The following is a 210,897-nucleotide window of genomic DNA, read 5'->3' as shown; positions in this document are numbered from 1 at the left end:
GGAGATCTTGCATAAACATCCAGATTTCCAGCTTTGTAAAAGTAATCAAATGGTTTGGCAGCACTGGAGTCACATTGCCCATAGCAACCATCAGCTTCGTTGACTGATGTTGGAATAAACATTTTTGGTTGCCTTCCAAATAACCTTCTTCCTCCTTATTTTCAGAACACCAGTTTTATTCAGTTGTCCATATTTTAGAAAAAGGCAAACCTGACTCCATCTCCAGGTTAAATCTCTATCATTTTAAATCAGTCATAATAATCTTATTTCCTTTACTAGTGATTGATTTGGTAAGTGTATGACTCTCCCCCTTTTTTTTTTAACCAATGAGACAAGAGAAGAGATATGTTGGGAAATTTTCACAAAAGGTATCCTTTCCCTTCTTCTGCATGTTGGGATCTGGATAGCCTATCTGGTAGTGTTGCAACCATGTTGTGATTATGAGGTCAAGGCTGATATAATAAAACCTGGTCTCTTAAAGATGTCATTGAATGGGTAGATTAATAACTGCTGGAGTTACCCTAAACTTTGCTGGGATTTCCTATTATGCGATTTCAATAAAATTTCCTTATTGTTTAAGCCATTTCAAGTTGGGTTTTCTTATTTGCTACAGAAATCATCCTAACTAATAAAGTTGCTGCTTCCATTATTAGGGTACATGCTTTCCATGTGTGCAATTAGGACCACTTCATCATCACCACGATTTTTGTTTATTTTTTATACTTGGCCTGCTTTACCCATTTCCACCATTGACCTGGCCCCATACCCGTTCTTTTCCATGGGGGACTTTATCTGCAAGAAGTTCATTTCCCCTTTTAGTGTGAGTTTCTATATAAGCTCAATCCCCAGCATACCCAGAGTCCATCTGTCAAATCTCTCCTATTATAGCAGCCTTTCTTTCCATGTGGGAGTTTACTCAAGAACACATTAAAAACTATAGCTTTATCTGTGGGGTTAGGTTTCAGAAGACCTTGCCCTAACCGGAAATAAATCCCTATTTCCCACAAGGCCACAGTCTTACTTATGACAAACCTATAGTTCTTTGCTCTATTGTTTGTTTTCTTTCTTTGTTTTTTTGGTTTTTGTTTTAATTCCTGTCCCTGTCTCATTCTTAATATTGATAAAATGGAATCTTTAACCTATGAATCTTTAACTGGCAACCACATGACCCAAGCTAGAAATAAAGCTATCAGAGGAACCTTCCTGTAAATTCTGAAATGATGGCACTAGGTCTCTGATGTAGAGGCCTCAGAGCTCCTTATGAGGACAGACAACTGGAGGACAATGATGGAGAAATTATTCTCTTATCCTAAGACTTTGAACCCAAGCCCTACAGAGTTTCCTACTGAGCTGAACTGTAGAACAATTTAGACAGTTTAAAGCAAAGACTTTGATTTCACAGTCCTGTTTCCAAATTAGATCTGCCACTTACCAACTTTGAAGGAATTCCACAATATGACATTTAAAACCTCAGGTATACAACAAAGGTTGCTTTTATAATTAGTTATTTTTACTTTCTCTGCTTTAAAATAATAAATTAAATTATGGTCTTTTTCAGGTACTCTATGACTGGTATACCATATGGTTTCTCTAAATACTCCTTAGCACCTCACCAAGTTATTGCTTTTTATGATATTTGAAAATGCTTTTAACTTTGCATGAAATGACAAAGTTGTGTGAAGTATGAGTGAAAAAGAAAGCAAGTTTTAGCTGTAATCAGAAATTATGGAAAGGGTGGAGCTATACGATTTAAGTGAGTAATAATGACAGCTAAATGGTAAAGAATCAAGGGCCTCTGAGTGACAGCTAGCAGGGAACTGAGCCTGTCAGCCCAACAACACTCAAGGGACTAATTCTGCCAACAAGCACTGAATGAGCTGGGGAGCAACTTCCAACCCACTTGGACCTCAGTGGCTACCTCATGAGAGAAACTGAAGCAGAAAACTCAGCTAAGATTTGCCCAGATTCTACAAAAACAGAAACTATGAGAAAATAAATATGTGTTCTTTTAAGCTGCTATGGTTTGGAGAAATTTGTTATGCAGCAATAGATAAATACTACAAAGGAGTAGAGATCAAATGTTTCGAATATTCCAGACAGGTTTAGGTAGAATTAATCACTATCTTTAACAGGAATTCCACCATCTCAAAACTTTTTTTCCTTTCTTTCTCTCTTTATATTCTCTTTCATTTATCCTCTCTTTTTGAAAAGTATCAGTTATCCTCTTGAGATTTCTGATATCCCGTCTTCTCATATATCATGTTTTCTTTCACATCCATTTGCCTGTTTTCTTGGTCTTTTTGAAGAATTCCTGAAGTTTATCTTTTAAACTTATTTATCTTTTATACTGTAAATGCTCCTTTTTGCTAATTTTAAGGCATTTTATAATTATTCCTCATATTTGTTTAATAACAGTCTCTCCATTCTTATCTCACTTCAGTTTTATAAAGGCCTGCTAATTAACTATTTTTGCCTCTTGTTTCCAGAATTTTACTTTTAAAATTCAATTAGCAAAGTAACTTCTGTCTAAATTTTATTAGTGCTTCTCAAAGTAACTATTTTTCAAAAGTTCATCCTTCCTCAGCCACTTGAGTACTATGCTCCCCATCTTTCACCGACATAATTATTTTCATAGGTGATGCATTGCTATTTTCCAGTTGGCTCACCCTCGTGTTTTAAAAGTTCTATCCTGAACTGTAATATTCTTACATTTTATATCTTTGATGATGGAATCTATCTCTTCAGCTAAAGAATTTCAGTACAGCTAGTATTCTGAGTGTAATTTGCAAGTAGCTGGGGCCATGGGTAAATCTTGCATATTCTCCTCTGCCCAAGATTCTCTTTTCTTTTTAGCTAAAACTGTCTACCAGGGCCACATCAGGAGTGGCAAACCTTGTTGTTGATACTGAGATCTACCTCATCAGGCCTTCCTGACTCATTATGGGAAGGCCTCCACCAACAAAACCTGCAACCATCTTGGCGTATCTGCTCTTGAATTTGCTTTGTCTTTTCTGCTGCTTCCAGAAAAAGACCTTCCCTTGCCAATGACAACTTTAGATATTGCTTAGCAACTAGCCCCGGGCGGTCTGCTATGCTGCTCATCAGCAGTACAATATCACTATTATTATCATGCTAAGTAAGTAAGATTGTTATAGAAGCTAAATCCCTAAGCAGAAGAAAATTATGGTATGTAATTTATTGTGAAGGCATCTTCTTGATAAAATTTAACTCTTCTCTCTCATGCCTCATGTTGAAATCCAAACTCTTTTTTTTAATAAATTAAAAAAAATTATTGTGGTGAGAACGCTTGACATGAAATGTACCCTCCTAACAGATTTTTAAGTATACAATGCAACATTGTTATCCATAAGCAATGTTGTACCAGATCTCTAGAGTTTGTTTATCTTGCATAATTGAAATTTTATGTCCATTGATTAGCAACGCCCCACTTCTCCCTCCTAGGCCCTGGAAATCACAATTCTATGCTTTGTTTCTATGAATTTGACTACTTTAGATACTTTATATAATTGGATTCATGCAATATTTGTCCTGCTGAGACTGGCTTATTTCATTTAGCACGTCTTCCAAGTTCACCCATGTTGTTATATATGACAGGATATTCTTCCTTCTTTAAGATTGAATAGTACTTCATTATATGTATATATCACATTTTTAAAAATTCATCATCCAGGGGTGCCTGGATGGCTCAGTTAGTTAAGTGTCTGACAATTGATTTTGGTTCAGGTCACCATCCCAAGGTCTTGAGATCAGCCCCACGTGGGGCTCCACGCCCAGTGGGGAGCCTGCTTGAAGATTCTCTCCCTCTGCTCGCCCCCCACAGGTGCACACTAACACACACACACACATACTCTCTCTTGTCTAAAATAAATAAATAAATCTTAAAAAAAAATCTGTCATCCACTAATGGACATTTACATTGTTTCTACATTTTTGGTATTGTGAATAGCTGCAATGTACATGGGATTACAGATAATTCTTCCAGATTCTGATTTCAATTATTTTGGATGAATACCCAGAAATGGAATTGCTGGGTCAGATGGTAATTCAATTTTTATTTTTTTGAGGAATTTCCATGCTGTTTTCCATAGTGGCTGTATCACTTTAAATTCCCACCAACAGCACACAAGTGTTCCCTTCCTCAACACCCTCCCTGAACTCTTGTTATCTCTGGTCTTTTTTGATAATAACCATCCTAACAGGTGTGAAGTGATATTTCAATGTGGTTTTGATTTGTGTTTCCCTGATGATTAGTGAAATTGAGTGCTTTTTCATATACCAACAGGTATAGGCATTTATATGTCTTCTTTGGAAAATATGTCTATTCAGGTCTTTGCCTATTTTTAAAATCTGGTTGGGACACCTGGGTGGCTCAGTTGGTTAAGGGTCTGCCTTTGGCTCAGGTCATGATCCCAGGGTCCTGGGATCGAGTCCCACATGAGGCTCTCTGCTCAGTGGAGACCCTGCTTCTCCCTCTGCCTGCCACTCCCCCTGCTTGTGCTCTCTGCCTCTGTCTTTCTCTCTCTCTCTAACAAATAAATAAATCAAATCTTAAAAAAAAAAATCTGATTGAAAATATACATAACAAAAAACTACCATCTTAACCATTTTTAAGTTTAAAGTTCAGTGGCATTAAGTACATTCGTAATGCTATACAACCATCGTTACTATCCATTTTCAGAACTTGTTTATCACCCTAACCAGAAACTTTGTCCCCGTTAAATAGCTTCTCATTACTCCTTGCCCCAGCCCCTGATAACCTCTATTCTACCTTCTGTCCATATAAATTTGCCTATTCTTGGTACTTGATGTGAGATCATGCAATATTTTTTTCTTTTATGTAATTGGCTTATTTCATATAGCAAGGTTCAAGGTTCAAAGTTCATCCATATTGTAGAATGGATCAGAATTTCTCTCTTTTGAGGGTTGAATAGGCTAGTATCATTTTATTATATTTATTTTCTGTTTGAAGCAGTTGGGGATAATTTCTGGGGCTCCACATACTCATTCACATTAAGATTGCTTTTATCTTTGCTCATTTTCCTGACAAATAATGCTTTTGACATTTTGTTTTACTGTACTTCTTTGATGGTGAACATCTTTTTAAGTTGATAATTTTACTTACTTTATTCCTAGCATTTTAGAAGCTTGTTTTAAATCAGGGTTATTTCTATCTTCGTCTTAGCAAGGAACCATATCTGAAGTTGCTTTCTTAGCCTTATCAACCCTCTGCATCAGTTCAGTGTTGAAATCCATGGTGTACAACCCTGATGAGGGGAAGTAACAAGGAAGTTCAGGAATATATCTAAATGAAAAACATGGTGGTGACACTATGGCTGTAGATAATCTTCTCCTCCTGATGTCCTAGTAACTTCTGAGTCAAAATAGTCTCAGCCTCTGAACTGCAAAAATTATCATATTTCTCATAGCAAAGACTCCTGAATCACAGGCCAACTGTTGTGACTCAGCATGCAGCATTTTTCCCTTGTAAGTCAATGTGTGTCACCAATTTGGCTTTCTAAACTCTGTAAAATAGCTCACAGAGATTTGTGTGTCTTTTGGGACATGTTGTAACTATAATCGGAATGGAGTCTACAGAAGTCAATTCTAGGCAGAGACTCCTTTAGCTCTGTTGCCAATGGTGGAGCCGAGCAGATCCAGTAGAGGGCTGAAGTATCAGATGGGAAAATAGGGAAAGTCAAGAGAAAATTCAATAGAAATGTACAGGAGAGAATAAGAAATTTTTTTTCCTAAAATAATGTTATATGAGGGAAGTAGAGAACATACAGGGATAAAAGCAGAGACAGACCCCTAACTCTACCAATAGCTGGCTTTTTAGACTTCGCAAATATTTTCAACTCTTTGGGCATCTTTAAATTTCCCCATCCTTTAAAAATGGAATTAACAATTCATGACTTACCAATTTCCAAAGAAGATTTTCTAAGTAACATGTAAAGGCAGTATGAAAATATAAAACAAAAAAGAAAAGAGATATCCATTGTCTAAAAGGATGACTCTGTCCTTGGATTTGTCAGAGGTAAGGCCCTCTCTGTGTGGGCTACTGTTTCACACAGCTTTGAGCAGGATCTGAGAAAAATTACTAATTATTCGTACATATTTCATTGATGAGACTGCATTTTTCTTGGTGTTTTATTCTTCCTCTGAAATGTGTCAGGGAGCAAGAATTCCTGTCCCCTTCAAGGGTTCTTCTAGCTGCACTAAGAATCAAGTTGACATGAGGCAGATTAACATGAGAAAATCAAATTTAATAGCATATGTAAGGGGAATCCAACACACAGGGAAATTGCAAAGACAGTCAGGCAAAATGAGTATAACTGTCAACCTGAAACAAGGAGGAGGGGATCTGGGACTTCAGAGAAAAGGAATGCATTTCACGGGGCATTAAGAAAAGAGCAGATCTTTGGTAACTAGATGTTTGCCCTGCCATACGGATGGGTCACTCAGATAAAATTTACCTCTGCTAATAACCCTGATTCTGGGAAAGAACCCCAATTTAAATTTTTCTGTGTAGTTAAGGGAGAAGCACAGTTTCTCTTGAGCTTCATAGGGCTGTCAATTGCCTTCAGCACAGAATAAACTTCATGCTGAAGTGGCCCATTTTGGGGTGGCCTTCCCTCAGCCTCTACAAGTGCTTTCAGATTGTGTCTCCATTTCTATTCAGATTTCTCCTGTTACGTTGTCTAAATGCCAAGCAGGACTTCTGGATTGAATCAAACACTGTCTTTGAACTGAGGCTGCCTTGTGCAATGATCGTGAATTGATGATTTGGGGAAATCAATATGCACTGAATCCACAAAGCTATTAGAAACTATGAAATTACAGCTGGTTGTCCATTTGATGATTTTTAAAATGAGAATATCGTAGGATAATGAAAGTTTACATTTGTAGCATGCAATATGATTTACACAAGCATGTGTATATGTTGAATACATGACTTCACTTTCACCTAATCCTTATAACAAATCCATGTGAAGAATCATTGTCCTCATTTAACAGATGAGAAACCAAGATAAAAATGAAAATAGGTGATTTTTCTCTACCTCACACAGCTAGTAAGGGTTGGAATAGGGACTCAAACCCAACTATTCTGAATCCAAGTTTTTAAATCCTTCTACACAACCACACTGCTTGCAGCGAAACTATTTTGCACAAAAAGGCACATTTAATATTATACTACAAGTATAGAAATTCCATTTTATTTCGAACTACAATTTATTTTTTAGTTTACTGTTTATTTTTATAATAATTTATTTGAGTATAGTTGACAATTTCTTTTATACCGTGTTTCTAGTGAAAATTTATCTGATGTTGCAGTCAGTTAAATAGGCCCCCTGACTGTCCACTCCTGAAAATCACTTTGGATTTTTGTCCCCATTCTTGTGACTAGTGATCACCATAAAGCCTAGAAAATGGAAGTCCTCAAAAAGTCTTTGTTTCACAAAGGTTTTCCATCAAAATTCTGGATTTATGCATTGTACAGTCTACACTTACCTGGTTGTTCTCTTTTTTCTTTAATTCAAACATTTACAAACCCCTCATTTACTATGTTGCCACTGGAAATGGAAAGATTAAACTTTTTCCCTGCTGTCCAAGGACTCATAGCCCCCTTTTAAAGACTGACATCAATAAATACAGAAATAAAGTAACTGCTAAAATAGAGGTACGTTGCTAAAACACCAGCACAAGGGAGCAGAGGAAATGCTTATCAAGGGAGGGCACGAGAAGTTTCTCAAGGAGATGCCATTTAAATCTTAAATTATAGGTGGTTTATCAAGACTATAAAAGAAAAAGGGGACAAGGGCATTGTAGGGAGAGAATGAGGTTCAACAACAGCATGTATGAAGTCATGATTCATCAGGTTTATTGAGGCTGGACTGAAGTAAAGCATTTTATTTATTTTTAATGATCCCCTTAGTATGTTTATATATACCACCCTTCATTAAACATGCACACACATGTGCACATACACAAATTGAGGAGATTTAGAAACGTATAACAAAAGAAAAAGAAACAGTTAAGAACGGAAAACATGAAACCAAGAAAGCTCTAGGAGTTGTAAAACCATGGATCAGATGAGACCAGTGAGATATAAAAGTATGATAAGTATGAGCTCCAAGTTTCATTCCAAACTACAAACAACCAAAAAAATAAACAAATGAGAAGTAAACAGGATTGATTCTAGATTTGTAATGTCCATAAAATAAAAACACACATGCTATCAAGGATAATAAAACCACATAAACAGAGCAACACCAACCAACCAAATAAATAAAAGTCAGTGGCTCAGAAGGAGTATAGCTCTTCTGCCTCTGAATTCTTGAAAGTCAAGTTTTCATGATGGTATTGCTCTCAGATTAAATCTGGGAATGTGTCTCTGCCTTTTTCCTGGGTTCTCACGCTGCTAGGCCCTAGGTATTTCACATATACAGACTCTTGGCTCCTTGGTGTAATCCACACGCTGGTCACACCCAATAAGAAACGAACCCCAGCGGGGAACAATGCATAGGTTCAAATCAGGGCATCTGCCCAAACTTTTTGTTAGTAACTTTTATCATGTGTCACAGTAGTTATTTTTAAGTGAGCTGCATATCATGAATTGAGAAACCAAGTAATAGCTCCTTCTCAAGCTATGATCTCATATCAACACTGAACAAATAAAATAGGTATTTTCATCTGTTTTAACAGTACTTAAAGGATTTTTTTAAATGTATATCGTAACATATTTAAATTTTCTACTGAGGGAATTTAAATCTGAAAGCAACAACGCTTTTACACTAAGTGATGTTGCTTACATTTTATATCACTGCAGAGCCATTATTTATAAACGTTTCTATCTCAATTGATTATTTGAGAATCTGAATCTATTTTTTCTCAAATAGAATCATTCCTAGGCTCATTGAATTGATCTTTTATGTTCACTATGGTATATATAGAGTATCATATTTGCTCTCTTACCCATATAATGATTTTATTTGTAATCAATTCTGCTCGGAGTAAAATAAATAACAAGGAAGTTATATATAACTTTTTTTTTCATTTCCTAAAAATCAATAATGAGAATGTTTTTATAGTTTTTTTATTGAATTATAATTGACCTGCAATATTAGTTTCAGTGGTGCAACATAGTGATTCAAAATTTTTATACATTATGGTACGATTACCTTGATAAGATCTAGTTACCACCTGTCACAATACAAAGTGCTTATTATTGACTATATTACCTATGCTGTCCATCAATCCCCATGACTTATTTATTTTATAAGTAGGAGTTTGTACCTCTTAGTCCCCTTTACCTATTTCACCCCTCCCCCAACCCCCTCTCCCCTGTGGCAACTGACAGTTTGTTCTCTGTATCTGTGAGTCTGTTTGTGTTTTGTTTTGTTTTGTTTGTTTATTTGCTGTGTTTTTTAGATTCCACATGTAAGTGAAATCATACAGTATTTGTCTTTGTCTGACTTACATCTCCTAGCATATATCCTTCAGGTCATCCATGTTGACACAAATGGTTAGATTGCATTCTTCTTTTTTTTTAATGGCTGAGTAACACTTATGTATACCATACTGTTTCCACAGTGGCTGCACCAGTTTGCACTCCCAAAAACAGTGCACTCTTCTCCATATCCTTGCAGACACTTGTTATTTCTTGTCTTTTTGATAATAGCCATTCTGACAGCTGTGAGGTTTTGTCTCATTGTCATTTTGATTTGCATTTCCCTGAAGATCAGTGATGTTTAGCATCTTTTCATGTGTCTGTTGGTCATCTGTATGTTTTCTTTGAGTAAATGTCTATTCAGGTCCTCTGCCCATTTTTAAATGAAGCGGTTTGTTTTTTGTTGAGTTGTATGAATTCTTTAATTTTGGATATTAACTCCTTATCATTATATCATTGGAAAATATCTTCTATTCAGTAAGTTGCCTTTTCATTTTGTTGATGGTTTCCTTCACTGTGCAAAAGCTTTTTAGCTTAATATAGTCCCATTTGTTTATTTTTGTTACTCTTGCAAGAGGAGATATATCCAAAAAAATGTTGCTAAGACCAATGTCAAAGAGCTTACTGCCTATTTTTTTTCCTAGCAATTTTATGGTATCAGGTCTTACATTTAAGTCCTTAATATATTTTGAGTATGTGTGTGTGTGCATGCACATGTGTATGGTGTAACAAAGTGGTTGTTTCTTTTTTTTTTTGTATGTATCTGTCCAGTTTTCCCAAAATCATGTAATAATGATTCTTGACCAAAAGTGAGCTATGAAATCATCTATATTGCTTTAAAAAATACTCCTGTGTCCTCCTGATTAAAAACCAAAGGTTTAATGGGAATATCTTTGCTACCTATATCTTATTCCTGTTATTGATCTTGATTATTCATGCAAATTAGTGTCAGGAATAGTAAAAGTAATTGGATTAAAAACCTTTAAAAATATGTTTTTCAGTAATCTCAATTTCTTACCCAAAGTATTATAATTAAATTCTAAACTTTGGATATTTCATTGGTGCTCTTGATAAAAACCTCAGGGCTTTAACTGGAATAGAAGGAAAACAAAGTTAAGTATTAGAAACTAAAGTTGTAGACAATATTGAAAAATCAGCTTGTAAATAATCAAAAACAAGCAATATTTAGACTTGAGACTATCTTTTTCTCTCTTAGTCATTGATAACCAAAAAAAGGATATCAAACATACACAAGAAAATACATGCAATTAGAGGAGAAGCCAAAGCATTTTGGGATAATCTGCTCAGCTGCAATGCACACCTGTCATTCACTTGTTCCTTTGTGGTCCATGCCCATGGTCAAACAGAAAAGACATAACTTTTTTTTATAGTTTGTATTATCTATAGCAGTTTTAGGTTCACAGAGAATTTGAGTACGGAAGGTATAGAGATTTCCCATATATGTCCTGCCCCTCACATGCACAATCTCCCCACTATCAACGTCCTCCACCAGAGTGGTGCGTTTGTATACTCCATGAACCTATATTTTTGCATCCTTATCACTCAAAGTCCATAGTTTATCTTAAGGTTCACTCTTAGTGTTACCCATTCTCTAGGCTGGACAAACGTATAATGGCATACCCACCATAATAGTACCATACAATGTATTTCAAAAATCCTCTTTGCACTATGGATTCAGTCCCCACCTCCCCAACCCCTGGCAATCATTGATCTTTCTACTATCTACAAAGTTTTCCCCTTCCCAGAATGTCATGTAGTTGGAATCTTATAGTATATAACTTTCTCATATAGGCTTTTTTACTTGATAATATGCATTTAAGGATCTTCCATGTCTTTTCATGCTTGATAGTGCATTTCTTTTTAGCACTATTTAGCACTAAATAAAATTCCATTTTCTGTGTGTACCACAGTTTATTTATCCATCCACTCACCAAAGTACATCGTGTTTGCTTTGAAGTTTTGGCAATTATGAATAAAACTGCCATAAACACCCATGTTCAGGTTTTTGTGTGAACATAAGTTTTCACTCCTTTGGGTAAATATCAAGGAGTACAATTGCTGGATCATATGTTAAGAGTATGTTATGTCAAACTTCCTTTCAAAGTGGCTGTACCAGTTTGCTTTCCCACCAGCAATAATGAGAGTTCCTGTTGTTTCGCACATATCCTTGCCAACATTTGGCGTTGTCAACATACTGGCTATTCTTATAGGTGTAGTGGTATCTCATTGTTTTAATTTGCAGTTCCTAATGATACATGATGTTAAGCATTTTTATATGTTCATTTGCCAGATATAGCCTTTTGAACTGATCCAGGCACCCTTTTATTTTGTTGCAACTGGAGATAAATACCACAATAGAACTTACATTTGAGTCCTCTAAGTTCAGACGGTAAATTTCCCACCCATTGACTCAAATGACTTCAGATAACCCCTCTATCAGCAACTTCGTGCAACAGTATCTCACAACTAAAAGCATATGAGCGGTTTGGTTTGCACCTCTGCTTTCTTCTTAAAACATGAAATGGAAAAGCAAAGAGGAAGAAATGAAGCTAGGCTGATACAAATAAGTTTTAGACTAAAAAGAGGTTTTGAAGGACCCATTCAACTGAATGATCTAATTCCAAGTAAATTAATAAGAAAAGAATACATGTATATCTTGCTTAAATTAAAACAAAATCCAGTGATTTCAAGCAAATTGCTGATGTGGCACAGCTGTCTTTTTCCTTAGTTCCAGAACTTCAGAAAACTGGCAGGATCCCCTGGAGAATGTGCGAGTGGGGTTGGGTTCGCTTCCACACTTCTGTGTGGGGGGCTTTTGTTTGGAACAGATAGGAGGCAGTTGGTTAGTCTGCGAGAGGACGGAAGAGATGTGGAATGTGTTCTTTCGCTTCTCTGGCTGCTTGCCAGCGTTCCCTCGAACACACAGTGCTGTTGGCCTACCTGCGGGAAGTGGGACTTGTCCTGGTGGACTCAGGAATAAAATCCAGACAAAAGAGAACCCCTGTATAGTGTAAAACCGGGGGAAATGAGACTAATCTCTGGCTGTGGCTGTCTCATGCTATCCCCTTGAAACCCTGAAAGGAAGTAGCCTCTAAGGAGTTTCTCTTTCTAATATAGCTTCTCTGGGGACAAAAGGTGAAGATCTGACCTGAGACCTGTCTGTGGGTGGGGAGTAATTGACTGGTTTTCTGATATTTTCCATTTCCACCTGGGTGGGAGATTCATATACTTACTCCCCACCGCCTAACTTTTTCCAGCTGAAAACATAGCGCTGCCCTTCTCCATATGCATTGTTTAATAGAATAAGCAATTGTGTCTTGTAAAAATGTGACCAAAAACAACACATTAGGGAACACAAATATTTCCAAACAAAACCAATATATTGGATTACAGATTCCAACCTAAGCAGAAATATTAGAAGAGAGGGGCTAAACATAATAATATTAATAGGTATAAATAAACTAATAGGTATAAGGGAAGATCTTCCAAATATGAAACCAGAACAAGGAAACATTTAAAAATAGGAACCAAGAAAATATATTAAGTGTAAAAAATGTGATAGTTGAAATACAGAATAAAATACAATGAATGGTATTGAGGAATGATTTTCTTTTTTAAGATTTTATTTATTTATTTGACAGAGAGAAAGCACAAGCAAGGGGAGCGGCAGACAGAGGGAGAGGGAGAAACAGACTCTCGGCTGAACAGGGAGCCCGATGCAGGGCTCGATCCCAGGACTGGGATCATGACCCAAGCTGAAGGCAGATTCTTAACCGACTGAGCCACCCAGGTGCCCCATGAGGAATGAATTGAAAAACAAACTCAAATTGCAAAGATCAAATAGAGAAAACGTTCCAGAAAGATTCTGAAAAATCCAGTTTATATTCCTAAAAAGATATGTTAAATGTTACTGTAAAGATAAAATTGAATGTAAAAAGACCTACCACATAAACACTCTCTATTAGAAAAGTTAGTATGGCTGTATAAATATCAGAGAAAAGTAGTTTTTTTACAGCTGGAAGTACAGCTGGAAATAAAGAGGGATATTCATCGTGAAGACATAATCATCTCAAATGTTATGCACCTAGTAAAAAAACTTAAAAATACATGAAGCAGAAACTGATAAACATTAAGGGAGACATAGGTAAATCCACAATCGTTGATAGAATAACCAAGAAAAATGTTAACAGTACAGTTACAGAAGATTTAACAACACTATCAACAAGGCAGCTAGTATAGTCTAATTAATAAAGAATACTATGTTCATAACCACAGAAAAGATACAATTTTTAAGAGTACTTGGATCTTTCACTAAGGTAGATAATATGCTGATCAATGTGTTTCATATATTTCAAAAGGTTGAAATATTATAAAGTATTTCCCAGCACACAACAGAAATATATTAAAATTGCATTAAAATGTGATATCTTGGGGCACCTGGGTGGCTCAGATGGTTAAACGTCTGCCTTCAGCTCAGGTCATGATCTCAGGATCCTGGAATGGAACCCAGCATCCAGCTCCATGCTCAGCAGGGAGTCTGCTTTTTCCTCGCCCTCTCTCTGTCTCTCTCTCTCTCATATAAATAAATAAAATCTTTTTTAAAAATGTGATATCTTGGAAAGTTCCAAATATTTGGAAATTAGGTAGCAAAATTCAAAATCTCATGAATTAATGAAAACAACCCTGAAATTTGGAGATGTTTTTAACTGAAGGATAAATAAGTATAAGAGATAAAAATGTAATGGACAGGGCTAGGAAATGTATAATGTCCCAAAGCTTACGTTAGAAGTTTGAAATCAATGATTTATTTGAATATTGAAAAATTAATGATTTAAATAAAAAAATAAAGTAAATTAAATTTAAATTTGTAAAAATAAGGAAAAATGAAGTGACACATAGAAAACCAATAAAGGAATTAACAAGGCCATAATTTGATTATTTGAAGGGAAAAATTAAACTGACAAAAGTTCACCAAAACACATCAAGTATAAAGAGAAAGTAGAAATTGCCAATATTAGGAATGAATGAAATGACATCACAGCAGATCCTTTAGCTATTAAAAGAATAAGAGTGAAGTAGTATGAAAACATTATTTCAAAAAATTCAACAGCTTTCCCAGGGTCCTGGGATCGAGCCTTGCATGGGGCTTCTCCCTCTCCCTCTGCCTGCTTGAGCTCTCTGTGTCAAATAAAGAAATAAAATCTAAAAAAAAAAAAAAAAAATCCTTTAAAAGCAGTTTAATCAGGAAGATGGAATAGATGTACTTTTCCCAATTTCTCTCATGAAATACAACTAAAATCTCTATATGGAATATATATAATAAATATAATAAAAGTCTGAAAGTTGGAAAGAAAACAACTTCTAGGACCTCAGGATGCAAGAAAAGATAGAGTGGTGAGTTCTCTAGGTTTTCTATTTTGCCCATATTGGATCTGTAGAAACCATTAACCTGGAAATGTCAGTGGATACAGATAAGAAAAGCAAACCCACCCCTACCCCAACCTCTTTACTTTAGCCAGAGGACCGGGAACAAGAGAGGCTAGCAACACATAAGATTTTAAACAACAAATACTCTGCTCCAGTCACACACTACCGAAATATCTGTGGCTACACTCCTATTACACCAGCACAGGCTGACTGGTGAGTCTACACACTTGCTAGGCTGCCCCCAACCCCCTGAACCTGATACCAGGGTGATGTCAGACAGGGCTTAGTGGAAGCCTGAGCTCTTCATTCTCACTGGATAGTAGCGAGCATGACAGCCCCCTCTCCTTGGTCTCAGTGGAAATGAGGTAGAGAGCCTAGATTCTACTTCTACCTGGTAATAATGAGGTGCTCCCTCCCCACTTACTGTAGGGGGTTTGACAGAGGACCCTTAGTGGAGAGTCAAGTCTTTCGCCACCTCCCAGGTGCAACAAGGCCACCTACCCCAACCAAGGTGTCAACTGAGGCCATGCAGTAACAAGGTGCTCCTACCCCTCCAAAGAAGGAAGTGTCAATGGAGACCTAGTGGAAAGCTAGAATCCCCCTTCCCACCCAACAGTAATGAGAAACATACCCACCTTTAGGTGTCAATGAAGACCAAGTACAGAATGTGGATTTCTACATGCACTAGGAGGTAATGAGGCAATGTCCCCCTTCCCCTGTCAGGCTGGTGTCAGAAGAAGCTAGCTAAAACAGAAAGCTTAAGTAATATCTCGTTTCAAAACATAATATCCCAAAGCCCAAGTTTTAAAAAGAAATCACCTATCATACCAAGAACGAGGGATATCTCAAGCTGAATAAACAAAACAAAACAAAAACCCCCAAACCAAAAAACAAACAAACAAAAAACAAACCACAATATTGATGACAGCATTGAGATGACAGGGATTATAGAATTACCTGATAAAGGTTTTAAAACAGTTGTTATAAAGATGCATAAACAAGCAATTATTAACAAGCTTGAAACAAAAGAAAAAATAGATTCTCAGCAATAAAGGCAAGTCCCAGTAAAGAAATAGAAGATATAAAGAAGAATCAAATGACAATTTTAGAACTGAAAAATATGGTAACTGAAATTAAAAAAAAAAAAAACCTCAAAAAATGAATGGAAGAGTAGAATGAAGAAAACAGAGGAAAGAGCCCATACATTTGAAGATAGACCATTGAAATTACTCAGGTAAAATAATCCTGAAAAAATAGACTAACATACAGAACTTCAGCCTCCTGTGGGAGTATAATAAAAAAAAAATAACATCCATTTCATTGGAGTTCCAGCAAGTGAGGAGAGAGAGGGAAGAGGTGAAAAAGTAACAAATAAAGAGAAAATGAAAAAAAAAATCATTACAATACCATCCAAAAGCCAGATTTTAAAAATATGTTTAATGTTGCTGAAACAGCTGCATAAACATATAGAAAAACAAAGCAAGAAATATTGAGAAAAGTAACCAAAATACTTAAAATAGGGTAATTTACAATAATGCCAAGAACTAGGAATAAATCCGAAAGATGTGGGAAATGTCTACAGAAAAAATATATTTTTTTAGCTATAGTAAAGTAATTACTAAACAAATTAAGAGATAGATCAAACCTTAGGTAGGAAAACAATATTTTAAATATATCAGTTATCCAAAAATTGATCCATAAAGTTTCAATAAAATCCCCAGAAGTTTTTTTTTTTTTTAATCAAAATGATTCTAAAATGTGTGTGGAAATGTGCAACAGAGTAAGAGTGATACAAAAATTTGTACACTCTTCTGATCAAGAGGTAGGCCTGTTTCCCTTTCCCCTTCTCTTATATTTTGGTGGTCTGGCCAATGGACTGATGTTAAGCCATTTGTAAGCCTAGCCTTTAAGACAACCCACAGCTTTTGGGTTGGCCCCCTGGAGTTCTGAGCCACGATGATAGAAGTCTGTGTAGTCTAACTTACCCATGCTGTGAAGAAGGCAAAGTTAACTAGAGAGACAGAGACAGAGACAGAGACAGAGGCAGACAGACAAACAGATGTTACTCGATTACTTCTAGTCAGCCCCTAACCATTCAAGTTAGTTCAGCAGAAACTCCAGGGACATCATGGCATAGAGGCAAACTGTACCCTGTCTAAATTCCTGACCTACAGAGTAGTGAGAAATAATTTAATAATAATAATAATAATAAAATAATTGCTGTTTTAAACCACTAAGGTTTTAGGGGTTTGTTATATAGCAATAGGTATGTAGAACCGTATGAAGATACAGTAAGAATATTACAAAAAGAAAAGGTAAGTAATGATGAACACAGAATTCAAGACAATGCTCAATTCACATTGGACAGCAAAGCAGATGTGTCAATTAGATGGATACTGGTGAGATGTACGTTATTGTCAAAGGTTGTAGGTTTGGTTTTGGGTGGTGGTTTTTTGGGTACTGACAAATTATTAAAAATGAGTAATTAACAAACTAAATCTTAATCTTCATTTCCTTTAATTGGGTTATATGTGGACTGATAAGAATGTGTTATAAACCAATTATTGTAATTAATCCAATTTTCATCCCATGATATCCAATAAAAAAATCACAATCTATGGAAGTAGTATAGTAGAGTCTGTAAAATTTTAAGTCTCAAATATTACTAGGAGCTACTAGAACTTCTAGTCTTTTTTTTTTTTCTTACTCTTTTTCTTGTCTTTCATTGCCTTGCTTCAGGGTTAAAAGTGCTTGTCCAAGGAAAATAAAATACACATTTGACTTCCTTATATTACAAATGCAGAATGATATATAGGAATTTCAACAGATGGAAAATGTTGGCAGAATTTAATATAACTCTTTCTTCTAATTATTATTTGTTTTATAGAGATGCTAATCTTAAGGACAGGTTAAATCATTATGTTCCTTCCAGGAATAAATCTAGATGAAGTATACAAATTTGCAATGAAATATACTTATATTAATTTGCTGTAGTGAAAGCCTTTATAATAACAGCCTAAACTGTGTAGTGGCTCCTAGAAATGTATTTTTTAAAAGAATGCAGGTTTCATAACAGCCTATTTTTATTTATTTATTTATTTATTTTTTACTTAGGTTTTTTTTTTCTTTTTCTTTTTTTTATTATGTTATGTTAAACACCATACATTACATCATTAGCTTTTTTGTCTTTGTTTTGTTTTTTTTTTGTTTTTTTAAGATTTTTATTTATTTATTTGACAGAGAGAGACACAGCGAGAGAGGGAACACAGGCAGGGGGAGTGGGAGAGGGAGAAGCAGGCTTCCCTCAGAGCGGGGAGCCCAATGCGGGGCTCCATCCCAGGACCCTGGGATCATGACCTGAGCCGAAGGCAGACGCTTAACGACTGAGCCACCCAGGCGCCCCTACATCATTAGTTTTTGATGTAGTGTTACATGATTCATTGTTTCCGTATAACACCTTGTGCTCCATGCGGTACATACCCTCTTTAATACCCATCACCAGGCTAACCCATCCCCCCACCCACCTCCCCTCTGGAACTCTCAGATTGTTTCTCAGAATCCATAGTCTGTCATGGTACGTCTCCCGCTCCAATTTCCCCCACTTCATTTTTCCCTTCCTGCTATCTTCTTCTTCTTCTTCTTCTTCTTTTAATATATAATGTATTATTTGTTTCAGAGGTACAGGTCTGTGATTCAACAGTCTTACACAATTCACAGCACTCACCATAGCACATACCCTCCCCAATGTCTATCACCCAGCCACCCTATCCCTCCCACCCCCCCACCACTCCAGCAACCCTCAGTTTGTTTCCTGAGATTAAGAATTCCTCATATCACTGAGGTCATATGATACATGTCTTTCTCTGATTGACTAATTTCGCTCAGCATTATACCCTCCAGTTCCATCCATGTCGTTGCAAATGGCAAGATTTCATTCCTTTTGATGGCTGCATAATATTCCATTGTGTATATATATACCACTTCTTCTTTATCCATTCATCTGTCAATGGACATCTTGGCTCTTTCCACAGTTTGGCTATTATGGACATTGCTGCTATAAACATCGGGGTGCACGTACCCCTTCGGATCACTACATTTGTATCTTTGCCCATTTCTTGATTGGATCATTTGTTCTTTGGGTGTTGAGTTTAAGAAGTTCTTTATAGATATTGGATACTAGCCCTTTATCTGATATGTCATTTGCAAATATCTTCTCCCATTCTGTTGGTTGTCTTTTCGTTTTGTTGACTGTTTCTTTTGCTATGCAAAAGCTTCTTATCTTGATGAAGTCCCAATAGGTCATTTTTGCCCTTGCTTCCTTGGCCTTTGGTGATGTTTCTAGGAAAAAGTTACTGTGGCTGAGGTCGAAGAGGTTGCTGCCTGTGTTCTCCTTTAGGATTTTGATGGACTCCTGTCTCACATTGAGGTCTTTCAACCATTTGGAGTCTATTTTTGTGTGTGGTGTAAGAAAATGGTCCAGTTTCATTCTTCTGCATGTGGCTGTCCAATTTTCCCAACACCATTTGTAGAAGAGACTGTCTTTTATCCACTGGACATTCTTTCCTGCTTTGTTGAAGATTAGTTGACCATAGAGTTGGGGGTCCATTTCTGGGCTCTCTATTCTCTTCCATTGATCCATGTGTCTATTTTTGTGCCAGTACCATACTGTCTTGATGAAGACAGCTTTGTTAATAGACCTTGAAGACCGGAACTGTTATGCCACCAGCTTTGCTTTCCTTTTTAAACATTCCTATGACTATTCGAGGTCTTTTCTGGTTCCATACAAATTTTAGGATTATTTGTTCCATTTCTTTGAAAAAAGTGGATGGTATTTTTATAGGGATTTCATTGAATGTGTAGATTGCTCCAGGTAGCATTGACATCTTAGCAATATTTGTTCTTCCAATCCATGAGCATGGAACTTTTTTCCATTTCTTTGCGTCTTCCTCAATTTCTTTCATGAGTATTTTATAGTTTTCTGAGTACAGATCCTTTGCCTCTTTGGTTAGATTTATTCCTAGGTATCTTATGGTTTTGGGTGCAATTGTAAATGGGATCAACTCCTTCATTTCTCTTTCTTCTGTCTTGTTGTGGGTGTATAGGAATGCCACTGATTTCTGTGCATTGATTTTATATCCTGTCACTTGACTCAATTCCTCTATGAGTTCTAGCAGTTTTGGGGTGAAGTCTTTTGGACTTTCCACATAAAGTATCATATCATCTGCCAAGAGTGAGAGTTTGACTTCTTCTTTGCCGATTTGGATGTCTTTCATTTCTTTTTGTTGTCTGATTGCTGTAGCTAGGACTTCTAATACTCTGTTGAATAGCAGTGGTGATAGTGGACATCCCTGCCATGTTCCTGACCTTAGGGGGAAAGCTCTCAGTTTTCCCCATTGAGAATGGGTTTTGCTGTAGGTTTTTCATAGATGGCTTTTATGATATTGAGGTATGTACCCTCTATGCCTATACTCTGAAGAGTTTTGATCAAGAAAGGATGCTGTACTTTGTCAAATGCTTTTTCTGCATCTATTGAGAGGATCAGATGATTCTTGTTCTTTCTTTGATTAATGTATTGTCTCACATTGATTGATTTGCACATGTTGAGCCAACCTTGCAGCCCAGGGATAAATCCCACTTGGTCGTGGTGAATAATCCTTTTAATGTACTGTTGGATCCTCCTGGATAGTATTTTGGTAAGAATTTTTTAATCCATGTTCATCAAGGATGTTGGTCTGTAATTCTTTTTGATGGGGTCTTTGTCTGGTTTTGGAATCAAGGTAATGGTGGCCTCATAAAACGAGTTTGGAAGTTTTCCTTACATTTCTAATTTTTGGAAAAGTTTCAGAAGAATAGGTATTAATTCTTCTTTAAATGTTTGGTAGAATTCCCCTGGGAAGCCATCTGGCCCTGGGCTTTTGTGTTTTGGGAGGTTTTTGATGACTGCTTCAATTTCCTTAGTGGCTCTAGGTCTGTTCAGGTTTTCTATTTCTTCCTGGTTCAGTTTTGGTAGTTCATACATCTCTAGGAATGTGTCCATTTCTTCCAGATTATCTAATTTGCTGGCATATAGTTGCTCATAATATGTTCTTATAATTGTTTGTATTTCTTTGGTGTTGGTTGTGATCTCTCCTCTTTCATTCATGATTTTATTGATTTGGGTCATTCCTCTTTTCTTTTTGATAAGTCTGGCCAGGGGTTTATCAATCTTGTTAATTCTTTCAAAGAACCAGCTCCTAGTTTCGTTGATCTGTTCTACTGTTCTTTTGGTTTCTATTTCATTGATTTCTGCTCTGATCTTTCTTATTTCTCTTCTCCTGCTGGGTTTAGGCTTTATTTGCTGTTCTTTCTCCAGCTCCTTTAGGTGTAGGGTGAGGTTGTGTATTTGAGACCTTTCTTGTTTCTTGAGAAATCTTGTATTGCTATATACTTTCCTCTTAGGACTGCCTTTGCTGTATCCCAAAGATTTTGAACAGTTGGGTTTTCATTTTCATTTGTTTCCATGAATTTTTTAAATTCTTCTTTAATTTCCTGGTTGACCCATTCATTCTTTTTTTTTTTTTTTAAGGTTTTATTTATTTATTTGACACACAGAGAGAGAGAGAGGAATCACAAGTAGGCAGAGTGGCAGGGAGTGGCAGAGGGAGAAGCAGGCTCCCCACTGAGCAAGGAGCCTGATGTGGGACTCGATCCCAGGACCCTGGGATCATGACCTGAGCTGAAGGCAGACGCTTAACAACTGAGCCACCCAGGCGCCCCAACCCATTCATTCTTTAGTAGGATGCTCTTTAGCCTCCATGTACTTGAGTTCTTTCTGACTTTCCTCTTGTGATTGAGTTCTAGTTTCAAAGCATTGTGGTCTGAAAATATGCAAGAAATGATCCCAGTCTTTTGGTACCAGTTGAGACCTGATTGTGACCTAGGATATGATCTATTCTGGAGAATGTTCTATGGGCACTAGAGAAGAATGTGTATTCTGTGGCTTTGGGATGGAATGTTCTGAATAGATCTGTGAAGTCCCTTTGGTCCAGTGTGTCATTTAAAGTCTTTATTTCCTTGTTGATCTTTTGCTTAGATGATCTGTCCATTTCAGTGAGGGGGGTGTTAAAGTCCCTCACTATTATTGTATTGTTGTCGATGTGTTTCTTTGCTTTTGTTATTAATTGCCTTATATAATTGGCTGCTCCCATGTTAGGGGCATAGATATTTACAATTGTTAGATCTTCTTGTTGGATAGACCCTTTAAGCAGGATATAGTGTCCTTCCTCATCTCTTATTATAGTCTTTGGTTTAAAATCTAATTTGTCTGATATAAGGATTGCCATCCCAGCTTTCTTTTGGTGTCCATTAGCATGGTAAATGGTTTTCCACCCCTTCACTTTCAATCTGGGGGTGTCTTTGGGTCTAAAATGAGTCTCTTGCAGACAGCATATCGATGGGTCTTGTTTTTTTATCCAATCTGATAGCCTATGTCTTTTGATTAGGGCACTTAGCCCATTTACATTCAGGGTAACTATTGAAAGATATGAATTTAGTGCCATTGTATTGCCTGTAAGGTGACTGTTACTGTATATTGTATTTATATATAATATAATAATATTATATATTGTTTATTGCACCTCCTTAATAGCCTTTTGATTTCCACTTGGTTAGATTTTAGTTCTTTTATTTCTCCAGAAAGGGTTTCTTTAATATCATCCATGCTTTTTTCAAGCCCAGCTAGTATCTTTAAAATCATCATTCTGAACTCTAGTTCCGACATCTTACTAATGTCCATATTGATTAGGTCCCTGCCGTTGGTACTGCCTCTTGTTCTTTTTTTTTTGAGGTGATTTTTTCCATCTTGTCATTTTGTCCAGAGGAGAATAGATGAATGAGAGAACAAAATGCTAACAGGGTAACAACGACCGAGAAAAATATACACTAAACAAATCAGAAGAGACCTGAAACCAGGGGAAAAGTAAGGGAAAGAAAGAAAAAAGAAAAAGAAAACGAAAAAGATAAAAACAAACAAACAAACAAAAAACAAAAAAAGACAGAATATGATCAAATATGATCAGGCTGGTGCATAGATCAGTGCCACACACTAGATTTGGGGCGTATTTTGGTCTGTTAGAAGAAAGTGCCTCCCAAAATTTTAAAGAAAGAAAAACTTATATATGTACAAAAATAAGGGTTAATACGATGAAGGGATGGAATATTACTGTAAAGATGAAAATTATAAAAGATTTTATAAAAGGACTTGATAAGATAAGAAGTTGGTTGAAAAAGAAAGAGGATTAAAAAAAGGGGGGAGAGAATGTGATCAGGCAGGAGACTAGAATAAAGCCATACACTAGAGATTTAGGGTATATTTTGGTCTGTTAGAAGAAACTGTATCCCAAAATTTTAAAGAGAGAACAACTTATATATATACCAAAAATAAGGTTAACTACTATGAAGGGATAGAATATGACTCTAAAAATGAAAATAAAAAAGATTTTTTAAAAAAGGGATTGAGGGACGCCTGGGTGGCTCAGTTGGTTAAGCGACTGCCTTCGGCTCAGGTCATGATCCTGGAGTCCCGGGATCGAGTCCCGCATCAGGCTCCCTGCTCGGCAGGGAGTCTGCTTCTCCCTCTGACCCTCCTCCCTCTCATGCTCTCTGTCTCTCATTCTCTCTCTCTCAAATAAATAAATAAAATCTTTAAAAAAAAAAAAAAAATAAAAAATAAAAAAGGGATTGATAAGATGTTGGTTGAAAAAGGGAAAAAGAAAAATTCAAAAAAAAAAAAAGAAAGTTAAAAAAATTAACTTTGAAAGACTAAATAATCATGGGAAAAAAGCCATGAATTCTATGTGCAGTATTCCCCTAGTGCTGGAGTTCTGCCGTTCTCACTGATCGGTAAACTTGCTCTTGGCTGGCTGTTCTCGCTGATCTTCTGGGGGAGGGACCTGTTGCCGTGGTTCCCAAATGTCTTTGCAGGTGGCGGAATTGCCCCGCCCTTGCCTGGTCTGGGCTAAGTAATCTGCTCGGGTTTGCTCTCAGGAGCTTTTGTTCCCTGCAAGCTTTCTGTACAGCTTTGGAGGCCGAAAGTGAAAATGGCGGCCTCCCAATCTCCACCCCAGAGGAGCCCCAGAGGAGCCGAGAACTCGGGGCCCCACTCCTCAGTGAGCCCCCAGAGAAAAGCAGTCAGTCACTCCCATCTCCCTGGTCTCTGGCTGTACTCCATGCTCATCCAGCCTGTGACCCAACGCTTCTATCTCTGGAGTCTGGAGTCTCCAAACCCAGCAGATCCCTGCAGTGCGCTCCCATGCAGCTCCTCCCCGGGGGAGGAAGGGGAGTCTCCCTGGATCTGCCGCTTCTTGGGTCCCTGCTGGAGGAGCAGTGGCCCGACTGTGCCACGGATCATGGTTTATGGCAACCCCGAGCTGAGAGCCCGCGCCTCAACTCCGTCTCTGCAGCTGGCTTCCCCTCTGATACCTGGGAGCTTTGCTGCACTCAGGCACCCCCGTCCTTCTGTGACCCTGAGGGTCCTGAGACCACACTGTCCCCGCGAGGGTTCCACCCCTCCCCCCCCCCCCACTTAGCCACTGGAGCGACGTCCCTCAGCGGAGCCGACTTCTAAAAGTTCCAATTTTGTGCTCCGCGGCTCTATCACTTGCCAGCAGTGGCTGATGGAGGCCCCCTCCCCCCGCCATCATTCTTCCCAAATATCACCTCGGATTCATTTCTCCGCACATCCTACCTTCCAGAAAGTGGTCGCTTTTCTGTTCAGAGACTTGCTGCTGTTCTTTTCTTCGATCTCCTGTTGAGTTCGTAGGTGTTCAGAATGGTTTGATCCCTATCTAGCTGAATTCCTGGGACCAGATATAATTTAGGTCTCCTACTCCTCCACCATCTTCCTCCTCATAACAGCCTATTTTTACAATGCAGATTTTATTGCATAAATAAGCCTGTAGCAGTAACAGTTTAAAAAAATTTTAAGAAAGGTCCCAACAAACCAACTGTTCTAAATTGTTGATATTTTTATATATTTTTAAAATACAAACTTCAAAAGTTTTATAGGGGTATAATATGCGTATTCTATTCAGAAAAGTACACAAAATTATAATGGTGCAGCTCAATGAGTTTTCACAAGGCATATATCCCATATAATACCATGTCCGTTAAGAAATGTAACACTAACATTACCCTGGAAGACTCAGTCATACACCTTTGCAGTCACTAAATGTCTTCCTTCCTAAGGGATATCTTATATGATATCTAAAAGAATAGCTGAGTTTTGCCTGTTTGGGAATGCATTTCAGTAGAATCATAGAGCCTGACTTTTTTCAAAATATATTGGTGATATTTGTCCATGATTCTGCATGTGGCAGATGGTACATTTTCATTGCCATCTAGTATTTCACTGAGTGGATATATCAAACTTTTTTCTTTCGGCAGGCAGTTAGTATCAAGGTAGATCACCTTCATACAATCTGGGACTAAGTCGATCAGAAGCTAGTTTTCAATCTCTGTAAAGGCTGAAGTATTTTTTGTTTGCCTCTACTCACACTGTGCATTCTTTCACAGACCCCAACTAATCCTGGGGAGCTTATTAGGCTCCTCTCCTTCTTAGGGGACACTTAATTCCAATTTTTGCCTTTATAGTACTTGTGAAACTACTGAGAACCCTGCTCAGCTTCTTAATGTCTTAATTGAAATCTAAACATTGCCAAGTGCCTGGAGGAGAATGTTGAGGGGAATGCCAAGCTCACTTCTGTGTACTACCTTTCTCTCTGGGATGCTAGACCTCTACTCTAGTTCTTGTTGCCTCAGCTATTCTCAAATCCCTTTAATAGATCACATCTGGAGAGATAGATAATAAATAGATGATAGATAGAGGATAAATAGATGATAGATAGATATGATGAAAATAGAACAGCATCTATTATATACATACATATGTATACATATGTATATAATATGTATATACTATTTGTATATATGTATATATATAATATGTATATACTATTTCCATGTATACATATATACATATATATCTATACATATATAATACCCAACTCCATATTCTCCCTTTTTGCATTGTTCTACTTAACGTTCAGAGTAATTTTCTCCATAATTCTACTATTCAATCTCACATCCCCAGAAAATTTGTACAAAGCCTAGAGCATAAACAATTCTAAATATTTGTTGAATAAATGGGCAAACTCTACTGAACCCTCTCTCACTCCTTTTACTGATATATCTAGAAACCTTTGTTACTGCAAGCTTACCCTACATCTTCAACCTCTTACCCATCCATAGTACCTGAAATTTCACTCTCTATGAAATGACCTTGTTATCTTCCACCTATTTCAAGGATATGTTTCATATACTCCAGTATTTCATACATAAGTGGGAAAACTGCCAGTTCACCAAAGATGGTTTTAAAACTATTGCTTTTTTCACTTTTATTTCTTTTGAGTTCATTGTTGCTCAGGTATCACCTTCTAGTCTTACTCATCTTTGATATCTAATGACTTTTTATCTAACAAACATACATTAAAGCTGTGTGGCATAGTTCTTCCTCAAACCCATTTTCCTTTTCTCTGGGTCTTATAGCTAGACAGTTGTCCCAGCCTCCCTTATATGTGACCATGTGACTGAATTTGGCCAATGGAGTTCCAAGGCTGTGATGTTATCATTTCCAGTTTGGCCCCATGAATGCTCCACTCTCTCTTTCTCCCTCTTCCAGCTGGATGTTGATTTCCATAGTAACACTGCAACTTACATGTGGAAAATGGCAGGCCCCCCTTCATCTTGTGTCTCTGAATGGCTGTGGAGCAGAGCACTTTGCTGCTGATTGGATTTCAAATAAACTATATTATGTTTATAACCACTGAGATTTGAAATTGACATGTTACTACCCTTAGAGTTACCTTTGGTGATACACCACACTACTTCTCCATATTGATAAATTCTGCTATAATTCTAGAAATTTTAGGATTTTAAGACCAAAAAGTATACTAACATCATAGTTCTTGGACCTTACCATGAGACAGCATGGTAATGGTAACAAACTTTACTTCCATTTCAGAAAACTAGAAAACCTAACATATTCTCTAATATGAAGCTCTTGTACATCTAATTATTTCTGTGATTTGTAATCTTATTTTATCAATATTAACCAATCTTTACCATGTCCTTAGCTCTCCTTCCATTGTTCTCAGTAATTATTCTGAGTCCTCTCTTCTCATCTCAAACCTTCCTCTCATATTCTTAGAATAGGTTTTTTGGGTTTTTTTTCCCCTCTAGCTCATTAAGATATCACTAGTGGAGGACTGGTCTGATACATGCTCATCCACCGAAGCTGGAAGCATTCCTTGGTTGGTACCTAATTCTTATCCTCTCATATTATTAGAATAGGCTTCTTCTTTGAGGCAATTGAAGCCATCTTATATTTCTCCCACAATAAAATATTTGAATTATTTTAGTTCTCATACCAAGTCCTCTTCTATCTCAGTGGCTTAGGGAGTGTATTGCAGACCCTGAAAATCATTTGAAGTAAGTCATTTAATCTCTTTGAGTCATCTGTAACATGGGAATTGAAATCTTTGAACTGACTACTTAGATCTATTATGATGATCAAAAATGGTAATATATATAGTAATCTTTACTTTTTAAGGGATTATTGCAATTTTTATTCATGATGCTGCATTATTTTCATTTCTAGTTAGACAGTGTTTAAACATGCATCCCCAATCATCAAATACACTTTATTATGAAAAATTCCAGAATGTTAAGTTGTAAGTTTTATGGGAACAAAATTCTCTGTGGTCAGGATGTTGGTCACAATTTCTTAGTTTTATCATCATAAATTAAGCCCTATGTTTAGTAATTCCTTGGATATTGTATTCATAAGGGTACACATATGTCATTCCTCATTGCCTCCAGATGCAGCAAATAAATAATCTCTTCACTGTTATTTCCACAGTTTTAATTTACAGGCTGATATTCAACTATCTAATAAATATCATTCATAGCCCAATCAGATAGTTCAGCTTACAACTTCTTTCATGGTGTGTATGTTCAACGAACATGTTTGAACATCTATTAACTTCAAGGAGCTGTGCTTCTGAAGGATATATCAGGAGATATAGCTCCTCATTTTAGGAGATGTAACTAAAATGCAATTCCCATCAGCTGACCAAATTAGAAGATGTCATCTATAAGATTCATGCATTTGCTCCAGCTGCACCTTAGAACTCATTCCAGATTCCTCTATCTCCCTCAGTTGCTACATTCAATCAGTTAACAAGACTGACAATTTTATGAGCTAAATATTTCTCAGATGTGTGCCTTCTTAAGGTCTTGAGTATTTGTCTCTCCATAACTTGACCCTGCATATCACAAGTTTTATGTCACATACCTATGACTTTTAATGTTATATCAAAGTCATGGAGAACATATTATACTTCTACAAACATATTATGATTTTCTACATTCCCTTGGCTGTGCTCATATAGTTTTCTCTCACCAGAATGCTCATTCTCTTGTTTTTCTTTTTTTTCCTTCCAAATTTTTATTTAAATTCTAGTTAGTTAACATATAGTGTAATATTGGTTTCAGGAGTAGAATTTAGTGATTCATCACTTACATATAACACCCAGTGCTCATGGTAACAACTGCCCCTACCCCCCACCCACCTCCCTCCATCAACCCTCAGTTTGTTCTCTATCATTGAGTGTCTCTTGGCTTCCCTCTCTCTCCTCTTTTTTTTTCCCCTTCCCACACATTCATCTGTTTTGTTTCCTAAATTCCACATATGAGTGAAATCATATGGTATCTGTCTTTCTCTGACTAATTTCGCTTAGCATTATACACTCTAGCTCCATCCACATTATTGTAAATCATAAGATTTCATTGTTTTTGATGGCTCAGTAATATTCCATGGTATATCTATACCACTTCTTCTTTATCCATTCATCAGTTGATGGACACCTGGGCTCTCTCCATACTTTGACTATTGTTGATAATGCTGCTATAAACATCGGGGTGCATGTACACCTTTAAATTTGTATTTTTGTATTATTTGGGTAAATACCTAGTGGTGCAATTGTTGGATCATAGGGTAGTTCTATTTTTAACTTTTTGAGGAAACTCTGTACTGTTTTCCAGAGTGGCTGCACCAGTTTTCATTCAATCAACAGTGCAAGAGGGTTCCCCTTTCTCTGCACCCTTGCCAAAATTAGTTGTTTCCTGTGTTGTTAATTTTAGCCATTCTGACAGGTGTGTCTTGGTATCTCATCATGGTTTTGATTTGTATTTCTCTGATGATGAGTGATGCTGAGCATCTTTTCATATGTCTGTTAGCCATTTGGATCTTTTCTTTGGAAAAATGTCTATTCATGTCTTCTGCCCATTTCTTAACTAGATTATTTGTTTTTTTGAGTGTTGAGTTTGATAAGTTCTTTATAGATAGTGAATACTAACCCTTCATCAGATATGTCATTTGCAAATATCTTCTCCCATTCTATAGTCTGCCTTTTAGTTTTGTTGATTGTTTCCTTTCCTGTGCAGAATCTTTTTATCTTAAATAAGCCCTAATAGTTCATTTTTGCTTTTGTTTCCCTTGCCTCCAGTGATGTGTCTAGTAAGAAGTTGCTATGGCCAAGGTCAAAAAGGCTTCAGCCTGTGTTCTCTTCTAGGATTTTGGTGGTTTCCTGTTTCACATTTAGGTCTTTCTTCCATTTTGAGTTTATTTTTGTGTACAGTGTAAGAAAGTGGTCCAGTTTCATTTTTCTGCATGTTGTTGTCCATTTTCCCCACCACCATTTGTTGAAGACACTGTCTTTTTTTCCATTGGATATTCTTTCCTGCTTTGTTGAAGATTAGTTGACCATATAATTGTAGGTCTATTTCTGGTTTTTCTATTCTGTTCCATTGATCTATGTGTCTGTTTTCATGACATTACCATATTGTCTTGATGACTACAGCTTTGTAATATATCTTGAAGTCCGGAATCATGATGACTCCTACTTTGATTTTCTTTTTCAGGATTGCTTTGGCTATTTGGGGTCTTTTGTGGTTCCATAAAAATTTTAGGATTGTTTGTTCTAGCTCTGTGAAAAATTCTGTTGGTATTTTGATAGGGATTGCAGTAAATGTGTAGATTGCTTTGGTAGTATAGACATTTTAAAAATATTTTTTCTTCCAATCCATGAACATGGAATTTTTTCCTATTTCTTTGTATCCTCTTCAATTTCTTTTGTAAGTGTTCTATAGTTTTCAGAGTACAGATCTTTTACCTCTTGGTTAGGTTTATTCCTAAGTATCTTATAGCTTTTGGTGCAATTGTAAATGGGATTGATTCCTTGGTTTCTCTTTCTGCTGCTTCATTATTGGTGAATAGAAATGTAACAGATTTCCTTACACTGATTTTATATCCTGAAGCTTTGCTAAATTCATATATGAGTCCTTAGTAATTTTTTGGTGGAGTCTTTTGGGATTTCTACATAGAGTATCCTGTCATCTGCGAATAGAGAAAGTTTAACTTCTTCCTTGTCAATTTGAATGACTTTTATTTCTTTTTGTTGTCTGATTGCTGAGGCTAGGACTTCTGGTACTATGTTAAATAACAATGGTGATAGTGGATATCCACTATCTTGTTCCTCACCATAGGGGAAAGGCTCTCAGTTTTTCCCCATTGGGAATGATACTAGCTGTGGGTCTTTCATATATGGCATTTATGATGTTGAAATATGTTCCATCTATCCCTACTTTGTTGAGGGTTTTTATCAAGAATGGATGCTGTATTTTGTCAAATGCTTTTTCTGCATCTATTGAGAGGACTATTTGGTTTTTATCCTTTCTTTTATTAATGTGGCGTATCATGTTGATTGATTTGTGAATGTTGAACCCACCCCTGCATCCCAGGAATAAATCCCACTTGATCATGGTGAATAATGCCTTTAATGTATTGTTGTATTTTATTTGCTAGTATCTTCTTGAGAATTTTTGCATCCATGTTCATCAGGGATAATGGCTTCTAATTCTCCTTTTTAGTGGGGTTTTTGTCTGGTTTTGGAATAAGGTAATGCTGGCCTTGTAGAATGATTTTGATAGTTTTCCTTCCATTTCTAGTTTTTGGAACAGTTTGCGAAGAATAGGTATTAGCTCTTCTTTAAATGTCTGATAGAATTTCCCTGGGAAACCATCTGGCCCTGGACTTCTGTTTGTTGGGAGATTTTTGATTACTGATTCAATTTCTTTGCTGATTATTGGTCTGTTCAAATTTTCTAAATTCTTCCTGTTTCAGTTTTGGCAGTTTGTATGGTTTTAGGAATTTATCCATTTCTTCCAGATTGCCCAGTTTGTTAACATATAATTTTTCATAATATTCTCTTATAATTGTTTGTATTTCTGTGGTGTTGGTTGTGATCACTCTTCTTTCATTCATGATTTTACTTATTTGGGTCCGTTCTCTTTTCTTTTTGTTAAGTCTGGCTAGGGGTTTATCAATTTTATTAATTCTTTCAAAGAACCAATTCTTTGTTTCATTGATCTGTTCTACTGGTTCTTTTTTGTTTATTTCTGCTCTAATCTTTATTATTTCCCTTCGTGTGCAGTCTTTAGGCTTTGTTTCCTGTTCTTTTTCTAGCTCCTTATGGTGTAAGGTTAGGTTGTGTATTTGAGACTTTTCTTGCTTCTAGAGGTAAGCCTGTATTGCAATATATATTCCTCTTAGGATCACCTTTGCTATATCCCAAAGATTTTGGACTGTTGTGTTTTCATTTTCATTTGCTTCCATGTAAATATTTATGCCCCCAAATTGGGAGCACCCAAATATATAAATCAATTATAACAAGCATAAAAAAAACACATTGATAATAATACAGTAAGAGTAGGGGACTTTAACACTCCACTTACAGCAATGAATAGATCATCTGAGCAGAAAAATCAACAAGGAAACAATGGCTTTGAATGACACACTAGACTGGATGGACCTAACAGATATATTCAGAACATTTCATCCTATAGTAGTGGAATACACATTCTTTTCAATATCTAAGTCCTCCCCCAAGTTAGGGAAGTTTTCCAATATAATTTGCTCAAATAAACCTTCTGCTCCTTTTTCTTTCTCTTCTTCTGGGACTCCTTTCATATGAATGTTATTATGCTTTATTGAGTTGCTGATTTCCCCAAGTCTACATTCATGATCCAATACCTTTCTTTACCTCTTTTTTTCAGCTTCATTATGTTCCATAATTTTTTCTTCTATACCACTGATTTGTTTCTTTGATTCATCCATCCTCATTGTCATTACACCCATTTGGTTTTGCATCTTGGTTGTAGCATTTTTTTATTTCAGCCTGACTAGTTTTTGTTTCTTTTATCTCTGCAGTTCTTTTATCTCTGCACATTCTCTAGTGTCTTCTACGCTTGTCTCAAGCCAAGCTAGTACCCTTATGATTATTGTTTTAAATTCTGTTTCAAACATCTTATTTGTATTTGCAGTCATTAAATCCCTGGCCATGTCTTCTTCCTATTCTTTCTTTTTTTTTAAATTTATTTTAATTTTTTAATTAACATATAATGTATTATTTGTTTCAGGGGTACGAATTCCCCCATCTTGTCGTTTTGTCTGGGTCAGTTTTTTGATGTGTGTGATTGTTAGGAAAGCCTGTTTTATTCCTGCTCCTGAGAGTAATGACTATGTTAAAAGAGGTCCAAAACAAAACAAAACAAAACAAACAAAAAAGAAGCTAGATCCTAGGTGTGTGTTGGTCTGTTCATTAAAAGAAGTTAGATTAAAAAAAAAAAAAAAAGGCAGGGGGGGCAGTTAAATCCTATTTCCCCTAGAGTTGAAGGTTTAGGGCACTCTATGATCAGTAGACTTGGTGTGTGTGAGGAATTTGTGCTGGGATTCTGGGGGAGGGACAGCCTGCTCTGAATCTCAGATGAACTTGCCCTAATGAAGATGCAGCTGCAGGGCACGGGCGGGGGGGGGGGGCACGGAGGGGGGTACCCACAGGGAGGTGCTGTAGGACTCCATGTAAACAGCTCTGGCCTCCACTGGGTGGTGCTGTTTTGCTCCCTGAAGTCGATCAGTGCTGATGGCGATGGAGAATGGTATTGCCCCACTCTTTCATCCCTAGAGCAGGGAGCTCACTCCCACCACTCTTCAGGAAACCCTCTCAGAAGAGCAAACAATTACTCTCTTGTGTCCCAGGCTTCTGCTAGATCCCTGCCTTCACCCTGCCTGTGTCTGAGCTGTCCACCTGCCAAGCAACATAGCACTCCTGTGTTTTATCTCAGGCACAAGTGGCTGGGTTTCAAAACTCCAAATTTAGAGATCCACGCAGTCTGGACTGGTGCTGATCCTCTGGGGGAGGGTCTTGCTGCACTGTTGCCAGTGCCTGTTTGTCCCAGAAATCAGTTGTGCAACCATGCAGCAATTCATAGTTTATGGTAAAGTACAGCTAAAAGCTGACATGAAGGTCTGCTGCCCTCAGGTGGTATCTTTGTTCCTATGCTAGGGCACAGGACAGCATGCTGGTGCTGCTGGTTCTTTTGCCCCTGAAGAGCCTGTGCCACCACTCTCAAATATACTTCAAGCAGCTTCCCTGTGACCCAGGGGATCCTCAGACCACGCTGCCCACTCCTGCATCTCCACCCTCCTTCTCCACTGGTGTACCACCGATCCTGCCAGGTACAACCCTGGCCATGGTGCAGACCTCCAAAACTTCAGACTCTGTGCTCTGAGTATTCAGGGATGCCTGGGTGTCTCAGTCAGTTAGGCATCTGACTCTTAATTTCAGCTCACTTCATGATTTCAGGGTCATGGGATCAAGCCCTGCCTTGGGCTCCACTTTCAGTAGGGAGCCTGCTTGGGATTCTCTCCCTCTCCGTATGCCCCTCCCCCTATTCACATTCTCCCTCATTCTAAAATAAATAAATAAATCTTAAAAAAACAAAACAAAACAAAATTTGTGGTATTTGGCCCCTCTCCCTTTCCCAGTCAATGGTTTTGGAAAAGTTTCTCTTGTGCAATTCCCTCTATGTGCTTTCACTCTCTCTCTCTCTCTTTCTTCTTTTCTCCCTCACTCTTCTTTCCGTGATCAAGGCTCCCTCCCCTTCATAGCACCTGCAGCTCTTCTTTCCCCCAAATCAACTCTCCACAGATCCTACCTTCCAGGATGTGGCATTTTTTTTTTTCTACCTCTAGTTGTGCAATTTTGCTCTTTCCATCCTCAGATCAGTTTTTTGGGCATTCAAAATGATCTAGCTGTGTTCAAGGGATGAGGCAAGCTTTGGGTCCCCTTACTCCTCCACCATCTTAACTACTCCTCCCTATTTGTTTTTCAGCTAATATTATCTAGTTCTTTCCACCCACCAAATGATGGGCTTCTAAAATCTACTCCAACACAATGCACAAACTTCAACAGTCATGTATAGCATTTCTACAAATTGTATCCATTTGTAGATTTATCTTAATTAGACTTTGTTGCAGGAATACCTCAATAGTAAGGATAGTATCAGGGTCATATTGGAATGCCCAGAAATGTAGTATTGACTTATTATAAACTCAAACTTAACATGGTCTCCACAAATATTTATCTTGCAATACTGTTAGATAATTAATAAACAAAATGAAATTCCACTCAATAGAGTGAAAGTAGAATTTTAAACTTCAATAAGAGTTGCCAAAAGGTAATAAAACAGCTCTCAAATACTGAAAGACATTAATTATCAATCTAAAACTGTATTTCCAGCTAACTACCATTAAAGAATAAGGTAAAATAGTCTCAGCAAAAATGAAAAGAAAAACATGAAAGTGCTTCTTTAAGAAAATTTTAATGACGTGTTTATCAAAGAACACAGTTAACCCAGAACAACACAGGTTTAAACTGCACAGGTCCACTTACACCTGAATTTTTTTTTTTTTTTGAGAAAAATATAGTACAATACTATAAATCTATTTTTTCTTCCTTATGATTTTCTTAACATTTTCTTTTCTTTTTCTTTATTGTAAGTATACAGTACATACTACCTATAACATACAAAATATGTGTTAATCAACTATGTTATCAGTAGGCTTCCAGTCAACAGTAGACTATTAGTAGTTAAGTTTTTGGGTGGTTAAAAGTTATACCCAGATTTTCAACTGCACAGGGGGTCAGCACCCATAATCACCACATTTTTCAAGGGTCAACTATATGTTTCACTAGGAAATTTCTATTTTTAAAAAAGAACTGATGTTAAAAGAACCTGTGAGCAAAGAAGGTGGTATATATATGAGTGATTTCAATTAGCATCATTTGTATAAAACACACAACTAATGATAATGACTAACTTGGGCATGAGAATCATGATAGAACTAAAATACTTGACAACAACATGTAAGATGGCAAGGAGTGGGTTATGGATAAGAGTTAAACTGTGCCAAGGCCTTGTATTATTTGATAGTAGAGATGTTAATTAAGATTATGTTCTGTTAGATTTTAATGGCAACCACTATGGGATGTATGTAGAATGTTGATCTTCTGGATCAGCAAAATAAGTATAAAATTACAAAGAAAACTTAAATGGCTCAAAAGAATATAAGAGGACAGAAAACGGGCTAGACCTGGAGAAGTAACTATAAAACTTACAATCACATCCTAGTAAGTCCCCAAATGTATTGGGAAAATTAGCCTCAGCAGTTAAAGAGCATAGATTTCTAGATTGGGAAAACTATAAAGGGAAATGCAATTTGGTAACTCTCTGAGAAGTTTCGTATCAATGTATATGAAGAATCTCACATCGATTTACCTTTTTTAATTAAATAATACCATTTCTAGTAACTAGTAATTTATCCACAAGAGGTAATTAGAAGTGGCAATTGAAGAAATATACACATACTGAGACACACATAAACACAGAAATGCTTCATGCTGTGCAAAAAAATAACAGATTCCCAAAACCCTCTATACAATAAGAACTAAAGTTTATAAATTTTAATTTTCTTTTATTTCTTTTCTTTTCTTTTATTAGTAAATAGAAAAGATATAAAAATGCCACAATGTTAATGGCAATCCTTTCCTGATGATGGGCCTTTAGGTAGCCAACTTTTTTTTCTTAAATATTCTCTTGATATTTATGACCAAGAAAATGCATTATTTTTGTAATCAGAAAAATACTGTAATTTTTCTGCAGTAGTGTGCTTCAAATGTACTTCATATACAGGATAATTAGGTAGAGGCTCATAGTGCCAAGAGAATGTACACTGTGCATTTCTTTATAGTCTTACATGTGTATGTGTCATGCATGTGTGTGTATTACCTTGTACAAATTTTATAAGAAGCTTGAGGTAGGTGTTGTTATTATCTGTTTTTACAGATAAGGAGACTAAAAGTCAGAGAAATTACAATATGCAAGTTTGTAAGACTTTACCTAGTACTTGCTTTATAGATTCTGTGTTCTCTGCGCCAACTTCTCAAAATATGTATGGACTACTAATATATTTTTTTTAAATTTGTAGATCAATTTCTATAAAGTTACTGAATGGCAATTGTGGTGGTTCAGTTTGGTGAGTATGCAAATATGTACACAGGCATCTCAGCCTCAGTTGATTCTTTCCCACCACTATAGGAACACCAGGGCCAAGCCGCTGTCCAGACATAAATTCCTTAACAAGCTGTAACCACAGACATAAACACCTCTCTTAAATGAGGAACATTCTCATGATCTTGACACTGCAATTTCTTGGCAATTTCCCAACACCATTAAGAAACATTCCCTAAACTCACAAAGAATGCTTGAGGGTTTTTTTTGTTTTTTTTGTTTTGTTTTTTGTTTTTTGTAAAGAGAAGTAGAGGAAGATAAAACTGGACCGCTGGGGAGACCAGTTTCATGCTGTGTGGGACTTCTCAGCTATCTGCAGTAGGCAACATGTCTTTGGCACTACTTTCTGTCCTCTGGCTCATCATTCAAACTCAAGGTAAGCACTAAAATACTGACATTTTATACAAAAATCAAATTATTTAATGCATTTTTAAGGTACCCTTGAAAAAGTAACATTCTTATATGACCCAAAGATCACTACTGTTTGCATTTTGGTATATTTACTCAATTTATATAAATTCCATGCTCATAGTCAAGGTGTTGTGATTCGTATAATAATTTAGTTAGGATGTACCTGAAATTTTACTTCTCATTCAATAATTCTACTAGATCTATAATTGTATTTTCTAAAACATACAGCCCAAGTAACACCAGAGGATTAACTTCCAGATCAGAAATCAAGAATTTTCTCACCATCTCCAATGCTATCTTGAATAACATTGATATTTTCTACTCCATAAAGAGACAATCATCTATCAAGACACAATTTGACCAAAAATTGTGCTAGGATGGATGACAAGGAAGACTTTTAAGTAAAATTAGCATTAGACATAATTACAGTATTAAGCAAAATTAAAACTTAATTGACCAACTGAACAGTTAAAGACTAAAATTTATTAAAATTTATTCTAACCTCAACCCCACAACTCTTTCCATTAACTGGATTCATATTCTCCATTGATAAAAAAAAAAACCTTTTAGTAATATATTTATAAATTTCCTGTTTTCCTGTGTAATGAGTCCTTCTTGGATAGCATCATAGCAGAACTCTGAGGTCTGAATAGGAGAAAATTTTTGCTTGATTATTTTCCTTCAGGTTCTCCACATCAGCCAGGTGTTAAACTGCTTGGTGTTCCCAAGGTCACCCTGTCTTTCAGTGGGAAATTGTCTCTAAGCACAGACATTTATCTTTGAAAATGGGAGCATTTAAAAATAAGACTGACCTTAAATGAGTGATTGAACAATTAAAAGAAAGGGTAGATAAGGTGCACCTACCATCTTCCTAGACTGGTGCTGCATAATTTTATATATTTTATGTTATTCAATTTTTACATCAACCTCCATTTTAGATAAGTAAACTGATAGGAAAGCAAAATAACTTTTATAAGGTCATTTAGCTAGGACTTAAGACCACATCCTTTGGCTCTGATATCAGTTCTCTTCCTACTATATGCAAGCAAAATATAAAATTGTCTGTATAATATTATACCAAGTGTATCAAGAAGGACATTTAGCCTACTTGCTATCTGATTTTCCTACTTGCTACCTGATGCTTTGAAATTGCTCCAGCAAGGGATAACACAAACTTTGTTTCCTATGAAATCTGAAGTCTTGAGGGTAAATGCTAATGAGAGGAAAAACATAATGGTTTATTGTTACACTTAGAAATAAAATAGTGGTTAATAGAGTCTTCCCTAATAATGAGGTATTATCTGCTTATGAAAAATTTGATTTTTGGAAGAGGTAGTCAGGGGTTGCACCACAGAGAGAAAAAGACATAGAAAGCAAAAACAGAGATCTCTGAGAACACTGAGAGAAAAATCCACAATTTTGAAGAGGACTATAGAGGAAGAGGGAACTGGACTACAAGGCAGAATCCTGGCTCCTAGAAGCTTCCATGTACTGAGAAATCCTCTGAAGAATTATTTCATCATCTCCCTGTCTTTCCAGAATAAGTAGATAGAGCAAATAAAATTTCTTCATTATCAAAGCTGATAAGGAGGAAGAAGGACGACTTTGCTTTTCTTAATACTTACTTTCTGGATGGGAATTCAGCCCTCCATACCATTTCAACAAAGCCAACCAACCCAAACCAAAACAAAACTCAAGACCTTTAAATGTATTACATTAATATTTTCTCTTTTTTTCTCCACCAATAGCCATAAAGCAAACACCTGAATTAGAGCTCTATGAAGTAGTTCGTCCTCAAAAACTACACATTTTACACAAAAGGGAGATACAGAACAACCAGACAGAGAATGGCAAAGAGGTAAGTAATGTGAATGATAGTGGGATTTCACAATCAGAGAGCCAATAAAAAGCCTTTTTACTAATAGAGGTGATGCCTAACAGTTTACTTTTGAAGCCCATATCCACAGCTCCTCTTTGTCCAGGAACGAATGCAGGATTCTAGGAATGCTTTTACATTTAAGCAGTAGGACGAGAGTTAACTATTTCACTTGATCAGAAAAAATAAAGCTGCTTAGACATTTCTCCGTTTGGAGGTTAGGGGGAGAGCACAGGAAGGGAAGCCATTTCTAGAAAGAAATGTTTCTTGCCAAGTTCACCAAACAGTATCCTCACCTCCTGCCCCACAGAATTGCCTTTTCCTTGACCATTTTGCTTATAATGGAGAATTCAACATTATCTCATTAATTAGCAAGATTTACAAAATATATTAAAGATATTAACTCTTTGACTCTTACATTGTTGCAAATACTTATAATTTTTACCTTAATTCTTAGTAGTTCTTAGTTGGTTTTCTTTAGTATATTTTGTTTGGTTTTTAAAGTAGGAAAAATATGTGCCTTATTATTAAACCATTAGTGATCCATTAGGATACACAGGACAGTATACTGTACAGTAGGGCAAATAATAAGTTCCTATCTTACATAGTAGAGTTAGTTTAATCTGTGAGTATTATTACTGAATTATTATACTTTTTGGAAATCCATCTTAATGTACAATTTGTATTTTATTTTATATATTTTAAATATATAAGAGAACTATTTTATACTACAGGCACTTGTAATTATTCTTTTATGTATACTACGTGTATCATTGTATTATAATCATTTTAGATAGACTCAGAAATATAAATTGATATCAGTATATTATTAAATATTTTTTAGGAAAGATATGAACCTGAACTTCAGTATCAGATTACATTAAATGGAGAAGAAGTTGTTCTTCACCTGCAAAAAAGCAAGTAAGTTGTAGTTCCTGAAGGTCTAATCACTAGATTATATTAACAGAATATGGAAAAATAAACCTTCTTGAGACTCTATTTAATGCTATTTGAGGTAGAAGACATGAAACACTTTGAGTTTTAGATGTTATTAGATTGTGCTAATGTTAGCTAAGAAGGTTGTTGCTTTCTAAAGAAATTACATGCAAAGTATAAAGAAAAGAGAGCAACACAGTAAATATTTTTCTTCCTTAATATTTCTCCCAATTTACTGAAAATCTTTTCTACCCATATGAACTCAAATTTTTGACGTGGCTTCCCATTATTTTTATAAGAACGTATGTAAGGGTCATTCAAGGCACAGAGCCTTGAGATAGATCCCTGGGGATGGGGCTCCACTAAATTCTACATCTGTTAGTAAACTTCTCCCTGATAACAATGGTCTTTTATGCATGTTAGTCTTTGATGCAAAGAATACCAAAATAACTTATTTGAGGATAGAGAATTTGCAGTTGAAAAGTATCTGGGGGCAATTCTTCCCTTGAATCTAATGGGCATAATTAATACTTTGATTTGCTTCAGCAACAGAGTTCCAATGTTGGAAAAGGATCAATGAGTCAGAATGTCTGCTGTTTCTCAGTGTAGGCATAATCATTCTTTTAGTGCAAAAGATCTTGTCAGGAACATTAGCCCTTATTACCACCCTAAATGTATCTTGCAACTTTTTGAACTTTGCAGACATCTCCTGCGGCCAGACTACACTGAAACATATTACTCACCCACAGGAGAGGAAATCACTACAAGCCCTCAGAACATGGTAGGTTCTGAATACTTTCTGGGACTCTTTCTAGGATCTGCCACTTATGTTGTAAGATGCATAGGTCTGAGGACAATTAAAAAAGAAATCGAAGTACTTGGAAACAAGGTGCTTGTCTATGACCAATGAGACAACAGATGAAAAGATGAAAAAAATCACAGTCAGCTTTTTTTTAAAGGTAAGGATAGTAGGAGGCTTCTAAGTATTGCATTTGTAGAAGCAACCACAAGTCCACTTTCCTCTAAACCATCTTATCAAAAGGTTAGAAATATTCTGCCTGGTAGCTACTTGAAACATCATATAGCTATTTACTATTTTTGAACAATATATGTATATATCCTGAGGTCAGAAATGGAATATTAATTATTTAATTAATATAATTTTATGTCTCATTAAACCACCATGCCATAGATAATGCCAAGGCCTAGATGTCAGACATAGAAAATCAATGCCAAGGTAAGAACAGGAAGAGAATACAAAAAGACAATCATGGAGTGTTACCAAGCTAAGTGAATTTCTCAGAGCCACTCTCCTTGGGCACCCCCAAACATGTGTGTCTCTATAAAAAGGCAAAACTTCTGTCACAAAATGGCTCTTTGTTCCCTTCTCACATAAAATCTCTGGTTTCATGGATATCTGGGTTTTTGCTAACACTTAAATTAATTCATACTCAAGTGTGAATGGCTGATGATATCTTAATTTGGTACCTTTTCCAAGTGCTCTACAAGAAAATGTTTATGATGACAAGGTTTATTCCAAATCAAGAAAAACATAGATGGAATTTCAGACCCTAAAACAAGTCAGTTTATTTTGAACAAGAGTTTATTCAATAGCTTTGTTGGATCATTCTACATAAGTGACCCCCTACTTTGCTTATATGGAGCGCCAACCATGTATGACTCTCTAGTTGTGAACAAATTTGCTGTGGTTTTGATGCTGGTAAAGGGATTCCACTAACATGCCAATTAAAATGACAAGTTGGACCAGCCCCATGAGGGGCTTAGGAGTGGTAGTGTGACTTCTAGAGAACCCTGGAATCTAGAAAAATGGGTACCTCGTTTTATTAATATGTGATGCACAGTGTCTTAGGGACTCACAAAGGGAAGCCATATTCTCAAAAGAGGGTCTTCAAACCTGAGAGCTCTCTGGAAGTACTGTCGATCCCAGGAGGGCTGGCCACTTCTCAGATGCAGCAACTAGTTTCACCATGAGCCCACTTAAGTTCACACTCCTTGGACTTTTCTATCATGCAATTAATGCCAGAAAGACAATTCAGCCATCAAAGATGGAATTTCCAGGGTCAGTAGTGGAACAGGTCATAAAATCTCTGAAGTTCTCACTGTTTTTGCTTCTGGGAACTGGTCTGGCTGCCACCACTATTTGAAGAACCTTCCTACGTATTCAAAATAACAGCTTTCACCACAAGTGTGATATGTTTATTCTTATAGTTAAAAAAATATATTTCTTTTTTTCCATCTTTAGGAACATTGCTACTATAATGGACACATACTAAATGAAAAGGATTCTGTTGCCAGCATTAGTACTTGTAATGGGTTGAGGTGAGTCACTTGCAAAAATGTTAAACATTAAGTACAATTCTATTACACAGAATTGAGTCTTCCTGGATGTCATGTCTTATTATCTTGGTGAAATCTTCTGCATAGATAAAATGCTGTTAAAATGAAGATTGAAGTATCACACTTGCAATCATTTTATAATTATGTTTAACATAATTTTTAACAGTGCATGTGTTCACACGCACATGCACGTGTGTGATATTTTTGTTTACAAAAATAATTCTTGCCAATTAGGGAAAATTTAGAAAGTAAGAAAAAATACAAATAAGAAAATAACTACCACAAAATTCTGCTTAGGAGTGACTACTATCATTAACATTTTGTCATGTTTGCAGCCTTTATGCATATAAACATATATCTTTTTCTCTCTCTCAAATAAATAAATAAAGTCTTTAAAAAAAATTAAAAAAAATAAACATATATCTTTTACATGGTTGAAATATGAAATAAAATATATATAATTGTTCCTCTAACATAGTTCATGCTACGTGATATCATAAGCCTTTTCCCATATCATAAAATGCCTTCATAGACATAATTTTTAATGACTATCCGTGCTGTATTTGTAGTCTTCTATCATACGAGTTCACTTTATATTTCTGAGCTCATTTTCTTACTAAAAAGAAGAATTCTTTAAACTACTACTAGTTCCAACCTGTTCCTCTGGCTGATTTGCTCATGATTCTTTCTCTCCTCTGGGCTTCTCAGCATCTAAACACTTCTTTACTCTGTCCTCCATGATATTCCTGGGACCTGCCAAGAAATGTTTGCTAAGTGTATAAATAAACTATGGACAAATATTTATTGAGCTTATGATATAAATTCTAAATTCTCTGGGATAGCTTCATCTTAGCAATTCTTGTTCAGAATTTTCTAGTAAATAATATAGACTTCATTTTACTATTGACAAGTACTGATTATAACTTAAATTAGCAAAAGTTAGCTGGAAAGCCTATGCATGAAAACTGTATGTGTGAGCTTATGATTTAGGGAGAGGTATATTCTGTTCTGGTCATTATTGTGACTCTGTGTGGCAGAGAATCTTGAAATATGAGTCTCTGTATCTTACAGGGGATACTTCACACATCATGACCAAAGATATATGATAAAGCCTCTGAAAAGCACAGACCAAGAAGAACATGCTGTCCTCACATATAACCAAGAGGAGATAGACCTGGCTAATCGCACTTGTGGTGTAAGAAGTGTTGGCAGGAAACAAGGCCATGTTCGAACTTCCAGGTCACTCAATAGCCCAGAGGTAAGTGTAGATTTCCTATGTCATCGTTTCTTCCAATTATCTCAACAATGATATATGGTATACCATTGTGTTCAACAGTTACTGTATAGGTAAAGCCTATAATTCACTTACTTATTCTTTAACTTAATTTCCCTCTGGAAAAAAAAATCTCATTGCAAGTTTTTCAATCTTTTAGGATAAAGATGATTATTAATGATGTTATTTTACTCTTTGTAAAGCAAGAAAACTTTCTTCAGGCTGAGAAGTACATTGATCTCTTGTTGGTGCTGGATAATGCTTTTGTGAGTATGTATGCTTCTTGGGCAGTTAAGTCAACTTTTAAGTTTTCTTATCAAATGAGCAAAGGAAATAAGCTATCCTAGCTGAAAATGTACTCTGGCCACCTGATTGTCACATCTTTTCTACCTGCCTTGCTGCCAGTAGTTCTCATTCACTCTCCAACCCTTTAATATCCACCTGCTGCCAATATACTCAGATATTGGAAGTATACTTAATACCAGATAGCTATAAGAAATCAACCATAATGATGAAAAACAAAAAAAGAATGGGTTATTAAAATATTTTCAAAATTCTCACCCTATTATGTAAATATAGAGTAGATACAAGACTATATATATTTTACAAATTATATTTATATCCATAAAAATACTATAATCTGTGATCCTAAATTAGCAAATATTGCTTTATAATCAAATTTTAATAATATTGAAATGGTTAGAAATATTGAAATTGTTAATTTGATTTCTTCAACTTAAAATGAAAAACACTGAAATATATATGATGCCTACTTTTTTTCTTACCTTTAAAAAGAATTTGTTGAAACACAGTGTTATATAAGTCAGACATGAATGAAAAAGATTTACTTATGTTGAAATGTGTAATTTTTCTTAAAATGTTAAATCCTGTACCATGTCAACTTTTTTTTATGTTTGCATTTCATATTTTACAGTATAACATGTATAAGGGGAATCTGACTTTGATAAGAAGCTTTGTGTTTGATGTGATGAACCTACTCAATGTGGTAAGATATTTGTCCTGTAAACATGTACTTCCACATGGAAGCTTGGGGCTTCTCTATGGTTTCACCAAGTAAGGAGGTGGGAGGGTCACAATGGCTTAATGTCAGGAGTTTTGGGAAATTTAGCAGGCAAGTATTAACATCAAGGTAAAATCACTTGTACTATAGCAAAGGCAACTTCTAGGATTTCTATTTTCAAAACGTGATACACTTATCCATCACTTATGGTGAACAAAAGATTTAAGACAATAAAGAAATCTCAAACATTTTCATGAAAAAAAAAATGCTCTTCCCACAGATTTATAATACCATAGATGTTCAAGTGGCATTGGTAGGTATGGAAATCTGGTCGGATGGTGATAAGATCAAGGTGGTACCCAACACAGGTGACACCTTTCACAACTTTCTGAATTGGCATCGTTCTAACCTGGGGAAAATGAGGATACATGATCATGCACAGCTACTCAGGTGAGCATATGCTGACCAGGGCCAGGTGTATGAAGGTAGAGTGGAGAATTATCCCAAAAGGTTCTTGGCAGAGATTTCTGTTCAATCGTATCTCCCCAATCTGTTGTCAGAGAGGCTGAAGTTCTACCATTAGGAATTCACCTGTAAGAATGTGGAGACCCATGTCAGGTTTACTAAAATGGACTCCTGGATGTGGTGATCATCTGTGATCATATAATGCTATGGAATAGCAGAAGCTTTTCTGGAGCCTAGTGAATATAAAAAGGGTGGAGCAACATGGGAAATCTAAAACATAATTGACAAAAGCTAATGGTTCCAAAGACTCAGATTGTGACAATAGACCTGTAATTTTCACACAGTGGAAATGGCTTCAGCAATGGACGTGTAGGAATGGCAGCCTCGAAATCCTTGTGTTCCCCGGCTTCCATTGCTGTTATTGAGGTTTGTAAACTCATAGTAAGGCTCCCTGTGATTCTGTGTCCTCTATGAAGACCAGAATGATGCCTCATACAGAGTTAACACAAAGAATATTTGCTGAGTCAGTAAATAGAAGTAGAAATGAACCTACTGGTAAATCGTTACACTGAAGATACCTTAGATTATAAAGCAGAATATCTCCTTACATTGGCCCTCCCAGAAATCTTCATTCTTTAGTTGGTATTAGGGAATAAGAACAGGAAGATTGGAACAGAAAGGGAACCCAGATGCCCTCTGTGGCCTGAGCCAACTTCAAATTAACTATCTTCAGTATCAATGGTCAGAGAGGTCGGAGAAGGTACATTTTGGTGTCATATGGCCAAGTACTACCAATGTCAAGCATTATGACAATAGGTTTTGGAGGCCTTTGAATACATAGTATGGTACTTCTTATGAAGAATGTAATTACCTTAATTTACTCATTGTTTACCAAGAACTCCATTAGCTCAGAAAATATTTATTGAGCATTGATTCAGTGGTTGGATTCACAGGAGCCAGCCATTTCAAATGTTAATTCAACATTTTACAATAGCCCATGACAGGGAAAGGAGCTTAATGACTCATTATTTTTCATCTGTCGAACTATTTTATTAAACTAGGAAATAACTGAATATAAGTAATAGATGTTTCTTTTTTTTTTTTCTAGGCTAAGAGAAAGAATAATGTGGCTCTTGTAGCAGTGATGTCACATGAGTTGGGTCATGTCCTTGGTATGCCTGATGTTCCATATTATACCAAGTGTCCCTCAGGGAGTTGTGTGATGAATCAATATCTGAGGTGAGACATTGTCACCCTTGAGAAAAAATATGTATTTCTTAAATCTTAAAGAATTCAGATGCAGTCTATATAGTGAATAGGTATTTTTTACCAAGGGCTGTGAATCCCATTAATTCACCCTATAGCCTCTTGATGCACAAGTTTTACCAGCTTATCAGGGCTAATTATTTAAGATTTCCAAATATGCCAAGTTAGAGATTATGAGTATAGTAACCATGTTATTTTAACTTAAAATAATTTTAACATTAAATAACATATTTTTAAATAATAGCCAAGACATGAAAACAACTTATGTATCCATCAATAAATGAATGGATTAAGAAAATGCTACACACACACACACACACACACACACACACACACACACACACACACACAGAGTGGAATATTATTCAGCCATAAAGAAGAATGAAATCTTGCCATTCATGTCAACATGGACGGACCTAGAGGGTATTATGCTAAGTGAAATAAATCAAACAGAAAGAGACAAATACCACATTATTTTACTTATAAATGCAATCTAAAACATAAAACTAATGAACAAACAGACAAAAACAGAAATATACCTATAAATACAGAGAACAAACTGGTGGTTGACAGCGGGGTAGGGGGATGGGCAAAATAGATGAAGGGGATTAAGAGGTACAAACTTCTATTGAATAATAATATGTTTTCTAAAAATATGTATCTAATTAAGATGATGGCAACATTCTTATATATCTTCATCACTAATCACTAAACCATTTTTATGTTATTAATTAGCTTCTAATGCCAGTCACTTTGCAAAGACTTAGGATAGAAAAATAAAAAAGAATACCTTGCTCTTAAAGTCCTCATGAATAGGAAGATAAATATATCCAAATATATCCTAAGTCTGCAATTATTCCCTTTCATTAATTCATTATTATTATCTCTTACCTCTCAGCCCTCGGTGGTGATCACAAATGGTGAGGCTCATTCATCATTCCTGACATTTAGGACAGTACTGAATCCACACAGGAAATTCTTTCAGTTCTACAAGCTCAGTGTTTAGGGAAACAATTTTCCAACTAGCGTAGTATTTATGCTCTTTCGCCCTCCACATATAACATAGTGCAGTCTTAAATAGATATTGAATTTGGAATTTCCATTGAACCAGGTGATATAGTTAGACAAGTCAGATTCTCATGTTAATTTATCACTAGATTTCATGATTTCTCTTCTGGTTACAGTTCAAAATTCCCGAAGGATTTCAGTACAACCTGCCGTTCACATTTTGAGAAATACATTTTATCTCAAAAACCAAAGTGCCTACTGCAAGCGCCAATTCCTAAAAATATAATAACGAAACCAGTGTGTGGGAACCAACTTCTGGAATTAGGAGAAGACTGTGATTGTGGCTCTTCTAAGGTATGAAAATATCTGCAATTAAAAATTTATTAGAGAGTTATTGCAGCATGAGAATTATGCTGTTTTCTTTTTCTTTTCCTTCTTCAAGGAATGTTCTTTTAGAAATTCTTTCTAAAGACAAACATGGCATCATGGTAAAAAAAATAGGCTTGTACTTGAGGTTTTCTTCAATTTTTTAAAGACTTTATTTATTTATTTATTGAGAGAGAGAGTGCAAACTAGGGGAGGGGCAGAGAGGAGGGAAAGGGGAGAGAGAGAGAATCCTAAGCAGACTCCACACTGAGCACAGAGCCCTAGATGGGGCTCCATCTTGCAACCCTGAGATAATGACCTAAGCTGAAACCAAGAGTCAGATGCTCAACCTACTGAGCCACCCAGGTGCCCCACATGTGTGTTTTTAATACTGATTTTAGACACATTTTGAAAGGCATTTCAAAAGCCAGGATACGCTTATGACATGATTGTATAAAGTTCAATGTAAAGAAATAAATCGTTAACCATAACATGTCACTTACAATCTTTCCTAGACATATTGGTCAGAAATTCTTAAATCATCTAAAGTCACAGTTGATCATTTGTTGAGCAAAAACACTTACAGATCTAGAAGCAAGTTCTCTCCATAGAGAGATCTGGCCTTTCCTCACCGAGCCAGTGTATAAACCAGGCAGGAAATGAAACAGAGAAGGAGAGAAAGAAAAATCACATAAACCTGTAGAAAATAGGTTATTAATATAAAACATCTAAGATAATTACTATAATTCTGCTAATCTTTATAAAAATCTGGCCCTGCAAAGTATCAATGTACTGTAAAGAATGTCTCTGATAAATATTTGCCAGCAATCCCACACTAGTTTCTAAGAGAACATTCTGAGTTCCTAGCAATCTTCTTTTACTTTTAAGACTGAAAAAATGAGTTATTATTTGAAGAGATTTTTTTATGTGTCAATCTGCAAAATAAATTTTTATGTACACCATATCTCCTTTATTACTCACAGCAAACCTACAGAATGGGTTTTGTTATTATCCCAATTTAGAGAAGTAAAACTCAGAAAAGTTAAGTAACTAGTTCCAAAGATCCAAAGCCAGTAATGAATGAAGCCTGTGGTAACCCAAGATTAATTCATTACTTTAAGAGGCCACATGACAATGGGGAGGGCATATAATCTCTCTCTGCTTCAGTTATTTATTCAGACTTTTTAAACTGTTGAATTACATTAGAAGATTTCATAGTGTAACTTAATCATTTATAAAGAGTATTACAAATATTCTTTTAATTATAATGAAATATGAAATAATGCAAATGATTTGGTGCTTTATAATAAGTTAGATATAAATTTATCTCATTCCTACTTGCTTGCATTCCCATATGGCTTCTTGGGTGAAAGGCATTTGAAGTTGTTCACAATCCGGGGTACTTCTGATTTCAGCAGTCCCAGGGCCTGTAGTCAGTGCACACTGACAAAGAGAGACAGAGAGAGAGAGAGAAACACTTGATGTGTAGGGTTTAAAATTGTCTAAGTATATCAGCCAGCTCCTGTATTGCTTCCATTTTGTGTTGATTTTCTTCTTAAGGAGTTGAATAAAACTAGAGTTCAGGCTTATGAACAGCTGAATTTTATATAGCTGTTTTCCTACCTAAAAACTAGTTTATAAACTTTATATAGTATCTTTTAGGGAATAATCCAATTTTCCATGATCTCATATGCTATTTTACTATTTTTATGTACCCATTTAGGTCTATTTCTAGATCTTAAAAACAACCATTCTGCTGATCTACCTAGATATTATCACACACTATTTTAATGACTTTAACCATGCAATGTATTTTAATATCTGCAGTGGCAAGTGTGTTCATTTCTTTTTTCTTCTTTTTTTTATTATTATGTTATGTTAATCACCATACATTATATCATCAGTTTTTGATGTAGTGTTCCATGATTCATTGTTTGCATATAACACCCAGTGCTCCATGCAGAACGTGCCCTCTTTAATACCCATCACCAGGCTAACCCATCCCCCCTCCCCCTCCCCTCTAGAACCCTCTGTTTTTCAGAGTCCATCATCTCTCATGGTTCGTCTCCCCCTCTGATTTCCCCCCCTTCATTCTTCCCCTCCTGCTATCTTCTTTTTTTTTTTTAACATATAATGTATTATTTGTTTCAGAGGTACAGATCTGTGATTCAACAGTCTTAAGTGTGTTCATTTCTTGAGGTGGAATTTGCATCATCATTCTTCAGTGTTCATTCTCCCAATTAGCTCTTGGTACTTTTTTTTTTTTTTTTGTCAGTTTGCTCACAAATACAACTGAGATTCTGATTGAAATGCATGAAATTCATATTTCTCTCCGAGGACCACTGGGATTTTCACAATGTGATTGTTTTATTGTTTTAAAGATTTTATTTATTTGAAAGAGAGAGAGACAGTAACAGAGATAGCGAGAGAGAGCACAAGTGGGGTGAGGGGCAGAGGGAGAAGCAGACTCCCCGCTGAGCAGGGAGCCTGATGTTGGGCTCGATCTCGGAACTCTGGGATCATGACCTGAGCCAAAGGCAGATGCATAACCGACTGAGCCACCCAGGCACCCCACAATTTGATTGTTTTAAAAGACTAGTTGTCTTTTGAGTTTCTCAGAAAAGTTAAATATAAGGTTCTTCATGTAGTTCTTGCATATGATGAAGCTTATTCTGAAGTATTTTCTATTTTTCTTTTTGCTATTAGTGTGTGTAATGTTTACCTTTTTATATTAGGTTCTACTTTTATTACTCCTTTTGATGTTATTTTATTATTACCTTAAAAAGTGATCTTAGTGACTCATCCATTGTTTTTAGAGTTGATTCTCTATTTTTTCCTTGGTCGAATATTTTATTACATATAAAGAATGAAAATGTGATTTATACTTTCCAATTATTATTATACTTTCATATCTTTTCTTTGTCTCACAGCATTTGTCAGAATTTTCATAAAAATATAGACTATAATCCATGTCTTACTGTTTATTTTATTAGATATATTCTTGCTATTTATCAGCCAGATTTTCTTTCTTTATAGATTATCTTTATTTTCTAATCTTTGCCATCTATCCCAATAATATTAGTTGTTTTCTACCTTCAGTCTCTTAATGTGATGGATGATATTACTTTATTCTGTATTGTGGAGACACCCTTGTATTTTTGGTGAAAAAAAAAACACTGCATAGTTGTAATGGAGAGTTATTATATTAATAAACTGCTGTTTTGTTAATATTTCATTCAAGCTTTTGCATTTATATTCAAAAATGAGAATTATGTATGTATATGTATGCGTGTGTGCATGTGTATATGTATGGATGCATGTGTATACATATGAATGCACATGTGCATGTATGTAGGTGTGTATGCATGTGTATTTGTGTAAGTGTGTGCATGTGTGTGTGTGTGTGTGTATTCATTACCACTTCTCATTATCAGAATTATGCAGGCTTAGTAAAATAAATTGAGAATTTAAAATTTTTTTCCTACCTTCAAATAGTTTGAATAGCAGAGAAATATTCTCTTGAAGTTTTAAATTAATTTACATGTAATATCATCTAGGCCAAATTTATTTGTGGTAATTCTTGGATAAATCTATTTTTCTCCTTTTAAGAGGTAGTTTTCATTGCACTTAACATTATTTTCTATTTTTAAGTTTCCTTGGTCATTTCCTCTGGAATCTATATAGTGGAGTAATTTAGTTTAAAAACTGAAATTTTTTTGCTATCTTGTACTAAAATTGTATGCACATGGTCTATAGAAAAAATGCTGAACCCACTTTTCCATTGTGTGTATCTTTTAAAGGAATGTTCCAATCCTTGCTGTGAGGCCATGACCTGTAAATTAAAATCTGAAGCTGATTGTAGAGGAGACACTCTGAACCGTATCATGTAAGACCTTTTCTCTCTTTTTTTGTTTCAAAATGTTTTCTCATTTTTATTTCAGATTTGAGAAAGATGCACCACTGAGTTCTGCAATACACTAAACACAATTTACTTCACATTTTTATTTATTAATTTTTTGAAATTTTTAAATTTTCTTTACTTCACATTTTTAAAATAATTCCGTTTCAGAAAGGAAAAAAAAAAAGCCACCATACTGAACAAAAACAACTCAGGGTTGTGTATATACTAATATGCTAATGAGAAAAGTAGCTACATGGTCATCTGTGAGATGTGAAATTAAGACTGTTTAAATCTATGCTAAAAACTATAAATTTCTGTTAGGTCGTGATGAGTTTAATACAAACTAAGATGAGAAAAAGAAAAGTTCATTTTTAAAAACCCTCTGTTGATGAGTACATTTTACTCTCGATTAAGAGCTGATAATTGTAACTTACAAGGTAGTCAGAAAATCAATAACATTTAAGAATATATACTATATGATTTGATGGTTTTACTTCTTTTAAGGTGTTTCAATAAGCTATAATCCATGTATTTTGTGTTTTATAGAATCATATATCAGTTGGGCTAGGGAACTCAACTGCTCTGACTGAATACAGTATTTGTTTCAGTGAAAAATAGTCTCTGAACAACAAAGAATCATAAATGGGGAAAAACTTGGGATAAAATATATGGAAAGTGTTATTACTCCCCACCCCCTTCCCTGAATCTTTTCTGGAATTGAACCTGCAGAGACATTATAAAGGGAATAATTGACTCAGACACCATCAACGATCACTTCCTTAAGAAAGGATCAGCCAGGTCCTAAGATCAGGAGCAGCATTCATTCCTTTGGCAAGACCCATTTGACATGGCCTGCTGAACCCCCTGTGTGATCCACTCTGCAGGGAATTCTGGAAATTATGCTCATCTTCTTATTTGGTCACAGAGACAAAAACTTAGCATCTAAAAAAATATCCGTTCAACCCCTCAGGGGCTTGGAATAATAAGTGGGCAAGTCCCATTACTGGGCAAGATTGGCAATCTAGTGTCATGGAAAGGAAATTGGACTTGGACTCAGGAAACTTCAGTTCTTTTCTTAGTTCTACCCAAAACTAGCTGTGGGACTTCAAACCAAGTTATTTAATGAGTGTTCTCACCTACAAAATGGAGCTAGTGCTGTTGTCACTCAGTAGGGTTCTTAGTATTATTTAAATTTTATAAATGTTATCAATGTTACATAATATTTTATAATTTGTAATAACCATGGCTTACAATTTTTTTCTTTTAATCAGACAATGAATCAAAAAATCTACTTCATTGAAATGCTACTTGCTAGGACAAGAATCAAGAAATCTAAACAACCAGGAATCTTGTACTTAGATATATTTTGCTTTTCACTTGTCATTATACTTTTTACATTTTTATCAGTCCGGCCAACAGGTAAATGTACTCAGTGAAATTGCCTGTTTTCTAAAGCCTGATCCTTAATGTATTTTTAAGGATGGGAAAGGTTGTTAACTAGCTTTGCTCTTTGGAGAATGAAAGAAATTAAGCCTTGACCCAAACCCCTCAAATTATGCAAGCTCAAGTCAGAACTGTAAAATTATAAGTAGCTTGTGTTTTTACCCCACGGTCATTTTACTAGTATAGCCCATGACAAAATAAGACCCCTTGAGTGAAGCCTTTGGCAGAAGAAGGGAGAACAGAATTCACGTGTCATGTACTGATCCTCAATATTCCACTTCCCTTGCTCTTCGACGTGTGATAGTTGTCTGTATCACGTCAAGATTAATTAAACATAAACATTTTTCATTTTGTCATGTATAATCCTCTCACCATCACATATAGTGTTAATTTTGAGAAGTCTTAATGCTCACAATTTAGCTTAACCATCAAGGAATGCTTCATTCATCTATTGACTTAACATACCCCATAATGTCAATGAATAAAACCACAACTTTTTGAGCCTCTTGTGTGTGGTCATTTTCAAAAGTAAATATTTTGGAGTTTCGTTGTAGGTTTGCGTTAGGTGTTAAAGTCTCACATGATGAATTCGACTATTTTTCCTATGGTCCTCTAACCATATTGCCACAGAAACCAGGCATCACAATATGGAGATGAATAAAGTTCACATCATCTTTTAATGCCCAAAATGAAAAGACTTGAGGCCAGTCACATAAGAAGATGAGACTTCTTCCTGAGGTTTCTTTCTTTAAATACTTTTTAACAATTACTCAAAAAAATTACTCAAAATTCCATTGATGTTTATACTGGGAGAACAGAAACTAAGACATACTTCTAAAGATTGGGCTTTGAAAAGAACAACCTTCCAGAAAGCCCTGCTTATGGGTGTCGCCTATCTTCCCCTTCACTGCCTCACTATTATTGCTGGGCTTGGCACCACCAAGGCTAAAGCTGAAGCTGCTTGTCCGATGTCACTGAGAGCCATGCTATAGCCCGCAGGCTTGAACTGTCAATATTTTTGGATACAGACTTCCAGCCAATTCTTCCAGGGCAAAAAGGTTTCTTTTGGCATATTTCCTTCCCCTACTTCATGCTCAGGTAAAGGTTTCTTATACTAAAACTGCCTGAGTTGCAAAAATTATAGACAGTGAGTATGTGAGTGTCGATTGTTAGATTTTCAGGAATATTATGAGCTGGTTATGAAACACAGCCATTACTCAAAACCATCCTGTATAAATTTATAATTAAATAAATTATATTAAATCTTATGGAGTTCTCAGAGGCTTCTCAGAGTTCTTCAGAGAAACAGAATATATATACATATATATAATGAGATATATGTATTTTATGTACTTAACCATGGGTGTGTATATATGTATTTTATTACATACATTATTCATTATATATCATATATGCATATACATATTTATAGAGAGATTGAGATTTATTATGAAGAATTACTTATTACGAGGAATTTGCTCACATGATTATGAACTCTGAGAAGTCCCAGAATCTGCCATCTGCCAGCTGGAAAACCAGAAGAGCTGCTGGTGTAATTTAGTCCAAGGGCAGAAAATGAGGTGGAATGTCCCAGCTCAAGTAGGCACACAGGAAACAAAAAGAGTGAATTCTTCTTTCTTCTGCCCTTTTTTGTCCTCAGTGCCTCAACAGACTGGATGACATGCACCCACATGGAGAAGGGCAATCTGCTTTACTGAGCTCACAGATTTAAACATTAAGCTCATCCAGAAACACCCATACAGACACACCAGAAATAATGTTTAATCTGGGCACCTCAGGGTGCAAGCAAGTTGACACAATTAATCATCACAAAAGCAAAGGGCATACTCAAAACTCATGACTTCCTATTACACTATATTTTAACCTATGCGCTTCTGACTGTTTAGTTCTACCACAGCTGTGTGTTGCCAGTCTATCCACCCACACGGGGCATATAGCAACCATACACCTCTACTGCACGTTAAGTGATGTCACACCGGTAGCTTGAAATGGGCTGTGGTGGGAAAATTATATTACAGAAATAAGCAAATGCTATTAATCGTTTATTGATTTGCTTATGTCTATACTTAAGAAAGTGATGGAAAAATGTATAATGCAGATTAAATTTTAAAAAATGAGTTGTTATAGCAATTATAATGTGAATAGCATAAAACCCTGAGATACTACTCCTTCAGTATTTGAAAACTCTTGTCCAGTTCAACAAAGAAGTTACATCTTTGACAAATAAGTGAAATTCATTGTCATATGTTATATGTATATACATGCAGCCATTTCTCCAAGGCGTATCAGTGTAATCAGAATAGGATGGATTCTATTAGCCTAGAAATATGATCATGAATCTGTCTCCACGCTCTTCTCCCTTACTGAGTAAGTCCAGGTATATAATCTGGTCTTTTTCTCTACCTTTTAGTGTTTTGTTTTGTTTTGTTTTACCTAAAAGATCCCTTGTGTCTTTCTGAAATTTGCCTTGATCAGGGCTACTCCAGCCTATCCAACATGGAATTATACCTATAAACTTCAAAGGAAAGCAGTCAGGATTCTGGTTCTTTTCCACCCTCAAAGAATGTTCTACCTCAGTTACTTGAGACAATATATAGATATATGGGCTGCAGAATGAGGAACAGAGGGCCCTTCCAAATTCTACTTAGTAACATCCAAGCTTCAAAAACTGGAGTATATCATGCGGAAGGGGGGCAACACCTAACTCAAGTGGCTTCAGGCTCTAAGTTGCAAGCCTTAGTTTAGTGGAAAAGACCTATTACATAATTTTCAATTTCTTAATGATTCTTCGTTTATCATGGAAAGATATGCAGCTTCCGAAAAGGGGCCTAGAGATTTGGTAACAGATACAGTTGTGTATAACTGGCATATCACCAAAAACCAGTTTAAATGAAACTTTTTCCACAGAATTTGTCAGGTGAACTATTCAGAAAACACACACACACACACACACACACACACAAAAGCATTGCTATAATAAAGATTTAAGTACTCTTTTTGGAAACCTCCAGATGGTTGACATGTTGGTAGACCAAACATCTGAATAGTTTCCTTTTGATGTTTGGAAATATGCATATAGTCTAACAGTAAAATGTGATGTGTTTTTATCATCTAGAAATTCTTTTAAAAGCATAATTCTGTTTCCAACCAAAGCAAAATCAAAAGACTACCATATATCTGCTCAGTGTTATAAGTGTTTCAAAATATTTTTACATCTTTTACCTAGTTTGAGTCTTAATGAAAACATTAAGAGACAGGCATAACAAGTGTTATCTTACTGATTAAAATGATTTTCTGTGGATGGTGATGAGTGAAGAGACTCTGAAGTACAAAGACGGGAGAGTTTAAAGAGAGCTTGAGTACTCAAAATGACATTGCATGACAGATGAGGAAACAAAGACAGAGACAAAACAAAAGACCTTTGTGAGGGAAGTTGTATAATATATATTTTTGGAGAGGAAGAGAGAAACAGGGACCGTGAGCACTTAAAAGGGGAAACTGAAATATTTTCAATTCTTAAGGAGCCCATGTTTGGAAAGAAGAAATATGGCTTAGAAGATAATTTTGTAGGGTCAGTTTTAAGAGAGTCAAAACCAAATGAGAGATGCCTTGAATAAACATGCTGTTGACATACTGGAATAGATCCTGGAAACATGCAGAACAAACATTGTGTTTTAAGGGAGGTATTTGCAAGTGGACATTCTGGAATTTTGTACTAGAAAATGTCTCTGGATTGGACTTTCTTATGAGAGGTTTCTTTAGAACAAGAGTTTGAGGAAAGAGTAGAAGGGTGTCCATAGGCCTAACACCTTAACACCTAGCACTTACCTTAATATGTATCATATAGCTTGGTATCAACTAGACACAAAAACAGAGAGAGAGAGAGACAGAGAGGGAGACAGAGAGAAACAGAGACGAAAGGAAAGGAAATGGAGAAAGAAAAGAAGAGAAAAGGAGGGGGGTAGTGAGGGAGAAAAAGTCATGAGAGAATGGGAAAGAGAGTTCACACAATGTCTGAGGAAAAGTTATGGTTCAAAAAGAAAAACTGTTTAAAAGGGCATTTACAAGTCCTTCAAACTCTGAAGCAATGTACAGAAAAAATATAAGAAACATGATTTTGACCTCTACTGAGTGGGGTAGAATTCTCAAAGAAATAGTGTTAAAGGTTCAATCATTCCTGAGAAGTGAGAAAGAACTAGAAATAAAGGAGGTAGAAAGAGACAGATAATGAGCAGTAGGGGAGAGAACACTGAGGAACCCTGACGGAACATTGTCACCATCAACTCTGGACACAAGAGTATGACAAGAGGCCAGGTTTTCTCTTCTCCAGAGGTTTTTCTGCAGAATACCATATTTGGGGTCCATTAATGCCTCAGCATCCAACTCTCCCTCACATATCACAGCAAGTAAAAACAAACAAACAAAAAGCCAACCTTGGGTAATGGCCAAGTGAGTGGGGTATGCTCTACCTCATCTCTTATGGCATTCTTCAAAGAAGGTCTCAATTTTCCTGTCATGTTGTACCCAAGGGAGGGAGGAGGAGAGTGGCTTTCCCTCAGCCTTTCTTCATTATTTCTAGATCTGTTCCCTCTTCTGTGTTGTTCACAGCATCACCCAGTATACCTCTTGGTGCTCTCTAAACATTTTCGACACCCTTCCATCTGTGTCAGGGAATGAGAGATTGCCTTATGTTTCCACTTCCTTAACATTCGCATGCTAATGCTCTTCTTCTTCTTCTTCTTCTTCTTCTTCTTCTTCTTCTTCTTCTTCTTCTTCTTCAGAGGGAGGGAGAGAGAGCACATGTGTGTGAGCAGGGTGATGGGGAGGGGCAGAGGGAGAGGGAGAGAGAGAATCTTAAGCAGCCTCCACACCCAGTGCAGAGCTGATGTGGGGCTTGATCTCACGACCCTGAGATCACGACCTGAGCTGAAATCAAGAGTCAGACACTTAAGTAACTGAGTCACCTGGGAGCCCCAACATGCTAATACTTCTTAAAAGCAACACAAATAATTGCTCAGACATTTATAATTTGATACACTTCAGATTTTCTTAAAGACCAGTGGGATGCATTGGGGCGCCTGGGTGTCTCAGTGCCTCTCCCCACCTCCCCGTGCACAGGTACTCCTTCTCTCTCTCAAAATAAATAAATAAAATCTTAAAAAAAAAAGACTGGTGGGATGCAACTTCACCCCAGCCTTTGAATGCCTTGAAAGCCATCAATTAGAAATGACTTTTTTCTAAGATTTTGGAACTGGGACTTGCCTTCTATGACTGTTTCTGCCTTATTTTCTTATACAATCCCATGTCTGCCCATTCTTGTGGTGGGATCTGCTTCCATGTACTGACTTTCTTCTAGCTATTTATACCTTTCCCCTCTCTCGACTTTGTAACCCAGCTGGAATCCCATAATTTGCCATTTCAGTGCTTTCTTCCCTACTCTACTCTGTCCTTTCCAGTTTGGCTTCTGTCATGTTAATCACACGTGACCTTGGTATCCTTACCTTCCATTTCTCAGATGGGCTGCAAGGTCCTGGTCAACTGGGCTACCACAAAGTCACATGAAACTCAGCAGGACTCTTACTGCTCTTCACCATTCTTTTTAACAATCTCACATTAACTCCTGACTTTCCCCTGAAGTGGCTGTGTTAACTCATCCTCCCTCCTTTTCAATTTAAGGACTGCTGTTCCCATAGAGCTGAACTGAAGTATCGGAAGGGAATTCCAGTCCCCAAATCTTCCTTCATGGGCATTTCAGGCCATCTCTGGGTCCACACTGGTCTCTGCCAGGATCCCTGACACCCGCATCACTCACTCCTCTGCTGCCATTTGCTGTTGCAGAGAGGATGACTTCTCTTCATTTCCAATTCTCCTACCTGTGTCCTCCTATTTTTCTGTCCACTCCCTTCTTGATTGTTTCTTTGTTGATTTCTTTACTGATTCCTTCTCCTCGAATGGCTTTAGCAATCAGCATCTTTCTTCACTATTCCTGGCCCCTTCTTCAGTTCTTCCTCCCCCCTATACTGCTCCCTCACCCATTCCTAACGCCTTCACCACAAGCCTCCCCCAGCTGCTTTTCTGTTTTCAGCTGCCCCTTGCATCATCTCCATTCCTCCCCTCTCCTCCCCCTCAGAAAAGTCTTAACAAAAAACCAAAGTGAGGAACACTCTTAGCAGGCAACTGCTTTTCATGGAGAAGAGGAAGAATTCGGCAGAGAGCAGAGCCTTCCTTTCAGGTCTGGGGCCGATATCAAGGAAAGAAATTAAATTGCTGTTAACTCTAATCTCCTTCCCAGAGAGAAGGAGCTGCCTCAAGATGGTGGTCCTAAAACTACCTGGAGAGGATTTAAATGTGGCAGGAAGGACCTGGAGTCTTCTTTGAACATCTACATAGGAGGTGGCAACTCAGAGGGCTCCCTGAAGGTGAAGGAAGCAGAGAAGTAGTAGTGGCTAAGAGAACGTTTTGCAATGCAAACATTTATGAGCATATTTGAAATATAGTAAATGTTTACTTTCACTAATTATATTTTACAAATTCTCAATAATTTTAGAATAAAATATTTATATTAATACTGGCACATTTATATAAAAACCACTGGCATTGCCATTTTGTTCCCGTCTTGCAACAACTGTTTATGTACATCATGTCAGGGTCTCCCTGATCTAAAACTAATTTGGCCTCCATTCTGAATGCCTATTGAAAGTCTTCTCCATTTCAGGTAACTTCTGCAAAGAATAGTCTACCATCACTGCCTCATTTTCCTACCGCTTTGTCCTTCCTTAGCTCTTTGCAATCATGTTTTTGACCCCACTGCACTACTGGATCTCCTCTTTGCAAAACCACCAACAGCTTCCTCATTGCCAGAAGCTATTGGCTTTCTCTGATCTCTTCCTTTTTGCAGCTGAATCTCCTCTTTGAAACTCTTCGCTCTTATATCCCATGATGCTGTAATCCCATTTCTTCCTTCTTCCCTACCTTCACTCTGAAAAGTACATAAAGTACCCTTTATTCTGTCTGCAGCTCCTCTGAGTTAAGAAGTTATCAGCTGTCAACCCAACCCAGTTGAGCCCCGTTGAACTTAGCGTGGGTGTGTGTGGACCTGCTCTCTGAGCTGCAGGCCACTGGGATTGTTCGGCCCTACCAGATATCACCCAGCTGTCTGGTTTTCATCTCAAATGCTACATCTAGGACTGGATTTACTGCTGTTCAGGAAGCCTTGAAACGTTGGAATCATTGCTGCCTCTCTCTTCCCTGTGATCACACACTTAGTAAAGTCTAAGGAATGGCAGCAGAAAAAGCTCACCAGGAGAACGGAGGTAAGAGAAGGGCAGAATGAAAAGAAATCCCATTCTCCTCAATAGTGGGATCAGAAAAGCTCCCTTCTAGGCAGACCCCCCTTTGTTGCAGGAGACTATAAAATCATTCTTCATCTTGACATTAAATATCAAAATATCAGAATATGAGGGAGTCATAGCTTATCAGCTTCACCCATCTCCAAAACCACCACCACCTGGTAACAGCCTAAAATTGACAGCCAGTTTCATTTCTGAAGTCACATAACCTGGATGTTGGTATCTTCATAGACAAATGACAATAATCAAGAACAGATAAACCCATAAGAAGGAGAGATCCCCCCAACACAATTCAATCTTGGGGTAAAAGAAGAAGTGCTGTTTCTTCAGGTAGAATTCAGTCCATGGAGTATAAGAAAACAGTGAGAAATCAGGGTAACATGAAGTAATAAGATTTCTGTGGACAGACAGGAAGAAGCTGAGAGGGAGAATCAGGTGTGAAAGATCAGTTCTGTTGAATCAAATTAGAATGGGGCTGTTAGATAAGCTTTATAGTGATACTTATAAACAACTGAATCTATCATACAGAAAAAATCCATAACTTCCCAAATATTCTAGTAGAGGCCCTAGCTCCTCCTGAGTCCTCCTGTCCTCTTGGACTGGGCTCACTCACTTTGCATCTGCTGATCCACCATGCCAACTCCGAATGTAGTTACTCCTTCCCTATGACAAACAAATCTTAAATAATGAAAACTAAAAGCTTCTTTCTTGGGTTTCCCTTAGCAGAGCTAACTAAAGTGCTTTCCCCCAAACCTAACTTTACTGTATACTTAATAATAGCAAAAAATAAATAGCAGTATAAATCCATCATATAGGATTTATGCAATGCAAACATATAAACGCAAACGTAAATACAGCCGTCTTCCTAAAGTTCGGCTCTGCTCTTTCAATAAACTCCAGCCCAAAGAACTGGTACATTTTTGTGTACTTTGCCCAGTTCCCTTAATCGTCTTATTTATTTTCATGTAGAAGATTCCATTTTATTACCTATTAAGCTTTATTGCTCAATTTCTGATTCCTGTTTATCCCTAAAAATCCCATTTGTGAACCATCTACAAGGCTCCTCCCCGTAGGTTTACAGGAAAGCCAGTTACTTCCCTGCTGGAGACTCTTTCCCCCGGAATGCTTCTGACTAGGAGCCCATTTAGCTGGTGACAGAAAGCATGAAGCAGCTTCTCTCAGCCCAGCGTCCCTGCAGACCACAGAGCAGGGTGGCGGCTTCTCCAAGGTCGGGCTGATCCCAGGCCCTTCTGGAGCGAGGACTTCTTGCCTTCTCGTCTTTGCATTTCAGTCTACTCTACTTTTCTCCCGCATTTGAGGGGCTGTGGCCGGTGAGCTGTTGTTGAGCAAAGTAGAGGATTCCAGGGTGGGGGCAGGTGGGCTTTAGTCTGAAGTTCTGAACCTTAGAGAGGGGCTCAGGCGGGGCCCTGCTTGTTTTGTGGACTCAAGAGTGGACACAAACCTTTGTAGACAAAATCTTAGGCTTTGGGCGCCCTCCTGTGGAGGTAACGTGAACAGCAGCAGAGCCCTTTTCTGGAATCTGTTCACCTCGAAAATCCTCAGTGCTAACACAACCCTCAGAGAAACCCAGAGATTATTCAGGGCCTGTTTCTGAGCCAACTCCAACCTGCAGCTTCTACCATCCGCCCAATCTGCATTTCCTTCAGGACATTTTAACAAAGTTGATCCTCTCGGGCTGAAAGCTGCATTCCTAGCCAAGCCTTATCCATTTGGTCTGATAGAACCAGCAGCTCTCTTGTTAACTATTCAATTAGCAAGAAGTTGACCTCTGTGCTCACTACAATGTCTTGGTTCTATTTTTGATCTGAAACTAAATTTGGGACTTAGAGTTTAAAATAACCCTCTTCTTTATTCATTGAAGATTTGACCAATTTTCTACCTTAGCAGTTTTTTTTTTTTTAAGTTAATTTTCACGTGTAGTATCAGGTAAGATCCAATGCTCATTTTCACCATATATAAATTTGTTCTAGCACCATTTGTTGGTAAAAGTGTCCTTTCCCCCATTGAGTTATCTGGATGCAATTATAAAGGCAACTGTCAATGAGTATGTATGTGAGAGTCAATTTCTGGTCTCTGTTCTGTTCCTTTGATCTATGTATCTGACCTGTGACCTTGTTAAACTTACTTACTAGTTCAGGTAGCTTTTTTCTCCTAATTTTATACTGCTTTTTCTTGTTGTATGTTGTCTACAGGACTGCAAATGCCAATGTTCTTCATCGACTTGTCACATTATCTAGACACGAATGGCCATTCCTAAATCAGTTTGTGTAGCCAGTTCAGTGACTGTCAATTCTTATTTAGTCTGGGTCTGACATGTGTGTGCTGTTCCGTGTCCCGATACCTCACTCTTTCCTAATCCTGCTATGTGATGATTTCACGGTCCCATACCTAATATCCTCTCACCCAGAACCAGGCTGATATGATCATCACTCTCTCTTCCCCATTCTCCAAGCCAGTGGTATCATCTATATTTTGCTTAGGCAATAGCTTTAGCCCCATAATTCAGTTTAGAGACTGGATCTTTCAGCTTTTGCCCTGGAGAGGGTTATATCTCTATGGGAAGAAATATCCCATATTCATTGGTAATTGGTCATTTAAAAGATTTATACTTTTTGCCTTATTTTATTATTGTTTATGTATTTGACTGGATGCATAGAAGTGTAGGCTTGCAATGCAGCTTAGGACAATATTTCTTATCCTTGTGGAATAAATAGAAATAGAAAAGAAATATTATTTTCGAAGAGGATGTGTCTATATCTGGAATATGCCAGGATATTTTTCATAGCTCGGCTACTGGAGGACATCTTTTCTGACACAGTACTTATCCATCTCTGTCTTACAAAGGAACATCCACCAACAAGGATGATAGTCTTAGCTAAAAGGAGGGACCCAGGATTGAGTGCAGAGATGTATTATATGAGAGGCTGAGGGCTAACTTACTTTTTCAAAAATGCAAACAATAGTAAAAGCTTCTCTAAGAATGGAAGCAAAGGAAGAAAAAAGCTTCTGCTGAACTGAGAGGTGAAGTTTCTCATGGTCTGCTGCCGTGGTTGAGATGGGTATTCTCCAAAGATGGTTAGCTGGTTTGTTCTCCTTGCACTTGTTGAGCGATGGGCCAAGTACCAAAGCAGCGGGCACTTGCTGTAGGCTCCTATCATAGACAGGAGAGAGAGTTCCTTATTTCTTTCCTAACTGTGCCAAAAATGCAGATGAAAAGGAGAGTACTAGCTCCTGTGTCCCTCAGCAAGGACCCAGTGACCACTACCATCCTTCACTACCCCAGGCCCCGCTGGCTTCAAAATTCCCTACTGTTTTCTGGAGGCATCGGCCAGCAGGGGTATTGGCACTCGGTTGGCATCCTCCAGAATTAGAATCTGTGCAAGGAAAACTGAACTGGGCAGATACCTGGGAAACTGGGAAGCAATGGCAAGGAGGTATGACTCACCGGCAAATAGCATGTGGTTCGTTACTCTATTTCCCTGGTGCTGACGGTGACATTCTTTCACGTTTTGACATTTATGAAGTTGAGATACTGCTTGTAGAATACTTGGATATGTGTTTTTACACACGTATGTGAACATGCATTTGATGAGGTAGCATTCCCTTTTTTTCCCCTTAATAACTATTATTAAATCACTGCCGTAGCTTACCAGCATGTGACTTGTCAATAGAGGAAATGTGCTCATTATCATGTCAATTCTAACATGCTAATGGTACTAACTGAATATTTTAAAGGCATATCTTAAGGTGATTATTGCCTTTCTCTTTTGCATTAAGAAAACTGACTGCTTCTCTTTTATTAAGCAATTGTGACACCTGCTGTCAGAAATAAAGAACTTACTCTCCCGTTGCCAACTGGCCTTTCTGACGGATAAGAAATAAATATTGCTAGAAGATGAAAATTTCTAGGAGAAAATGGGCAATAACGGTTTTTATTTCTGCACTTATTAAAACTATAATAATTATTCCTGACCATTAAAATTATGGTTTTAAGCAGGTAGCATTTGTTTTGGAAACATTGTAAGCAACCCAAGGCCTATCTTTTTCCTTCCCCAAGGTTTTCCTAAGGATTTGGTGCTGAGTGATTTAGTGACCACTAGATGGACAAATATTTGCAGACATCTACCTAGTCTTTGACATGTAGGTAGCACTCCCAGATCCCAGGCCATCACTGACCTGCTTTCTACCACTACAAATTAAATGTGTGTTTTCAAGTTTCAAGTAAAGGGAATCATACAGTATGTAGTCTCTATGCTCAGTATCTTTCACTCAGCCTATTTGGGAGATTCATCTACTGTTCCAGTCATTATTAATACATAACGATACACTTCAAAATTTAGTGGAATAAAACGTGTTAGTATGTTCACTGACTCTGTGGGTCAGCATTTCGACAGGGCACAGTGGAGACAGCAAGGTTGGAGAGGGTCCTGAGCCCAGGAGCTTCTATTCTCATGGAATTAAAGTGTACCAGCCTCCTGGTATGTGGGTATGTTCACCAAGCTGGAAGCTCTTCAAACCCCCTACAACTGGGATTTTATGGAGGCTTCCTCATGTAGGCATAATCAGTTATTAGCTCTGTTTCCAGCTCCTGTCCCCTCTCTGGAGAAGTGTGTGTGTTGTGGGGGGGGGGGGGCGGTGTGGAGTTGAAAATTCCAAGCTTCTCATCATGATTTGGTCTTTCTGGTGACCATCCTCCATGTAGGAACCCATCCAGAGTCACCTCAATAAAATGATCCTCTACGGTTTGTTAAGACTTGTTTTGTGGCATGACATGATCAATCCTAGAGAATGTTCCATATGCACTTGAGAAGAATGTGTATTCTGTTGCTTCTGGATGAAATGTTCTGTATGTCCATCTGGTCTAATGTGTCATTTAAGGTCACAGTTTCTTTATTGATTTTCTGTCTGGATGATATATCCATTGATGTAAGCGGGTATTTAAGTTCCCTACTGGTATTGTATTACTGTCATTTTCTCCCTTTAGGTCTGTTAATATTTGGTTTATATATTTAGATGCTCTTATGTTGAGTACATAAATATTTCCAAACATTATGTGTTCTTTTTGGATTGACCTCTTTATCATTATGTAATGCCCTTCTTTGTCTCTTATTATAGTCTTTGTTTTAAAGTCTATTTTGTCTGATATAAGTATAGCTACCCCAGGTTCTGTTGGCTTTCATTTGCATGGCATATCTTTTCCTATCCCTTCATTTTCAGTCTTTAGGTGTCCTCACATATGAAGTGAGTCTCTTGTAGGCAGCATAAAAATGGGTCTTGTTTTTTAACCTATTCAGGCACTCTCTGTCTTTTGATTGCAGAATTTAGTCCATTTACATTTAAAGTAATCATTGATAGGCATGTACCAGTAAATATAAATATCAATAAATGCTTGTTGTGTGCCCTTCCCTCTCTCATCTAATCTATAATTCTAGCTATACCAATTTACTTATTCTTATACCACATAGTTAAAATAATTTTTAAGGTAACTCATGATACATAATGTACAAAACAAAAATATAAATTTGAAGTAGGCAAGAATAAAAAAGTAAACCTTTGAATTTTTTAATATTTCTCTTTTTAATTTTATCCTCAATGTGAATAAGAGGCATTCTGGATCAATAAGAGATTATTTATTACTATTTCCAGAATAATAACTGTATTGCTTCCTTTGTTCCAACTCCTACCCTGAGACAACAGTGAGAGCCAGGTGGGAAAACATATTTGGGGAGCCACACACTCCCTATGCAAGGGCCAGAGAAAAATGGATTTTTTTTCTGCTAATATATAGGAGAAAGATTCAGCTGTCTTTCTCTCCACTCCAAAAAGAAGGGAGAAAATCCCTTGCTCCTTAGAAACAGAATAGAAAGGATCCTGGGTTCTCACTCTAATCTTTTGGAATGTAAATACATCACTCCAAAAGCCAGATATGCCCCCAGACTTTCAGGCTTTAATGGCCTTTAGGAATATCTCCCAGGTCCCAGGCCTCATTTTCCCTTGAAATGTAAATTCATATCTATGGTGTAAATTAACTTCTCAAGACTTGCTCTTAGGCCAGAGTATGAAATTTCTACAAAAGTTATTCAGAAAACCACAGATCTGCAGAAACACAAAATAGTTACTCACATTCCTCAGAAATATAATGCTAAGGTCATAGAATGTACATTAACAAGAAACATAAAAGTAATGCTAGGTAAAGTCCTTGACGCTGCCCTTTTTAGTAAACCCTAGAGATCTCAACTAGTTTCTGAGTTAATTGACTCTCTAGAGTAAAATACATATACATATAGTCCTATGCATGTACACACACACACAAAATGAATAAGCAGAAAAAACCCATTATTTTTATTCCAAAAAAATGTGACTGTTGTTTTGGTTTTGTTTTTTACTTCCACTTGGGAAATTAAAATAGGCTTCACAGAATTAGAGACCCAAAATATTTTATTGTAAAATGGGGGAAAACTCATTAGGTTGACTTAAAATGTTCTTTTAGTGATTTTACTCTTTCAGATTAAGTGCTTTTGCCCAGGGCATGTGGTTGAAGTCAGATTTCTTTATTAGGAACAGAGCATTTTAGAGCTAGGAGAGACTTTCAATATCTAACAACCCTAATGGATTCAGAGCTAATTTTAGAAATACATATAGCTGGCACACATATTGATTTGCAGTATTGATGAAGTTTGTGTTTCTTCAGAAATATGTACTTCCAGTTATTTTTCCATTTTCTTATCACCCAAATGAGATTTCTAAAACCTTGAGTCATAATTCTTGACAGGAGATTCATGGCTGAGATTTTGTTTTTCAGTTACTCATCTTTATTAGAATCAATGTGGTATCCTGAGAAGTATTGACTTTGTAGAAGATAAACTTGGTTTGGAATCCTTACTCTGCCAGTTACTACTTGTATGGAATTGGAGAGTGAAATTGGTTTAGTCATTTATGAAATCACACACAGTCACTCTCTCTCTCACACACACACACACACACACACACACACACACACGCACACTCTCTTTTACAGATGAGGACACAACTGTACACATATTAGAGGAAGTCTGGTTACATGTTGCAGTCTTTGGAAGTTTAATAAAGATGTATGGATTGCTTTAGTAGTGTGTGTGAGCAGTAAGCAGATGAAAGATGACATTAGTGTATAACAGTAATAAAATTGCTTTCCTCTTTGTCCAATCTCAGATGGAATATCTAAGCATTGCTTATTTTCCATACTACCACTATCTTCCCCATCAACAAGAGGATCACTCAGAACACCCTTAGAAAGTTTCCTTAAGCACATCTTTTGAGGACTACATTCTTCTGCATCACTTATACTGCCACAATCATTTATACATGTTCAACAAAAAGTGGTGCCCCAGAGTCCATGGAAAGAATGCCTAGGAACTTTATTAGATATTCTAAGACATAAGCTTTTTTTTCTAACAAAAAGAGATAGCATTAGCTGAACCAGTGGACAAAATAAATTGTTCCATGCTGGTTTCATCGTGCTTTCTTTTTTCTTGTCTTTTCTATTTTTTCTCTATGTGTGTGTGTGCACATGTCTGTGTTCATATGTGCAGTACTCTAACTCTGGCTATTTGAGACGGCTTTTCTTCAGTTGTCCATTTAAGATCTTCTTAAGAGTTTTGGTCAGCAAAAGGCAATGCAGGGACCATCTAAGTAGAATAAATACTTTGAAACAAAACGTATCTTTAGAAAAATGATTCCTCCTTTTCTCCCCTATGCCTGTAATAAATATAAATGAGTTATGTAATAAAATAATGAGTTATAGTCATGCCTGCATAATTAGTAGAAAATGTATTTTAGAAGAGATAACCTGAAGCAAAGAATTTCATAGCTATACGTTTTTGCTGGATATTTGTTTCGAGTTTAGTTTGCTTGGCATTACTTTTTCTCCTGGGGGTGGACCATTGCTCTTAGAAGTAACTGAGAGCAGATATTTTGATAAATCTCAAATCCATACTTAGTTTAAAATCCTTACTGGAGTTAACCCGAAGGATTACACTCTTGCCTGACCATCAAACACATTTATCTTTCTCTTGCCTCTCTAGAGTAAGGTCCATACAGCACATAGCATCTGCTCTAGGATTAAAATACATACACATAGTCCCTAATTTTAATTGCATTGCTTTACCTGGTCATCTCTGATCTTCATTTAACCAACAAATAGACTACTATACGTCAGACAATTTGCCAAGCACTGGAAATAGAACAGTAGTCAAGCAGACAAAATTATTTTTAGGTGATAAAGTCGGGGAAGTAAACAAGGTTCAGAGAAGCAGGACCTTGTGAATCAGGATAAGACATTTGGCTTTTCTTTTCAGTTTGTCGAAAAGCCGTTAGAAGGTTTTAAGCCATAAAATAAATTAACGTGGCTTATATTTTAAGAAAAGAAAATCATTTGGTTGCTGAATGCAAATGACGTCTTGAGAAGCGTTGGAGGGGCAGGAAGTCTAAATGCTTTTCTGGGCCCCCCATAAATAGAAACACTGCTCTCCTACCAGGATCCAGGATCATGCCATGTTTCCAAACATGGTCTCTTGAAACTGTTTATAGGTACAAATACTGGCTTGTTGCTCACTAGCTATGTGACCTTAACAGGGTTACATAAACATCTTATGTTACACAAACATTTCAATTTCATCCACAAAATGGGGATAACAATTTTACCTTCTACCAAGTGTTGATATTAGGATTAAATACTGATACATATAAAGCTGAAGCAGTTCCTACTACACAAAAAAACTTCAGTAAACAGCAGCTTCAGAAAAACTTTATTCATAAAATCCCATTGACTATTCTCTGTTTTTGTTGTGTGGACTTTGGAATATCTTACCACAGTGACCACAATTCCCTTCCAGCTTGATTAGTCTCTTAAAATATTGAGCTACCCACTTGTTGTTGCCTGATCTGAGGTATCTCTCTTGGCTTGATAGATTGCCTGACTATATGATTAGTATGTACCAGTCATCATATTCTTCATCAAAGTCAGGGTTTTAAACTTCTTGATTCCACCAGGCCTTTGCGACTACCTCCCCCCACCTCCCCACCTCAGTGTAAATCTATACTTATACTCTTCGTGTGTTTAACATCAGAGACATCTTATACAACTTTTGCTGCTGTAGTATCTTTAGTGTCTGAGGGTCATGTTCTCATTTAAACCATACATATTCTCATGTCCATTTTATAACGGATTGTTTATATCATCAGCGTAGTTGCTGATTTTCACCATTTGTATCACTACCTTTCCCCTCTAGCCCCCAAAACAAGAATTCTAACTGCCTTATTGTGTTTGTGGTGTTTTAAAGTCTTAGTCTAGAAATATGTTAATATATAAGTCTTTGATTTCAATTTAAGGGGAGGTATATGCAAGTGACCTAATACAGAGAGCTCTGGAGAAATGGGTTGAATTAAATCATCTAAGAATGAGCCTCCCAGGTGAGTTGCCAGAAGTTCAACCAGCCTCCTACTTTCACTGCTGTGACCCTCCAGGGTAGCCAGGCTCTCTGTGGTGGTCAAAAATTATAATATTTTGTTCTTTCTTCACATCCTGAAAGTTTGGAGAATGTCTTTTGTGACTGGGGTTTTGTACGTTTGAATTTGAAGTTAGCTAGAGATTTTCTGATGAAATAAATTCGCATTTGTTTTTACATTGAGTAGTTGGCTATGATTTAAAATTCAATATAAGTCATAAAAACAACAAGTATTAACCTTTTCTTATATCACAACCACTGTACTGTGCATTTTATATGCATAATGCCATTTAATTCTATTAGTTTTTTCAATCTCCTATATAGAGTTAGTAGAGATTGAGAAGCAAATATAATTATTTCCATCAGAGATCCAGTGTCAAATAACACTCTTGCATTATGTCCATATGTCCCTGGCCTAAAATGTTTTTGCAAATGCTAGCCCAGGATCTCAGCAACATAAATACTGTTGAATATTTATCTTTTCAATGATTCAAAACTCTTCCAAACTTAAAAAAAAAAGAAAGAAAAAGAACACTGACATATAAAAACAATATTGCTTAAAACAGGAGTTGGTATACATTTTCTGTAAGGGTCTAGATTGCATATAAGCGCTTCATGGGCCATATGGTCTCTGATGCAACAACTACTCAGCCATTGCAGCATGAAAGCAGCCATAGAAGATACATAAACAAATGGGTGTGGCTGTGCTCCAATAAAACTTAATTTATAAAACTGGCTGTGGCCCATAGACCATAGTATTTTGACCCCTTGCTTAAAAAATGTAATGGATATGATTTTATTTCTTAATTTTGTAGAAAATCACAGAGCAATCTTCCCAATAGTGTGTTAGAAATCAATATCTCGTACTAAGTACAGCTGGGATATTCTTTCTCTAAGGAAATCTCCCAGGAATGAAATTCCTCGGTCTGAAGTAGAAGAATGACTCTTTCCAATGTGAGTGAAACTAAAATTATTCTTCCTGGACAGAAGGTCTGGCACAATCAAAACCATTTTCTCCTTTCTCTACTCCAATTCATCATCCTAAATATCTTTATCATTCAAAAAATAGGACTAACAATATTATTTCTGTGTTTAAAATTTTTGCCAACTATTGCCTTCAGGATAAATTAGCACCTTCTTACTCTGGCAAACAGACCTCTTCTCAATCCACTCTAACCTACTGGATAGATTCATCTCATGGCACAGTCCACCTTCCCAATCCCATTTAACCTGACCCGTTAAACACATCTCCACTGAGCACCCAGTTCCAGGAATCTGTCAGGGTTTCAGATGTGAATTTACTTCATCTAAACTGTTTTTAAACAATTTCATTTCAATTCATAGCAATAGTCAACTAGAGATTAAACTCAGCATTCCATTAATGTCTAATATTTTTTGGACCTCTTTAAATGAGTATTAGAATCGCTACAAGTATGTGTTACCAAGTTGAAGCAACTGAGAAAGTTCAACAAAAGAAATGGTAGAGCAAAGACGGGAGAGTCTCAAACCATATCAACAACAAAAGAGAGCAACACAATACAACACAACATAGGCATGCTTCCTGACTTCAGAGGGAGGGAGAGAGAGAAGAAATAGTTTTCTTGTGAATCCTCCTTAACAATTAGGGATAAATGCGTATGATTCTTAAAAGAAGAAACTTTCATGAAAGAAAAATTTAAAACTCTTGAATTTTTATTTCTGTTTCTAATCAGGGGCACAAACAGGCAGCAGGAACACCCACAAAGCATAGTAGAAAACAAAGGTTCCAAATACTTCGCATGACTTGTGGCTGAAATTTAAAATTGAAAGGGAGTGTATTCCTTAATTTAAACCTTGTGCAGATGCTGGTTACTTTGAGATATTAAAATGTTTTTCTGTGTGTGATTATCACTAATACAGGATTTCTCTGTGATACTCAGAAGTAAGAAGTAGGATGGCATAGTGGGAATCTCATGAATTAATGGTCTAAGATAATTGGGCTTACACAAAGCTCCACTGGTCACTGGTTATCTCTGAGCAGGCAAATTTCTCTTTTGAGGCTCAGTTTTTTCACTTATATAATGGCTAAACAATAACTACCACATATTGTCAAAACTTAATGAGCAAGTCCCTGACAGAGTAAGCGCTCAGGGTATAAGTTTTACTTCATCACGAAGTAGTAGGGTTTATTTCAAGCCTGAATCAAGATTGTGTGTTCTGAGTTTAGGGATATCTGGGTGCCAATATTTCCTCCCTTAACTTTCTCTTTGAAGACAACCTGGATGTGGGGGTTTCTGGCACAGGTTTGAGGGCCCTACTGAGCCTCTTCCTCATGGTTAATGGAGTGCTGCAGGTACAGGCACACAGTGATCAAGCTGTGCTGGAAAGTACAGTTGTGGGTGAAAACAAGCTACAGAATTTGAATGGACAGACTGTAGAGATGCTATCACATTCATTCCTACTTTCAGAAGAAAGGCACGAAAATTGCCCAAGCTATTAGAAATATTAATATAACCTCAACTCCTAGTATTTGATGGTGCCTGAATAGCTCTTTGTCACAGGCGAGTCTGGAGCTTTTAAGCAGCCTTGGATTAGCTATACAGAGACCCAGAGAAGCTTCATTTTCAGGAAAATAAGAGTTGTGGAATTTGTTTTCAGTCATAGTAAATCTATAATGTTTATCATCTATTCTATGAACTGAGTACAGCAATAAAGTTATGATAAATTAATAAACTTCTTTACTATTTACTAAGTCCCAACAATGTGCAAGGTCTGGAGTTGTTAGACCCTGTAGGGGACAAGTGCATATTGGCCATGGTCTCTGTCTTCAAAGGGCTTACACATATTTCAGAAGATAAAATGAAAATTTTACTAATAATTCCTGACTTTGCAAATGTTTGAGAACATTAATAGGCCGAGAACAAGCAACTTCAGATACATCACTTTATTAAGATCTAGACAAACTTACTAAATACCTCAGGTTTCACAACATTTATTCTAAAAATCAATTTGGGGAAAGAAACAAAACTCCCTCAAAAGTACTCACACACCTACCTACAGACTGTAGGGCAGAAGAGGTAATGTTAGGAGTCAGGGAAAGAAAAGAGCAGTCTGTGCTATGGTGGGTAGCAGAAGTATCATGAAGTGCTAGATGCGTGGATTCAGGAAAGGTGGGCAGGGGATGGCCCTTCACCCCAGAGTGACTTACCATATTTGTCAAATCAGAGAAGAGTGACCTGGAATGAAGAATATGATTAAGCCACAAAGACTGATAAGTATACTGAGTTCTGTTCAATCAACCCTGAAAAATATGGTTCAGCTGAACCTGTAGGAAGATGAAAGGAGAGCTCAGCAGGTGTGCTGAAAAAAGGAGCAGGGGCATCAAGACCTGAGCAGGCCAACCAACCAAATGACCTATTAGCTAAAAGTAAAGTCCCTAGTCTTCTTTAGTTGGTGGTCTTAAAATATTTTGCAAAAAGTGTCTGGATGTGACAACTTAGGTCTCCTTACATTTGGCCATCCATGCTACTGAGAAATTCCCATCAGAAAGGCAGAAGGGGACAGAGTCTCAGTCATTCACTGGTACTCTCAGTTTCTTGAACAGAAAATATAAACTTTAAGGACAATATCTTTAAGTAAAATTACTCTAAACATATTTATTGAGAGTCTACCCTGTGTGAGATACATTTCTAAACCTTGGGAATATAGTACTGAACAACAGACAAAATTTTCTGTATTGTGTTCTAGTACAGTTAGATAGATGAAAAACAAGTACATAATTAAAAGTCTTCACTGATCAGGTGCTTAGTCTTCAATGACCAAGTGGGAAGGCAGATAAGGAGAGCTTAAATGTATTGTATTAAGGATGTGTATTTAAAATAGAGCAAGTAAAGAAGGACTTGCTGAAAAGGTGTATTTGAGGAAAGAACAAACAGAGTGAAAGATGGAGCCCTGAAATGACAACATGTTGTCATATTATTTCTGTGTAGAGCAAGAAGAGCAGAGTAGCTGAAAAAAGCCAGGGAGAAGAATAAGTGATGAGGTCTGAGAGTAATAAGGCACCAGATCATGTAAGGACTTTAAAAGCATTTCAAGGAATTTAACTTCTACTCAGTTAGATGATAAACCATTGAAGGATTTTACACAGAGGAATGACATGCCATCGCTTCCATTTTAAAAAAGATTTCCAACTACTTTGGAAAATAGACTATGAGAGAGGCAAGGACAGAAAAGTGAAACCACTGATCAGGAGGTTGTGGCAGTCATCCGTGCAAGAGGGAGATGATTGTGGATTTGCTCAGAGTGGTATCAGTGGAGGAGATGAGAAGAGGTTAGATCCTGACTACATGCTGAAGGAAGAGCCAACAGGATGTCCTGACAGATTGTAAATGGAGTGTGAGAGAAAGAGAGGTGGCAAGGACAACACCATGGTCTTTGGCTTGAGTGGTTATATTGATCTATAGCATTATTATTTCCTGAGATGAGCAAGACATTTGGAGGAACACTTTTGGGGATGCAGATCAGGAGTTTTGTTTTGATATAAATTAAATTTTTGATGCCCACTAAGTATCAAAATGAAGTGCCAAATGGATAAATGAAGCTAAGGAAATATTTCTGGAACATATGAATTTGCAATCAACAACATAGCAAGAGTTTTTAAGACATGTGATTTGTTGAGACCTCCAAGGAAATAAATATAGACAGAAAAGAGAGTAAGTTCAAAGAGTGAGCCCGAGGACTGTCCAATGTTTAAAGGTTGGGGGTGTGAGGAGAAATTAGTGCAGTAAGGCAAGAAAAAACAGCTTTTTGAGGGAGAAAATGCAGCCTAGGAGTCAAGTAAGGAAAGTGTGTCAAGAAAGAAAGGAAAGAAAGAAAGAAAGAAAGAAGAAAGAAAGAAAGAAAGAAAGAAAGAAAGAAAGAAAGAAAGAAAGAAAGAAAGAAAGAAAGAAAGGAAGGAAGGAAGGAAGGAAGAAAGAAAGAAAAAAAGGAAGAAAGAAAGAAGAAAGAAAGAAAGAAAGAAAGAAAGAAAGAAAGAAAGAAAGAAAGCAAGCTGAAATAACAAACCAAACACGACCAAGAAGTGAAATTAAGACTGAGACTTGATGATTGAATTTAAAATCTGAAGTCATTGGTGACATTGATGAGTAATTTCAGTAGAGTAGTGGGGACAAAAGAGATTGTCTTTTGTCCCTGATTGGAATGGCTCAAAGAAAGAAGAACTAGGGAAAGTGATTGTAGATAATTCTTTGAGAACATTTTGTTGTATCAAAAAAAGTATTGAAGCTGCTGGATGGGCATGAGATATCAAGAGACTTACTACAATTTGTTTAAAGATGAAGAACATTACAGCTTGTTGAGGAGTGAGGAGAAGGTGTGACATAGTCCTATAGGAATATGGGACTTATGAATAGAGTCATGAGTGCTGTCTTCTTGGTCCTGCCTATCCAACAGGAGAAAATCTAATTATATTGCATTTCATTTTATATCCTGTCACCATTTAGCTTTTAAGTTTATGTTCTTTAAACCATTTTGACCTTGCTAAATTTAGTGCATTTCTTAAAGCTGTTATGAAACAGAGTTAAGCTGAAGGTGAGAAATAACGTCAACCCCTCAATAAAACTGAGTTATATGTATTATGCACAATTCATTAATTATCTCAATCTATATAGCAACCCTTATATAGATACATATAAATTCTCTCATTTTTAGTTTATCATGAAGAAACCAAAACTCTAGGAATAGTAAGTAATTTGTTCAATATCACTGGCTAAGGAATGTGATTATCAGAATAAAGGAGTGAAATGACTAAAAACTCTATTCATCTTGGGTCTGCCATTCCCCAGGAATAACTTTGTCCCTTTGGGTGGCAGAGCTAGGCAATTTGTTATGACTTTTGTTGCATTTATCACATGATGTTTGCTATGCATGTTTATTGATAAATCTGCAATTAGAAATAAAAAATATGATAGTGATAAAAAAATCTCAATCTAACAATCTCAATTTATAAATTAGGTATGAGGGCCCAGAAAATAAGTGATTTGCCTAAGGTAGTGGAATTAGTCACAGGAGAACATAGAGCTCCTGATTTTGAATCTACTGTTCTTTTTGATGCACTTAAAACACAATTAATGGGCTGAAATTAGCTTCTACAAAGAGAATTACAAGTTTCCTTTGATTAATGTGGTTTTGGAGTACTTGAAAATAATATTTCTTTTAAAGCCAGACAGAAAATGCTCATTTTTATTCCAGTATTTCTATGTGAAACTTCTCCCATTTCTATTAAAATTTAAATATTTTTCTTTATTCACCTTATTCTCTTCATTCACTTGGATTTATCACCCTTTTTCTTCATGTTTCTCTTCACAAAGGTGGTACAAGAATAAGCATCTGGGGTCTACAGGGTGGGCTGCTTCTCATTTCTGATTTAGAATACATTCTGCATCATCTGTCATCCTTCCTGGGATATCCACCACTGAATACACTCCTTTAAGTTTTTAAGAGGGTCTAGGGTATTGGTCTCCAGGTTGCTAGCTAGAAGGAGAGTGAGAAAAACATTGAGGAAAGAGAGCCAGAGGAAGCTCAAGAGGGCAAGCCCGAAGAGTATCTGGAGTCAAAAGTAGAAAGTGGGCAAGCTCTGCACAAAGCTGGGGGCCTCCAAGACTATTTTGTACAAGAGCTGATCCTAGTGGTGATATGGAATGAACACAAGAATCTACAGCCTCAAAACCTCTCATGGAAACCACAATGAGAGTAGATTAGAGAACCTCCTATGAGAGGTTGCTTCACTAATTTGTAGCAAAGAAATAAGAAGAGAACAGAACATTCTCATACATATCTAATCTTCTTTAAAATCTGCTTTTGTCTGACATTTGGACTCCATGGAGTCCCTTTAATAGTGAAATATGTTCCCGGGTTCATTGTTTTTTGAAAAAAAAGTTTCGTATACTTTAGTGATCATGTTAATTTAAACAGAAAACTCTGACTGGGGAGTGAGAATAATGTATAGACTAGTTATATCATAATATTGTACTATACTACGCTAGTCACTTGGTAGAGTTTGGAATTGAGTATAACATTCTCCAAGTTTGAAAGATTGATTATAGTGTGATTATGAGAAAGAGTAAAGCTTATTTTTTCCTCTCAAAAAAAGGGGCACCAGTATATGATAGAAAGAACATAGAGTCAGGCAGAAATTTTATTTTAATTTCTGCTTTCCATTTATTGATTATGTGGCCTGAATAAATTACAAAAACTTTTCTTCTCCGAAAATGCTTGGTTGTTTCACCTGGCTTAACCATAGATAATGCTGTATCTGTAATATTTTAGATATGCTAGAAAGCTAGCCTAGCTGTAACTAATGCACAAAGACAGCAGACAAAGGCCTCAAAACCTTATCATTTACCATGACACTATAAAAAATTGAGATTGCACAATTGGTATTTTAAAAATTGTTTATTTCCCACAATTTTGACTGTAACTAAGGCAAGTTCAATATAGTTCCTGTCACCCAATTTAAAATGCTCTTTTCAACTGTCACAATGAATAAAGCTGGCAAATTCCATTTGATGTGTGGATGAGTATTTGTTTGGTTTGGTAATGGATCAAATACCCTGAGGACATTCATGAGTCTTCAATTCTCTCTTGCCATTGCCCTGAAAGAGTGACAGAAATTCTACCAGTAAATGATCATTTGGATTAAAGTTCTTTCAATTAGGTTCGAAATTTCTGGAAACACATGAGCATGTAACCAGGCAATAATCATGTTGTAAATTTATTTTTTGCATTCAACAAATTTATATTAAATGCAGTATCTATATGCAAGACAATGCTAGGTTTGTGGTACCAGAGTAAGCACAAACAAACAGAATCTTTGCTTTCTGGAGATTATAGTCTGCTGGAGGAGACAGATAATCAAATAATTGGACCAGTAAGTGTGTGGTAAACTAACACAAGTTTTCAGAAAAAAAAATAAAGTTTGGCATAAAGTTATCTGAGCTAGGGCTTTATTTTGGAAGGAAGAGAAAGGATCTTCTGCATACAATTTCATTATTTTTAATAGATTGGTACATTCAAGGTTTCTGTTTCTTCTTGTGTCAATATTGACTTTTACATTTTTTCCAAAAACTGATATGTTTAATATAGGTTTCAAAATTATTGATGTATGGTTATTCATGATATTCTTTTATGGTATAAAAGATAACTATTATATCCTTTTTTCCTAATTCTATCAACTTGTTTTCTTTCATCTTTGTCAATTAAATTATTTTCAATTTAAAAAAAGAGAGAGAATCTTGTTTCAGAATGAAACTTGGTCTAGACTCTGGGATTAGGGAAGGCTTTCCTGAGAGAGGTACCCTTGAACTGAAAACTGAAGACTGAGGAGTTGATGTGGCTACAAAGAGGAAAGAAGAGGACTCCAAGTGGAGAACCACATATATCCTGAGGCCCTTCGATGGGAGAAAGTATGGTGTGTTGGGGCAAAGAAAGGAAGCCAAAGGCCCTGAAACTAAGAGAAAAAAAGGAAGATGAAAAGTGGATGAAACTGGCACAGGAAAAGTAATAAAAGCAAAAATCAACACTTACATAGTTCTTAAAAAATCAATATTCTCCCAGCTTTTAATATGCAACAGGCACTGCTTTTAGGTGACTTAGATAAATTACCTCTTTTCTTCCTTACTACAAATGCTATGAGTTTAGTCTCATTTTGGGAAATGAGAAAACTGAGGCACAGAGAGATCAGATATTGTCCAAGGTTTGCAGGTAGAAATTATAAGTGCTGAGAACTGAACCCAGGTGGTCTGGATTTGAATGTATACCCTTATTTCCTCTACTATAACCTCCTCATATTTAAAAGTTAAAATAATTATAGTTTAGTTTTATTAGGTGCTTACTATTACCAGACATTGTCCAACTTCTTAAATGTATTAATATATTCATTTAATAAAAATCATTTAGCAACCTATTGTTCTAGGCCCTGAAGATACAGCAGTGAATAGAACTGCCAAAAATCCTCATGGAGGATACATTTCAATGAAGAGAGGCAGGCAGTTGAAATATAAATAAATATTTCATTTAGCATATTGCCAAGTGAAATAAGTCAATCAGAGAAGGACAATTATCATATGGTTTCACTCATATGTGGGATATAAGGAATAGTAATAGGGGAAAGGAGAGAAAACTGAATGGGAAGAAATCAGAGAGGGAGACAAACCAGAGAGACTCTTGACTCCAGGAGACAAACTGAAGGTTGCAGATAGGAAGGTGGGTGGGGATATGGGTAACTGGGTGATGGGCATTAAGGAGGGCAAATGATGTGATGAGCACTGGGTGTTATATGCAACTGATGTATCATGAACATTATATCAAAACCTAATGATGTAATTTGTTGGCTAATTGAATTTAAATTAAAAAAAGAAATATAAATAAATAAATAGCATTCCAGATGACACCAAATGTAAGGCAACAAAGGGCAGCAGAGGTACCAGGATGGAGGTGAGCATGTCTACTTTGCCTAGAGTTTTTGGAGAAGACCTCACTAACATGATGATATTTGAGTAAGGACCCGAAGGAAGAGAGGAAGAGAGACATGTGGCTGAAAGAATGAACAAACAATAAACAAAGCAGAATATGTTTGGCATGTTCAATAAAGAGCAAGGACACATGGTGACAGGATCTGAGTGGGTGACAGGAGAGTAGAAAGTATGAAGCCAGAGAGCATCAAGCTAGATCATATAGATCCTAGAGGCTATCACAGGTCTTCAGCTACTACTCTGAGATGGGAAGCCACTGGAAAGGTTACAGCAGAAGAATCACATAATGTGATGTGTATTAGTGAGATCATTCTGAATGATGTGTAGACAATACACTGCAGACAATACAATGAGGGACTAAGAGAAAACCAGTAAGGTCAATTAAGAGGCTATTTTAATAAACTAGGCTAGAGATGATAACATGTTGGATCAGCAAAGCAGCAGTAAATGTGGTTAGGGGTGGTCAGATTCTTGATGTCTTCTGAAAATAGACAGCTGGATTTGTTGATGGATAACATGCAAAATGGGGGAAAGAGAGGAATCAAAGATGACTTCTGGGTAACTGAAAAGATGGAGTTGTAATATCCTAAAATAGGAAAGTCTGTGGAAATACCAGGTTTGAAGAGGAAGATCAGAAATCTAGATTTGTCCTTGTGTTCGAGATATCTATTAAATATTCAAGTGAAGATGTTGAAAGGAGAGTTGTTTCTATGAGTCTGAAATTCAACGACGTTTGGATTAGATATATAAATTTGGCAGCCATCATGTCACAGATGATATTTAAAACCATGAGATTAGGTGAGAACTACTTTGTTGGTGACTATATATAGAGACAAGTGCTAAGAGTTGAGCCCTGGGAATCTGGAATATTTAAACACTGGAAAGAGAAGAAGGATCCAACAAAAGCAACTAAGAAGAAGCACTGAATAAACACAGAGTTGATCCATGGTATACCATTGGATAAACTCTTCAAAAGAGGGCGCCTGGGTGGCTCAGTTGGTTAAGCAACTGCCTTCGGCTCAGGTCATGATCCTGGAGTCCCTGGATCGAGTCCCGCATCGGGCTCCCTGCTCGGCAGGGAGCCTGCTTCTCCCTCTGACCCTCCCCCCCTCTCATGTGCTCTCTCTCTCTCATTCTCTCTGTCTCAAATAAATAAATAAAATCTTTAAAAAAAAAAAAAAAAAAAAAAAACTCTTCAAAAGGTAGAAGCGATTGTGTCAAATGCTGCTAAAAGGTCAAGTTAGTAGGGATTGAGAATTGACCACTGGATTTAGCAAGAGCAAATTGGGAGAGAGGAACCCCAGACAAACTGTACATTCATCTTTCAAGAATCTGTGCTATTAAAAGAAGTCAATAATGGGATAGTAGCTGGGTGGAGGAGACAGTGATGTAAAAGGAGAGGTACTTCTTTAAAAGATGGACATAAATGACAGCATGTTTGCAAATATACAATTCAGATGATGGAGTATCGAAAGAGAACAGTTGCCAGAGTGATGACACTGGAGGGGGAAGAAGGAATGGAATCCAATATATTAACGGTGGCTAGACCTTATAGGCATGGGCAGTCCATCCATAGAAACAGGAGAGAACTAGTCTGTATTGGCACACATCTTGGTAGTGTGGTAGATGTGATCATGGGAGAAGGTGAGATTTCTTTCTTCTGGTGATTTCTCTGTTTTTCAATGAAGTAGAAAGCATGGTGATCAACTAAGAGTAAATAAAGGGAGATTTGAGATTTGAGGAGAGAAAAGAAAATACGAAATAGTCAACTAAGAGAATTGGTGAGTAAATGAACTGTGGAAAGTAAGATTGCCTTTCAGCACAGATTCATTTAATACTCATACTATCCCTATGAGACACATATTATTATGCCCAATGCCCATTTTATAGATGAGAAAATGGGAGTACAGAAATATTTCATACTTTGCTGAAAGACACAGAGTTAAAAAGTAGCAGACAATTTATCTTTTAAGGTTTTAAAGCCAAGTGAATCTTAATTCTAACACCAATGACAAACTATTGAAGCATTTTCAACAGGCACATGACATGATCAGATTTGTATTTTGAAAAGATCACACTTGTTGGAGTGTAGCCAAAGGAGAGTCTATAGGAACTTGGACTAAGTAAGATGGAGGCAGAAAAGCTAGAGAAAAGAAGTCAGGGTATTTTTTAGAAAGCAAAATAAACATACTTAGTGATGGGTTGATTATGAGGGATATCAATGATGACTACTGGGTTTCAGATTTGCAATGTGGAATGGATATTGACATCATTAATGAAAGCAGAGAACAAGTTGTGCACCTTCTGAGTTTTCAGGGGCTTTGAGCCCTCCCAATGAAGATGTTGAGAGTTGGCTGTAAAGGTCTATAACTCAGGTGGCTAGAAGTATAAATGTGAGGCATAGTAGAGGGATGATAATTAAACCATAACTGAAGATGAGATGGCTTTGGAACAAGCATACAGTTGGAAGAAAAGACAGTGGAGGATAATACCTTGAGGAACTCCAAAATTTAAAAGTCGGATAAAAGAATATATGCCCACAAGTAGCCAGAAAGCAAGGAAAATGTTAGGAAGACTGTGTCAAGGGAGCTAAATAGAATATTTCAAGGGGGACAGTATGGTCAACAATGCCAAATGTTATTAAGAGGGCAAGTAACATAAAGAATCAAAATATCCATTGGATATAGAAATTGTGAAATTATTGGCAAGATTAATCAGTTATATCAGCAGAATAATGAAGGCAGATGCTAGAGTACAATGTGTTAGAATGAGCTGGAGGGGAGAAAATTGCCACAAGAAGTAAAGATGAACTTTGTGAAAAGTTTAACTGAGAAGAGAATGAAAAATAAGGTGATGGCAGGGGTCTGTGGAATATAGAATTGAGGGTAGGATTTTTTGAAAGGGAGAGACTTGAATGTATTTAAATATCAAACGAAAGCTTCTAGTTATCATAGATTTTTTTCAGTTTATGAGAATATTAGAGGGATAATCAATAATGTGAGGTAGAGAGGAAGATAGAATACCAAACACAGAGAAGGGATTGTATTGGCAAAAGGATATCTCTTCTAAAATAATAAGAGATCCCAGGCATATAGATAAGCTTATACAGGTTCTTTGCACATTTGCCTATTAATGTTTTATTTTTTGTATTGATTTGAAAGAGTTCTATATTATAAAGATATTTACCTTTACCTTTTATTATATACGTTGCTTACATTTCTGGAGTTCGTCTTTTAATTTAAGTTTATATGTGATTTATGGCATAAATATGTTTTCATAAATAAGTTTGGATGAAGGTGGTCAAAAGGTGCAAAGTTATAGTTTATAAGATAAAGATAAGATAAATATGTACTATGGATTGAAAATTAAGAGAGCAGATCCTAAGAGTTCTCATCGCAAAGAAAAAAATCATTTTCTTTTCCTTCTTTTTTTTGTATCTGTAGGAGATGATGGATTTTAACTAAACTTACTGTGATACAACTTAACAATATGAGTAAGTCAAGTCTTCATGCCACACACCTTAAATTTATACAGCATGATATGTCAGTTAGGTCTCAATAAAACTTTGGGGAGAAATCAAGTTATTTTCCCTATTCTCAGGACTCTGGGTTCTTTTATCGGGGTGGGGCTGGAGGGTGGAGATGGAATATGGATGAATATCTTGTGTTTTTATGGCTCTTGAAAGGCCATTATGCCCATGCCCCACATGGCACGGGCTTTTATTTAGCTAGAAAAAAAAAAAAAAGATCTCAGTATTTCTATCTAGTTTTTATCAAATTTTCCTTTATAGTTTCTACACATGGCATTCTTCACATGCACTTTCTTCAACCAGTTTCTACAAACAGTCTTCAATATTTTTTCTAAGACATACATGATTTTTTTCACTTTTGAATTTTTAGTACATCTAGAATTATATTTATATCAGGCATGAAGTAGGGATCTCTGCCCAGCCCACCTCCACCACAGCACGTCAGTGGTGCCTTTAATTGGTACATGATGTCCGCCCTCCAGGTTTTAGCCTCAAGCACCTCACAAATGATGCAACACAAGCAAGGAGCACTTCCTTGTGCTGGATCAAAACTGCCTATCTATCTGTTGGATTCTTTGACCCTGCTGTGGAAGCAAGGGCAGAGAGCCACACACATCTTTTGTCAAGCACCTGTGCCCCTTCTCCCACCAGAATCATTCAGAATGTTTCCCAGGGGCTTGCTTTTCATGATCGTACTCATTTCTTGGATTAAAGGTATGTCTTAATCTTTTTGTCAGGGTTTTCTTACTAAGGCTATGAGGTAATGTCTCTTTAGTCACACAGTTTAAATGATAAATGATAAAAGACATTAAAACCCATTGATGATTTTGCTGAGGACATAGTATAGGACTTGGACTAGTTATGGCTAATACTGAGATTCTATGATTCTATGAAATACTTTAGCGGTCTTACTCACTCTGATTTACGGTGAGAAGGAAGAAGGAGTGGACATTTCTGAGTATCTGCAGCATAGAGACACTGCGCTAGCCATGAGACACTGTGTACATTAGCATGTGTATAATCTTATTATCTCCGCTTTATAAAGTAATTGAGAATAATATCTACAGATGAGAGAGAATAGATACAGTATTTATGGCCATACTGCTAATAAACTGGTAAAATTTTGACTCAAATAATAGCAGATTCTAAAATCCTACGGTCTTTGTTCTATATCACTCTTTTTTTTTTTTTTAAAGATTTTATTTATTTATTTGAGAGAGAGAGAGAGCGAGAGAGAGCACATGAGAGGGGGGAGGGTCAGAGGGAGAAGCAGACTCCCTGCTGAGCAGGGAGCCCGATGTGGGACTCGATCCGGGGACTCCAGGATCATGACCTGAGCCGAAGGCAGTTGCTTAACCAACTGAGCCACCCAGGCGCCCAGTTCTATATCACTCTTCAGTGAGATAAGCAGGGCTCACCCCCAGATAACCACCACTTGCGAAGACTATTTAGCACTGATTCAAGAGTACCTAAATCCTTTTAACAAGGGAAAGTCTTGTATTTAGCTAGGAGAGTTAAGATGTCAAATACAAATGTACCTGGGAGATAAAATCAGTAATTTACACTGAAACAATCCCTTCCAGTGCAGGTTTTGACAGGTGGCAGAATCCAGAGACAGGCATGAGGAGATTAAGATGATGAAGGTGGTAACTGCAGGACAAAGTGGAAAGATGGAAGAAGCTAAAGACCTAATTTTTTTGGCCTGTTTTCCAATTTTTTTTTTTTTAGATTTTTTTAAATTCTTTATTTGACAGAGAGATAGCACAAGTAGGCAGAGTGGCAGGCAGAGGGAAAGGGAGAAGCAGGCTCTCCGCTGAGCAGGGAGCCCGACGCGGGGCTCGATCCCAGGACCCTGGGATCATGACCTGAGCCGAAGACAGCCACTTAACTGACTGAGCCACCCAGGCGCCCCCTGTTTTCCAATTTTGCTTACATTTTCCTCATTTGGAAATATCAGTCTCAGTTTCCTTACCTGTTACGTGGGGGTGCTACTTCATAATGATGTTGTACATGGCTGCTAATCATGGCTGTACATGAACTCTATGAGAATAATTGTTATCCAGTCACTGTGTGTGAATGTTAATGCCAGATGTATTTTCCCCCTTAAATGTTTCCTTTTAGAAAAGGTAATCCTTGGAGTAGAGGGTCAAGAAGTGGTTTATCCGAAAAGGCTTCCTCTGATGCAGAAGCGAAATGTTTGGCACATCCATGATTATGACATACAGGTACAGGTTTTGATTTAATAAATATGATTTATTATTTTCACAAGATATGTAGAAAGCAACCTCTGGCTCCAGTCAGAAGCAAACAAGAGAAGAGTCTCAAATTTTCTGAGAACTCTCACTCAGTTTACAGCATGCACTTGGGGTGGGGCGGGAGGGGGAGGTTGGGGAGGAAGCACCCTTTTGATGGCTTAGGAAACAAGATGGAGTAAAATTAGAGAGTGCCATATAAAACTTTCCAGTTCATGTGAGGATTTTCACTAACAGCTTTCCAGGCTGATTTAAGGCAACCTCATTTGTTCTGAGCTGGTGCCTATGGAATATAATCTCTGAGCATTTTCTTTCCCAGTGATGTAATATGCAGGTTTACTTGCCTTACATATTCGGCAGCAAAGTTGAACAACTTTCACAGGAACACATTTGGCCTGTTGCTTAGAATAGTGTTTATTCAGGTGTTAAAGTGTAAACATTTACAATTTTATTTTCAAAAGAAACAAATATTTATGCAGACAATATGTAATACATAGAATAGGAAACAAGCTTCAAAATAAGGTAATTTTCAATTCCACTACTATAGAACACATTCAAGGACTGTTCTTAGATATTTATTACCAGGCACTTGCATTTTGGGCCTGAGCTTTCTAACTTGGTCCATGGAGAATACTCATTGTCACTTTGCTCCAGTACTCCTTGAGAGGGCAAATTTTTCCCAATGCAACCACTTTTCTTCCCTCCACCATTAGGGGAAACAGCCTTCCAGGCTCTCATTTGTTAGGTTCCTCAGTCATAAGCAAGACACATTTCAACTTTCCAAATTATCCCACTGAGATGTCTTTCCCATGGCTTAAGATAATGAAAAAGCAACTCTTCATCTGCTGCCATTTGGAGATAATGTCTAACCATTTTTCTGTAATAATCTCCTTACAAATAATGTTTTCTCTTGATCTCCAATTCCTTTATCCTTTATTCCTTCTTAAACTTTTTATTAATATAACATTGTATATCAACTATACTTCAATTAAAAAAAACTTTTATTGGTTGAAGTTCGGTACTCATCTAAGAAGGCAAAACCAGCCCTCTATCACCATTGTGCAAATCAAGACATCAGTTCCATTATCAATATACAAGATGAGCCTTGACTGGGGCAGGAAATATACAAGATGAATTTGGAGCATCTTATACAACCAGAAAGTAAGGAAGTTCTCAAGCAAACAAACAACCCAAACTTGCATTGATGGGAGTATGTCAAAAGAACAAAGGAGCCAAATGAAGGAGCTCCCAATAGCCAAAGAAGGGACAATTTGAGCAACAAAATTAATAATGTAGTTTAGGACTATGATAAAGTATAAATTAATATCTATGAACTCATACTGGTATAAATAAATAATTGAATAAATAAATAAATGGGGGAGAACAGACAAATCTCCCATACATAAGAATTAAAAAATTGACATAGACCCTCCCCTTCCCAGAAGGTGGAGCATAACTCCCCACCCTTTAAGCACGGCCTGTGCATAGACCCTTCCAAAGAGTAGAATGTGGAAGAGGGGACCAGTAGAATGTGGAAGAGTGTAACCTTACAGTGGAGAAAGGCTGACTAATGCTACCTCAGCCAGGTAACGAGTAATCATCATTAATAATAAGTCATGTTGATAGTATGTACTCTTAATATGATATGTTGAAAATGGCACTTTATTTTGTTGTTTTCTCTCAAATATCCACAATTCCAGGCTGGGAATGAGAAAAATATTGGAAAAAATTAAGGAGGAACCTATAAAATACTTGATCAGTACTCCTTAAAACTGTCAAGATTGTCAAAAAAGAAGGGAAGTCTGAGAAATTGTCATAGTGTAGAAGAGTCTAAGGAGGCAGGACAACTAAATGTAATGTGGTGTCCTGGATGGGATCCTAAGACAGTGAAAAGACATTAGACAAAAACTAAGGAAATCTGGATAAGTGTATACTTTAATTGATAATGTCAATCTTGGTTCATGAGTTGTGACAAGTACACCATAGTAATGTAAGATGTTAACAATATGGAACTCTGAGTTGTGGGGTACATGGGAATGCTCTGTATTATCTTTCCAACTTTTCTCTAAATCTAAAATGATTCTAAATAAAAACAAATTTTAAAATTAAATAAAATTCTAAAATAAAACAAAGTTAAAAATTCTGTTTATATAAAAACAATATTAATGACAAGATTAACAAGAATGTTACATTTGACAATATTAACAAGTGTCTGAATATTAGCTAATATGAAACCCATAATCACACATTCAAATTTTACAAAATCCCATTATACCACTGTTATTCACACACACCTGCGCATAAGTTCATCATGTTGTAAACGAGATTCAACCCTTCTTATCTGAGTAAACACCTAGATTCTTGCCTGCCCACTGTGAATTATGTGTTTATAATGAAGTCCCAATTTTATGTTAAACTTGCAGTCAACAAATGCCCTAATGCACAACTCACATTCAACAAACACAAAACTCTCCTCTCCCTCCCTCAAAGTTGCCCTTCTTCAGAAGACCCTCCTTTCAATAGCATAGTTTAAACAAACCAGAAGCCTGAGGGAATTCTTTTTTTTTTTTTTTTTTTTGAGAGAGAGAGAGAGAGGTGGGGGCGGAAAGGGAGAAAGAGAATCCTAAGCAGGCTCCATGCCTACTGCAGAGCCAGACATGGGGCTCAATCTCACAACTAGATCATGATCTGAGCCAAAGTCAAGAGTGGGATGCTGAACCGACTGAGCCACCCAGGTGCCCCCTAAGGGAATTCTTTACTCCTCTCTTCTGCCTCCTCCATCAAAAAAATCACTAAACTTTATGCATTCTAACATGTAAATATCCTTTGAAATTATCTACTCTCCTTTTTCCCTGCTGCCAGTCCCCTGCCCAAGTGACCTATATCCCATCAACAGTCTTTAAATGCTTTTCCTGCCTACAGTTGTGATTTTTGCTGATCCATTATCTGTAATAAGTAAGCCATCTAAAATACCATACTTACTTCTGCATTTTTTGCCTAAACCTTTTTCTTCTTTTTGCTCTTAGGATAAGGTCCAAATCTTCTTAAGTGACTAACTAGTCTGTACATGATTTGGCTCCTTCCTACCTTTCATTTCTCATATTTATTCAACTTAAACTTGATTCTCCAGCCACCTTGAACTTATCTGGGTTTCTCAAACATGTCGAGCTCCTTCATACCTCAGGGCATTTGCATGCTCTGTTCTCTGCCCCTGATTCCTCCCTCACACAGGCACTGCATTTCTCCTATTATGATGCTTATAATACTCAATTACATTTGATTGATTTTCTTCTTGCCAAGCTGTGGTTTCCATATGGGTGTGACCTTTATCTTGTGCACCATTGTATTTTCCATACTATCACTGTGCCTGAAATAACAGCTATTGAATACATGGGTGAACAATAAACTAAAGAAATGTGCTAGATGAATGACCAGTAACTGAATCCTTAAATAAATAATTCTTATGAATCACAAGGAAATAAAATACCAGAAAAGAAAATATTTAAAGGACATAAGTTAGGAATTCACATACAAATATGTAAACAACAAACTAAACAGAAGAAAAATATCACTTCCAATGGTCATTAAAGAAAAGTTTGTCACAATAAGTTATCATTTCATTAATGTTAATATGAAAGGCAAGAAAATAAGAACCACTATAAATTTCTAGTGAAATTCTAACTTTGTGCTTCCTTTCTTCAGGGTTATCTTGCAGCATTTATCAAACATTTTTTTCCATGTTGCCAACAAAGAAATGATGTCTAATTAGAGTGAATGCCCCAAATCAAATTTCTGATCTGGATATAGGTTAAATAAATTCACATTGTGATTTTCAGCCATAAAATACATACTATAAAGGAACATTTATTGGAATAGGAAAATGGTCATGGTCATGATTTATTTTTATGTGAAAAAGTAAACTATAAAACAATACACCCCAAACTGTTAAAAGATACATAAACAAAAGGTGGGGTGCAGAATTGCAAGGACATACAATAACTTGTTATCTCTGGATGAGGAGAGAATATATATATTTTCATTTCATTTTATTTTATAACTAGAAAAAATGCCCATCAAAAAATTTAATTAAAAAATAACTTACAAGCAAAATCCTCCATATATTGGCTCTCATAAATTCAGCCTAATCCATATTTATCATTTTGCCTGGCTGGACTGCTTGACTGCTGGGTAGACTGATAAAGTCTAATTTCCCTCTGCACCCACCCCACTCCCCACCCTAACACACACTAATAGAGAACACATTTAAGTCACATGATGGGTACTGTTTTGCAGGAAACATATGAAGAAGAATTGCTGTATGAACTAAAGCTAACTAGAAAAACCTTAATACTTCACCTTTTAAGATCAAGGTAAGTTGTATTATAATTCAATACCTTATAGATTTATTGGGCTGTAGTATCCCAGTTTTTGTAAAAACTGCCAATGAAGTGACTTCATCAAGTTATTGTTACCTATATATAGACTGAATTCCTACTCTTCTAATATAAGCCCATCACATTTCAACATCTTAACAATTACAGACACTGCCCTTCAGGTCCTGAGTTACCCTCTATTTGGGGTATTTGGAGCCCTTTGAGCTTCATACACTCACTCTAAGAAGAGAGTTAATACATTACTTCTCTGTGAGTCAGTAGAACAAAGGAAATTTGAAAAACATGGTTTTTAGAGTGACTGCTAACTTATTTAAAATAGGTATCAAACCAAGTTCTGTTGGAGAATAAGAATGGGGAAGAATTTACCTCATCAAGCTACCTTGTGTCAGCTGAATAATTCTAATGCCTTTAATTTCTTCATTAGCTTTCTCCACAACCTCTGTATTGTTATTGCTGAATTTCCATTGTTTACCTTTGGGCCATTCCTACGCACAGTAGTCCTGCATCCCAGCCCTAAACATTAAAATCATAAAGAATTGTCAAAAGCTAAGAAACGTGGAAGGATAACTCTATTGAAGAATTTAGACTCTGGCCTATTAGGTAAAAACAACAACAAAAAATATAAAACAAACAAAGAAGCAAACATTCTTTCTTCTACTCTGGAGTTGCCTGTTGGACAAATGTACAGAAATATAATTAATCTAATAACATAATTATATTGATAATTTATTCAGACTCTGCATACATTCTCAGGGTGGAAGAAGGCTAACATCTATTGAACAATTTTTATGTGCCTTTCCTCAAAGTTCTCTCTTAATTCCCACAATATCCATATGAAGCCGATGTTGTTTTACTGAGGAAGAATCATTAAGTTCACTGAAGTAAAAACTTGTCAGGATCACAATGCAGATGATGGTGCTGATTCTCTAAATCAGATCTGCCTGCTTTCGAAATTACCCCATGCTGCCTATGCCTCAAGTAGCCAATCTTATTATATTAGCTATCATTTAATTCTGTTAATCAGCCTGGAGTGGTATATTTTAGAATTGTAGACATACAATGCAGGTTGATCTGATATTGATACCTCCGAAGGGCAACATTACCCTTGTCCCCCTCAGCAACATGAAGTAAGTGAATTTAGTGCATATCATGGAGTCTCTCAAATCTGGGAATATTATTTATTCAGATGTTTTCATATCTTATGGTTAACAAATTGAAACTTGATCTCGTTAATTTAGATTTTTGTCTTGTTTTTGTAACCCCTTCTTTCCATACCCTATGAGTTTCATTTTTATTCATCCAGTGGAAACAGTGATTGGGTCAACTTTGTTTTCACTATAGTAAATCCATTAATAGGTGAAAAGTTACATTTGTATGTATATATGAGGCAAAAGATACATTAATTTAGAATGTATTATACAACCAATCACTTTACCAAAAGCTGTACATATGCTATTTCAAGATAAGTACAGAAATGATTGTATTTTATTTACCTGTTGTATCTGTTTCACTTTTACCAACAGTTTATTATACAAAATTTTATACAAAGAGAAAGTTGAATTTTATAGTGAATATTCATATACTCATTAATATACATATACACCCATAATTGCAACAAGATATACATAGACACTTAGACCCATTAACATTATTATATCATATTTTTTTGTCTATCCATCCATCCATCCATCATCTTATTTTTATGCATTTCAAATTACATTGCAGACAGTATATTTTCCACACATACTTTAACAAGCATATCATTAGAATTTAATATTTATTTACATTTTCCTTCTCATGAAAATTTTTATACAATGAAATGGACAAACCTTATATGAATGTTCATTAATTTTTTAAAATTTTTTTAATTTTTTATTGTTATGTTAATCACCATACATTACATCATTAGTTTTTGATGTAGTGTTCCATGATTCATTGTTTGTGCATAACACACAGTGCTCCATGCAGAACATGCTCTCTTTAATACCCATCACCAGGCTAACCCATCCTCCCACCACCCTCCCCTCTAGAACCCTCAGTTTGTTTTTCAGAGTCCATCGTCTCTCATGGTTCATCTCCCCCTCTGATTCCCCCCCTTCATTCTTCCCCTCCTGCTATCTTCTTCCTTTTTTTTTTTCTTAACATATATTGCATTATTTGTTTCAGAGGTACAGATCTGTGATTCAACAGTCTTGCAGAATTCACAGCGCTCACCATAGCACATACCCTCCCCAATGTCTATCACCCAGGCACCCCATCCCTCCCACCCCCCACCACTCCAGCAACCCTCTGTTTGTTTCCTGAGATTAAGAATTCCTCATATCAGTGAGGTCATATGATACATGTCTTTCTCTATTTGACTTATTTCGCTCAGCATAAGACCCTCCAGTTCCATCCACGTCGTTGCAAATGGCAAGATCTCATTCCTTTTGATGGCTGCATAATATTCCATCGTATATATATACCACATCTTCTTTATCCATTCATCTGTCGATGGACATCTTGGTTCTTTCCACAGTTTGGCTATTGTGGACATTGCTGCTATAAATATCGGGATGCACATACCCCTTCGGATCCCTACATTTGTATTTTTGGGGTAAATACCCAGTAGTCCAATTGCTGGATTGTATGGTAGCTCTATTTTCAACTTTTTGAGGAACCTCCATACTGTTTTCCAGAGTGGCCGCACCAGCTTGCATTCCCACCAACAGTGTAGGAGGGTTCCCCTTTCTCCGCATCCCCGCCAACATCTGTCATTTCCTGACTTGTTAATTTTAGCCATTCTGACTGGTGTGATGTGGTATCTCATTGAGGTTTTGATTTGGATTTCCCTGATGCCGAGCGATGTTGAACACTTTTTCATGTGTCTGTTGACCATTTGGATGTCTTCTTTGGAAAAATGTCTGTTCATGTCTTCTGCCCATTTCTTGATTGGATTCTTTGTTCTTTGAGTGTGGAGTCTGATAAGTTCTTTATAGATTTTGGATACTAGCCCTTTATCTGATATGTCATTTGCAAATATCTTCTCCCATTCTGTTGGTTGTCTTTTGGTTTTGTTGACTGTTTCTTTTGCTGTGCAAAACCTTTTTATCTTGATGAAGTCCCAATAGTTCATTTTTGCCCTTGCTTCCCTTGCCTTTGGCAATGTTTCTAGGAAGAAGTTGCTGCGGCTGAGGTCGAAGAGGTTTTGCTGCCTGTGTTCTCCATAAGGATGTTGATGGACTCCTGTCTCATATTTAGGTCTTTCAACCATTTGGAGTCTATTTTTGTGTGTGGTGTAAGGAAATGGTCCAGTTTCATTCTTCTGCATGTGGCTGTCCAATTTTCCCAACACCATTTGTTGAAGAGACTGTCTTTTTTCCATTGGACATTCTTTCCTGCTTTGTCAAAGATTAGTTGACCATAGAGTTGAGGGTCCATTTCTGGGCTCTCTATTCTGTTCTGTTGATCTATGTGTCTGTTTTTGTGCCAGTACCATACTGTCTTGATGATGACAGCTTTGTAATAGAGCTTGAAGTCCGGAATTGTGATGCCGCCAGCTTTGCTTTTCTTTTTCAACATTCCTCTGGCTATTTGAGGTCTTTTCTGGTTCCATACAAATTTTAGGATTATTTGTTCCATTTCTTTGAAAAAAGTGGATAGTATTTTGATGGGGATTGCATTGAATGTGTAGATTGCTCTAGGTAGCATTGACATCTTCACAGTATTTCTTCTTCCAGTCCATGAGCATGGAACATTTTTCCATTTCTTTGTGTCTTCCTCAACTTCTTTCATGAATATTTTATAGTTTTCTGAGTACAGATTCTTTGCCTCTTTGGTTAGATTTATTCCTAGGTATCTTATGGTTTTGGGTGCAATTGTAAATGGGATCGACTCCTTCATTTCTCTTTCTTCTGTCTTGTTGTGGGTGTATAGGAATGCCACTGATTCCTGTGCATTGATTTTCTATCCTGCCACTTGACTGAATTCCTGTATGAGTTCCAGCAGTATTGGGGTGGGGTCTTTTGGGTTTTCCACATAAAGTATCATATCATCTGCAAAGAGTGAGAGTTTGACTTCTTCTTTGCCGATTTGGATGCCTTTCATTTCTTTTTGTTGTCTGATTGCCGTGGCTAGGACTTCTAATACTCTGTTGAATAGCAGTGGTGATAGTGGACATCCCTGCTGTGTTCCTGACCTTAGGGGGAAAGCTTTCAGGTTTTCCCCATTGAGAATGATATTCGCTGTGGGTTTTTCATAGATGGCTTTTATGATATTGAGGTATGTACCCTCTATGCCTATACTCTGAAGAGTTTTGATCAAGAAAGGATGCTGTACTTTGTCAAATGCTTTTTCTGCATCTATTGAGAGGATCATATGGTTCTTGTTCTTTCTTTTATTAATATATTGTATCACATTGATTGATTTGCAGATGTTGAACCAACCTTGCAGCCCAGGGATAAATCCCACTTGGTCGTAGTGAATAATCCTTTTAATGTACTGTTGGATCCTATTGGCTAGTATTTTGGTGAGAATTTTTGCATCCATGTTCATCAAGGATGTTGATCTGTAATTCTCTTTTTTGATGGGGTCTTTGTCTGGTTTGGGGATTAAGGTAATTGTGGTCTCAAAAAACGAGTTTGGAAGTTTTCCTTCCATTTCTATTTTTTGGAACAGTTTCAGAAGAATAGGTATTAATTCTTCTTTAAATGTTTGGTAGAATTCCCCTGGGAAGCCATCTGGCCCTGGGCTTTTGTTTGTTGGGAGATTTTTGATGACTCCTTCAATTTCCTTAGTGGTTATAGGTCTGTTCAGGTTTTCTATTTCTTCCTGGTTCAGTTTTGGTAGTTGATACATCTCTAGGAATGCATCCATTTCTCCAGATTATCTAATTTGCTGGCATATAGTTGCTCATAAAAATTTACTAATTTTTAATTGGGTTATTTGTCCTTTATCAAGTTGGAGAACATCTTTTTATATCTTGAAGACCAGCTCTTTATCATATATGTTTCTTTATATATTTGTTTGTTATATATTTTCTTTGTCAAATATGGTTCCTACTAATGGTTTCTTCCAGTATGTGACACATTTTCTTAATTGTGTCTTTTAAAGAGTAAAAATTTATAATTTGAAAACAATTTTAATTTGTCAAATTTTCCCTTTGTGTTAATTGCTTTCTAGGAGCTGTCTTCTAAAGTCTTTTTGTTTTGGCTTTTAGTTTTGGTCTGTTATTACCTTGAATGTGTGTGTGTGCACGTGTGTGCATGTGTGTGTGTGTGTGTGTAATTTGCAGGAAGGTCAAGGTTCTTTTCTTTCATATGCATAACCCAGCCCATTTTGTTGCATTGCCTTTCTTTGAATTGGATTGCTCTCACACCTTTGACCAAAATCAAATGACTATTCCTGGGCTCTCTGTTCTATCCTAATCATCTATGTTTCAGTCAAGCCATGACCACATTATCTTGGTTACTGCAGCTTTACAGTAAGTCTTAGCCAGTTTGGGTAACCTCTCCAATTTTGTTCTTCTTTTTCAGAAATTAAAAAAAAAAAAATCCTTTCCATTTTTCTAAAATATAGAATCGGTTCATTAATTTTATTTTTTAAAAAGCCCTGGAATTTTGTTTGGGATTTTATTGAATGTGTACATCAATTTGGAGATAATTGATATCAGTAACATTAAAATTCTTCATGTTCCATCTCTATATTTATTTAGGTCTTCTCTAATTTCTACCAACAATGTTTTGTGATCTATAGTGTAGAGCTCTCACATGTCTTTTGTTTAATTTATTTCTACATATTTAATGTTTGTGGACGCTTGTAAGCAGAATTGCTTTTCATTATTTTATTTTTCTATTAAGAGGGCTTCATCTATGAAGTTATTGATTGTTTAATAGATTACTTAGAGATTTTCCTCAGCAAATATTGACAGTTTTAGTTCTTTCTTCCTAGTCATTATTCCTCCTGTTTCTATACCTTATTGCAATGACTAAGAACTCCAGTACAACTTGAACAGAAGTAGTGAGAGTTGGCAACCTTTCATTATTTCTGATTTTATGGGGAAAGTATTCAAAATTGAAGTTTAATATGATATTGCCAGTAGAATTGTCATTGGTTTACTTTATTAGATTAAGATAGTTCCCTGAGAAATTTGCTGAAAGTGTTTTGTCTACAACTATTAAAATGTCCATATGGTAATTTCACAAATTGATTTGTGAATGTCAAACCATCCTTGCACCCCTAGGAAAAAACTCTTTGCTGTATTCAGTTTACTGATATTTTGTTAAGGGTTTTTGAAACCATGTTAATGATGGATATTATTCTGTATTTCTAGTTTTTTGTAACATCTGTCAGATATTTATATCAAGATTATGTTGGCCTCATAAAATGAGTAGTCTCTCTTCCTACATTTAACAAAGGATATTATTTTTGGAATGTTTGATAGAATTCATAAATGAAAACTCTGTGCCTTAAGGATTTTTTTGTGTATGTGTGGGGCAGAGGTTTCATGATTACAAATTCAATTTTATTAATAAAGGCTAATTCAAATTTTCCTTCATATTGTGTCAGTTTTAAATTGTAATTTAAAAGGAAAATGTATATTTCATTGAAGTTGTCAAATTTTGGGCATAAAGTGTTTCATAATATCCTCTTATTATTCTTTTAATGTCTATATATCTTTAGAGATAATCCGTTTATAATTTCTCATATTGGTAATTTGAATTCTCTCTCTTTTTGTCATGACCAATCTAAAGGAGTTAACCAATTTGTTGATCTTTTCAAGTAACTAAAATTTTACTTTATTATTGCTATTGTTTGCTTATTTCACCGATTTCTATTATATTTACTATTTTATTTATTCCACTTATTTAGTGTTTACTTTTCTATTTTTATGGAAATGTTTCATCTTTTCTGTCATAATGATTTAAAGTACTTAAAGCTATGACATGGGGTGCTTGGGTGGCGCAGTTTGATGACTCTTGGTTTCAGCTCAGGTCATGATCTCAGGGTCGTGAGATCAAGCCCCACATCAAGCTCCATGCTCAGTGTGGCATCTGCTTGAGATTCTCTCTCCTTCTCCCTCTGCCCCTCCCACTCGTGCTCTCTCTCATTCTTTCTCTCTAAAATAAATAAATAAATAAATCTTAAAAAAAAATAAAGCTATGACATTTCCTCCAAGCATTAATTTAAATGCATCTCAAAAATCTTGATGTGTTATATTTTAATTATCATTTATTTCAAAATATTTTCTAGTTTCTTTTGAGATTTCTTCTTTGACTCATGGATTATTGAAGAGTGTGCTATTTAATTTCCAATATTTGGTGTGTTTTTTTAAAATCTTTCTGTCAAGTTTTTTAAATTTAATTTTTGAAAAGAATATATTTTGTATGACATCATTTAAAAAAATGTATCTCAATTTGTTTTATAGTCAAGCATATGTTCTAACTTATTAAATATACCATGTGCAATTGAAAAAATATGTATTTTACAGTGTTGGGTGAAGTATTCTATAAACAACAATTAGGAAAAGGTGGTTGTTAGGAATATTTAGATCTATTTTTACTTATTTTACTTGTCTATTTGTTCTGTCAATTGTTGAGAGAGGAGGGTCAAAATATTCAACTATGATTTTGAAATTGTTTTCTCCTTCCCATTCTTTTTTTCTCTTTTCCATTCTTTTAATATTCGCTTCATGTATTCTGAAGCTTAACTATTACATTCATACACATTTATAATTATTTTTTCTTTATGGGGAATTGATTCTTTTTTTTTTCCATGTTCTCAATAACTGTTTTTTTTTTTTTTTTTTAATTCTAGTATTGTTACCATATGGTATTATATTAGTTTCAGGTGAACAAAATAGAGATTCATCAATTCCATATATTACTTAGTGCTCATCAAAATAAGAGTATTCTTAAACCTCCTCACCTATTTTATCCATTCCCTTACCCACTTCCCCTTTGGTAACCATCCATTTGTTCTTTATGGTTAAGAGTCTGTTTCTTGGGATGCCTGGGTGGCTCAGTCGGTTAAGCATCTGCCTTTGGCTCAGTTCATGATCTCAGGGTCCTGGGATTGAGTCCCACATCAGGCTCCCTGCTCAGTGGAGACCCTGCTTCTCCCTCTGCCTGCTGTCTCCCCTGCTTGTGCTCTCTCTCTCTCTCTCTGACAAATAAATAAAATGCTTTAAAAAAAGAGTCTGTTTCTTTGTCTATTTTATTTTATTCATTTGTTTTGTTTCTTAAATTCCACATGAGTGAAATCATGTATTTGTCTTTCTCTGACTGACTTATTTCGCTTAGTACTATACTCCCCAGATCCATCCATGCTGTTGCAAGTGGCAAGATTTCATTCTTTTTTATGACTGAATATTCCATTGATATACTATATATATATATATATATATATATATATATATATATATACCACTTCTTTGTTCATTCATCTATCAATAGACACTTGGGCTGCTTCCCTAATTTGACTATTGTAAATAATGCTGCAATAAACATAGGGGTACATATATCCTCTTAAATTACTGTTCTTGTATTCTTTGAGTATATACCTAGTAGTGCCATTACTGGATCATATGGTTTTTCTATGTAATTTTTTGAGAAGCCTCCATACTGTTTTCCACAGTGCACCTACCAACAGTGCATGAGGATTCCTATTTCTCCACATCCTTACCAACACTTCTTCCTTTGTTTTTTATTTTAGCCATTTTGACAAGTGTGGGGTGATATCTCATTGTGGTTTTGATTTGCATTTCCTTGATGATGAAGGATGTTGAGCATCTTTTCATATGCCTGTTGGCCGTCTATATGTCTTCTTTGGAGAAATGTCTGTTCATGTTTTCTGCCCATTTTTTAATTGGATTATTTATTCTGTTGGTGTTGAGTTATATAAGTTCTTTATAGATTTTGGATACTAACCTTTTATTAGATATGTCATTTGCAAATATATTCTCCCATTCAATAGATTGTCTTTTAGTTGTCTTTTAGATTATTTCCTTTGTTGTGTGGAAGCTTTTTATTTTGATGTAGTCCCAGTAATCTATTTTTGCTTTTGTTTCTTTTGCCTCAGAAGACATAACTAGAAAATGTTACTATGGCAAATTTCAGAGAAATTACTGCCTGTGCTCTCTTCTAGGGTTTTTATGGTTTTAGGTCTCACATTTAGATCCTTAACCCATCTTGAGTTTATTTTTGTGTATGGTGTAAGAAAGTGGTAGAGTTTCATTCTTTTGCATGTTGCTGTCCAGTTTTCCCAACCACCACTTTTTGAAGAGATTGTCTTTTTCCCATTGCATATTCTTGCCTCCTTTGTTGAAAATTAATTGACCATATAATTATGGGTTTATTTCTGGGCTTTATTCTGTTCCATTGATCTATGTGTCTTTTTTGTGCCAGTACCATGCTGTTTTGATTACTATAGCATTGTAATATAACTTGAAATTTGGAATTATGATACCTTGAGCTTTACTGGTAAATTGATTCTTTTATCATTGTGTCATTATAGAATATCCCTCTTGTCAGGAAGTGTATTTTACCTGATATCAATATAACTTATCCTAGCCTTCACATGTTTGCATAATGTACTATTTTTCATCCATTTTCTATTTTTATTTAAATTCAATTAGCCAACATGTAGTACATTAGTTTCAGATGTAGTGTTCCATAATTGACCAGTTGCATATAATAGCCAGTGCTCATCACATCATGTGCCCTCCTTAATGCCCATCATGCAACTACCCCATCCCCCCACCCACCTCCCCTCTAGCAACTCTCAGTTTGTTTCCTATAGTTAAGAGTCTCTCATGGTTTTTCCCCTCTTATGACATCCTATTCAGTTTTCCTTCACTTCCCCTATGATCCTCTGTACTGTTTCTTATATTCCACATATGAGTGAAACCATATGATAATTGTCTTTCTCTGATTGACTTATGTCGCTCAGCATAATACCCTCCAGTTCCATCCACGTTGATGTAATTGGTAAGTATTCATCCTTTCTGATGGCTGAGTAATATTCCATTGTGTGTGTGTGTGTGTATATATATATATGTATGTATATATATATATGTGTGTGTTTGTGTGTGTGTATACATACCACATTTTCTTTTTTTTTTTTTTAAAGATTTTATTTATTTATCTGAGAGAGAGAATGGGAGACAGAGAGCATGAGAGGGGAAGGGTCAGAGGGAGAAGCAGACACCCCGCTGAGCAGGGAGCCCGATGTGGGACTCGATCCCGGGACTCCAGAATCATGACCTGAGCCGAAGGCAGTTGCTAAACCAGCTGAGCCACCCAGGCGCCCGATACCACATCTTCTTTATCCATTCATCTGTCAATGAACATCTCGGCTCTTTCCAGAGTTTGGCTATTGTGGACATTGCTGCTATCAATATTGGGGTGTAGGTTCCCCTTCAGATCACTACCTTTGTATCTTTGGGGCAAATGCCTAGTAGTGCAGTTTCTGGGTCATAGGGTAGCTCTATTTTTAACATCTTGAGGAACCTCCATACTGTTTTCCAGAGTGGCTGTACCAGCTTGCATTCCCACCAAGAGTGTAAGAGGGTAACCCTTTCTCCTCATCCTTGCCAACATTTGTTGTTTCCTGTCTTGTTACTATTAGCCATTCTGACTGGTGTATCTCATTGTGGTTTTGATTTGTATTTCCCTGATGCCAAGTGATGTGAAGCATCTTTTCATGTGTCTGCTGGCCATTTGTATGTTTTCTTTGGAGAAATGTCTGTTCATGTCTTCTGCCCATTTCTTGACTGGATTAATTGTTTTTTGGGTGTTGAGTTTGAGAAGTTCTTTATAGATCTTGGATGCTAGCCCTTTAACTGATATGTCATTTGCAAATATCTTCTCCCATTCTGCAGGTCGCCTTTTAGTTTTGTTGACTTTTTCCTTTGCTGTGCAGAAGCTTTTTATCTTGATGAAGTCCCAATAGTTCATTTTTGCTTTCATTTCTCTTGCCTTTGGAGAAATGTCTAGCAAGAAGTTGCTGTGGCTGAGGTCAAAGAGGTTGCTGCCTGTATTCTCCTCTAGGATTTTGATGGATTCCTGTCTCACATTGAGGTTTTTCATCCATTTTGAGTTTATCTTTGTGCATGGTATAAGGAAATGGTCCAGTTTCATCCTTCTACATGTGGCTGTCCACTTCTCCCACCACCATTTGTTGAAGAGACTGTCCTTTTTCCATTGGATATTCTTTCCTGCTTCGTCAAAGATTAGTTGACCATAGAATTGAGGGTCCATTTCTGAGTTCTCTATTCTGTTCCACTGATCTGTGTGTCTGTTTTTGTGCCAGTACCATACTGTCTTGATGATTACAGCTTTGTAATAGAGCTTGAATTCCAGGATTGCGATGCCACAAGCTTTGGTTTTCTTTTTCAAATTCCTCTGGCTATTCGGGGTCTTTTATGGTTCCATACAAATTTTAGGATTATTTGTTCCAGCTCTATGAAAAAAGTTGATGGTATTTTGATAAGGAGAGTACTGAATGTATAGATTGCTCTGGATAGCATAGATTTCGTAACAATATTTATTCTTCCAGTCCATAAGCATGGAGTGTTTTTCCATTTCTTTGTGTCTTCCTCAATTTCTTTCCTAAGTGTTCTGTAGTTTTTAGAGTACAGATCCTTTACCTCTTTGATTAGGTTTATTCCCAGATATCTTATGGTTTTTGGCACAATTGTGAATGGGATTGATTCCTTAATTTCTCTTTCTTCTGTCTCATTGTTAGTATATAGAAATGAAACTGATTTCTACGCATTGATTTTATATCCTGCCACATAGCTGAATTGCTGTATGAGTTCTAGAAATTTTGGGGTGGAGTCTTTGGGTTTTTCACATAGAGTATCACATCATCTGCAAAGAGTGAGAGCTTGACTTCTTCTTTGCCAATGTGAATACCTTTTATTTCTTTTTGTTGTCTGATTGCTGAGGCTAGGACTTCTAGTACTATGTTGAACAATAGTGGTGAGAGTGGGCATCCCTGTCATGTTCCTGACCTTAGGGGAAAAGCTCTCAGTTTTTCCCCATTGAGAATGATATTCCTTGTGGGCTTTTCATAGATGGCTTTTATTATAGTGAGCTATGTTCCCTCTACATCTACATTGTGGAGAGTTTTAATCAAGAAGGGATGCTGTATTTTGTCAAATGCTTTTTCTGCATCAATTGAGAAGTTCATATGGTTCTTGTCCTTTCTTTTATTAATGTGATGTATCACATTGATTGATTTGTGAATGTCGACTACCCTTGCAGCCCAGGAATAAATCCCACTAGTTCATGGTGACTAATCCTTTTAATGTACTGTTGGATCCTATTGGCTAGTATCTTGGTGAGAATTTTGGCCTCCATGTTCATCAGGGATATTGGTCTGTAATATTCCTTTTTGATGGGGTCTTTCTGTTTTGGGATCAAGGTAATGCAGGCCTCATATAATGAGTTTAGAACTTTTCCTTTCATTTCTATTTTCTGAAACAACTTCTGAAGAATAGGTATTAATTTTTTAAATGTTTGGTAGAATTCCCCTGGGAAGCCATCTGGCCCTGAACTCTTGTTTGTTGGGAGATTTTTGATTACTGCTTCAATTTCCTTGCTGGTTATGGGTCTGTTCACGTTTTCTATTTCTTCCTGTTTCAGTTTTGGTAGTTTTTAACTTTCCAGGCATGCATCCATTTCTTCCAGATTGCCTAATTTGTTGGCATATAGTTGCTCATAACATGTGCTTAAAATTGTTTGTATTTCCTTGATGTTGATCATGATCTCTCTTCTTTCCTTCATGATTTTATTAATTGGGTCCTTTCTCTTTTCTTTTTAATAAGTCTGGCTAGGGGTTTATCTATCTTATTAATTCTTTCAAAGAACCAGCTTCTAGTTTCTTTGATCTGTTCTACTCTTCTTTTGGTTTCTATTTCATTGATTTCTGCTCTAATCTTTATGATTTCTCTTTTACTGCTTGGTTTAGGCTTTATTTGCTGTTCTTTCTCCAGCTCCTTTAAGTGTAAGGTTAGCTTGTGTATTTGAGACTTTTCTAATTTTTTTTGAGAAAGGCTTGTATTGCTATGTATTTCCATTTTAGGACCACCTTTGCTGTATCCCAAAATTTTGAACAGTTGTGTTTTCATTTTCATTTGTTTCCATGAGTTTTTTTAAATTCTTTTTTAATTTCCTGGTTGACCATTCATTCTTTAGTAGGATACTCTTTAACCTCCATGTGTTTGAGTTCCTTCCAAATTTCCTCTTGTGATTGAGTTCTACTTTCAAAGCATTGGGGTCTGAAAATATGCAGGGAATGATCCCAATCTTTTGGTACCTGTTGAGACCTGATTTGTGACCCAGTATGTGATCTATTCTAGAGAATGTTCCATGTGCACTCAAGAAGAATGTGTGTCCTTATCTTTAGGTGGAATGCTCTGTGACGTTCATCCAGTCCAGTGTATCATTCAAAGCCCTTGTTTCCTTGTTGATCGTCTGCTTAGATGATCTGCCCATTGCTGTGAGTGGGGTGTTAAAGTGCCCTACTAGTATTGTATTATTACCAATGTGTTTCTTTAATTTTGTTATTAATTGGTTTATATAATTGGCTGCTCCCAAGTTAGGAACATAAATATTTATAATTGTTAGATCTTCTTGTTGGATAAGTCTTTAAGAATGATATAGTGTCCCTCTTCATCCCTTACTATAGTCTTTGGTTTAGAATCTAATTTTTCTGATATGAGGATTGCTACCCCAGCTTTCTTTTTTTGTCTATTAGCATGACAAATTGTTCTCTATCCCCTAACTTTCAATCTGGAGGTGTCTAAAATGAGATTTTTATAGGCAGCATATGGATGGGTCTTGCTTTTTTATCCAATTTTATAACCTGTGTCTTTTGATTGGAACATTTAGCCCATTTACATTCAGAGTAACTATTGAAAGATATGAATTTAGTGCCATTGTATTACTTGTAAAGTCCCTGTTCTGTAGATTGTCTCTGTTTCTTTCTGGTCTATGTTATACCGGGACTCTCTTTTCACTTACAGGATCCCCTTTAATATTTCTTGCAGGGCTAGTTTAGTGATCATAATTTCTTTTAGTTTCTGTTTGTCCTGGAAGCTCTTTAGCTCTCCTTCCATTCTGAATGACTGCCTTTGGATAAAGTATTCTTGGCTGCATGTTTTTCTCATTTAGTACCCTGAATACATCATGTCAGCCCTTTCTGGCCTGCTGGGCCTCTGCTGTCAGTCTAATGTTCCTACCCCTGTTGATTAAAAACCTCTTGTCTCAAGCTGCTTTCATGATTTTCTCTTTATCTCTGAAATTTGCAAGCTTCACTATTACATGTTGAGATGTTGATCTATTTTTATTGAGGGGAGTTGATCTATTTGAGGGGGGTTCTCTCTACCTCTTGGACTTGAATGCCTGTTTCCTTCCCCAGATTAGGGAAGTCTCAGCTATGATTTGGTCAAATATATCTTCTGTCCCTCTTTTTCCTCTTCTTCTGGGACCCCAATAATTCTTTTTTTTTAATTATGTTATGTTAATCACCATACATTACATCAGTAGTTTTTGATGTAGTGCTCCATGATTCATTGTTTGCATATAACACCCAGTGCTCCATGCAGAATGTGCCCTCTTTAATACCCATCACCAGGCTTACCCATCCCCCCACCCCCCTCCCCTCTAGAACCCTCAGTTTGTTTCTCAGAGTCCATAGTCTCTCATGGTTCATCTCCCCCTCCGATTTCCCCGACCCCAATAATTCTAATATTGTTTCACTTTATGATATCACTGATTTATTGAGCTTCCCTTCATGGTCCATTATTTGTTTTTCTCTCTTTTTCTCAGCTTCCTTCCTTTCCATCAACTTGTCTTCTATGTCACTGACTCTCTCTTCTGCCTCATTTACCCTCGCTGTTAGAACATCCAATTCAGACTACAACTCAGTTAAACTATCTTTAATTTTGGCCTGATTAGATTTTATTTCTGCACTAAGAGATTTTTCTAGTATTTTTATGCTTTTTTTCAAGCCCAGCTAGTAACTTTATAATCATTATCCTGAATTCCAGCTCTGACATTTTACTTATATCCATATCAATTAGATCTGTGGCAGAGTATTATCTCTGGTTCTTTCTTTTGTTGTGAATTCCTCCTTCTAGTCATTTTGCCTAGAGAAGAATGGATGAACGAGAGAACTAAATCAAAAATATTAACCACAACCCAAGCAAAATACACGCTAGACAAACCCAAAAAGGTCAGAAACCAAAAAAGAAAGGAAAAAGTAAAAAAGAAAAAAAGAAAATGAAAGAAAAAAAGGGGGAGGTAAGGAGATAATATAATCTTCCAGGTGGACAAAACAGGGTGATCCTCTTGGTCCTGAGTTTATTTTGGTCTGTTAGAAGACACTAAATCCCAAAATTATGAAGAAAGCAAAAAACTTATATGTTTACAAAAATAAAATTGAATACAGTGAAAGGAAGCCAAAAATGAAGAATATATCTATAAAATGTAAATGTAAAAATGAAAAATTAAAAAAAGACTTAAAAATAAGGCATTGATAAAATAAGAAACTAGTTTAAAAAGAAAAAAAGAAAAAAGAAAAGGAAAATTTTAAACTGAAAGATAAACAAATCATGAGAAAAAAACCCTCAAATTCTATATAATCTTCTCACTTAGCACTGGAGTTTTTCAGTCCTGTGTGCTCCTTAAACTTGGTATTCACCTGTTGCTCTAGCTGGTCTGGGGGAGGGGCCTGCTGTGCTGATCCTCAAGTGTCTTTGCCTTGGCAGAGTTACACCACCCCTTGCCAGGGGGCTGGGCTCAGTGTAAGCTGCTTCTGGTTGCTCTACGTGGCTTTTGTTCCCTGAAGGCTTTCCCCGCCTCTTTAGAAGATGAAAATAAAAATGGCCATGCCCAATCTCCAGCCCTGGAGCTGAAAGATCACAGCCCCCTCTCTTCAGTAAATCTTCAAGGATAAGCAGTTTTTACTTTTGTGTGTGCCAAACTCTGCAGATTCCTGCAGTGCATGCCTGCACCAATCCTCCCCAGGAGAATGTGGAGGGTTGTCATGTTTCTGTCCTTTGCAAGGCTGTGAACAGACAGGGTCACCCAATAGTGCTCGCTTCATGGTTTATGGCAAAACAAGCTGAGAGCGCCCTCCCAGGCTCTGTCCTTTTTTTTTTTTTTTTCTCTTTAGTTTGGGTAATTTCTATTGATCTATCATCAAGTTTATTACCTCTTTCCTTTATCAATTCCATTCTTATTTTATGCCCATACAATGAAACTTTTTATTCATGGTATTTTCAATTATAAATTGTTTTATATTTGCTTTTTAAAAAGTAATTTCCATTTTTTATGCTGACAGTTCACATCTTTTCATGCATTTTAAGCACATTTCTTTTACTTTGTTGAGAATAGTTATAATACCTGCTTTAAACCTTCATCTATAATTTCATCCTCTGGATTATCTTGAGGTAGATCTTCATTGGTTGTCTTATTTCTTGACAATAGTTTAAATTTTCCTGTTTCTTCATATGTCTAGTAAATTTAGATTGTGTATTGAACAATTTGAATGAAATGTGGTAGGGACTTTAGATCCTGTTGTTCCTCTGGAGAGGTTTGATACTTTTATTTTATCAGGGAATTAACTTTGTTGAACTCAAAATGCAAACTCTGTCTTTTGGGTGGCAGCTCAAGCTCAAATTTCAATTCAGTTATTTTATTCTTAGCACCACTTGTTTATTGAACACATTAATATGCCAAATACGGTCTTGGGAACCAAAAAGACACAAGTAAAAAGGAAATCAGTCCCTTTTTAAAAGTAGTTCACAACTAACCTCATAGACATGATAACATATTAGGGCAAGGCACATAAAAGCTGGTGGACCAAGCTGGGTCTATACTCTATGTATGGCCCTCGAGCTAAGAATAATTTTTAAAATTTAAAATATTTGGAATGAAAACAAAATAAAAACTAATCAAGGAACATGGAACAAAAATCATATGTGGCCCACATAGCCCAAAATGTTTATCATTTTGATGTTTACAGAAATTTTGTTGACCTCTATAATATAGAATAAGAATCTAGTGATCATGAAAATGGAGATTTTGGAGGTGTGAAATACACGTATGGAAGGAATTTCAAAGTCCATCTAGTGTTAGGAAATGTGTTTTGAACTGGTTTTTGAAGTTCTGTAAGTTTATTATATTGGGAATGGGACCAAAAAGTGGCCAGGGATAGTTCAAAGGGGTAAAAGAAATAATGTTAGGTTCAAGAACTTTACAAATAGTTTGTTATTTATCTATATATCTAATTCTGAGATATTCTGAACTCTGTGGGTTAGAACAACTATTACCCTCTAATTTTTTTTAAAATCCTTTGGTATGTTTGGTCCTACATCATCCAAGTAGTCAGTAAAATGTTAAGTCACTCTTAGATCAGGAGTACCATGACAAAACAACACTTTTTAAACTATACCCTTATGATTTTTCAGTTCTAAGTCATTTATTATGGCTAGTTGAACATTATTGTTTTTTCATCATATATTATGTTTCAGTTTTTAATTTGAGTTAACCACTTGGTGTCCATTCATCTTCATGGTTAGAACTTAGATTGAAAGGATCCTACCAATGGCAAAAATATTATGTGATGATAAATGTGTTATGATTATGAAATGTGTATGTATTATGAGATTTAAAATAACAGTAAGCTTAACTTGTGGTTGTCTATTAACACAGCATAAGGATATTAGGTCATATGAAAGTATGGAATTCCAAATGATATAATGTTCAATAAAATTTCTTAAAGTTGATGTATCTTGATTTATAAAAGAAAACGAGGCTATGAATTTTCACTTCCAGAGAAATGGAGCAGACATATTTTTCTCTATTCCATCCCCTAAGTATAACTAAAACTTCTGGGCATTACATATATAAAGCAAATATAAGAAGACTGACAGATGTGGAGAAAAAGGTAGATCAGCTAAGGACTTTGTTACCCAAGGAATGACAGACACAGTGGTGAGTTTCTTGGGTTGTCTTTTTGCTTCATATATCCCAGACTAGATACTAGAGAAATCAGCAACCTGGAAATGCCCATGAGCACATACAATAAACAAACAACCAAACTAAAAACCTACAAAAATCATGTTCTATTTAGCCAAAAGGCTAAAAAAGAAAGAAGCAGCTTAGAAAGACAGAAAGTTCTTATACAATAACTCTTCTACTCTAGCACACACACAGAGAACAGTGTCCCCACTCCCATCCCAGCCAGAAAAGGCAGGATCAAGAGACTTAGCTTCCACCCTTGTCAGGCTCCACAAATATATAAAACACACCCCAACCACCCTTTCCTCTCCTGTGTGTGATATCAGAGATGGCTAAATGGGGAACCAAGACTTTCATCTTGGCCCAGGGGTAACGAAGACCCATTCTCCCCACTGTAGTGTGACTGAAGATTATTTGTGGAGCCTGGATACCACTCCCATCCAGCAAAATAAGGTATTTCTCACCTTTCCTGCTGGGTTAATGTGAGAAGAGGCCCAGTGGAGAATTAGCAAGAACATCCCTCACAGTGTCAATGGAAGCCACATGAAGAGCATGGATGAAATATCCCTCCCCTTCTTAATCAGGATGATTTCAGCAGGAGTGAAAATACAGAATTTTGACCCTAACCAAGCAATAGCAAGGAACTCATGTAGGACAAGTAGAGATCCTGGATTTCCATTCCTACTTGACAGTAATGAGGTGTCCCACAATAAAATTGTATCAGAGGAGATCTATGAAAACACAAGATTTAAATAAGATCTAGGGGGTTATAATATAATATCATAATACCCAAGTTTTAACTGAAAATCATTTGTCAAACCAAAAGTCAGAAATATTTCAATCTAAAAGAGTAAAGAAAATTAGTAGCTGCCAACACCAAAATGAAACAGATGTTTGAATTATCTGACAAAATTTTAAAGCAGCCATCATAAAAATACTTCAATGAACAATTACAAACATGCTTGAAACAAATGAAAAAAAATAGAATGTCTCAGGAAATGAATAGAAAATTTCAGAAAAAAAGAAAATACAAGATATAAATAAGAATCTAAAGGAAATTTTAGAACTGGAAAGTAAAATACATAGAAAAAATAAAACTCTCAATAGATGGACTTAAGATCAGAATGGAGAAGAGAGTAGAAATAATCAGTGCAAATAGAATAATAGAAATTACACAATCTGAATAACAAAAGAAATTTTTCTGGAAAAAAAGACACTCTCAGGAATATGTGGGAATAAAATAAAAGATGTAAAATTGATGCCATTAGAGACCCAGAAGGAGAGGAGAGAGTATGGAGCTGAAAAAGTATTTAATGAATATTTTAATACTGAAAATTTCCAAATTTGACAAGGAAAATACCAAACACCTAAAGAAGCTGAACAATTCAAGAAGCTGAACAAATTGAAAACAGGATAAACTCAAACAATCCCATTCCAAGACTCACCATAGTTGATTTTATATATACATACATATGTATGAAATATATTACCTAGAGCAACCACTAAGAAATCTATACAGAGAGGTACACTGAAAAATGCTATAGATAAATCAAAATGGAATTTGGGAATATATTTAAGCAACACACAAGAAGGAAGGAAAAGGAAACTGAAACATGAAAAAGAAGAAACAAGAACAAAAAATAAAATAGCAGACTTAAGTCTTAATATATTAATAATTACTTTAAATCTAAATGGTCTGAATATTCCAATTAAGAGAGAATGTCACAGTGGATGAAAAATACTGTTTATACAATGTCTTCCAGAAAATAGAAGAGGGAACACTTCCCTTCTCATTCTATGAAGCCAACATTACTCTGACACCTAAACCAAAGGTAGTATAAACAAAATTGAACTACAGACAAATATCCATTGTGAATGTAGATGCAAAACTTCTTAACAAAATGTTAGCAAATATAACCCAACAATGCACAGGAGTTATACATCATAAGCAAATTTGTTTTCAATACAAGACTGTTTCAATATTCTAAAATTAATCAATGTAATTTACCATATTAACAATGTAAAGAAAAAAATCACATGATCATATTGATTGATGCAGAAAAAAACTTTTGATAAAATTCAACACTCATTTATGATTAAAAATTTTAGAAAATTGAGACCATAGGGGAATGTCCTTGACTTGATAAAGAGTATTTACAAAACCCTACAGCAAACATCATACTTACTGGTGAAAGACTGAATGTTTTCCTCCTAAAATCTGGAATCAAGCAAATATGTGCACTCTCACCACAGCTATTCAACATTTTCCCAGAAGGTCTAGTCAGTGCAACTCAGGAAGAAAAGGAAATGAAAGGCATATAGATTGGAAAGGTAGAAGAAGAAAAAAGTCCTTATTTGCAGATGACACAATAGTGGTTTGCATAGAAAATTCTATGGAATCTAACAAACAAGCTAACAAATAAGCAAACAAACAAAAACACCTCCTAGAAGGAATATATGGGTTCAGCAAGGTCACAATATATCAGCATAAAAAAATCAATTGTATTTCTATACTGTAACAATGAATATGTGGAAACTGAAGTTTAAAATACAGTACCACTTGCAATTGTTCAAAAAGAAATAAAACAGTCAGTTACAAATCTGAGAAATATATACAAAGCTTGTTCACTGAAAACTACAAAATTCTGATGAAAATCATCAAAAAGATGTAAATAGATGGGATCTTATTTTGTATTAATGTACTAGAAGTAGAAGACTCAATGTGGTAAAGATGCTGATTCTCCAGTTCATATACAGGGTTATCACAATTCCTATCAAAATTACTGTAAGATTTTTTTATAAATATAGACAGGATTATTCCAATATTTATAGGGAAAGACAAAGAAACTAGAGTAACTAAAAAAAAAAAAAAAAAACAGGAGTACTCACTTCAAGACCTATTATGTAGATACAGAGTCATACTGTCAGGCGAATAGACACATAGATTAATGGAGTCAAATAGAAAACTCAGAAATAGCTCCACACAAGTAGAGCCAACTGATCTTTGTCAGTTTGTAAAGCAAATCAATGAAGAAAGTATCATATAGTCTCCTTACCAAATGGTGCTGAAACTATTGTATTTCCATAGCAAAAAATAAAAAATAGGAAGAAAGAAAGAAAGAGCAAAAGAAACAAAGAAACAACCTCAACCTAAATCTCAAAGCTTATGCCAAATTTATACGAAAAATAACTCAAAATAGATCATGGGTTTCAACATAGAATGCAAAACTATAATACTTTTAGATAAAACAATATCTTCAGGATCTAGGACTAAGGCAAAAAATTCTTAGACTTCACAGCAGATCATCTGACATGAATAATAAAAGATAAAGTTAATAAACTGAACTTCATTAAAATTGAAAGTGCTTACTATACAAAAGTCCTGTTATGAGGGTGAAAGACAAGCTGCAGATAGGAAGGAGACATTTGCAAACCACAACCAACAAGGGACACTAGTCTGGAAAATAAAGAGTTCTCAAAACTCAACCATAATAAAGCAAACAATTCAACTGGAAAATAGGCAAAAGATACATCTCACCAAAGAGAATATGCAGATGACAAGTAAGCACTTGAAAAGATGTATGGCATCATTAATCATTCAAGAAATGCAAATTAAACTGCAATGAAATATCATTTAATTCAATCAGAATGGCTAAAACTAAAAAAAATAATTACATCACCAAATGCTGGCAAGGGATATAAAAAACCTGGATCATTAATACATTGCTGATGGGACTATAAATTGATATAGCACTCTAGAAAACAATTTGGCAATTTTTAAAAAACCAAACATGCAACCTCGTGAGGTAAAGCAATTGTATTTCTAGGTATAATCTCAGAAAAATAAAAACTTACATTCACACAGAGAGCTATACACAAATATTTACAGCTTTATTCATGATAGTCTTAAACTGGAAACAACTCAGATATCCTTCAACAAATGAATGGTTAAACAAACTGTAGTCCATCCATATCATGGAATACTACTTTGCAATGAAACGGAACAACTTGGGTAGATCACTAGGGCACTATGCTGAATGGAAAAAAAAAAAAAAAAGCCAACCTCAAAAGATCATATACCATATAGTTCCACTGATAAAACATTCTCAAAATGAAAAATTATAAATCTGGAAAACAGATTGGTTGTTTTGAATTGTCAGGGATTAAGGATGTTGAGGGGGGCAGGGATTATAAAAAGATAGCATGAGGGAGATTTTTCTGGTGGAATAGTTCTGTATCTTGATTGTAGTGGTTTAACACAAATCTACATATATAAAATGACATGTAAATACATACACATGCGTTATACTAGTGTGTATTTCTGGTTTTGTTATTGTGCTATAGTTATGTAAGATATAACTACTGGGGAAACTGAGTGAAGGGGTACACAGACATCAGACTCTGTTTTGATATCTCTGTAACTACCTATGAGTCTATAATTATTTCAAAATAAAAGTTTAAAAATGAGATACTAGTACTTTGTATTCATGAATTGAAAAATGCAGGATCATTTGTTTTATAAGAAAATAACTTTTTAAGTATAATTTTTGGGAAAAAAAGAAAGTGATGCCCTCTATGATTCAGTCCCTGAGCTAAAATTACATCCTGGTTGCATGCTGAACACATAATCCTACCTATTGGGACTTACTGGGAATGAGGCAAGTTATGTTCATGGAACATGGGCATGCAGGGAAATCTACCAGTTCTGCTCTAGTAGAGAAAATTTTTATTGTTCTGCCAGCTTTTTGAGGAAAGACAAATAAGAAGCCACAGGTGGATATTTTTACTTCAGGTTAAATATTTCCTTGATTTTGTTTTATAAAAATCTGCTTTCAAATGCATATTTATGAGATAATTAAAGGAAGACCGTTGGATAAACAGTTATGTAGACAGAATGATGTCAATTTTAATAATGAACATGTTTATGTATTTATAACTACATAAATGTCTGTTTGTTTTTCATGTTCACATAACATAGTATATGTTTTACTTCTCAAAAGTGATTTGGAGCTCATTCCATTCAGTCGAACCCAAGTAATGGTACTGATACTAGGGCTTTCTCTACTCTGTCACCATTTCATCTCTAAGAGTTAATATTCCACTTTTCTTCTTGCAGACTCATGAATGTTAAAATGGAATGGTTGTTATCCACATGGGGTAAGTCAGATAGAACTAAGTGAACTTCAGAGCACAGAACAATGTCTTCTTACTGAGCAAGAAATAGGCAGCCTATTGGCTGTTGCCAGGGATCTCACCAGATAGCAGGACTATAAACAAGCTTCTTTTCCTTAGCAACTTACAATGTGCTGCTCAATGAAAAGTTGGCAGTCTTGGGGGGAAATAACTTCATATCCATCCTCTTCCTGGCTCTAGGAACAGGTCTGGGGCACATCAGGAAGGCTGTGATGCTGACCTACCTGCTTATGGATTATCTCCATGTGCAGTCACGTTCACTCTAGATGACACAATCTCCTTCCGTCATCACATTTCTTCCATCCATCCCCTTCCACAAGGCTTTTTTCCTGTTCTAACCTGATAATGGTGTAGCCTGGCTCTCTTTTACTATTGTTGGTCTCTTATTTATGGGAAGACTGCTGTGAGCTCTTCATTTTTATGCTCTGGAAACATAAAGCTTAGCTCTTCTATTTCAAAAGCCTTGACTTTCAAGACTAATGTTCTGTTATGAGTTTCAAAAGTGTTTTTAAGGATAAAATAAAATCTGATAATTTCCTATTTTGTACTTCTGTTCTGCTATAGCATCCATGTACTGAGGGAGTTTAGATATATAATCTTTTTATTTTTTATGTTATGTTAATCACCATACATTACACCATTAGTTTTTGATGTAGTGTTCCATGATTCATTGTTTATGTATAACACCCAGTGCTCCATGCAGAATGTGCCCTCTTTAATACCCATCACCAGGCTAACCCATCCCCCCACCTCCTCCCCTCTAGAACCCTCAGTTTGTTTCTCAGAGTCCATAGTCTCTCATGGTTCGTCTCCCCCCTGACTTCCCCTCCTTCATTCTTCCCCTCCTGCTATCTTCTTCTTCTTTTTTTTTAACATGTAATGTATTATTTGTTTCAGAGGTACAGGTCTGTGATTCAACAGTCTTAAACAATTCACAGTGCTCACCATAGCACATACCCTCCCCAGTGTCTATCACCCAGCCACCCCATCCCTCCCACCCCCCACCACTCCAGCAACCCTCAGTTTGTTTCCTGAGATTAAGAATTCCTCATATCAGTGAGGTCATATGATATATGTCTTTCACTGATTGACTTATTTCACTCAGCATAATACCCTCCAGTTCCATCCACGTTGCTGCAAATGGCAAGATTTCATTCCTTTTGATGGCTACATAATATTCCATTGTGTATATATACCACATCTTTATCCGTTCATCTGTCGATGGACATCTTGGCTCTTTCCACAGTTTGGCTATTGTGGACATTGCTGCTGTAAACATCGGGGTGTACGTACCCCTTCGGATACCTACATTTGTATCTTTGGAGTAAATACCCAGTAGTGCAATTGCTGGATTATATGGTAGCTCTATTTTCAACTTTTTGAGGAACCTGCATACTGTTTTCCAGAGTGGCTGCACCAGCTTGCATTCCCACCAACAGTGTAGGAGGGTTCCCCTTTCTCCGCATCCCTGCCAACATCTGTAGTTTCCTGACTTGTTAATTTTAGCCATTCTGACTGGTGTGAGGTGGCATCTCATTGAGGTTTTGTTTTGGATTTCCCTGATGCCGAGTGATGTTGAGCACTTTTTCATGCCTGTTGGCCATTTGGATGTCTTCTGTGGAAATATGTCTGTTCATGTCTTCTGCCCACTTCTTGATTGGATCATTTGTTCTTTGGGTGTTGAGTTTAAGAAGTTCTTTATATATTTTGGATACTAGTCCTTTATCTGACATGTCATTTGCAAATATCTTCTCCCATTCTGTCGGTTGTCTTTTGGTTTTGTTGACTGTTTCCTTTGCTGTGCAAAAGCTTCTTGTCTTGATGAAGTCCCAATAGTTCATTTTTGCCCTTGCTTCCCTTGCCTTTGGCGATGTTTCTAGGAAGCAGTTGCTGCGGCTGAGGTCAAAGAGGTTGGTGCCTGTGTTCTCCTTTAGGATTTTGATGGACTCCTGTCTCACATTGAGGTCTTTCAACCATTTTGAGTCTATTTCTGTGTGTGGTGTAAGGAAATGGTCCAGTTTCATTCTTCTGCATGTGGCTGTCTAAATTTCCCAACACCATTTGTTGAAGAGACTGTCTTTTTTCCATTGGACATTCTTTCCTGCTTTGTCAAAGATTAGTTGACCATAGAGTTGAGGGTCCATTTCTGGGCTCTCTATTCTGTTCCATTGATCGATGTGTCTGTTTTTGTGCCAGTACCATACTGTCTTGATGATTACAGTTTTGTAATAGAGCTGGAAGTCCAGAATTGTGATGCCGCCAGCTTTGCTTTTCTTTTTCAACATTTCTCTGGCTATTCGGGGTCTTTTCTGGTTCCATACATATTTTAGGATTTTTGTTCCATTTCTTTGAAAAAAAAGTGGATGGTATTTTGATAGGGATTGCATTGAATGTGTAGATTGCTCTAAGTAGCATTGATATCTTCACAGTATTTCTTCTTCCAATCCATGAGCATGGAACGTTTTTCCATTTCTTTGTGTCTTCCTCAACTTCTTTCATGAGTATTTTATAGTTTTCTGAGTACAGATTCTTTGCCTCTTTGGTTAGATTTATTCCTAGGTATCTTATGGTTTTAGATGCAATTGTAAATGAGATCGACTCCTTCATTTCTCTTTCTTCTGTCTTGTTGTGGGTGTATAGGAATGCCACTGATTTCTGTGCATTGATTTTATATCCTGCCACTTGACTGAATTCCTGTATGAGTTCTAGCAGTTTTGGGTGGAGCCTTTTAGGTTATCACATAAAGTATCATATCATCTGCCAAGAGTGAGAGTTTGACTTCTTTGCCGGTTTGGATGTCTTTTATTATTTTTTGTTGTCTGATTGCTGTGGCTAGGACTTCTAATACTATGTTGAATAGCAGTGGTGATGGTGGACATCCCTGCCGTGTTCCTGACCTTAGGGGGAAAGCTTTCAGGTTTTCCCCATTGAGAATGATATTCGCTGTGGGTTTTTCATAGATGGCTTTTATGATATTGAAGTATGTACCCTCTATCCCTACACTCTGAAGAGTTTTGATCAAGAAAGGATGCTGTACTTTGTCAAATGCTTTTTCTGCATTTATTGAGAGGATCATATGATTCTTGTTCTTTCCTTTATTAATGTATTGTATCACATTGATTGATTTGCAGATGTTGAACCAACCTTGCAGCCCAGGGATAAATCCCACTTGGTCGTGGTGAATAATCCTTTTAATGTACTGTTGAATCCTATTGGCTAGTATTTTGGTGAGAATTTTTGCATCTATGTTCATCAAGGATGTTGGTTTGTAATTCTCCTTTTTGATGGGGTCTTTGTCTGGTTTGAGGATCAAGGTAATGGTGGCCTCATAAAACGAGTTTGGAAGTTTTCCTTCCATTTCTATTTTTTGGAACAGTTTCAGAAGAATAGGTATTAATTCTTCTTGAAATGTTTGGTAGAATTCCCCTGGGAAGCCATCTGGCCCTGGGCTTTTCTTTGTTGGGAGATTTTTGATGACTCCTTCAATTTCCTTAGTGGTTATAGGTCTGTTCAGGTTTTCTACTTCTTCCTGGTTCAGTTTTGGTAGTTGATACATCTCTAGGAATGCATCCATTTCTTCCAGGTTATCTAATTTGCTGGCATATAGTTGCTCATAATGTGTTCTTATAATTGTTTGTAGTTCTTTCGTATTGGTTGTGATCTCCCCTCTTTCATTCATGATTTTGTTTATTTGGGTCATTTCTCTTTTCTTTTTGATAAGTCTGGCCAGGGGTTTATCAATCTTGTTAATTCTTTCAAAGAACCAGCTCCTAGTTTCGTTGATCTGTTCTACTGTTCTTTTGGTTTCTATTTCATTGATTTCTGCTCTGATTTTTATTATTTCTCTTCTCCTGCTGGGTTTAGGCTTTATTTGCCGTTTTTTCTCCAGCTCCTTTAGCTATAGGGTTACGTTGTGTATTTGAGACCTTTCTTGTTTCTTGAGAAATCTTGTGTTGCTATATATTTTGTCTTAGGATTGCCTTTGCTGCATCCCAAAGATTTTGAACAGTTGTGTTTTCATTTTCATTGGTTTCCATGAGTTTTTTAAATTCTTTAATTTGCTCGTTGACCCATTCATTCTTTAGTAGGATGCTCTTTAGCCTCCATGTATTTGAGTTCTTCCTGACTTTCCTTTTGTGATTGAGTTCTAGTTTCAAAGCACTGTGGTCTGAAAATAAGCAGGGAATTATCCCAATCTTTTGGTACCAGTTGAGACCTGATTTGTGACCTAGGATATGATCTATTCTGGAGAATGTTCCATGGGCACTAGAGAAGAATGTGTTCTGTTGCTTTGGGATGGAATATTCTGAATAGATCTGTGAAGTCCATTTGGTCCAGTGTGTCATTTAAAGTCTTTATTTCCTGGGTCCAGTCATAAGCACGCACCGAGACTGAGCTCGCGTTTCTTCCCACACGTGTTGTGGGCTTGCAGTTGAGATTTTATTTAGAGGAAGGGAAAAGATGGCGGAGGAGTAGGGGACCCTATTTCAACTGGTCCCCGGAATTGAGCTGGATATCTACCAGACCACTCTGAGCTCCCATGAAACCAGCCTGAGATGTAAGAAGACCTGGATCACTACAAACAGAATAGTCGCAGGTGGTTGGTTTTGAGGTACGAAGCAGGGAGCCATGATTCCGCAGGCAGATATCAGAGGATAAACGGCAGCAGAAGGGTGCCTGGCTGTGGGGATCCTACACCGCTGGTGAGTGACAGCCTCGTGCACTGTGGACCGGGCACAGACTCGCAGACCAGTATGGGCGGGGATAGGAGTTTAGGGCAGCACCCGGGGCGGAAACCCAGAGCGGCGGGGTCACGCGAGCAAACTGGGAGCGGCTGGTGGTTTTATTTATTTATTTATTTATTTTAAGATTTTATTTATTTATTTGAGAGAGAGAGAATGAGAGAGAGAGAACACATGAGAGGGGATAGGGTCAGAGGGTGAAGCAGACTCCCCGCCGAGCAGGGAGCCTGATGCGGGACTCGATCCAGGTACTCCAGGATCATGACCTAAGCTGAAGGCAGTCACTTAACCAACTGAGCCACCCAGGCGCCCTGTGGCTGGTGGTTTTAGAAACACAAAGGACAGAGAGGCAGGACTGGGAGCTCTGCAGAGGGGCGCACAACCCAGGCCACTGCAGTTTATAGCAGCACGGACAGAAATGGAAACGGTGTGGCCTGGAGAGCTCAATGAAGAACAGTCTGTGATCTCTCTGCTCTGAGGCAGAGGGTTGGAAACGGTCTCTTCTGCTCTGACTCACGGAAGAGATGCAGAAAGCCGCCAGGGAAAGCCACCAGAGAATAAAAGCCCCAAAGACTGATTCCTGCTGAGCCCATCCCCTGCCACAGGGGGGCAGGGCAACTCCACCCAAACAGGGTTGCCTGAGTAACAGCGCGGCAGGCCCCTCCCACAGAAGATAGGCTGGGAAAACAAGAGGACAGCAACCCTAAGGTCCCAAGAAAACAGGTGCATCTTGCTTGGGTTCTGGTCAATAATTTGGACTCTATACATTCCCTCAAACACCCATCAACAGAATGACTAGGAGGAGGAGCCCCCAAAACAGAAAAGACTCAGAGATTATGACTTATGCTGCAGATTTACAAATGGATGCAGATATAACCAAGATGTCGGAGATGGAATTCAGGCTAGCAATTGTGAGGACAATGGCTAGAATGGAGAAATCAATTAATGGCAACATAGAGTCTCTAAGGGCAGAAATGAAAGGTGAATTGGCAGAACTTAAAAATGCTATCAATGAGATCCAATCCAATCTAGATAATCTAACAGCTAGGGTAACTGAGGCAGAAGAGCGAATAAGTGACCTGGAAGATAATATAATAGATAAAAAGGGAAAAGAGGAGACCAGGGAAAAACAACTCAGAATCCAAGAAAATAGAATCAGAGAAATAAGTGACACCATGAAGCGTTCCAATGTCAGAATAATTGGAATCCTGGAGAGAGTGGAGAGAGAGAGGACTAGAAGATGTATTTGAGCAAATCATAGCTGAGAACTTCCCTAATCTGGGGAATGAAACAAACATTCGAGTCCTAGAGGCAGAGAGGACCCCTCCTAAGATCAAGGAAAACAGGCCAACACCCCGGCATGTAATAGTAAAACTTGCAAATCTTAGAACCAAGGAAACCATCTTAAGGGCAGTTAGGAGGAAGAGATTCCTTACGTACAGAGGGAGGAACATCAGAATAACGTCAGACCTATCCACAGAGACCTGGCAAGCCAGAAAGGCCTGGCAAGACATATTCAGGATACTAAATGAGAAGAACATGCAGCCAAGGATACTTTATCCAGCAAGGCTTTCATTTAGAATGGATGGAGAGATGCAGAGCTTCCACAACTGGCAGAAACTGAAAGAATATGTGACCACTAAGCCAGCCCTGCAAGAAATATTAAGGGGGGTTCTATAAAAGGAGAAAGACCCCAAGAGTGATATAGAAAAGAAATTCACAGGGGCAATCTATAAAAACAAGGTCTTCACAGGAACATGATGACAATTAATTCATAACTTTCCATAATCCCTCTCAACGTGAATGGCCTAAATGCTCCCATAAAACAGCACAGGGTTACAGATTGGATAAAAAGACAAGACCCATCCATATGCTGTCCACAAGAGACTGATTTTGAACCTGAAGATACATCCAGACTGAAAGTGAAGGGATGGAGATCCATCTTCCATGCCAGTGGACCTCAAAAGAAAGCTGGGGTAGCAATTCTTATATCAGACAATTAGATTTTAAACTAAAGTCTGTAATAAGAGACACAGAAGGACACTATATCATTCTTAAAGGGTCTATCCAACAAGAAGATCTAACAAATGTAAAGATCTACACCCCCAACATGGAGCAGCCATCTACATAAGCCAACTGTTAACCAAAATAAAGAGTCACATTGATAACAATACGTTAATTGTAGGAGACCTCAATACTCCGCTCTCAGCAATGGACAGATCATCTAAGCAGAAAATCAACAAGGAAACAAGAGCTTTGAATGATACATTGGACCAGATGGACCTCATAGATATTTACAGAACATTCCACCCTAAAACAACAGAATACTCATTCTTCTCAAGCGCACATGGAACTTTCTCCAGAATAGACCATATACTGGGTCACAAACCAGGTCTCAACCGATACCAAAAGATTGAGATTATTCCCTGCATATTCTCAGACCACAGTGCTCTAAAACTGGAACTCAATCACAAGAAAAAATTTGGCAGAAATTCAAACACTTGGAAGCTAAAGACCACTCTGCTCAAGAATGTTTGGGTCAACCAGGAAATCAAAGAAGAACTTAAACAATTCATGGAAATCAATGAGAATGAAAACACATCGGCCCAAAACCTATGGGATACTGCAAAGGCAGTCCTAAGGGGGAAATACATAGCATACAAGCCTCACTCAAAAAAATAGAAAAATCCCGAATTCACCAACTAACTCTACACCTTAAAGCACTAGAGAAAAAGCAACAAATGATGCCTAAGCCATGCATTAGAAGAGAAATAATTAAAATTAGAGCAGAAATCAATGAATTAGAAACCAGAAACACAGTAGATCAGATCAATGAAACTAGAAGTTGGTTCTTTGAAAAAATTAATAAGATCGATAAACCACTGGCCAGACTTATCCAAAAGAAAAGAGAAAGGACCCAAATTAATAAAATTATGAATGAAAGGGGAGAGATCACGACTAACACCAAGGAAATAGAAACAATTATTAGAAATTATTATCAACAACTATATGCCAATAAACTGAGCAATCTGGATGAAATGGAGGCCTTCCTGGAAACCTATAAGCTGCCAAAACAGGAAGAAATTAGCAACCTCAATAGGCCAATAACCAGTAACGAGATTGAAGCAGTGATCAAAAACCTCCCAAAAAATAAGAGTCCAGGGCCTGATGGATTCCCTGGGGAATTCTACCAAACATTCAAAGAAGAAATAATACCTATTCTACTGAAGCTGTTTCAAAAAATAGAAACAGAAGGAAAACTTACAAACTCATTCTATGAGGCCAGCATTACCTTAATCCTGAAACCAGGCAAAGACCCCATCAAAAAGGAGAATTTCAGACCGATATCCCTGATGAATATGGATTCCAAAATCCTCAACAAAATCCTAGCTAATAGGATCCAACAATACATTAAAAGGATCATCCACCATGACCAAGTGGGATTTATCCCCGGGATGCAAGGTGGTTCAACATTCGCAAATCAATCAATGTGGTAGAACACATTAATAAGAGGAAGGAGAAGAACCATATGGTCCTCTCAATTGATGAAGAAAAAGCATTTGACAAAATGCAACATCCTTTCCTGATTAAAACTTTTCAGAGTATAAGGATAGAGGGAACATTCCTCAAGTTCATAAAATCCATCTATGAAAAACCCACAGCAAATATCATCCTCAATGGGGAAAAGCTGAGAGCCTTTCCCTTAAGATCAGTAACACGTCGGCGCCTGGGTGGCTCAGTTGGTTAAGCGACTGCCTTCGGCTCAGGTCATGGTCCCGGAGTCCTGGGATCGAGTCCCACATCGGGCTCCCGGCTCGGCGGGGAGCCTGCTTCTCCCTCTGACCCTCTCCCCTCTCATGCTGTTTCTCAATCTCTCTCTCTCAAATAAATAAATAAATAAAATCTTTAAAAAAAAAAAAAAGAGGAACACGTCAAGGATGCCCACTCTCGCCACTATTGTTCAACATAGTACTAGAAGTCCTAGCAACAGTAATCGGACAACAAAAAGAAATAAAAGTTATTCAAATTGGCAAAGAAGAAGTCAAACTCTCTCTTTTCACAGACGACATGATACTTTATGTGGAAAACCCAAAAGACTCCACCCCCAAATTACTAGAACTCATCCAGCAATTCAGTAATGTGGCAGGATACAAAATCAATGCACAGAAATCAGTTGCTTTCTTATACACTAACAACGCAACTGTAGAAAGAGAAATTAGAGAAATGATTCCATTTACAATAGCACCAAAAACCATAAGATACCTCGAAATAAACCAAACCAAAGAGGTAAAGGATCTATACTTTAGGAACTACAAAACACTCATGAAAGAAATTGAAGAAGACACAAAAAGATGGAAAAATATTCCATGCTCATGGATCGGAAGAATAAACATTGTTAAAATGTCTATGCTACCCAGAGCAATCTATACCTTCAATGCCATCCTGATCAAAATTCCAATGACATTTTTCAAAGTGCTGGAACAAACAATCCTAAAATTTGTATGGAATCAGAAAAGACCCCGAATTGCCAAGGAAATGTTGAAAAAGAAAAACAAAGCTGGGGGCATCACATTGCCCGATTTCAAGCTATATTACAAAGCTGTGATCACCAAGACAGCATGGTACTGGCACAAAAACAGACATATAGACCAATGGAACAGAATAGAGAACCCAGATATGGACCCTCAATTCTATGGTCAAATAATCTTGACAAAGCAGGAAAAAGCATGCAATGGAAAAAAGACAGTCTCTTCAATAAATGGTGCTGGGACAATTGGACAGCCACATGCAGAAGAATGAAACTCGACCATTCTCTAACACCATTCACAAAGATAAACTCAAAGTGGATGAAAGACCTCAATGTGAGACAGGAATCCATCAAAATCCTAGAGGAGAACATAGGCAGTAACCTCTTTGACATCGGCCACAGCAACTTCTTTCAAGATACATCTCCAAAAGCTAGTGAAACAAAAGCAAAAATGAACTTTTGGGACTTCGTCAAGATAAAAAGCTTCTGCACAGCAAAGGAAACAGTCAACAAAACAAAGAGGTAACCCACAGAATGGGAGAAGATATTTGCAAATGACACTACAGATAAAGGGCTGGTATCCAAGATGTATAAAGAACTTCTCAAACTCAACACCCAAAAAACAAATAATCAAGTCAAAAAGTGGGCAGAAGATATGAAAAGACACTTCTCTGAAGAAGACATACAAATGGCTAACAGACACATGAAAAAATGTTCATCATCATTAGCCATCGGGGAAATCCAAATCAAAACCACATTGAGATACCACCTTACACCAGTTAGAATGGCAAAAATGGACAGGGAGAGAAACAACAAATGTTGGAGAGGTTGTGGAGAAAGGGGAACCCTCTTACACTGTTGGTGGGAATGCAAGTTGGTACAGCCACTTTGGAAAGCAGTGTGCAGGTCCCTCAAAAATTTAAAAATAGAGCTACCCTATGACCCAGCAACTGCACTACTGGGTATTTACCCCAAAGACACAGATGTAGTGAAAAGAAGGGCCATATGCGCCCCAATGTTCATAGCAGCAATGTCCACAATAGCCAAAGTGTGGAAAGAGCTGAGATGCCCTTCAACAGATGAATGGATAAAGAAGATGTGGTCCATGTATACAATGGAGTATTACTCAGCCATCAGAAAGGATGAATACCCAACTTTTACATCAACATGGATGGGACTGGAGGAGATTATGCTAAGTGAAATAAGTCAAGCAGAGAAAGTCAATTATCATATGGTTTCACTTATTTGTGGAACATAAGGAATAGCATGGAGGACATTAGGAGAAGGAAGGGAAAAATGGGGGGGGAATTGGAGGGAGAGATGAACCATGAGAGACTATGGACTCTGAGAAACAAACAGGGTTTTAGAGGGGAGGAGGGTGGGGGGATTGGTTAGCCCGGTGATGGGTATTAAGGAGAGCACGTACTGCATGGAGCACTGGGTGTTATACTAAAACGATGGATCATGGATCACCACATCAAAAACCAATGATGTATTGTATGGTGACTAACATAACATAATAAAATTTTAAAAAAAATAAAATAAAGTCTTTATATCCTTGTAGATCTTTTGCTTAGATGATCTGTCCATTTCAGTGAGGGGGGTTTTAAAGTCTCCCACTATTATTGTATTGTTGTTGTGTTTCCTTGCTTTTGTTATTAATTGGCTTATATAATTGGCTGCTCCCATGTTAGGGGCATAGATATTTACAATTGTTAGATCTTCTTGTTGGATAGACCCTTTAAGTATGATATAGTGTCCTTCCTCATCTCTTATTACAGTCTTTGGTTTAAAATCTAATTTGTCTGATATAAGGATGGCCACCCCAGCTTTCTTTTGGTGTCCATTAGCATGGAAAATGGTTTTCCACCCCCTCACTTTCAATCTGGGGGTGTCTCTGGGTCTAAAATGAGTCTCTTGCAGAGAGCATATCGATGGGTCTTGTGTTTTTATCCAATCTGATAGCCTGTGTCTTTTGATTGGGGCATTTAGCCCATTTACATTCAGGGTAACTATTGAAAGATATGAATTTAGTGCCATTGTATTGCCTGTAAAGTGACTGTTACTGTATATTGTCTGTGTTCCTTTCTGGTCTATGTTACTTTTAGGCTCTCTCTTTGCTTAGAGGACCCCTTTCAATATTTCTTGTAGGGCTGGTTTCGTGTCTGCAAATTCCTTTAGTTTTTGTTTGTCCTGGAAGCTTTTTATCTCTCCTTCTATTTTCAATGATAGCCTAGCTGGATATAGTATTCTTGGCTGCATGTTTTTCTCATTTAGTGCTCTGAATATATCCTGCCAGTCCTTTCTGGCCTGCCAGGTCTCTGTGGTTAGGTCTGTTGCCAGTCTAATGTTTCTACTATTGTAGGTTACATATCTCTTCTCCAGAGCTGCTTTCAGGATTTTCTCTTTGTCTCTGAGACTCTTAAGTTTTACTATTAGATGTTGGGGTGTTGACCTATTTTTATTGATTTTGAGAGGGGTTCTCTGTGCCTCCTGGATTTTGATGCCTGTTTCCTTCCCCAAATTAGGGAAGTTCTCTGCTATAATTTGCTCCAATATACCTTCTGCCCCTCTCTTTCTTTCTTCTTCTTCTGGGATCCCAATTATTCTAATGTTGTTTCATCTTATGGTATCACTTATCTCTCAAATTCTGCCCTCGTGATCCAGTAGTTGTTTATCTCTCTTTTTCTCAGCTTCTTTATTTTCCATCATTTGGTCTGATTCTCTCTTCTGCCTCATTTATCCTAGCAGTTAGAGCCTCCATTTTTTATTGCATCTCATTAATAGCCTTTTTGATTTTGACTTGGTTAGATTTTAGTTCTTTTATTTCTTCAGAAAAGTTTCTCTAATAACTTCCATGCTTTTTTCAAGCCCAGCTAGTATCTTTAAAATCATCATTCTGAACTCTAGTTCCGACATCTTACTAATGTCCATATTGATTAGGTCCCTGGAAGTCGGTACTGCCTCTTATTATTTTTGTTGAGGTGATTTTTTTCCATCTTTTTCCAGAGGAGAGTAGATGAATGAGAGAACAAAATGCTAACAGGGTAACAACGACCCCAGAAAATATACACTAAACAAATCAGAAAATACCTGAAAACAGGGCAAAAGAAAGGGAAAGAAAGAAAAAAGAAAAAGAAAAAGATAAAAACAAACAAAAACAAAACAAGAAAAACCAGAATATGATCAGATATGATCAGGCTGGTGCATAGATATGTGCCACACACTAGATTTTGGGCATATTTGGGTCTGTTAGAAGAAAGTGCCTCCCAAAATTTTAAAGAAAGAAAAACTTATATATGTACAAAAATAAGGGTTAATACGATGAAGGGATGGAATATGACTGTAAAGATGAAAATTATAAAAGATTTTATAAATGGAATTGATAAGAAGTTGGTTGAAAAAAGAAAGAAGAGGATTTAAAAAAAAAAAAAGGAGAGAATGTGATCAGGCAGGAGACTAGAACAAAGCCATACACTAGGGATTTAGGGTATATTTTGATCTGTTAGAAGAAACCGTATCTCAAAATTTTAAGGAGAGAACAACTTATATATATATATATATATATATATATATATATATATATATATATATATATACCAAAAATAAGGGTAACTACTATGAAGGGATAGAATATGACTCTAAAAATGAAAAATAAAAAAGATTTTTTAAAAAAGGGATTGATAAAGTGTTGGTTGAAAAAGGGAAAAAGAAAAATTCAAAAAAAAAAGGAAAAAGAAAGTTAAAAAAATTAACTTTGAAAGACTAAAGAATCATGGGGAAAAAGCCATGAATTCTATGTGCAGTATTCCCCTAGCGCTGGAGTTCTGCCAATCTCATTGATCAGTAAACTTGGTCTTGGCTCGCTGTTCTTGCTGATCTTCTGGGGGAGGGACCTGTTGCCGTGGTTCCCAAATGTCTTTGCCGGAGGTGGAATGGCCCCGCCCTTGCTGGTCTGGGCTAAGTAATCTGCCCGGGTTTGCTCTCGGGAGCTTTTGTTCCCTGCAAGTTTTCTGCACAGCTTTGGAGGACGAGAGTGAAAACGGCGGCCTCCCAATCTCCGCCGGAGGAGCCGAGAACTTGGTGTCCCGCTCCTCAGTGAGCCCCAGAGAAAAGCCGCCAGTCACTCCCGTCTCCCCGGTGTCCGGCCACACTCCATGCTCACCCAGCCTGTGACCGAGCGTTTCTATCTCTGGCACCCGACTCGGTGTGGAGTCTCCAAATACAGCAGATCCCTGCGGTGCGCTCCCATGCCGCCCCTCCCGGGGGAGGAAGGGGAGTCTCCCCGGATCTGCCGCTTGTTGGGTTCCTGCAGGAAGAGCAGTGGCCCGACTGTGCCGCGGATCATGGTTTAGGGCAACCCGGAGCTGAGAGCCCGCCCCTCGGCTCCATCTCTGCAGCTGGCTACCCTGCTCCGATACCTGGGAGCTCTGCCACACTCAGGCACCCCCGGTCTTTCTGTGACCCCAAGCGTCCTGAGACCACACTGTCCCACAAGGGTTCCATCCCCCGCTTAGCCACTGGAGCGATGTCCCTCAGTGGAGCCGACTTCTAAAAGTTCCGATTTTGTGCTCTGTTGCTCTATCACTTGCCAGAAGCGGCCGACGGAGGCCCCTCCCCCGCCGTCTATCCTCCTGAATATCTCCTCGGATTCACTTCTCCGCATGTCCTACCTTCCAGAAAGTGGTCGCTTTTCTGTTCAGAGAGTTGCTGCTATTCTTTCCTTCGATCTCCTGTTGAGTTCATAGGTGTTTAGAATGGTTTGATCCCTATCTAGCTGAATTCCTGAGAGGAGACAAAATCCAGGTCTCCTACTCCTCCACCATCTTGCTCCAAGGTATACAATCTTAGTTCTTAGTCTGAGGATACCCATGGGTTTGATACAGGAGATGTGGGAGAGTACTGATTACTGATTACTCAGAATGCCATCCCTTTACTTGTGTGGAGAAAAAAACTATAAAGAATTACATGAAAATATTAACAGTGGTTGTCTATCTATGGTGAGAGTTCAGGACAATTTCATTTGTACTTTTCCATGTTTTCAAAATTTACTATTATTAATACATATTGCTTTTATCCAAATATATGGCTGTTGGGTTAACATATGTTAAGATATATGTAGTGTATGTATACATGCCATATACATCAAAATATTTTGTATCATATATATTTATATATAATTCTTACTTAGCTAATGTTTTCTCTGGATTCTTCTCAAGTTGCTGCCTTGGCTAAAACTGCCAGGATCTTTTTCAGACTCTTCTAGTGTTTACCAAACCATGAAATCTGGGTAGAATGTCTTTTCATGTGAGTGGGATTGGTTTTGCTTATGTGTTTTTATCATGAGAGGAACTTGCTGAGATTTGAGAATAGCGTGGAGACTTCTCTCCCCCATAATTGGTTTTATCTGTTAACTTTATAGAATGAGTAAATCTCACTATCTCTCTGCCATCTTTTCCAGGGAGTTCTTAGCCTCAAATTACAGTGAAACCTACTACTCCACAAGAGGAGAGGCCATCACCAGCTATCCTTCCACCATGGTATCTTATGGAACCTTCCTATTTCTCTTTTCTGAAATTTCCTCATGTGATTTTGAAACCCAATTTAGCTTTATAAGAAGCTTCAGAAAATGTTATGTCAGAAATGAATCTTACATTGAGTACTGTCATTGAATTATCCTAGAATAGAAGACATGACCCTCCAAACTCTAAAGGAAGCTGTTTACTGCCTAACAAGCAAATCAATGACTGTTAATGTATTTTTCTTTACTAAACTGACTTCTATGTACCCAAAAGGGTGTTAAATCTGGAGGAAGGGCAAAGCAGTATACAAAAGCAGTATAAGACACCCTGATAAGATTGTCATCAAGCTAAATGGATAAAACCTAAAGACATGAAACAGTTTTAAAATCTACATCTAGGGCGCCTGGGTGGCTCAGTTGGTTAAGCAACTGCCTTCGGCTCAGGTCATGATCCTGGAGTCCCGGGATCGAGTCCCGCATCGGGCTCCCTGCTCGGCAGGGAGTCTGCTTCTCCCTCTCCCGCTTCCCCCCTCTTGTGCTCTCTCTCTCTCAATAAAATAAATAAAATCTTTAAAAATAAAAAAAAATAAAATAAAATAAATAAAATAAATAAAATCTACATCTAATTGACCCTTATGTGAGTCATATTCCCTGGCCTGGGACTTCTGATGCACCAACATTGAGGTCTTTCCTATTTCCAAATGAGTTTTTGTTCATTTATCATTAATATTATTCCAGTGGATACAAGTTCTACTTTTACAGTCTTCCTTCCCTTTCCAGAACATGTCCTCTGTAGCCTTATTTTTTTTAACATTTTATTTTATTTTATTTTATTTTTTTACTTTTTTTCTACTTTTTAAATTTAATTTATTTTTTTATTATTATTTTTTTAAATTTTATTATGTTATGTTAGTCACCATACAATACATCATTAGTTTTTGATGTGGTGATCCATGATCCATTGTTTAATATAACACCCAGTGCTCCATGCAGTACGTGCCCTCCTTAATACCCATCACTGGGTTAACCAATCCCCCCTCTCCCCTCCCCTCTAAAACCCTGTTGCCTTCTAAACAAAGATGACATTGTTCTCTTTTATCAAAAGTATACTTTCTGAAACTTATTTCCTCTATGTAAGGCATGAGTTAACTATGAAATGTAAGTCATCATGCAATCTTTGTAAAATAGAAATGGAAGAAAACTGAATAACATTATTTTATGCAAGGGGTGGTTGTTGGCCTGTGAGGGTCTGAGGTCACATGGGATCGTGCCACACATAGGCAGGAGTTGAACGGATGGATATAATGGGAAAGGTGATTACCTGACAGAACCATTGTAGGCAGAGCACCAAGTAGGGAGTGACAAGGATACCAACTTGACTGAAGCACAGCAGCAGGAGAGAAGGGCTTGAGGAGGCCTGGTTGGAGAGTGAGACTTAATTTTAGCAATCATCAAAAACATTGGCATGATTTCATAGGAAACTGGAGGAAAATTGTAATAACAACCCAAGAATGGTAGTTTGGTAGAAATTTTAGGATGGATTAAAGGAGAAATATTTATAAGGAAAAAGGTCACATTTCTGAGGCTGGATTCATCAACTAAGAGCTGCTAAATTTGTGAGGGAAGAATCCATATACTGCTTAACAAAATGTAATCATGCAATTAAAAGGATTCTAAAGGAGTTTCAAAATTTTCCAAATGACAGGATGCAATGAATGAATACATGAATATGTGTACAATTTGTGACAATGAAATGCTGATGTATTGTGAACATAAAATATGGATAAGTTAATATTTATGTAATATGAATATGTGTACTTATATCGATTGCCTCTTCCTCTATTTTAGGATCACTGTTTTTACCAAGGATCCATCATACATGAATTCGATTCTGCTGCCAGTATCAGCACATGTAATGGTCTGAGGTATTGCACAAGTATCTAGTTTGTTTATAAGTTTGCTTAATGGATTTTCAGAGACATTTGCTTCTCATCTTTCTAACAACCCTATAAATAGAAAAATTAATGGGAAAAAGCTACTGTATATTTTCACCATGAATATCCATTCTAGCCCATTGTTACGTTCATTTTTGACAAAAAGATGTCTAATGCACAGCCCTAAGCAAGACAAGTTTTTCAGTATACGATCAAGGGATTCAGAGTTAGAAGACTGCTGGGAATCATCTAGCCTGTTCTCTCATGTTAGAGACACTGAAATCAGAGACTTGCCTCTGAGCATCCAATTTGCTGGTGATAGGATTCAATCCAAAAACCAGGCTTCCTGACTTCTAGTCCTGTGAATCACCACACAACATTTCACACGTTTTTAATAATCAGGAGTTAGAGTCTTTAGAAATTAAAGTTAGAAGTAAAGCCTATTTCAGTTCTCTGTAGATCTTGGGCTTAAGAGTAAAGGAGGAAATGTGGGGTAAAGGGTAGAAGAACAAGAAACTTCCACCTTCATGTATGTGTACTTTACTTGAGTAGATCCCAATATATTCAAGAATAAGAATACCTTTAATGATAAAATTTCTAGATAATAGTTATTTTACTGTCATATATTTACTCTACAATTAATGCATGATGGACATAAAAGATTCACAAAATGTTTGCTATAACTCTGAGACTTCAAAGTAGGAATTGAACTGTCAAGTTTCTGAAAATCTAGATGAGTTGACTCTTACAAAAGTTATTAATTCAAAGGCCACATGTCACTTCATCTTTTTATCACTCAGAATACCTGAATACATGCTCATGAGGCCTTGGTCTTATAGTTTCCATTCTTAAATAGGTGAAGTCAATAAAATGGAACAAAAGAATAATTGTGAGAAATATAGAGGTAAAATGGAATACATCTTGAACATACATCACATTTCCATTTTCTGTAGGGGATTCTTCAGGGTATATGACCAAAGGTACCTCATTGAACCAATGAAATATTCAGATGAGGGACAACATTTGGTGTTCAGATATAATCCAAGGATACAGTATGCTGCCAATTATTCTTGTACAGAACTCAATTTTACCAGGACAAATGATTCAAAGGATGATATTAAAATCATGGAAGACCTCAAAATAGAAGTAAGTGCTTTATTTTTAAATCATCTTAATGCCAGGAAAAATGTCTCTTATTTCCTTTTTCATTTCAAAACAGAGAGATGAGCCCAACTAATGAAGTGTATGTGCTACCTGAGTCTTACTCTTCATTGTTTGAAATCTAAAATGTCAAACATTTTTTTACCATTTTTTTTTTTTACTATTACCATGTTCATTCCCAGGGCACCTGGGTGGCTCAGTTGGTTAAGCATCTGCCTTCAACTCGGGCCATGGTCCCAGAGTCCTGGGATGGAGCCCCGCATCAGGCTCCCTGCTCAGCAGGGAGTCTGCTTCTCCCTCTCCCTCTGTCCCTTCCCCTACTTGTGCTCGTGCTCTCCCTCTCTCTCTAATAAATAAATAAAATCTTTAAAAAAAAGAAAAAGAAAATGTTCATTCCCTACAGTAAATCTTAATTCGTCCCATCAAATTTGAAGGAAAGGGAATATTTACAACCGTACATAGAGATTTATAGCATTAGGGCTATAAGTGGTTGGAAAGAATGAAATTTGCAATGTCTTGAAAGCTCTCCTAGATAATGTCTTCCCTCGTCTTCACTGCCATTTTTTCAGTTGGGGGGAGTTGATGATAAGTCAGGGTCTCCCCCTTTCATCAGTCCAAATATTCTAATTATTAATTATTAAAGATAAGTAAGTAATAGCAACTTCAATTTCTGGTGGGATGACTGCACAATGAGAGTCCTCTGTGTTTTAGGCTTTCCTGTACAATTAGTTCATATCACTTCAAATCCCCAGTAGGTGTTAGCCTTTAAGATCCATGAGTGCCCATCTTCTTCACATATCCATGGTCCAGATTGTGTCGGAAACTTACTAAGTGCCTAACAGATGTTTCTGATTTACTCAATCAATTGATACATAATTACTTAGTTCACACACAGAATGACTTAGTTAAATCTTTGTACAATATGCCTCTGGTTTATACTCAGATAATATGCATGCATCTCAATGCATAACACTGAGAGCTGAAAACAGAATTTTCTGGAATTGGTGACTTATAAAATAAAAGATCTATAATATAAATGTATAACTTTTATACATTTCCTTGGAATTGAGGCTACTGTAAAGTAAGAGATTGGGAGACAGGAAAGGAATAGAAGTACAATCAGTCCTACTAGCCAGTCATTCCTATGTTTTGTTCTCCACTATCGGTAAGTCTTTTTTATATGAGCTTACTTAGTAAGCATTTACTTTATAAGTAAAAAAAAACTAAACATTAAAAAAAGTATTCATTATTCTTTATTTATAACTCTTCTATTTATTTATTTAGCGTATAACACACAATGTTACATTAGTCTCAGGTATACAACATAGTGATTCAACATCTCCATACATCATGCTACACACCACAAGGGTAGCTACCATCTGTCACCATACAATGCTACTAAATACCATTGACTATATTCCTATGCTGTGCCTTTTATTCCATGACTTATTTGTTCCATAACTGGACGCCTGGGTCTCCCACTCCCCTTCACCCATTTTGCCCATCCCTACACCCCCTCTTCCCTCTGGCAACCATCAGTTTGTTCTCTGTATTTATAGGTCTGATTCTGGTTTTTGTTTGTTTATTCATTTGTTTTGAATTTTAGATTCCACATATGCGTGAAATCATATACTATTTGTCTTCCTCATTCTGACTTATTTCACTTAGCATAATACCCCCTAGATCCACTCATATTGTTGCAAATGGCAAGATTCCATCCTTTTTTATGGCTGCATAATATTCGTGTGTGTGTGTGTGTGTGTGTGTGTGTGTGTACTACGTTTTCTTTATCCTTTCATCTACCGATAGGTCCTTAGGTTGCTTCCTTATCTTGGCTATTGTAAATAATGTTGCAATAAATATAACTCTTATTTTACCTGAAAGACTAAACAAAAAAGGAAGGATATTCAAATATTGAATATTGTTTCAGGTTTATTAAAATCTGATATACAAGGGCACATGTTTTAATAATATATTGGGTTTTATTTAGATAAATTCCTGGAATTATTAGTTATACTCCTGTACCTGACTTTCCCGTATCAATAATATTAACATTTCTTACCATGAAAATTTTAACTTAAAACATTAAAATGAGGAAATTAACCATACTTCATTAAATTTTTCATAAATTTCCAGAATGTCCATGAAGAAAAGTATGTTGAACTATTCATTGTTGCTGATGATAATGTGGTAAGTTTTCAGATGAACATTTGCTCTTCATTTATGCTTATAAAACTATAGTTGTGATCCTAAAAAAGAGGAAAAAAAAGTATTTTAATAAGAAGTCCATTTGGGCTTAATGTTGTTTTTAGCTTCCCCAAACAGATTTATATAAGAGATGATAAGGTCCTTTGGCAGTATAGCAGACTAAGCCAAAATAGAATTCTCATCCCTATTATGAATATATGGAAATGATGAACAAAGTATACAAAATTGAAAATATGTGCACAGACTATAGTTTAGCTCAGGAAAAAAAAAAACACACACACACACAAGAAATCTCCAAGTCCTAAAAATGAGAAGAGAACCTCTGTCAAAGTAGTAAGTAAAATTCAAAGGCTTGGTGACATGTAATATATAGAACATATTGCATAATGCCCAGAGCCATAAAGAGCTGCCCCATCTCTGAAAAGAGAACTGGAGAATCTCTCTCCACTGAAACTGTAAAGAGAAAGGGAATGTTTGGTCTGTCTGTAACAATGGGCAGGGAACATATTATGCATGAGAAAGCAGAAATCCGAAACTTGTGTCATGCAATGATGTGGAGCATGATATATTTTTCTTTAGATACAGAAATGTCAAGCAAAGCTTTCAACATAAAAACTGATTGAAAACTTGATAAACTGTTAAAGCTCAAGTCAAAAATGCCCTATAAAGACATTTTCATAATCCAAGATAAAACTAATCACATGAGGAAGAATCAACCAACATAATGGGAAGTAGAATAAGTTCTCCAAGAACTGGAAATTATCCACTGATATTTCAGATTATACACCTAACAAGAAAGTAGGAAAAGATATGCAACAAGAAATAACAGAGTTACAGAGAGAGTAAGGTTTTTGTAGTTCCCCTCCAGTAGTAATGTTGGAGTTTTTTTCTCCAAAAGTGAGAATAAGATACATTTATTTTCACTGTCAATAAATTTTCTTTTGACAGATTAACTGAAAATTTTAGCCATCCTAATAAGACAAAGTAAATGAGATCTATGTTAATTTAAAAGAAAGACACACATTGTTGCATTTTTTTAAAAAAGGAGAAACTTCAGTTATCCATTTTTTTAAAAAGGTAATTGGTAAAATTTAGGCATCAGATAGGCTTACATTAACATGTGTATAAGAACATGTTAACTAACTTTTAAAAGTGCTAAAATAAACTTTCTTTATAATAATTTATTAGAAAGAAGTAAGAACGATGTATTAAATTTAATATTTACCCCAGATACCAGGTAAAGGTTTGCTTGATATTATTTTAGGGGCATTAAACTGGACTTTTACATGCATAGCTCTTACATATGCTGCCTTAATATTGTCTTTAAATATTTAAGGGGTGTTTTTTGAGAAGTTCCTATAGTAAATCATCTATTTTCACTTAACAAATAGCTAATGATTGTCTAATATACAAGATTCTGAGTATTAGATATATATATTTATATTATATATGCACGCATGCATACATGCATATGTTAGCTGAGTATAAAGGGCAACAGCAAGAACAATGTAGAGTTAGTGTATTCTGGTAAGATGGAATAGAAAAACGAAAGCAACTTTGGGAAAATATTTCAAGGTACTGACATATTTTGAAGACAGTATGATGAATTTTAATCAGCTAAATAGAGTAAGGATATGGATGTATACACCCAGATATAACAAGTTGAAAGAATAAGCAGAACACAAGTGTCTATATACTGGGGAAGAGTAGCCATATAATAAAGACCTGTCAATAGAATGCAAAGACCCCATACCCCTTTCTTTCCCATACCCCCATGGGTGGATATCACTGACTGATAAAGTACCCTATCACTGTGATCTCTAAGATAGGCTCAGGATCTTTCTCAACTATGTATTTTAGGCAAGCACTACCAATTGGTCACTAAGAATCCTGGTGTGAAACTATATTTGCCATCCAGAACTTAAGGGGATGGTGGAAAAAAAGACACCTCTGTACAATAAAACACTAAGAGTGATAGGGTATTAGCAACCAAGGTGATAAGAAATTTCTCCAAAGACAAAATGTTCAATATTAAAGGTAGACAAGATGACCAGGAAGATGAGGAAGATGAGTTCAACAGATTGGATAACTAGGAGGCCATTTATGTTCCTGTCAAGAATAGTTTTAATGAAATAGAGGCAGTTAAACTAATGATAGTAGATTGAGGAATGAATGGGAAATGAGAAGTGAGGAGAGTCTAATGTTATGTCTTTGAGGTATTTAGATATATGAGATAACAGGAGAGCAATGGAGCAAGTAACTGGAGGATACTTGCAGGATTCAGAAAAGCCATGTTTCTTTTACTTTTTATTATGAAACAAGCTTGATCATTTGGCATTTATCCCTACAGGATACTTTTGTTATTTTTATAAGGTATATTTTATCAGGTCTAAATTGATCATGCTAAGAACAAGGCCCTGATGGCACAAATGGAAAATCCATTTGTTAGAAGGGGAAAAAAGACAGAATAGGCTGGAGGAGGAAAGTCCACTTTGTCTTCTCAGCCTTTCTCTGGAGAGAAGGGGGAGCCACAATTTCCTGTCCTTCTCCATCACATCTCTGGCTTTAGGGTGGTCCTTGATTACATTCCTTAGTTTGTGACAACCATGAACATAGAAGGGCTGATAAAGTATCTGCTTTATTTGCAATATAATGGTTTCTGTGGAGCTTTAATAAGTTTTGTTTCATCAGCATGATAAATATGGACTCTAAAGAACATTTATTAGTTGGTTTAATAAATCAATGTACTGTAATATATTGTAATGTGAAAAGGGAATAAGGTTATGAAGAAAACCTTAAAGTAGTGCTAAGCTGAAGCATGTCCTTAGAAACTGCTATATCTAGTTATTTGATATCAAAAATATAATTCTGTATAATTTGCCCAGATTTTTAGCTGGCCAGAAAGAATGCCAATAAGTCCCCCCACCCTTGGAAATATCTCATAGTGAGTGAGGTATTTTGTTGAGTTTTTATTCATCTCCTATTATTAATGAATGTTGATCTGATGTTTTATTTCCAGTATCAAAGGAATAATCATCCTCACACTAAACTGAGGAACAGAATTTGGGGAATGGTCAATTTTGTCAACATGGTAAGATCTAATACAGTTTGAATCAAGCTAAAAGTGCAAAATAGAAGAAACCTTTTAAGATAGATAGCTGTTGGATTTTGTGGTAATCTCGATATTGAGACAGCCCAAAATACAAAAATTCACCATGTGTATTAATTAGCCAAAATCCATGAAAAATTCACAGCAATAAATGAACCACAGCACTGAGGCTTTGGTTTTCTAAGTAAATGACATTTAATATTTAAGGAGGTTTCAAAGATTGGTTACTAATCACAAAATTTATAAAGCAGTGTATAAAGACTTGAATATTCATATTATTGCATAAATCAAATCCACTAATGCATTTAAAGTCACTGTTCTATAACCTAGCATTGTTGGAGAGCTTGTTTCTGCTTCACCCTCAACTTCAGGCCTTTATCAAAGGCCAATGATCAATGTCTCCACTCACATTCTTATCTCTTCTTCAATAGTAATCTGTTCTTGTTTGTTACTCAGTGATTGCTAGCCTAGTTATGGGACCCAGAGTGTTTTGTTGCCCTGATCTATCCTGTCTTAGGAAAGCTCTGTCATCCATGGGTCTTTGGGTAGATTATTCTCACTGTGTTCTTCCTTCATTGGCAGGCGACATTGAATGCTCTGGCCTTAGGACAGCTTCCTGCCTCTCCTCCAGGGGCAGAAGGTTTTTTTTTTCTTTCCCTTTCTTTCAGCAATAATCAGTTTTCACTTGAGTTCTGGGAACATAAAAAAAATGCCCCACTCAACAATTGATATGTCATCCAGACAGATAACCAATAAACAGTGGTTTTGAACAACAGTATAGACCAAATGAAGCCAACAAGTGTATACAGGATATTCCATCCAAGAGCACCAGAATACACCATTTCTTCTCAAGAGCAGATGGAATATTTCATAGTATATTATATAGCAGGCCACAAGGCAAACCTCAACAAATTCAAAAAGATGGAAATTATATCAAGTACAATGACAGCAAGATTACTGGAAAATTTATAAATATGTGGAAATTAAAGAACACATTCCTGAACAACAAATGGATCAAAGAATAAATGAAAGGTAAAATAAAAAAAAATCTTGATACTAACAAAAATGGAAACAAAACATATCAAAACTTATGAGATGCAGCAAAAGCAGCTCCAGGAGGAAAGTTTGTAGTTGTAAATGCATACATACATCAATTAAAAAGAAAATAGCAAATAAACAACTAAAGTTATACCTTAAGGAACTACAAAAAGAAGAACAAACTAAGCCCACAGTTAACACAAGGAAAGAAGTAATAATGAGATTAGAACAGAAAAAAATATTGGCAGAAGCTTAGTGCCTTTGTGTCTCTGGAGAATAAGAGTCTGGTAGGTTTAAAGATGTTCCCAAAGCAACAGTTTCTCCTGTCCTTCAGGCCTATACCACAAAGGGAGGGTCTCTCTAGTCTCCCACTCTGCCCTCCATGGTTTAATACACATCCAGAGGAGGCTCATGGAGAAGATTCTGAGAGTAGGTGTGAAATTCCTTATGTCTGTGTCTTTCAGAAGGTCCTATACGCTCATTTTATCCCACACTTACCCTTTAGCAATTCCTTACAAATGTCTTGTGAATTCTTCTTATGTCTTATATGGTGCTCAGCATCTCTTTTTATCATGCTCTGCCACTGGGAGATGCTCTAGTACCATCTCTCCCCACAGGAGGAGATCTTTCCTTAGATTTCAGGCTACTATTTGCCCTGTTACCTCAACTAACTAATGGTCTGATATATGACTTTGTAGATTCTCTGGCTTTTTCTTTTTGTCAGGGTAGAAGCAACATTCTTTCCAACTTTATACATCTTAGCCAGAAGTAAAATTTCTCCGAACTTTAAATCTATGTCTATGGAAATTAAAAATCCTCCCCATATTATTCTAAAAGGTAGGAACAATGTGGAGTGGAATGGTTCCATCTCATAGTCATCTCCGTTTTCTCCTGTTTCTTTTTATTGATTGATTGATAAGGGTTTTTGTAAGTTGATTCATGACTTGGGTCTAATCCTATTTTTCCAATAATTCTTTCAGGTTTTGTAACCATCTTTTCTCCTATCAAGGTTTTTAGGCGTTTTTTCCAGTTTTATTGAGAAATAACGGACGTACACTGCTGTATAGTATGGCATACAGCATAATGGTTTGATTTACATAAATTGTGAAATGATTACCACAGTAGGTTCAGCTAACATCTATCTTCTCAAATAGATACAATGAAAAGAAAAACCCAAAAGAATAAGGGAAAAAAAAATTCTTGTGATGAGAACTCTAAGTATCTACTCTTTTAAAAACGTTCCTATCCATCATACAGCAGTGTTAGCTGTAGTCATCACGTTGTACTCTCTAGTACTTATTTATCTTATCCCTGGAAGTTTGTACCTTTTCACCACCTTCCTCCAATCTCCCCCTCTCTCTACACACCACCTGTGGTAACCACAAGTCTACTAACTTTTCCTATGAATTTTTTTTTGTTTTTTAAAAATTCCATATGTAAGTGAGGTCATATAGTGTTTGTCTTTCTCTGTCTGCCTATTTCACTTAGCATAATACCCTCTAGGGTAATCTATATTATCAAAAATGGTAGGATATCCTTGATTTTTTATGGCCGAATAATATTCCACTGATGTATCTACTACAACTTCTTCCATTCATCCATTGATGGACACCTAGACTGTTTTCATATTTTGATTATATAATAATGCTTATATAAACATAGGAGTGCAGATATCTTTTTGAATTAGTGCTTTTGTTTCCTTTGATATGTTCCCAGAAGTGGAATTGCTGGATCATATAATAGTTATTTTTTAAATTTTTGATGATCTTCCATACTGTTTTCCATAATGGCTATACCAATTTACAATCCCACCAACAGTGCACAAGCGTTCACTTTTCTCTACATCCATACCGGCATTTGTTGTCTCTTGTCTTTTTTTTTTTAGATTTTTTTTATTTTTTTATTTGACAGAGAGAGACAGCGAGAGAGGGAACACAAGCAGGGGGAGTGGGAGAGAGAGAAGCAGACTCCCCTCTGAGCAGGGAGCCCGATGCGGGGCTCGATCCCAGGACCCCGGGATCATGACCTGAGCCGAAGGCAGACGCTTAACGACTGAGCCACCCAGGCGCCCCTGTCTCTTGTCTTTTTTATGATGGCCATTCTAACAAGCATGAGACGGTATCTGATTGTGATTTTAATTCACATTATCCTAATGACTAGTGATGTTGAAAATCTTTTCATGCACTTGTTGGCCTTTCATGTACCTTTTTTGAAGAAATGTCTATTCAGTTACTTTGCCCATTTTTGAATTAGATATTTGTTTTTTTGAGTTAATGAGTTGTTTATGTGTGCCGGATATCAACCCCTTGTCAGATATATGGCTTGTAAATATATTTTCCCATTCCATAAGTTGTCTTTTCACTTTTTACTGGTTTCTTTTGCTGTGCAGAAGCTTTTTAGTTTGACGCAGTCCCACTTGACTGTTTCTTATTTTATTGCTTGTGCTTTAGGCATCATATCCAAATAATCATTACCAAGGCCCATGTCAAGGAGCTTTACCTCTATGTTTTCTTCTAGGATTTTCGTAGTAAAACTCAATTTAAGTCTTTAATCCATTTTGAGTTAATTTTTGTGAGTAGTATAAGTTAGGGGTCCAGTTTCATTCATTGTGAATACACAATGACACAGTGCCATTTATTGAACAGACTGTGCTTTCTATTAAGTATTCTTGACTTCCTTGTCAAATATTAGTTGACTGTAAGGGACACCTGGGTGGCTCAATCAGTTGAGCTTCCAACTCTTGGCTTCAGCTCAGGTCATGATTTCAGGGTCATGGGATTGAGCCCCACATGGGTCTCCACACTCAGCGGGGCGTTTACTTCCCCTATCCTTCTCCCCTCCCCCCACTCACACACACTCTGTCTCTCTAAAATAAGTAAGTGAATCTTTAAAAAATATTAGTTGACTGTATATGCTTGGGTTTACTTCCGGGCTCTGGATTCTGTTCCATTGAACTATTTGTCTGTTTATATGCCAGTACCATACTGTTTTGATGACTTTAGATTTATAGTATAACTTAAGATCAGTAAGTGTGATGCTCCTGCTTTGTTTGTCTTTATCAGGATTTCTTTGACTATTTGAGGTGTTTTGTGGTTCCATATAAACTTTAGGAGTGCTTTTTCTACTTCTGTAAAAAATGTCATTGGAATCTTGATAAGGATTGCATTGAATATATAAATGGCTTTCAAAAAAATAAAATAAATGGCTTTCAGGAGTATCGATATTTTAACAATATTAATTCTTCCAATCTATGAACACAGGACAGCTTTGCATTTATTTATGTCTTCTTTGATTTCTCTTATCAACTTATCATTTTTAGCATAGGTATCTTTCACCTCCTTAGTTAAATTTATTCCTAGATATTTTATTGTTTTTGACGTTCATGTATATGGGATCAATCTCTTTATTTCTTTTTCAAAAATGTCTTTGTTATTGTACAGAAATGCATGTTTGCATGTTAATTTTATATCCTGTGACTTTACTGAATTCATTGATTAGATCTAACAATTGTTGGTTGTCTTTAGGATTTTCTATATTTAAAATCATGGCTGAAAATAGAGGCAATTTTACTGGTTCCTTACCAATTCTGATACCTTTAATTTCTTTTTCTTGTCTGATTGTTCTAGCTAGGACTTCCAGTACTATGTGGAATAGGGAGGGGTGTTAACAGTGGACACTCATGTTCTTTTTTTTTTTTTTTTTTTTTTGAGAGAGAGATTGAATGCATGCAAGCTGGGAAGTGGGCAGAGAGAGAGGAAGAGAATCTTAAGCAGGCTCCATGCCCAGTGCAGAGCCCAACGCAGGGCTTGATCTCAACCCTGAGATCATGACCTGAGCCAAAATCAAGAGTTGGATGCCCCTGTTCTTAATCTTAGAGGAAAAGCTTTCAACCTTTCACCATGATGTTAGCTGTGGATTTGTCATAACTGGCCTTGATTATGTTGAGATATGTTCTTTCTATGCCTAATTTGTTAAGAGTTTTCTTTTTTATAACAAATGAATTTTGTCAATTTGAGATACGATTCTTATGATTCATTGCTTTCATTCTATTAATGTAATATGTCACATTCATTGGTTTGCTTATGCTGAATGATCCTCACATCCCAAGGATAAATTCCACTTGATCATGTGAATGATTCTTTTAACCTGCTGCTGAAATCAGTTTGGTAGTATTTTATGGAGAATTTTTCATTTATACTCATCAAGGGTATTAGCCTGCAGTATTCTTTTCTAATAATATCATTTTCTGGCTTTGGTATCAGGGTAATGCTGGCCTTGTAAAATGAGTTTGGGAGTGTTTCCTCCTCTTTGAGTTTTTTGGAAAAGTTTGAGAATGATTGATATTAATTCTTTAAATGTTTGGTATAATTCACCAGTAAAGCTATCTAGTCCTGGACTTTTCTTCATTAGGATATTGAGGATATTGTTGATCACTGATTCAATCTCCTTACTAGTAATTGGTCTATTCGAGAGTTTCTACTTGATTTGATCTTGGTAAGTAGTTTAGTTCCAAGAATTTTTGCATTTCTTCTAGGCATCCAGGTTTTGTCATATAGTTGTTCGTAGCAGCCTCTTATCCTTTAAATTTCTGTGGTGTCCATTGTAATGCCTCTTTTTTCATTTATAATTTTGTTGATTTTAGTCCTTTATCTTTTTCCTTGGTCTTAGCTAGGGTGTGTCCATTTTCTTCATCTTTTTAAAGAACCAACTCTTAGTTTGGTTAATCTTTTCCAATGTTTTCTGTTCTCTACTTCATGTATTTCTCCTATAATCTTTATTATTTCCTTTCTTTGGCTAAGTTTGGGCTCTGTTGTTGTTGTTGTTGTTGTTGTTTATATAGTTCCTCAAGGTATAGAGTTAGGTTGTTCATCTAGGATCTTTCTTACTTCTTAATGTAGGCAATTATGGTAATGAACTTTCTTTTCTCTTAGAACTGTTTTTGCTGCATCTCATAAGTTCTTCATCCCAAAATGTTTCCATTTTCATTTGTCTTAAGGTCTTTTATTTCCCCTTTAATTTCTTCTTTGATCCATTGATTGTTCAGGAGAGTGTTGTTTAGTTTCCATGTGTTCATGAATTTTCCAGTTTTCCTCTTGTTATTGGTTTCTAGTTCCATGCCATTATTTTCAGAAAAGATACTTGGTATGATTTTTCATGATTTTTGAATTTGCTTAGACTTGTTTTAAAACCTAACATATGGCCTACTCTAAAAAAATATTCTATGTACACATAAGAATATGTATTCTGCTATTATTGGATAGAATGTTCTGTATACATCTGTTAGGTCCATTAGGACTAGGGTATTGTTCAAATGCACTGATTACTTATTGATTCTCTGTCTGGATGATCTATCCATTGTCCAGTGTGGAGTATTAAATTTTTTTAAAATTTTTCCTTTCAGTTCTCTTAGTTTTTGCTTTGTATATTTAGGTTTTCCAATATTGGGCACATAAATATTTACAGTTATGTCTTCTTGATGTGTGTTGACTCTTTTATCATTATGTAATGGCCTTTGTCTCTTTTTGCCATTTTTAGTTTAAAATCTACTTTGATATATGTATAATTACCTTTGTTTTGGGGGGGGTTATCATTTGCTTGAAATGTCTTTTTCCATCCCTTCACTTTCAGTCTATGTGTGTCTTTAGGGCTAACGTGTCTTTTGTATGTTGTATATTGTTGGATTTTGCTTTTTTAATCCCTTCAGCCACCTATGTCTTTTGATTGGAGAATTTAATTTGTCCATATTTAAAGTAATTATCAATAAGTAAAGACATACTATTGCCATTTTGTGAATTGTTTTCTGGTTATTTTACAGATCCATTGTTCCCCATTTCTTATCCTACTGTTCTTTTTTGTATTTTGGTGTCTTTGGTATTGGTATGCTTTGGCTTCTTTATTGTATTCTTTCATCTAATTACCAGAAAATTTTCCCTTGAGATTATCATGAGGTTTACATAAAATATCAAACTTATCAGATCCTAATTTAAACTGATAACAATTTAACTTTAATAGAATTCATATACTTTACACTTCCCCTTTTTATCCTCCTTACCTTTTACATTATTGCTGTTTCAATTTATATTTTTTAATATTTTGTAACTAATAACATTGTACATATTGTATTTATGGGTTTTTTTGCTATGTTCATTTTTTTTGACTTTTAAACTAGAGTTGTGAGTTATATACCACCATTACCAAATTGCAGAATCTAATGATGACTATATATTTACCATTAGAAGTGAGATTTATGTTATCATTTTGTGTTTTTTATGATGTTAATGAGCATTTTTTACTTCTACTCAAAGAACTCCCTTCAGCATTTCTTCTAAGGCAGGTCTGGTGGTAATGAAGTCCCTTCCTCAGCTTTTGGTTGTTCAAGAAAGTCTTTATCTCTCCTTCATTTCTGAAGGACACCTTTACCAGCCATTGTATTCTTGGTTGACAGTTTCTTTGATATTACATTATCTCTTTGCCTTAAAAGTTTCTGTTGAGAAATCTGTCCATAGTCATATGGGAGCTCCCTTATATGTAATGCCTCTCTTTTCTCTGCTGCTGTTAAAATTCTTTCATCTTTGACTTTTGATGATTTAATTATAATGTATCTTAATGTAGCCCTATTTGGTTTAATCTATTTGTCTTTCAGGCTTCATGGATCTAGATGTCTATTTCTCTCCCCAGGTTCAGGAAGTTTTCAGCCATTATTGTTTTAAATATACTTTCCATCCCTTTCTTTTTCTCTTCTCCTTCTAGAATTCTCATGGAATCTTTATATTGTGTCTCATAATTCCAGTAGGTTTTCTTCACTCTTTTTCATTCTTTTTTTCATTTTGCTCCTCTCACTGGGTAATGTCTACTGTCTAATTCTTTCTTCCACATGGTCAAACTTTTCATTTTGTTCATGCATTATTTTCCTAATTTTATTTAGTTGTCTGTCTGTGTTTTCTTGTAGTCCACTAAACTTCCTTAGACGAGTATTCAAATTGTGTCCCTGACAGTTTATAGATCTCTGTTTCTTTATGGTCAGTTACTGGAGCTTTATCAGTTTCTTTTGGTGGAGTCAGATTTACCTAATTTTTCATGATCTTTGATTCCTTACATTGGTACTGCACATTCAGATAACAGGGAGCCTCTTCCAGATGTATAGATTTTCTTTGGCAGAGACAGTTCTTTACCAGTCAGCTCAGTTGGGTGTCTGTGTGTGTTTGCAGATAATGTCTTTGGAAGATTGGGCTTGCTACTATGGTCTATTTTTGGATGAGACAACTGTTTGAGCTCTGAGGATGGAGATGCAGGCTTGGTTCCCTTGCTAAGTGAGGATGCAGGATGGACTCCTCAGTTGCCTGAATTTTTTGGTCAGGCTTACTAGATGTTTGGGACTGGGTATTATATTCAATAAAAATGGGACTATAAATTAGCTTCCCTGGACAAGGCCATGTGACTATACAGCTCATTGTTTGGGGGCCCAAAGCAGGCCATAATATACATGGAGTTCCCTGATCAGACAATGACACCAGTTTTGTTCTACAGAGGAAGTCAAGGGCTGTGCTCTCTGTCCAAGTGTCATTTGTATATAACACTGTTGATTGGGCTACACAGCTTCCCATGTGCTCTGGTTAGGCTGCCTGGTTAGACAGACTGAAGACTAGACAGACTGAAGACTATATTCAGTGATGAGCAGGATTATGAATTAGATTCCCTGCCCTCGTGCAGTGGGAGAAGCAGCTCTAAAACTGGAATATATCTTTGTTGTCTTGATTTAAGCTGAACTGGCCCCCAAGGTCATCAGCCAAACAACACCACTGGCTTTGCTCTGCAGACTGTGGGCTATGTCTGCTTTTCTCTTGTGCCTTTCTTGAGTTTTCTGAGCTGCACAGCTTTCAGGTGTCTTACCAACCTTCAGTCAGATGGGACAAAAAGGCACTCGTCACTGTGGGTAGGGTATAGCTCATCTCCCTTGCCTGGGTGGGTACTCCAGGCAACTCTCAATTTCCCGAACAGGCTCTCCAGTTAGAAGGTGCCAGAAGCTACCCTCAGCCTTGGCTAAAAATTAATCCTCCTGCCTGTGTGTAGCTCAGGAAGCCTTTACACCTGGTATAGGTTTCTCCCACTATCTGAGAGTAGAGTATTCCTGTTAAATCTTTCATAGGCCAAAATAGCATAAAGCTAAGAAGCAATTACTATTAATTTATATGGGAATGTTTCTGAGCTAAAAAACAACTTCTCTTAGGCTTTTCTGGTACCTTAGGACACATCTTGCTAATCAATGCACAAAATAAATTGAGATAAAGCACTGATGCTCACAGACACACTTCAAAGCTATAGTGGCTTGATGCTGAGATTCTGAGTGTGGTCCCTGGAGAAAGAGCTTGGCAGTGCCAGCTACCTGAGGTGTGTGCTGCCTCTATAATGGCTCACCACAAAACAAACATTGAGCATTAGTTTTGCTTTTTGCCCTTTCTCATAAAAGCAAAAATCCTCTTCAGATTTCTTTTGTTCAGTGGAAACAGATTTTAATGTAGGTCTTTTGTGAAAGTAAAATAGCGTAACACAAACTCAAAAATCAATTTGGCTTTTTTCTGAGAGTAATCAACTCTATCCACCCATCTCTTGGCTCAAGCCACCATTGGTTCACACAGCTTCCAGGAATGTCACTAGCTCTTTTGGTCAGATGGAACCAGAAGACTCTCCTCACAGTGGGTGGGGCTATGTCTCAGTTCTCTTGCCTGGGCTACTCTCAATTTCCCAGTATTCAATCAGAAAAGGCCAGGAGCTACTCTTGGCTTTGTGTGGAATTAATCCCCCTGCCTGTGTGTAGCATGGAAGGGCTCATGCCTGGTACTGGCTTTGCTCTGAGGGTGATCTGCTCTGCTCCTCTACCTCTCAGCTCAAGCTCCTCTTGTCCTGTTTCTTATATTTTGCAATTGTCTTTATCACTACCCTAACACTGATACAAATATAAGACTCAGTCTTTCTCTTTGGGTTCGATCTCCAAAGTAAACATAAATACAAAACTGGTGCATATTACTGAACTTTTACTAAAGATTTTCAGTTTAGATTGGGAAGTCATACTGATCCTTTATCCTCCACAGTGCCCATACTCATTATTTTACTGCATCCTCTCTCATTTATTTTCATGCCTTTACCCCTTTATCTCAGAAATTTCAAAGTTTTTTTCTCTACTATGAAGAGTGAATCAACTCTTCACAATCTCCCAAATATGTATATCCAAACCCATCCAAGCATTCCATAGATGCAGCATGGTTTTATTTTATAGGGTATGCTCTCACTAGCAGAGAGTGCCTTAGTAGGATGACAAATGGTAACTATTGTTTCCATTTTGTACTTTCTCCAGTTTTATGGACCTAAAGCTTACCCATGAACTGTAGAGACTCCAATGAGACCAGGTTTAAAAAAAAATCCTTGTTCTGTGGGACCTGACTCAAGGTTTATTCTACAATAAGGTCAGGATCAAAAGGAATGGACATTACAGGCTCCAGTATGGATTTGAGATCATGATTTGACTAAAAGTCTAACTTCATGATTGTTTAAAGGAAGCTTAGGTCTCAGGCTTATGAAATGACTTTGTTGGGTTATTACATTGACACATGAAATTCAATATATTCATATTATGCAGGTTAAGAAAAGTAGAAAATTAACACAATGTTATTATAGCCATGATGTATCACACTTCTTAGTAACTGATTGCATCCTCTACTAATATTGTGTGAGTGACCTTATCATTAACTCAGTGTTCATCGTTCTTCATTCTTTCTTTCAACCCACTTTGTACTGGCTGTTATGAAATATAAAATTTATATAACATTTTTTTGTCTCAAAAATCCTCATATAATATTTGCTTCAACTCTGTCTTCTTTTGTGCTGGCATCAAAATATCTACCAACTTAGTGTTTACAAAAGCAAATGGGAATGAGGTAAAAAGGCTTATGAGCTATAGCTATTGGTACCTGTTTTGAGCTCTCTCCAAAAAGATTTCTCAGACAACAAAGTAGTTCCAAAAAATCAAACAAAATATGGCAGCTAAGCTGGTTTTTGGTTTTTGAAAACCAATATCAACATTCTATTCTGCCATAGAACCAACTAATGACTTAAATAGAGAAATAAATAAAGAAGATTCATCCCTCTATGTGCCACTATTAGTAAATTCAAATCTTCAGGTCAGTTATAATCTCAGAGCTTTACTAACTTTTTTATGCTAGACACATCTTGAGCCCAGTGTCTGTAAGGTTTATCATATTCAAAGGTAATCAGGTCTTTTATTTCAGTTAAGTTTTTTTGTTGGTCATGGCAATTCACCCAGTATTCTGGGCAATTTACACTACATTCTGTTTCAATATAACCATTTGTAAAATAAGACCTACACTTTTTGTTTATGTACCTCACATGTTAAAATTACTTTTTTTTATTGTAGAGGAATATAGTAATAATGAAGGATCCTTCTGTAACTTGACTCTATGAAAATTTATTTCTCCTTTGACAGATTTATAAAACCTTGGACATTCATGTGACATTGGTTGGCCTTGAAATGTGGACAAATGGAGATAAAATAGACATAGATTCAAATATAGAAAATACTTTATTGCGTTTTTCAACTTGGCAAGAAATAATCCTGAAAAAAAGGAATAATTTTGATCATGTTCTATTACTCAGGTATGTAAGTACTCTATTTTCCCGCATATTTTAGGTGGATTATAAAAAAGAAAAGAAAACAAAACAAATGAACAGCAACAAAATACTTTTTAAAACAGTTGACTTTTGCATAGTACACAGTGACAAAATGTATGTCTAGCTATACATAAAATTTCAAAATGAAATTTTTAATAATCTTTCTTTCTAATAGTGATTAATACTAGAAAGCCAACATATGATATATTTACATTTCTGGTCATGGTTGAAAATGTCATTAGATAAGTAATGTACTTTTAGAATCAATTTACTTATCAGCATCCAGCCCTAACTCCCTTAGTTCTTACATGCTATGCCATTCCAAAGCTCCCCAAAACCCACCTTTCTGGGAAAGCACCTCATTCTCTGGAAATTTTCCCTCAATGAAGTATCTCTATCCAATGAATAGCACTTCAAGAGCATCTCCTCTATTATTCATTATGGTGGATTACTAATCCGCCGCAACTTTAATATTCCTAAGTAAATAAAGATTTGGATTTATCTACAATATTAGGTCATTCCTAAGAAAGCGGGGTGATTTTTTTATCATTTTTGTAATTCAAAATAACTACCACACTACTCAGCCTATTAGGAAATCATAAATAATTGTGGAGCTGAACTGACTTTAACCTTGTGTTAATCATAGTTCTGTTATCCTAATTAAAGTATGAAAGCACAACTTTGGAGCAATGGAGTCTTTTAGCAGTTTTTCTGGTGCCCTTAAGGCTACTATATAACAATGGTACCCACTTTACCTACTTCATCTTCCTATAATAGCAGTGTTTCTTAAGGTCTGCAAACACATCCTACAAATGTGCTTCCTAGCATTATCTAAATGTTCTTTCAATTTGAACTAGGAACTGTGAACCTTCCAAAGCCTATAGATGGAGATTGGGTCCAGCTCTTTGGCAGATTGATGAGAGTGAACCACATCTCTAAAGTAATATCATTTCTGATTTTCATAACTGGGATGGCCCACAGTTATCTCCGGGGGATAGTTGTACCTGACTTGGACTCAGATATTCATGCACTAGTATGCACCAAAATTGTAGAGGTTAAAGTAAAATATCACCATAACCTTCATTGTGCACAAGATTAGCCTCTTTGCCTATTTCTTGGACATGTTTTTTTAAATACTTAATAAATTAGTCTAGAAATATTACACGGCTATAAGCGAAAAACTTTTTACTTTCATGAATGTCCCTTATTCTGAGCAGTAGTTTCTCACAACAATAGTATGTCTGCAAATAAGGAAATGAGAAAAGTGCTTCTAAATATCTAATTGGACATCATATTTGGGACTTCTTATGTGTTCAGTTTTTGTATGTCTTCTCATCTATATTCACATAGCATTAGAAGTGGTAAGACAATATCTATGGCATTTTCATGTTGTGGTTTTTGTTTTTAAGTAACCATGAGCAAATTCAGAATACAGATTGTGCTTGCTCTGAGGTTGCATCTCCATAAGTGGTATTTTTCCAAGATCTCCAGAGTCTAGGAAGACCAAAATTCTAAATTCCTCCAAGATACTAGGCAAACACTGAGACAAAAATGTAGGACATAAAATAGTAAAGAAAGAAATATTTATAATAATTTATAATAAATATTTATTTATTTATAATTAAACCTATTTCTATATATAAATATAATTATATTTCAATATATATTTAATAAATATTGAATATATTTATATAATATATATAATTATATATAAATATATAATAAATATATATAAATTATAAATTTATATAAATACAGTATATATAAATATATATAAAAATTATATACAAATTGTATATAATTTTAAATATAATAATATATAATTTTTATATATAATATTTTTATATAATAATTAATATAATAATATGATATAATATATTTTATATAATTTTTTATAATTTTATATAATAATTAATATATATAACATATAAAATATATATATAATAATTAATATAATGATATAATATAACAATTTATATTAATATATAATATAAATATATTTATATTATATATTTATATAATATAATATATTATAATGATATAATATAATAATATAAAAATAATATTTTATATATGATATATAAAAATAATAAATTTATATATAACATAAAATATATGTAAATATAAAATATGTAAAATATATATTATATATATAAAATATATTATATATATTTTATATGTATATATATATACTTTTTTTTTAAAGATTTTATTTATTTGACAGAGAGAGCACAAGCAGAGGGAGAGAGAGGGAGAAGCAGGCTCCCTGCTGAGCAAGGAGCCCGATGTGGCACTCGATCCCAGGACCCTGGGATGGTGACCTGGGCCGAAACCAACAGCTTAAATGACTGAGCCACCCAGGCGCCCCTATATTTTATATATATATATTTATATATATAATAATGTAATGATATAAAAATAATTTTACATATAATAATACATAAAAATTATAAATTTATAAATAAAATAAATTATATATATAGAAAATACATAAAATATATATAAAATATGTATAATATATATGTTTTATATAAAATATATATCTAATATATAAAATATATATATAATAATATAATATAATGACATAAAAATAATAATTTTACATATAATACATAAAAATTATAAATTTATATATAACAAAAATTATATATAAATATAAAAATAATAATTTTACATATAATAATACATAAAAATTATAAATTTATATATAACATAAATTACATATAAATATAAAATATGTAAAATATATATATTATATATACAAAATATGTGTATTTTCTATATATATTATATATATATTTTATATAAATATATATATTTTTAAAGATTTTATTTATTTGAGAGAGCACAAGCAGAGGGAGAGAGAGGGAGAAGCAGGCTCCCTGCTGAGCAAGGAGCCCGATGTGGGACGCAATCCCAGGACCCTGGGATTGTGACCTGGGCCGAAGGCAGCAGCTTAACCCACTGAGCCACCCAGGAGACCCTATATTTTATATATATTATATATATATATTTATATACATATATTTATATATATAATGATATAAAAATAATTTTACATATAATAATACATAAAAATTATAAAATTATATATAAAATAAATTATATATAAATATAAAATATATAAATATATATAAAATATATATAAAATATATATTATATATTATATATATTATATATGTTTTATATAATATATAAAACATATATAATAACATAATATAATGTTATAAAAATAATAATTTTACATATAATACATAAAATTAAAAATTTATATATAACATAAATTATATATAAATATAAAATATGTAAAATATATAAAATATATATAAAATATAATTTATATATATTCTATATATATTTTATATATATATATATTTTTTAAAGATTTTATTTATTTGACAGAGAGAGCACAAGCAGAGGGAGAGAGAGGGAGAAGCAGGCTCCCTGCTGAGCAAGGAGCCTGATGTGGGACTCGATCCCAGGACCCTCAGATCGTGACCTGTGCCGAAGGCAGTAGCTTAACCGACTGAGCCACCCAGGAGCCCCTATATTTTATATATATTATATGTATATATATATATTTATATATATAATCATATAATGATATAAAAATAATAATTTTACATATAATAATACATAAAAATTATAAATTTATACATAACATAAATTATATATAAATATAAAATATATAAAATATATAAATATATGAATATAATATATATAATATATAAATTTATATAATTTATATTAATATATATAATAATATATATAATATATATAAATATAAAAAATATATGTATTTATATATAATAATACAATATAATGATATAAAAATAATTTTACATATAATAATACATAAAAATTATAAATTTATATATAACATAAATTATATATAAATATAAAATATGTAAAATATATATAACATATATATAATATATTTTTTTATATTTTATATATATTATATATATATAAAATATATATATTTATATATAAATATTTTATATATATATTATATATTATATATTTAATAATATAATATAATGATATAAAAATAATAATTTTACATAAATAATACATAAAAATTATAAATTTATATATAACATAAACTATATATAAACATAAATTATGTAAAATATATATATTATATTTTTATATATAATATATATATTTTATTTATATATAATAATATAATATAGTGATATAAAAATAAGAATTTTACATCTAATAATACATAAAAATTATAAATTTATGTATAACATAAACTATATATAAAGATAAAATATGTAAAATATATATATTATATATAATATATATATTTTTTATATATATATATTTTTTAAAGATTTTATTTATTTGACAGAGAGAGCACAAGCAGAGGGATAGAGAGGGAGAAGCGGGTTCCCTGCTTAGCAAGTAGCCTGATGTGGGACTCGATCCCAGGACCCTGGGATCGTGACCTGGGCCAAAGGCAGCAGCTTAATCGACTGAGTCACCCAGGCGCCCCTATATTTTATATATATATATTATATATATTTATATATATAATAATATAATGATATAAAAATAATAATTTTACATATAATAATATGTAAAAATTATAAATTTATATATAACATAAATTATAAATATAAAATATGTAAAATATATATAATATATATAAAATATATAAATATTTTAAATTTTTTATATTTAAATATATATATTAATATATATATTATATATTTAATTATAAATATTTAATATATATTAAATATTTAATATATAAATATTTATAAATATAAAAATATATAAATATAAATATAAAATAAAATATAAATATATAAAATATATTTATATAAATATAAATATATAAAATATATAAAATATATAAAATAAAATATAAATATATAAAATATATTTATATAAAATATAAATAAAATATAAAATATATAAATATAAAATAAAATATATATATTTTATATATATTATATATATTTTATATATATAATAATATCATGATATAAAAATAATAATTTTACATATAATAATATGTAAAAATTATAAATTTATATATAACATAAATTATAAATATAAAATATGTAAAATATATATAATATATATAAAATATATAAATATTTTAAATTTTTTATATTTAAATATATATATTAATATATATATTATATATTTAATTATAAATATTTAATATATATTAAATATTTAATATATAAATATTTATAAATATAAAAATATATAAATATAAATATAAAATAAAATATAAATATATAAAATATATTTATATAAATATAAATATATAAAATATATAAAATATATAAAATAAAATATAAATATATAAAATATATTTATATAAAATATAAATAAAATATAAAATATATAAATATAAAATAAAATATATATATTTTATATATATTATATATATTTTATATATATAATAATATCATGATATAAAAATAATAATTTTAAATAAATAATACATAAGAATTATAAATTTATATTTAACATAAACTATATATAAAGAAAATATGTAAAATATATTTATTATATCTGAAAATATATATAATATATGTATTTTATATATATATATATTTTAAAGATTTTATTCATTTGGCAGAGAGAGCACAAGCAGAGGGAGAGAGAGGGAGAAGCAGGTTCCCTGCTGAGCAAGGAGCCCAATGTGGGACTCGATCCCAGGACCCTGTGATCCTGACCTGGGCCGAAGGCAGCAGCTTAACCGACTGAGCCACCCAGGCGCCCCTATATTTCATATATATTATGTATATATATTTTATATATATATATTTATATATAATCATATAGTGATATAAAAATAATAATTTTACATATAATAATACATAAAAATTATAAATTTATATATAAATTAAATTATATATAAATATAAAATATATAAAAAATATATAATATATATAAAATATATATATGTTTTATATATAAATATAATATAGAATATATATATAATTTATAAAATATATATATATAATACAATATAATGATATAAAAATAATTTTACATATAATACATAAAATTATAAATTTATATATAACATAAATTATACATAAATATAAAATATGTAAAATATATGTATATATATAAAATATGACCTGGGCCAAAGGCAGCAGCTTAACCGACTGAGCCACCCAGGCTCCCCTATATTTTATATATATTATATATATATTTTATATATATATATTTATATATATAATAATATAATGATATAAAAATAATAATTTTACATCTAATAATACATAAAAATTATAAATTTATATATAATATAAATTATATATAAATATAAAATATGTAAAATATATAAAATATATATAAAATATATATTTTATATATATTATATATTTTTATATATATGATATATATTATATATAATAATATAATGATATAAAAATAATAATTTTACATATAATACATAAAAATAATAAACTTATATGTAACATAAGTTATATATAAATATAAAATATATAACATTTAAAATATATATATAAATATATAATAATAATATAATATAATGATAGAAAAGTAATAATTTTACATATACTAATGCATAAAAATTATAAATTTATAGATAACATAAATTATATAAAAATATAAATATATATAAAATATATATATTGATATATAATAATATAATGATATAAAAATAATTTTACATATAATAATACATAAAAATAATAAATTTATAATTAACATAAATTATATATAAATATAAAATATATAATATATAAAATATATTACATATAAAATATATATATTTATATATAATATAATATGATATAAAAATAATAATTTTGCATATAATATATAAAAATTATAAATTTATATATTATAAATTATATATAAATATATAAATATATAATATATATAAAATATATATAATATATAAATTATATTTATAATTTTAATATATATTATTATATATATTATTATATATATTAAATATATATTAAATTATTAATTATATTTATAAGTTACATATATATTTGAATATATATTTAATATATTTAAATATATATTTGTATACATTTAATATATTTAATATATAATATATAGAGAAATTATTTAATATAATATATATAATTTATATATATAATTATATTTATAATTTATAATTATTAAAAAAATTCTTTTTTTTCATTATTATGTTATGTTAATCACCATACATTACATCATTAGTTTTTTATATAGTCTTCCATGATTCATTGTTTGCATATAACACCCAGTGCACCGTGCAGAACGTGGCCTCCTTAATATCCATCATATATATATCATCTCTCATGGTTCACCTCCCCCTCCGATTCCCCCCCTTCGTTCTGTCCCTCCTGCTATCTTCTTCTCCTTTTTTTTTAAACATATAATGTATTATGTTATATATAATATTATATTATATATAATATATAATATTATGTATTATTTGTTTCAGAAGTACAGGTCTGTGATTCAACAGTCTTGCACAATTCACTATAGGGAGAGCATGTCTTCTTGATTAAAAAAGCTAAAGACTGAAAGGGGTCATGTAGCCTGACCGCCTTTCTCATATTTGAATCTTCTTAATATATTCCAAGTGTGGTCTTCCAGCTTGATGAGGCAACAGAAAGAAGGGAAACTGAGGACAAAGCAGAAGCTGACACCCCACAATCTCCCTGTGGGATATATGTGACATTCCTCAGGCACTCCTGACTGCCCTGAAGGGAAAACAAATAACCTCTAGAAATCACAATCCTACAAGACATGAGTCTCCCTCAGTTTACAAATGTCTTAGCAATCTACAAGAACAAAGCATTCCTATCCATCAATAACCTAACTTCCAGAAGGAAATGTAGATACAATTAAATGCCCTTACAACCTGCAGCCCATTGACAGATAATTGAAGTGGGCAGAGTGTAATGTTCCTCAAGGAAGTTCCCAACTATCTTAATGTTAATGCCTTACTAGCGGGGTAAACAGCCTTAACTTGACAATGGCAAGACCTCCAGTATCTTGTGAGTCTTCTTTAGCATATGAAAGTTCTTTGAGAAACCTCCTTTTTTCCTTACCTCCCCCAACCCCATAGTATATAATTAGTCACCGCTCACAACCCCGGGGCAGCAGAACTTTCTGCCCACGGGTCCTGTCCCTGTGCTTTAATAAACCACCATTTTGCACCGAAGACATCTCAAGAATTCTTTCTTAATCCTTGGCTCTGGACTCCACCCCATTGAACTCATCTATATCCCAAGGCCCCATCAAGCTCATGATTGCTCTTTAAAGTGGTCCAACTCTAAATGTTCTTGAGAACATGTCAAGTCTGGATTTCCTTCATATACACATCTACATCTGTCTTTTTAGGTAATCCAAGAATAGTTCACATGACAACTCTTTTAAATGTTTGATTATAGTTATCTAATCCTCTATGAGTTTCTATGGTTGATTAAAATTTTCTAAAAATTTTCAACTATAGCTAATTAATTAATCATTATATTGAGTCTATTTACTTATGTTGTATTTTTCCCTCCAAACATTTTTTCACTTAAGTTTTTGGTCTTTTAAGTGGTTTATCCAAAGCTGAGTGTAGAGTAAGCCATGTAAAATTAGACTCTCACATTATTTTTTTGAAAGTACTTTTTTTAGGATTTCAAGTTTAGATCATACTGATTTTTTCAATACCTCTAATATAACACAAATTTTAAATGAGCTTAATAAAAAACTAAGATCATCCTCAATTCTAGAACTCCACAAAAAAAGACACTTTTATGTGCAAAGGCACTAGCATTGTGAGTATTCACTGCAATTCAATCTTTGTGTTAATTAAACCACTGCCTCAGACTGAAGAGTGTATTTGCATCTTGTTTATAGTGGGAAGTGGCTCTATACACATGCACAAGGAACTTCTTATTCAGAGGGCATATGCCGGCCTTATTATTCCTCCAGTGTTGTTAAGGTAGGCTGTGTTTTATTTGTTATGTAACTTAATCACAAAGTTTGAATTTAATTTTTATAAATTTTCTGTGTCCTATTGAAAGGGACCAGGGGCACCTGGGTGGCTCAGTTGGTTCAGCATCCAACTCTTGATCTCAGCTCAGGTCTTGATCTCAGGGTTATGAGTTCAAGCCCCATGTTGGGCTCTGCTCTGGGGGTGGAGCCTAGAAAGGAAAGAAAGAAAGAAAGAGAAAGAAAGAAAGAAAGAAAGAGAGAAAGAAAGAAAGAAAGAAAGAAAGAAAGAAAGAAAGAAAGAAAGAAAGAAAGAAAGGGAAAGAGGCCATGTATTGAATTCTGTCATATATTCCCACCAAGATATGTCATGATTAAACTGTATGTTTGCTTTATTAAATAGGAAAATAAATGTTTTATAAAAACTACAGATGAACATTTAAGGTAAACCAGTGTTGTTTAGAACTTTAAAAATCATATACAAATTGACATACAGAGATTAGAAAAGCTTATTTGCATATTGTATATAGTTATTTATAAGGACAGGTAAAGTACACAAAACTTGATGGCTGCTAGCAAGGGAAGATAATTGTTCTTGTGCTGAAAATAGAGTGCATAAACCATTTAAAATATCATATCAAGACAACCTTGAAATTCATTTTCAGAAAGAGTAAGATGTTCAAAATGCTGACCTATCTATTTTATCTGGTATTTTTCCCAAGTCACTAAGCTTCTAGTAGATGCTGTCCAAGTAGTCTTATCTAAGTCTTATTAAGACCTTGGGGTGTTTGCCTTCAGCTCATGTCATGATCCCAGGGTCCTAGGATCGAGCTCTGCATCCTCTCCCTGCTCAGCAGGAAGCCGGCTTCTCCCTCTCCCACTCCCCTGCTTGTGTTCCCTCTGTTGCTCTCTCTCTCTCTCTCTGTCAAATGAATAAATAAAATCTTAAAAAAAAAGACCTTGAAATTAAAAACTTGTACATGATCTATTTATTACATAGTTCTTTTTATGATTATGTCTTTAATTATGGTATTTTAATAGCACAAATTTTGCATAGTAGAGTCCATATAATCTAATATAGGCTGTCACCACTCCAATTACGACATTACCGCCCATCCAGAACACATTTTAAACTTCAAATGAGTAAGATGAAATAATCAAATTAGGGGAATTTTACCTTTAGAATAACCTGATATCCCACCCCTTTTTGGAAATTAAGTTTTTTATACTTAATATAGAGATTAAAACATGAAATAGAGCTACCAACAGAAGGAACAATCAACTCTGCCTTGGATTTCAAATCACTGAACTTCTGGTTTTCTTCATAGTAGAAATTTCCTCCTCCTGATCACATACCACTGTTGTGCAATGTGAGACTGTACTCTGAAAACATGAACCTCACATATTTTTTATTTTTGCCATCTTTGAATATCTCGTATATAAAAGGCAAATCAATAATGTTTATTGTATTGTGTAGGACATTAGTTTATAATTTTTAGCTATTTGTAAGAATGAGTTTATAGAAATCCAACAATGACTATTACTGTGCCCCAAAAAAGAATTTCAAAATGTTAGAGTTAAAGACACTCAAAAGGTCATTTGTCTAACCTCATTATAGAATTAAAGGAACTGAGGGCAGGACAGGGAGGTAACAAATTTCATGGCCTCTCAAATAAGTACTAGTTAACCAGAAGCTAGAAACCAGGTCTCAACCAGTAGTTCTAAACACTATGTCCTAGAGGGCATTATCTTATAGAAATTTCTAATGCACATCTTTTCTTGGCCTCAGGATCTTTTGCCTGACCTAAATGTAGTTGCAAGCAGAATTGCACATCAGCTGGGGCATAATCTTGGGATGAAGCATGATGATTACCCGTGTACCTGTAATTCTGAGAAATGTGTGATGGATCGTGGTGGAAGGTAAGATTCAAACAATGTAGAGAAGACATTTAAATATTTTGGGTGTGGCTCTTGGTTAGAACTCCATATTGTAGAGATATATTGTTATTATGTGAACATTTTCCTAATATATTCCATAAGGTCTATATAACGAAACCAGCCATGATAGGCTGTTTCCCTTCGGGGCTAAATCTTATCAGTTGGTAGTGTCTGTCCTAGTGACATGGTGAGAGAAATTCTAAAACTCCATCTGAACATATCGCAAAAATATACAATGATTAATTAGTAAATTATACTAAGGTGCCTAGGAGAGGAATACACTCTATGTGCCTTGTTTTATCATTTTTGCTATAAACTCTAATTTCCTCCTTCAACTCTTTACTCAAATGTCATTTTCAGCCAAACTTTCCCCAGCCACCTGATCTAATTTTTCAATCCTGTCTCCTCATATACATACTATGGCATTATCCATCCCTTTCTTCTTTGTTTTTTTTTCCATTCTTAGTATTAATCACTATCTAATATAGTCTATGCATTACCTACTTAAGCTTGCTTATTATTTTATTCTTCCAACAAAATATAAACTTCATGAGGTCAGAAGGTTTTGTCTGCTTTCTTCACTGTTTTATCACACTGTCTAGAAAAGTCCGTTACATACTAAGTACACTATATTACAGAATGAATGAATGTCCTATATCCCCCCACCATGCTGTGAATTACCTGCAGCCAGCTCCTAAACTTTACACATTTTTGAACTCCTTCACAGAGAGTACACGATACATTTCATATAAGGAAAGTGTTTATAATGATGATCAGTGCTTCCATGTATTGATTAAATGAAGTAAAGTAGTGAGATGATGGACTCTGAAAAACAAACTGAGGGTTCTAGAGGGGAGGGTGGTGGGAGGATGGGTTAGCCTGGTGATGGGTATTAAAGAGGGCACGTTCTGCATGGAGCACTGGGTGTTATACGCAAACAATGAATCATGGAACAGTGCATCAAAAACTAATGATGTAATGTATGGTGATTAACATAACATAATAATAAAAAAAAAATGGAGTAAAGTAGTGAAAGCACCCAAGTACAGTGACTGGCATAGAGTAAGAACTAAGTAACTGATATCTAATTTTATATCATTATCTACATAATTAGTAGTATTTTTCAGGGCCCCACCATTCCAAAGTAATGTTTTTAAGCCTCTAAAAGTCCATCTGTCTCCATCAAGTGTCAATAATGGCAAAGGAGTCAAAACAAAAGTAAGACAGAAGGGAAGTGAATTTTAGTCTTTTTAGTCTTTGAACTTTTCAGAAGGATAGTGCATTCCTAGGATGTGTAAGATATTACTAAATAAATCATTTGTTTCAACAATGTTTATAAAGAACTACTTTGTGCCAGGCATTGTACTAATTAGTACTTATTTAAAAAAAATACAGTCCCTGCATTGAGAAGCTCGTAATCTTGCATAAATGATAAATATATAGATTATGTCAAGAGGAACAAATAAAAAGTGATCTAGGAGCAGCAAGCACATTCCGTCTAAACTGTGGGCTCCAGGAAGGACTTTCTGGACGATATATAGTCAGAGTATGTTCACTAGAATATCATGTGTTGGTTGTTTCAATAAGACATTTTCTATAATAAAAGCCCACTTGCTACTCTCCTATTAACAGTAAAGTAGGATAAGTAAATGGACTTCTGGAGTTCATCATTTATATTTATTCTTTCTAAATCCTTCATAAAAGTTTCATAGCTGTTCCACCACTATGCCTTGATAAAATTAATCTTTATTTTTAACTCATCTGAACTCTAGCATTCCTGCACTAAAATTCAGTAAATGCAACAGAATTCAGTACCTGCAACACCTGAAGGATTATAATCCAACATGCATGTTCAATATTCCATTTTCTGATAAATTAAGTAATTACCCATATTGTGGAAACAAGAAGTTGGATGAAGGAGAAGAGTGTGATTGTGGCCCCATTCAGGTATTTGCAAATAATGTCTTTAAATTACAAAGTTTAGGGGCACCTGGGTGGCTCAGTTGGTTAAGCTACTGCCTTCGGCTCAGGTCATGATCCCGGAGTCCTGGCATCGAGTCCCGCGTCCGGCTCCCGGCTCAGCGGGAGCCTGCTTCTCCCTCTGACCCTCTCCCCTCTCATGCTGTTTTTCTCTCTCTCTCACTCCCTAATAAATAAATAAATAAATAAAATATTTTAAAAAAATAATAAATAAATAAATTACAAAGTTTATGCTCCGCTAGAACCTAGGCAGGGAGTTAACCATTAATCAACCATGATATTCCTTGTAAAGTTTTAAATAATGTGTTTTTTTGTCTCGTTTCAAAACAAGTCATTGATGTAGCCTCATTGCAAGGCATCTTACCAAGTCATGAATTATGTATAATGATCTTGCTGGAGACCCACGGTATCACATTTGCCTGGTTTATATAGTAATTGGCTCTTCTTGTAAGAAAAGCCAGTAGGTGCCTTTAAGTCTGATCTCATGCACAGTAGAAATTTGTCCTCCAGAGTTAGTCAATTGAGCTTTACTCAGGGCCTTATGAGGCTGGTCTCTATCCCAGCTGGACAGTTCATGTTATTAGAAAACTCTGTCTTAATTGAGCAGAACCCTTCTAACCTTCCACGTATTTATTGGAGCCTTGGTCTCAGGAACATTTAGAATATGCTTTTAAGACAAATTTTAATCTGCTTTCCTCCAACATAGAAGCTATTTCTGTTAAGAGCTTATCATGTAGGTATGAGACATAGAAGCTGTTTCTGTTAAAAGCTTATCATATAGGTATGATTCCTAGACAATCAGTTCTCAAATTGTCATGCATATATACATCACCTGGGGATGTTGTTAAAATGTGGATTCTGATTCTGTAGGCCTGAAGTGAGGCTGAGATCCTTTATTCCCAGCAACCTGCAAGATTATGTTGATACTGCTGGTCTGAAGACCACATATGTAGTATGTACACTGTAGACACTACAAAATTCAAAATAAATCTAATAGTAAGTGAATCAGAGACTCCATGATCAGAGTGGGGACAGTGATACGTAAAGAGGTTGCAACACCTAGTTTTCAAATGTCTCAGATTAAATGTAAAGAGGCTCTTTTTTTTTTTTTTAAAGACTTTATTTATTTGACAGAGAGAGAGACAATGAGAGAGGGAACACAGCAGGGGGGGAGTGGGAGAGGGAGTAGCAGGCTTCCTGCCGAGTAGGGAGCCCGATGTGGGACTCAATCCCAGGACCCTGGGACCATGGCCTGAGCCGAAGGCAGACACTTAATGACTGAGCCACCTAGGCGCCTGTAAAGAGGCTCTTAACTTTGGAAATTGAGGCTTTTGCCTATGTACATTCTTTAGAATGGTTCTACAGTTTCATTCTAACACATGAAGTAACTTAACATTACATTTTTCAGACAATTTCTTTTGCAATTTTAATTTTGTTCGAGCAGATAAGGCCTATGTGTCCATCCTGCTGTTATTATTTAATGATGCATTAAAAACAACAACAAAGTTCAGCTTGAAATACTCAGCATCTTGAGGAAAATGTAAAATTAGATCTTCAGAAATTCTATTATCTCATATTAAACCTTTCATATAGAGAAGTAGCAGGGCCCTTCCAAAGAATGGAAGTCATCAGGAAAATGGAAGATCAGAAACTTTGGACCTTGTGAGCTGCTGATGAAAATTCATTAGTGTGGAGTATTGAACAGCTAATTGGGAAGAAAACAAAATAGGGGCATCTGAGTGGCTTAGTCAGTTAAGCCTCCAACTCTTAATTTCAACTCAGATCATGATCTCAGAGTCCTGGGATCGAGCCCCGCATTGGGCTCGGTGCTGAGCAGGGAGTCTGCTTGAGATTCTCTCCCTCTCCCTCTGCCCCTCCCCCTGTTCACACACGCACGTGCTTTCTCTCTCTCTCTCTCTCAAATAAATAAATAAATCTTAAAAAAAAAAAAGTAAAAGGTCCAGAGACCAGTTACAAGCAGTAGTCTTCATATATATGTCATAGCCAAGGATCATGCATTTGGATTTAACTCTGAAAGACAAGTAATGATAAATTACACAGAATAACTTATTAAACGAGACCTTAACTACAAACCAATTCCTGATCTTTAATTTTTGATCATTGCCAGGAGTGCACTAATCGTTGCTGTGATGCAAACAAGTGTGTCTTGAGGCCAGGATTTACTTGTGCAGAAGGAGAATGCTGTGAATCTTGTCAGGTAAGGACCTGTGCTAGAACTAGGTTCTCCATTTTCAGTTTATTTAGTATACATAGGATGACAGAATTGGCAGTTTATTTAGTATACATAGGATGACAGAATTGGCTGTCCACTGAATGACCCTACACTACTAATCCCAGATTAGGGTTAGGCTTGCTTATCCCCAATAATGCCTCTTCTGGGTTGTTCTGACTTCTAAGCCCTGGGCAATGTTATGGCCTGGGGAGTGGAGAAGTAGGTATCACTTGGTCTTTTAGGAGTAGAGTTAGATGATAAACATTATTCTTGTTTCTTTGTAAATCATTGCCAGCATATTTAACTTCAGCTCGTGTGTGGTGGTGGTGGAAGGGGTAGCATTCCAACAGTGAACTAGAAGGGAAAAGGATTATACTGGAATTGGAAAGTGAGAGTGACTAGTACATGGAGATATATCCCTAGGAAAGGCAATCAGAAATCCAAATGACTCTGTCCAAAGTTTTAATATTACTTTCAACACACTATATTGTGAACTCACAAAGGAAAGGAAGCATGTCTTATCCATTTTCAAATCTTTCTAAGACTCATTACAATTAAATGCATATTGGGTGGCTGAATAAACAAATATTTCCATGCACTTTCCTCCAGCAATGAGTCAGGGTATTTTTCCAATTCATTTGGAGTGATGTGATTTCTTGGGAGTGGAGATTCCTCATTATAGATAGGTAGGGATTCCCAGTTGTATGTGTGTGCTGGAGATGGTATGTCCTGGAGCAAGATGAACAGACCTCTTGCTCATTTCTCCATTTTATGTCCCTTCCAACTTTGCCCAATGCTGTTCTAATACAGATTTTCAAAAACACCATTGTGTCATTCCTGAAATTACATAAAAGCCATTTACAAATGATAATAATTCTCAGTGGAATGGAGAAGAAAGTCATGATCCAAGCTTAAAACTTTTTTAAAAAGTTTTTTATTGTTATGTTAATCACCATACATTACATCATTAGTTTTTGATGTAGTGTTCCATGATTCATTGTTTGCGTATAACACCCAGTGCTCCATGCAGAACGTGCCCTCTTTAATACCCATCACCAGGCTAGCCCATCCTCCCACCCCCCTCCCCTCTAGAACCCTGTTTGTTTTCCAGAGCCCATCATCTCTCATGTGGGTCAAACTTCCTCCTACTTACTGAAACTTAAGCTACCTAAATGTATCCAAGATTTATTAGTCTTTTTGTTTTTCTTCAACAGATGAAAAAATCAGGGTCCATATGCAGACCAGCAAAAGATGAATGTGATTTTCCTGAAGTGTGTACTGGCTACTCTTCTGCATGTCCTAAGGACAAATTCCAAGTAAATGGATTTCCTTGCAAGAATGCAAAAGGCTACTGCTTCATGGGGAAATGTCCCACCCGGGATGATCAGTGCTCTCAATTCTTTGATAATGGTGAGAGACAATTACAGTGAATGGCTGATAAACATAGTAGTTCGTATTTCTGTTATTATCCTGTAAAGATTTGGGGGCAAGATTGAAGATAATGCCATTTGTGGCATTCTTCCCAGATCTCACCTCGAATCTCTCTGGATATTACCTTTAATATTAGTTGATATTATCTCTAATATTAATTAACTAGCTCAGTATGTGGGTTAAGGTATGTTTGTTATTTTTTTATATCCATGCTCCTCTGTAAAATATCCTCCTGATGCAATAGGATAGCTTTAAAGTGATTTATTTATCCCTTTCTTCCTTACCACTACATGATACTAAAGTTCCAATTACATTAGAAAAATAAGATATTTTATGATTTATAACATTCATGTTTTTATTATTTTACTCTAATCATTCCATTTTGGATCCTAGAGGTGAAAGACAGTTCTGATCTCTGCTATGAAATGAATAAAAAAGGAAATAGATTTGGATACTGCAAAAACAAGGAAAACAGAGTAATTCCCTGTGAAGAGAAGTAAGTACCATGTAAAGAAAAGCAAGTGCCTTCTAAGAGTTTTTTTTGCAAATTCAGAACTGCTCTTGCTCTGACAGCTGCTAACCTCTTTTTACTGAGGAGATTAGGAGGAGAGGGAGTGAGGGAACGTGCACACATCCCTGATTGTGTAACTGGCATTTACATACTATATTTATGAGTTGAAGGTCGTGGAATATAAGGAGGAAAGATGGGAAAGAGTTAAAATTAGGAAAGAAAGGGAGGAAGAGAAGTTACAAAAAAAATAGGACAGAGCAAACAGGAGGAGGAAAATAAAGTGGAAAAGGGGAAAAGAAGCCGTGAGAGGGAAACAAGTGAAGCCATAACAAGAAAAGAGGAGTAGAACTTCAAATTGGAAGGAAGGGGAGAAGTGGAAGTTAGATCTGATTTTAAAAAGGTATTAGCTGTGTCGTTCTTCCAGATTTATTATACTCAGAAAGGCTTTTTTTCTGTGCCACAAAACAGGATTTGGACTGAAAACAACAACAGACACCTTTGGTCAAAAGTTTCACCTACAATAGGTGAAACTGGGCAGTCACTTAAGTTCCTCTTACTTCCAATTGTTGCCTAATCTGTAAAATGGGTATTATAATAACATCAAACTCACAGGTTTGTTGTGAGAATTAACTGATGTGCTCTGTGCAAGAAAGAATAAGAAAGAAATCTTAACATCTTGATGAAAGTTAGACGAACTCAAATTACTAATAGGAAATACCCTTCTGTAAACTGGAGCTAATACTGATTTGTGAGAACCACAGAACTATAAAGAAATACAATCATTTTACCTCTTCACCTACTCATCACAGTTCCCAGACTCAGGACTTTGTCTAACCTTTGGCCCTGCCTCTCTTGGTGCCTCTGCAGCCCATTGATAAGCCTGGGTCTAGAGAAAAGTGGCCAAGCCACTTCACTGCCAGCCTCATCTCTATAAATTTCTATTTCCTGGTCGCAAGTCTGAGAATATTCTCCCTTTCCTTCAGAGATGTCAAATGTGGAAAGATACACTGCAGCAGAGGGCAGCATTCATCTCTTCCTGGAAAAGAAAAGATTAATCACCTTAAGAAGATTTCAAAGCAGAATGTCACCAATGAGTGCAAAACTTTTATTTTATTCCACAATTCTAAAGATTTGGGCCTGGTTGCTCCTGGAACAAAATGTGGAGATGGAATGGTAAGATGAAAGCCCTTTGTTTTTTTAAAACTTCTTGGTTCAGCCACTTCAAAACATTATTTTCTATAATTGGTTCCTGAGGGCCTGTAAATGGGAAAGCAGAAACAAATGGGCAACTTTTTTTTAATTGAGCAAAGTAGTAATAACCCTATAATAAATATTCATTTTGCCTGATCTCTGTTATACAAAATGATATGTGAATGTGATAAGTGTGCTTAATTAGTATCTTACAGTAGACAGCTAGTGAAATTGTAGACATAATTTTTTAAATTAATTTGACTATGAAGTAGCCATATTTTCTTCAATTATTTTATCCATTCAGCCATATTTATTGGGCACACACTATGGTGCCAGCAGCCATACTGGACACAAATGAGGGAAATATGAATGTACTTGAGAATTTCATAAATTAAATTATATGTATTACAATCTAACACAAGTGCTTTCATAGTGGTGTAACTAATGAACATTTGAGTCCAAAGGAAGAAGTGATTGCCTTCACTTGGAGAACATGAATGGCATATTATGATGCCATTAAATGAGTGACATTTCAGCTTTGACATGATGAACATTTTTCAATTCAGACAAAATGAGAAAAGACTTTTTAAAAAGAAATACCTAGATAACATGCAAAGGTACAAAATGAATGGCACAGTCAGGTAATTGACAATTTCAGTGTGACTGGAGCTTTGGGTAAAATGTTAGAAAATGAAGTTGAGCAGCTAGAATAGGGCCAGATCAGAAGAGGTTTATCATTCCAAGATGAAAACTTTAGAACGTGTACTAAAAACAACAGCCAACTCATCAAGGTTTATAAACACAGGAATATATGGAAAACATAATACTTTTTAAAAATCAGTTATTTTGAAATAATATAGTTTCTGTCTGTGATATATGTCCTTTCCTCCCATACTACCACCCACAAACATTACAGTTTCATTCATGTAATGTGATAGAGAAATGAATTGAAAAACAAAATTCAGAATGTAAAAAAGGGAATTAGAATTTAATAATTTAATGGAGATCTATATTTCAGGTCTATATACTTAACTATTAGTTTCCCATTAAAATAACTAAATATCAAAATGATGAGGAATCTATATTTGTGAAATTTTAAGTATGTGTATCAACCACATATTATAAAGTTCAAGGACTTCCAATGATAGTGTGTATGAGGTATCAGGCTAAAGAAATATCAAACAATTTTCTATTCACTCCAGGTAAGAAAAATCATCCAGGAATACTAAGCAGAAGTATGACTTACCCTTCATAGAATCCCATAATGAGTGGCAGTGATTGACCAAAGGAATTTATAGGGAAGCAGTTGTTACTGAATCTTGATCTTATAAGCATGTTTGACCATATGCCACCACACAGAGTGCCTATTTTTTCAACAGAAGTCTTAATATAGAAGTGTATCAATCACAATGGTGCCAATTATTGGGTCAATTCATATTGAGAGAATTCATGAATAGCAAATGCCAGTTTATAGATGGATCACAAAGATACTAGTTATAGGCTTTTCATCTCATTTTTACATTGAAAGACTATTTTTAGATATGATTAACTTAAAATGAGTAAAAACATTCTGGTTTCTCATAATAGTTTTTCTTTTTGGGTAAAATTTGATTTGGCGTAGAAAATGAGGGCAAACATATCCCATTTCCCTTGGATGCCTTTTTCCTTAGTAATATAGATAAGAAAAATAAAACAAAAGAAAAACAGTGAGAATAGGTGAAAAGGGAGGGATAATAGAGTGGAAAGGAAGAAGAGTAGAGGAGAGTGGGGAAGGAAGGGATAATACTAATTAGTCTTCTCTGGCACAAAAGAATTGCTGCAAACCTGTCTCTGTAGTTTTCTCTTTATTAAACATATAAAAATGGCAAAACCAAAATAAGAAACATTTCAATGTTTCCGTTAGTTGAGCCTGAAGTATGTGAAAAGAGATTTACATGGACTTTAACAGCATTTTCCAGTGTTCATTTGATCATGTATTTATGAAAATCCATTCTATAAGGATAAGCAAAGAGGACAAATAGCAGCAGACAAAAGAATTCAACAGTGTGAACAATGGAGATTAATCTGAGGATTCACAGATGTTAGTCCCCTATGAAACAGATGCACATTAAAAAAAGAGAGAAATCCTTTAGAAAAAAAGTTAAATTTATATTTTAATCAGATTTAAAGGGATATTAAATCTATAAAAATGGTATTATTTGAAAACAACAAGCACTGCTTTCAAATTACAAAATAAATCATAATTACTGATTTATATGTAATTTGAGGAGTAAATCATGAAATGTAGTAAGCCACAAAAAATAGTAAATTAGAAGCTAAACTTCTTAACACACAAGAACGAGATAAAGGAATTCTAAAGAAGAAAATGAATAAAAACAGGAAAAATAGTTCTAAGAAATCTGATATAGTTTTAATAGGAATCCTAGATAAAGAAAACATAATATAGGTAAAAGTGTAATTAAAGATATAATAATAAAAAATGTCCCTGAGCTGAAGAATGTATAAAATAAAAACTCATTTAGTACAAGGAAAAATTCATAGGAAGAAGTGAGCATTTAGACTAACCTTCACAGCATGAAGTCAACAATAAAGAATATGTCCTATAAGCACAAAAATGGCAAGTATCATTTTTCAACAACAACAAATTATCAGGTTATCATTATATTTATCTTCAAAAAGAAATGCCAGAAAATAATGCAATAAAATCTATGGAGCTTTGGAGAATGGAAGTATTGGGACCCTAAAACCATACATACAGCCAAATTATTATTCAGATAATAAAGCAATAGAAGGACATCCTCACACACTTTATGATGAAAAAAACTATAGTAAATTAGACAGCATTTATTTCTGAAAAGAAAAATAGTCAAAGAAGTACTCTAGCCAACTGGGAAATGAATTAAACTAAAAAGTTAAATGAGAAGATAGAACATTAAGGAAATAGTTGCAAGCAAGAAAATCTATACTAATTTTGAGTAAATTCTAGTTATTTATTAATAATGTGTTTATTATAAGAGCTTAAAAAACATATTGAATAGTGAATAATAACAATCTTTACAAATTTCAGTTTTCTCAAATACATGAATTAAGAAGAAGAAAAAAGAATAAAAAATGTGACAAATGTCTTATCTTACATAAGGAAGAGTTAATGCTTATTTAGTCTTGGAAATGATAAAATGATTTAGATTTAAATATTTTAATGTAAACTGAATCAATGTTTAGAAAACAAAACATAGCTTTTAAATAATTGCAGAAAAAGGTAATAAAGATAAAAAGATAAGCTAAAATGTCTAACATTTAAAATCATATAATAAGATGAAAGTAGTAAAATTAAACATATCACTTATCACAATAAATATAAATGGATTAAAATTTCCCTATTTAACACGTTAAAGTAATTTTTGAATTGGTGGCCAGAAAGAATTTTCAGGGAATTGCATCAGCAAGATGGTGGAATAGGAGGTGTCCCAGTAATATCTCCCCACAACAATGATAATTTGGCAGCCAGCCATGGAAAAAGTACCTTTGTAGGAACTTTGAAATCCAGGTAGGATCTTGCAAAACATTGATGGAGTCCAAGACCAGAGGTCCATTTTGAAAGAGCAGGCCCATGCCCAGGTGACAGGCTTATTGACCATAGTCCTGGATACAGATCCATAAATACCCATATCTCCTGCTGCTTGACTACAGCCTCATTTGGCTTTGGTACCACCAACAACAACATCTGCCTAGGCACCCCTGGAAGACACATCCATCCATATCCCTGGAGGCAGACTTGCAGACCTTGGTCCAACCACAGATCCTGAAATGGCCCCGTGAATTCATTCCATTCCTTCTTATCCCAAGTGCAGTTCTAGACAATCCTCCTGCCCACAGGATTTCCAGGAAACATGCCTGGTCCATGCACCCAGAGACATCTTGCTCAATGACCCAGCAGAAGCCAAGAATCCCGTAAGAGATACAACTATCCATGCACCTAGAAGAAGGCCAGCCATCTGACTCAGGTGCTGTGGTAGACCCTTGTCACATTGCCAGTCCATGTGACCAAGGTCACAGAGGCACTCCTGTCCACCCAGATACTCTGCAGAATCCACATCTACACAAGCCCCTAGTCACAGAGCAGTAAACTGCAAATCTTACTACAGACCAGATGGCAGCCACATAACCTGGCTCTAGTCTCACTCAACTGCAATCCTGGAAGCAATCCCATCAGCCCAGGGATCCAACATGAGGTTTTTACCTGAAAAAACCAATCTGCAAAACCTGGAAAATATGTCTGCTCCTTGAAATGCACAGACACCAATGCAACAGTACACGGATCACAAAGATTCAGGCAAACATAATACCATCTGAAGAAAACTCATAAAGCTCTAGCAACTAATCCTGAAGAAATGGATATCTAAGATTTGCTTGACAAAGAATTCAAAGTAATCATTTTAAAGAAGCTCAGAAGGATGCAAGGGACCACAGATAGATGACTAAATGAAATCAGGAAAGCAATGCATGAACAACATAAGTTTAACAAAGAAATAGAAACCATAAAAAAAGAACCAAACAAAAATTCTGGAGCTGAAAAATACATTATAGAAATGAAAAAGTCAATGGAAAGCTTCAACAGCAGACTGGATCATTCAAAAAAAAAAAAAATCAGCAAACTTGAAGATAAGTCATTTGAAATTAGAAAGTTGGAGGAATAAAAGAAAAAAGAATAAAAACTAGTGAAGAAAGCATATGGAACCTCTATGACACCAATGACAAAAAATGAATATATGCATTATGTGAGTCCCAGAAGGAGAAGAAAGAGAAAGAGAGAAAGGGGAATAAAGATTAATTTTTCAAATAATGGCTGAAAATTAGTCAAATATTTGGAAGGATATCAACTTACAAGTAGTGTTAAAGGGAACTCTTCAAATTGAAACAGAGGATGCTAAGTAACAATATGAAAACATTTGTAGTATAATTTTCATTGGTAAAGGTAAATATACAGTCAAATTCAGAATGCTTTAATACTGTGAAGGTGGTATATAAGTGTATTTTAACTCTAACATAAAAGTTAAAAGACAAGAATATTAAAAATAACTATTACTACAATAGTTTGATACTGGGTACACAATATAAAGAGATGTAAAGTGTGATATTAACAGCATGAAATATGGAGGAAGGAGAAGTAAAAGTATAGTAATCACAATGATTTAAAAAAAAAAAAACTCTAGTAGATACGCAAAAGATAAAGAGAAAAAACATCAAAGCATACCACTGCAAAAAATCAACAAAGCACAAAGGAAGGCAGGAGAAGAGGAAGGAAGGAACAAAGAAGCTATAAAGCAGTCAGAAAACAATTAACAATGAAAATAGTAAGTTCTTAACTATCAATAATTACACTAAATCTGGATTTATCTATCCAAAAGACACAGATTGGCTGTTGGGTTAAAAAACAACAATAACCAGGATCCAACAATATATGGCCTACAAAACACTCATGTTATGTTTAAGGACATAGGCTTAAAGTGAAAGGATGAAAAAATATTGCAAGCAAAAGGCAACAAAAAGAGAATAGTGTGGCCATATTTATACCAGACAAAATACATTTTCAATCATAATCTGTCACAAGAAACAAAGATCACTATGTGATGATAATGGGGTCAATTCATTAAGAGGATGTAACAGTTATAAGTATATATAATATGCACCGAACATTGGAGGACCTAAAGATATAAAGCAAATATACAGTAAACAGAAAGGAGAAATACAATACAATAATAGTATGGTACTTTAATACCCTACTCTCAACAATGGATAAATTATCTACACAGAGAATCAAAAAGAATACAATAGGCTTGAATAACTCTATAGACCAAATGGACCTAACAGATATATACAGAATATTCCATCCAGCAGCCACAGAATACACACTTTTCTCAAGTAAACTTGGAATATTCTCTGAGATAGATCATGTGTTGGGCTACAAAACAAGTCTCAACACATTTAAGAAGACTGAAATAATATCAAATATCTTTTCTGACCGTAACAGAAAACTAGAACTCAATAACAGGAGGAAGTTTGGAAAATTCACAAATATTTGGAAACTGAACAATACACTCCTGAAAAAAAAAATGAGTGAAGAAGAAATTGAAAGGGCAGCCAAAAAATACCTGATATAAAGGAAAATGGAAACACACCATAGCAAACTTATGAAATGCAGCAAAACCAGTTCAAAGAGGGAAGTATATAGTGATAAAGCCTACCTTAAGAAAAAAGAAAAATTTCAAATAAGCAACCTAATGTTACACTTAAAGGAACTAGAAAAAAAAGAAAAAGACTAAGTCCAAAGTTAGCAGAAGTAAGGAAATAACAAAGATTTTTTAGAGCAGAAATAAATGAAATAGAAAGACAATAGAAGAGATTTAAAAAATTGTTTTGGTTTTTAGCAGGTAAAGAGAATTGACAAACCTTTAAGTAGACTGACCAAGAACAAAGGGAGAGGATTCAAATAATAAGATTATAAATGACAAAGGAGACATTACAACTGATATCACAGAAATACAAAGGATCATAAGAGAATACTATGAATAATTATACAAGTTGAATATTTAAAAGAAATGGATAAATTCTGAGAAATATAAAATGTACCAAGACTAAATGATGAAGAAATAGAACATCTACACAAATAGGAGATCAAAACAATAATTAATAATCTCCCAACAAAGAAAAGCCCAGGATTGGATGTTTTTGTATGTGACAACAAAAGCACAGGCAAAAATGTAAAAATAAATGAGACTATATCAAAATAAAAGATTTCTTCAGCAAAGGCCACAATCAAGAAAATGAAAAAGTAATCAATGGAATGGGAAAAAATATTTGCAAGCCCCATATCTGATAAAGGGTTAATAGATAAAAATAATAAGTAACTCATGCAACCAATAGCAAAAACAAAAACAAAAACAAAAACAAATAGTCCAATTAAAAAAAATGAGGTAAGGAGCTGAATGGTTATTTTTTCCCAAAGAAGATATACGAATGACCAACAAGTAAATGAAAAGGAGGTCAACATCATTAATATTGAAGGGAATGCAAATCAAAGCCACTATGAGATATCACCCCACACCTGTTAGGATGGTTATTATCAAAAAGACAACAAATAAAAAATGTTGGTGAGGATGTGGAAAAAAAGGTACCCTTGTGCACTGTTGGTGGGAATGTAAATTGGTATAGCCATTATAGAAACAGTATGGTGGTTCCTCAAAAAATTAAAGAGAGAACTACCCTATGATCCAGGAATCTCACTTTTGGGCACATAATCTAAAAAAGTTGAAATCAGGATCTTGAAGAGATATCTGCACTCCTATGTTCATTGCACCATTATTTACAATAGCCAAGATATGGAAACAATCTAAATGTCCTTTGACAGGTAAATGGATAATGAAAATGTAATATATATATATAAAATATCACAATAATATATAATAACAGAATATATATAATGGAATATTATTTAGCTTTAAAAAAAGAGGGAAATTCTGTCAGTTGCAACAATGTGGATGAACTTGAAGGACATTTCATGTATGCTAAGCAAAATAAACCAGTCACAAAAAGACAAATACTGTATGATCTCACTTATATGTGGAAGCTAAAAAAAAGTCAAATTCACAAAAGCAGAGAGTAGAATGATGGTTGCCAGGTGGGGGAAATGGGGAGATGCTGCTGAAAAAGTACAAACTTTATGTTATGAGTAAATTCTGAAGGTCTAATGTAGGTCTTGGTGGCTATAGTTAGATACTGTATTTTAAGTGTTCCCAGTACAAAAAAAGTAACTATTTAAGGTGATGGATGTGTTCATTAGGTTGTTTGTGGTAATCATTTCACAATGTATAAATATACTAATCATCACAATATGTACTTTAAATATACACAATTTTTATTTGTCTATTATACCTCCATGGAGTTGGAAAAGCATTTCTTGATATAAAAGAAATGGATAAAAATAAAAATAACAGGTAAAAATTAAATAAATGGGTGAAGATAAGCCAGGTAATAATTATAAGCAACAAATACAATAATTTGGTTATAAAATGTACAAAAAATAACAAGCAAAATTTAAAACAAAGTTAATAAGCATAAATAAGATTAATTGACATTGACAATAACAAAATGCCTAATCAGCAACTGTGACGTAGCAAGCATAGATCCTTATCAAATCAAAATAAAGCTTGATAGAAATAATAAAAGAAATTGTTGTACCTATGATTACAGAATCTTTGATAAATTAACATTTGAAAAATTAGTAAAGATATAGACATTTTAATAATGAGTTTATATAAAACAATATTTGAATGTACCCTATATTCATTTCAAATATCTATCAAACATTTATGGAGGATTTCTTCTTCTACAGAAGATTCTACATGTGGTTTTTTACAATAGAAAAAGTCATGTAAATTCTAAGAGCAAGTTATTAATTCATATGGGTAACTTCATTTCCAGGTGTGTAGCAATGGTGAATGTGTGAAACTTGAAAAGGTCTACAATTCAACCAATTGCTCTTCTCAATGCAATGAAAATGCTGTAAGATTTGACTCCTTTTTAAATTAATGTTTTGCCAGTCATTTATTTACATAGGACTTCATTCCTGAGCGTGATATGTGTGTGTGTGTGTGTGTGTGTGTGTGTGTGTGTGTGTGTGTGTGTTTGTGTGTGTGGTGATTTTTAAATCAAATATACATTTGGGATCCATTTTCTCATGTATCATCCATAAAACTGATCTAAAGATCCAAACCAGTATTACACATAGATATTGCCAGTATTGCAAGTGTATATTTTATCATTGGATTGGTAATCTAGAAACCCAGTAATTTATGCACATATGAGGTTTAAGCTTGATGTTTAAAGTTGAATCTATCATAATGTCACTTATAGTTAAATTATACCAATGTCAACATTAACCTAAAGCTTTTGACAATCAACAAAAACTTATAAATACACATATTTATAATTTTTGTTGTGTATATATATATCTATATATATCTAAATATCTACATAAATATATCTAAGTATATAATATAAGATATAATATAATATATATCTAAATACTAGCAGTACCTAGTAGCTTGCATTTGTGGGTAACATCTGTCCTTAACCCAATTAATCAGTAACAGATAGATAAAGTTTTATATGTATCAGGTACTCTTTCAAGTACTTTACATATATATTAAATTTTACAAGCTTCACAACAGCCTTAAAAGGTGGTTACTATTCCTATACCCACTTTTATAGATGGAGAATAAATCACATAATGTTATGTAAAAGGAAAAACTGAGATTTAAGTACAGAAAGAATGCATATTCTTAATCATGACACAATGCTCTTTGATGAACTAAACATGGTGCCACCACTTTTTCCTCATGTTAATATTATATCATTACTACTAAGCCTAGCTAGATCTGGCTATGATATGTCTAACTCTAGCAGAGGGCTATTCCTTTAATAAGATTGATGCCATCTAGAAAGATAAGTCAAGCCATCTTGTTCATCTGGTTTTGAATTTGTTAGAATCATTCTCTTGTCCAAAGGCCATCTTCAAAAGTGGTTGCTTGTAATTTTGTTTGCTTATTTTTTTTCAAAGGTTGATTCTGATACACAGTTTAATCAGTAAAAGTATGTGTGTGGGGGGGGCATCTGTGTGTGTGATGTAGAACTAAGCAAAGTGAGGTGCAAAACACACACATAATCTGATAAAATTATGTGACTGATTGCTCTTCCAGGCGGATGGCCATGAACTTGAGTGCCAGTGTGAGGAAGAACAGGAACATGTGGACTGGGGAGAAAACTTCAATGTTACCAGTGAGCATCCTAGAATATAATATCTTACATATATCAAAAGCCTAGACAATGAGAAAGCTTTTTGCCTTATTTCTGAAACCTAATATGTATATGTTGTGTTTCTGTGTGGATTTGCACAGTATTTTAATTATTTTGTGTATTAAAATAGCCAAATTTGAATTTACAACAATTGTCTTTTAGAATCAATATATCTTCTTCTAGTTAAATTTGGATTAGATCTTCTAAGAACCCATAACGCAATAAGGCCTTTTCTATAGTCAGTTAGTAACTGACAGTCAAAACATTTCCTGCTGATTGTGGTTCTTACACATAATGGAGTCTTGGGTGGATTGTCAATGTCTAATACGGATGATAATTTCTCTAATGTCTTGGTCTTTTACTTTATATTTAAAAAAAAAAATTGGAGGAAGGGGGAATTAAAATCCTTTAAGGAAGGGAGAAGCTGGATTGCAACAGCTCAGTTAATATGCCACTGTCCTAAAGTTGATGTCCTGGCTAAAGCTTATGTTTTTTAATGTTGCAGATATATCCATCCTGGTCGTTGTGCTTGTCCTGGTTATTATTGGTGTTGGGGTAGTCGTATTATTAATTCATTACCAGAAATGTATTAAGTTGAAGCAAATTCAGAGGTATGTATTTTCTATGTGTTGAAATGGGACCATTACTGAGAATATATAAGCTTTATCACCACTGATGATACTCCATGGGGGAGAAGTATAACCCTTTACTGAGGTCAAAGTAAGAGTAACAGTAAATCGAGCTTTTACATATTTATGTTCTCATCTCCAAATGCTTATCCCAGTGGTTCCCAAACTTCTCTACACACTGGAATCATAGGGATTTTTTTTAAAAGAATGCTAATTTTAGTTCCTACCTCAGATTTGTTACAGGGTGTAACTTGAGTATCAATCTTTTAGAAATCTCCTAGATGATTAAATATTAACCACAGAGTTATCCTGTCGCTTATGTCAATATTCAATTTCCTTCTTGACAGCCCACCTAGAGATACACTGGGAGTGGAGAATAAAGGATACTTTGGTGATGAGCGGCAGGCAAGAACTGAGCCAATTCTACCTGATATTCATCCCCTCCATGTAAGAAAATGCCATTTGCAATAGTTAATTAATTGATTTAAAAAGAAGTTGCATGTATTTTTGAAGTGGAACTAGGCCTAATCTAAGTGACATGGGGGAAGCAAAAGAACAGTTTAACATAATTCCACACCAATGTAGCCTTCAATCTACCTGTGGGCAAGGAAAAGATGGCAGGACACAAGCAAACCAAGACTCTATTTTAGAGCAGCATATATTAGTTAAATAAAATATTGATTTGTGCACTATTGGAAAAATTTACAAACATAAACTATATTTTGGGACATAAAACAGGTCTTTTTTAAAAGATTTTATTTATTTATTTGAGAGAGAGAGAGAGCACAACCAGCAGGGAGGAGGGGAGAGGGAGAGGGAGAAGCAGACTCCCCGCTGAGCAGGGAGCCCAACACGGGGACTCAGTCCCAGGACACTGAGATCATGACCTGAGCTGAAGGCAGACACTTGACTGACTGAGCAACCCAGGCACTCCGGGACAGAAAACAAGTCTTAACAAATTTAAAAGAATTGCAGTCATACAAAATATGTTCTCAAAATAAAATTTTATTAAAAATCAGTAACAGAAAAATATTGGGAAAATCCCCAACTGAAAATTAGATAACAAATTCTAAAGAACACTTGGGTCAAATAAAAACTCAAAAGGGAGAATAAAAAATAAACTAAAGGAAAATGAAACAAAACATACCAAAATTTGTGGGAAGTAATGAAATCAATAATTAAAGGAAAGTTTATAGCACTAAATGCTTATGTTAGAAAAGAAGAAAGGTATCAGATTGATGATATCAGCTTTTATTTTTAAGAAACCAAAAAATTAAAAAAAAAAAAAGAAAAAGAAAAGCAAATAAAGCTCCATGCAAGTAGAGGACAGGAAAATAATAAATACTGGGTATCAACGAAATTGAAAACAAAACAAAACAAAAATCACGTAAGAAAAAAATGAAAGCAAAATTGTTTTCTAGAAATTAATAAATCTTACAAATTTCCAGTCTGAGCAGAAAAACGTAAAAGAGTCAGCATGACTATCAGGAATCATAAAGGTGACATCACAGGAGAGTATACCCTTATTAAATTGACAATATTTTGAAAATGGAGATTAATTTGGAAAATTATAATTTTAATATATTTGACAGTGTAATTAAATAGTGAACTTTTTGACAGTTGCAAATCATCAAAGCTTTTTCATGAAAAAATAGATAAACTGAATAGCTCTGTATGTAGCAGAGAAAACTGAATTTGTAGTAAAAACCTTTCCACAAAAAAAATGGTGAATTCTACCAAACATATAATGATGAAATAATACCAATTGTACATAAACTTTTCCCAAAAATGGGAGAGAATCGACACTTCCCAACTGCTTTTATAAGGAAAGTATTTTTCTGTTATACACCTAGAGAAAAGCATTACAACAAAGAAAACTATTTGCCAATACTTCTAATAAATATGTGTATAAATATTAAATTTTAGCCAATTGAATTTCACAATGCATAAAATGGATAATGCATTGTGAACAGATGAGGTTTATCCTAGGAATGTAACGTAAAGTTAACATTAAGGAATCAATCAAGCTAATTCACTGTATTATTTTACCAAAAGTAAAATCATATGATCATCTCAACAGATGCAGGAAAAGTATTTGAAAAAAAATCTAATATATATTCTTGATAAAACTCAGTCAACTAGGAACATAAGGAAACTTTCTGAACCTGATGAAAGCATCTACCAAGAAACCTAGAGCTAATATCATATTTGTGGTTAAAAAACTGAATACTTTTCCTAAATATCAGGAACAAAGCAATGATGTCCACTGCCACCACTTCAATTTACCATTTTACGTGAGATTATAGCCATACAATAAGGAAAAAAAAATAGAAAGAAAAAGGTAAACTGTTTTGATTTGCTGAAGGCACAACCATCTATCAAAAATCCTATAGTAAGTAAAAGTGAACTTAGTAAGATTTTAGGATACAAATTCATATGCAAAAACTTATTGTGTTTCCATATATAAACAATGAACAATCTGAAAAACAAAATGAAACCACAAAATGCCATTTACAGCAGCATCAAAAATATGAAATACCTAGAGATAAAGCTGACAAAATATGTAGATAAAAAACTATAAGATATTGATGAGAAAAATTTTAAAAGACCAAAATAAATGGAGGAAATACACTGTTGTTGAGTCAGTTCTCTGCAAATGGATCTATAAATTCAAAACAATACTAATCAAAGGATTGGCAAGAGTTTTTGTAAAACAAATAAATTTAACAAGGATATAAGAACAATAAATGAAAATTAATTATATTTCCATATACTAGTAACAAATAATGTGGAAATAAAATCAAAAATAAAATTTGAAATAGCACCAAAAATGTGAAATATTTAAAGATACTTCTGACAAAATATGAACCAGAACTATATATGGAAAATGGCAATATGCTGCTGAGAAAAATTTTAAAAGACCTAAATAAAAAGGAGTATATAGATTCACATGTATATTAATATATTGATTGGTTGCCAGTTGATTTGCTAATTGATTCCTTACAAAGGTGCAAAGGCAATTCAGAGGAGAAAGAACAGTCTTTTCACAAATGGTGATGGAACAACTGGATATCCATATGTACAAAGACTAACCGTGATCCATTCCTCAAACCAATAACAAAATTAACTCCAACTGCAATATACACAGAAATATATGTATTTTTTCCTAGTAAAAATTTAAATAAAAAAATGTACAAACTAAATTATAGTGTTGAGAGGTAAATATTTGGGGGGTAAACATACAATGACATGCAAGAGCGAGTTCATTATTTTAAGTAAGAAATGTGGCTAATTTGAGGGGTGGCAATAGTGATAGGACACTTGAAATGGCAAAGTTTTATTTCTTAACCAAGGCAGTGATTTCAAGGATATTTACCTTAAATAGTTCATTAAGCCATAAACGTGTTGTGTGTGTTTTATCTGTATTATATTTTCCTGTGAAATGATTAAAAATAAAGGACAACAATACCAATTACTAGTGGGGATATGGACAATGAAAACTCTCATACACAATTAATAAGAGTTTAAACAGTACAACTATGGGGGAAATTGGTACTAAGTATTAAAACTGATCATACATATACCCTATGACACAGCAGTTCCTGTCATATGAATACACCCAACAGAAATCCATACATGTATATGGGAAAACATTTAGAATTATGTTGCAGTAGCATTATTTGGAAAAAGTGAAAACAATAAAAATGTCTAATAAGAGTGAAAGGGATGAACAAAATGCTATATACTCATACAATGGAATATTACAGAGAAAGCGTGATAAATGAACTACTGATATCTACCACATGAATAAATCTCACAAACACACTGTTAAGATGTCAAATCCAAAAACAACTGTATGACTCAATGTTTATCAAATTCAAGAACTGGCAAAGCTAATCTATGGTATTAGAAGACAGGGTAGTGGTTACCGCAGGGAAGAGAGAATCTTCAGAGAAGGAGATAAAGTTTTATTTTTTGATTCTGGGCAACTTTGAGCAACTTTCGTTGCTCATTTGTGAAAATCCATCCTCTACACTTGTATATGTGCATTTCTTTGTGTATATTTTACACTAAAGGAAAAGTTGATTGAAATCACAGCTTTAGCAATATATGAAGACCTAAGAGAAAAACCAATAATCTTGCAGAAGTCCCTACAATTAGTGGCTTGTTTACTACCTTTAACAACAGCTATGATTTCTAGTGCATTCCGCTCATTGAAAAAAACTGTAAGTGTCCAAATTAAGAAGGTACAAAGTCATTCCCTTAAAAAAAATTAACCATTGAAGAAAGCATTATTGATAGGACAGTATTGATGAAATTACCCAATAGGACTGTCTTGAAGGAAGGAATATAAGCCTTAAATTCAGAGGCTAAGTATTAGCTGACCATTATTAGATGCAAATGCAAATGAAAATATGATAATGCTAGTATTTTTAAGTTAGGATTTTTTTTGGTTAGTGGTGGCCTGGTAACACAGCTCCAAAGATTTTGAATGCTTTGCTCCAACCCTACGTGTCACATAAGCCCTGTGTTTCTTACTTCACAATATTGCAGAACATGCTCCCACTCGACCCCCAGAAATACATATATGCTTCTACTGAACTTCACTCAAGTATTTAAGGATGGTTAATCTTTCTCTGGTTGTATGATGGTTTATTATTTTTTATTATGCCAATGATGACCCCAAGATGATAAAGCAAGTCTTACTTGTCCACTGGAATGGATGGAAAATATTGTGTGATAATTTTTTAAGCTTGCACTTAGATTTGTTGATATGAACAACACGATGCGAATATCAATCTTGTATATTTGCCTTGAGGTTTAAATAAGAAACTATGTAAAGGTACTTATCACAGTGTTTGCTAAATATTAGTACTTAATATGTATTAACATGCTTCATGAATTAATATGAAAAACAGTTGCGCTCCTGGGAAATGAGAGTCCAGTGAAAAGTGGCCTGAGTATGGGATCAATGATGAATATTCACAGAAGTCAACCATAGGTTCACATAGAGACCTTGGGGCATATTTGTTTCATTTCCAGAATGCAAGTTCCTTAATAATAATTTTAGTTAAATGAGGGAAAGTAAAAGAGGAACTTAACAAATATTTGTTAGATATATAAATAAATTAAATTCACTATTAATGGTATATGTGCCATAATATGTTATAAACACAGGTTGTATAGTGTGGCATCAAATCTCACATTTAAGTTTTTTGTATTATTTGTTATAAAGTCATATAAATAACAGTGATTTAACTGATGCTTGTTTGACACATTAGTTACCCATCAAAGGCCAGTTTTCAGGAAAATTGTGGTTTGGGAAGGGTCTTTTGATGTCCTTTCCCTGTTACATTAATGATGCATAGTTATTTTTTTTCCTCTGGCACCCAGAACCTCTCCTAGGTAGGTCCTGTTTCCACTGGATCATGCTTCCTAGTTGCATTAATGTCCACTAGGTGTTAACAGAAAATACTTTAAAGAGGATAACCTCATCCAGGCATACCTGTAAGTTCTGGAGGTCCTCAAAGACCTTCAACATCCAAAAAGGATGTAGCTGGTTATGGAATTTCAGACATTTGGACAATTCAATTAAGATTTGGAGGCTGAAAGACTTGCCTTGTACAATTTCCTCATAACTCATAAAGAAACTCCCATTCTTCTCAAATTAAGTTTGTTTTATAAGTTCTTAGACTCCTTCATTATAAGAGAATAACCTAGGGAAGAATATTGTTCCCATGTGTTTTAATATTTGTACATTACTGGGTTGTATTCCAGAGAGAGCTAGAAAATTTATACTGTGCACTTAGGAAATAGTCATACTTGCTTGAACACTAATTGCAGGCTAATAGTATCTCTTCTCACTAGCAAAGAACTGCAGAGTCCTTGGAGAGGCTTCCAACCAGTTTTTCAAGTCCACACTACATCACACTGGTATGGTCCTTTATCTCCTTTCTGTTGGTTGTACTGATTTGTGGCCATTTCAATAATAATTTTGGTGCCACTTAATCATTTGCTGGTTCTTTGAATACGTCCAATAATATAACATAGCTCTCTGATTTGAGGCAGAAATAAGACAGGTCCTATTTTTGGCAGGGCTAGGATTAGTTTGAGAAGAGCATGAGAAGTTATGCTTGGTCATGCACAGTCAGATACTACCTTTAGGTAAAATATTGACATTGTGTTCATCATGAACTCTTGGGAATTAATTTTGATTTTTTAAAACAATGCATTAACACATTATTTATCACAATTACTGAGTTTGTGCCCCTCAAATGGTGCTTTTGAGATGAAAGCCTCACTAACTCTACCCTACCCCCAACCCTGGTTCTCAGGGGTCAAAACCCACTGATGGCTTCCAATGGGACTTTATCAGCCTGAGGGCTTTCCACTGACTGAGGTGTATTCCCTGATCAATATTAATGAAAGAGAAACACATTAGCCAAATTAGCATGCAAATGCCTTAGAGACTGAGTCAAAAAAAAGAGTTATTACAGGAACTCTAGGATCTCCTGAACTTCTAGAGTCTCTATATCTGCATCTGTGTCTTCAAGGTCTGTAGTAGAGCTGGGCACTGAAATCACCAAGATTCTCAACTATGTGTTTTTTTTTAAATCAACAATTCTCATTATGCTTTCTTTATTAATGGCGAAAAGGGTGTGATTAAGATAGATTTCAGTCTGTGGTTCCACAGAATTGTCCCATCACACAAAAGGATCTCAGAGTATGCCCTACAGTTGGGGTGGAGCTGAATAAGAATTTCTCCCCAATCTCCACTCAACCAGTACAGTCCATTTTTATATATTGTTTTTACTGGGATTTCAACAGATATGTTTTCTCAATGAAAGCCCTAGTGCTTGAAAAATGTTTGGAAATCTCTTACTAAATACACTGTTGGAGGATCCACCACAAAGTTTACAAAGAAAAATGGTTTCTGATAAGACCTCACTGGCCAGAACCATCCCCCACCCTCTCCCATAGCAATTTACAAACTTTCTTAGATTTTTCATGGATCAAGAAGAGATGGTCTGCATGTGTATGTGTTCGTGTGTAAGTGTCTATGCATGATATCTGGTACAGTTCCTGACACAACAAAGTTTATTTATTACAGAAACCTGCAAATAAAGATCCAAGAGGAATCGCTGATCCAAATCAAAGTGCCAAAATGGTAGGTTACTGTGACAGATGGTACCACCCCCCCACACACTTTTTAATTTTTCAAATGTTAGCATTCTTTGTGTTCTTTACTTATCAGAAGAATAGGATGGTTGGAATTGTTTTCTCTGATATGCTAACATTGCTAACAGATAATTAAGCAGCACGTGTTTCAGCCCCAGAGTTTCTGACCTGACCACAGGAGCAAGCTAGAATTTGATAGCATCAGAGTCTCAACACATGTTAGACATAAGAAAAACAAGACTTTTCTTGTCAAGAAAACAACTTTTCTTGCCCAGGGTGTATGCACTTATGGGTTTTCATGAAGGATTCTAAAGGACATAATAGCACTGGTAATTAAAGAGAAGGTACATTCCTCATGAACAGTTATTTCATGATGGTTTCATCAAAGTTTCACTTACCCAATCAATAACTAACTATATCTGAGGGATGATTTCACTCTTGAATTGCTATGGCTATGTTAGAAAACTTCTCAAAGAATTGTGATTTTTGTCAAAAGGAGACAAAATGAGCATTGTTTGGCTACATTTCAGAGTTCATTCATCCATTCGTTGATTTCTGTTGAGTTCCTACAATGTACTGGGTTAATGTGAAGCTTCCTCCCACAAAACTTTCTCTGTTGGGATGGGGAAGGAAGGACATTTCTAATGGTCCTTCCTACTCATAATGATGGACCTGTCTCATACTGAAGAGTGAAGAGAGATGCTCCTTAGTGCAAGCAAACTCTTTGACTTCCTGTAATGAAAAACAAAATGATTTTCTTTCTTTTGATAGGCTTGTTCATTTTATAATGACTGTTTAATTAGCCATGTCTAAGGAGATCTGGAAAAATGTGAATAAATGTAGTACAACAGAATTCAGAAAAGTTATTGTAATTAGCAGATAAAAATGAGTAACTGAAACATAACATGCTTAATAGACTTTAGAGAAAATAACTTCTTTTTAACCATCTGTTTCTATTTAGAGCTTGAAATTGGATATCCAAAATGGCTGTGCAAGGCTAGGTTGAGAATTCTGGCAGAAAGATCTTCACAACCTTCCCTAGATATTTGCTACACAAACCTCTGGCAGTTTTTCAAAAGTTCTTTATCAAGACACAAAATGTTAACAAGAAACAACTTCTTTCTATAATATTTACCTATAAAATTTACAACCTGTAGTGTAGACATATGTTACAAAAAAATTCTTAAAGTTTTTTCAATGTTTTTTAACCTAATACAAAAATAGTCTCCTTGCTCTAGTGTTTCCCTAAAAAAAAATCAATCTAGTTACTTTAAAAAGACTCAAAACCTTGAGGATATTAAATTATACCCCCGAGTCTAAGAAGCAAAACATTGCTTATAAAAGGTTATTTCTTTGGGAGCATAAAACTACTTACCTCAATTGGAATCTGACATGATTACCACTAATTCTGGTTTAAAAGAAATTTTCTCCTGCAGAAATATCAAGAAATTCAGTGCAGGAAGTCATCTGATTCCACTAAATAATTAAAAGGTAGATGGCTGTCTGGCTTATGTCCTATCAGTGAAGGAGGCAGAATAGTCATCTTAACTTTAGAGTAGTTCTTAAAATTGTCGTGGCAGCAAAGGAAGACATGAAGTGCTCCTGGTTAAATTCCTGGACTCTAATTCTAAACTCTCAAATTTCTAGAATTCCTTATGAACCTGACAGAAATCAGGGAGTTTTAAGAATTTCAGAAAATTAACTCCATCAGAGAAGAAATACTCACAATTCCTGTGAAGTGCTTGTGATATCTTTATAATACACAGATTCGAGCACTTACTGTGTAATTTCTGTGCCGTCTCTACCCCTCCCTGATGATGATGTATGGGGCTTGCCCAGGAATAATTTCAGCTGTTTCTTGTAAAAATGTTTCCCAACATGTTCTCTTGTGTTCTTTGTTTTCTTTTTGTTACCTGTTAAAGCTATATGCAATTGTTTTTTTCATTTACTGAAATGAAGTTTTCAAGTGTGAAATGAGAATTTTCTGATTCAATAAATAAAGGCTGCAAATCAAGGAAGAAAGCTGGTTGTTCTTGATGAAACTCTTCTTGCTATTTTGACTAGTTGATGGGAGGACAGAGTGAGATCGGCAAAGGACAGCAGGGACTCAGCACTTTATTTATTTATTTGAGAGAGAAAGTGTGTGTGCAAGAACAGTGAGAGTTAGAGGAAGAGGGAGAAAGAGAGAGTCTCAAGCAGGCTTGAAGCCCAGCATGGAGCCTGACTCGGGGCTCAATCTCACGACCCTGAGATCATGACCTGAGCCAAAATCAAGAGTTGGACGCTTAACAGACAGAGCCACCCAGGCGCCCCTAGTGAGCTTTTAATAAACATTTATTGTTCTAATTAAAGCCATCTGTTTAAGAAAGAATATTGGTGATTGCATACTGAAAGCAAAAGAAGCTAATTTAAATGTTTCATGCAAGTTTGTGAAAAAAAGAAATTCTGTGTCACATATACTGGCCTCATGAAAGCAAACAATAGTCCTCCGATGTCCTAAATGAAGGGACAGTCACGTATTTGTATTTGCTTGAACAATACATATGTTGATGAATAATATATATTTTGGTGATATGTTATTCCCCCTATAAAAGGATCACCTTCTTGATTCATTATTTTTCTTACTGTTCTCATATTTCTTCCAAAAGACTCACCATCCCCTTTGCCTTGGGTTCCACATTCAGCCAACTACTAATTTCTAGTGATTTGATTTTTTTTCAAATTTCTTCTCTCTCCCCAATTATGTCTGGTACCACCTGAGTCCTCCGGCTTCATTGCTTCCTGCCTAGATAATCACTCTGGATTTCCAATCTTCTCCTCCGTTCTTCAGATAATCCCAGAAGCCTTCTGACAGTTAAGCTCCTTTTTTATTTTAGGGAATATTCTCCATGCTTGCCCCTATTACTTATCTGAGCCCCTGGAGACTTGACCTACACTTCTTTCAGATGCTACTACTATGTGTTCTATTTCTTAGGGATCTTCTCCTTTCAATACCGTCTGCAGATTAGGAAGCATCTTCATGGTTTCTCCCTACTAGTGGTCCCTTGTAGGTCCAATGCCATCCCTGGTTATGGAGCCAATCATGATTTTGTAGCCCTAATATTTCTGGCTCTTGTCGCCTCTGAGAGTTTGAGTCCTTTCCTTTGAATGAACAGTTGCGGACATAACTCGTGTTGTGAATGGACGGACCCACTGGACCTACAGTCTAAGGACCTCTGTCTTCCTCCTCAGCCCCGTGAGCTTCTTGCTGCCCACCCCATACACAGAGAACCCTTCCTGATGCTGGAACTTGCCTCAGTTAAGACTGAGCTTGTTACAGCTCTGGGATGTTATGCTTGAGGGTAGTGAGTTACTCTGCATCTGGGTCACTCTATCCTCTGCCCTGGACGAGGTGGATTTATCTGGAAACTAATGAAGCTTGAGTTTCAGAGACATGTACTGCCCCTTTTAAGACCTTTTATCTAATTTTGTATTAACATTTTTTAATGATAGTAGGCTGGTTTGGGCTGGGAAAAAAGACCTCCGATGATTTATCAGCAATACTGACTATACCTAAAGGGCAATTAGGACAAAGATGCCCCTGGGCTGGGCTGGGATGGTGGTGCCAGCAAGGGCAAGGAGAGGACCAGCCAGAAATGGGGGAATGAGAGCACATGGCAGGTGTGAGGAGCTCTCCACAAACCCCAGGCTAAGTGGAGAAAGGCTGGCATGGGGGTGAGTCCCCAGAGAGCACCACTGAGAGGAAAATCCAAAATCCAAGAGAGGAGTGAAGACGGACTGAACTTTGGCTATGTTCCCCAACCCATTCACAGATCATGACTGAGGACCCAAGCTCTACTGGTTCACAGAATTTGAGCAAGACCTCTGCCCAAATCACTGACCACTGAGTGAGGCAGAACCAGCGCAAGCCATAGAAAAACAGTATAAAATACAAAAATAAGAATTAAAGCCTGAGCAGAGATATTAGCAGCTGTACATCGCTGGGGGCGGAGGGTGGACAATAGATTCTGCAGTTTAAGTTTGGACAAGTCCTTTTAAACACTCAGAAAAATAGGAATTCATATTTATTGCAATATATTACCTAAATACTGTGCGAAGGAATCTCAAATATATGTTTATGTCAGTTCTGCCAGGAATGCAGCGATGGCGATCCAAAACCAAACCAAACCTAACCGGCATTCCCCATACAGCATCCATTATTCTAAATATCAACCAGACCCGCTCAACCACGTTGCCTTTTTCTTAAGGCATCTGTGCTGCCAAATGATTATAGAATTTAAAAATGTGCTTGGGATGTGCTAAAATTGGGAAGTCATATTCTTAAAACAAAACCAAAAACAAAAACAAAAAAACGGTGATCACTTCCCTATCCGGGCGCAAATGTGTGGCGGGGCAGTCAGCACCCCACAGCCCATCGATGAAGTTCCTAGAACGACCACTAGGTGGCCATAGAGCAAACTAAATCTCCTGTGAGCCGGAAACCGACTCAAGGATTTCACACACTAGACCAGCAAAATCCTGACTTGAAATAAACTTCCTAAGAAGTTTGTTAAACTCTGTTCTTGATTATTAAAGACATAACTCTGAGAGAGTTTTGCCAGATGCCACTTTTTTTCCTCGCCAGGGTTGTGGGTTGAGGTGGAAAAACAGAGACGGGGCCTCTGAACAAAGGGAAGCTGGGCTACAGCCTGAAAAGTTGGAATGGGGATTTTAAATTGGGAAGGTAAATCTTATTTGTTCTCAGTTCTGAAGTCCAGTCGTCTTAAAGTTAACATTTCAATAGCCCCTAAAAACCCAGTCTTCTGAAAACTACTGTGGGGGTGTACTTTGGTTTTCGTTTTTTAATTTTATACCATCTGTTCGTTTATTTATTTAGTTTTTCAAAGGCCAGCAAATTAGCCGCTGTTGCCTTGGAAGCGGGAAGAGCTCCCCCTTTCCCCAGGGATGAGTGATGGTAGTAAATGTCAGGAAGAGCCGCAGCCCGTGAGACTTATATGACTTTGTGGTGGGTCATTCATGACAATTGATGTTCCCCTACTAATCACCACCCAGCGGTGAGAAATATTGATTAGACTCCTGAGCTTATTGGAAGCTTCCCGATCACTTTCTAGCAGAAGCTCAGGCTTTTAGGAAACTCAAGAGCCATTATGTAGGGAAGTGGCTGTCTCCTGGCCTTGACAGAATCCATTAATATCTTTCTCCAGGAAAAGCTGTAATTGTGAGCTATCTGTAATGGATATTGATTGCTAAGAAAAGAAGATACATAGAATCTTAAACCTCAGGGGTCTCCAGGAACAAAAGATATGGAAAAGGGGCCTTCATAGGATCCTAGGAGTGTTAGCTGGAAAGAAACAGTACCAGAACTGTCTTAGAGCTTAGGTAAGTCGATTCAAAAGCCAGCGCTTCTTGCTCAAGTATATCAGTGATTTGCTGCGAGGAGAGCAATACAGCATTTACTGAGTACATACTATTTGTCAGGCATTATTCTAAGCACTTCATATGTATATTTTTTTTTTTTTTACTTAAAATAACCCTATGAGTTTAGTAGTATCGTCATTTTACACTTTGAGAAAATCGAGGTCAAAAGTAAAATAATTTGCCAAAAGAGAGAGAGCTGAAGAAATAGCATAGCCAGGATATCAACCCAGGAATTCTATCTCCAGAGAGTATGCTTTCAATCACTAGCATGTTGTTTGGTGTAAGTATAATTTTGAGAGGGAAAAAGCACAGGCCCCTCCAACATTCACAGTGTGTAAAGGAAATTAATATATCTTGCTCCCATTCACATTTTCCATCCATAAACTTCCCAACCTTTGCAGCCACGGCAACAAGGATGCATGAATTTACACAGCAAGGGAAGCCAGGCAGCGGGCACCTCCCCGTTTAGCAGACCCTGGCTGCAATCCCGTTGTCTGTGTAGAACTGTATTTGGGGACGCACCCGAGACTTTAGCACCTTTCATCATTCTCCTGGCCACTCCCAAGGGGGTGCTCGTGATACTGGAATGTTTGCTGTGTTTTACTACTTCAGGTTCTGGAAGATTCTTCTCAAGCAAGGTAATGTTTTGGTTCAGTTTAGCATGCCCAGGAAAGAGTCTGTCGCTGCCTCCAGCGTCTGTACGCAGGAAATAAAACCGGCAGAATGATTGCCTCCCAGCAGCAGCTGGTGGATCAGGGGATGGCAAGAGTCAGGAAGAGGCAGAGCCCTCTGATGAAGCCTTCTTTCATGCTTTAATAAAATGAAGAATGCGCCAGACGAGTGGTCACCTTTAACACGTAGGGAAAGAGAGAGTATCTATGCTACACCTGTCAGACTCCAGGCACCTGCTAGACCTTTACACATTTCTCATCTGATGCCCACTGCAGAGCTCTGTGTACTTTTCACAGAAAAGTAATACTTTTTTATTTTACAGACAAGGAAACTAAGGATAAGAGGTGCTCAGACACACAGCTGTAAATGGTAAAACAGAAATCTGAACGTAAGCCTCGGACCAAAGCCACAGACGGTCTGAACTCACTCCAGTTTCAAAACTGACCTATCACACACCACTGTGTCTGTGACATCACAGCTGGCCACTGAATGAATGACCTAGGAGTTTATTCCTGGGAAAGACAACTTTGATCTAGAAAAGGGGCTGGCTGACAAAATGCAGTGGGCAGGCCTGGGTTTTTGTCATAAAAAGCAAGGTATCAATTTCATTTTTCTATCTTCTTCAGGTTTTCAAAGTGATGATTACAGGGAGAAAAAATGTTCCAAGGTCTACTGTCGTTCCAACAAAGAGGATTCACTGGACAGAAAAATACAAAGGCTTTTAGATAAATCCTCCGGCATTTAAAGTCATTCCCATACCATATATAAACTATTTCTTTCTCCCATATTATCAACATCAGCCTCTGGATATAAGAGTACATGTTCATTACCCAGTGATGATGAAATTTAAAAACAAAAAAAACAGAAAACTGAAGTTCTGGCTCAGGGGCATGCCTCTTCAGGTCTACCAGGGAAAGTAGCTGGATATTAATTTGATCTTAGAAATGTGTCTGATGCTCTCTCTGAAGAAGGACACCGTTTAATATATCATTATCTACTGCAGTCTTTAGGCTGGTGGAGGGAAGGAAGAAATAATCTCCCAAATAGCACATTGAGCAAATTTGATACCTCAATATTGAGGCCCTGCCAACCAATTCAGAAGAGAGAGAAATCAATCCATTCCATCTTGTTCATGCTGCTTGGTAGTTTAATAGGTTTCTATGCTGAAAATAGCACCAGCTGGACACTGTGCCATTCAATATGCCACCTTCAGAAATGAATAATCAGACACAAGCCCAATCCAGTGCCATACGGCTCCGAGTTCACTTGCAATTTCAAGTGAGAGATCACTCAGGAAGAAGCATGATAAAATGGTAGATCCACACATCATTTCCAGCCAAAGCTATAATCCTCTTCACTAGTACCCCTCAGTGACTCTTCTAAAAGCAAACAAATAAAAGCTAGAAACAGAGACCAGTAGTCCTTGTAGATTTCAGAGGGAAAGAAATGATATAAAAATAACAAAATAAGTAACAAATATGGATTGATACAGTGTAGGCTCTGCTTGTTTAATTATTCATCTACTCCATCCCTCAACGTGTACTCAAGGCACATTTGCTATATTTGAGATACTCTTCTAGGTACAGGAAGATACATGATGTAGAAAGCTCTGCCCTAAGAAGCCCAAGCCCCATGGGAAAGACACACAGGCTTCTAAATGGATGGTCCTGAAATAACGTGATGAAGGCACAGAGGAGGAAGGCGGAGGATGGGACCGACAAGGGAAAGGAAGAGGAGGTGTATATTATTTGGTAGAGTGGAGAATCCTTCAGAAAGGCAAACGTTTATCAAGAGATTAACAAATGTATAGGTTTGCCAAGCAGAGAATTAGCATTCCAGGGAGAATGAGCAAGTCTATGCACAGAGTTTGATGAGTCCGTTCGTAGTGAGTGGTTAGAATTACAAGGTCTACAGCAACGCAGGAGGTGAGGGAAGGTTGAAGGTAGGCTGTGTGGGATATACTGTGCTGTGTTTATCTTAAAGGCAGTGGGAATTATTTAAGGGATTTAAATGAGAGAGACATGATCAAACTTGTATTTGAGCAGGAAAAAGACAGTCATAACTATGAAAGGTGAATTAAAGAGAAACTAGTGGGCTGTCCAGATTAGAAAATACCAAACTTCATAGAAACCAGGGATGGTAGAAACAGAGAAGAGACTAGCTTCACATAGCTTCTTTCTTACTGAGTGAGGGACCAGGGCTGAAGTAGATGGAAAAGTTGATATTGGCTGGTCAGTTTCTGTTTCATGTAGATGAAGCTCCATTAGTTCCTTCACCCAGAAAGAATGTAAGGAGAACCAGGTCACCCTGGGGGTGATAATGAGTTATGTTTGAGGCATTATACTGACTCTTACGTAAATAAATATAGAGAATTAATATGATAATAAGAGCAAACTGGGAGAAATTACTCAGAAAAGTTTTCCTTTAAAAAAAAATCATTTGGGAACACCTGGGTGGCTCAGTCAGTTGAATGTCTGACTCTCGATTTCAGCTCAGGTCATGATCTCAAGAGTCCTGGGATGGAGCCCTGCTTTGGGCTCCACGCTCAGCAGGCAGTCGGCTTAGGGATTTCTCCCCCTCTGCTCCTCCCCCACTTGCATGCACGCTCGCACCACGTGCTCTTTCTCTCAAATAAATAAATAAGTCTTTAAAGAAAAAAAGAAGTGATTTAAAACTACCTATTCAATTTACTCAACTATTGTGCTAGAAGCTGACTGACTATGGCAGAATCCAGTGTCAGTAGCACAGGGTAGATATAAAAAAGGTTCATCGAACAGTGGTTTAGATTTAAAAGAAATGTTACATTTTTTAAGTAATGTAAAGAAAGCACAATGAGGTTAGGTAACTAGTGGAAAACAATGAAGATGTCAGTAATTCTGGGAGTAGTAGCTGTTCATGCAGCACCTGGTCCCCGTCCGTCCTCAGACGCACTCCTGCATCAGAGTTCTCCCCCAAACTCCAGATTCTGTGACACAACTTATTCTGAGCCCCAGTAAAAGCCCTTCAAGGGGGAAAAGGCAAGGGAGAAGAGGCATTCTCCTTGAAAGATTCTCTAAACCATTTCTATTCAACAAAATCATCCTTGTCTCTGTCTTGAAACAATGCAAACATTTAATGCCTTTTGTATATTCTATGTTTCCCCTCAAATCTTTAGATATATGAGATATAGTAACTGTTGCAATGACCTTGTCTGGTCCTTCAAAATCTGTGTCCATTCTGGTTTGGTTTTGATTGAGTTTCGTACTCATAAGGGTCATATTCTCCTACCTCTTTAATACCTGGTCTTTGTTGATTAGATGCCACCCACTGTGAATGCCACCCTTATTGGTACTGGATTTTTTTTTTTTTTGTATTCCTATACATATTCTTGAACTTTGTTCTGAAAAGCTGTTAATTATTTGGAGATAATTTTCAGGTCTTGATTTTAAAATTGTTATGCAAACCCAGAGCAGTGTTTAATCTAGGGCTTCTGATTCCTCACTCCTAAGAAATACCGAGTACTGTACCAGATACCCTGTGAATTATGAGGTATCTGATGGGGCTAGCGGGAGCAGACACTATTCCCAACCTCGTAAGTGTACCATGTAATTTTCCCTTTGATTTGTGGTATGGGCTGAATCATGTCCCCACAAAGATCTTGTACTCCAGCCCTCCAGAATTGCAAAGAAATAAATTTCTGTTGTTTAAACAATACGTGCTATTGTGGTTCAAGGAAAGTAATACAGATTTTGATGTGAGGAAGTGGGGCCCTGCTGTAACAAAAACCTAAAAATGTGGAAGTAACTTTGGAACTGGACAATGCGGAGAGGCTGGAAGTCTTGAGATGCATGTTAGAAGAAGCATAGATTGTCTTTGAGAGACTATTGACAGAAATATGACTGGTAAAGGCTATCCTGGTGAAGGCTGAGAAAGAAGACAAGAGCTCTGAAGAAAGTTTCTATTAGGAACACAGATATCATCACCAACAGGATGTTGTTAGAAGTACGAATGTTAAAGGTGCTTCTGGTGAGGTCTCAGAGGGAAATGACAAACATGTGAATGGAAACTGGATGAAAGGCAATTCTTACTATAAAGTTGTAGAACTTGGCTGAATTGTGTCATAGTGCTTTATGGAAGGTAGGATTTGCAAGTAATGAACTTGGTTATTTAGCTACACAAAGTGTTGAAGGAGCCACCTGGCTTCTCCTTGCTGTTTATAGTAAAATGCAAGAAGAGAGACAGAGAAATTAAAGAAGAAATTGTTAAGCATTAGGGAACCAGAACTTGAAGATTTGAAAAATTCTGAGCCCATCCATGTTGCAAAACTAAGAAAGAATATTCCAGAGAGAACACCAAGAACATGACTACACAATAATTTGCTAAAAGATTAGTGATGTGTGACTTATGGATCCAACCAGCCATCTCAGCAGAAGCCAGGAATAGGCATGGGTTATACCTTCAGAAACACTGAAGGGGACAGAGATGGGATGAAATGAAGGAAAGCTGTTGGACTTCTGAGATTCTATAGGATGGGCCAATAAGAGCTATCCTGGATGCTACATGCTATCCTTCTAGAAAATGGAAGAATGACCCTGAAGGTGGTTCAGAAGTTGGCAGAGATAGTCATTTCACCAAGGGCCAGAAGGCCAAGGCTTGAGGGGTCAGGGTCACTATCCACAGTCAAAGGAATGGGGCCACCACACTTGGACTGGTGGTTCTACGAGGGAGGGCTACTAACCAGGTGGGCCCAGGGGATGGAGCATGGAGCCAAAAAGGATAATTCCTGAACCTTAAAATCATATGGAATTTTCTCTGCTAGGTTTCAGACTTGCTTGGAACCCATCATCCTTTTCTTTTTTCTAATTTCTCCCTTTTAGAGTTAGAATGTCTATCCTATGCCTGTCCCACCATTGTATTTGAGAAGCAGTTAACTTCTCTGGTTGCACAGATTCACAGCTGGAGAGGAATTTTGTCTCAGGGTGATTCATACCTTGAGTTTCACCCATGCCAGATTTAGATGATATTTAGATGAAATTTTGAATTTAGAGTATATATGGGAATGAGTTAAGACATTTGGGGCTGTTGGGATGGAGTGAATGTATTCTGCATGAAAGAAGAACATGAATTTGGGGGGGTTGGGCAGAGGGTGGAGTGTCACAGGCTGAATCTCCTGAAAATTCTTATATTGAAGCCCTAATCTATAGTGCCACAGAATTTGACTGTATTTAGAGATAAGCCTTCTAAAGTAACGATTAAGTGAAAATGAAGTCATTAGGGTGAGTTCTAACCCAATATAACAGGAAAAGAGGAGATGAGGACACAGATAGGCACAGAGGGAAGACCATGTGAAGAAATCAGGAGAAGGCGGTCATCTATAAGAGAGGGAGAGAGGCCTCAGAGGAAACTAACTCTGATGACACCTTAATCTTGGGCTTCCAGCCTCCAGACCTGTGAGAAAATAAATTTCTGTTTTTCAAGCCACTCAATTTGTGGTATTTGGGACAGCAGCCCAGCAAGCTAATACAACCTTAGGCAGTATCCTGTCATCTATGTGCTGCCCAGTGCCCTGTTAGACACCCTAGGGAAACTTTAGATCTGCAGAGTTCCATTTCTGTGCAACCCTCTCCCCGCCTGGTACTTTCTCCTATGCAGTAGCCCTACCACTACTCCATCTCCTCAGCTCTGCCGGGCTCCCCTTCCTTTTTTTTTTTTTTTTTTTTTTAAGATTTTATTTATTTACCTGAGAGAAAGAAAGAGCACAGGCCGGAGCGGGGAGAGGCAAAGGGAGAAGCAGACTCCCCACTATGCAAGGAACCCAATGCAGGACTTGATCCCAGGACCCTGGGATCATGACCTAAGCTGAAGGAAGATGCTTAACTGACTGAGCCACCCAGGTGCCCCTGGGCTCCCCTTCCTTTGTGGTGCAGCCTGGAAACTCTCAAGGCATTGAGCCTGGAAACCATGTAGTTTGGCGGTTTTGCTTCCAGTTTCTCAACCATACTTCACTGTTTGCCATCTTGTGTCTTGAAAACTGTTGTTTCGTACATTTTATGCTTTATGTTTTAGTGGATGTTATAGGTGGGAAGGTGAATCTGGCCAGTTTGCTCCAGTTAATCCTTGGTTGGATATAAGAGAAGAATGAAGTAGAATTGCAACTTCTCTTTCTGGCAATATGGTGAACTAGAAACCTAAAGAAATGTACCTGGAGCAAAATACCAAAAACATTTTGGAAAACTTTACTTTTTTCCTAATTCATTGCTGCACTTATAAGAAAGCAAAGGAAATTTTGAATCCAGGAACGATGAGAAATGTGAATTCAGAGATGTAAGCTAGATAAAAGCCACTTTAATGACAAACTCAATTTTTATCTCACAGTCAGGGTCCAATGAACAGGATGTGACATTTTAGAAAATTACAAAGCAGAGTTGGAATTACGTCATCAGGAGCAAGAATCAGTTGAAAAATAACAGCAGATTAAAATATCCAAATATAATTGATGTTGGAATTAACAGATTCAAAATATAAAATAGGCACATGTATTTAAAGAGTTAAAAGACCAGAAAACAAGAAACAAAATAAGAAATGAGAAACAAAAATAACCCATAGATTTAAATATATACATAAAGTAATTAAAATTAAAAATACAATGGTTGTGTTCAGCAGCATATTGGATATAACCAAAGAGAGAATTAGTGAGCTTTATGACAGTTGTAAAGAAATTATCCAGAATGCAGCATAATGAGATAGGATTGAGAGAAAAAATGAAAGAATAGTTTGAAGACATAGAAGGAAGTGAAAAGATTTAACCTCTATCTGGCTATAGTTCCAAAGTAGACAATTGAGAAGACAGAGGGACATTACTCATAAAATTATGGTTAAATATTTCCCAGTAGAAGGAGAAAGAAGGAGATGGGAAGGAAAAAAAGGGGGGGGGGGGAATCAAAACTAGAGCATGTGACTGCCCAGATGTAAAGTACCTGTCTTAGAAGTTGGAGTGAAGTTTCAAATCATCAGGTGTAAAGGGAAGAACTCAAAACCTCCAGAGGGAAAATACAGGCTATCAAGAAAGACGGAAGAATCAAGGAGACATTATATTTCTCAGTGCAGTACAGGAGGTTAGGAGAAAAAAATGATCAAGATCTTCATACGTTGAGGGAAAATGTTTTTCAAACCTAGAAGTCTAAACTCAGCCAAACTTAATAATCCAGATGAACATAGAATAGACATTTTCACCATACAAGTTATCCAAATTTTTCCTGTTGTTCACTTACAGGAAGGTAGCAGAGGATGAGCTTCAAAATTTTAAAAAGTAAAGGAATAAAGGAGACAAAAGATTTGGTAAACAGATGAGTCAACATAGTGGAAAAGCAAAAGGAGTTTCCCAGAGGTGGGTGAAGGCAAGTCTGCTGTGCTAGGGAGCCCTGGGGAGCAGCTCTCAGATCCCAGCAAGATCACAAACAGCTCCAGAAGAGATGTCTCCAAGAGGAAATCAACAAAAGGGGACCTAGTTGAGAACGAGGCGTCTTTATCATTCTGAGATGTGGTTTCTGGTTCTTCTGGAGCAGTGGTTCTCAATAAGGATGATTTTCTCTTCCTTAGTAGACTTTGACAATGACTGGAGACATTTTTGGTTGTTGCAATGAGGTGGGGATATGCTGGTATCAAGTAGGATGAGGCCAGTGATGCAGCTGAACGTCCTACAATGCACAGGACAGCCTCCTGCCCTTCACTATCCCATCAAAGAATTCTAAGACCAAAATGTCAGTAGTTCCAAGGTCAAAAAACCCTGTCCTGGAAAGTTTAGGACAAAAATTGTAGAGGAGTCTATTTTAATTCCGTGGGGAAAAAAAAAGGACAAGGAAAGAAATGTAATGATATATACTATACTGGTCAAATATGAGCAATATTTAGGGGCGCCTGGGTGGCTCAGTTGGTTAAGCGACTGCCTTCGGCTCAGGTCATGATCCTGGAGTCCCTGGATCGAGTCCCGCATCGGGCTCCCTGCTCGGCAGGGAGTCTGCTTCTCCCTCTGACCCTCCCCCCTCTCATGTGCTCTCTCTCTCTCTCATTCTGTCTCAAATAAATAAATAAAATCTTAAAAAAAAAAATATGAGCAATATTTAAAACAGTTGTGTTATAACTATTTTGGATTAATTAGGAAACAGAAGTGGTGAGAGAAAGCACGTAAAAGAGATATGAATCTTTATCTCTCTTAGCTGGACAAGAGTAGATAATTCCTAAAACCAACATATGTACAAATGGAAGTATAAGTAACTTATTTAGAAACAGGGAGGTAGCTGAGAGTGGAAATAACCTACAGAATTGAATGTTTAGTATGTAGTAAATGGAAACCAACATTGGGAAGGTGTGGGGCAGAGGCTCCTGTCTTTCATTATAAATCTTTAAGTATTATTTGATATTTGGAACCATGTTTTAACGAAAAAAATTTTTAAAGCAGGTACAGCAACCATCCATTATGAGATTCAGTAATCTAATCAAGAAATTAAGAGTTCTGGTTCATATAAATGAGTAAGCTACTTAGACAATTTTGATGAAAATTTAATATCTTTATTTTCTGATGGACATGCCAAGAGATGCATTTTTTCTGACCTTCACTGTAATTTTTCCCCATTACTTCAAATTGGTTTCTCCTACTGGAGAACTCAGGCAGGCAGGCTGAAGCAGTGCATTCCGGGGTTGATTCAGTAAGCAGCAAGACGGTCCCATCATCATCCTAACATGGTGCCAGAAGGACAATGTAAAATTGCAACTGGGGGACAAAACTGAGGCTGCTCCAAAGAGAGATGGGCAAAGCAGGTCCTCCACCTTATAATAGACGAAGCATCGAGAGCCCGCCTATTGAAATCAACTGGAATTGAAGAGTGCAGTAATTTGGGGAGAATTGGCTGGAATGAGGGAAATAGGAGGTGGTCTAGAATAATTCCAGAGATGGGAGTCCTTGTCCCACCGCTAAGTTCGTATGAATTCTCCGTATGTCAACATTTGGGAGTTCACCTATTAAAGGGGCTAGGATGTAAAAGAACAACAGATGATCAGATGAAGGGAGGACTCAAAAATTAAACAAATACACATACACACACACGTAAATTATTCTCATTTTTCCCCAAAGATTGATTGATTGATTGATTGATTGATTGATTTGAGAGAGAGAGAGAGAGAGAGCATGTGCGTGAGTGGGGAGGGGGCAGAGAATCTTCAAGCAGACTCCTTACTGAGCACAGAGCCAGACACAGGGCCCCATCTCACGATCCATGAGATCGTGAGACCATGACCTGAGCCGAAACCAAGAGTCAGACGCTTAACCAACTGAGCCACCCAGGCACCCACAGCCTCTGTGAGCCACTCAAATCAATGAAACAGATGAGATTACCAGTCTGCAAGTGATCAAGATAAAACCCTTCTTTGCTGCTGTGCTAAATCAGCATCATTGTATGACAGCATCACTGGAAATCTGACTGACTTGACCAGAATCCTGTTTTCAACTAAGAAGTCCAGCAAGGAGGGCTTGCTTCTTCTGGGTAATGGGCTTGCTATCTCTTTGCTTTTAGGAGCACTGCTAATATAGAACTGTTTATAATCAAGGCTTTAATAATAACATGAGAATTTTTAAAAGTGATTTACTATTTTAATTAGATGTGGTCATGATTAAAATCTTCTGCATTACTTCACAATATTTTGAAGATGACAGTGCAATTTTCCTCTTATTGCTAAGAATAATTTGTATTAGTGGATTCAGAGAATATACACCATGTATAAGACAAGTTGTGATGGTTTTTAGAAGAGAAATAGCTGTATCACATGGAAAATTTTTAATTCCAATAAGCTAATGATGTTAATATTTGCATTCGTGTGGTTAAAACCCTTCCCTTTTTCACACTCAAATTTCTTCTATGCGTATGTTAAATACATAATTTTTCCCTTGGTTAGTAGAGGTACAAAGTTGCTCCTCCAGGCAGTTGCATTTTGGCAAGACATTAGAAATAAAAGAAATACAAGTTAGTTTGTTTTTTATAAAGCCAATGATAGCCAAGGAAATTTTAGTATTTCTAATGATAACCAGAATATGGTTGGAAAGGCCAAGACAAGGTCAGCAATGCATTTTGGTGCTGGGTGGACTAGGGTGGGTTTGGGAAGTGGGAACATATTTGATAGGAAGCACAGAAAATATTTTAAATCATCCTGGTCCTCAAGGCACTTATACCAGCTTAAGAATTAAGATTAATACGTAAAGAAAAAAATCCCATGTTAAGTGGCAAGCACTAACCTTAAATAGATTAGGAGCGCAGAGTGAACTACCCCAAGTGTGAGCATTTAGGGGTTTGAACCTGAAGGACCTTGAGAAAGACTATCTTTCAGGCTCTAAACATTAATCATTATGGGGGTGCCTGGGTGGCTCAGTCGGTTGAGCATCTGGCTCTTGATCTCAGTTCAGGTCATGATCTTTGGGCTCCTTGCTCAGTGGGAGTCTGCTCGCGATTCTCTCCCTCTTCTGCTGTCCCTCTCCCTCCAACCCAGCTCTAAAATAAATAAATGAATCTTTAAAAAGAAACACATTAATTATTATGGGGAAGAGGACATAAAGGAGGCAAGGCGACTATTAAATTTCTCTTTATTATTTTGCATAATTTCCATCGCCCACAGCAACTTCTTTCAATATACATCTGCAAAAGCTAGTGAAACAAAAGCAAAAATGAACTTTTGGGACTTCATCAAGATAAAAAGCTTCTGCACAGCAAAGGAAACAGTCGACAAAACAAAGAGGCAACCCACAGAATGGGAGAAGATATTTGCAAATGACACTCCAGATAAAGGGCTGGTATCCAAGATCTATAAAGAACTTCTCAAACTCAACACCCAAAAAACAAATAATCAAGTCAAAAAGTGGGCAGAAGATATGAAAAGACACTTCTCTGAAGATTAGGGGCACCTGAGTGACTCAGTTGTTAAGCGTCTGCCTTTGGCTCAGGTCATGATTCCCGGGTCCTGGGATCGAGCCCCACATCGGGCTCCCTGCTCGGCGGGAAGCCTGCTTCTCCCTCTCCCAGTCCCCCTGCTTGTGTTCCCTCTCTCTCTGTGTCTCCCTCTGTCAAATAAATAAATAAAATCTTTAAAAAAAAAACTGATGGAGATTACTTTTTGTAATTTAAAAATAAATAATGTGTTTTTTAGATAGAAAAAGGAGTGACGCCTGATTTGCCTCCTCCATTCTCAGCATAGTGAATGGCTGTCTGAGTTCCTAGAACAGCCAGAACCAGGGAAAATTATCTTCTCCCATAACAAAGGCATCACATCCTCATTCCCTGCTAACACAGAACGTAGATCAGTGCATTTTCAGCCCCACTGCCCACCCTTCTCCTAAGCTGACAGCTACTGAGTTCTGCCCCACATGTTCCTAGAGAAGAAGTGCTTAGGATGAAGATACTTGGTCATTGTTTACTTAAATGTGGCTTCTGTAATGAATAGCATGAGAGAGAAATCCTAGTTAAAAAAACAGATAAACAAAAAACCTTGGAAGGACACTAAGTAGACTAAAGAGGGAGGTTTTTACATCCAGTTGATGTGAAATATTTGGCCTATCTTGTTTTCTCAGTTTTTCATTATTTGATTTTAAATGAGAATAGCCAATTCCCCTGCCATACCAATAAACTACATAGCACAGTCATTTGTAGAATACAGTAGTTGACCTGATTTATTCATACAGCAAAGCATTGACTCTAGCTTTGGATGATATTTCTCTTTAATTACTTTTCCATAGAAAGTACCAAAATCATTCTCACTAAGCCCCGTTCATGATATTCTAACATCCTTTGTTCTTACCAGCCACAGTCCACACCAGATACAGAAAATGTAATAGCTTTTCTTCCCCTGTTAAGTGTATGAACACTTGGGAATGGAGATATGCAGAAAGCAGCTTACAGCAACTCATTTACAGATACTCATTTGCATCTTTATGCGTCATTCACTAGAAAGTTTTTTGGTTAAGATAGCCAAAACCAGCCAGTTGCTTTTATCTATCTATCTCTCTATCTATCTATCTATCTATCTATCTATCTATCTATCTATCTATCATCTATCTATCTATCATCTATCTCTATCATCACCCGATTTTATTAAAGTCTCACTTTCAAAGGCTGTTAAACCATCAGCAATATATAATTGGGACCTGCTCTGTGCCCAGCCGTTAAAGATAGAATTAAATATATATGATAAATGTGGGAAAAGATAGTTCTTACCCTTCTATTTAGATTGTGAAAATACCTACCAATAAGTATTACAAAACTATATGTCATTCAAACCTGGATGATAGGGCACAGAATAGGAAGTGTTATATAACCCAAATATCCCAAGTCTCTCCATACTGTGACTTCAGTTAGAGACAGAAAGTGAAGTCACCCTGACTGCGGACTCTGCAGAAACACCTCCTGATTGGACTTCTGGGTTCTGACACCTAGTAGTGGTATATTCTTGGGCATGAATGGACATCTCTATGCTCCCCTTAGGCTTCCCTTGAAGATATTATCCTCACCTCAAAAATGTCCTCCAGTTACTTCTAGGGGGTCCCACAGGGGTTTTTCACATGAGGTCAACAAACCACAGGGTTTGGCCACACGCGTTTGCCTGCTCAGGTGCATGCTTGCTCGTGTCTGCTGTCTCATTCCTGTTACCTGCACTGTCCACACCTCTTTTCTAGGTCCACACAATCAGTGTGTTTGTGCCACGTGCTCTCCATGTGCCTCTCCAATTCACTCTCTACCCCTGCCTTCCTTTCAGGTTTGTCCGATTGGAGACAGCAGGCAAGAATTTAGGGAGAAAGGAGTGCAGCAGTCCTTTTATTTCCCCAAGCCTTCTACTTTGGACTGTGGGGTGGGAGTTGCTGTGCTCTTCTACCAAAGTGTAGCCCTCTCCTACAGCAATCCCTCCCCTCAGACTAAGGTGGTGAGGGCTAGCTGCTCTTGATAGTCTTGGGACATTTCACCATCCTTTTTGAGCCTCCTGAAATGCTAATCACACCTTTTTACAATATAGCAATTTCTCCTCCTGCTACTCCTTTCATTAACACTCACCAATTACCCTGCATATGACTTCTGTGATCTGCACGGACCCTGATGGCTACCATGTCATAATTCTGCTTAGTTTCATGCAGAAGTAGGGAGAATATTCATCCTCCCCACCCTCCTTTTCCCAGTGCAATTACATGGGCCCTAAAGCAGATCAGCTTATACCCAGATAAGTCAAACAGTTATACCACATGTCATGAAACCCAGTTCCCCACAATCTTAGAAAACAAGCAGGGGGAGAGAGAGAGGAAGAAAGAAAGAAAGAAAGAAAGAAAGAAAGAAAGAAAGAAAGAAAGAAAGAAAGAAAGAAAGAAAGAAAGAAAGAAAGAAAGAAAGAAAAAGAAAGAAAGAAAGAAAGAAAGAAAGAAAGAAAGAAAGAAAGAAAGAAAGAAAGAAAAAGAAAGAAAGAAAGAAGAAAAGAAAAGAAGGAAGGAAGGAAAAGCATTCCTTCCATCTTTCCCATTAGGCCCTACTTCTATTCACAACACCCCTTCTAGGCATAAAATATGGATACAAAGACACATGGCTAGACCCAGAATAAGAAGGGAAAGCTTGGCTTAGAAGGCACTAATTTATCCAAGCAGAACATTCTCAGTTCCAATTATAGAAATGTGTTTGTTTGCAGGAGGTGGAGGGTATGGAGGTAGGGCAAGAACCTCAGAATTACAAAGGTTGGACTTATCAGAAAAGTTTTTATGAACAAAGTGAGACCAATTTGACCTTGATAGAGGAAAAAAATGGGGATACATTAAGGAGCTTAGAGTACATTTCAGAGAAAGGTAACATTTACATAAGAGTAACAAGGTACAATATTAATGGATTGTGGGCATCATGTGCTGGGGAGCAAGGCAAGATGGGGTTGAATGAGTGGATAAATCCACTTAACAGAAGACCTAGGTAGAAATATTTAAATTAGATGTAGCCAGCAATAGGAAATATTGAGGTTATAAGCTAAACATGGCTAGACCACGGGAGAAATTCTGATTTAGCAATTTCAATTGATTTAACTGGATTTTGGAGCTGTGATGGTGCTAACTTCAAAATGACCATAATAGACCTCCAGGAAGATGTGGAAACCAGTAGAAGCCAAGCTAATTTTTCCAGTAGGGCTCATGAGGAAATACTGAAATCTTTAGTTAAGGGATCTTACAGAGAGTTATGGTGCTTTTTTAAATCTTTGTTCAGCAGAGAGATGACAGATAAATAGGCCTTTAACACAATTCTGAACTTGAAAACTGCAAAGCTGTCAAAGTGTCCAGAAACTCATGCAGAAGCAGTTGCTACACAAGAAAATTCCTTTAATTTCCATTTCTTGAAAAATGAGTCCATAATAATTCTTCAGGCCCATGCTACATCTATTATGACACATTGCTTGATTTGCAGTCTAGAAGAACCGCTAATGTAGAAAAGTGCAAAAAGATGGAAATGACCAGAATTGGCTGCAAACAAAGTCCATTTGGCACAGACTCCAATAAGATCACAGGTCATAAAATGGTCCAAACTTTTTGGTCATCTAAACAGTCTGTGTATGACTTTTTTCTTTTTATCTCATAGAAATACAAAATTAGTGGAGGGGAAAATTAATATACGTTTGAACATTTAAGAGGGGCCAAACTCTGTGCTATATGCTTTGCATTTCCTCATTTAATAACAGTTTTATTAAGCCCAGGGGTGTTAGGTGATTTGTTCAGGATCACACAGCAAACGGTTTTAAAGTAGGATGCTCCATCTTCAACAATCATATGCTACTCACTTGGCATAAGTGTGCAGAAATAGTCTGAATGTGTATATATGTTCAACCGGATAGATCTGAGTTTTCTTCCAAGAATTTTCAACAGGTGTGCTACAGAGCTAAGCTCCTGCCTGCTTGCAATCAGTCCTATATCTCTCTGATCTAAATCAAGCCTCTAATTGAAGGAGATCCACCCCCATTTCTTTCCTGACACTTTCACATGGTTTCCTTATTTATTTGTGTTCCTTCATTTGTGTATGTTTGAAAGAAAATAAGATTTGATGTCATTTATTCATTTATATTTGTATATATTTTAGCATCTCCTATATGCAAGGTGTTAACAAGAACTAAAAGAAAAATAAAATTGCAATCCTTTACTCAAGGAGTTTTTTAAAAGGTAGGGAATGGACAATTATGTTGTGACCTCTACCTCTAATACTGTATAAATGTGGAATATTGTATGTTGAAAGTAACCCTGGAAAATGTATCATGTTGAAGTGATAAATTGTATGTTGTGAAGGATTTGAATGCCAGGTGTAAAGTACTTGAAATTTGCCTGAGCACTGGGGAGTCATTTTAGAGTTTTCAGTATCCCTTAAATTTGTGTCGTTTCCAAATACAATTGTGGGATTATCAAAAATTCCAATATATATGTAGAATAAAAACATTGAATTTAGAACTGGAATATGCTTTTAAAATCACCTTGTTCCACTCTGTCGATTGTCAAGGAGGATGTTCAAGTTCAGGGAGGTGAAAATTACTTACCTGCGTCTGAGAGGGTCTGTGTCGGACTTCTTTCTAAATTTGAATTTATTAGTAGATTGTCATTGAACTAAATGTCCATTTATTTAACTCACAAATCAGCATTTCACAGAATCTTTGTGACCACTGATTCATTATCATATTGACGGAGTAAACAGCTGAGTACCCATGCTATGTTCCATGCATGAGAAAAGCAATAGCAGGGCCCTGCCCCTGAAGAACTTCGTTAAGATGGAGGAGGCTGAAATGCCAAGGAAGGCATTTGCTGATACATTTGGATTCACAGGTTGTTGGGAGAGCACAAAAATGTATTGCGGTATCTTAATACCCAATGGGCTTTTCAAAATACATGGATATTTCATAAAAACATTCCACGTGAAATGCCTATTAAATACAGATGACTTTGTTGTAAAATTCTCAAGGTCTAGAACAACTCTATGAATGAAAGGTCCAGGCAACATTGCCATCTGGAAGAAAGTTGTGTGTGCTTTACTCCTCAGGGACGGAGCCCCCTGCTTTGCCAAGAGCCAACACTCCAGGGACGGCCTAAGCTACACTCGCACTCAGGAAATGACAGAGCCCGGTTTCTTGTCTGCTCTGAAAGCTCAGAGCTCTTCTTTAGCAGCTGGCCTAATTGCTGAGCTGCAGAAAATCTCTCCTTCATGAAGGAATTTCATTTCACAAATTCGAAGAGTGGTTCAAGGCTATCAAGGTCATTGGGCCATTTCCTTCATTTTTTCAGGAGAGGAAAGTGACACCCCCAAAGGCTCAGTGATGTGCTAGCTAGCAAGCAGATGCGACCAGATCCTTGGGCACCTGGGGCTTGTCCAGCATTGTGTCCACTGCACCATGTTTCTTTGACATCTTCTCCAATGTAATTTTCCAGTTATGAATGAACTTACAATAATCCATTATGGAGCAGTGTCAAGAAGAATTTCATCTATTCATTCAACACTATTCTGGGGCCAAACGGATTTTTATTCCAAGCATAACAGCTAGGATGAGAAAGAATGGCATTCAAGGGTTTCCTCTTCCTTTGTGACAACTTTGCTGGGATGCGCCTCTTGTTAGCCTGTGTCTTATACTGAGCCCTGCCCACTCTAATGATTTAGCATTTAAAACTTAAGGAAAAATAGATGGAAATGCTGCTAGACACTTTGCCTATGTTATTTCATTCAGCCCTCACAAATCTCTGAAGGGTGTGTGTGTGTGTGTGTGTGATTCTTTATTATGTAGATTAGAAAACTGACCTCTGAAAGATAATCTGTCCAGGTCTTATACTTGGTAAATGGCAAAGCTGAAAATAAATTCTGATCCTTCTGAACCCAAATCCATACTCTTTACACTGCACCAATTTACTCATAGAATGCATCAACTCTGCTCCTAAATTAAACAGAAACAATTCCTTGCTTTCATGCCAGGTAATCATATGTATATAGTTCTGGGTTTAGGATGAACAGAACTGTGCTTAAATTTATATAGTATTTTGCATTTCCCAAATGTTTTGCCTCCTTTTTTATTGCTTGGTGGATGAAGAAAATCTTTATAAGCAATTTTTGCAAGTCATAGTGGTTTTAAAAAAAAAAAAAGGCAAGGCGCAGGGCCCTGAGCAGTGATGGCTCTGGCATTATATGGCCTCAGAGGGGGAAGGATTACAATGTTTAAAGTTTTCTGGGGTTTTGTCAATGTCCTAGTTTCATTAGCCTGTCAGTCTCAAGTATAAAATTGATACAGAATTTCCAAGGCGTTGAGAACTAGTCTCTAAAATACCAGGTCTAGGGCGCCTGGGTGGCTCAGATGGTTAAGCGTCTGCCTTCGGCTCAGGTCATGATCCCAGGGTCCTGGGATCGAGTCCCGCATCGGGCTCCCTGCTCAGTGCAGAGCCTGCTTCTCCTTCTCCCTCTGCCATTCCCTCTGCCATTCCCTCTGCTTGTGCTCTTCTATCTCTCTGTCAAATAAATAAATAAAATCTTTAAAAAAAATAAAATAAGATACCAGGTCTCTCTGCTAAAAAGCAAAATGAAAACTGTTACAAACATAGATCTGGGAGTCACAGGACCTAATGTTTGTGATTTGTGGAAGTCTCATTACTGCCACTGAAATCTCAGTGATTCTATGCAACCTAATGGCCATCAGCCTTAAGCCACCTAACATTGTATAATGTAATAAAAATCCACTGGGGTGGGAAAGCAGGAGAAGGTGTTGCTGTGTTACAACCTTTCTATACAATAGTCAGCACACCGGCCGCTTTCACAGCCTTTCCCTTTGGCTGTCTTGATTATGCTGTGTGAATTTACTCACACACAGCATAGATGCTAGTCTGGTTTATGCTGCAGGGACATCTGGTTAGCAACACCAATTCTCCAGAGACACTAGTCTCTTCGTTCCCAGAATTCAATACTTGCTAGTGGTATATTTAAACAACACTGAGGTGCTGCAAGGGTGAACTAAGATGTGGGAGTTTGTCTTCTCAGCTCCCTCCAGCTATAGAAATAGATAGACTGCAAAAGTCTACTTAGATCAGGAGCAAAAAACAAAACAAGAAATGGAATAGCGATAAAAGACTTTCACCAGCAGGTTGGAAAAAGTTTCAGGAACAAATTCTTTTATGAAACGCTGTGGCTAAAATCTACTGGATTACAACTAAAGTCTAAACCAGGAGCTTAGGAAAATCTGAATTAGCCCCTAGTTAAGCACTGACTTTTTGAGCAATCTTAGAATCAAAATCTGAACTTGGGTACCTTTCCATAACTGTAATTTGGGGCATATATCTCTATATACTAACAACTTGTCTTGCTTATATTTCTCACCTCTAAAACACAGTTCAGTGTCGTAGAAGATAGTAAAGTTAGGTTTATTGGATAAATTAGAATTTGATCTACTTACTGCCTGTGGCACTCAGACATCATTAAGAGGCAGGATATATGGTGGTTAAGTGTATAAATTGGGCTAGAAAGCCTGTGTCTGAACCTTAACTACACCACTTACACATGTTAACCTGGTCCAGTGTCATTGTCTGTCTGTGCCTCATTTTCCTCAAATGTAAATGTAAAAATAGTACCCATCCCATAAGGTTATTCTAATAATTGAGTTCATATATATAAAGCAATTAAGACAGAGCCTGCCCATAGAAAACATTAGTATATGTCAGCAAATACTATGTTAAAAATAGCTTCATGAACTGTATGATTCCCTATTTTCACTCTCTTCCACAATATTCTATTAAATATATTTATGAATACTGAAATGCCAGTGAAGAGCAGGGAAAACTGAAGGCAAAGATTAATAATCAAAGAGCAGGAATAAATATTTGACACATCCCCAGATCCCCCAGGTTGCTCTCATGTCCCAGAGTACAAACAAATCAAAGTATTTTAAGGAAGGTCCTTCATAAGGCACAAGACATTATTCATTAATTCAGGAATTTGAAAATGAAAGGCATCTTCTCCTAACTGTGAAGAGAACTAGAGGGCAGGTATGCTACTTAATTCCCTTGTTTAAATTCATATTGCAGTTTGCATTCTTTTTTGACTAGAATACCCTGATCATAAGGTGTTTATTATAAGCTCTGTTTCTGAGGCCATTAATTTGCTGGTACTTCCTCCCGGTGCATACCCACTGCAATTAATTTGCTCGCACTTGTTCCTCGCGCACACTCATTAGAGTCCCGCTGGGGAAACACTATTTCTGATTCCATATCTTACATATAACTTAGAGGTTTACCTGTCTTAATTTCACATTCCACTGAGAAAAGAAAATTGTTTCCAAAGGAATAGGCAGTAAAATTCCTAATTTTGTCTTTAAAACAGGTAATCTATTTAGAATTAGACCTCCTTGAATACATAGGGTTGGAACACTTTCCAATATCATGATTATGAGCCTATTCCTGCCCTAACCATCAGGCTTTGCTATAGCTCTTAGCATATCAAGTGAAGACTCAGCTCTGAACCAAATTAGACAAAACCGAAGAAGTCTAGAAGGAAACTGGCTTCCTCCCTTAGATAGGATCAAGAATTGGTCTTACTTGACCAAGCCTGTGGACGGTTCTATATGTAGTTATTCACATTCAATTGTCAACTGAGCGGCACTTTTGCACTAACCTCAACCATCAGTTTCCAGACCTTGGCGTGGGCTTCTGTCTCTATTTCCTGATTGGCATTCCAGTTCCTGACGGCATTGGAAATTGCAGGTGAAGCCCAACCGAACTGGATGGGACTCTGACGATACAATTTAAGCCTCATTGGTATTTAATCTGGGGACTGCAACTGTCTTCTCTACTGCATTTGTTGGTTTCTATTTTGTTTACACTGAATAGACCACCTGCAAGCATACTGATTTTGTTTGACTAGGTGTATATCCATTATCTAGAAGTTCTCCTTATTTGCACCATCCACGAGAGCAGACTTCTTTGTGTATAAATGACAGCTCAGATCAAGAAATAATTAATGTTGCTTGTGGATAATCTCATTTTACTGCTGCTTGTGGGTAATCTCATTAAGGTTTATTTATGTTCTCAGAGATTAGGACTACATTTGGGTTTGTTAGTTCTGACCTAGCCTATGTCTACTTACTCTGCAACTCCCTCACTGAGAAGCAAAAGATGCTTTATCATGCCCCATAGCAGGGCCTCTTATAGCCATGAGTCATTAAAAATTAGAATTTGTACACACACACACACACACACACACACATTAGAATTACACATGCACACATATATACGTAGGTACAGGTGTAGATGTATGTATACACATCTACATTTCTGAGTTACTAGGAGATATTTTCTCATATATTCATATGCTCAATCCACTTCTAAGCCATTTGTTTATTTACTCAATCAGTGAAAATTATTTGAGCAACTACAATATGCCAAGCATTGGAAAACAGGGGAAGAATAAAAGATTAAAGAGACATGGTCCAATACAAGAAGAAAAGGAAATTTTGAATAATTTTATGTGTCTTAAAATATCAAAGCTATAGTTTATAAAAATGTAAAAGTTCCCACAAAGTCAGTCCTAGGTCCAACTGCCAAACCAATGAATTCTACCACATGTTTAAGTAATTAACTGTTTTAATTCTACACTAATTCTTCCAGTGAGTAGCAAGATGAAGACTTTCCCCCATTTTATTTTATGAAATGAAAAGAACCCTGATGCCAAAATCAGAAAAAGAACATTTCCAAATGGAAAATTATAGGTCAATCAAGAATATGGTTGAAAAAGTCAAAAGCAAAATAGGTTCAAGTAAAATTAATTCAGGTATAAAGAGGATAATACATCACAATCAAGTTGAGTTTGTTCCAGAGAGAAAAGGTTGGTTTTACATTAAAATTTAATCAATATAAATCACCATACTAACAGACTAAAGAAGAAAAATTATATAACCATCTTGATATATACAGAACGTCATTGGATAAAATGTAACACCCATCTGTGACAAAAATTCTTAGTAACGTAGTAATAGAAAGATGCTTACTTAAAGCATCTTTAAAGCAGCTAAAAACACCTACCACAAAATTTATACTTAATGGTTAAAAATATGAAGCTTTACCTCTGCAATGAGAAATGAGACAAGGATCCATCCTACCGCTACTTCTATTCAACAGTGTATCGGATGTCTTACCTGATACATTAAGGCTTGTAAAAGGAAAAGAAGCATGAAGGTGGAGAAGAGGCAGTAATTTTCACCGATAATGTGACTTTTCATTGTTGAATAAACAACAAAATCTACAGATTGTTACAAATTTAAGTGAATTTAATAAAGCCACAAGATGCAAATATAAATTGCATCTCATTATACTAACAATAACTTTTGGGAAATGAAAGTTAAAAAGAAAACATACCATTTACCATACCACCAAAAATTGCATAATTAAGACATCTAA

The 210,897-nt window shown here is 35.9% G+C and overlaps 2 protein-coding genes across 2 annotated transcripts; both read left to right on the top strand.

The window, feature by feature from the left end:
• The first annotated feature begins 36,741 nt into the window (after window positions 1–36,741).
• ADAMDEC1 (ADAM like decysin 1) lies at window positions 36,742–53,309 on the top strand. The gene is made up of 14 exons (XM_036075074.2): window positions 36,742–36,860; window positions 38,644–38,753; window positions 39,616–39,692; window positions 40,410–40,488; window positions 41,971–42,047; window positions 43,137–43,323; window positions 43,542–43,604; window positions 44,273–44,344; window positions 44,640–44,809; window positions 45,169–45,250; window positions 45,933–46,063; window positions 47,275–47,452; window positions 51,265–51,350; window positions 52,637–53,309. Exons 1-14 carry the CDS (start codon window positions 36,773–36,775, stop codon window positions 52,641–52,643), a joined length of 1,407 nt encoding a protein of 468 aa, XP_035930967.2. The 5' UTR covers window positions 36,742–36,772; the 3' UTR covers window positions 52,644–53,309.
• A 30,075-nt stretch (window positions 53,310–83,384) lies between these two features.
• ADAM7 (ADAM metallopeptidase domain 7) lies at window positions 83,385–190,209 on the top strand. Its single transcript, XM_078068253.1, has 23 exons — window positions 83,385–83,436; window positions 84,844–84,947; window positions 89,268–89,344; window positions 127,304–127,382; window positions 129,212–129,288; window positions 130,251–130,443; window positions 132,595–132,648; window positions 135,686–135,757; window positions 147,312–147,481; window positions 156,353–156,437; window positions 158,217–158,347; window positions 160,138–160,312; window positions 162,474–162,563; window positions 163,793–163,988; window positions 164,403–164,505; window positions 165,504–165,693; window positions 174,193–174,273; window positions 175,470–175,548; window positions 176,072–176,177; window positions 176,543–176,642; window positions 183,307–183,363; window positions 189,295–189,430; window positions 190,091–190,209. Exons 1-23 carry the CDS (start codon window positions 83,385–83,387, stop codon window positions 190,207–190,209), a joined length of 2,526 nt encoding a protein of 841 aa, XP_077924379.1.
• The last annotated feature ends 20,688 nt before the right edge of the window (window positions 190,210–210,897 follow it).

This window comes from Halichoerus grypus, chromosome 3 (genome assembly GCF_964656455.1).
Source record: "Halichoerus grypus chromosome 3, mHalGry1.hap1.1, whole genome shotgun sequence".
Lineage (NCBI taxonomy): Eukaryota > Metazoa > Chordata > Mammalia > Carnivora > Phocidae > Halichoerus > Halichoerus grypus.
This window is presented reverse-complemented; position numbering and strand designations above follow the sequence as displayed.

Excerpts from the sequence above, each read along its gene's own strand:
- ADAMDEC1 (XM_036075074.2), top strand. The coding sequence starts at position 36,773 with ATGCTGTGTGGGACTTCTCAGCTATCTGCAGTAGGCAACATGTCTTTG. Across the intron at positions 39,693-40,409 it reads CTTCACCTGCAAAAAAGCAA|ACATCTCCTGCGGCCAGACT; the intron begins GTAAGTTGTAGT and ends TGAACTTTGCAG. Across the intron at positions 43,605-44,272 it reads TGGTGCTGGATAATGCTTTT|TATAACATGTATAAGGGGAA; the intron begins GTGAGTATGTAT and ends CATATTTTACAG.
- ADAM7 (XM_078068253.1), top strand. The coding sequence starts at position 83,385 with ATGTTTCCCAGGGGCTTGCTTTTCATGATCGTACTCATTTCTTGGATT. Across the intron at positions 165,694-174,192 it reads CAAAATGTGGAGATGGAATG|GTGTGTAGCAATGGTGAATG; the intron begins GTAAGATGAAAG and ends CTTCATTTCCAG. Across the intron at positions 176,178-176,542 it reads AAGTTGAAGCAAATTCAGAG|CCCACCTAGAGATACACTGG; the intron begins GTATGTATTTTC and ends CCTTCTTGACAG.